General features: G+C 43.4%; 3 protein-coding genes across 7 annotated transcripts; all 3 read left to right on the top strand.

Annotated features, from left to right (window-relative positions):
- The first annotated feature begins 148,849 nt into the window (after nt 1–148,849).
- LOC122925315 (neuromedin-U-like) lies at nt 148,850–188,171 on the top strand. The gene is made up of 3 exons (XM_044276720.1): nt 148,850–149,081; nt 184,076–184,134; nt 188,085–188,171. The coding sequence occupies exons 1-3, from the start codon at nt 148,925–148,927 to the stop codon at nt 188,169–188,171; spliced, it is 303 nt and encodes a 100-aa protein (XP_044132655.1). The 5' UTR covers nt 148,850–148,924.
- LOC122941834 (neuromedin-U-like) lies at nt 188,161–212,425 on the top strand. 5 transcript variants are annotated; one of them, XM_044299305.1, is made up of 7 exons: nt 188,162–188,277; nt 189,326–189,355; nt 189,452–189,502; nt 199,074–199,148; nt 201,016–201,069; nt 208,309–208,347; nt 211,952–212,425. In XM_044299305.1, the coding sequence occupies exons 1-6, from the start codon at nt 188,209–188,211 to the stop codon at nt 208,342–208,344; spliced, it is 315 nt and encodes a 104-aa protein (XP_044155240.1). In that variant the 5' UTR covers nt 188,162–188,208; the 3' UTR covers nt 208,345–208,347; nt 211,952–212,425. The 5 variants fall into 5 exon arrangements, with proteins under 5 accessions (XP_044155263.1, XP_044155240.1, XP_044155247.1 ...); XM_044299298.1 differs by having other exon boundaries at nt 188,188–188,277; nt 189,428–189,502; XM_044299328.1 differs by lacking the exon at nt 199,074–199,148 and having other exon boundaries at nt 188,161–188,277.
- A 3,469-nt stretch (nt 212,426–215,894) lies between these two features.
- PDCL2 (phosducin like 2) lies at nt 215,895–253,889 on the top strand. The gene is made up of 6 exons (XM_044276719.1): nt 215,895–215,987; nt 232,628–232,748; nt 242,273–242,363; nt 245,775–245,918; nt 249,781–249,989; nt 253,732–253,889. Exons 2-6 carry the CDS (start codon nt 232,730–232,732, stop codon nt 253,887–253,889), a joined length of 621 nt encoding a protein of 206 aa, XP_044132654.1. The 5' UTR covers nt 215,895–215,987; nt 232,628–232,729.
- Nucleotides 253,890–255,417: the final 1,528 nt, after the last annotated feature.

The following is a 255,417-nucleotide window of genomic DNA, read 5'->3' as shown; positions in this document are numbered from 1 at the left end:
ATCGGGCAATTCTGATTCTTAAGCATGCTAGAAAAAAATCAGTCCTTGTTGGCGGCAGATGGTGCTGTCTAATAGCGATTTGCCACCGGAAAACCACTAGACAGTATGGGGATGAGCAATGGCACAGCGATCGCTCCGTCCAATGCTGGAGGACATCGGTGCATGTAACAGCAGCAGTCTCCTCCGCTAGCTAGCAAGCGATTGCTGGGAGGGAACACTTCCATCCAGACAATTGCTTGCGCAGTCAGCCTGTGTAATACAAGCTTTAGACTATTCTAACAGGCAGGGGCGGATTGGCCATAGACCTTACAGGGAAATTTATCGGTGGGCCGATGCCCAGGGGGCCACCCAAGTCCTCCTCTCTGCCGCTGGCCGGGTACATAAACGCTGTGAGAATCAGGTACTCATGTACCCGGCCAGTGACTGCACATGTCCTCTTGACTTAAACCATGGCCCGCATCTCACCTCCTGCTCCATATCTTAATCTGAGACAACTGGAGGAGGACAGAAAATGGCAGCTATTAATAGCCAATACAGAGAGAAAGCCTTTGGGGCAATATACTGGGCTGCACTGTGGTATATGGTATTTTGCGCTATGGTATTGCCGACTCCTTTGTTGCCCTGCCTCCTGTCAATATAGAAAATCCTACAACACTGGGCTACTTTTATTTTATTTTTTTCCAGGGCCACTTTAAGTTCCCAATCTGCCCCTGCTAACAGGATATTTAAAAATGGGTTTCTAAACCGGACAATCCCTTTCAGATATCTCGAGAGGTTTTCCTGCATCTAGGAGAAGAGAATATTTTGGGAGGTGATAAACTGTGTTAAACTCTGTGCACTGATAAACTTAACTCCACTACATTTCTTTATACAGCTCAGAAAAAAAAGCCCATGCTTACTTTTCAAGTCGTAGCCTGGTATTTGTGTCATGTCATATGTTCTTTACCTTTTATGACTTGTTGAATGTTTCTATGTCCTTTTGAAATCCAGCCTACAGAAAAATCGTGTCTGTAGTCCAACTTTACTCATACTGAAATATCAGGCTTATTGTTGTGATTCACCTGCATGCCAGATCTTGACCTTATATCCCCTTTTACAAATGCTCTGTGCTTTTCTATACAGTTTCTATATATTGCACTGATGAGGACTGACAAACCTGAAACAAGTGTATGAAAATGGATCTGCATTGAAGTGATTGTAAAAACAAAACTACTCTCTCATCCTACTGTAAAATGAATGTCCCAGTTGGCACCAGCCACATACCCCTATACAGTGTGCCAGCTTTCTGATACACAGTGCAAATCTTCTCTGTTTTTCAATGGGACTCTTTACCAGCAAACCAGCAAAAAGGGGAGGCTTGAGGCAGAGAGGATGGGAGTGGTGGTTGTGGTGAGGATGATGGTAGTAGTACTCAGAGTGGCAATCCTTCACTAGCTTGTGGTACAGTGAAGGGAGGGGTGCACCTTTCTTCCCCTCGGGGCACACGGTGGTGAGGGGTGCCCTTGTTGTTGAAGAGATGTGGGGTACAAGGCAGGGATCCCTTAAAGCAATGCTATATTGGTAGTACTATTCCAATGAAAAGGTCAGTTTTGGTATAACAAACAAACAGTTATCTACTGAAAATGGTGGCAAAAGGCAAATGCACATAGTCACAGCAGTAGGCACAATTCTTATTATGCACATCCTTGCAGAAATAGGTATGAAATTTAAAAGGAATCTGTCACCTACTTTTACCATTTGTAACGCATGCCAATGCAAGCTAGTGTCCTCAAACATCATTCAAACCATATTTTTGTTATGTTTATCTATGTTTCTTACCCCCAGAAAATGAGCTTTTACCTGTATGCAAATGAGGCTTAAAGTGCCCAGCAGGAAGTCATCAATTTCTCAAAGAGTCCAAGCTCCCCTCCTCCAAGAGCCCAAGCCTGCCCCTCCCAAGAGTCCCAGACCGCCTCCTCACTTTGTGCCAGTACCTCCCCTTGCGATTATAACTCCATCCCCTCTACTGCAATGTCAGAACATCCACTCCCCTCTGCCCGCTACATCAGCTTCTCTGCACATGAAATATTGCCACATGTTCAGGTGTCTTTATTCAGTTTTGGAAGCCAAAACCAGGAATAAAAAAAAAAAGTGAACTGTCTGTCTTTTATACTTTCTTTTTATGTTCCTCTCTTTATTTTGGCTTACAAAACTGGGACAGAAAACCTGAAAGTGTGGTCATAGCCTAATTGATATGCCTTTAAAATATGCTACAAGTGTGGGACGTTGCTTCAACAGTATAGTGTTCCTCCCAATCCTCAAGGGGATATGGTGTGTTACCCCATTATTTCACATTATTAATGTTTGATTTCCCCTGATGAGCATTCTTTATTGCGAAATATGCAAGTAGGAGACTCAGAATAGGGCAATCTAGTGCTTTCTAGTGAAGGGACATGTTCTTGATGGGGTCGTCCGTATCAGGGAGGGTGCTCCATATTTAGGCCAATTTAGGGCCAGCATAGCACCCCCTGTGTAGAGCATTATAGGGTCAGGATAGTTTCCCTAATCTGCCCACCATCATTGACACCTGTTCTGGATGTCCCTTCATCATTTTGGAGAGGGATCAGATTAACCAATGGACTATCAATCCTAAACGACCTGGAAGTGGTAGGACAAGCAGGTTAAATTTACTTGGTCTCTATTTAGGTGTCGCTGAGTGTGGCGAAACCAACCTCGCCACAGTGTTTTGGAGGGGGCTGTTTACCAGCCTCCTGCCCTGGGATTATGGTCCCTTAAGTTATTGGGTCTTAAGAAACTTGGGACGGAGCCCTCTGTCCCTGGATTGCATCATTTGCCTTACTTGCTTGGATGAAGCACATGGTGAGAACAATAGATAGCGGCCATTTTAGCTCACAGACACTGTTCTGACTTTTCAACACAGTGCTATCTTGCCTGTATTTGGTGCACAGAGACATCATTCAGTAGTTTGAAACTACCAAACAGGGGACACATTTATTAGTGACTATTTTCGGTATAACTTGTATATTTTTAGTGTAACTGTATCTTCCAAACTACTGAACGGATGCGGGTGAATTTTGGCACATGTGGTTCACCCAGATCCCCCGGTTCCGAGGATATATTGGTTATGGGGTTATTGCATGTTTTGGGGTTCCTGTGATATGTTTTATAAAACTGTATTTCTCTGCCTTTGATAATTATATTCGCCCTTGTGTTCAATGGTCATCATTGGCAGAGGGGAGGATTTTGTGTGGGTGTGTTTCTATTGTCCTATTGTGTGTTTAAAGGGATTCTGTCACCTCCCCTAACCCAAAATCCGATTTTAAAGCAGCCATGCAGCACAGCTTACCTTGATTAGGCTGTGTTCTTTTATCTTGTAATCCGTCCAGTAGTTTCTGTAAAAAACGACTTTTATGGATATGCAAATGAGCCCTGAAGGTGCCCAGAGGGGCGTTTTGTTCCTCTTAGAGAGCCCAGTACCGCCCCTCTTACAGTGCCCAGCCCGGCTTCCTTGCACTGTCTAACCGCCCCCAGCCTGCCACAGCCTCTCCTCCCTCTCCTCCCCCTCCCTCACGTCGAACGAACTCTCGCACAGGCGCAGTACCCACTGAGGGCTGCGCCTGTGCGATCAGCAGGAGACTGAGGGCAGGAGCTTCATCCTCGTCACTGGGCATGCGCCGAGCCCAGTGACGTCCGTTTCTCGCTCTTCCCTCAGTCAGCCTGGTAGGAAGCGCAGAGGATAGCCGATCGCTGCTGCACCCTGCGCTTTCTCCAGCCTGCCTGCCTGCCTGCCACAGTGAAGCCAGCCAGCGATTTTCTTTCCCCACAGTCTCCTGCTGATCGCACAGGCGCAGCCCTCAGTGGGTACTGCGCCTGTGCGAGAGTTCGTTCGGCCGTGGGGGAGGAGAGGGAGGAGAGGCTGTGGAAGGCTGGGGGCGGTTAGACAGTGCAAGGAAGGCGGGCTGGGCACTGTAAGAGGGGCGGTACTGGGCTCTCTAAGAGGAACAAAACGCCCCTCTGGGCACCTTCAGGGCTCATTTGCATATCCATAAAAGTCGTTTTTTACAGAAACTACTGGACGGATTACAAGATAAAAGAGCACAGCCTAATCAAGGTAAGCTGTGCTGCATGGCTGCTTTAACATCGGATTTTGGGTTAGGGGAGGTGACAGAATCCCTTTAAATGGTGATGTCTGTCCTGTTGTCTCCACGTGTGTATTGGCGATCTCCCCTTTGTCCTGAGAGATAATTGGATTGTCTTCGGTCGTCTCCGGGACAGAGGGGAGGAAACCATGATGCATTGTGGGGATGTGTTGTATCTGTTCTGTATTTGCAAAACTGTAATAAAAACCAGACTGGGTGTGCCAGCACATCAGACCACTGTTTGACCCTCAAGACGGAGCCTTGTCTCGTTATTGGGGGGATTCCCTGTATGCTGTTAGAGACTGATTGCCAGGAGTGTAAGCGGATTGGATGCTTTTCCTGTTCGTCTGCTGACAGCTATTTGCGAGGTTCCAGTTTGGAGTGCTATTTTGTATCCAGTTCGGGAGGTTGGTGTTCTGCAGTAGCTGTGCCTGTCTCTCGGAAAGGGGCATATCGCCTAAACGGATTTTAACCCCTTGTCTGCTGAAACGGTCCGTTAAACTGAGCACCATTGTATTGTTATGCATATTATCATTGTTATCGCAAACGAGAGTCTCTATTTTTGTTTGTTGCTATATCTCTTTATTTTAGATATTTACATTAAACGTTATGTTTTAATTGATCCACTATACAGATTGGCTGTTACCTTTTGAGAATTTTGCTCGAGATTTAGACTTTTGTTTCTATCTTATCCCAGAGGATAGTAAGATTATTTTAACATTATTCATATAATTAACATTGCCCCAGAGGAACAGGTTTGCAGGTATAGGGAAAACATATCAGCTTATTTTCCTACCAATTTCTCAGATTAATATGGTTCCAGGAAAGTTCTGAGGATCACGTCAATGGGAAATGCAAGAGACGTAAAACACTTTATAAATGACAATGCTAATGTCCATGTCAGCAGTATTATTAATGAACTGAAATAAATCCCTTTACATAATTAATGTGACCGAGATTTTGTTACTGTCACAAAAGTTGATGTCACAGAAGAAATAAACTGAGCAGAAAATGTGCTTGATTTTTGTGACACACAAATGATTCTAACTAGAAAACTAACCTTTTCATTTAAAGGCCAGGACTACAACATAAACAAAATTAACCTTCTTATGAACATGTCATGTTCTCCAACTGAACAAAGATCTGTGGAATAGAACCTGCTACATAATAAGGTGCAGAGCTAAGGCCACAAATGTATTGTGTACAGACTGAATTTCCCCCAGTTTTATAGTATACATGGCTCAGTGATGGTGGCTATCAAATGCAAAGCACTTGAATACCAGGGTGGACATGGAATGCATACCTCACCTCTGGCAGCTCCATGTGGTTATCAGAGTTATATCTCATGGTGTCCATCTATTACAGAAATGGAACCACACAAATAACATGTCCAATCTTAATTTATCATAGACCAGCGTTTTACTCCGGTCTATAATATCCCTGTGTACTGTCTAAGGCTGTGCCTAATTTATGACGTGGCTCACACCTTGGCATGGCTCTGGCAGTTAGTGCACCTAAACTGAAATCAGTCTTCTATTATGCTAAAAAAGTAGCATAACTCCACCTCACCCCCAACATGCCCCCTTTTTGGGAAAGTGGCAAGGGCAACAGAGAAACTCCACTTGCGCAAATATTTTTGCACAAGTGGTGTTAAAAAAGTTGCGAACAGAGTGTTTGTGGCTTTTTTACGCCACTAAACTAGCTTGGGGGGAAAGATAACTTCCCCCAGAAGTTTCTCTATATAATTGCTTTTTAGACTATGGATCAATGTGCTTAATGTATGAGGAAGTCTGCCCAATACAAGCAGTAAAGATAATCTTTAGTGATAATCTATTACTTATAATGATCAGTTAATTGCTCAAGATATTTGTTAATGCTATGAATGCATTTTCTTAACAAAAAATTTCCTATATGGGATGACCACGGGAATATTGTTACTGTTGCTAGTATTATAGTAAAACAGCTGTCCATGGATATCTGTTCAGAAAGAGTGTTTGATAAGCACCAAGTTTTTATGTTACAGGTATTTTTCGAAGATTTTTTGTGTGATAATTATATCAATATACAGCACTATATTAAAGACGGATACAGAAAACTTTCAGTTTTCACACTGGCCACTGAGCCTCATAGTAGGCTGACACTTCTTCGCACTAGAGATCACTTCTCAGCAGTTGTCTGTCACGATCAGTGTGGGGGACGACGACTCCACACTGAACACAGGAGGGAAGGGGAACAGTAACTGGGCCTGGAAACTAGGGAAGAAACAGGTCACCTGCTAGACAACCCTAATCCGGGCCCTGACTACCTATCAATATGAATAGACCTTGAAGGTAGGAATATTCATAAGCAGGATACCTAGGCCCTGATTTCACTAATATGCCCTGGAATAAGTATAGGACCAGAGACAACCGATTCCTCCCCAGATGGACGAATGGAAGTCTCTGTCTGATACATTAACAGGGAATATAACAAATACAAACAAACACGACACTAAATGTCTGTAAAGATGGAAGAACAGGAACACCAGAGAGGATCTCACACCAGCTCAGCCAAACCCAAATGAAGCTATCAACTGCATAGTCAGAAGGGTGGGGTGAGACTATAAACGGTAGAAGTAATGACCACTGAGCAGCAGCTGAGAAAAGGGAAGTGGTCATTACCCTATTACCTAACACCAAATCAAGAGAAATCAAGGAGGCTGTTAGAGTCCTCCACGCTCAGCCAAACTCCTTGATTTCCTGACATCAGTCACCTGAGGGACCGTGACATTTTCTTTTTACAGGCAGGATTACAATGAAGGATAACACCTATATAATTAACACAGGATCACAACATTGACAGACAAGAGGTGATGTCACAGTGATGACACATGATGACCTCTGTACATGTCACAGAGTATGTCTAGAACACTCTACCATAGAAGTCAGTGAGTCATCTCCAGACTACAGGTTCCTATGATCCACGCAGCTGCTGTAAAGCATATCTGTGAATGCTGTGAACAGTATATTCGGCAAGATGGCCACTCTGATAATTATCATATACAGAAAATAGAATAAAAAATCTACAGTCTGAAAATAAAAACTGTTTAGAGAAAAAACATGTCAGTATCTCATTTCAATAAGTAAAAAAAATATAGAATTATAAGCAATACATTCCATTTAAATGATTATTTCCCATTTTCAATCTTTTTTTTTTTTTTTTTTTTACATTTGGACTGTTGGATGACTACTGCTATAATATTTATGCTAATTTTCACTAAGCCCCCAGTTGTTAGTGTACAATCCTCTTCAGAACCATCTAACCATCTTAAGTCCCTTTGTAATTTCTGAATATTGCTACCTGAAGTACCGTATATACTCGACTATAAGCCGACCTGAATATAAGCAGAGGCCCCTAATTTTACCCCCAAAAAACGGGAAAAATTTAAGACTAGGGTAGGAAATGCAGCAGCTACTGGTAAATTTCAAAAATAAAAATAGATACCGTACCAATAAAATTACATTAATTGAGGCATCAGTAGGTTAAAGGTTTTTGAATATTTATTTTAAAGAAAAACAATATGGTATCACTTTAAATTAACAGTACAAAAACCAACTAAAGCGAATATTCGATTTTTGGGAAAATACCAGTTCATGCAAATTTTTATGCGAAAATTAGAATGCGATTTTTTTGCGAATTTTCACAATCAAGACCTAGACTCGAGTATAAGACGAGGGGGCTTTTTGAGCACAAAAATATGTGCCAAAAAACTCGTCTTATACTCGAGTATATACGGTATACATAAATTAGGATTTTATTTTTATATACTGGTGTTCAGCAGCCACAAGACCAGATTACATTGTGTTTAGAGTATCATTGGGTTAAATAAAAGAAACTACCGTAGCTTTTTTATGATTGCATAGTTTTAACTGTGTAGCATCGTTTCACTGTACAGATTATTTTATTCACCCATATGTAACTTTTCAGTCTTACTCATCTTTTTGCACAGTTTTGACCTGATCTTGTGCAGTCTTGTAAACCTCTATCACAAATTAACACAGGACAAAATTATGAAAAATACCAAATCAGATAAAACGTCTCACATATCATGGCAGACAGAAGGGCACACCAACGTTAACTAGACGTCCAGGTAAATTACTTGTATTGTATTTGTAAGCTATGGTTCACAAAGGAATAAGGTGCATGAATAAAGTTCAGATGCTGGACAAGGAAACATAAATTGCACAAGTACATAAGCAATAAAAGAAAATAATGAACAGAGCACAGACAAGTGCAGATAAATTAGTATACAGATCAAGACCTAACACCATGGTATACAATATAGATGAACTGGTATATTTACAGAATTCTCTGCCGGGTGACATATTTTTTCCTATTAATACAACCCCCAACAAAAATAAATAATGTAAAATCAACGCAGAACGGCTAATAGGACATACGTATCTTTCCTATTAATACACACTGTAAATGGCTGTATTGCAAAGAACTTGCACCCCAATCACTAGCAAGGTTTGCTGGAATTAGTGATGTATCATATAGTGCAAACCTAAAAGCAGCAGTATAACTGCAATTTGGATCCCCAATTAGTGCAGCAAGGTGTAATACAATCACTCCTATTACCCAGGCTGAACACTCTCCTATTGGACCCTATTCTCCTTTTATGGTGTAGATGATGCCTCCCTTTTCTTTTTCCTACAAATTGACTAATCTTTCCCTGAACTTGTAAATTGTTTTTTCAGCACAATGAAGTATTTTCTACCACTGTCCCTAGCGCCTGCTGACGTCTCTCCCTGCACTAAGCACACTGGAAAATGGCAGAATCCAAGATGGCTGGGGGTATTTAAAGGGCTGTGAAATCACAGGGCTGGCTGCTGATTGGCTGCATGCATGGCATTGTGGGTGATCCCTCGTTCCCAGAGTTCCTTGCTCCATGTCCTAACACATGCAGAAGCCATTTTAGGAAAAAAATGCGATGTGTTACCACGAAGCGTATGGAAATTCGGATTCGGTGCAAATTGAATTTTTCCTGAAATTCGGATCGAATTCCACTTCGTCAGCTTCGATTCACTCATCTCTATAAACAATGATAAAAAAAAAAAAATATTAAGTTGAACTACGTGAGAGGAACAATTTGGAAAGTCTTTCAATAATTATAAGGATTACATGGGCTCTTGTGTTTAGCGTCTGAGTGTTACAGACTGACAGATTAATAAACTGTATATATTAAAATCCCACATATTCATTAATTAAGGAAAATGAGAAGTGAATAATTACTTTAAGTCTGAAATTTGAGTTATTACTAAAAATGATTTCTTGCATTTTAATCATATTCCCTCTAGAAATAATAGATGTGGGAGTAACATTCATTCTACATTATAAAGGAAATAAAGAAATATATAACTTATATATACAGTGGGCGGGTTTCAGTTGGCCCCAATGCTATGCTGGGTCCCCCGGACATTGCTGAGATGTCACCACATCGTTGCTCTTTTAAGGGAATGGTAAGGCATGGTGCACCCTAAAGGTAAATAAGTCCAGAGAGACAGGGTTTGCAGTAAACCAGCGTGCTTCTTTACTGGAGGAACTCAAGTGCAAAACAATACAGGCAAAGCACTTGGCTGGCTTCTCCAGTCGTGTCCCTGGCAGAAGAATGTTTCATGCTAAGAAAAAGCCTGAGCTAGCTGTCCTTCTCTCTCAGAAGGGTGATACCCTGGCCAAAGGAGTGGTGGCCTAGAGTCTGCGGGTATATCCAACGTCTTCTTCTGGTCATTTGTGCAGTCTGACAGAGTCTCTCCTACTAAACACTGGTCCCTATCTGCAGACAACCAGGGGCTCTGACTGTTTATATAGTTTCCAGAACCTTTTAGTGGCAGGGTTGAAGCTGGAGAAGCACAGCCTAAGAGAAACAATGTTGCAGTTCAGGGCTGCCATATACTTGTATTGTGCCTCAATACAAGTTACAAGTCAATGGAAATGACTATTATTATTTATTGTTAAAGCACTACTCATTCTATGGCCATGTACATATGAAAAAAGGTGTACATACATAACACAAAACAAGTACAAAAAGCATGAACAAGACAAGTTACAAACTGGTACAGAAGAGAGGACCCTGCCCACGAGGGCTTACAATTTACAAGGGATGGGAGAAGGATAAAGTAGATGAGGGTAAAGCCGGTCACAGAGCTAAATCAGATGGTCAATAGTTTACTGAGTTTGTTCTTTGTCCTCTAAAATTTAGCTTTGCATAATCCATGGTAACTGTAGAAAATCAATAGCTTTTCGGTGCACAGGGTGAAAGTCTCAACGTCTCTTAGTATTAGCTGGCTGTGCATTAACTCTTTCCATAATGCAGTGAAGATATAATACTGTCATGCCTTCAGCAGTTTGTTATTGTTAATTTATGCACAGTTAGTATGCTTTATAATGTATAATTCTCTGTTCATTGTGTAACTGCACCATCTAGTGGCCGTTTACATACACTGCAGCTCTTCACACTAGAAGTTTGACCCTCTTCAGCTTACCTGTAGCCTATGAACTCTAGTGACATCATCAGCCCTGCACATAGCAGTCATTCACAGCCACCATTACAGAGGTATCCACACAGTCTGGTAGTGTCCTGATCCATCCTCTACGTCTAAGCTTACGTTAGCATCGCTGGTATGTTTCACATGGTTTGCATCTGTATGCATGTTGTATTATATGTATTGTCATATGTCAGACTGCATTAGTAAGTGCATTATTTTTCTGTTCCTCAGTTTTACCTGATATATATCCTTGCAATAAAGACGAAGTTGGACGTTGCTCCATTGTCAATTCATTGCTGGGAAAGGTTTAGCTGTCTGTCAAGCTATATACCTTCACACATAAGGAGGACAGAACAGTAAAACAGCGACTTCTTAAAAGCTGGATACAAGGATCTGCGATTCCTTAAATCCTGGCCGCAGTAAAACAGCGGCTCTTACAAGCTGGATATGAGAAATTGCGATTCCTTAAATCCTGGCCGCAGTAAAACAACGGCTTCTTACAAGCTGGATACGAGAAACTGTGATTCCTCAAATCCTGGCCGCAGTGAGTCAGCAACCTCTAACAGGCTGGACCGCATGATACTAAACCCTGCAAGGTGCTATGGTGTAGCATCGTCACCCATGACAGTTGCAAGTATGCAAACCTGTCCACAAGAGAATCCAAATTGTTAGAGACAAGGTCTCGCATCTCAGCTGGCCCCAGAAGCTCAAAGAGATCAGTGAGCAGCTCCACGGTCGCCATTGCCCGCGCAAAAGCTGAAGCCGCCAAAATCTGCGTGACATTTGCCGAACAAGAAAGACAATTCATAATAGAGAAAGTTTGTATGGAAATGGAGAAAGCTTGTATGGAAATGGAGAAAACTCGTATGGAAGCAGCAAGGCAACACTGGAAAAGCTAACTGTTGAAAAGGAAGCTGCAGCTGCTGTAGCAGAGGCAAAGGCTTTAGAAGAAGCAGCAAACTCCACAAGTGATAGACTCAGCAACATACGGTAATTGAGCCTGAACCTGATAATCACAGTAACTCACAACGCACTTCAGATTTCGTCATGCAGCATGCTGAGTCGGATGAGGACCTAAATTCGGGTCCAAGAGCAGTGTCAACCCTTGCTAAAGAGCCCCCAGCAGACTCCTGTCACACAATAAGCGACCTTAGCTAACCAGAAACCCTGCATTGAACGAGACAGCAGTATCATAGAATATCAGCCCTCAATGCAACCTGCATTCAAACCTACAAATGATCGCAGTATATTCAAATCCTTTAAGAAAGAACAAGTAGATGGCGGCTATAACAACAACAATCCATCAAACAGAGATCCAGGTATGTCAGATTTTCGACAATTCTTTGCCCGACGTGATTTATTAACCAAGGGGCTCTCCAAGTTTGATGACAGACCTGAAAGCTATTGGTCATGGCGATCGTCATTCAGAAATACAATCAGAGACCTAGTCTTGTCTACATGTGAAGAAGAGGGTCTTCTTGTCAAATGGCTAGGAAATGAGTCAGCAGAGCATGCAAAGCGGATTAGAGCTATTAATATTAACTGCCCAAACACAGGGTTAAACATGATATGGGAGAGACTTGAGTAATGTTACGGCTCACCAGAAGTGATAGAGAACGCACTCTTCAAAAGAATTGAAGATTTCCCCAAGATCCAAAACAATGGTTTCCAGAAGATGAGAGAACTGAGTGATCTGCTGACAGAGCTCCAAGTTGCCAAAGCTGAAGGAGACTTACAAGGTCTGGCATTCTTAGATACTGCGCGTGGTGTAAACCCCATAGTACAAAAACTACCTTACAACCTGCAAGAGAAATGAATTGCTCAAGGATCCAGGTACAAGCAACAGCACAATGTCCCATTTCATTCATACTCATTCTTTGTGGACTTTGTGCACCAGCAAGCAAAGAATAGGAATGATCCCAGCTTTGACTTCTCAATATTTGACACCACTTACCCCAAGTCAGGTAAACCTGTCTCACTTCGTAATATGAAAGGTACACCTGTTGCAGTACACAAGACCAGTGTATCTTTTAAAGACTCCTCAAACAAGACCTACAGTACTGCAAAGACTGAGAAGATCACAACAAAGGACCCATGCAGAGAATGTCCTCTACATAATAAACCACACTCATTGCTGAAATGCAGAGGATTTAGAGAAAACCTTCTCAGGGACCGCAAAACCTTCCTCATGGAAAACCACATTTGCTACAGGTGTTATGCATCAACCTCTCATCTTGCAAAAGACTATACGGCAAACAGAAAAAGGCTCGGAATGTAACAGTGAAGACCACCATACAGCTTTTCACCCCGGGCCAGCTCCATGGACGCTCACACCCTCAGACCAAGCTGTAGAACACAGCGGGGAGGAGAGAGACACCCTACCTCCTGAAGTGACACCCCAGTGCACTCAAGTCTGTGCAGAAGGTCTTAGTAACAAATCCTGCTCCAAGATTTGTCTTGTTACAGTTTATCCCATTGGTCATAAAGAGAAAGAGGTAAGGTTGTATGCCATCCTTGATAGATCTCTTGCTAACTCAGCTTCCTTTGATATCTTCAATATTAAAGGACACTGCTCTTCGTATTCACTTAAAACTTGCGCAGGTGTGAGTGAAGAAAAAGGCAGAAAAGTTACTGGATTCCAAATCGAATCCATAAATGGTGAAGCATCCCTGCCTCTACCTACCTTGATTGAATGCAATCGGATTCCAAACAACAGAGAAGAAATTCCTACACCTGATGCAGCATTACATTATGGACATCTGAAATCTATAGTGCATCTCATACTTGCACTCAACCCAGAGGCCCAAATAGTACTTCTACTCAAAAGAGATATTATAAGAGTCCACAAGGTGAGAAAATAAATAAATGGTCCTCACAGTTCTTCATATGCTCAGAAGCTTGACCTGGGGTTGGTCATTATAGATGTCTGTCTAGGAAATGTTCACAAGCCAACCACGGTGAATTCTCTTTACACGAATACCTTAGAGAATAGACGTCCATCCCTCTTTTAGTCTTGTCCTAACAGATTCCTTGCAAGAAAGAAACCGGCAAGTGTGCTATATCCTGACTTTACAGAAATCGAGAATCATTCTTGTGGTGGAGACCAAGACCACTTGGGGTGCACGGTGTTCCAAAGGACAAAGAAACACCACAAGATAGCTCCCTCTATTGAAGATAAAGCCTTCTTAAACATAATGGAGCAAGGATTCCTCAAGGATAAAACGAACAGCTGGGTGGCACCATTGCCTTTCAAAACACAGAGATGCCATCTTCCCAACAACAGGGGTCAGGCCTTTAAACACTTCTGTTCACTCAAACACAACTTTCAGAAAAGACCAGAGTTGATGGAACATTCTTTCTTATTCATTAACAAGATATTGGAGAACAGTCATGCAGAAGTAGCTCCACCCCTAAAGGAAAAGGAAGAATGCTGGTACCTACTGTACCAATATTTTGTGTTTACCACCCTAAGAAGCCAGGACAAATCCGAGTAGTATTTGACTCCAGTTCACAATATGAGTGAGTCTCTCTCAATGATGTTCTTTTGACAGGACAAGACCTCAACAACACACTTCTCGGTGCCCTTATCAGATTCCTTAGAGAATCCATTGCTGTAGTTGCCGACATACAACAAATGTTCTATTGTTTCCGAGTTAAAGAAGAGCACAGGAACTTCTTAAGATTTTTTGGTTCAAGGACAATGACCCTACTCAAGACATCATAGAATATTGCATGAAGGTGCATGTTTTTGGCAACAGCCCATCTCCTGCAGTCGCTATTTATGGACTTAGACTTTCCACCCAAGAAGGTGAAAAAGACTATGGGGAGGACGTTAAGAAGTTTGTTGAAAGAGACTTCTATGTAGGTGATGGCTTAAAGTCGCTTCCCTCACCAGAGGCTGCAATCAGTCTACTCAAAAGGACTCAAAGTATGCTTTCCTGTTCAAACCTCAGGCTGCATAAGATAGCTTCAAACAGCAAAGTTGTTATGGAAGCCTTTCCTACTCAAGATCATGCCAGTGATTTAAAAGATCTAGACTTGGCGACAGACCCGATACCCATGCAGCGCAGCCTAGGGCTTAGCTGGGACCTCAAGTCTGACACCTTTACCTTTCAGGTCGACCAAGAATAAAAACCCTTCACACGACATGAAGTCTTATCCACCATTAACAGTCTGTATGATCCACTTGGATTTGCAGCACCCGTGACCATCCAAGGTAAGACCCTGCTCAGAGAGTTAACCACGATTCATGTGATTGGGATTTGCCACTTCTCTCAGAGAAAGAGGCACTATGGATAACATGGAGAGACTCTCTAACCGCATTATCTAACTTATGTATATATAGGCCATATGCCCACTTCTCTCCTGCAGAGGTTCAGTCCAGACAGCTATGCATATTTTGTGATGCTTCAGTAAAAGCAACCGCTGCAGTCGCTTGCCTTAAAACTATTGACATTAAAGGTCAAGTCCAAATTGGCTTTGCAAAGGGGAAGGCAAAGCTGGCACCAAGTCCTAAGCTTACCATACCAAGACTGGAACTTTGTGCTTCTGTTCTGGCAGTAGTGTTAGAAATAGATATAAAACGTGATAGTACATTATTTCATAGAGACAGCAAAGTAGTGTTGGCCTATATTTACAATGAGACTTGGAGATTTTATGTCTATGTTCATAACAGAGTTCAAAGAATCAGGAGGTCGACACGGCCTACCCAGTGGCACTATGTACCAACTGACCTCAACCCTGCAGACCATACTACAAGAACTGTTCCTGCAGCCCACCCTAAAGATACCACGTAGCTCACAGAACCACCATTCCTCTACAAACCTGTACTGGACACTCTTGAGAAAGACACATTTGAGCTGCTAGAACCAAATGTTGATGCAGAGATTCGTCCTCACGTTTCTGTACTTACCACAAGAGTTTCTAACTGAGAGCTTGGGTCCAAACGATTCAACAAGTTTTCTACATGGAAATCACTGAACAAAGTTATAGCTGGCTTGATCCACATAACCAGATCCTTTAGAGCTATACCTACAGGGTCAGAACACTGCAAAGGTTGGCATTACTGTCATAAGGCCCATACAGTGCAAGAGCTCACACAGGCCAGAGACGTTATCATCCGTTGTATCCAACAAGAGGTTTATGCTCAAGAATTTGAACTCCTCCGAAATTAAGAGTGTTACTAAAGACAGTTCCCTCAAGAGACTTGACCCATTTATAGATGCTTATGGACTGTTGAGAGATGCATTTCGAATGCGAAACTTGAGAGTAATGAATGTAATCCCATAATACTTCCAAACAATCATATTGCATCTCTACTTGTGCAACACTACCATGAGAAGACTAAACACCAGGACATTTGTTCACTGAAGGAGCTTTACGTACAGCTGGATTCTGGATAATGGGAGAAAAAAGGTTTGTGAGTTGTCTTATTTTCAAATGTGTCACTTGCCAAAAACTACGTGGTATGTTTCAGTCACAGAAGATGGCTAACCTCCCTGCTGACAGACTCAGTACAGAACCCCCCTTTACTAATGTTGGTCATTACGTGTTTGGCCCCTGGTCTGTCACCACACGACACACTAGAGGAGGCCATGCAAACAATAAATGCTGGGCAGTCATATTTACGTGCATGAGTATCAGGGCTGTGCATATAGAAGTTATCGAGTCTTTAGATACATCCAGCTTTATAAATGCTCTCAGACGTTTCATTTCCATTAGAGGCCCAGTTAAACTTATCCACTCTGATAGGGGTACCAACTTCGTTGGAGCCTGCAAAGAACTCCATATTCCCTCAAACATTGACAGTGACCATGTAGGGAGATATCTTGCTGACCAAGGCTGTAAATGGACATTCAATCCCCCACATTTCTCTCACATGGGAGGCTCTTGGGAACGTATGATTGGCATAGCCCGCCAGATCCTTGATTCTGTCTTTCTACAGCTGGGAACTTCAAGGTTCACCCATGAGACCCTCTCAACTTTCATAGCTGAAGTAGTGGTGATCATAAACTCCAGACCTTTGACTTCAATATGCAACAATCCAGAGGATCCTTTCTTGCTTACCCCTTCCGCTCTTCTCACCCAAAAGGTTGGTACAGCATCAGCTCCTCCTAATGAATTTAGTACTAAAGACTTGTACAAGTGTCAGTGGAGATGAGTGCAGACCTTAGCAGATGCCTTCTGGAATGAATGGAGGAAACAATACATCTCTACACATGTCCGGAATAAATGGCAAACCAGCAAACCCAAAATGGGGGTTAGTAATGTCCTTGTCAAAGACTCTCAGTCAAGAAGAAATGACTGGCCTTTGGGACTGATAACTAAGGTGTTCCCAAGTGAAGATGGGAATGTCAGAAAGGTGGAAGTTTAAAGTCTGCAGGCAACATGAGCCTATACTCTTCCTCAGACCTGTTACTGATCTGATTTTGTTGCTTTCTCCAGAGGTGACTTAATGTGGTAGCCTTTAGATACCAGGCGGGGAGTGTCATGCCTTCAGCAGTTTGTTATTGTTAATTTATGCACAGTTAGTATGCTTTATAATGTATAATTCTCTGTTCATTGTGCAACTGCACCATCTAGTGGCCGTTTACATACACTGCAGCTCTTCACACTAGAAGTTTGACCCACTTCAGCTTCCGTTACTTGTAGCCTATAGTTTAGTGCTCTCATTAAGAGAAACAAAATAAGAGTATTGCAGGTTTGATACCTTTTAATGGCTAACAAAAATAGAAGTAATGATGTTACATAGCGAGCTTTCGAGACATCACCAGTCTCTTCATCAGGCGTACTACAAGAATATATGAAGAAACAGCAATATATATACAATAAGAACAGAGGCATGGGGGGAATGAATGGACATTTGAAAAAAAAACAAAAAAAAAAACAGAGCAACATATTAAAGATCTTGAGAATGAGTCCTTAATCATCTTACAGATAAGTGGTGTGAAAGTTTTATGGTCTCTAAATTGATGTTATCTCAGAGACCTGGTGCCCCGACTATGTCTTCAGATCTTGTAGTGTGTCATAAATTCAGTCCAGTATTCAAAGTGTCAAGCAGTGTTATAAATTTGTATTCCCAAATTCTTCTAGCTTTTTGGGATTTGAAGTTACCTTTTAATATGAGAACTTTCATGTGTTCTACATTGTGTCCTGGGCTACAGAAATGCTTAGCCACAGGAAAGTGTAGCTTCTTCTCTTTAATTGTGTGGCGGTGGGACCTCATCCTTGCATTGAGTCTCTGTCCTGTTTCTCCAACGTAGAGGCCTCTAACAGGACATTTAGTGCAGAGAATCAGATAAACAACATTAGATGTAGAACATGTGAATGTCCCAGGGATCCTATATTCCTGCTGTGTGTTGGGGATCCGGATCTTATCTGTTGTCATTATATGGGAACAGGTTTTGCATCTGCTTATATTACAGGGATGGGTTCCTTTTTCTGTGGTACCTGGCCTTGAACTTGATCTGATCAAAATGTTCCTTAGATTTGGAGGTTGTCGGTAAGCTAGTAAGGGGGGGTCTGGGAAGATTGTTTTTAGTCGTTCATCCTTACGTAGGACATGATGTAATTTTTGGGCAGTTTTCCTCAGTACCTCTAGTTGTGGGTTGTAGGTCACAACCAGAGGTATGCGCTGGTTCTGTTACTTTTCATTGTATTGGAGTTGACTTCTAGGGATCTTGGTGGCTCTTGTGATCTGATCTTCAATTAAAGCAGGATGGTAGCCCTGGTGCCTATGAACTCTAGTGACATCATCAGCCCTGCACATAGCAGTCATTCACAGCCACCATTACAGAGGTATCCACAGTCTGGTAGTGTCCTGATCCATCCTCTACATCTAAGCTTACGTTAGCATCGCTGGTATGTTTCACATGGTTTGCATCTGTATGCATGTTGTATTATAAGTATTGTCATATGTCAGACTGCATTAGTAAGTGCATTATTTTTCTGTTCCTCAGTTTTACCTGATATATATCCTTGCAATAAAGACGAAGTTGGACGTTACTCCATTGTCAATTCATTGCTAGGAAAGGTTTAGCTGTCTGTCAAGTTATGTACCTTCACACATAAGGAGGACAGAACAAATACAATAACAGTGCAAATGAACAGGACATATTAAAATAAACATATAAAATGCAGTGCAACAATATAAAATAGTATAACGTGTAAACAATGGAATAAATCATATTGAAAATTAACACTTTAAAGTGCAATGAAGTAGGGAAATGATTGCTTTGCATATCAGCAGTAGGGCCAAATGTTAACAAATATCCATACTAGAAAAGTGCTCCAGTGCACTACATATACAGTAAAATTACAAAAAAGTTCTGTACTATATACATGGTACAATATGCGGTTGTTTCACCATACAGAGGACCTGATACCTCTGAGATTTCAAACAAACTGTATTCATGACATTATGTAATCATATTTTCGAAACATAAACTTCAAGATTTAAATCTATTACAGTGGCTCACGCTGTGTGGTAGATTTGGCAAACTTGCATAAAGTTAGGTACTTTTGTGTTACTTATACCAACTTATGGTCGGCTTACTTTAGACCATTATTCTGCGGCAAACAACTGGTGACCACCAGTAATAAATGTGGCGCATTTTACAACTTGACTAACAAGGTGCAACCATCTGTCCTTTTGGTGCAAATGAATAATACGCTTATGTAAATTGATTTACACTTAAAACGAAGTACAACTTAGGGAGCATCAGAGTCCTGTTATAAGAACAGAAAATTTGCCCTATCATTTTTGTAATTTTAGAAGATACGTAATTCAAATTAAACACAGGGGGAGGAGAAGGGGAGCTGGTTGGTGTAATATGTATATCTCTGCCTAACAACTCATAGTCATATGTCATTTGTTGAGTGTAGACATTTAAGTGAAAAACCCTCTGGGTACTATAATGGATGGCATTAGTGGCGGTGATATTTTGAAACTCATTGGATAAATGCACGCACTCATTGGAGTAGATGATACAAGAGAATTGATATTTGTGTAAGTGGGGTTGTGTGTGCCATCACCAGACCAGTCAATCACACAGTACAAAGTCAGAAGGATTAAGGAGAATCAAATCTAGGAAATGTGGCCCAACATGAATAAGTCGGGAAGCAAAGCAAAACCATACTACATGCATGTAGAGTGAGCAACAGTATTAGTGTTTAGTGAATTGAGCTTCGGATCCTAGATCCGAAGTTGATTCCCTCAAAACTTCTTTTAATGCTGTACAGAGACCCATCTCTGTACAGCATTAAAATGTATGGGCTCCGGCGAGGAGAAGTGAGTTATCACCAAAGTCTCGAGACTTCGGTGAATAGCTTCGGCCATCGATTTTCAAACTTTAAAACCATCTTAAAACATGGATCTGAAGTTGGCTTCGGTAGCAGCTGGTACTTCTGTACCGAAGCCGACTTCGGATCCATGTTTTAAAATGGTTTTAAAGTTGAAAAATCTAATCCCAAATTTATTCACCAAAGTCCTGTGAGACTTCGGGGATAACGCACTTTGCCTCTCTGGAACCCATACATTTTAATGCTGTACGGAGACGAATCTTACTTACTAACTACAGCCCAAGGAATATCCAACTGAAACTGTGTCTTGCTAGCATGTAAAGTACCACACAACATATACAGAACATTCAACAGAGATAATTGATAGAAGCTGGATGAACGTTTATCTGCTGCAGCCAGGTTCACTTTTTATATATACTGCTACCAGACATCAATTACTGAATCTGCTCTGCTTACTGCCTCCTGTTAGATTTCATAGCACAATTCTGCTGTTGTTCCAACCTGAAATATAGTGGGTCCCATGAGTATTGGAGGATGTTCTCATTAACCAGGATTCCACAGCTATGTATCATCCAGAGCCACACAACACTGAGCAGTCACTGTCTCAAGATCCCAATTACATCCCCAAAAGGTGCACTGCAGACAGTCAGACTGCCAGATTTTGTAATCTCATTAGCAATGATACTACTGTGTATTGTGTATCATGTAGTAGTCACTGAATTACTGTTTATGCAGATGCTTCACCCATCAGACAGTAAACTCTTCAGTTTTCTGATTTCTAATTTGTAAGTAGTAATTTGATTTCTTTTTAGCCGTAAAAGAGGTACTCCAGCCAGTGGTGTACATAGAGAAGTAAGGGCCCCATAGCAAGGATCAAACCAGGCCCCCCCCCCCCCCCCCCGTTCCTTCACAGAGGACAGAAGGGTTTCCGCCTAAACCCCTTTTAATGACCTTTGGGCCATTTTTCCACTGCCTCATTTGCTAAAAGTTGTTCCTTTAGAGGGTAGAGTCCTGACCAAGTTTTCAGCCCCAGTAGAAGAGGAGATAATCCCAACTAAGACTGGGTCCCCTCTTGCCCTGGGCCCCACAGCAGTCGCATGGTCTGCCGCTATGGTAGTTACGCCCCTGACTCCAGCTTTAGACAACTTTTTACTTTTGGCCAGCACTGCGCTGTACCTAAGAAAATAAATCCACTTTCCTGTTCCCCGCTGCTTCGTTTCAGCACAGAGGCTTCTTTTAATGATACTTGTGTTCCTGCGCTTATGCACATTAGGACAGGGTCACTTGTGCCGCAGTGGAAAATGACTGACCTCAGCAGCGATGTGTCCTCAAGCAGCATGTTACTTACTGTTGGGCCATGTACTGCTTGGGATACACGTATACATGCATGAGATGAGAGGCACCTCTGAAAGTATCCTTTGCATTGGTACCAAGCAGTGGGGAGCAGGTGAGTGGATTTTTGTTAAACAAGACCAAAAAAAATTGACCTTGACATATGTAAAGGCGCTTAATTTCATATGTACATATAGTCCTCAGACTATTATTGCCTTATCTTGACATATGTCTTATAACCCCATAAAACTTTACTTTTATTACAGCTGTAACAACTTTTTCTTCTTTTAAATATTCTCTCCTCTTTTACCTTGTTGATTCTCTTTATGTATTTAAAAGTTTCTATCATATCCCCTCTGTCTCGTCTTTCTTCCAAGCTATACATGTTAAGGTCCTTTAATCTTTCCTGGTAAGTTTTATCCTGCAATCCATGTACTAGTTTAGGCTACTTTCACACTAGCGTTCAGAGCGGATCCGTTCTGAACGGATCCGCTCATATAATGCAGACGGTGGCTCCGTTCAGAACGGATCCGTCTGCATTATATTGTATAAAATGTTCTAAGTGCGAAAGTAGCCTGAGCGGATCCGTCCAGACTTTTACATTGAAAGTCAATGGTGGACGGATCCGTTTGAAGATTGAGCCATAGTGTGTCATCTTCAAACGGATCCGTCCCCATTGACTTACATTGTAAGTCTGGACGGATCCGCACGCCTCCGCACGGCCAGGCGGACACTCGAACGCTGCAAGCAGCGTTCAGGTGTCCGCCTGCTGAGCGGAGCGGAGGCTGAACGCCGCCAGACTGATGCATTCTGAGCGGATCCGAGTCCACTCAGAATGCATTAGGGCTGGACGGAAACATTCGGGTCCGCTTGTGAACCCCTTCAAACGGAGCTCACAAGCGGACAGCCGAATGCTAGTGTGAAAGTAGCCTTAGTAGCTCTTCTCTGAACTCTCTCCAAAGTATCAATATCCTTCTGGAGATATGGTCTCCAGTACTGCGCACAATACTCCAAATGAGGTCTCACTAGTGCTCTGTAGAGCGGCATGAGCACCTCCCTCTTTCTCCTGGTAATTCCTCTCCCTATACACCCAAGCATTCTGCTAGCATTTCCTGCTGCTCTATGACATTGTCTGCCTACCTTTAAGTCTTCTGAAATAATGACCCCTAAATCCCTTTCCTCAGATACTGAGGTTAGGACTGTATCACTGATATTATATTATGCTCTTGGGTTTTTACGCCTCAGGTGCATTATCTTGCACTTATCAACATTAAATTTTAGTTGCCAGATTTTTGACCATTCCTCTAGTTTTCCTAAATTCTTTTCCATTTGGTGTATCCCTCCAGGAACATCAACGCTGTTACAAATCTTTGTGTCATCAGAAAAAAGACACACCTTACCATCGAGGCCTTCTGCAATTTCGCTGATAAAGATATTAAACAATATGGGTCCCAGAACAGATCCCTGAGGTACCCCACTGGTAACAAGACCATGGTCTGAATATACTCCATTGACTACAACCCTCTGTTGTCTGTCCTTCAGCCACTGCCTAATCCATTCAACAATATGGGAGTCGAAGCCCAAAGACTGCAATTTATTGATAAGCCTTCTATGTGGGATGGTATCAAAAGCCTTACTAAAGTCTAGATAAGTGCCATCTATTATTTTAGTCACCCAATCAAAAAAAATAATGATTAGTTTGACATGATCTCCCTGAAGTAAACCCATGCTGATTTTCATCTTTCAATCCATGGGATTTGGATGTTCCACAATCCTCTCCTTAAGAGATTAATGGTTTCCATTAATTTCCCCACTATTGATGTCAGGCTTACTGGCCTATAGTTGCTCGATTCCTCCCTACTAACTTTCTTGTGGATGGGCACAACATTTGCTAATTTCCAATCGTCTAGGATGACTCCTGTTACCAGTGATTGGTTAAATAAATCTGTTAATGGTTTTGCTAGTTCACCACTAAGCTCTTTTAATAGCTTTGGATGTATCCCATCAGGCCCCTGTGACTTATTTGTAATAATTTTAGACAGCTGACTTAGAACCTCTTTGTCACGGATGGTGTAACAGAAAATAAAAAGTTACAAATAAGGATCCGACTGGCTTGATCCGAAACTAAGGTACAAAAGGGTGACCCCTATTTAAGCCCTGAAACTCTCCCTGTCTTCTCAGCCCATGCAAAGATCTCTATGAAAATTGCATGCCCTCATGCCTCGACTGTATGACACCTGAACACCCTATAATAGTGAGGGGACACGACCACCGGCTCCCTACACTTAATACGGAGGGAGTCAGGGTCACCTAGGATCAAGCAAACAGGAAAACACAAATCAATGCAATCAGTCCAACTACATGACAGCTGAGAGAGGCTAACGAGATGACAAAACGAAAGCAAAACAAAAGAACCTCAAGCAGGAGGTTCTGAAGAACGTCTGCAGGGCTTCTACGAGTGGACTCCGGACACTCAGAGCCCACCTTCTCAGGATGGGACCTATGGAAAGCCCTGATGAGACGAGTGGCCTTAATGTCCGTCACTGGGAACCACATCCTCTCCTCAGGACCATAACTCTCCCAATGAACGAGATACTGGAGAGACCCGCTGACAACACGAGAATCCACAATCCTAGAGACCTGAAATTCAAGATTACCATCAACCACAATCGTAGGAGGAGGCAAAGACGAGGGTACAATGGGTTGGACATAAGGTTTTAATAAGGACTTATGAAAAACATTATGGATCTTCCAAGTCTGAGGAAGATCAAGATGGTAGGCAACAGGATTGATGACGGACAAGATATTGTAATAAACTTAGGACCCAACTTCCAGGAGGGAACCTTCAATTTGATATTCTTAATAGACAACCACACCAGATCACCAACATTCAGGTCCGGACCAGGCACACGTCTATTATCCGCCACACGCTTATATCTCTCACTCATGCTCTTTAGATGATCCTGAATCTTTTGCCAAATAGATGACAAAGACGAGGAGAATCTGTCCTCATCAGGTAAACAAGAAGACCCCCCTCCAGAGAATGTCCCAAACTGCGGATTAAACCCATATGCACCAAAAAATTGTGACTTATCAGAGGACTCCTCCATAAAACAGCGCAGATATGTCTCCAGATTCTGATTGACATGTTCTGTCTGGCCATTCGACTGCGGGTGGAAAGCAGAAGAGAATGACAACCGAACCCCCAAGCGAGAACAGAAAGCCTTCCAGATTCTGGAAACAAACTGTGTGCCTCTATCAGAGACTATGTCTGAAGGAATACCATGCAATTTGACAATGTGATCAATAAATACCTGCGCCAGCGTCTTAGCATTGGGCAAGCCAGGAAAAGGAATGAAATGCACCATTTTGCTAAAACGGTCTACCACCACCAGAATCACAGTCTTCCCTGAGGAATGAGGCAGGTCCGTAATGAAGTCCATGGACAGATGTGTCCAAGGATGGGAAGGAATGGGTAACGGAAGGAGAGGACCCGATGGCCGTGAATGAGGGACTTTGGCACGAGCGCAGGTCTCGCAGGCTGCCACAAAACCCTCAACCGACTTATGAAGCACCAGCCACCAGAATCTCCGAGCGATGAGATCCACTGTGGCTCTACCCCCCGGGTGCCCAGCAAGGACAGTATCGTGGTGCTCCTTAAAAACCTTGTGTCTTAAAGCGAGAGGCACAAACAACCTCCCAGGAGGACAAAGATCAGGAGCCTCTGCCTGGGCTGCCTCAACCTCTGCCTCCAATTCAGGATAAAGAGCAGAGACCACCACACCTTCAGCCAAAATGGGACCCGGGTCTTCAAAATTCCCACCTCCCGGAAAACAACGTGACAGGGCATCCGCCTTCACATTCCTTAATCCCAGGGCGGAACGTGACAACAAAATTAAACCTTGAAAAGAACAAAGACCATCTGGCCTGTCTCGGGTTCAGACGCTTGGCTGACTCCAAGTAGGCCAGATTCTTATGGTCGGTAAACACGGTAATAGGGTGTCTGGCTCTCTCTAGCCAATGGCGCCATTCCTCAAAAGCTAACTTGATGGCCAACAACTCCCTATCTCCCACATCGTGATTTCACATCGTGATTTCTCTCTGCGGAGGAGAGTTTCTTCGAGAAAAAGGCACACGGTCGCTATTTGGCAGGAGAGGGACCCTGAGACAAGACCGCACCCACACCCACCTCAGAAGCGTCCACCTCAACTATGAAGGGCCTCCTGCTGCACTGGTATCAGGTTGAACCACTCACTGATATCACCTGCTCAGAGGGGATTGAGAGAGACTGAGACCCCTGCGCACTGAAGGAGACCGCCGCACTTTCCTTGGACTGAGTATGACAGTAAGGAGTGATCTCTCCTCTCTCTCTAAGACACCTGTCAATACGAACGGCCCGAGACATGGCAGTGTCCAAGGAGGTAGGTCTCTCATGAAAGGCAAATGCATCTTTCAATCCCTCTGAAAGACCATGGCAAAATTGACTTCGGAGTGCAGCATCATTCCAACCAGTATCAGCTGCCCATCTCCGAAATTCTGAACAGTATATCTCTGCGGACTGTTTACCCTGGCAAAAAAGACGTAGTCTAGACTCAGCCAGAGCAATATGATCCGGATCATCATATATCTGACCCAGGGCTAAAAAAATATAATCCACTGAACGGAGGGGCCGTGCCCCCACCGGCAGCGGAAAGGCCCAAGACTGAGCGTTATCCCTGAGCAGCGAGATGATGATCCCCACTCTCTGCTCCTCATCACCAGAGCAATGGGGAAGTAGGCGAAAATGGAGTTTGCAAGTCTCTCTAAAACTAACAAAATTCTCACTACCCCCGGAGAACGTATCCGGGAGCCCAGAACAAACTCCATGAACGCAAGCTGAAACGGTCAACTGAAACTGAGATACAGTTTTACGGAGATCTGCTACCTCCAATGAAAGACCCTGCATGTGTTCAGTCAAAAGTGAAACCGGATCCATGCTTGAGACGTTTTTGGCGGTTTATAATGTCACGGATGGTGTAACAAAAAATAAGAAGTTACAAATAAGGATCCGACTGGCTTGATCCGAAACTAAGGAACAAAAGGGTGACCCCTATTTAAGCCCTGAAACTCTCCCTGTCTTCTCAGCCCATGCAAAGATCTCTATGATAGAAAATTGCATGCCCTCATGCCTCGACTGTATGACACCTGAACACCCTATAATAGTGAGGGGACACGACCACCGGCTCCCTACACTTAATACGGAGGGAGTCAGGGTCACCTAGGATCAAGCAAACAGGAAAACACAAATCAATGAACAGACTTATCTGTAGAAGGATCAGTTGTAGCATCCAGCATGTACACACTCCAGGAAGTTGTATAAACCGCAAAGTGATTCAGTATGGGAAGGGATTTAAAGGGATGCAATCAGTCCAACTACATGACAGCTGAGAGAGGCTAACGAGATGATAAAACGAAAGCAAAACAAAAGAATCTCAAGCAGGAGGTTCTGAAGAACGTCTGTCAGAGCTTCTCAGATGTCTGGCGGTGACACTCTTCCTCTGTAAAGACACATGCATCAACAGATTCATTAGTCTTCCTTCCTAACTGAGGTCCTTTTCCTTTATTTTCCTTTGTAAAAACTGAATCGAAGTATTCATTGAGGCAGTCAGCTAGTTCTTTATCTTCTTCCATATACCTTCCTTATTTTGTTTTTAATTTGTTAATTCCTTGTTTTAGTTTCCTTTCTTCATTTATGTATCTGAAGAATGTCTTATCGCCATTTTTTTACTGATTGAGCTAAATCTGCAGTACTATACAATAAGAAGGCATGAAGATAATAAACAAATAATACTATTAATGATTATTACCATCATTTTGACAGCAAATAATTTTCTGCTTGGGAATTTAATCTTCACAATTCTTGTACTGATTAATGACCTATACCATAATAATACTAAATGGGGCCTGTTCCAGGTTTATATAGGCCCTTGGCCCTTATGCCTCAATGTTTTTCATCCACCCACTACACCAATCAAAAGCTTGCTGCTTTTCCAAGACTGCTTTACCAAGAGCTGATCTACAAGAGCATTGGAGATATTCAGGAGATACTCAGGAGGTAATCTGGAGGTGGATACAATCTAAACAAGTAAGATTTGTTTATTTAAAATCTTTCCCCTCTTTACAATGGCAGACCTGGTTCTGTGCAGGAATTGTTATGCTTTTATTTCAGGTTCCACTCTTCAGAGGTTCGGATACTGTCTGATCTGTAGACAGCTCCCCATAATGCAGCAGGAAATTACCTTTTTGAAATATGAGATTTTTAAATTAACCAGTAAACAAACTCAGGCTGAGAACATTGCAATGCCACTGCCACAGAGGCCCCCTAGAAATGGAAGATGGGTTACTGTAGGTTCTGGTAGACTGAGAGTTGTGGATAGAAGGCATGTCCCACAGTCTGTGGCTCTCCATAATTCATTTGCAGCACTTTCAGAGTGCAAGAGCAACATGGAGGATGGCTCAAGCACAGTGGGTGAGAAACAATCATCTCCCATGCCTAAAGTATGTAAGACTGCAGCCAAAGACAAAAAGGAGAAGGTGAGGATTGATAGTAAGCAGCTGTTGGTGGGCGATTCCATCATAAGAGGTGTGAAGTTTGAGGAGAATGGTGTTGTGAGATGCCTCCCTGGTGCTACCGCTAGCAGGCATAGACGACGAATCCTTAATATTGTTAGGCAAGCAAAGCAGGAAAGGGAAGTGGATGTTATTCTCCATCTTGGGACAAACGATTTGGCTTGCAATGAGGTTTCAAAGGTGAAAGAAGCTTTTCACACACTTGGAAAGGATATACGGGAGGTTGCATGTTTCATTCTCTGCAGTTTTGCCTGTGCATAACCTTCAGCATGACAGGAAGATGCGCATTAAGGAATTCAATGTATGGCTTGGTGAATGGTGTCTGAACCAAGGGTTTGGCTTTGTGTCTCATGTTAGCTCTTGTTGGAATGGAAAAGAACTGTACAAGAAAGATGGTTTGCAGCTTTCTCTCAAGAAAAAGAAAGTCCTCGGTGAACAGTTCCAAGTATTTGCTAAGAAGCATTTAAACCAAGAAAGGGGGACAAAGGAGTGATAATCCAGCAGTCCAACTGCCCCCCGGAACAATGCCAGAAGAGGCCAGTAGCACAAAGGTTAAGAAATGACAAGCTCAGAATCTTGTCCACAAATGCTCGCAGTCTAGGGAATAAGATTAATGAACTTGAGGCTATAATGGCATCTGAGAATATAGATGTAGTGGCTGTTACTGAGACGTGGTTCAAGGGGAGTAATGACTGGGATATATCAATACCAGGGTTTTCTCTATACAGGAAAGACAGAGAAGGCAAGGGGGGGGGGGTGGCAGCCTTGTATGTGAAAAATAGCATAAAATCTAATTTGATACAAGTTAGCGAGAACAATTTAAAGTCAGTTTGGGTTACCTTGCAGCTTGATAATCATAAGGTAACTCGTGTAGGTGTGATATATAGACCACCTAGCCAAGTCAAAGAATTAGATGATCTACTAGTTGAGGAAATAGCTAAAATGACATTGAAGGGGGAAGTTATCATTATGGGAGACTTCAATCTTCCAGATGTAAACTGGAAAACCAAAATAGCTAGTTCTGCCAGGAGTAAAGATATTCTAAATTCCCTACTAGGATAATCTCTACAGCAAGTAGTGGAGGAGCCAACCTGGAAGGAGGCCATTTTAGATTTAGTATTCACAAATGGGAATTTGGTATCTGATATTACTGTAGGGGAAAGCTTGGGATCTAGTGATCACCAGTCAGTGTGGTTTACTATAAGTACAGTGACTGAGTCACACCACACAAAAACAAAAGTTTTAGACTTTAGAAAAACTGACTTTTCTAAAATTAGATTAGTGGTATACAAGTCCCTATCAGACTGGAACCGTTTCATTGGAGTCCAAGAGAAATGGGACTACCTAAAAGTGGCACTATTGAAGGCAACAGAAAATTGCATTAGGCTTGTCAGTAAAAGCAAAAAAGGAAGAGACCACTGTGGTACTCAGCAGAAGTGGCCAAAATCATTAAAAACAAAAAAAGAAAGCATTTAGGAATTATAAAAAAAAAATAAAAAATGAGGATGACAGGCAAATTTATAAGATTAGGCCAAACAAGTTATAAGAGCTTCTAAAGCACAGGCAGAAGAGAAATTAGCTCAGTCAGGGAAAAAAGGCGATAAGGCATTCTTCAGATACATAAATGAACAAAGGAAATTAAACAAGGAATTACCAAATTAAAAACAAAAGAAGGAAGGTATATGGAAGAAGATAAAGAACTAGCTGACTGCCTCAATGAATACTTCTGTTCAGTTTTTACAAAGGAAAATGAAGGAGAAGGACCTCATGTTAGGAAAGAAGACTAATGAATCTTTTTATGCATGTGTCTTTACAGAGGAAGAGGTTCAGTCAACTGTCTAAAATTAATACAAATAAGTCACATGGGCCTGATGGGATACACCCAAAGCTATTAAAAGAGCTCAGCGGTGAACTAGCAAAACCATTAACAGATTTATTTAACCAATCACTGGCAACAGGAGTCATCCCAGAAGATTGGAAATTAGCAAATGTTGTGCCCATTCACAAGAAAGGTAGTAGGGAGGAATCGGGCAACTATAGGCCAGTAAGCCTGACATCAATAGTGGGGAAATTAATTGAAACCGTATTTAAGGAGAGGATTGTGGAAAATCTAAAATCCCATGGATTGAAAGATGAAAAACAGCATGGGTTTACTTCAGGGAGATCATGTCAAACTAATCTTATTGATTTTTTTGATTGGGTGACTAAAATAATAGATGGAGGAGGTGCAGTAGACATCGCTTATCTAGACTTTAGTAAGGCTTTTGATACTGTCCCACATAGAAGGCTTATCAATAAAGTGCAGTCTTTGGGCTTGGACTCCCATATTGTTGAATGGATTAGGCAGTGGCTGAGGGACAGGCAACAGAGGGTTGTAGTCAATGTCTTTTTGCTGATGACGCAAAGATTTGTAACAGGGTTGATGTTCCTGGAGGGATACACCAAATGGAAAAGGACTTAGGAAAACTAGAGGAATGGTCAAAAATCTGGCAACTAAAATTTAATGTTGATAAGTGCAAGATAATGCACCTGGGACGTAAAAACCCAAGAGCAGAATATAAAATCAGTGATACAGTCCTAACCGCAGTATGAGAGGAAAGGGATTTAGGGGTCATTATTTCAGAAGACTTAAAGGTAGGCAGACAATGTCATAGAGCAGCAGGAAATGCTAGCAGAATGCTTGGGTTTATAGGGAGAGGAATTACCAGTAGAAAGAGGGAGGTGCTCATGCTGCTCTACAGAGCACTAGTGAGACCTCATTTGGAGTATTTTGCTCAGTACTGGAGACCATATCTCCAGAAGGATATTGATACTTTGGAGAGAGTTCAGAGAAGCGCTACTAAACTGGTACATGGATTGCAGGATAAAACTTACCAGGAAAGATTAAGGGACCTTAACATGTATAGCTTGGAAGAAAGACGAGACAGAGGGGATATGATAGAAACTTTTAAATACATAAAGGGAATCAACAAGGTAAAAGAGGAGAGAATATTTAAAAGAAGAAAAACTGCTACAAGTGGACATAGTTTTAAATTAGAGGGGCAAAGGTTTAAAAGTAATATCAGGAAGTATTACTTTACTGAGAGAGTAGTGGATGCATGGAATAGCCTTCCTGCAGAAGTGGTAGCTGCAAATACAGTGGAGGAGTTTAAGCATGCATGGGATAGGCATAAGGCCATCCTTCATATAAGATAGGGCCAGGGGCTATCCATGGTATTTAGTATATTGGGCAGACTAGATGGGCCAAATGGTTCTTATCTGCCAACACATTCTATGTTTCTATGTTTCTATGGTATCAGTGACTTTTTGCTGTGCCTTTTTTGTTGTTGTTGTAAAAATTACAAATTTTCTGATTATTTGTACCAACCCTTCACTACTTGTGAACATAACATAAGAAGGAAAGGCACCTCAATGTTTGAAATGTAACCTGTCTGGTGAAAGAAATGTTTGTGCTGTTCTTGTTCAAATAGCCAGAAACGTTTTTGTTTTGTTTTTACATTCCCACATTCATAGCTATAAATGACTAAGAATATAGACTTAGAGACATCCCCTGAGCACATAGTGCCAGGAGGGCCCTTCAAGAATCTACACAGGACAGGACAAAGGAACTACGCAGTACCCTGTGCACTATCCAATGAAACTACACAGGATATAAGTGCAGGTCAGAGAGCAGCAGTGGCCCTCCATCCTCCAGTGAGACTCAGGATTTGTCAGACCTTGCTGTAGCTATGAAAACATAATGTGACATCCTCTGTAATGTTATCAACTTTTAGTATTATCATAAGATTTAATAATAAAAAGGTGAAATTGAAGTAAATCAAACTTATGCAATACAAGATTTGCAATCTTGATAAAATATTAAAACTATTGATACATTTTTCCTAAAGACAGAAGTTTACCAAGAAGTAAATTGTTACAGCAGTGTGTGTGGAACCACTGTGTCAGCCAACAGATATGACTTTGGGCTAATCCTAAGGACTTTATCCTGGCAGTCCCTTTAACCCTTATACTTGGATCTGGCTTCGCTACAGGGGAACCACCATGCCTTTAACTTCTGGAGTAGTAGATTGACAGCTGACCCACAGGGGTCATATATTTTGATGCAGAGAATTGAAGGGTAAGGCAAAATCTTAGAGACAGGCCGAGGTAAATGGTCTGAGGTCAGGGAAGGCAGCAAAGGATCAGTATGGAAGTCAGGCACAGGTCCGGTCTGACAGCAGGGGGTCAGAATCCAGTAAATGGGCAGAAAGTTGATACATGGGTAAACAAAAGAACAGGCATCTTTGCAGGAAGATGCCTTAAGTAGCCTAAGGTAGCCAACTATAGGCTGGAGCAGATTGGAATGCACATGCGCTGGCCCTTTGAGAGCCTATGGGCACAGAAAGAGAGGACAAGCCAGCAAGTAAGCCACGGCCTCTGAGGAGGGGCAGAGAGAGCCCAGCGCCTGGACCCACCAGAAAGTGGAGAGCATGAGGTGGGTCCATACTGCCAGGAAGCTAAATCCCGGACCAGTAAGTGACACAGTGGTGGCTATAGGCCGTCACTGTCACATATATATAGTGTGACTACTATAGGTTTCCTAAAATCAAATTGTATATTCACACAGTAATATGTGCCCTGAAGAAAACCGATAAGCTCTTTTTTTAGTCCTGCAATGTATCCTCATTCACATTTGTATATTAATTGCAACTTAACCTCTTCAGGACACATGACGTACCGGTACGTCATGTGTTGCTCTGATCACTGCCGCCCGGCCGGCGGTGATCGGAACAAGGTGCCTGCTCAAATCATTGAGCAGGCACCTCGGCTAAATGCGCGGGGGGGTCCCCCCCATGTCGGCGATCGCAACAAACCGCAGGTCAATTCAGACCTGCGGTTTGATGCGCTTTCTGCAGTTTCTGATCCCCGCGGTCCCTGATATGCCTAAAATATATATGATTCACCCCCCCCCCCTGCACCCCTGAGTGATTTTATGTCGGCGGGGTGCAGGGGGGGGCGGGTTGCAGGCGGTGCGGGCGTTGCAGAAGGCGGCGGTGCGGCAGGCGGGATCGCTATCCCCCGCCCGCCTCCCCTTGAATTATCGTTGGTGGCCAGTGGGTATACCAGGGTGTCAGCACATTGCCGACACCCTGGTATAAACGGCTGACATCTGTGATGCGATGTCAGCCGTTTAACCCTTTCCAATCTGCAGTCTGTACGGACCGCGGTATGGAAGAGAACAGGTTAACAGTCGGGAGCTCCCTCCCTCTCCCATCGGGGGGGCTGCTGTGCCTTTGCAGCCCCCAGACAGGATGGGGTGACAGAGGGAGGGAGCCCCCCCCTCCTTACCCTTCCCCGTCTGCGCAGTTGTGGCCAAAACTGAGCAGACGGGGAAGGTTCCCATGGCAACAGCACGCCTTCTCAGGCATCCTGCTGTCCATGGTGCTGAACAGATCTGTGCTAAAGGCATAGATATGTTCAGACAAAGTGTAAGCAAAATACAGTACAAAACACTATATAGAGTACTGTACTGTATTATACAGACATCAGACCCACTGGATCTTCAAGAACAAGTGGGTCTGGGTCATAAAAAAAGTAAAAAATAATGTAAAAATCAAAAAAACACATTTATCACTGATTAAAAATGAAAAAAATAAAATTCCCTACACATGTTTGGTATCACCGCGTCCGTAACGACCTGATCTATAAAATGGTTATGTTACTTTACCCGAATGGTGAACGCCATCAAAATAAAAAACTATGATGAAATTTAAATTTTGCCCACCTTACTTCCCAAAAAAGGTAATAAAAGTGATCAAAAAAGTCGCATGTACACCAAAATTGTAACAATAAAACCGTCATCTCATCCCACAAAAATCAAACCCTACCCAAGATAATCGCCCAAAAACTGAAAAAACTATGGCTCTTAGACTATGGAAACACTAAAACATGATTTTTTTTGTTTCAAAAATGAAATCATTGTGTAAAACTTACATAAATAAAAAAAAAGTATACATATTAGGTATCGCCACATCCGTATCGACCAGCTCTTTAAAAATATCACATGACCTAACCCCTCAGGTGACCACCGTAAAAAATAAAAATAAAAACGGTGTAAAAAAAGCAATTTTTTGTCATCTTACGTCACAAAAAGTGTAATAGCAAGCGATCAAAAAGTCATATGCACCACAATATAGTGCCAATCAAACCGTCATCTCATCCCGCAAAAAATGAGACCCTACTTAAGATAATCGCCCAAAAATTTAAAAAACTATGGCACTTAGACTATGGAGACACTAAAACATTTTTTTTGTTTTAAAAATGAAATCATTGAGTAAAACTTACATAAATAAAAAAATGGTATACATATTAGGTATCGCCGCGTCCGTGACAACCTGCTCTATAAAATTACCTCATGATCTAACCTGTCAGATGAATGTTGTAAATAAAAAAAATAAAAAAACGGTGCCAAAAAAGCTATTTCTTGTTACCTTGCCGCACAAAAAGTGTAATATAGAGCAACCAAAAATCATATGTACCCTAAACTAGTACCAACATAACTGCCACCCTATCCCATAGTTTCTAAAATGGGGTCACTTTTTGGGAGTTTCTACTCTAGGGGTGCATCAGGGGGGCTTCAAATGGGACATGGTGTAAATAAACCAATCCAGCAAAATATGCCTTCCAAAAACCAAACGGCGCACCTTTCACTCTACGCCCCGCTGTGTGGCCGTACAGTAGTTTACGGCCACATATGGGGTGTTTCTGTAAATGGCAGAGTCAGGGCAATAAAGATACAATCTTGTTTGGCTGTTAACCCTTGCTTTGTTAGTGCAATAAATGGGTTAAAATGGAAAATTAGGCCAAAAAATTAAATTCTCAAATTTCATCCCCATTTGCCAATAACTCTTGTGCAACACCTAAAGGGTTAACTAAGTGTCACGACCCTTGGTCGTGACTTCTTGTGGCCGCATGCAGTTGCCTGCGGTCTAGTTGTGGTTGCCGCTGGCAACATTGGATATGTGGCAGCAGTGCTGCCTGAGTGGTGTTAGGCAGCTTGCTGCGGTAGGCATGCGGTTGCACCTGGCAACCTCTCCTTTAGGTGTGCCTTTTATTGGTAGGCACAGTGTGTTTGTTGTGTGTGGACACTGTTCCTTTAAGTTGCTGTCTTCCCTTCCCTTCTGTGGTGTTGGAAGGGTTAATTCCCTTCCCAGTGTGTCTGTGAGTCACTGGGTGTGTCTGACCGTGGGGTGTGGCCACTTGGCCTATAAAGCCTCAGTCCCTGGCTGGGTTCAGTAGGTTGCTCTCAGCCATGCTGGCTGGAGCAGCCCCCTGTCTCCTCCATCTGCCTGGTGGGGACCATCCTTCTGGTCAAAAACCTCTGTTGGGAATTTCTATGTTTCACGGTGTTATTTAGGTGTGTGTGGGGTTATATGTTAGTGCAGCTTGTGGTCCTGGGTTCCTGTGGGATGTCTGGTGTGTGCTGTGTTCGTTGGTGTCTGAACTGCAGCACCGGCACATGGGATCCAGGGTTTGTTGTCTGTGGCAGGTGAGTGATGTGTTGGTCCCATTTGCCTGTCACTGCCATAAGTCTGTTATTGTATTCCCCTGTGTTGCTTGGCCGTTGAGACTCCTGCTCCCCCGTGCCTAGGAGGAGCAGGTCGTCTCACTCTGTCCCCTAGTACAGGGCCGACTTGAGGGCTCGTAGGGACTTTAAGGTTCCGGCGTATGAGTCCTCCTACCACCAAGGTCGGCTCATACAGATAGGAGACAGGGTCAGCGTTAGGGACGCAATAGGAGGTGACCTGCTCCCTAACTCTGTGGTCCCGGCCAAGGGGTAACCCTACCATCTCCTGGCACCGCACGGCTGGGGGTTTCCCCCACCGCCAGCCGTGACACTAAGTTTGTAAAATCAGCTTTGAATACCTTGAGGGGTGTAGTGTATAGAATGGGGTCATTTCTGGGTGGTTTCTATTATTTAAGCCTCGCAAAGTGACTTTAGACCTGTAGTGGTCCCTAAAAATTGGGTTTTTGTAAATTTCTGACAAATTTCAAGATTTGCTTTTAAACTTCAAAGCCTTGTAACATCCCCAAAAAATAAAATATCATTCCCAAAATAATTCAAACATGAAGTAGACGTATGGGGAATGTAAAGTTATCACAATTTTTGGGGGTATTACTATGTATTACAGAAGTAGAGAAACTGAAACTTTGAAATTTGCTAATTTTTCCAACCTTTGGTAATTTAGGTATTTTTTTATGCAAAAAAATAATATTTTTGACTTCATTTTACCAGTGTCATGAAAAAACTATCTCAGAATGGCCTGGATAAGTCAAAGCGTTTTAAAGTTATCAGCACTTAAAGTGACACTGGTCAGATTTGCAAAAAAATGGCCTGGTCCTTAACCACTTCAGCCCCGCTAGCTGAAACCCCCTTCATGACCAGAGCACTTTTTACACTTCGGCACTACACTCCTTTCACCGTTTATCGCTCGGTCATGCAACTTACCACCCAAATGAATTTTACCTCCTTTTCTTCTCACTAATGGAGCTTTCATTTGGTGGTATTTTATTGCTGCTGACATTTTTACTTTTTTTGTTATTAATCGAAATGTAACGATTTTTTTGCAAAAAAAAAGACATTTTTCACTTTCAGCTGTAAAATTTTGCAAAAAAAACGACATCCATATATAAATTTTTCACTAAATTTATAGTTCTACATGTCTTTGATAAAAAAAAAATGGTTTGGGTAAAAGTTATAGCGTTTACAAACTATGGTACAAAAATGTGAATTTCTGCTTTTTGAAGCAGCTCTGACTTTCTGAGCACCTGTCATGATTCTGTCATGTAGGTTCTACAATGCCCAGACAGTAGAAAAAACCCACAAATGACCCCATTTCGGAAAGTAGACACCCTAAGGTATTCGCTGATGGGCATAGTGAGTTCATAGAACATTTTATTTTTTGTCACAAGTTAGCGGAAAATGATGATGATTTTTTATTTTTATTTTTTTCTTACAAAGTCTCATATTCCACTAACTTGCGACAAAAAATAAAACATTCTAGGAACTCGCCATGCCCCTCACGGAATACCTTGGGGTGTCTTCTTTCCAAAATGGGGTCACTTGTGGCGTAGTTATACTGCCCTGGCAATTTAGGGGCCCAAATGTGTGAGAAGTACCTTGCAATCGAAATGTGTAAAAAATGACCGGTGAAATCCGAAAGGTGCACTTTGGAATGTGTGCCCCTTTGCCCACCTTGGCTGCAAAAAAGTGTCACACATCTGGTATTGCCGTACTCAGGAGAAGTTGGGGAATGTATTTTGGCGTGCCATTTTACATATACCCATGCTGGGTGAGAGAAATATCTTGGCAAAAGACAACTTTTCCTATTTTTTTATACATAGTTGGCATTTGACCAAGATATTTTTCTCACCCAGCATGGGTATATGTAAAATGACACCCCAAAACACATTCCCCAACTTCTCCTGAGTACGGCGATACCAGATGTGTGACACTTTTTTGCAGCCTAGATGCGCAAAGGGGCCCAAATTCCTTTTAGGAGGGCATTTTTAGACATTTGGATCCCAGACTTCTTCTCACACTTTCGGGCCCCTAAAAAGCCAGGGCAGTATAAATACCCCACATGTGACCCCACTTTGGAAAGAAGACACCCTAAGGTATTCAATGAAGGGCCTGGTGAGTTCCTAGAAATTTTTTATTTTTTGCATAAGTTAGCGGAAATTTATTTTTTTTGTTTTTTTCTCACAAAGTCTCACTTTCCGCTAACTTAGGACAAAAATTTCAATCTTTCATGGACTCAATATGCCCCTCAGCGAATACCTTGGGGTGTCTTCTTTCCGAAATGGGGTCACATGTGGGGTATTTATACTGCCCTGGCTTTTTAGGGGCCCTAAAGCGTGAGAAGAAGTCTGGAATATAAATGTCTAAAAATGTTTACGCATTTGGATTCCGTGAGGGGTATGGCGAGTTCATGTGAGATTTTATTTTTTGACACAAGCTAACTTGTGCCCAAAAAAATGTCTGAATGGAGCCTTACCAGGGGGGGGTGATCAATGACAGGGGGGTGATCAATGACAGGGGGTGATCACCCATATAGACTCCCTGATCACCACCCTGTCATTGATCACCCCCCTGGTAAGGCTCCATTCAGACGTCCGTATAATTTTTACGGATCCATGGATCGGATCCGCAAAACGCATGCGGACGTCTGAATGGAGCCTTACAGGGGGGTTATCAATGACAGGGGGTGATCAGGGTGATCACCCCCCTGTCACTGATCACCCCCCCTGTAAGGCTCCATTCAGACATCCGCATGATTTTTTACGGATCCATGGATACATGGATCGGATCCACAAAACACATGCGGACGTCTGAATGGAGCCTTACAGGGGGGTTATCAATGACAGGGGGTGATCAGGGTGATCACCCCCCTGTCACTGATCACCCCCCCTGTAAGGCTCCATTCAAACATCCGCATGATTTTTACGGATCCATGGATACATGGATCGGATCCACAAAACACATGCGGACGTCTGAATGGAGCCTTACAGGGGGGTGAGCAATGACAGGGGGGTGATCAGGGAGTGTATATGGGTGATCACCCGCCTGTCATTGATCACCCCCTGTAAGGCTCCATTCAGACGTCCGCATGTGTTTTGCGGATCCGATCCATGTATCCATGGATCCGTAAAAATCATGCGGACGTCTGAATGGAGCCTTACAGGGGGGTGATCAGTGACAGGGGGGTGATCAATGACAGGGGGTGATCAGGGAGTGTATATGGGTGATCACCCGCCTGTCATTGATCACCCCCTGTAAGGCTCCATTTAGACGTCCGTATGCGTTTTGCGGATCCGATCCATGTATCCGTGGATCCGTAAAAATCATACGGACGTCTGAACGGAGCCTGACAGGGGGGGTGATCAATGACAGGGCGGTGATCAATGACAGGGGGGTGATCAGGGAGTTTATATGGGGTGATCATGGGTGATCTGGGGTTTATAAGGGGTTAATAAGTGACGGGGGGGGGTGTAGTGTGGTGTTTGGTGCGACTGTACTGACCTACCTGAGTCCTCTGGTGGTCGATCCTAACAAAAGGGACCACCAGAGGACCAGGTAGGAGGTATATTAGACGCTGTTATGAAAACAGCGTCTAATATACCTGTTAGGGGTTAAAAAATTCGGATCTCCAGCCTGCCAGCGAGCGATCGCCGCTGGCAGGCTGGAGATCCACTCGCTTACCTTCCGTTCCTGTGAGCGCGCGCGCCTTCACAGGAAATCTCGGCTCTCGCGGGAGGACGCGTATATGCGTCCACCCAGAAGAGCAGGGCCGCCGGCAGGACGCAATCCTGCGTACAGCGGTCCTGTAGTGGTTAAGGTGAAATAAGGGTAGTGGTCATCAGAAAATGACCTATTGTTTAAATCAAGTTTTTGTGTCAAACATTTTTTTTAGAATTGTTCGTGATTTTTGTTCTACTTTTCCATGTCATTATCATGTCAATTGTGCCATTTTCGCACTGGCCATTATGCCTTATAATATATTGAGACTACTTGTTCTGTACGGCTAACTTCTCAGTAGATATCACAGCTTATTTACTCCCCCCTGACCTCTGCACAGATCACAGAGCATGCCTAGAAAAATCTCCCATAGTGGTCAATCAGTCCCTCCTGTCCATTGTGTCTATGACCCACATGGCTGCTTTCAAACACAAGTGTCTTGACACATCTTAAGCCTAGTGGTTAGTATGGAAACTGCATGATTTTAGAATTATTTTTAAAATATAGATAGGGACATGGAAAAGTAAAGAAGCACCAAAAATTCAAAAAATATATATTTAACATAAAAATTTCATTTAAACAATGTGTTGTTTTCTGATGATACATTCCCTTTATAGTATCAGATTCAGAGGTGTAACTTTAAACTGATGCAAAACTAGATGCAAAAGCAAGATCTTTAACACTGCCCCCAACTAATTATGATCCAGGTTTCTTCTTATGTGGCAGAGGGACCTTTACACACCACAGGCATCAGAGCCCTTTGCATCTGCTATCTCTTTGGACAAAAAATACTTCTAATAATTACCTCATTTGACACAGTTGACTAGTAAAATTTCAGAATTTAAGATTTTTTTATAGTAAAGGAATCATACATGCATATTGAAATCATAAGGATCATTTTGGGAACTTGAATTGGTCTGTAATTATTTTGACTTTAATTTTGTTATAAATCCATAAAACTTTCTTTGAGCCAATTTTCTTTGCAAATCCTCCCATGAACTCTACTGTTTATAATTATTATATTTGTTCTGCAAAGGTTGGCTGGAAAGACTTACACTGTAGAAATAAATCCTGATTGTTTATACTCTTAAGATGACACCTATATGGAAATTACATATTGTATATTGTGTTACCACGTCTCAGTTTGTATAAGTGAGCATAAGAAAAAAGTTGTTAAGAAAATTTTTTATTAAAGGGGTTCTGCAGTTTGTTTAAACTGATGATCTATCCTCTGGATAGATCATCAGCATCTGACCAGCGGGGGTCCGACACCCGGGACCCCCGCCGATCAGCTGTTTGAGAAGGCAGCGGAGCTCCAGCAGCGCCGCGGCCTTCTGACTGTTTACCGCTGGCCCATTGACGTCACGACTAGTATCAACTTCAAGTGAACAGAGCTTAGCCCCGCCCACGCTAGTTGATACTAGTCGTGACGTCACTGGGCCAGCGGTAAACAGTGAGAAGGCCTTCTCAAACAGCTGATGGGCGGGGGTCCCGGGTGTCGGACTCCACCAATCAGAAGCTGATGATCTATCCAAAGGATAGATCATCAGTTAAAACAAAGTGCAGAACCCATTTAAGTATGAGCTTACTCCAAGTATATAAAGGGTGGCACACGAAAAAGTAGCCCACCTCCAGACATAGTATTACAATATGAATGAGCAAGTAGATTTTTTCTTTTATTGCCGACAAGTCATAAAAGATGCTGAAAGTGGTCCTCGTTCATATCTATGCATCTTTGGGCACCTCGGATTCTGTTGGCTGATGCTGCTTGCAGCTTTTCACCGGTGATGTTGCAGAAGAAAAAATGTCCTGTTTTTTTCAACAAGATGGGGCAACATGCCACACCTCACGGGAGTCACTGACATGGGTTCATGAACTGGTTACAGACGAGCGAACTGTGAGCAAGGGGTTATGGCCACCACGTTCCCCAGACTTGTCCACATGCGATTTTTATCTGTGGGGAAATCTAAACCAGAAAGTGTCTGCTAACAATCCATATCCCTCTAGGAAAACATCACAAACACTATCTGCTGTATCACAAACAGTATTTGCCAACATAATTCGACGTGCCCAAAGATGCATAGATGTGACCTGGACCACGTTCAGCATCATTTGTGACTTGTGAGTGATTTGAAAAAAACAATCCACTAGCTCGTTCAGCTTGTCAAACTATCGCTGGAGGCCGGCTACTTTTTCGTGGTTCACCCTGTATATGCAGATCTTTCTGTCTCAATGGTAGAAAAGCTATTCGGGACCTGGGCCAGCCTTAGCCATTCTTCTTGCCTACTGAAGGGGCTGCTAGAGCACCTGCAGCTCTGCACATAGCCAGCTTTTCATTGCAGTTTTATGATCATCTTCTGGCCGTGGCTCAGTACGGCTCCCTATCTGCAGGGTCAGGGAGTCTCAGAGAGTAATGGAGAAATAGCCCATTAATATTGCCATTTCATTTCCATACTTACAAACAAGTATTTAAAACCCTCTAGGGTGACGCTAGCTCCTTCGGTTGTTGAAGGAGCTGGGTGTCTCTTTCCCTCTTCCCTACACCTGAGGGTTTGGTTCAGTGTGTTATAGTCTTAGGTACATGGGTATGTGCATATCTACTATCGAGATATGTACATGGTCATAGCAGCTTAGGGAAAGTGTTTTAGGGATTGCTAGGAGGTGACCCCTTTGTTCCTTATCATTTGGGGCCTAATCAGTTGTTTTGTTTGCTTTGCCATGTTCTGTTTCCTTCCCTTATCTTACCTACCGTAACAAAAACAGGATCTCCAACAAAGTCCTCTCACCCAACTAAGCTGGGTGTCAATTCTCTGCACTGATGAGGGGCAATGATCCTGAAACAACTGTCTGTAGATGATGTACTGGCTTGACCATAATCCTAAATTATGTCTCAAGGATTGTTTAACACTTTCAACCCCATGGCGATTTTTTTTACTCCCTGCCTTCCCGGTGACATAAATTTTTTATATTTTTACCATTTACATAGCCTTATGAGGGCTTGTTTTTTTGCAGGACAGGTTGTATTTTCTAATGCCACCATTTAATATTCCAATTGGGGTGGAATTGGAAAAAATGCAAATCTGCCGTAGTGTTATGGGTTTCTTTTTTACCTATATAGTCTTTCTTGTGTTTTAAGACTGAAAAAAACTGTAACTTTTAAATAAAAGAGATAAAAAAAAAATGTTTCTTTGCAGTGTCATATTCTGACTCCCATAACCTTTTTATATTTCTATGTTATGAGACATGGCGATGTAAATGATCTATATTTTTTAAATTGTTTATTTTATTTATAGTATGAGAAAAGAGGGGTCATTTGAAATATATATATACACCGGTATATATATATACAGTACAGACCAAAAGTTTGGACACACCTTCTCATTCAAAGAGTTTTCTTTATTTTCATGACTATGAAAATTGTAGATTCACACTGAAGGCATCAAAACTATGAATTAACACATGTGGAATTATATACATAACAATAAAGTTTGAAACAACTGAAAATATGTCATATTCTAGATTCTTCAAAGTAGCCACCTTTTTCTTTGATTACTGCTTTGCACACTCTTGGCATTCTCTTGATGAGCTTCAAGAGGTAGTCACCTGAAATGGTCTTCCAACAGTCTTTAAGGAGTTCCCAGAGATGCTTAGCACTTGTTGGCCCTTTTGCCTTCACTCTGCGGTCCAGCTCACCCCAAACCATCTAGATTGGGTTCAGCTCCGGTGACTGTGGAGGCCAGGTCATCTGGCGCAGCACCCCATCACTCTCCTTCATGGTCAAATAGCCCTTACACAGCCTGGAGGTGTGTTTAGGGTCATTGTCCTGTTGAAAAATAATTGATGGTCCAACTAAACGCAAACCGGATGGAATAGCATGCCGCTGCAAGATGCTGTGGTAGCCATGCTGGTTCAGTATGCCTTCAATTTTGAATAAATCCCCAACAGTGTCACCAGCAAAGCACTCCCAACCATCACACCTCCTCCTCCATGCTTCATGGTGGGAACCAGGCATGTAGAGTCCATCCGTTCACCTTTTTTGTGTCGCACAAAGACATGGTGGTTGGAACCAAAGATCTCAAATTTGGACTCATCAGACCAAAGCACAGATTTACACTGGTCTAATGTCCATTCCTTGTGTTCTTTAGCCCAAACAAGTCTCTTCTGCTTGTTGCCTGTCCTTAGCAGTGGTTTCCTAGCAGATATTCTACCATGAAGGCCTAATTCACACAGTCTCCTCTTAACAGTTGTTCTAGAGATGTGTCTGCTGCTAGAACTCTGTGTGGCATTGACCTGGTCTCTAATCTGAGCTGCTGTTAACCTGCGATTTCTGAGGCCGGTGACTCAGATAAACTTATCCTCCACAGCAGAGGTGACTCTTGGTCTTCCTTTCCTGGGGCGGTCCGCATGTGAGCCAGTTTCTTTGTAGCGCTTGATGGTTTTTGTGACTGCACTTGGGGACACTTTCAAAGTTTTCCCAATTTTTCGGACTGACTGACCTTCATTTCTTAAAGTAATGATGGCCACTCGTTTTTCTTTACTTAGCTGCTTTTTTATTGCCATAATACAAATTCTAACAGTCTTTTCAGTAGGACTATCAGTTGTGTATCCACCTGACTTCTCCACAACGCAACTGATGGTCCCAACCCTATTTATAAGGAAAGAAATCCCACTTATTAAACCTGACAGGGCACACCTATGAAGTGAAAACCATTTCAGCTGACTACCTCTTGAAGCTCATCAAGAGAATGCCAAGAGTGTGCAAAGCAGTAATCAAAGCAAAAGGTGGCTACTTTGAAGAACCTAGAATATGACATATTTTCAGTTGTTTCACACTTTTTTGTTATGTATATAATTCCACATGTGTTAATTCATAGTTTTGATGCCTTCAGTGTGAATCTACAATTTTCATAGTCATGAAAATAAAGAAAACTCTTTGAATGAGAAGGTGTGTCCAAACTTTTGGTCTGTACTGTAAATATATATATTTAATTTTATATTTGTATAAAACTCTTTTTTACACATATATTAAAGGGGTTGTCCAAGATTGAGGACTTTGTTCCATTAGTACAAGTTAGACATGCATATAACATCAATCCATGTCCTACCTTTTCCACATGTCTCTGAAGCTCAGTTTTTATTTTTTTTGTAAACTCTTCGCCGGAAGTGAAGTTTTCTTAGACTCTGTGACGTACCGGGTCTCTTGCAGGAGCGCTGAAGCCTCTTCTTCCGGCTGCTCAGGGAGCCTGGTGACGTCACCGGCACTGATGGGCGGGCTTTAGCGCTGCTCTAGCCAGTAAAATGGCTAGGGCAGCGCTAAAGCCCGCCCATCAGAGCCGCTGACATCACCAAACACACTGCCGGGCGGAAGCTTCCACCCGGCAGTGTGTTATTGTAAACAAAAGAGCCTTTGCCCTGCTCGATTTAGCGCAGGGTAAAGGAGCTGCTCCGATGCTCAAGTCAGGGGGGCTGCCTGGGTGAAAATAGAGGTTTGTCCAGGTTCAGCTCTGATCCCGGACAACCCCTTTAAGGGTACTTTAATAAGCAATTTTTAGATTGCTTGTCCCTCAGACTGCGGTGAATAAGTATTGCAGCCTATGAGAGCTGTGCTATGTTTCTATGGAGCTACCTGCCCCTCACAGGTGAAGAACTCTGGATAATGAAACAAATGGATTAGTTCAAATTGATTTGCGCATCCCTAATCCATTTGTAACTTGGAACTCATGTAGTGTTGATGAGGTTAGGTATTTATAATTAAAACTTTAAATGAGCTGTCCAGTTTAGAAAAAGCAATTTTCATACACCTTCGCAGAGGGGGCTGGTTTTCTGTTTAGGATTCTCATCTCTTGGCCAGAGACTGGTTACAAACAGCATCTCTCACTGGGGAGGACATTTTCTGTCCTGCATTTCGTGGACAATCCATGGATTTCAATATGCACTACATAATTCTTAATTTCCCTTGTGATGGCACTGAAGGAAAATTGATTTCTTACTGCCCGGTTTCCCCACAGATAACAGCTTGTTGGGAGGCCCAGCAGATTGAATACTTTGTGATGTGCTTTTTGTTAAGGAACCCATCTAACATTAAGAGCTAATTCAAAGCAGACAGCCCCTAAAGGGGTGAATAACCACAATAAGTGCCAACCAGGGTGGCTGGAATCACAGAAACATTTGAGCACCCTGAACGCCAATTAACTCCTACAGCAGTGAATGCGAACTACACAAACAGTGAAACACAGCAAACTATGTTGTTTGCATAACGTGGGAGTTGCTGAGCTATTCTGTTTGCTTAACTTACATTCAGTGTTATGGATGTTACAGAAACAACAGAGGAGTGTCAGCTTCTCTGCCATTTCCATAACTCTGCCACCCATGGCCAAAGCTTACTGTGGTTATTTTTGAAAGGTCTCTTTAATGGTGTGTCGCAGGTCCGTTGCAGGTCCGTACTTGTGGTGTGACACATCACAGGCATCAGCAGTTACAAAGTCCAAATCATATTTTCTCAGAAATAAATCAAAATAATGGCATTTAAGTTGTATATTCAGGGAAAAGGACACATACACATAAAGAAAATACCTTGCCCGTCTGGACTCTAACTAAACATAGGTTTCCTCACCTAAAACACTCAGCAATCTGCAACACATGGAAGATCAGGCTTTATGTAGTCAACAGGTCATGCATCTTTCAGGCGTCTGACCCTGAATGAGCATCTGAGCCCAGTATTTATCCCCACAGTAATGAGCCCATCAGCTACACCTGGGTTTGCCTCAGTTTAGGTCAGAATGTTGTACTGGAGTGGGGAGGGAATGGCATGTCCCACTACCAACACCTACATTCCATTCCATAAAAATCTGTTTGTTTAAACCATCCAGCTTTCCTGGATTTTTTTACCTTACCCATCTGAGCATTCTGGGTGAGATATATACCTCCTCCAGTACTTTACCAGCCACTATGTTACAGGTGTTACTAGTCAGACCTAAAAAAAATTACGCTATAAGACGCACCGGCCCATAAGACGCAAGTAGGTTTTAGAGGAGGACAATAAGAAAAAAATATTTTTCATTAGACCTCAGGTCAGTCTCCCAATGTTATTAAGACCTCAGCTGACAGCCCCAATCAGACCCCCAATGTTAATAAGACCCCAATAAGACTTCAGATCAGATCCTAATTTAGACCTCAGCTCAGACCCCTATGTAAATGAACCTCAATCAGATCTTCAATAAGAGCCCCAAAATAAATAGGACCCCTCCATTCAGACCTCAGATTAGCCCCCATAACTCTTATCATCAACCCCCATGCCTCTTATTATCAGCCCCATGCCTCTTATTATCAGCCCCTATGCCTCTTATCATCAGCCCTCATGCCTCTTATTAACAACCCCCATGCCTCTTATTATTAACCCCCATGCCTCATATCACATAAAAAAAAATACCACTTACCTCTCCTGCTCCGGACGCAGATGCTCTTCACGGCCAGTGTGCTCTCTCTTCTTCCTGCCGCAGCTGTGCTGTGACCTGATAGCCACAGCACAGCTGAAAGCAGTGGGCCGGGAAGCGATGAGTACAGAGCCTTCACCTCTTCCTGTTCCTCCAGTACTAATGAGCACTTCCATAATGGATACGCTCATTAGTATTAACCCCATAAGAGGCAGGGATGTTTTTACCCCACTTGGGGGAAAAAAATGCGACTTATGGGGCGAAAAACACAGTACATATCAGAGACCTGGCAAGAGAAGTGGATGTCAGCAAATCTGACAATGGGGGGAAATTAAAAGACTTGCAAAGATCAAAAGAATTCCAAACTTGCTTCACAACATTTTGCTCTATACTGTAGGTAAACATTGAGGTCATGGTGACAATTTCACCGCCACCATAATGAGCCAAAGTCACTCTGTACCCTCTCATCCGCATTCATAACTTGTGTGATGCAGCTCCTCATTTTTGCATACCATAACAGATTTTTTTCCTGTGCTGCGCTTTATAGCTTCCTAATTACTGAAGAAGAGTGCAGTGTTTTAAAGCCCATTATAACCAAGCTAAGTAAATGTTTTCTAATTGTACTACTCAAATCCTACCTTGACACTACTTCACATAAGTTTTCATGCAGCTGCTCATCAGTAAAGTGTCCCTGGAAATTACTTTAAAATGGATTTACCGTTGCCTGATAATGTTAATATTCGGTTTCGCCTGAAGACTTTAATCTTCAATTCCATCATCTAATTGTTCTTTTGGGAAATACTAGTAAAAAGTGAATACAGTGAATATGCGAAGTATAAATCGTATGGAAGTAACTCTTGTAAGACAATTTCTTTTCATGGGATAAGTGAGGTGCACGACAGAATATAACATTTTTATAAAATGGACATAAATGTACAAAAAAGTAGACTGGATGAGTTATAGCCAGAGTATAGTCAGAGTACACCCTAGCAGAATTTGTACAGCAGGACCTCTGCTCTTCAGTTGATAGTAATGATGTGCTCCTGCTTCCCGTTTCTGTCAGGCTGCTCAGCCATGACAGAGGTTTACATCATTACTAATCCATCGTAAAGCAGAATTCCTTTTCTACAATAGGTAAGGATAGTTTCACACTAGTGTTTAAATCTTCCGGAATGCTGTTGAGACAGAGGAACAGCCTTCCAGAATTCATCATACCCACCAAGTCCCATTACAGTAAAGGGGCTTCAGTGGGGAAAGGCAGTATCCAGCTATATCGAATACGATGGACTCTAGCAGGCTGTTTCTCTGCCCGAACAGCCTGCCAGAAGATTTTAAAACTAGTTTTAAACTTGGCTAAGTCTAGGTAGGTCTTGAGCAATTGTACATAAGATATGCTAGCAGACTGAGCAACCTGACAGCACATCTCAGCAGTGTGAAGTGACTGCAGTACAGGAGTGCACTGTAGTGAGGGCCCACCACCCTCTCTTTCTAAGCACTTGTAGAAATGAAGGCAACCCATCATAGTCTCATTGCCTGAAGCCAATTTGATCCATTCCTAGTGAACCTCTTTAAAAAGCAGATACCCGTCTCCCATATAGTGCTGCCCTCATTGTCAATAGCAGACTTTGTTTCTAGCACTTGTCAAAATGGCTACAAAACTTTTGTTGGGATATCTCAAGTTTCCATTACCTAATAAAACAATGTTTAAGATAAAAAAAAAAAATTTCAGTGTGACAAATATACAATCATAGGGCATATCTAGAATTTCTAACTGTGTCATTTGGTGACACAGGTAGATCATGGGTATATCTGCTGCCACTAGGAGGCGAACACTAACTATTAAAGGGGTTGTCTGCCTATATTGATTACCTATCCTCAGGATAAAAATGTAACATACGGTCAATTGACCAAAAATTCCTTTTAGGGGTCCTATTGTTTATAATAAAACTACAAACTTTATTATTAAATAATTAAAATACTACTCGGAGAAAACAATACTATTGAGTGATTTAAAACTATCAGGAGACAGTAGGGAGCTTGGATATGTTCACTATCTATCTGAAGTAGTCTCTGTCACTAGGCTATATACTCTGTTTGAAGGGTATTAACAGGTGGCAGATTCTGTGTATCAACTAGAAAGATAATGGCACTACTCCTCAAATAGGTTGGGTGATAGCGCCGCAATGCTATTACCCCAACTACCCTGAGGAAGCCACATCGCGGCAAAACATGTCGGGTGGGGTAGTGATAGTTATTGTGTTTTAGGCAGGATACAGCAATAGGGCCACAAATTATACCTTCTAGGGTCGCAAACACTGTTCAGCTATCTAGATAGTGTGTCTAGTGCAGTGATAGGCAAACTGCGGCTCTCCAGCAGTTGCAAAACAACAACTCCTACCATGCCCTGCTGTAGGCTGAAAGCTGTAGGCAGTCTTTGCATGCTGGGAGTTGTAGTTCTGTAACAGCTGTGGAACCGCAGTTTGCCTATCACTGGCCTAGTGGAATACCAGTGATATGGTTCTGGATCTGACTCCAATATAGTCAGTGAAGAGTTGATGTATTGCTCCGAATGGTATAAAATGATTGGCATACGTACGCCTTGAAAGAGATCACACACAGACTGTCACAGAGAAGTCAGTCAATGCAAGATGCTGCGTTTATTCAGATTACATGATTTTTTATAGCAAAAAAGAGGAACTTTATGACTCGGCTAATTTGATGATCTAATTGTCACATTACTAAGTCCCATGACAAGGTATCACATTATCACTCCATACTTTAGCAATGTCAGCACTATGTCAGCAATTTCAATATCATAAAGTGTTTAGTAAGGGATTATTAAGGGAGCTGGCTGCTACTTCAGGGGCCATCTTGTTTGTTAAGCAAACTGTTAGATATAATACAAGCAAGTATACATTTGATACTAGATATATGATTCCACAACAGTCCCCCCTTGTAGACTTGATTGTAGACTTGATTGTAGACTTTCCCTAAACCTAGCGAATCCCCTGGCATACCATTCGTATCCTCTTCACCCACAGTGGCGACAACTTATCCCTTGTGAATAAGTTCCCGATTGAGCGGACTTCTGGTAATACCCTGGGATTCATTTGTCCCTAATTCTCATCATCTCTTGGATCTTCAGGCCTGGGTGGAGGAGCTTCATCAGCGGGAGTTGGAGAAGGCGGGGGTGTCGGGAATGTAGGGGGTGTCGGAAATGCAGGGACCACATCCACATCTATTGCGGTGCTAGCCATTTGTTCATAGAGAAGTAGTATGGCTTCCTCAGCAGGCTTCTTTCTGTTGGTGATGCGGTTAATGCAGGAAACAACAATTTTGATAAATATGTAGATTACCATCAATATTAGGGCTATCTGTAATATTCCCTGAATTATTCCCATCGTCCATCCACTAATTCCCTTGAACCAGTTACTGGGATTAAGGAATGAGAAAGTGTCAGACCACCATGTTGACTTATCTGCACTGTGAGCCTCTAGCCATTCATCACGTATCTCACTCATCTTTTCCAAACCAGCTTTTACTTGTAGATTACCTTGTGGATCGATATAATGGCAGCATGCAGTACCTACTACCTGACACATACCTCCATCTTTTGCAGTCAAGTAGTCTAATACTAAAGTGTGTTGATTAGTGACTATGATGAGCTGATTCTGGACAACATTAGATGTATTCATCAGTTTCATAATTTCCCAAATCTGATCATCCAAGTAGTCGGTAGCCATTACTAGCTTGTCATATGTTTGTGTAAGCATAGGATAGATTAATAGAGTACTAAAGAACTTGTTGGCACCACTCATTTCTACAAGATGGGGTTTTCCATTTGGTCTAGGAATGTTATCTGCGGCTCTTTTATATAAGGTGTGTTTGGGGATGGCATTGACATTTAATTTTCCATGAGGCAGTGTAAAAGTGGCTGGTGTGAGCCTAGCAATTGTACATAAACCTTTGAAATCCGAAGGGAGCCATTTATATGCCCTGTGTCCACATACTAGGTATATATTTTTTGGGACCGAAACCACTGTACTATTGAACAAACGAGTGATTAAGTGGGCTAATTTGATACCTTCTGCTAGTTTTTGCCCCTTTTCTTGACCCTCTGTGGTTTTACTAGTTATCCCTATTGTCAAGTCCCTTACACTGCGCCGGGCGCAGGCCAGATCACCACTTGCTTTAGCATATATACCAATGCACTGTACTGGACTGTCTGGGTTGGAATCATTGCAGCCTGATCTGTTATGGGAACTGAAAACCATACCATGGGTTTGTACCTGTAGGCAGTAACAGTGGGTCCAATTTGGGAAGCAGGATACATTGCTCCACATATAGTCATTCCAGGGCATATTGCTATTCTGAGCTGAGGGTCCTGTTCTGTTTATCATTAGCCATGGGGACCCATCCCATGCTACTACTATTAGGGAAGCTTTTATACAACACTTGATGATGTTTGACAAACTTATTGTCCCACCCGTCATCATCCATTTCTGCCGGGGGAGGAATGTATGCACTGGTGAGTGTCATCAGTGCTAGCAGATAAAAGAAAATCATTTTGTTATTTCTGAATCTGGCGGGTTCTTTATCCTTTTGCAGTGAGAGGCGTGGATCCAGGTGGATCTCCCTTCGAGCTTTACAGAAGTTGGAGTGGTCAGTAGTACTTGGTAAGGCCCCTCGAAGCGTGGTTCTAGGGTACTTCTGACGTGTTTCTTGACCACTACCCACTCTCCTGGTTTCAGAGTGTGGCTGCCTTCTAGGGAGTCAGGATCTGGAATGGAAGAAAAGACTTGCACATGGATGTTAGACAACTGTTTGCTCAAAGCTATCACATACTTTGCAACAGATTCATAATGCATTTGCAACTGTTGAGGGAAGTACAGCCCCATCCGGGGTCCCGACCCAAACAATATCTCATGTGGAGTCAGCTTATGGGGAGGTTTGGGAGTGTGTCTGACTGCAAAGAGTGCTATTGGTAAACACTGAACCCAATTGAGCCCTGTCTCCCTAGTCATTTTCAGCATTTTTGACTTTAATACCCCATTCAGTCTCTCGACTTTGCCGCTACTTTGGGGTCTGTAAGGGGTGTGGAATGCCAGGTGTGACCCTACCATCTTCCAGACCTCTTGGGTTAGGTTAGCAGTGAATGCTGGGCCCTGATCACTCTCAATGACCTCAGGTACCCCGTACCTACAGACAGTTTCCTGTATCAATTTTTTAGCAGTAGTTGTTGCTGTCTGATTCCTGACGGGGTAGGCTTCTGGCCACCCAGAGAACATGTCTACCACTACTAACACGTATTGAAACCCTTGGCACATTGGCATCTGGATATGATCAATCTGGATCCTCTGGAAGGGGTATAAGGCTTTTGGGAGACATTTTTTTTGGGCGTGGGCTCAGTCCTACCTGGATTGCATTGGGCACAGATTAAACATGACTGGACATATTTCACTAGTACAGGAGTGATTCCTGGGGCTACCCATATTTTATTGATGAGTTCTTTCATTATTGTCTTAGATTGATGAGTGGGCCCATGGGCCACAGAGGCTATTACAGGATAGAGTGCTCTAGGCAAGCACACTTTCTTCCCTTGTGTCCAAAGTCCGGATTCTTCTTCCAGGGCTGACTCCTTTAGCCAGGTTTCCTTTTCTGAGCGGGTGGCTTGCTTCTGCATCTGTTTCAGTAGATCCCATGATATTTCTTGTTGCTTGGCATCCGGTTGTGCTAACATGATTTTATCTGGCTGTGCTCTTTCCTCTTCCATTGCTGCCTGTTTGGCTGCTTGGTCAGCCAATGCATTTCCTTTGGCTTCTGGTGTGTCAGCACGGGTATGTGCCTTTACTTTGATTACTGCTACTTTGGTGGGCAGGAGTACTGCAGTCATCAAAGCCTCCACTGCTAAAGCATGTTTAATTGGGGTTCCTGCTGCTGTAATGTAATCTCTGGCCTTCCATATTATTCCGAAATCATGAACTACTCCAAAAGCATATCTGGAGTCTGTGTAGATGTTAGCAGTGGAGTCTTTTGCTAGGTGGCAGGCCTCAGTAAGGGCTATGAGTTCAGCCTCTTGTGCTGACTGGTCTGGGCGCAATTGCCTTGCACACAGTACTTCATACTCACTAGTAACTGCCATGCCTGTATGGAATCTCCATCTGCAGTACACTCCCCCCTTCGGAGAGGAAGGAGAGCAGCAGGATTGAGGATGTGGCATCTCTGGATGGTGACATTATCTGGCAGAAGCAGACTACACTGGAGCCTGAGGTGGCGTTGTGCAGTGAAGTGTTTAGGTTGTGTTTGTTGCAGGATAGCTGAGATGTCATGGGGAGCAATGATGGTGAGTGGGTGTCCCAGGACGATGTCAGCGGTAGCGTTCAGGAGAGAACTAGCAGCATGAACGGCCCTGACACAGGAAGGGGTGGCTCTGGCTACAGGGTCTAGACGTTTTGAGAAGTAGCCTAGAGGTCTACTACGACCTCCATGGCTCTGGGTGAGAACTCCAGTGGCATGACCCTGACGTTCCATGACATAAAGGCGAAAGGGAAGCTGATAGTTAGGGATGCCAAGAGCTGGGGCAGTGACAATGATTTGTTTGAGGGATTGGAATGCTTTTATGGCTTCTGCAGTCATTTGGAAAGGGACAGTAGCAATACGGGGTATGCAATCAAATAGTGGCTGCATCAGAACGGATGCATCAGGGATCCATGGTCTACAGTATGAAATGAGTCCCAGAAAGGTTTGCAGTTGGTGAGGGGTATCTGGCAGTGGGATGTCTGAGACTGCTTTCTTTCTGGCATCCGTAAGATGCTTACTGCCTTGTGAGATGCAGTGACCTAGGAAAACGACTTTTGGAAGACACAACTGTAATTTAGAACGTGAGACTCTGCACCCAGCATCCGCCAGGTAGGCAAGAAGTGAGGCAGATGAGTTCAGGCAGACGGGGTGTGAGTCAGCACAGAGGAGTAAATCATCCACATATTGTAAGAGTTCCACCTCTGGGTGATCTGCTTGCCATGGTTGTAAGATGGATGCCATTGCTTTGCTAAAGCAGGAAGGACTATTATGAGCTCCTTGAGGCAACACCGTCCAGGTGTATTGTTTTCCATCATGTGTAAAAGCAAAGAGAAATTGGGAGTCTTCATGTAATGGGACAGAGAAAAAGGCATTTGCTAGATCAATGACAGTAAAGATAGCAGCCACAGGAGGAATGCTAGCAAGCAAAGTGTGGGGATTTGGTACAATGGGGGTTTCAAAGACCGTAGCCTCATTAACTGCTCTGAGGTCTTGTACCATGCGATATACAGGAGGCTGTCCCTTCACACTCTTCTTTTTAATTGGGTATAAGGGAGTGTTACATGGTGAGGTGGTAATTTTAATAGCTCCATTTGCAAGAAGAGCCTGTATCTGGAGGGTGATAGCATCTCTCTGGGAAATGGAGAGAGGGTATTGTGCTTTATATGGCAGTAAGTTAGGATTCTTCAAGGTTACAGTGACTGGCGGGACTTTGAGACGCCCAATGTCTTGGGGACCTTTGGTCCAAAGGGTATCAGGGATGAGGTGCAAAATGCTTTGCAGCGAATCCCCTTGTTCATGTGATTCAAGTGACTGGGATTTTAATGCCATTAGGAGGCAGGTTTCTTCAGGACTCAATGCCGTACCTAAAACAACTGTACCATTTTCCTTGAACTGGATGTTGGCACGTATTTTCTGAAGAAAATCTGAGCCTAATAGGTTATAAGGACATGTCTGGCTTACAACAAATTGTGACATTACTCCAGTGGGCAGATGTAACTGTGGAGATTGGCTTTGGGATTTAGTGGAGGGAGTAATCAAGAGAGGCTTAGTAAGAGGGTTGTGCTGGGTGACCCCTTCTAAACCAGAGCAGGGTAAATGCATATCTGTGAGCCAGGAAGGGAGTATGGCGTTCTCACATAACACACTGCGGGCTGCACCAGTGTCTACAAGGAATGAGAGTTCCTTCCCTGCCACATCGAGGGTGATTCGAGGGGCGGGGCCTGCAGGAGGGGCAGAGACTGCCATACACGGGGTGTCCCCTCCCAGCAACACTGGTTTGCCAACGTCCTAGTGGGATGGAGCTGGCCACGGAGGAGGAGTTCCTCTTTGGCTCTGATCTGCTGGCCACAGATGTTTGGAGCGACAGTTTCTCTTAATGTGCCCTGGTTTGCCGCACCCATAACAGACACGGGGCGGGGGTCTTTCCTCTCTTTCTTCTCCCGTCATGACTGCCATGACTGATATGCGGGATTTCTTTGTACTACTCTCCAGCCCTTTTGCAACTTGTTCTAAAATTTCCAATGTTAATGATTTCCATTCTGGGCGACAGGTTACAAGAGCTTTGTTCAGATCTGGCCTAAGGCCATCTACAAATGACCGTGCTAGGAGTCTTAAGTGCACAGGTTCATTTGGACTGAATCCCATATCTTTATAGTTTTGTTTAACTCTTTGTACAAACTTTTCTACTGACTCTGCTTTATCCTGCACCATGTCTTGCAGGGTCGTGGACTGCTCTGCTAGTCTGTCTTTCGCCCACTTATATAATTGCTGAATGAAATCACGGCCAGATTCTGAATCACGAGTGTCATAATTTGCTCCAGGGAGTTCTGGTTGGCGTATGTGATCCATTATAAGTGAAGAAAATTCACCAGTTTTATTTTGTACAATACTTTGCAAGTCTGACCAAGTACACCCGTAGGTTTGATAAACTTGTGCCAATTTTCTATAAAAGGGCATAGGGTGTGTATCTGGGTCAGGCATGAGGTTCACTATGGTGAACAACTGCTGGGGGGTAAAGGACACATACTTAGGTGGCCCGACTGGGCGAGTGCTCAAGTATATTTCCCTTAAGGCTTCAAGATTTCCTTGTCCTATGTTATGGATCTCTCTTTGCAGCTCTGTAATTTGGTTTTGAAAAGACTCATTCATTGCTCTTGCTGCACCCTGCTGGCTACTTAGGGTAATATCAGAAAATTGTCCAAGGTGCGGTGGGCTGCGATATCCTGGGGTTTGTGCTGCAGCACCAGGTGCATAGTCCACTGTCTGCTGTGAGTCTTCCCCTGCATCTTCCTTTTGTTTCTCCCCATCCTCATCTTCCTGATCTACAGCACCACTACCTCCTACCATTATATGAGCTGGAGCTATGGGCTGACTGGGTAGCATGTAGGTGCCGTCAGGATTTACAAGTGGGTATATAGTAGTGACTTGTGGCATGACAGAAAGAGCAGGGTTTGGGGAGATTACAAGTCCAGCCTTGGGCGTTGGCGGAGGACAAGATGGCGTCATTGCTGGGACTGGTGAGACGTGCTGGGGGGCTAAAAGAGCATGATTATGTGGGCGTGGAGCACCACAGGCTAAGCACGTATCACGGGGGGCAGGGTTCTGCTGACCACAATGTGTACAAGTCCAACTTCCCCTTTTTCTTTCAGCTGCGCCATTGTTATAAGGCGGTGGCTGTTCCTGTACTAAGACTGGGCCAGGCCGATAATAATGGAGTCCTGATTTTTCATCAAACATTGCTTCTCCTTTTGTCTGTTCAAATTCTTTGCTACAGTCCAGCCATACCCTGACTGTATCTATCAACTTATCATCATTCAATTTGCCTCTTTTCTCAGTCAACAATGTCTGCCACATAGCAGAACACAATACACCTCCTTTTGCAATACCATAATTCTTTTCTAACTTGCTTAATCCTTTGACATAACCTTTTCCTCTCCGGTCCGCCACGTACTGTTCAGGTGAACAATAGCCCTTCGGGACACTATTTCGGTTACCCATTTTTTTCAAAACAACACGTTCTGGAGCCTTCAACACGTTCTGGAGCCTTCACTTACTGTCTGTCTCTGATAGTTGGATTAGCACAGACACTGACAAACAAACACCTTGAGCTTGAGATTAACACACCACTGGGTTATCAGCAAGCTGTCTCCTTCCCTTCTACTATTTCTTGGGGTTACACACCAGGGTTACCCCTCAATGTAGGCACTTTAGGAGACTTCTATTGTTCTGTCAGTCTATGCCTCTCCTTTCTCCCAGAGACCAGAGAAACCAACCATACACAAAAAAATAATAAAACACAATACATCAAGCTTATCAATACAATGGGGTTCTTACTTTCATGCCCCTGAGGATGCCTCACTGTCGGTGCACCCCTCCCTAGAACAAATATGGATAGACTAAGCCAAGGGACACAGAATAGGTAAGATGAATATATTTTCTCACCTCTTATTACGGGCCGCGGTCCCGGTGTCCGTTGGCTTGTCTCTCTGGGTCCAGTCTCTGGGGGTACGCCAGCAGGAGGTCCAATCCTCGAGCCCCACGTTGGGCGCCAACTGATATGGTTCTGGATCTGACTCCAATATAGTCAGTGAAGAGTTGATGTATTGCTCCGAATGGTATAAAATGATTGGCATACGTACGCCTTGAAAGAGATCACACACAGACTGTCACAGAGAAGTCAGTCAATGCAAGATGCTGCGTTTATTCAGATTACATGATTTTTTATAGCAAAAAAGAGGAACTTTATGACTCGGCTAATTTGATGATCTAATTGTCACATTACTAAGTCCCATGACAAGGTATCACATTATCACTCCATACTTTAGCAATGTCAGCACTATGTCAGCAATTTCAATATCATAAAGTGTTTAGTAAGGGATTATTAAGGGAGCTGGCTGCTACTTCAGGGGCCATCTTGTTTGTTAAGCAAACTGTTAGATATAATACAAGCAAGTATACATTTGATACTAGATATATGATTCCACAACACCAGTACTGCTACATCTGTGTGTTAGACGGTGTGAATGAATGATGGATGCTTGAAATATAGGGAATTAGGAGCATATCCAACCCATCAATAATAGGAATTTTCTATTTATAAGTGTCCAGCAGGACATCACTGATTCACCATCAGGGAACATACCATAGAGTCTGACACATAGTAAGCTGCGGCCCTATCACACAACCTATTTGAGGAGTAGTGCCATTATCTTTCTAGTTGATCTTTTGGGAGGTTTGGCTTACCAACATTTTGGATCTCTGGGCACGAGAGCAAATTTTGTATTGGAACAAAATAGCGTTCCCCTCTGTTTCCGCTTCTCAGTTTTCCAAGACACCCATCCCAGTCTCCCCAGCCAAGGCTTCACCATTATTTCAAGCCATCCATGTTCTCCTCACCCTATCAAAAAAGATTTTACGTTTTTTATTCCAACATGTTTATAGTGCCCAAGAAGGAGAGGGTTATTAAGCTGGTTCTAGACCTCAAGATCCACAATAATTGTGTCCAGGCCAAACACTTTCACATGGAGTCAATGAAATCAGTGCTCTCCTCCAAGGATGTGGGAGAATTTCTTTTCTGGCGGTGACAAATAGTCAAAGGGGTTGTCTCACTTCAGCAAATGGTATTTATCATGGAGAGAAAGTTTACACAAGGCACGTATTAACATATTGTGATTATCCATATTGCCTCCTTTGCTGGCTTGATTCATTTTTCCATCACAGTATACACTGCTCGTATTCCAGCAGTGGTGCCCATGCTTGCACACTATAGGAGAAAGGACTGGCCTATGCGCACTTCTGCGGTTCCGGCCACCAGAGAGGCCGCCGCCCTTACCTAAAGTGTATAAGTGCCGCCACTGCTGCTGGAGTGCAGGGTGATTGTAACAGCTGGGTAGTGAAGTGCCTTTTGATCATCCTCTCTTCCTCTACGGGGAGATCTTCTGTCCCAAGGTCCTTTACATCACTTGAATTTACCCCCGCTGTGTTTAATGACATGACTGCTGAAGCCGCCAATCTCGGGGCCAGGGGGTTCTCAGAATTTTACATCTAGACCATGGTCAAGCCAAGGAAACTGGCCTCCTCCCACATCTACCATAGGACTTGGACGGTCTTCTTCTGGTGGTGCAAACAGTTGCAGCTTGCTTCCATGCACTTTTCCCTTCTGTCCATTTTCTCCAAACTACAGGCAGGATTTATCTGGGCATAGGCCTCAGTTCTTACAAAGGCTAAGTTTCTGCACTGTCTATCCTATTTCAGCACCCTCTAGCTTCTAGTTTTGTTATTCACACTTTTCTTCAGGAAGTGGCCTATGTGATACCCACTTACCACTGTCTGCTGCCACCCTGGGACCTCACCCTCTTTCTGGGCATACTGAAGAGTTACAGGATATTTTTCTGTGATTTATTTTCTTTCAAGGGAACCTGTCACCGCTATTTTGTGTATAGAGCTGAGGAAATGGGTTTCTAATGGCCACTAGCACATCCACAATATCCAGTCCCCATAGCTCTGTGTGCTTTTATTGTGTAAAAAAAAAACGATTTGATACATATGCAAATTAACCTGATATGAGTCCTGTCCCTGAGATGAGTCCAGTGTGAAGGAGCCCAGCACCGCCCCGCATCCTCAAAATCTCCTCCTTGCATCGCCAGATTACGGCGCTCTAGCTTTCTCACGTCAGGGAGCAAGGAGGAGATTCTGAGGATGCAGGGCGGTGCTGGGCTCCTTCACGCTGGACTCATCTCAGGGACAGAACTCATCCCAGGTTAATTTGCATATGTATTAAATCAGGTTTTTTTACACAATAAAAGCACACAGAGCTATGGGGACTGGTATTGCGGATGTGCTAGCGGCCATCTAGCAACCCATGTCCTCAGCTCTATACACAAAATCCCAGTGACAGGTTACCTTTAAGGTAGCCTTCATGGTCACTATCACTTCTATCCGCAGAATATCAGAACTGGCAGATTTTTCATGTAAATCCCCCTTCGTAGTTCTTCACTAGGACAAGGCTGTCCACTGACTAGTGCCCTCCTTCTTGAATCTTGAAGGTTGAATCGGCCTTGTTTCTTAATGAGAACATTATCTTGTCTTCATTTTGCTTTGCTCAGGCTAAGAAACAGGCCCTCCATACTCTGGACGTAGTGTGGGCCATAGGCACATATCTCTCCTCCACACACTCTTTTTGGAGGTTGGACAGTCTTTTCATTATCCCTGATGGTTCTAGGAAGCATCTGGCAGCTTCCAAATCCACTATTTCCCGGTGGATCCGTCTGGCCATTTCTGGCGGCCTATCACTCCCTTTTGGGTAATCGTTTATTCCACGCATTTGGTAGGAACCTATTGGGTGTTACATCACCATGCATTTGCACTTCAGGTGTGTAATGCCGCTACTTGGTCATCTCTACACACTTTTACTAAGTTCAGGTGCACACCTTTGCATCCAGTGATGCAGCGGTGAGATGCAGGATTCTGGAGGGGGTGGCCCGCTGACTGCACATGGATATTCAGAGTACTTTTACTCCCACCATGGGGACTGCTTAGATACATCTCCTGGTCTACCTGTGTCCCACAATGACATGATGAGAAAAATTGATTTTTGTTACTGTAAAATCCTTTTCTCTTCCCGTTATTGGGAGACACAGTTCCTTCCCTTTTGATCTTTTTTGGGTGATTTGAGATTTTTTTTGGGTGCTTTTGGGTGCTGTTTACTCTGTTCTGGGTTCCTACATTGTGTTGGCTACTCTTTCCTGTTTTCCCCCTACTTCTCTAGGACACACTGATTTAGCCTAGTCCCTGTAGGAAGGGTATGTTGGTGGGAGAAGTGAACACTTTAAATGCTTAGTGTTCATGTCCTGGTGGCAGCAGCTATACTCATGGTCTACCTGTCCCCCAATGAATGGAACCTAAAAAAGAAATAAATGGAAGAGAAAAGGATTTTATGGTAACAACATTAAAAACTTTATTCTCCCTCTGCATGCTGGACAGGTTTGTTTTAGAATGTTCCTACAGACATTACTAACGTAGTGTCAGTATGAAAAATAAGCAAGATGAAGGGGAAAAGGTGCAGGAACAATTTTGAAGGGAAGTGAATTTTCCCTGCTAAAAAACTGACGCAGAATGCTGGTACATGTGTACTGGGAGCAGGCTTCAGGAGAGATGCTGTGTGGAAAATAGGCTTTAGGTTTCAAGTTCATGCTCTACTAATCCAGGAAGTTAAAGAAACAAGCCACAGGGGAACCAGAGAACTATTGACTACCATAATTTTCAAAATAACTTTAGTTAAATTATCGAGTACATTATTAGTCTGTGTATACTTTCAAAGGCTCTGTACAAGTGCAGTAATGCTAGGTGCAAGAACACATCTTCATCAAGCACTATACTTAAAGAGAACCTGTCCCCTCTTCTGACACGTTTGTTTTAGTAACTACTTCCATTCCCCATGTAATAAAAATTCTGGAGCATCTGTTCTTATGACTATTTTGTGCCATTCTTGTATTATTCCTGCCAGCAGTCTGCAGTAAAGGTACTGCAGGGTGTTACCAGTAGTGGGTAGATCTGACTCTGTCCAATCAGTGGTGCTGTGTAGGGACACACTCCCAACTGGCAACGCCCATCTGTAACATAATATTATAGTTTATAAGACTGAAAAAAGACATCAGTCCATCCAGTTCAGCCTCCTATCCTGCAAGTTGATCCAGAGGAAGGCAAAAAAAAACTGTGAGGGGGGAAGCCAATTTTTCTCACTTTAGGGGAAAAAAATTCTTCCCGACTCCAATCAGGCAATCAGAATAACTCCCTGGATCAACAAACCCATCTCTAGCAACTATAACCTGTAATATTATTACACTCCAGAAAAACATCCAGGCCCCTCTTGAATTCTTTTATTGTACTCACCATCACCACCTCCTCAGGCAGAGAGTTCCATAGTCTCACTGCTCTTACCATAAAGAATCCTCTTCTATGTTTGTGTAGAAACCTTCTTTCCTCCAGAAACAGAGGATGTCCCCTCGTCACAGTTCTGGGAATAAATAGAGGATGGGATAGATCTCTGTACTGATCCCTAATATATTTATACATAGTTATACACACATTGTCATGGAACCATGAACCAGACGTACAACAAGAGATAAGTGGAAAATAAGAAGGTTTTATTGAAGAGCAAGCCGTAAGCAAAGTCCGAACGGATGGCTAAACCGAAGCAGGGTCTTGCGGAGACAGAGGTCAGGAACCAGAAGGGTAGTCAGACGAAGCCAGGAACAGGAACCAACGGGGTAGTCAGACGAAGCCGGAATCAGGAACCAACGGGGTAGTCAGACGAAGCCGGAATCAGGAACCAACGGGGTAGTCAGACGAGGCCAGGATCAGGAACCAGAAGCAGCAGCAGTCTTGGAAGCATGTGAACACAGGAGGACCAAGCAAGGAACTGAAGCCACAGACCTCCTATATATATGAGCTGGGCATCCAGCTCCTCCCAGTGGGAAGGAGGAGCCGCAGGGTGGGAGGCTACAAGAAAACCCAGAAACCAAGATGGCCGCCAGCACATGTCAAACGAAGGGAACAGCAAGGAGGTAAGACCATGACAGTACCTCCCCCTCAAGGGCCCCTCCTCCGCGGAGTAAGGAACGGTTTCTGAGGGAAGCGTGCGTGGAAGGCTCGGAGCAAGACAGGAGCATGGACATCTGCGGAGGGAACCCAGGAACGCTCCTCTGGACCATAACCACGCCAATGGACCAAAAACTGCACCCGGCCGCGGACCAGGCGTGAGTCCAGGATATTGCTCACCTCATACTCCTCACGATTGCCCACTTGGACCGGACGAGGCCGAGGAATCGAGGAAGTGAAACGATTACACACCAGTGGCTTCAACAGGGAGACATGAAACACGTTGGAGATCCGCATGCCAGGAGGAAGCGCAAGGGCATAGGCTACCGGGTTTACCCTGCGAAGCACTCGGAAGGGACCAACAAAGCGAGGCGCCAGCTTGGGAGTGGGCACTCGAAGGTTGAGGTTGCGGGTGGACAACCATACGCGGTCTCCGACCTGGTAGGAAGGAGCGGGCGCTCGTCTGCGATCAGCCTGGAGTTTCTGGCGCTGCGCAGAGACCTCAAGGGACCTCTGGATCTGTACCCAAGAAGCACGTAGGACGGAAAGGTGATCCTCCACAGCCGGAATATCCTGGGGAGAGAATACCTCCGGTAACACGGCAGGTTGGAACCCATAATTGGCCATGAAGGGAGACGTCCCAGAGGAAGAGTTCACCGCCGTGTTCCTGGCAAACTCAGCCCAAGGCAGGAGGTCAACCCAATTGTCTTGGTGATCGGAAACATAGCAACGAAGGAATTGCTCCAAGGCCTGATTGGATCGTTCTGCGGCCCCATTGGACTGAGGGTGGTAGGCCGAGGAGAAAGAGAGATGAATCCCCAACTGGGAGCAAAAGGCGCGCCAGAACCTGGACACAAACTGACTCCCCCGATCCGACACAATCTCCTTGGGCAAACCGTGCAACCGGAAGACCTCCCTGGCAAAAATCGAGGCCAACTCTTGTGCAGAGGGTAACTTCTTGAGAGGAACACAGTGGCACATTTTGGAAAACCGATCCACAATCATGAGAATGACCGTATGGCCTCGGGATGCAGGGAGGTCCACAATGAAATCCATCCCCAGGTGTGACCATGGACGCTCCCCGGTGGCTATGGGTTGCAAAAGGCCCAACGGAAGGTGCCGAGGGGACTTACTCTGGGCACAAACGGAGCATGCCGCTACATATGCGGCGATGTCGGAACGTAGAGAAGGCCACCAGAACAGACGTGAAACCGCCCAGGACAGCTGATTCTTTCCAGGGTGCCCCGCGGCCTTGGAGTTATGGTAGGTTCGCAACAACCGAGTGCGCAACTCCTCAGGCACAAAACATCTGCCGTTGGGTCTCCCAGAGGGAGCACCAGATTGAGCCGCCAAAATCTGCTCACCCAGAGGAGAAGTCAGGCTGGTGCGAATAGCGGCCAGGATCTGATTCGGGGGTATGACCGTAGTCGGAATCGACTCCTCCCCGGACAGCTCGGAGTACTGCCGTGATAAGGCATCCGCTCTGATGTTCTTGGAGCCGGGTAGGTAGGAGACCACGTAATTAAAACGTGACAAGAACAGAGCCCATCTGGCCTGACGTGGTGTCAATCTCTTGGCCTCAGAGAGGTAGGTCAGATTCTTGTGGTCCGTCAGGATGAGAACCGGAACCACCGAGCCCTCGAGCAAGTGCCTCCATTCTTTAAGGGCCTGCACGATGGCCAATAACTCCCTGTCACCAATCTGATAGTTGCACTCCGCGGAAGACAGTTTCCGGGAGTAAAACCCACAAGGAAGCAGAGGACCCTCTGGTGTTCTACGCTGAGACAGGAGGGCGCCTACTCCCGTCTCAGACGCGTCCACCTCGAGGACAAAAGGCAACCCAGGGTTGGGATGCGACAGAATCGGAGCCGACACAACGGCGGACTTTAGAGCCTCAAAAGCTCGGATGGCCTCGAGCGGCCAGACCTGAGGATTACTGCCCTTCCTGGTCAGATCCGTGAGAGGCTTGGCTAGCATGGAAAAGTCCCTGATGAACTTCCGATAATAATTGGCGAAGCCCAAAAAGCGCTGCAGGGCACGAAGCCCACTGGGCTGGGGCCACTGTAAGACAGCCGAAACCTTCTCAGGATCCATGGAGAACCCCTCAGCGGAAATGATGTAACCTAAGAAGGTTACCTGGGATCGGTGAAATTCGCATTTCTCAAGCTTACCGAACAGCTTGTTCTCTCGTAAGCGTTGCAACACTCGTCTGACATCCAGAATGTGGGCCTCCATGGATGCAGAATATACCAAGATGTCATCCAAATAGACCACCACACACTGCTGCAACAGGTCACGGAAAACATCGTTGATGAATTCCTGGAAGACTGCGGGCGCATTGCACAACCCAAAGGGCATAACCAAGGATTCATAATGACCGGTCCTGGTGTTAAACGCGGTCTTCCACTCATCGCCCGCCTTGATCCTTACCAGGTTATATGCCGCCCTCAGGTCGAGTTTGGTAAAGACCGTGGCCCCTTTGAGGCGATCGAACAGCTCGGAAATCAAGGGTATCGGGTAAGCGTTCTTGATCGTGATGCGATTGAGACCCCTGTAATCGATGCAAGGCCTCAACTCGCCGCCCTTCTTTTTCACAAAGAAAAATCCAGCCCCTGCCGGGGACGAGGATTTGCGAATGTGTCCGCGTGAAAGCGCCTCCCTCACGTACTCCTCCATGGCCTCATTCTCCGCTACCGACAGTGGATAGACTTTGCCACGAGGAGGAACGGCACCGGATTGTAACTCTATGGCACAATCGTATGGGCGGTGCGGAGGTAGGGCAACCGCGCGCACCTTATCGAATACATCCCGGTACTCTTCGTATTCAGGAGGCAACAGAGAGTCCGAGGAAGTACACAGCAACTTGACAGGCCCATGGATGCAACTAGCCCCACACTGCGGTGACCACGAGAGGATCTCGACCGATCTCCAATCGAAAGTCGGATTATGCTTCTGGAGCCAGGGGTACCCCAAGACCACCGAGTAGTGTGGAGACGAAATAACCTGGAGACAGACCGACTCTCTGTGAACGGCACCAATGGCTATCCCCACTGGAAGGGTCTCATGAGTCACGTGTGGCGGCCGAAGGGGTCTGCCGTCTATCGCCTCAAGAGCCAGTGGGGAACCTCGAGGCTGCAGAGGAATGGAATTGGCGGCAACGAACACTCTATCAATGAACAAACCACCAGCACCAGAGTCCACCAACGCCTGGGTCGTCACCGAGCCCCCGACCCAGGAGAGGACAACCGTGATCAGTGGTTTGTCAACACGGGAAACTGGGGACGAGGAGACTCCACCCAAGATCTGCCCCCGACAGGACCTCAGGTGCGAGCGTTCTCCCGGACGGTTCGGACATGCCAACCGAAAATGCCCACCGAGACCACAGTACATGCATCGGCCCTCGCGTCTCCGGAGTACCCTCTCCCCCTCAGACAGGCGAGCAAACCCCCGCTGCATGGGTTCACCCCCAGACAAGTCATCCCCAGGAGGCGTGGGAGGAGAGGGAGGCACGGGTGGGACAGCAAACGTAGGCGCCAATCTGTTAGGAGACCTCCGCAGGCTCTCCTTAAAGGAAGGTCTCTCCCTGAGTCTGGTGTCAATCAAAATCAGGAAAGAAATAAGAGACTCGAGCTCCACTGGTAGGTCCTTAGCTGCAACCTCATCCTTCAAGGCATCCGAGAGACCATGAGAGAAAGCAGCGACCAGAGCCTCATTATTCCAGCCCACCTCTGCTGCCAGGGTACGAAACTCAATGGCGTATTCAGCTACGGATCGTGAACCCTGTCTGATGGACATAAGGAGCTTCGCAGCAGAGGCAGCACGAGCCGGCACATCGAATACCTTCCGAAGAGAAGCAACAAAACCGGAAAACTCGGCAACCACCGGATTGTTGTTCTCCCATAAAGGGCTGGCCCAGGCCAAGGCCTTGTCCGAGAGCAGCGAGATCAAGAAGCCCACCCTTGATCTCTCAGTAGGAAAGGCATGTGGCAGCAACTCGAAGTAAATGCCCACCTGGTTAAGGAAACCTCGGCACTGAGTTGGCTCTCCCCCAAAGCGCTGTGGAAGGGGGGCAGAACCGGTCATACCCTGAAACACCACAGGCGCAGCAACAGGTGTCAGGGTAGACTCTGGCGCAACAACCGGAGCGGCAGTAGGAGCGGGCCCAGGAGCGACAACCGACCCATCGGCAACGGAAGCGAAATGAGCCGTGCGTTCAAGCAGGGTTTGTAACGCCACAGCGAACCGACCCAACAGGTGATCCTGCTGATCAAGTCTGGCAACCAGCGTAGGTAGCGAGGATGGCCCTGTACCGTCAGAATTCATGGCTTGGTCCTAATGTCATGGAACCATGAACCAGACGTACAACAAGAGATAAGTGGAAAATAAGAAGGTTTTATTGAAGAGCAAGCCGTAAGCAAAGTCCGAACGGATGGCTAAACCGAAGCAGGGTCTTGCGGAGACAGAGGTCAGGAACCAGAAGGGTAGTCAGACGAAGCCAGGAACAGGAACCAACGGGGTAGTCAGACGAAGCCGGAATCAGGAACCAACGGGGTAGTCAGACGAAGCCGGAATCAGGAACCAACGGGGTAGTCAGACGAGGCCAGGATCAGGAACCAGAAGCAGCAGCAGTCTTGGAAGCATGTGAACACAGGAGGACCAAGCAAGGAACTGAAGCCACAGACCTCCTATATATATGAGCTGGGCATCCAGCTCCTCCCAGTGGGAAGGAGGAGCCGCAGGGTGGGAGGCTACAAGAAAACCCAGAAACCAAGATGGCCGCCAGCACATGTCAAACGAAGGGAACAGCAAGGAGGTAAGACCATGACACACATACAGTACAGACCAAAAGTTTGGACACACCTTCTCATTCAAAGAGTTTTCTTTATTTTCATGACTATGAAAATTGTAGATTCACACTGAAGGCATCAAAACTATGAATTAACACATGTGGAATTATATACATAACAAAAAAGTGTGAAACAACTAAAAATATGTCATATTCTAGGTTCTTCAAAGTAGCCACCTTTTGCTTTGATTACTGCTTTGCACACTCTTGGCATTCTCTTGATGAGTTCCAAGAGGTAGTCACCTGAAATGGTCTTCCAACAGTCTTGAAGGAGTTCCCAGAGATGCTTAGCACTTGTTGGCCCTTTTGCCTTCACTCTGCGCTCCAGCTCACCCCAAACCATCTCGATTGGGTTCAGCTCCGGTGACTGTGGAGGCCAGGTCATCTGGCGCAGCACCCCATCACTCTCCTTCATGGTCAAATAGCCCTTACACAGCCTGGAGGTGTGTTTGGGGACATTGTCCTGTTGAAAAATAAATGATGGTCCAACTAAACGCAAACCGGATGGAATAGCATGCCGCTGCAAGATGCTGTGGTAGCCATGCTGGTTCAGTATGCCTTCAATTTTGAATAAATCCCCAACAGTGTCACCAGCAAAGCACCCCCACACCCCCACACCTCCTCCTCCATGCTTCACGGTGGGAACCAGGCATGTAGAGTCCATCCGTTCACCTTTTCTGCGTCGCACAAAGACACGGTGGTTGGAACCAAAGATCTCAAATTTGGACTCATCAGACCAAAGCACAGATTTCCACTGGTCTAATGTCCATTCCTTGTGTTCTTTAGCCCAAACAAGTCTCTTCTGCTTGTTGCCTGTCCTTAGCAGTGGTTTCCTAGCAGATATTCTACCATGAAGGCCTGATTCACACAGTCTCCAACAGTTGTTCTAGAGATGTGTCTGCTGCTAGAATTCTGTGTGGCATTGACCTGGTCTCTAATCTGAGCTGCTGTTAACCTGCGATTTCTGAGGCTGGTGACTCGGATGAACTTATCCTCCACAGCAGAGGTGACTCTTGGTCTTCCTTTCCTGGGGCGGTCCGCATGTGAGCCAGTTTCTTTGTAGCGCTTGATGGTTTTTGTGACTGCACTTGGGGACACTTTCAAAGTTTTCCCATTTTTTCGGACTGACTGGCCTTCATTTCTTAAAAGTAATGATGGCCACTCGTTTTTCTTTACTTAGCTGCTTTTTCTTGCCATAATACAAATTCTAACAGTCTATTCTGTAGGACTATCAGCTGTGTATCCACCTGACTTCTCCACAACACAACTGATGGTCCCAACCCCATTTATAAGGCAAGAAATCCCACTTATTAAACCTGACAGGGCACACCTATGAAGTGAAAACCATTTCAGGTGACTACCTCTTGAAGCTCATCAAGAGAATGCCAAGAGTGTGCAAAGCAGTAATCAAAGCAAAAGGTGGCTACTTTGAAGAACCTAGAATATGACATATTTTCAGTTGTTTCACACTTTTTTGTTATGTATATAATGCCACATGTGTTAATTCATAGTTTTGATGCCTTCAGTGTGAATCTACAATTTCCATAGTCATGAAAATAAAGAAAACTTTTTGAATGAGAAGGTGTGTCCAAACTGTTGGTCTGTACTGTATGTATATATACACTCACCTAAAGAATTATTAGAAACACCTGTTCTATTTCTCATTAATGTGATTATCTAGTCAACCAATCACATGGTAGTTGCTTCAATGCATGTAGGGTTGTGGTCCTGGTCAAGACAATCTCCTGAACTCCAAACTGAATGTCAGAATAGGAAAGAAAGGTGGGCTACAACAGCAGAAGTACCCACTGGGTACTACTCATCTCCACTACAAATGGGAAAAAGAGGCTACAATTTGCACAAGCTCACCAAAATTGGACTTTGAAGACTGGAAAAATGTTTCCTGGTCTGATGAGTCTCGATTTCTGTTGAGACATTCAAATGATAGAATCTGAATTTGGCGTAAACAGAATGAGAACATGTATCCATCATGCCTTGTTACCACTGTGCAGGCTGCTGGTGGTGGTGTAATGGTGTGGGGGATGTTTTCTGGGCACACTTTAGGCCCCTTAGTGCCAATTGGCCATCATTTAAATGCCACGGGCTACCTGAGCATTGTTTCTGACCATGCCCATCCCTTCATGACCACCATGTACCCATTCTCTGATGGCTACTTCCAGCAGGATAATGCACCATGTCACAAAGCTCGAATCATTTCAAATTGGTTTCTTGAACATGACAATGAGTTCACTGTACTAAAATGGCCCCCACAGTCACCAGATCTCAACCCAATAGAGCATCTTTGGGATGTGGTGGAACGGGAGCTTCGTGCCCTGGATTTGCATCCCTCAAATCTCCATCAACTGCAAGATGCTATCCTATCAATATGGGCCAACATTTCTAAAGAATGCTATCAGCACCTTGCTGAATCAATGCCACGTAGAATTAAGACAGTTCTGAAGGCAAAAGGGGGTCCAACACCGTATAAGTATGGTGTTCCTAATAATTATTTAGGTGAGTGTATATATATATATATAGTTATACAAGCAGACTAATCAAAAATCACTGAAAAAGATACAAAACATCCTGCACGATATGATAAAAGAATATGCAGATGTGCATGACTATATTTATAAAAGAAGGAGTAGCACACTATATAGCAGGGTCTGCTCTCCTGAACATAGATGTCCAATGGCATAGATAGGTTTACAGTAGGACCTGCTTGACTGAGACCACCTTGGCGCTGGTAGGCAGGCACAGATGTGTTTTGATCAAAATATATTGTCTGAGAGTCTCGGATTTTATCATATCAGAATGAGGGCTTAGTCCATATATTATGTTTGCATCTATTGTATTAGTGCATTATTTTCCAGGATTTTTCCACAGAAGCAGACCATGTGACTGCTATGGGCTTGGAAGTGGAGGGAGCCTTGTGCTGTAACTTCCTATGCACTATGTTCCCCCTAGTGGTGGCTGTAGGCAGCCACTTTTATAATATGCTGCGTAAAAGGATGTATGTATTTATGCCCGTTGTCTGATCTAAATACATTGAGAAACATGGTGTTCAGAATGAGTGCATATTTATGAAGCACTTATTCCAATGTTTTTTAATTCAAATATTTTCCATTTCATTATTTCTCTGTTGGATTCTCATATAAACTGCTCAGTAGTGCTGTATAATGTCTGCCTTAGGGTTTGCTACAGAGCATTAGAGTAATAGAATCTCCTGTTTTCTCACTGTGTAATCTATAGGAGACATGATAGCAGCTAGTCTACATCTACTGTTATCAGTAGATGAGCATTAGAGATGAAGCCCGAGAGTGGAAAAGTAAAAAAGTAATATAATGGCCATATATAGTGTTATTCCTCATGCTCAGACATATGATAGATAAAATTTAACCTGTACTTAATATAGAATTAAAAACAGGAATAATGTGTCCAATACATCCAAACCTTATCTGATTGTGTCACCACAAATAATTCATTCATGAGTCTACAAATATACAGGTAAGTGCCCCGGTTTCTATTCAGCCTCCAGTACACACAAGTGTTGTTGTTTTTCTTTATTCAAATAGTAACTTGTAGATATCATACTGTGTATTAATAATTGTTACTAAAAAACCTGCACTTCTCCAGCACATTATCCCCTTCCAATGAATGTGGGCTATAACACAACACATCTGAAATAAAACTGATTTGAGTTCCTCTCACAGCAGGCTTTTCCAAAATGATTCATGTTAATTTAACTCCCAGCTTGGTGCCAATGAATGATATATTGTGGTGCTCATTTTCAAATAAAATTAGTAATATATTCTCAGAAATAATTCCAAGTGGTTATTTTTTCTCAAGTATTTCTGATTGTGATACTGTTATGTATGGTACCTTAAGAATTGGCATGTCTAGATTATTCTACCAATTAATTTTTATTAAACATAGATAAGAAAATTAAAATGAGTCCGTCACCAGCAAATTCAGACACATTGCCTTGTAGGGCTATCTCATATTAATGAGCGATACCTTTCATGTAGTGATCCGTTGCTTTCTTTAGGGGAAAAAAACATACTTTTAATCAATACGTAAAATTAGCAATTTAGTGCATCAAGGGTGGATCCAAGCCATTGTGTGCACCCTTGATCCTTCTGCTTCCTCTGCCTTAACCTTCCTTGATTAATAGAGCCAGAGGAGATATCTATGCAGGAACTTGGACCTGTCAATCAAGAAGAGGAGGGATGGTCTGGCAGAGGAGAAAGGGTGCACAGAGAGGCTTGGGCCTGCCTGTTGTAGACCTAAAGGGATTTTCAGAGACTTTACAACTGGTGACCTATCCTCTGGATAGTATCTAATCAGTGGGGTCTGACACTTGGGACCCCCGCCATTATTGAGAAGGCAGTAGAACTCACAGTAGAGCTGCGGCCTTCTCTTAGATTTTCTTAGGCCCAGTGACGACATGTTCATCGGTCACGTGGCCTAGGTGTAGCTCACCTATGTGATACCAAGCACAGCCACTATACAATGTATGGCATTGTACTTGGTAAGCTGCCAGAAGGCCGTTGCCTTATCAAACAGCTGATCGTTGGGGTCCTGGGGGTCGAACCCACACCAATCAGATGCTGAAGAACTATCCTGAGGATAGGTCATCAGCTGTAAAGACTTGGAAAATCCTTTTAACTGCTCATTTGCAAATGGATTAAAAGTACTTTTTCTCCCGAATGAGGAAACGGATCATTTATTATTACATTCACCTGAGCTAGTCTTACAAGACACTGTGCGATGGTTATGTCTGGTACCATTCTCTTTATTAAAGTGTTGTGTACCTACACACTCTGACACTGTACAATCATTGCTGACAGTGACAGACTATCTAGGGACACAACCTATTGACAAAGGGAATGGTCACACTCAGTTGTCAATTAGTGTAGGACTACTCAAGAGACTTTTTAAAGCACTGCGGATTGATTTAAACAATTGAGTAACTATTGCAGTCCACATAATTGTATACAATTCAATGTCTTAGTCCCCACTTAAAATCAGTTAGTTGAACTACAAGATAAATCTCTACGTAGGGCAGACCTTATTTATACACTTCTAAGATAAGATGCTCCAGAATTTCCATCTCATGTAGAGTACAAGTTTTTACTAAAAGACGCCAGAGAAGTGATCAATCCTGATTAAAACTCAGTGACTCACAAGTGACGTCTCCTCTAAATGGGGAAATTCTATTTCCTTTTCTTTTTCCATCCAACCTAGGCCGCTATGATGACTTCTGATCACTGCAGAGTTTGCTGCCCACACATCTTGAGCACTTTCTGCTGTTTCTGCCACCATCCTCTATAGTAACACAAAAAAATTCAGATCTTAGACCAAAGCCAAAAATTGAAGCAACGGGAGCAGATCACCGCTGTGGTCTTTGGCTGCACTGGTCACGTGTCCCCTTGTCGATGGATGTTGATATCGGCACAAAGGGGTGCAGAATTGCCAGTCCGGGAGCCAGACAGAGTCCATTGGCGGGGACCAGGCAAGTACTATCACCACCGTGGGTTGGCCATATCTACAGGTCTGATTTAGTCTCAGATAACCCATTTAAATAAATTCAGACCACACTGCTAGATTAATCCAGACCCCTAAATAAATTCAGACTCTCAACAAGATTCCTAAATAAATTCAGACCCCAGACCTGAACAAAAATGAATCCAGACCACAACCAGACCCATACATTGATTCAGACACTCATGCGAAATTGGAGACATAAATAGGTACCACGGGACTCATATTAAATTGGCGGCATACAGAGGCATAGTAGGGTCTGATAGACTTAAATCCAGAGCTTGCCCAAGGCAGCAAGTCCTTATCACCGCCAAGAAATTACCCTGTTTGTATGTGGCTGATCCATACCTAGAAAACATCTCTCGCTAATCACTTGTAACTGTAGAGAAGAATAATTCCAATCCAATTCTGAAAGTTAAATAATGAAAGGCAAGCATAAACCACTTTACTGTTAAACAGTATACTGTATAGTTATAGTTACAGAAGCATTTTTAAGGATCTTCATTTCCATTACCATGTTGCCAGATTATGTTATCACTATAGAAATATACATTACAGAAAGGCAATTATATCTGAAATTCTCTCTAAATAGCATGCTAAGAGAACATATGAAGGAAGCCTCTACCTCTCGTCCACTGTATCCGGTATGGTTTCAGTGACATTTTTGTCTGGTAATTAATCACATGAGACTCTAATTATCCAAAGTTTTCATGAGCACAGTGAAAAGCTAATGAGGGGAAAATATGAGGTGTTTACAACCTAAACCCGAAATATTTCCATTTTGCGCTCAACTTTTCTATCCCGAAGGTGTAGCCAAGTATATGGAGATGAAAAGTGGTGCACATCAGACTATATACCGGCCTCAGCTTATTAGGGCCACCGTTTCCTTGGTGAACCCATTATACTTTACAGGGCTTGCATTATATCTATTTATTTCTAGGAGCACACATAGAGTATATTTTTCACATGCTATAGAAAGATACTTTAAGGGGCTAGTCTCTCTTGTTTTTGACAGGTCAGTTCTCCATTCACCTTCTCTTTAGGAATGTTTCGGAATGGACATACCATATGTTAATTGGAGAAATACCCAATGTTGACTTTAGTAAAGGCAGATCTGGGCAATCTATTCTTCCTATGGCTAGAAGGATGCAACATAACTAAGCCAAAATAAGAGATCTGGTGAATAATGTAAATTTTATCCACAGAGTATAGATCATATAAAAGAAATCCATTCCGATTTATTTTCCGATTGCATCATCTTTCTAGGCAATGCTATTGCATGAAAATTGATTTGTGTCAGATGATCACAATTTGGCATTTTGGTTACTCACCTAAAGTACTTACAGGGGAATTTTCATCTTCATCTTTGGTGGTTACATCTTCAGTCCAGTGGTTTCGAGTTATTGTAGATCTCAGTTCTAGCGGATCGTGCAGATGAGTTTTGGTTTTTGCTAGGGAGCCTGTGACGTCAGTAACAATGTCACAGAAACTCCCTGTGCAGTGGTGGCATGCAGAGAATCTATGATCTGCATCTTCTTTGCATGTCTGTTTATACAGATCACTGGTAACAAGCTGTAAGGCCGGATGCACATATGCGTTTTGAACTCCGGCAGTCTGTATAGGTGGAGGAAGAGCCTGAATTCACTGTATCCAGTGTACATTTCGGTCTTTGGCCAGACAAAAAATATTACACACAGCATTTTTTGTAGAGCCAAAAGCTGCCATGTATGCCAGAAATTGCCGGGTCCTATTACAGTGAATGGGGATCCGGCGGTGCACAGCGGTATCAGGCTATGCCAGATACTTTGAACTCCGGCAGTCTGTTCCTCCGCTGGAACAGACTGTCAGAGTTCAAAGCACATATGTGAACCCGACCTAACTGGTAATGGGCCGTTACCATTACAGTAGATCACTGCTATTAGTGCTCTGAATATAGGGACTGCAGGGAACACAAAGATGATGTGTGATAACTTGTGCCTCCATAGTAAAAAAAAACAAAAAAAACCACTAATATTATTTATTACAAATAAATAATTTATTTTTCAGTTTAAGACCGTCTGATTTTTAGACAGTAGTAGTAAAAATGGGTCATTGTATCAATCGGAAAGTCTCAAGTCTCCAAGTGCATGGGAGATCTCCAATTGAGGCGAATGAAATAAAGGGGTTCTCCCATTAAAACCACCTATTAGGACATATGAACATCACTGACAGGAGTTTGGGAGAGACCTCTATGAACCAGAAGAGTGCTGCTCTGAGTGAGTGGCTTCTGCATTTGTGGGATCAAGCTGTTCTCGTATTACAAAGACAGTCATCTGAACGGCTGCCATATAATTCACGGCAGTCACTGCAGGGAAATGCCTGGCTGGCTGTAGTGTAACTCTAGGAAATCAGCTGTTTGTTGGTAAAGGAGTAAGCGGGACCCATTACCTGGTCATCTGCATTTTGGAAGGGGTTGTCTTTAAAGATGTGATTGAATAACTTCTGAAGGGTAAAAACGCTGGGCAATACTACGGACATCATTCAAGGCTTCTTTACGTAAGTGTGTATATTTTATGCTGAAAAGCTTATTTTTGCAATAGGTTTTATAAAAAAATAATAATGTTGTAACGGATCACCTGGCACCCCGACTGAGTACCTCCGTTGATGGATGCTCCTAGCGTTTCCTGAGGTTTCCAAGCACTCTGGCAGACACAACCATCACCGAACCGAAGAAGCATATAAATCCTCTCAAGCATATGAATGCTGTAGACAGTGGGATAGGAAACCATACGAATAGGTTTACGCTCCTAGCAGTCAAACTGGAACAGCATACCATAAATCCTCCCCCAAGAATGAGACGACACTTCACTTCGAGGGTTAAAACAGGAACTGACTTTATTTAGACATAGCACACCTACTTTAACCCCCCCCCCCCCCAGCAGCCTCATTTACATACAATAGGGCACATGGAGGACTATGGTACAAGGAAGGGTGGGGCCCGACAATAGCAAGGACTGATGGGAGATTTGAGGAGGGACAGAGCAGCTGGTTTAAACTGGTCTCCCAGTGTCCCTGAGACAACACCTTGCTGGGGAAACAATGGGACAGGAAAAAGGGGGAGGAGAAGAGGCATAGAACAGCAATCCCTTTAACATAGTAAACATTACAGTAAGAGCAAGATATATACAGTTTACAATACATCGCAATACAATTTAACCGAACCCATAATAACATACATAATATTTAAGACAGCCTGAATGCAATCTGCTACACAGTCTTAAAGGGCATTGTTCCTAAAAGTCTTAATATGTCCACGGATGGTCCTTAAACGGCCAGTAGCAGCAATATAAAATACCACATGCCCAAATTGCATTCAAACGTACAAATTTACCAGGGGCCATAGTCAGCAGGTAGGAGGAGGGAAGCCAGGCCTCTCCAATGCCCAATGGCGAGGCGGGTTCCGCCACATTTCTACCCTTTCCCATTGAGACTATCCAGACTCCAGACCTCCAGTCGGTCTGGGGCTCTGATAGTCAGCCGGCTTTTCTCAAAAGGTGTAGTTGTCCCTATGGCCCCCTGCCGCTTGTGCCCAGTTGTAGATCCATGGCTTGGGGGGAAGGTAACCAAGGTGCCCTCTCCCCTGGTGGAACAAAGCTGTTGCTGGGGGGAAGGGGTAACAGGCTCCTCTCTCTGCGACACCCTCCCTTGTTGTAGGGGAAAACAGACTGCCTCTCCTTCCATTCCATTGTCCTGTTGTTGTGGACCAGGACAGACTGTCCATATCTCCAGTGGTGCAGGTACAGAGACTATGGTCCCATCTGCAATGTTGTGGGGCTTACTGTCTCCCCTTGGTGTGCTAGGCTGCCGCTGGGGAGAGGGGGTACCAAACTCCTCTCCCTTACACACTTTCAGCCGCTGGGGAGAGGGGGCAACAGGCTCCTCTCCCTGAACCGTAGACTGCCAGTGGGGAGAGGAGGTAACAGGCTCCTCTCCCTGTGACACCCTCTCTTGTTGTAGGGGAAAAGCGACTGTCTCCCCTTCCAATACTTTGTCTTGCTGTTGGGGACCAGGACAGACTGTCCCTATCCCCAGTGGTGTAGGTGCAGAGACTACGGTCCCATCTGCGTCATTGGAGTTAGGGGTGCTGTCCCCCTGTGTTTGGGGAGAGAGACCGGTTGTCTCCTCTCCCTTCAAAGTACACTGCCACTGGGGAGAGAGACCGGCTGTCTCTTCTCCTATTAACACCCTCTGCCGCTGGGAAGGGAGGACGACACCCTTCTCTCCCTGTATTACCCCCATCTGGAGTTGGAGATCTGGGCCGGCTGCCCAGCATCCCTGTAGGGCCGGTAGAGAGATCTCGGTCCCATCTCCACCTGCCATCTGTGGGTCTTCCCAGGACCAGTCTGTGAGGTCTCTCAACATTTGCGAGTAAGGACCTCCTGCGTCCACACCTGGCAACTCCGGCTGCTGCTGAGGGTCTGGGCCAGCTGCCCAGCATCCCGGTGGAGAGACCTCGGTCCCGTCTCCACCTGCCTGTTGTGGTTCCTCACAGGGCCAGTCTATGAGGACCCCTACTTCGGGTTCCTCTGGCCGCCTCAGGGGGAGACTGCTAACCTCCTCGGATGCAGCCTCTGCTCGGCTGCTGTAACACTCCTTCCGCTGGGCAATTTCTCTCTCTTTCGCCAGTCGGAATTCTCGTTCCATCCTTGCGTGTCGCTTGGCTGCGACCTGGTTCCAGATGGCCTGGCATATATCCATGGACACATTATCTCCATACTGGGCCACTTGCTGCCTCACCTCAGCCAGCCAGTCATCTTCAGAGCCTTCCATACTTGTCTGCTCCAAGTCGCTGGATACCTCTGCTCCCAGGGGCGCTGCACGAGTGCTAGCGCTGCCCTCAATTTGTAACTCCACACGTTACCGGTGTCTCTGAGCTGCTTCTCCTCTCACTAGGACACCATCCCACCAATGTAACGGAAAGCCTAGCACCCCGACCGGGTACCTCCGTCGATAGATGCTCCTAGTGCTTTCCGAGGACTCTAAGCACTCTACTTGACACCGTCAGCACTGCAGACCCCACGAACCGCCGAAGCTTGGTTGGGGTCTCACCGTCCTCCACCCACCCTGGACCTACGACAAGGCTCCAGTGGGTGAATCTCTCCTAAATGCAGAGACAGGAACCAGGAACAAGCTCTTACAAGAGCTTCTACTCAGGGGAGTATTGTGATATAGCAATCCCCAAGAGTGTAGTTATCGCATTCCCCAAAGATGAGCCAAGACTTCATGAAGGTATAAAAACAGCATCTCTTTATTGAGGGCTACCCGCCCGTGTTTATGCAGGTCCCCATCTGGTGGACACGCCCCCAGGGGACCAGAAGGGAGACTGCGACACACAGACACAACACATCCCCACAATGCATCATGGCCTCCTCCCCTCTGCCCCGGAGACACCCGAGGAGCAATTCAATTATCTCTCAGGACAAAGGGAAATCGCCAATACACATGTGGAGACAACAGGACAAAAATGACCATTTAAACACACAATGGCACAATGGGACAATGGGACAATAGAAACACACCCAGCATATTCCTCCCCTCTGTCTAGGAGACAATTGAGTCAATCTCTGTATCTACCCAACTATCTCCTAAGCTGAAAAGTTACACCTCTCATAAATTGCCACAACTTTGTGAGCCTACATTGTACATACACATAACCCACATCAACCCAACCAGTATAACTTGGGGACAAACCCATCCAAAATTCACTCGAATTGGTTCAGGGGTTTAAAAGCTAGCAAAAGTATCTCAAAGGGCCGTAATCCTGGGGCAGGAGGCTGGCAAACAGCCCTCTCCAAAACACGGTGGCGAGGTTGGTTTCGTCACAAATGTTTTGCACCATTTGGCTTCTGGTGCTTCAATGTACAAAAGCTGCAGAATATGTTCATAAAGAAATCAGTCTATAATAATACACAGTTTTCACATTAGCCACAGTAGGCTGACAATTCCTGTTTTCTGCAGCTTTGCTGTGTAGGCTAGGAAATGGTCAGCAGAGGGTGGGGTATATCACGACAGCTTGGGGAGCTCCTAAAAATTAGTTAAATGATTATAGCTGGCAGTAGTGGTCTTCTCCACCTTTGAAGGTTTAGCATTAGATCAAGGTAACTCAGAATATTACAACTGAAGGCTTACCCTATTTTTTGTTTTATGATAGGGGGACATGCTCTTTTAATCCAAGCCTATTTAATTTTTCTTTGTTCATTCTGGATCTAAAATATCAATGATTTTTAAATGAAACACCATTAATATAAAAAAAAGGCAAAGTAATCAATAAAAGTCAATTTAGCCTCATAGTAAAACTCATCTGTTTTCTAGAAAAAAATTAAAATAGTAAACACAGACGAACAACCACTAGGAGATCACTTTATATCTGTCTGCAATTACACCAAAGTAAACCTAAACCATATAAATCATCAGTGCAACTATTACAACTAATCACATGTAACCCAAGGTAAATTATCACAATTTTACAGGTTTACGTTCAGCTCAGGGCACTATAGTCATTTCCGCTGTCCTTAACCCCTTAAGGACACATGACGTATCGGTACGGCATGTTTCCCGAGTCCTTAAGGACACATGACGTACCGGTACGTCATGTGTTGTTCCGATCACTGCCGTGCGGCCGGCTGTGATCGGAACAAGGTGCCTGCTCAAATCATTGAGCAGGCACCTCGGCTAAATGCGCGGGGGGGTCCCGTGACCCCCCCATGTCCGCGATCGCAACAAACCGCAGGTCAATTCAGACCTGCGGTTTGTTGCGCTTTCTGCAGTTTCTGATCGCTGCGGTCCCTGACCGCGGCGATCAGAAACTTTAGTGTGGCGAAAATATATATTTATCACCCCCCCTGCACCTCTGAATGATTTTAGCCCGGTGGGAGGTGCAGGGGGGGTGTTGCGGGCGGTGGGGGCGGTGCGGGAGGCGGGCGGTGCGGCAGGCGGGATCGCGATCCCCCGCCCGCCTCCTATTGCGTAATCGTTGGTGTACAGTGGGTATACCAGGGTGCCAGCACATTGCTGGCACCCTGGTATAAACGGCTGACATCTGTGATGCGATGTCAGCCGTTTAACCCTTTCCATACAGCGGTCCGTACGGACCGCTGTATAGAAAAAGTTAACAGTAAGAGGGAGCTCCCTCCCTCTCCGATCGGGGGGCTGCTGTGCCTTTGCAGCCCCCCGATGGAGAGGGAGAGAGCCCCCAGACAGCCCCCCCAGAGCCCCGTCCTTACCCTTCCCCGTCTGCGCAGTTCTGACCATAACTGAGCAGACGGGGAAGGTTCCCATGGCAACAGGACGCCTCTCAGGCGTCCTGCTGTCCATGGTGCTGAACAGATCTGTGCTGAAAGCATAGATCTGTTCAGTGTAAGTAAAATATAGTACAGTGCAATATATATTGTACTGTACTGTATTATGCAGACATCAGACCCACTGGATCTTCAAGAACCAAGTGGGTCTGGGTCAAAAAAAAAGTGAAAAAAAGGTAAAAATCAAAAAACACATTTATCACTGATTAAAAATTAAAAAAATAAAATTCCCTACACATGTTTGGTATCGCCGCGTCCGTAACGACCTGATCTATAAAACGGTCATGTTACTTTACCCGAACGGTGAACGCCATAAAAATAAAAAATAAAAAACGATGATGAAATTGAAATTTTGTCCACCTTACTTCCCAAAAAAAGGTAATAAAAGTGATCAAAAAAGTCGCATGTACGCCAAAATTGTAACAATCAAACCGTCATCTCATCCCGCAAAAAATGAGACCCTACTTAAGATAATCGCCCAAAAACTGAAAAAACTATGGCTCTTAGACTATGGAAACACTAAAACATCATTTTTTTGGTTTCAAAAATGAAATCATTGTGTAAAACTTACATAAATAAAAAAAAAGTATACATATTAGGTATCGCCACGTCCGTATCGACCGGCTCTATAAAAATATCACATGACCTAACCCCTCAGGTGACCACCGTAAAAAAATAAAAATAAAAACGGTGTAAAAAAAGCCATTTTTTGTCATCTTACGTCACAAAAAGTGTAACAGCAAGCGATCAAAAAGTCATATGCACCCCAAAATAGTGCCAATCAAACCGTCATCTCATCCCGCAAAAAATGAGACCCTACTTAAGATAATCGCCCATAAACTGAAAAAACTATGGCTCTTAGACTATGGAGACACTAAAACATTTTTTTTGTTTTAAAAATGAAATCATTGTGTAAAACGTACATAAATAAAAAAAATTGTATACATATTAGGTATCGCCGCGTCCGTGACAACCTGCTCTATAAAATTACCACATGATCTAACCTGTCAGATGAATGTTGTAAATAAAAAAATAAAAAACGCTGCCAAAAAAGCTATTTCTTGTTACCTTGCCGCACAAAAAGTGTAATATAGAGCAACCAAAAATCATATGTACCCTAAACTAGTACCAACAAAACTGCCACCCTATCCCGTAGTTTCTAAAATGGGGTCACTTTTTTGGAGTTTCTACTCTAGGGGTGCATCAGGGGGGCTTCAAATGGGACATGGTGTAAAAAAAAAACAGTCCAGCAAAACCTGCCTTCCAAAAACCGTATGGCATTCCTTTCCTTCTGCGCCCTGCCGTGTGCCCGTACAGCGGTTTACGACCACATATGGGGTGTTTCTGTAAACTACAGAATCAGGGCCATAAATAATGAGTTTTGTTTGGCTGTTAACCCTTGCTTTGTAACTGGAAAAAAAAAATTAAAATGGAAAATCTGCCAAAAAAGTGAAATTTTGAAATTGTATCTCTATTTTCCATTAAATCTTGTGCAACACCTAAAGGGTTAACAAAGTTTGTAAAATCCGTTTTGAATACCTTGATGGGTGTAGTTTCTTAGATGGGGTCACTTTTATGGAGTTTATAATCTGGGGGTGCATCAGGGGGGCTTCAAATGGGACTTGGTGTCAAAAAACCGGTCCATAAAAATCAGCCCTCCAAAAAACAAACGGCGCACCTTTCCCTCTACGCCCCGCTGTGTGGCCGTACAGTAGTTTACGGCCACATATGGGGTGTTTCTGTAAACAGCAGAGTCAGGGCAATAAAGATACAGTCTTGTTTGGCTGTTAACCCTTGCTTTGTTAGTGGAAAAAATGGGTTAAAATGGAAAATTAGGCAAAAAAATGAAATTCTCAAATTTCATCGCCATTTGCCAATAACTCTTGTGCAACACCTAAAGGGTTAACGACGTATGTAAAATCAGTTTTGAATACCTTGAGGGGTGTAGTTTCTTAGATGGGGTCACTTTTAGGGAGTTTCTCCTCTAGGGGTGCATCAGGGGGCTTCAAATGGGACATGGTGTAAATAAACCAGTCCATAAAAATCAGCCTTCCAAAAACCAAACGGCGCACCTTTCACTCTACGCCCCGCTGTGTGGCCGTACAGTAGTTTACGGCCACATATTGGGTGTTTCTGTAAACGGCAGAGTCAGGGCAATAAAGATACCGTCTTGTTTGGCTGTTAACCCTTGCTTTGTTAGTGGAAAAAATGGGTTAAAATGAAAAATTAGACAAAAAAATAAAATTCTCAAATTTCCTCCCCATTTGCCAATAACTCTTGTGCAACACCTAAAGGGTTAACAACGTATTCAAAATCAGTTTTGAATACCTTGAGGGGTGTAGTTTCTTAGATGGGGTCATTTTTGGGTGGTTTCTATTATGTAAGCCTCGCAAAGTGACTTGAGACCTGAACTGGTCCCTAAAAATTGAGTTTTTGTAAATTTCTGAAAAATTTCAAGATTTGCTTCTAAACTTCTAAGCCTTATAACATCCCCAAAAAATAAAATATCATTCCCAAAATAATTCAAACATGAAGTAGACATATGGGGAATGTAAAGTCATCCAAATTTTTGGGGGTATTACTATGTATTACAGAAGTAGAGAAACTGGAACTTTGAAATTTGCTAATTTTTCCAAATTTTTGTTAAATTTGGTATTTTTTGGTGCAAAAAAAATAATTTTTTTGACTTCATTTTACCAGTGTCATGAAGTACAATATGTGACGAAAAAACAATCTCAGAATGGCCTGGATAAGTCAAAGCGTTTTAAAGTTATCAGCACTTAAAGTGACTCTGGTCCGATTTGCAAAAAATGGCCTGGTCCTTAAGGTGAAATAGGGCTGTGTCCTTAAGGGTATATTATATAATAAGAATATAAAATCTAATAACTTCTCCAATCCTACGTAACATCTAGCAAATGCCTTCCATCTGTGAGCTCCTTGTTGCTTTGTAAAAACTGTCTCTCCTTAAGGCCTATTCCAGACTTCAGTGATTTCCATCAGTGATTTTTAAACCAAAACCAGGAATGGAGCCACCGTTGATGAGGTAGAATGGAAAGATCTGCACTTGTTCTATTTTAGACCCACATCTTGTTTCGGCTGAAAATTACTGACCAAACACTGAAGTGTGAACTAGGCCTAATGCAAACACCAAAAGAGAACAAGCCAACTACCCTTAGGTCCGTTTTACACAAAAGTGTGTTATCTGTAGGGCTGCAGCTAACGATTATTTGAATAATCGATTAGTTGCCGATTAATTTCTACGATTAATCGATTAATCGGCAAAAACGACAAAATTACAAAACAGAGAGGTTTATATGATCTTACTTGAAAAAATATGTTCAAAGGCCATATTAAAACAAATTGTGGACGACACTATTATGGGGGATCTGTGGACGACACTTATGGGGGATCTTTGGACGACACTTATGGGGGATCTGTGGACGACACTATTATGGGGGATCTGTGGACGACACTTATGGGGGATCTGTGGACGACACTTATGGGGGATCTGTGGACGACACTATTATGGGGGATCTGTGGACGGCGCAGTTATGGAGAGGGGGATCTGTGGATGGCGTAGTTATGGAGAGGGGGATCTGTGGGTGGCGTAGTTATGGAGAGGGGGATCTGTGGGTGGCAAAGTTATGGAGAGGGGGATCTGTGGATGGCGTAGTTATGGAGAGGGGGATCTGTGGACGGCGTAGTTATGGAGAGGGGGATCTGTGGGTGGCGCAGTTATGGAGAGGGGGATCTGTGGGTGGCGTAGTTATGGAGAGGGGGATATGTGGGCGGCGCAGTTATGGAGAGGGGGATCTGTGGGCGGCACAGTTATGGAGAGGGGGATCTGTGGGAGGCGTAGTTATGGAGAGGGGGATCTGTGGGTGGCGCAGTTATGGAGAGGGGGATCTGTGGGCGGCGCAGTTATGGAGAGGGGGATCTGTGGGCGGCACAGTTATGGAGAGGGGGATCTGTGGGTGGCGCAGTTATGGAGAGGGGGATCTGTGGGCGGCGCAGTTATGGAGAGGGGGATCTGTGGGCGGCGCAGTTATGGAGAGGGGGATCTGTGGGCGGCACAGTTATGGAGAGGGGGATCTGTGGGCGGCACAGTTATGGAGAGGGGGATCTGTGGGCGGCGCAGTTATGGAGAGGGGGATCTGTGGGCGGCGCAGTTATGGAGAGGGGGATCTGTGGGTGGCGCAGTTATGGAGAGGGGGATCTGTGGGTGGCGCAGTTATTGAGAGGGGGGATCTGTGGGCGGCGCAGTTATGGAGAGGGGGATCTGTGGGCGGCGCAGTTATGGAGAGGGGGATCTGTGGGTGGCGCAGTTATGGAGAGGGGGATCTGTGGGTGGCGCAGTTATGGAGAGGGGGATCTGTGGGTGGCGCTGTTATGGAGAGGGGGATATGTGCACTGTTATGGGCATAACAGTGCACAGATCCCTTTCCTCATAACAGTGCAAAGATCCCCCTTCCCATAGCAGTGCCATACACAGACCCCCCCTCCTCCCCATAGCAGTGCTATACACAGACCCCCTCCCCATAGCAGTGCCATAGACAGATCCTCCCCCCTCCCCATAGCAGTGCTATGAAGGAGGCGGAGCAGGCGTGTCACGTGAGTGAGTGACGTTACGCCGCCGTCCGCTCTGCCTGGCTGTTACAGGAGCGTCATTGTAAAAAGGTAAAATAAAGATGCAGCGACCGCCCGCCCGCCCGCATAGCAACGAATCGGCGATTATTCGATAACTGGATTCGTCGACAACTAATCCAGTTATCGAATATAATCGATTACATCGATTAATCGTTGCAGCCCTAGTTATCTGCATTTTCCATGGACAGCACACGTACCCATTGATTTATGATTAATGTGCCTGTTCACACATCAGTGGTTTTCCACTGACCGTGAGTCAGTGCAAAAATTACGGAGACTTGCACTGATAATTATGTAAATTCGTCATACAAGTTGCAATTATTTAAAGGGGTTATCCAAAGTTTAAAACGTGCCCCTCAATGCCAGGGCCACTCATATAGATTATACTTACCATGCTCCCCGGCACCCGCATCGCACCTGCATCATAGGTGACCCTAGGGAGTCTTGTCCCCATCACAGCCTGCTATTGGCTGCTCCCCATCGCCAGAATGTTTTGATTTGCGCGATGGGGAGATGCAGCAGCAGCCGTGCAGAGATCAGGACCAACACATGTGCCGGGGAGCAGGGTAAGTATAATCTATATGAGGGGCCTGGGCTTTGGGGGGCATGTTTTACACTTTGGATAACCCCTTTAAGTAAGGGCATAGCTAGGCAGGTGCTGGTGAGACATATGCCTAAGATGCCAGGGAGGTGCCAAAAATTCACTCTCTCTTTATCAGGGTATTTCACAGCAGGCAAGGACTGAAAACTGACTCTTTGCTGTGGCTAAAGGAAAACCTAATAGTGTTCTCATCATGTATTTGGTGAAGGAATAATGATGTCTCACGTGTGTAATGTTTTACATTGAGATAATTCTCATCATTTATATCAGATGTGAGACAGTGACAGGTCTCACGCAGGTTGGAGGTAAGGAAGGGGTGGATAGTGTGGTCCACACCCCTGTTCCACCTCAGGTGAGAGAAGCTGGAGGTAATCAGCCTGGCATAAGGCACCTCCCAGAGTGTCAGAAAGGGGGGAGTGTGTTGCCTGTGGACAGAGGCCTGGAGGCTCTGTGTGGTCCAAGCCAGGAGGGCTGACAGACCACGATTCCCCAAGAGACACTGGACTGGAGGCAGTGGGCGTACTGCACTCTGTACAGCCAGGAGGCTGTGGGACATTGGCTCAGAAAGCCGCACGTGTTCACAGGGTGTGAGTCAGGGATCCATTTGTTTAGTTAGAGCCTGGACGGGCGAGTGTTTATTATTTTGTTGTTGCTGGTGTTGCACAATAAATGCACTGTTTGGACATTATATCCGTGTCTGGTGAAGTAACCTGTGAGAATGACCCCCTAAGAAGAGCTAATCCTCCACAAATGGTGGAGGATGCGGGCAAGCGTCCCTGCTGAAAGGAGATAACTGGTTGCTAGGGGCAACGGCAAGAGCAGGTGCTGCTGAATTCTGCTATATTGCAAAGGAAATTGCTGTGTGGATTTAAAGGGCCAGCAGCCCTGGGAAAGAAACTTTAATGTCTGCAATGCAAAAGAGACTGAATGCTGAAATTGTCTCTTGAGAGTGAGACACCTGGAGGCCGGCTCTCTGTTAGTGGACTTGTTGCTGAAAATTTTTCTGGTGCCTGGGCTGTCTGTTGCTATGGGGTGGATGGAGGATCTCACCGAGCAGCTGAGGCAGGCCAATCTGGAGGCTACCCAAAGGCACTTGAAGTGGCAGCAGGAGCATGAAAAACTCATGGAGGATTATGAAAGGCAAAGAGAACTCCTAACCCGAAGCGTTTCCCAGGGTAACAGCTGCGCTGATGCTTTGAGGACGCCATTGCAGTGGGCCCTGGAGAAAAAACCTGAAAAGCTGAGTGAACAATTTGTAAAAGTCCAAAGTGTCGGTGATGCGGCTGAAAAAGCAGTCAAAAAGGTGATGTGTGCCGTTGCCAAGGGCAACCGTCGGGAAGAAAAGGATGTCCGGAGGAGTCGTGATGCGGGTGCTAGGTGCAACCAACCACGACGGCAGGCAGCTGTCCTGCAACAAAGAGAGCGCTGCTGGAGATGCCGTCAAGTCACAAAGTGTGAACCTGATTGTCCTATGGTCAGAAGTCAGGTAACCAGGAATCAAAGGCGGGAGGTTCTTAATGTCCAGGAGAAGGACGGTGACCTCGGGGAAGATGTTCCTGGCTCTCCCTCATCGCCTAAGGCTGCCGAACCAGTGACGTCTGTGGGTAAGACTGTTCCGTGTTTTTCTGGTGTAAAGGACAAAGTGACAGTGAGCACGGTTCTGGAGACTGAGCCGCAAATGATAGATGTGCGGGACAGTCATGCGGATAATAAGGACTATCCGGTGGTTCTCACTCAGTGTGAGACTCCAGTGAGAACTGGGTATTGTGGACCTGATGTTATAAATATGTTCATATATGATGTGATGTTGGGCTGGGATATTGTGTCGTTGTTGTGGGGTAAGGTAGACACTTCTGCAGATAGTGAGGAAACTCCTGCAGAACCTGTACTTGTCCCTTTAAGTAAAGGTCTAAGGGAGCTGCACTTTGACCTGCATGGGGAAAGAATATTGACCATTGAAAACAATGGTGCTGGTAAAGTGCAAAGTGATGGTGACAAGAGTGTGGAAATGCATAAGGAAAATGTGATGTCATATGAAATATGTGACGACAGTGATGCACCTTTTCCGTTGCAGGTTGTGGTCAGGGGAGAAGCGCCCCCTGGTGGTAAAAATGTAAATGATAATGAAACTTTATTTTCTGCATCTGCTATGTTTCATGAAGTGCTATATGACTTGATCAAAAGGTTTGAAGACATGCATATAAGTAGTGTGGAGCAAAGCCCAGCTCCAGCTCAGTGTTTGAAGGTGCAGGAAAATAGGATGGGGTTAGAGGGTGTACCGCACGGACCAGAGGTGGAAATGCAGTCTCCACAATGTTGGTTGGTTACGAAGGAAGTGTCCCAGGTGGGGAATAGCTCAGCAGTGCCCCTAGAGGTCAGAATTAATAATGACACGAGCGGTATAGGTGACGTATGTGCTGTGACTGATAGCAACCCAGAGAGTGAAACAAAGGTGGTTACTAGTAGCAACCAGACAGTTATATCTGACGAGATGGGGAAAAAGTCGGGTGACATCAGCCTAGTGTCTGAGGCCCATGTCCAGGCAGTTATAGATGACCTGACCCGACAGTACAGCTGCAAACAGGAGAAGTGTGACTGGCTCCTAGCTGAAGAGAAATACATTTCGGCTCGATATGGTGAAAAACGTGACCAAACAGAGACTGATGCTTGGGAAAAGGAGACCAAGGCCCTCTCCTTGGCTAGAGCCCTGGAAGAAGCGCTTGAGGAGCATGCTGAATTTGAGAGGCTGAACAAGCAACTCCGAGCAGAGACTGAAAATCTCATGAGCTTAAAAGATGAGTTTGAGAAATCTAAGGGTACTCTCGAGCAGCAGGGAGAAGGTGAGAAACCTGAAGAGGAGAGTTCTCTGCAAGACGTCATGAAGCCAGAGCCTGTTAAAAATGGTACTGGAGATGGTGGCGCTGTGGTGCTGGCTGTGGCAGAGAAGATGGAAGATGCTTCTGCTGAACCAGTTGATGGGGCTGATGTGGATGCCGAAGACCACAGACCCGTGGGAGCGTGTAGCCCAGGCCTGGAAGATGTCCCCTCTGCATACAAGGCCTTCCAAATAGCCAGCAGCATGCTGGGGAAGAAATACGAGGAGGTGAATGATCAGTTTTTGGATCCGGGCTATTACGATGGGCTGTATGTCCTGACTCCTCCCCAAAAGGAGAACAGTGTCCTGGGTGAGCCTCTGGAGAAAATGACAGAAGACGAGGAGTCTGCTGAAGACCCTGGTGCCTCCTGCCTTGGTGAGAAAGAGGGGCAGGAGTTAACAGGGCAAGTGTATGGTGCCATGTCTGAGAAGGCGGTCAAAGAGACTGGAGACTTCGAGAAGACAAAGGCTGAAAAAGTTAAGGCCGATGTGTTGGTTGACATGAAGTCCCCAGGTGCTGCAGAGACCAAAGTTAAGCCAAAGGGAGCTGCGGCCAAAGTGGAAAAAGCCTCTAGAGAAGCAGAGGTCTCTGAAACTGCCATCGTAGCTGGGGTAACTACTGCTGGAAAGAAGGAAGAAGTGACCCAGATGCACGTAAAAGAAGCAAAGGAGAAAGTGTCGGGACATGACCATGACTGGGAACGGTTCAGGCAAGAACTGCAGCAGTCCAAGAAAGGACATGAGGCCTTTAGGCAGATTAGATTGGGCAAGAGGATGGTTTGGGTGATAAACCAAGCGCTGTTGTCCTGGGTCTGGCAGAACAAAGGGAAGGTACGTGTCACCGAGGTTCCTGGCCTCGGTGAAATAAGAACCGGTAAATGTATATGTCAGCGGCAGCTAGTGCTCGCTGACACTGGGTTACTTAGTGTGGCTGTAAAGCCAAGCTGGGCCGGTTCTTATTGGGAGCAGCCAAAGAGCAGGGTGGGTGGCTGTTCCCCACGTCCAGGCCTGGATGCCCTCTCGCCAGCCTCCCGTGGTTATGCAGGTGTTCACACTCACGGGCTTGAACAAAGGGGGGGGATATGTGAGACAGTGACAGGTCTCACGCAGGTTGGAGGTAAGGAAGGGGTGGATAGTGTGGTCCACACCCCTGTTCCACCTCAGGTGAGAGAAGCTGGAGGTAATCAGCCTGGCATAAGGCACCTCCCAGAGTGTCAGAAAGGGGGGAGTGTGTTGCCTGTGGACAGAGGCCTGGAGGCTCTGTGTGGTCCAAGCCAGGAGGGCTGACAGACCACGATTCCCCAAGAGACACTGGACTGGAGGCAGTGGGCGTACTGCGCTCTGTACAGCCAGGAGGCTGTGGGACATTGGCTCAGAAAGCCGCACGTGTTCACAGGGTGTGAGTCAGGGATCCATTTGTTTAGTTAGAGCCTGGACGGGCGAGTGTTTATTATTTTGTTGTTGCTGGTGTTGCACAATAAATGCACTGTTTGGACATTATATCCGTGTCTGGTGAAGTAACCTGTGAGAATGACCCCCTAAGAAGAGCTAATCCTCCACACAGATTACAGCTGATCTCCAGGGGTCAACATGGCAATATACCCTGTGATCTGTTTATCCTCCTACCATAAAGCAGTAGTCTTCTGATTCATATCCAGAGGGCAGTGCGTTAGGTGCCAAGTTACTCAATCAGGTCACATCTGACAGCAGAGTACGGATAAACAGTTGTCTGTTTCTAATGGCAATCAGCAGAATTTTAAATATATGTACATAAAGTAAAAAAAATCAGCAAAAAAATAGTAATGAAAGCATGTGCATGATAATTCAACTTCATGTAGACCTATCATTCAGTAAAGAGGGAGTTTGTCATTGTTTTCTGAACACAGATTATTCTGAAGGACTGAAGGTTTAACATTCCTAATAATCAGCATGAGTAATTATATCAATTTTATAAAACATTTAATTAAACAAGTGACAGGTTTCAGAAAATAAGCAAGGAACCACCTCTGCATTCTAAGATCCTGAACCTCATTAGTGCCTGTGAAATGACACATATAGCCAGTATTTTTTACGCAGCTGCATCTCAATTTGGTCATCTTTCCTCATCTAGAAAGGTCATGGCATTTTTGTCTTATGGGACTCAAAATAGTTATGTAGCTTAACATAATGGGATGCAAGTGATCTGCCAGCAGAAATATCCAGTCTAACAGGAGGAGTAGAAAAAGCACAGCCGCTTCTTCTAGCTGTCGATTTTTATTTTGTGCTACTGATGACATATTTTTATTTTTTATATTTGACGTCTTGGAACAATCATGACATCTAGGAGGGAGCGAATCGAGCTTCGGATCATAGATCCGAAGTCGATTTGTTCAAACACTTCGTTTTAATGCTGTCTGGAGAGCTGTCTCTGTAAAGAATTAAAATGTATTGAGCCCGTGGAGGCAAAATAAATTTTAGCCCAAATTGCGCAAGACTTCAGTGAATGAATTACCGTAGGTATTCATTTCTTCATCTTTCAAAACATTAAAATGAACAATCTGAAGTCTGTTTGGTACTGGCTGGTACCTTGGTACCAAACCCAACTTCAGATTGCTATTTTAAAATGTTTTTAAAGTGATTACCAAATTAATTCGCCAAAGTCTTGCGCAACTTTGGCTGAAACAAATTTTGCCACAGATGCTATACATTTTAATGCTGTGTGGACACACAAAGTGTAAAAAAATAAAAAAATTAAATACAGACAACATAAAAAAAATGAAATAAAAAAATAAAAACTGCCACCACGTGTCATCTTCTAGCCCTACCCCTAGCAACCATAACATCTCATATATCAAAATGACCATTATGGAAAATGGAGATAAAAAACTAATAATTTTTGTTGCACATTGTGCTATTAACAAAAGAATAAAAAATTGAGAAAAACAGACTATCCCCCTTTTTTTAAAAAAAAAATACAAAAATATAGTCCTGTGTATCAGCATAAAAAGGCGCAAAAATTATTTACATAGCTGAATGGAAAAAATGTTATGACTTTCAAAAAAGCATGTAAATTCAAAAAGCAGAAAATGAGTATACACACACAAACACTCAAATATTGAAAACTATCAGATTATAGTACCTTATCTCCTAGAGAAGTTCTAGGAGCAGATTGAATTGTTTGTATTTGGTAGGAACTTTTCTTCTGGTTATGTCATCTTATGGTGCATCTTCTAGGATACACCAGTCCTATTGCATTATTAGGAATTAAACAATTTACCATTCATGAACAATCTAGAAAGTCAGAAGTAGAAGAATAATATTAATGAGTTCCGGACATAATAGATCACATGCCCTGCTTGACAGATGAGTCTCCTTTGTGTGTCTGGCTACTTAGTTCAGCTTCCTGACATTGGATCTGTATTGTGCTAAATGATGTAATATCAATCAACTAAACAAGTTACTGCAGTCCTGGTGCCAATGGGAATCCATCCAATGGAGAAATATTAAAATGTAACTCTTTCAGGGCAGTCTGTACCAAGGGGCAAAAGGGGCAGCTGCCCCGGGCCCAGTTGCTCCTGGGGGGCCCAAGGCAGCTGCCTCTTGAGCCCTGCCAGCCACTGCCCCGGGTGTCAGGCTGTCAGCTACACCGGGGGTGCTGCCATACCATGCCTGCTGGCACTAAGTCCAGGCATCGTACTGTTAGAGCTGTGATCTAGGACCTTAGATGGCATCATCACCATGTGACCAGTAACCTAGCAATATTACTGGTCACATGGCTATGAGGTAATCACAGGTCCTAGCAGGAGTGTTGCTGGAGAAGTTTGCCTTAACTGTGGATCTTTTTTTGTGACGATTACATCAGAAAAAGGTGACAGGGGCTGTTATGCTAATATACTGTAAACTACTGTATAGTGGGGTGCTGTATACTGTGTGGGGGCCTGTATACTGTGGGGGGCTGTATACTGTGGGGGGCATGTATAATGTGGGGGTGCCTGTATACTGTGGGGGGCCTGTATACTATGGGGGGCCTGTATACTGTGGGGGGCTGTATACTGTGGGGGGTCTGTATACTGTGGGGGGCCTGTATACTGTGGGGGGCTGTATACTGTGGGGGCCTGTATACTATGGGGGGCTGTATATTGTGGGGGGCCTGTATACTGTGGGGGGCTGTATACTGTGGGGGGGGCCTGTATACTGTGTGGGGGCCTGTATAGTATGGGGGGCTGTATACTGTGTGGGGGCCTGTATAGTGTGGGGGGGGGGCCTGTATAGTGTGTGGGGGCCTGTATACTGTGGGAGGCTGTATCGTGTATAGTTTGGGGTGCTGTATACGGTGAGGTGCTATACTGCTCTACTGTATACTGTGAGGTGTTGTATACTGTGGGCTGCTATACTGCTCTACTATATACTGTGGGGTACTGTATAGTGTGGGGTGCTATACTGCATACTGTGTAGTGCTGTATACCATAGGGTGCTATACTGCATACTGTGGGGTGCTGGGGTGCACTGTAACACTAGGGCAAGCCGAGCCCTGGTCTCCTTCCTGCAGAGCGGTGCCCATTTCCAGCCTGAGCCCAGATCCTGAGCCGCTGGAGTCTTCAGAACTGGAAGTATTTATAGTCATTCACTGTACTCTACCAGATATGTGGATTTTTTGTGTGTGTTTTGTGGTGGAGGGTGTGATTGTCTGCTAAGGTGTGGGAAGGCGGGATCTAGGCGGCCCAAAATTTTTTTTGCCCAGGGTCTAATCAATATTAAAGACGGCCCTGAACTCTTTACAGTAAGGTTAATTACTCTGAACAAAAATATAATCGCAACACTTTCGGTTTTGCTCCCATTTTGCATGAGCTGAACTCAAAGATCTGAAACATTTTCTACATACACAAAAGACCCATTACTCTAAAATATTGTTCACAAATCTGTCTAAATCTGTGTTAGTGAGCAGTTCTCTTTTGCTGAGATAATCCATCCCACCTCACAGGTGTGGCATCTCAAGGTGCTGATTAGACAGCTTGAATATTGCACAGGTGTGCCTTAGACTGCCCACAATAAAAGTCCACTCTGAAATGTGTAGTTTAATCACACAGCACAATGCCACAGATGTCGCAACGTTTGAGGGAGCGTGCAATTGGCATGCTGACTGCAGGAATGTCTACCAGAGCTGTTGTCCGTACAATGAATGTTCATTTCTCTACCATAAGGTGTTTCAGAGAATTTGGTAGTACATGCAACCGGCCTCACAACCGCAGACCACATGTAACTACACCAGCCCAGGACCTCCACATCCAGCATGTTCACCTCCATGATCGTCTGAGACCAGCCACCCGGACAGCTGCAGCAACAATCGGTTTGCATAACCAAAGAATTTCTGCACAAACTGTCAGAAACTGTCTCAGGGAAGCTCATCTGCATGCTCGTCATCCTTATCGGGGTCTGGACCTGACTGCAGTTCGTCGTGTGGGTGAGATGTTTGCTGATGTCAATGTTGTGGATCGAGTGGCGGTGGGGTTATGATATGGGCAGGCGTATGTTATGACAACGAACACAGGTGCATTTAATTGATGTCATTTTGAATGCACAGAGATACCGTGATGAGATCCTGAGGCCCATTGTTGTGTCATTCATCCACAACCGTCACCTCATGTTGCAGCATGATAATGCACGGCCCCATATTGCAAGGATCTGTACACAATTCCTGGAAGCTGAAAACATCCCAGTTCTTGCATGGCCAGCATCCTCACCGGACATGTCACCCATTGAGCATGTTTGGGATGCTCTGGATCGGCGTATACGACAGCGTGTTCCAGTTCCTGCCAATATTCTGCAACTTCGCACAGCTATTGAAGAGGAGTGGACCAACATTCCACAGGCCACAATCAACGACCTGATCAACTCTATGGGACGGAGATGTGTTGCACTGCGTGAGGCAAATGGTGGCCACACCAGATACTGACAGTTTTTTTTACCCCACCCCCAAAAGGCAAAACTATGCACATTTCAGAATGGCATTTTATTGTGGGCAGTCTAAGGCACAACTGTGCAATATTCATGCTGTCTAATCAGCACCTTGATATGCCACACCTGTGAGGTAGGATGGATTATCTCGGCAAAGGAGAAGTGCTCACTAACACAGATTTAGACAGATTTGTGAACAATATGTGAGAGTAATGGGTCTTTTGTGTATGTAGAAAATGTTTCAGATCTTTGAGTTCAGCTCATACAAAATGGGAGCAAAACCGAAAGTGTTGCGTTTATATTTTTGTTTAGTGTAGGTTGCTGACTATATACTTTAGCCATACAATAAGGGTACAGCCACACAGTTAGGTTCTTGAAATGCAATTTTGGAAGCCACAAAAAGGAGCAGATCATAAAGGAGAGAAAGTATAACAGACAGATATGACTTCTCCTCTTTGAATTCACTCCTGGTTTTGACTTACAAAACGACATCAAGAAACCTGACAGTGTGGCCGAACACTTAGGAATTCTGGACGAACAATAAACATCCTAATTATTGTTCTTTCACCATATTATTGTTCATGGTGATGCTCCGACCACAGGATTCATTGTCACAGTTGTAAAATGCACACTATTATAAATTAGCTCCATGAACAGTTCATTGAATTGGCTGCAAGAATCTGCTTCACAGATCAGCAAACAGCAATAATCAGACCAATCTAGAATTCTCATTAGTGCTAACTTTTAGTTTCTAACCAATGAGTCCATGCAGCACAGAGGGAGGACAACAGAGGCGAATGACTTGGGCTAGGTTGACATTCTACCTATGTTCACTCACTAAAGTTTATTCTCTCTCTCTGTATATCCAGAAAGTTCTGTCCATTATGTAATCCAACATGTACCGTCCGGATAATTATGTAAACTATATTACACCTTTGCAAGCATAAACTTTTCTCAGCTTGACAAAAGTCAACGGCCAGGTTCCGTTCCTTTTTTGAGGCTGTCTAGTACATTTATCTACACACATGAGTGAGACAGAAGGTGGATTTTAGACGCCCATGAAGCAATGTACCACACTAGCCCCTTTGGCTTCTACTAGCCACACATAGCGCATGGCTAAAAGGTGTAATGAGCATACTATATATCATATTTAGATGTCATAGTGGTGTAGTGTGGGTTGCCAGCACCCGGGGCAAGCCAAGAATTATGTCCCTTTTTACAGATAATGTAGTAGATCACTAGCAGTCCTATGTAACACCACAGATAACATAGTGATAACTCTCTGAGTATAGATAGTGTAGTAGATGGGTGTGAGACACTAGAATTCAGAACATGCACAGTGTGAACTCAAGTCTGAAGTGGGGCTGCAATAGTGTGGGCCAAATTCTAAATCCACCTCCCCCCAACCCTACCATGAAACAGATATTGCATACTTCAATATGAAATATAAAGGAAAATACAGCACCATGTACCTCTTACATCCAGTGACGTCTCCTCTGATGTAGTGTAGACTCCTTCCTCAATGTCTCCATTCAGAGATAAGACCGCCATGACACCTTCTTTCAGCCATGTGTCATCTCTTCAGAGTTTATAACATAAACATTTTAGATTCCCCTCCTGGTGCCTCAACACTGTCATCCTGCTGCTACCACCAATACTGTGCTGGTGCCATATAGATAGTCCCTCATCATAATATGCTCCCAAGCTGTCCTCAATGCTAGTAGAGTTCACTGCAGTACCGCAAATACCAACCTCATTAGAAATAATGCCCCCAAAACACCCCCAACATTAATAATCCCCCCTTAGGGCTCCTAGTAGAAATAAGGCCTCCTATAGTTCCCCCCAGCAGAAACAAGGCCCCTCTATAAGTTACCCCATATAAGAGACTGCAGTAGTAATAAAGTCCCCTATAGTATTTATAAAGACCTGCAGCAGTGTTCCTTGTAGTTATAATGACTCTCTCTAGTGTACGGCTACTTTCACACAGGCGTTTTGGTTTCCGTTTGTGAGATCCGTTCAGGGCTCTCACAAGTGGTCCAAAACGGATCAGTTTTGCCCTAATGCATTCTGAATGGAAAAGGATCCGCTCAGAATGCATCAGTTTGCCTCCGTTTGGCTCCGTTCCTCCTCCATTCCGTTTTGGTTTCCGTCTGATGAAATTGAGCCAATTTGTCCTGGCACACAATGTAAGTCAATGGGGACGGATCCGTTTTCACTGACACAATCTGGCACTATAGAAAACGGATCCGTCCCCCATTGACTGTAAATGGTGTTCAAGACGGATCTGTCTTGGCAATGTTAAATATAATACTAACGGATCCGTTCTGAACGGATGCAGACGTTTGTATTATCATAACGGATCTGTCTGTGCAGATCCATGATGGATCTGCACCAAACAGGAGTGTAAAAGTAGCCTACCCTGTATTATGTCCCCTGTAGTGCCACTAGATAAAATACCCCCCCATAGTGCCCATATGTATAATGCCCTCTGTATGCTTGGTATATATAATGCCCCCTTTGTATTATTAGGCTATATGATGGCCACCTCTGTATTATTAGTTGATATAATGGCCACCTCTGTATTATTAGTATATTTAATAGCCCCCTGTGTATTACATAGTAACATAGTATATAAGGCATTTGTCCATCCAGTTCGGCCTGTCATCCTGTAAGTTGATCCAGAAGAAGGCAAAAAAAAAAAACTGTGAGGTAGAAGCCAACTTTCCCCACTTAAGGGGAAATAAATTCCTTCCCGACTCCAATCAGGCAATCAGAATAACTCCCTGGATCAACAACCCCTCTCTAGTAGCTATAGCCTGTAATATTATTACGCTCCAGAAATACATCCAGGCCCCTCTTGAACTCTTTTAGTGAACTCACCATCACCACCTCCTCAGGCAGAGAGTTCCATAGTCTCACTGTTCTTAGACCTCTTTCACACTTGCGTTGTCCGGATCCGTTGTGTACTCCATTTGCCGGAATTACACGCCGGACCTGGAAAAAACGCAAGTGAACTGAAAGCATTTGAAGACGGATCCGTCTTCAAAATGCGTTCAGTGTTACTATGGCAGCCAGGACGCTATTAAAGTCCTGGTTGCCATAGTAGTGGTGGGGAGCGGGGGAGCAGTACACTTACCGCCCGTGCGCTCCGGGGGCGCTCCAGAATGACGTCAGAGCGCCCCATGCGCATGGATGACGTGTCCATGCGATCACGTCATCAATGCGCGTGGGGCGCCCTGACGTCACTCTGGAGCTCCCCGGGAGCCGCACAGATGCACAAACGGTAAGTATACTGCTCCCCCGCTCCCCACTACACTTTACCATGGCTGCCAGGACTTTAGCGTCCTCGCAGCCATGGTAACCATTCAGAAAAAGCTAAACGTCGGTTCCGGCAATGCGCCGAAACGACGTTTAGCTTAAGGCCGGATCCGGATTAATGCCTTTCAATGGGCATTAATTCCGGATCCGGCCTTGCGGCAAGTCTCCAAGATTTTTGGCCAGAGCAAAAAGCGCAGCATGCTGCGGTATTTTCTTCGGCCAAAAAACGTTCCGGTCCTGAACTGAAGACATCCTGATGCATCCTGAACTGATTTATCTCCATTCAGAATGCATTAGGATAATCCTGATCAGGATTCTTCCGGCATAGAGCCCCGACGTCAGAACTCTATGCCGGAACAAAGGTCAGTCGTTTTTTTTCTAAAGTGAATAACCCTAATGTTGATAATCTATCAGGGTCCTGTAGTTGCCCCATTCCAGTTATTACTTTAGTTGCCCTCCTCTGAACCATCTCCAGCTCTGCTATGTCTGCCTTGCTCACAGCAGCCCAGAACTGTACACAGTACTCCATGTGTGGTCTGACTACCGATTTGTAAAGTGGCAGGCCTATGTTCTCATCACAAGCATCTATGCCCCTTCTGATGCAATCCATTATCTTATTGGCCTTGGCAGCAGCTACCTGACACTGGTTTTTACATCTTAGTTTGCTGTTCACAAAAATTCCTAGGTCCTTTTCCATCTCAGTGTTACCCAGTGTTTTGCCATTTAGTATGTACGGGTGACTTGCATAACTTTACATTTATCAGTGTTAAACCTCATCTGCCACGTCTCTCCCCAAGCCTCCAATCTATCCAGATCCCTCTGTAGCAGTATACTGTCCTCTTCAGTGTTAATTACTTTACACAGTTTAGTGTCATCTGCAAAAATTGATATTTTACTATGCAAGCCTTCTACAAGATCATTAATAAATATATTGAAGAGAATAGGCCCAATACTGACCCCTGAGGTACCCCACTAGTGACAGTGACCCAATCTGAGTGTGTACCACTAATAACCACCCTCTGTTTTCTATCATTGAGCCAGGTACTTACCCACATACAGACGTTTTCTCCCAGTCCGAGCATTCTCATTTTATATACTAACCCTTTATGTGGTACAGTGTCAAATGCTTTGGAGAAGTCCAGATACACGACATCCATTGATTCGCCGCTGTCAAGTCTAGAACTTACCTCCTCATAGAAACTGATTAAATTAGTTTGACATGACCGATCCCTCATGAAGCCATGCTGATATGGCGTTATTTGCTTATTTTCATTGAGGGACTCCAAGATAGCATCTCTTAGAAAACTTTCAAACAGTTTACCCACAACAGATGTTAAACTTACCGGCCTATAGTTTCTGGGCCTATAATATATACTGCCTCCTCTGTATTATAAGTTTATATAATGGCCCCCTCAGTATTATTAGTATATAAAAAGGCCCTCTCTGTATTATTATAATATATAATTGCCCTTTCTGTATTAGTGTATATAATAGCCCCCTGTGTATTATTACTTTATATAATGGCCCCCTCTGTATTATCAGTATGTATATATATATATATATATATATATATATATATATATATAATGGCCCCCTCTGTATTATTAGTATGTATATATATATAAAGGCCCCCTCTCTCCTACTCTCTCTCTCTATATATAATGTGTATTTCAATTCTATATATAATGGTCCCCTTTGTACCAGTGTATGTATTTCAACTCTGTAGTATTTATAATGCTCCCCCACCTCCATAGTGCCACCAGTACTGCCTGCATTAGGGTACATACAAATACTCATCTATGTTCCTCTCTACATCGCTGTTTATGGCCTCAGTTCGGGCATCCCAGCGCAGATGGTCACAAACACATTACTCTGCCCTCCTGAGCCACATTACCACCTCATCCCACCTCATCTCGCAAGGCCTGGCACAGGAGGTCACGGTGATACCATTGCGATCTCCTGCGCCGTTCTACTGCCTCAGGCCTGGCGGCACAATGGAGGGGGCAGGTGCCATAGGCTCTCGTGGCCTGCATTGAACTGCATGCTGCCTGGCACCCGGGGAAACCGCACCCCCGGCCCCCCACGCTACATCACTGGTCATAGTCATCATCTGCCATCAATCACTAATTTAAAAGGGACCTGTCACCTTTCCTGGCATGTCTGATTTAGTAAATAACTGTTTGTATATATAGCTTAAAGTTCCCTATACAAAAATTCCGTTTGCCATTTTATTTTCCATTAAAAACATATATATTTTTATTTGGGGGGGGGGGGAGTGATGTTTGCAAACTGTGTGTTTGCTTATTAGCATTTTCCTCATGGTGTTTTCCCCCTCTAAAGAAGGAGATGTGAAAATATCTGAAAATAAACATTAAGGCCCCTTTCACATGGGCGAGTTTTCCACACGGGTGCAATGTGTGAGGTGAACGCATTGCACCCGCACTAAATCCGGACCCATTCAATTCTATGGGGCTGTGCACATGAGCTGTGGATTTTACACATCACTTGTGCGTTGCGTGAAAATCACAGCATGCTCTATATTGTGCGTTTTTCACGCAACGCAGGCCCCATAGAAGTGAATGGGGCTGTGTGAACATCGCAAGCAAGTGCGGATGTGGTGCGATTTTTTACGCATGGTTGCTAGGAGATGATCGGGATGGGGACCTCATCTTTATTATTTTCCCTTATAACATGGGAAAATAATAGCAATCTTAATACAGAATGCTAAGTAAATTAGGGATGGAGGGGTTAAAAAATAATAAACAAATTTAACTCACCCCATCCACTTGGTCACATAGCGAATCTCCTCTTCTTTCTTCAGGACCTGGGTAAAGAACCTTTGATGACGTTACTACGCTCATAACATGGTCCATCACATGTGATGAGCGCAGTGACGTCATTAAAGGTCCTTTACCCAGGTCCTGAAGAAAGAAGCCCCTCCATCCCTAATTTACTAAGCATTCTGTATTAGGAATGCTATTATTTTCCCATGTTATAAGGGAAAATAATAAAATCTACAGAATACCTAACCCAAACCCGAACTTCTGTGAAGACGTCCGGGTTCGGGTCTGGGTACCAAACATGACAATTTTCTCACTGGCGTGCAAAACGCATTAAAACGCTTTGCATTTGCGCAGAAAAATCGTGCATTTTCCCAACGCACCCACATCCTATCCGGCCCTCACATGAGACGCCCATGTGAAAGAAGACTAAGGGCTGTTTCAGACGAGCGAGTCCATTGCGGGAATCACGCTCCGTGTGTGAGTGTGATCTTCCGCTCTAGACTTGCAGGCGCGCACGGCATTATCATGATTTATAATGCTATGTGCCTCTGCATGGCCTTTTTTCCACAGAATCATAGTGACATAAAGCTGTCAGTATGATTCTGTACAAATAAGGTCAAGCAGAGACACATAGCATTATAAATCATGATAATGCCGCGCGCAAGTCTGCAAGTCCAGAGCGGAGGATCACACTCACACACGGAGCGTGATTCCCGCAATGGACTCGCTCGTGCTAAGAGTTCTAGCAGGCTGCTTTTTTAAAAAGAAAGAAAAAGAAACTGCCAAGAGCAAACTCTTGTGTATCCCATAGACTTCCAGCTGATGTGTAGCTGGCATTTTTATCAAAAATAAAAACACACCATAAACACAGCTGCAAAATATGCCACTAAAAACACAATGTTCTTCATGGTATTGCTTGAAAACATTATTATTTGTATGGTTATTATTTTATCTTTCCCATTGTTAGTATTTTTTTGGCTCTTAAAGTGTAACTGCTTATTTAAAAAAGAAAAAAAATTTGCGTAGAGTAATTGATTCTGATTACTTTTGCAATATACTTTATTTGTTGATTTTGCACTTTCATGAAAAACTTGCCCTTTAAGTTGCCTTTAGGTAGTCAGTTGTCATGGAAAACCAGTCTTCACTGTTCAGGGTGAGCACTGACAGTGTACCTGTAATCTTTATGCTCAATGTGCTGACTGACTAACTAGCCGCCAGGAGATGCAGTAGATCACTTTCCTTGCCCTGCATCTCCCTGTGGTTTGTTAGTTATTCAGAGTGCCAGGGACAGATGGCATGTACACTGTCAGTGCTGTGAAATTTCAGATTGCAAAAATAATCAGAATCACTTGCGGTACACATTTAACAAAAAAATTAAATTAAACGGCCGCTACACTTATACCTTAGCATAAGATATCCACTACTCACAAAAAGTTTGAGATGTTTGGCTTGTGGGGGAAGTTTCAGGATGAACCTAAAATGCACTCTAACCTTTAAAGGTGAACTTAAAGAGGACCTTTCACTACAATAAAAAATCTAAACTAAGCATACAGACATGGAGAGAAGCGCCCAGGGATCTCCCTTCACTTACTATTATCCCTAAGCGCCGCTCCGTTTTCCCGGTATAGGCTCCGGTATCTTCATATGTTCGACTCAACTGGGTGGAGCCTGCCGGCGTCTCCTTCTCCCAGGCTGTAGCGCTGGCCAATCGCAGCGCTCAGCTCATAGCCTGGGTGGGAGATCGGAGCGGCACCCAGGGATAATAGTAAGTGAAGGGAGATCCCTGGGCGCCGCTCTCCATGTCCGCATACTTAGTTTACATTTTTTATTGTAGTGAAAGGTCCTCTTTAATGTGACCTTCTCTAAACTTTGGAATGCACATGTCCAACTGTTCATTGTTTCAGTACTTTTTGCACAACTTGCAGCTCTCTAACAAGGAGCTTAACGGCAAAATTCACAACAGGTGTTTGATCCATGAATCAGAATTGGTAGTAAAAAGTCCTCCTCATCATGCTGTTCACATTTTGACATCATGAGACCAAGACGATACCTAACAATTGATCCACCATACCTCGCCATTGCGAGGCTTCAAGCAGGATGTTCTCAGATGGAAGTGGCCACTGAGCTGAGAGTGTTACAGAGTGTCATCAGGAGAGATACATAGAGACTGGAAGAGTCACAGAAAGGCATAGAAGTGGACATTTTTTGGCCACATCCCACACTGATGACCGCTTTATTGTAAACATTGCCCTGCTGAACCGGATGATGTATGCCACACAACTCCAGACACATTTAAAGGATGTGAGAGGCGCCCAAGTGTCAAGTCAGACCATTCGAAACTGTTTACATCAGCGTGGTTTGCATGCTAGATGACCTGCAAGGGTAACTGACCACATGCGTCATCGTCTTGCATGGGCCAGGGAGCATCTACGCTGGACGAGGGACCAGTGGGCCTCACTGCTGTTCACTGATGAAAGTCTATTTATGCTTAGCAGGAATGATTGCTGCCAATGATGTTGAAGACGTCAAAGAGAGCGCTATGCATCAGCCATATTTGTCACAGTGATGGTGGTGGTGTTACAGTGTGGGCAGGTGTGTCGAGTTAATACAGAACTGCCCTACACTTTGTGAATGGTACAGTGACAAGCCCATACTACTTGAATAACATCATTAATCCAGTCATTGTGCCTCTGCATGAACAACACAGGTCTAATTTCATCTTCATGGACAACAATGCGCCAACTCATTAAAGTCGCATCATTAGGGAACGGCTGCTGGAGACAGGACCGGCCTGCACTCTTTCCCAGACCTGAATCCCATTGAAAACGTATGGGATCAGCTGAGCTGCCATGAAGAGGCTTGTAACTCTATACGCCAGAACCTCAATGAATTGAGGTCCGCCCTTCAAGAAGAGTGGGATGCCATACCTCAGCAGACAATAAGTTGACTTGTGAACAGCATGAGATGTCGTTGTCAAGCTGTAATTGGTGCTGAATGCCACATGACTGGTTTTTGAGACATTGACATTTTTGTGGGGGTATACCCACCACTGTAGTTGGCTTTTGTTTTAATAAATTCGCAAAAACACAAAATACAATCGCACACTGCAACCAGCACTCTGCCCTGCCTTTATGCTGGGTGTTGAATAAGGCATTGGTGTACATTTTGGCCCAAGCGTAATAAGCCACTCACCACGTCAAGGTCGCCTCCATGAGTAGTCCCTAACACTAGTTCCTACCTGTTATGGGCCATGACAGCCACACAAAGTCCAGGGAGCGCAGGTACAGCATGCACGCCAGGCACACTCTGCTTTTAACCCCGTCCGGTGCCATTACAGCTTTCATCGGATCCAGGGATGCAAGTACCAACAAGCATGCTGAGCCCACTATATACTTCTCCTGGAGCCAAATGGCTACTGGTAGGCGCTATATGAGCAGACTCAGTTTTATACTGACTTTAAAACCAGCCTCCAGGGCATACTAACTGGTCGGGTGTGCATGACTGCTTGGAGATCGCCACACCTCCAATATATACTACAAAGAAAAAGATAAAGCTCCCTGGACTTTGTGTGGCTGTCATGGCCCATAAAAGGTAGGAACTAGTGTTAGGGACCACTCATTAAGGCGACCTTGACGTGGTGAGTGGCTTATTACGCTTTGGCCAAAATGTACACCAATGCCTCATTCAACATCCAGCATAAAGGCAGGGCAGAGTGCTGGTTGCAGAGTGCGATTGCATTTTGTGTTTTTGCGTTTGTATCTGTATTTCGCCATAGCAATCTGCACCTGCTAGGGGTTGTGCGGGCTGAATCCCCCATGTTTTAATAAATTGTTTGAGATGAGGAAATCACTATTGCATGCTTCTACTTAAATACCCTACTTTCATGATATAATATAACTGTAGCATGAACTTTTTACGTTTCCATAAGTTTCACCCGAAAGCCAAATATCCCTAACTTTGGAGAGTTGTAGAAGCATTTTCTATGCTACTATTAGACAACACAGTTGTAAAAGCTATAAATTAGATTATGCAGCACGCCAGACCTGCAGGGTATTAGCGACAGTGAGGTCACGGTATGGGCAATCGAGGGTTACTCACTTTTCTGAGGAGAACCCTGGGCAGGCATGCAACAGTGAAGGAGAGGCAGACACTAGTTCCTCTGGGGCACACTCTGTAGATAGGGACCAGGCCTGATGGTATGTGAGGTGCCCTGGATGTTGTAGGTGTTTTGAGTGCCTTAGGTAAGGTCCCTTTAAGGATCGTGACGCCAGTGCCTGTAACCAGGGGCGTAACTAGAAGTGACTGGGCCCCACAGCAAATATTTGTAAGGGCCCCCCTCAGCGCGCTTCGCACCTCCCTCCTCCTGTGTAAACCCCACCCCTTTGGCACAGTGTAGCGGTATACTGTATATTGTGTGGCACAGTATAGAGGTATACTGTATATTGTGTGGCACAGTGTAGCGGTATACTGTATATTGTGTGGCACAGTGTAGAGGTATACTGTATATTGTGGGGCACAGTGTAGCGGTATACTGTATATTGTGTGGCACAGTATAGAGGTATACTGTATATTGTGTGGCACAGTGTAGCGGTATACTGTATATTGTGTGGCACAGTGTAGAGGTATATTGTGAGGCACAGTGTAGCGGTATACTGTATATTGTGTGGCACAGTGTTGAGGTATATTGTGAGGCACAGTGTAGCGGTATACTGTATATTGTGTGGCACAGTGTAGCGGTATATTGTGAGGCACAGTGTAGAGGTATACTGTATATTGTGTGGCACAGTGTAGCGGTATACTGTATATTGTGTGGCACAGTGTAGAGGTATACTGTATATTGTGGGGCACAGTGTAGCGGTATACTGTATATTGTGTGGCACAGTATAGAGGTATACTGTATATTGTGTGGCACAGTGTAGCGGTATACTGTATATTGTGTGGCACAGTGTAGAGGTATATTGTGAGGCACAGTGTAGCGGTATACTGTATATTGTGTGGCACAGTGTTGAGGTATATTGTGAGGCACAGTGTAGCGGTATACTGTATATTGTGTGGCATAGTGTAGCGGTATATTGTGAGGCACAGTGTAGAGGTATACTGTATATTGTGTGGCACAGTGTAGCGGTATACTGTATATTGTGTGGCACAGTGTAGAGGTATACTGTATATTGTGTGGCACAGTAGCAGTATACTGTATATTGTGAGGCACAGTGTAGAGGTATACTGTATATTGTGGGGCACAGTATAGAGGTATACTGTACATTGTGGGGCACAGTGTAGCGGTATACTGTATATTGTGGGGCACAGTGTAGCAGTATACTGTACATTGTGGGGCACAGTATAGAGGTATACTGTACATTGTGGGGCACAGTATAGAGGTATACTGTACATTGTGGGGCACAGTGTAGCGGTATACTGTATATTGTGGGGCACAGTGTAGGCTATATGTGCATAACATAAACATACTCCACATGAACACTTACAGTTACTTGGCTCGGCCCTTGGGGATCTCGGACGCCACTTCCACACTTTGGCCGGGGGCTCGGCGGAGCTGATGTTGTGTTTTATCCTAATGAGAAAGATTTTATAATAAGGATTTGGAGAAGGGGCAGTGGGATAGCAAAGCAGGGAGAGGCCGGTGCTGCTACTAGGGGGTCATACCATGGGGCAGTAATAAAACCCACCATAATGCCCCCCCCCCCAGTAGTAATAATTCTCCTTATAATGTGACAGTGCAAAAAATACACCCTTGTAATGCCCCCAGTTGAGCTAATGTCCCCATAGTGCCCCCATAATGTGCCAGTATAAAATACCCCTATATAGTGCCCCCAGTAAATTCCCCCATAGTGCTCCTCTCCCCCCTTCCTGCTAGTGCCCCCCAAAATGTACCAGTATAAAATGCCCCATATATAGTGCCCCAGTAGATGCCCCTCAGTGTCCGGCCTCTGATAGGCTGCCAGCCTAGTGTCCCCCATAATGCCCCCCAATAATGTGCCAGTATCAAGTGCCTCTCCCCCCCCACATGTCCCAGTATCATAGTGCCATCTCCCCCCATGTGCCAGTATCAAGTGCCTCTCTCCTTCCCACCCCCCATGTGCCAGTATCAAGTGCCTCTCTCTTCCCCCCATGTGCCAGTATCATAGTGCCATCTCCCCCGCAAAAAAGTGCCAGTATTAAGTGCCTCTCCCCCCATGTGCCAGTATCATAGTGCCAACCCCCCCCCCCCCCACATGCCAGTATCAAGTGCCTCTCTCCTCCCCCCCATGTCCCAGTATCATAGTGCCATCTCCCCCCCCCCCACTAAAAAGTGCCAATATCAAGTGCCTCTCTCCCTCCCCCCTCCCCATGTGCCAGTATCAGGTGCCAACCCCCCCTCTCCCCTCCAGGTGCCAGTATCAGGTGCCTCCCCCCCCATGTCCCAGTATCATAGTGCCATCTCCCCCCCCCACCACCACCACCACAAAAAAAGTGCCAGTATCAAGTGCCTCTCTCCCCCCCCATGCCAGTATCAGGTGCCTCTCTCCCCCCCCCCCATGCTAGTATCAGGTGCCAACCCCACTCCCCAACATGTGCCAGTATCAGGTGCCTTCCGCTCCCCCCATGGCAGTAACAGTCGGGTATTAAAAAAATAATAATAAACACTTCTACTTACCTCCATGTCAGCGATGCGATGCAGCCTCTTCCTGTGTCCCGCCTTGTATTGTGTCCCGCCCTGTATGTCCTTATATGGACTCAGTGCTTGTATTTCAGAAAAGAGTCTGCTGGGATTCGAACCCACGACCTTCTGCTTCAGAGGCAGAACAGCTAACCACTAGACCATAGGAGCTGCCTTGATGCTGACTGAAAAAATATGAGACTTCTACTGTTATAGCTGGCTAAGTGTACATCTATACACATGGCAGCTGCTCATATATAGAGATGTAGCAGAGCTGAATGTGCTGAGACAGCTGTCATATACAGATATAGCAGTATCTCAGATATATCTCTATATGACAGCTGTTCCAGCACACTCAGCTCTGCTATATCTCTATATATGATAGCTGTCATGTGTATAGATGTAGCAGAGCTGGGTGTGTTTAGGCATCTGTCATGTGTATAGATGTAGTAGAGCTGGGTTTGCTGGGGCAACTGTCATATATAGAGATATAGCAGAGCTGAGCGTGCTGGGACAGCTGTCATATAGATATATAGCAGTGCTGGTGTGTTGGGGGCAGCTGTCATGTGTATAGATGTAGCAGAGCTGGCTGTGTTTCGGCAGCTGTCATGTGTATAGATGTAGTAGTGCTGGGTGTGTTTGGGCATCTGTCATGTATAGATGTAGTAGAGCTGGGTTTGCTGGGGCAGCTGTCATATATAGATATATAGCAGAGCTGAGTGTGCTGGTGCAGCTGTCATGTGTATAGATGTAGCAGAGCTGGGTGTGTTTAGGCATCTGTCATGTGTATAGATGTAGTAGAGCTGGGTTTGCTGGGGCAGCTGTCATATATAGAGATATAGCAGAGCTGAGTGTGCTGGTGCAGCTGTCATGTGTATAGATGTAGCAGAGCTGGCTGTGTTTCGGCAGCTGTCATGTGTATAGATGTAGTAGAGCTGGGTTTGCTGGGGCAGCTGTCATATATAGAGATATAGCAGAGCTGAGTGTGCTGGGACAGCTGTGATATAGAGATATAGCAGTGCCTGGTATGTTGGGGGCAGCTGTCATGTGTATAGATGTAGCAGAGCTGGCTGTGTTTTGGCAGCTGTCATGTGTATAGATGTAGTAGAGCTGGGTTTGCTGGGGCAGCTGTCATATATAGAGATATAGCAGAGCTGAGTGTGCAGGGACAGCTGTCATATACAGATATAGCAGTGCTAGGTGTGTTTTGGCAGCTGTCATGTGTATAGATGTATTTTTTTTTTTTTACAGTCAGTTGTAATGCAGCCTTTATGGCTGTGAGGGTAAATGCTTTGCCACTGATTCACTAATAGATTGGAGGTTGTGGGTTCGAATCCCAGACCAGGAGACTTTAGCAGACAGTAAAATTAGATCACACTAGCGGCTGCTGTGAAGGGGCCCTGAACACTATATTTAACTAACATGAAAATGAACATGATATTTAAGCCGGGGCGCCGGGCCCCGAAGCAGCTGCTTCCCCGGTAGTTACGCCACTGCCTGTAACGGTGGCACACCGGTTTGCAGGAGGATTAAATGAGTACACAGTTGGTGAACCAAACGTTGCTTTACTTGATGAAACAGTCCAACTTTGTACATGTAGTTACAGTAGATGATAATGCAGTCCTTTACAGTACAAAATGCACAGCAGGTTTATGTCACAGCAGGTTTCATTCTTGCAAGATACTTGGAGGGTATATAGTTAATGCTTTGCAGTGCAATGCTGCTCTATCCCCACAGCTATTCTAGCTGGCTGGATCCCAAGGCCCGGATGCCTAATTGCTGGCTTAAATCTTTGGTGTATAAAATTCCTTCCTCCAGTATTGGCACTTGACTAGGTTACAATACCTTCTTTTCCTAGCTGTCTTGTCTGCTGGATTGGAAAGGTGGCTGCAGGTTTCTCCCAGGAGGTGCTCTCCTACTACTGGGGTATCTCAACTGAGCTATCCTTAGCCTCAGGAGCTTCAGGCTGACTAGGTGACTCCTCTGGTCCCCTGGAATACACTCGGTCTCCAAGCAGGCTGTACTCCTTCTAGCCTCTTGGTGCAGCTAGGAACCAGGACTATCTAGCTGCATGTCAGGCGGAGGCCCTCAGCATATCCTGGGCTGGTGCCTTCTCACTTCTGTTTCCACAGACTCCTGACTATGACCTAACCCCTCCCTGTCTGGGCCTGGACATTTATACTAGGGACTCCCTATCTCCCTCTAGTGTCTGGGATGTCTAACTACACCCAACTAGGCCTGATAAGCATATAACAGGGAAACCATACATGTAAAAACACATTGAAAAATACATTAAGTGCATAGATTAATATAATATCACTGTCCCTTGTGAGCAGAAGTAACACGTTACCCAATTGACCCTTGTGTAGTGCCCACTCCTACCTAGTGGGATACTAGAATTATGACGTAGTGATCCATATTCAGCAGTACATAACGAGTTATATGGCAGTTAACCCTGTGGTGCTGCCAGTTAAGAATGTAATGATGTAATGAATTCTGTACCCAAATAGTCAGTTCCTACAACAATGGTCAAAAAGACCTAGAATCCCTTTGGGGGTCGCTAACTAATGTTAAAATTAATATTTTTATTGGTATATATTAAAAGAAGGTTTACACCTCACACAAAATAGAAGAAAGAATGTGTAAAAATATCAGTGTTATGGTGACAAGTGAGCTGGTTCCTTTTGTGGTGACTACCACAGTCACTATATTTATTTATCGGTGACCACGGACAGCATAGGGGTAGGTGTGTCAGTAGGAGTCGTGTTGATGTATCACATACATTTCACATGGGTCCGAGTGAACAGTACGGATCTCATCCACCCGTCTGTCACAACCATTCAAAGGAGATCCCGATAGGTAGAACGGGTCTGATCCACCCGTCTGTCCTGAGGGAGGCACACAGGCACTCAGTTAATATTTTGTGGTGGTCTCTCAACGGAGTCACGCCACCTGCTACATGCGTGCACAACTATCGGGGCCTCCAGTCTCTATTCCCTGCCAGGGATAAACATACTGCAACTGTGTTGCCGCGTCTTACTACTCGCTACAATTTGGTATGGCCCTCAGCTGCACTTTCGCTATAGTCCTGTCTCTATTACTGTTGATAGAGGTTGTGCAGTAGCCTAACCCCTCAGTCTCCAAACGCTCCTGACACACTTGCTGTCCCTCGTCCTAACTATAATCTGGTCCTCACTTCCACTCCACTGTCTAAAACTTAATCACGCTATACCACCCCTCCCGACATGTTTCGCCACGTCCAGTGGCTTCGTCAGGGGATGTGGGGTATATGTGTGCGCGCGTCCCAAATTACCCTCCTATATACCTTTTAGGGTCCCGCCCACCTGTCAGTCGCGGCCACACACAGTTCAATGCCGCCAATCAGGAGTCCCAGGGTGATAGGAAATGTTTGTAGACACGTATCCTGTGCGCACCCCTGCTCCCACGTCACTAGCATACGCCAGTAAACAAGCGACGATTCTTCACTCTATTGGTCAGTACGATCTGTCTGCAGACATGCCGTCATAGTAAGTGAACGCCCCTCTACCTCCGAGATATCCTGGCCTATAATGCTGTTCATTAACCCATTCCTGGACATCGGTGAAAGATATCTCACCAAAATGTAACCAGTATGTGGAGTGTAGAATTAACCATAGTAAATAGATAACCGCAAATCTCTATCCCTTTAATTACTGGTATGTCAATGTCAACCGATCGTTAACCCATTTGTAACTTATATACAATGTGGCCAGACAGGGATAGAAGAAGTATTATTTTCTACACTCCATCATCTGGGCCCAACCACTTTTTGAAGAGATCAGGCCAGGTGCATGATGTTTCTCAGACTACGGTAGATCATTCTGTAGAGTTAAAAGCTGCAAGTTAACGCCATATTTGACAGTTTGTTAAAAGGCTGTTACTTAAATTAGCCTATACGTGAGCTATTGGCTAATTGGCCATCTTGTATATTGAAGGTTGTGTTATTTTTTTGGGGGGTATAATGGGGTCTTATTGGACTACTCCTCCTTACTTGGTGTGAGGTTTTAATTCTATAGAAATTTAATTATTGAGCTTTCTATTCTCACTCTATATTCAGTTTAGATAAAAGCGGCATATGAGAAGCCTTCATTTAGGCCTCCTGGACTAAGAGTCTGAAGTTGGTGTATCAATTTGGCCTCCTCCTGTAGAAGTTTAACATCTAAATTGCCTCTTCTGGGTCCCAGAGTTATTTTCTTCAGTCCCCAAAATTTTAGGACCTCCACGTTCCCCCCATGGGCATATGAGATGTGCCTGTAGAGCGATGTGTCCTTACCTGTATTTATGGCACTGATATGGCCAGATATTCTTCGTCTCAGCTCCTGTGTGGTTTTACCCACATACAGCTTCGGACAATTACAGGAAGCGATATAAACAATGCCACTACTACGGCAGTTAAGAAACTCTCTTATTGTGTACTCTCGTCCATCCATGGGGTTATTGAATTTTTTAACTCTGGGAAGGTACTTACAAAAGATGCAGTTTCCACATGGAAAGGAGCCAATGATAGTAGATTTTAACCAATTTGTATTTTTCAGGAAGGAAACTGTGGACAAGCTTATCCCTTAAGTTTGGTCCCCTCCTATATGTAACGCTGGGATATGACGGTAGTACAGTCCTCAATTCGTCATCACTGGTAAGTACCCTCCAATGTTTTTTGAGAATGTTCATGACTTGTTGATTACCACAATCATAGGTCCCAATGCATCTAATCCTTTGTTCCTGTTTTTTCTGATTCTTCCTATGGTCCTGCGAAATTAAATCCTCCCTATTTGTACTCTTGGCACGATTAAAAGCCCTTTTCAGACACTTTCTGGGGTAACCTCTGCTTCTAAAGCGATTATAAAGCTCACCAGCCTCTTTTAGAAATGTCTCTTCTGTAGTACAATTCCTCCTTGCTCTCAAATACTGCCCAACTGGTATACCTGTTCTCAATGCCACTGGGTGCCAACTCGTCCAGTGCAGAAGGCTGTTTGTCGAGGTAGGTTTTCTGTAAATTTCCGTGAGGATCTGCCCATCATCATCCTTCTGGATCAGAAGATCCAAAAAGCATATTTGTTTGGAATGAATTTCAAAGGTAAAATGCATACCTATTTCATTGTGGTTCAACTTGTCGACGAAGCTGACAAATTCCCGTTCCCCCCCCCTCCCAAAATAACAGAACATCGTCAATAAATCTACCCCAAAATAAAACGTGACTGGTGAATTGTACCATAGTGTCAATAAAAACTATAGTGTCTTCCCACCACCCCAAAAATAAATTTGCAAAAGTCGGTGCACAAGGAGTCCCCATCGCGGTACCCTTCATCTGTTGATAAAAGGTGCCGTTACAGAGAAAATAATTGTGAGTTAAAATAAATCTTAATAGATTCAAAATAAACCCATTGTGCTCGTGAAAATTAGTGCTTTTCGTGTCCAGGAAGTACTTTGTTGCCTTGATGCCCAGTTCATAATCAATATTGCTATAAAGGGCTTCAACGTCCAAACTGGCCAGGAATGTGGATGGAGACAGTGATATTCCCCTAATTTTTGTTAACACATCCGTCGTATCTTTTATATACGAGGGGAGGGATGACACAAATGGTCTCAATATTTCATCCACATATTCGCTGGCAGGTTGGCTTAGAGAGTCATTTCCCGAAACTATAGGACGCCCAGGTATTGGGGTCTTCCTCTTGTGCACCTTCGGCAGTGCATAGAAGGTCGGGATCGTCGGGCTTTTGTTAAGTAGAAAATCAAACTCATCCTTTGATATGAGGTTGTTCTCTCTGGCTGATCTCAAAACACCTTTGAGATCCTCCAGGTATCTCTTGGTTGGATTTTCCTGTAAAATCTGATAGACTTCATTGTCACATAGTAACCTATTCACCATCCCTTCATAATCCTCCCTATCCAAAATAACTATATTTCCCCCTTTGTCACTTGGTTTCACAACTATATCCTTATTAGTTCTTAATTCATCTAATGAACCAAGTTCAATCTCATGTTAACAGGAGCCAAATCCTTATTTATTCTTACTTTGTTGATATCCTGTGAAACCAACTGTACAAAGGTGTCAATCTTCTTAAATTGTGAGAAGGGAGGGGTCCATTTGGACCTAGGTTTGAGGTCTGTCAATGGAGGTGTAATATCCACACTTAAGCCTTCACTCTCCAACTGTAAACTCTCCAAGATTCCAAGTGCTTCTTGTTCTTTCTGGATAAGTTTTCCAGTTTCTGTATTGGTACTGGAAAATTGTTTGTGCAGTGCTAGTTTGCGTGCAAAAAGATTTATATCTTTTATCCAGTTGAATTTATTAAAATTCGGTACTGGTGTGAATGTCAGTCCTTTTTGCAATAAAGTGACTTGTGCATATGTAAGGGGCTGTGCTGAAAGATTTATAATTTGGGTTGAGTCATGATTACTGATCTGTGCTACTTCGTGTTGTACCCCCATTTGTCCCTGTCCCTCGGCTGGACACTGCTCTGTCCTAAAAAAAGGGGGGCTATGGGGGTGTAGCAAAAACATTTGTTTGCCCTGGCAAGCCTAGGCCCTGATTTTGCAGTACTGTAGTACTCGTGCCACTGGCACTTGCATATGCAGGTACTGTTTCCAAGGGGGGCGGTATAATGGAGGGTATTTTGGATCTCACTGACGCCACCTGATCCGTCTTGTTCTGACCTCCCCTGTTTCCATTGGAAAATACAAAACCACCCAAGAAAGAAGAAGAGGCTCCACTTAATTGGGGCTGGATACATTCTGATGTATTATTCTCTGGATTGTTAGTTTTTTTCTGATTCCTGAATCTGCTATATCGCACCTTTCTTTTTGTTCCCCCCTTATTCCTGGGGTTTTGGTTGTTTATACTCTCGGTGCCAGATGTATCAGATTCAGAATAATCTGTGTATTGCGTATTTCTTGTCGGGTAATTTTGCCTATTTTTCCAATTGTAAATACGATTGGTATCAAAGTCCTGTCTATCGCGGATATATTTACGATGTTTCCTTTCTTTTATTTCCTCTTTTAGGATTTCCAGATTTTTTTGCAGTTTTGATTCCTGATTCTTGAATTCCGGAAGTTGAGCAAAGGTGAGTATCTCTTTTACTTCCTGATTCAATTGTTCTATTGTGCGCTCAAAGCACTGTTTTTCATACTCCACCATATATTTCATAAGTTTCAATGCACTCTCTGTTTGAATATTATCCCAACCCTTTATATATTCCGGATCTTCAATATGAATGTTGGGTCTCAGGGTGCTTCTTAAGCCTCTATATACAATTTTTTGATTTAGATACGTCTCCAGGCTGGCTATTTCCCACCAGGACCGATAATATTGTTTGTAGGTCTTACTAAGATTTTTGAAGCCAGTGATTATATCCGTACTATTCAAAGGGATTGCCTGCTGAGAAAAAACCTGTGTTGCTTCTAGACTGAATATATCTTTGCTGATCCCCTCAGCCAGGAAACCAGCCATAGCATAGGTAATGCACGGAAATGATTTTTCCTTTTATTAGGGCACAATTAGTGGGAGGTAACCCCTATTGTCACAATATAATATGCAAAGTCCCTTTTAGAGACCCTTGGGATATTAATATAAATTCCTACTACAATGGTCAAAAAGACCTAGAATCCCTTTGGGGGTCGCTAACTAATGTTAAAATTAATATTTTTATTGGTATATATTAAAAGAAGGTTTACACCTCACACAAAATAGAAGAAAGAATGTGTAAAAATATCAGTGTTATGGTGACAAGTGAGCTGGTTCCTCTTGTGGTGACTACCACAGTCACTATATTTATTTATCGGTGACCACGGACAGCATAGGGGTAGGTGTGTCAGTAGGAGTCGTGTTGATGTATCACATACATTTCACATGGGTCCGAGTGAACAGTACAGATCTCATCCACCCGTCTGTCACAACCATTCAAAGGAGATCCCGATAGGCAGAACGGGTCTGACCCACCCGTCTGTCCTGAGGGAGGCACACAGGCACTCAGTTAATATTTTGTGGCGGTCTCTCAACGGAGTCATGCCACCTACTACATGCGTGCACAACTATCGGGGCCTCCAGTCTCTATTCCCTGCCAGGGATAAACATACTGCAACTGTGTTGCCGCGTCTTACTACTCGCTACAATTTGGTATGGCCTTCAGCTGCACTTTTGCTATAGTCCTGTCTCTATTACTGTTGATAGAGGTTGTGCAGTAGCCTAATCCCTCAGTCTCCAAACGCTCCTGACACACTTGCTGTCCCTCGTCCTAACTATAATCTGGTCCTCACTTCCACTCCACTGTCTAAAACTTAATCACGCTATACCACCCCTCCCGACATGTTTCGCCACGTCCAGTGGCTTTGTCAGGGGATGTGGGGTATATGTGTGCGCGCGTCCCAAATGACCCGCGTCCCAAATTTTGGGGACTGAAGAAAATAACTCTGGGACCCAGAAGAGGCAATTTAGATGTTAAACTTCTACAGGAGGAGGCCAAATGGATACACCAACTTCAGACTCTTAGTCCAGGAGGCCTAAATGAAGGCTTCTCATATGCCGCTTTTATCTAAACTGAATATAGAGTGAGAATAGAAAGTTCAATAATTACATTTCTATAGAATTAAAACCTCACACCAAGTAAGGAGGAGTAGTCCAATAAGACCCCATTATACCCCCCAAAAAAATAACACAACCTTCAATATACAAGATGGCCAATTAGCCAATAGCTCACGTATAGGCAAATTTAAGTAACAGCCTTTTAACAAACTGTCAAATATGGCGTTAACTTGCGGCTTTTAACTCTACAGAATGATCTAGTCTGAGAAACATCATGCACTCATAGAATATTGGCATCTTGGCCACCTGGCCTGATCTCTTCAAAAAGTGGTTGGGCCCAGATGATGGAGTGTAGAAAATAATACTTCTTCTATCCCTGTCTGGCCACATTGTATATAAGTTACAAATGGGTTAACGATCGGTTGACATTGACATACCAGTAATTAAAGGGATAGAGATTTGCGGTTATCTATTTACTATGGTTAATTATACACTCCACATACTGGTTACATTTTGGTGAGATATCTTTCATCGATGTCCAGGAATGGGTTAATGAACAGCATTATAGGCCGGGATATCTCGGAGGTAGAGGGGCGTTCACTTACTATGACGGCATGTCTGCAGACAGATCGTACTGACCAATAGAGTGAAGAATCGTCGCTTGTTTACTGGCGTATGCTAGTGACGTGGGAGCAGGGGTGCGCACAGGATACGCGTCTACAGACATTTCCGGTCACCCTGGGACTCCTGATTGGCGGCATTGAACTGTGTGTGGCCGCGACTGACAGGTGGGCGGGACCCTAAAAGGTATATAGGAGGGTCATTTGGGACGCGCGCACACATATACCCCACATCCCCTGACGAAGCCACTGGACGTGGCGAAACATGTCGGGAGGGGTGGTATAGCGTGATTAAGTTTTAGACAGTGGAGTGGAAGTGAGGACCAGATTATAGTTAGGACGAGGGACAGCAAGTGTGTCAGGAGCGTTTGGAGACTGAGGGATTAGGCTACTGCACAACCTCTATCAACAGTAATAGAGACAGGACTATAGCAAAAGTGCAGCTGAAGGCCATACCAAATTGTAGCGAGTAGTAAGACGCGGCAACACAGTTGCAGTATGTTTATCCCTGGCAGGGAATAGAGACTGGAGGCCCCGATAGTTGTGCACGCATGTAGCAGGTGGTGTGACTCCGTTGAGAGACCGCCACAAAATATTAACTGAGTGCCTGTGTGCCTCCCTCAGGACAGACGGGTGGATCAGACCCGTTCTGCCTATCGGGATCTCCTTTGAATGGTTGTGACAGACGGGTGGATGAGATCCGTACTGTTCACTCGGACCCATGTGAAATGTATGTGATACATCAACACGACTCCTACTGACACACCTACCCCTATGCTGTCCGTGGTCACCGATAAATAAATATAGTGACTGTGGTAGTCACCACAAAAGGAACCAGCTCACTTGTCACCATAACACTGATATTTTTACACATTCTTTCTTCTATTTTGTGTGAGGTGTAAACCTTCTTTTAATATATACCAATAAAAATATTAATTTTAACATTAGTTAGCGACCCCCAAAGGGATTCTAGGTCTTTTTGACCATTGTAGTAGGAATTTATATTAATATCCCGAGGGTCTCTAAAAGGGACTTTGCATATCAAATAGTCAGTTATACCATCAATATGCAGTACACAGCCCTGCAGGGTGAGCGATGGTGAGGTCACAGGGGTAGTTACTAACCGAGGGTGTTTTTGGTACTCACAGTTTTTATATACCCTGGGCAGGCGTACAGCAGTGATGGAGAGGCTGGCACATGGATCCTCTGGGGCACTCTCTGTGTATAGGGACCAGGCCGGGTGGTAGGTGAGGTGCCCTGGGTGTTGCAGGTTTAATGTGCCGGTGGCAAAATCCCTTTAAGTTCGTGACGCCAGTGCCGGTAACGGTGGCACACCGATTGATTGTAGGAATAATTGAGGAACACAAGTTGTAGTGAACCATAACTTCATTTTACTGAAACAGTTCAACTATTTACAGTCTTTAGTTAGTTCCACGTGTAAAAGATTGTCACAGGCAGGTTTTACATAAAACGGCAGGCACAGTCCTTGTAAGATACTCAGAGGGAATAACACTTATAGATCAGGCTGCACTTCTCCTCAGTTCCTGTCTGGCTTTCTCCAAGGCCCGTATGCCCTATTGCTGGCTTTTATCCTTGGGTAGGGAAACCTTCCTGTAGTATATGTCTCCTTGCTGTAGAATATCCTTCTGCCTTTCAGCTCTCTGTTTGGCTGGAAATAAACTTGGCTCTGCACTGTACTTTTAAAGGAACTTGGTTTCTCAGGAGGCAAACTCTTCTCCTGGTGGCAAGCTAGGAGCCTGGGCTGTCTAGCTGCATGTCAGAAGCTGCTCCTCAGCTCTCCTCTGGCTTTAGTCCACACTGACTTCTGACTACCCACCTCCCTGAACAGGACCTGACTATATATACTAAGGGGTTCCCTAGCTCCCTCTACTGTCTAGGAGGAGGAACTACCCCTAATAGGCCTGATACAGGAGAAAACTGTAAAAATACACATAAAAACATTATATGATATACAATGACCCTGTTCCACAAAAGGTGGGGAACAACGTGGCCCAATTGACCCTTGTGTAGTGCCCACATTTACCTAGTGGGACACTACAAATATATTCTTTTACTAATTAAACAATCAGTCTTTTGTGTTTTTTATTAAAAGAGAAACTTCTCAGGAAACAATGGCATTAACTTTATTGGAACAGGATATATGGAGATAATTTCCTACGGCTATTTTCTACTTTTCGGGCCAAGCCACATTTGGAGAAATGTTACATCTTGAATAAGAATTGCTTTAAAATCAGTGGTAAATCCTTGTTAATTGCTTTGGCTCACTGAGTTTCTGATGACAGGCCCCCTGCAATAAAGCATGAGTGGGTGATTATTCAATTTCCCCTTACCTAATAATACATTTTGTTGAAATAAAATTATTCAGTGCCTCGAATATGCAATAATAATGTACTTCTGGTAGGGGAGTGAATACTTTTTGGTCAGCAGATGATAACTGATAGAAATGTACATAATGTCAGCAGTGCAAGATCTCATTAAAGGGAATGTGTCATCAGAAAATGACCTATTGTTTAAATCATGATTTTATATTAAACATATTTTTAATTAATTTTGGGTGGTTATTTTTAATTTTCCATGTCAATATCTATTTTTAAAAAAAATCTTGCAGATTTTGAACTGGACACTAGACCTAATATTAGACGTCACTTATTGGTCTATACAGATCACTTTGAGCAGTCATCTCCTTATCATTACTGGAAGGATTAGAATGACAGATATCATCTATATATTTATATCTTTATAAGACATGATCAATCATTCATAGTAGGTGATGGTCACAGCTTATCTATTGCCTCCTGACCTCTGCATAGGTCACAGAGCATGCCTAGAAAACTCAACCCACAGAAGTCATTGAGTCTCCTCCTGTCCATTGTGTCTATGGGTCTAATGGTGTTAACAACAGCTGAAGCAAGATGGTGGCCTCATAATCATATTAAGGAAATAGAATAAAAAAATCTACAATCAGAAAATAAAGAAGACAAAATAGAAAAAGGATATACAGGTCCTTCTAAAAAAATTAGCATATTGTGATAAAGTTCATTATTTTCTGTAATGTACTGATAAACATTAGACTTTCATATATTTTAGATTCATTACACACCAACTGAAGTAGTTCAAGCCTTTTATTGTTTTAATTTTGATGATTTTGGCATACAGCTCATGAAAACCCCAAATTCCTATCTAAAAAAATTAGCATATCATGAAAAGGCTTTTAAAAACTCCCAGCCTGGTTCATTACTCAAAACCGCAATCATGGGTAAGACTGCCGACCTGACTGCTGTCCAGAAGGCCATCATTGACACCCTCAAGCAAGAGGGTAAGACACAGAAAGAAATTTCTGAACGAATAGGCTGTTCCCAGAGTGCTGTATCAAGGCACCTCAGTGGGAAGTCTGTGGGAAGGAAAAAGTGTGGCATAAAACGCTGCACAACGAGAAGAGGTGACCGGACCCTGAGGAAGATTGTGGAGAAGGACCGATTCCAGACCTTGGGGGACCTGCGGAAGCAGTGGACTGAGTCTGGAGTAGAAACATCCAGAGCCACCGTGTACAGGCGTGTGCAGGAAATGGGCTACAGGTGCCGCATTCCCCAGGTCAAACCACTTTTGAACCAGAAACAGCAGCAGAAGCGCCTGACCTGGGCTACAGAGAAGCAGCACTGGACTGTTGCTCAGTGGTCCAAAGTACTTTTTTCGGATGAAAGCAAATTTGGAGTCTGGAGGAAGACTGGGGAGAGGGAAATGCCAAAATGCCTGAAGTCCAGTGTCAAGTACCCACAGTCAGTGATGGTCTGGGGTGCCATGTCAGCTGCTGGTGTTGGTCCACTGTGTTTTATCAAGGGCAGGGTCAATGCAGCTAGCTATCAGGAGATTTTGGAGCACTTCATGCTTCCATCTGCTGAAAAGCTTTATGGAGATGAAGATTTCATTTTTCAGCACGACCTGGCACCTGCTCACAGTGCCAAAACCACTGGTAAATGGTTTACTGACCATGGTATTACTGTGCTCAAGTGGCCTGCTAACTCTTCTGACCGGAACCCCATAGAGAATCTGTGGGATATTGGGAAGAGAAAGTTGAGAGACGCAAGACCCAACACTCTGGATGAGCTTAAGGCCGCTATCGAAGCATCCTGGGCCTCCATAACACCTCAGCAGTGCCACAGGCTGATTGCCTCCATGCCACGCTGCATTGAAGCAGTCATTTCTGCAAAAGGATTCCCGACCAAGTATTGAGTGCATAACTGAACATAATTATTTGAAGGTTGACTTTTTTTGTATTAAAAACACTTTTCTTTTATTGGTTGGATGAAATATGCTAATTTTTTTAGATAGGAATTTGGGGTTTTCATGAGCTGTATGCCAAAATCATCAATATTAAAACAATAAAAGGCTTGAACTACTTCAGTTGTGTGTAATGAATCTAAAATATATGAAAGTCTAATGTTTATCAGTACATTACAGAAAATAATGAACTTTATCACAATATGCTAATTTTCTGAGAAGGACCTGTATGTCACTATCTGGTTTTCTCTGGCAGAAACATTTTTTTGTGACACATTGCCTTAATATTACTCATTGCTTCTGGAAAGTATTCTGCCCTATGGAGAACAGTAACAAACGTACCTGTCCGGGCTCCAGTGGCGCGATCCTCAGCCTTGGCACAGCCATGTTGGGAAAGACACACTGCTGAGCCACTCCTCCTGGTGAGGTGACCACATCTTTAGTAACAGGATGCAATGCTCTGTTTTTCCCAGGAGAGGGCATGTGCTTGGAGAGATTAGCAGTGGGCTGATTTCTCAGCTGCTCAATTCCTATGTGCTAGTGTTTCTGACTCATAGAGCTCCGAGTCATGGACCTATCAGGTTCTGATCCAGGGACTTGGCACTCTATTTAAACCCCTTTCTGGCCATACACCAGTGCCATTGATAGTCTTTGACTCACTAGCTGTTTTCTTGGCTCTTGCTCCTGTGCTTATTTGGATTGTTTGTGCTTCTGACTCCGGCTTGTCTTCTGGACACTCTCTGTCTCTCGTTTGGTACGGCGTAGTCTGTTTAGTTCTAATCCCGGCTTGTCTTCTAACCACTCATTTACATAGTACCCATTTTCATAGTACTCTGTATTGTGTTTGTCTGTCTTTGTTTGTAGTCCATTTCTGCACTTATATAGCATAGAGACCGTTGACCAGTTGCAGTCTAGCTATCTAGAGCTTGTACTGCAAGTAGGTTGGGAAATCAATGTGGGTACTTGTCTCAAGGCTCACTGTCCTTGTCTGTCCTTACCTACATTTGTTACACCATATAATGAAGACAACTTAGCAACTACTGTCTTCATCTTTACAAAGATATGGTGGAAGATGCCCTCTCGTTGAGAGCTCCACCCGGATCTATTGTTTAACAAAGTAAACGTTCGCCATGATTTCATAATATATTTTAACAGGGGTTAGCTGATTTACTCAAAAGTCACATGATAAAAATCTGGCTGCATGCAGCAACCAATAGGGATAGCTAGCTGTGTATGGACTAATACAGCTAATAGTCACACTTATGGATGATGCTCTGAGGGTGATGCTCCAATGAGTGGTGCCTCCCTTCTTTGTTTTGACCTGTGGTGGTTCAGGGAGCAGACCCCCACAGGTTATACATATATTGGCCTACTCTATGGATAGGATATCATTTGAGGATCTCTGTAAACTTCTATAAAGAGAACCTGTTACCTCTCATGACATGTATGTTTTAGTAACTACTTGCATTCCATGTATAATAATTCTGTATCTATTCTTATTACTCTATGTAGTGCCATTTCTCTCTTTTTCCTGTAGAAATTTGTGAATGAATTACCAGGAGTCTGCAAAAAATGTCCAACTAGGTGTTACCAGTTGGGATGGGGGTGTCCCTGCGAAGACTGACACTGCAGCACTGATTGGATTATGTCAGACTGTGCAGGGACACATCCCCAGTTGGTATGAGCCATTGGGATCATTATTGCAGACTGCTAGTAATTAATTCATAACTTCTAGAAGAGAACAGAGGAATTGCACAACATAGAGTCATAAGAATAAATGCTCCAGAATTGTCATTACCATAAAAGTACCTGGTGAAGGCTGATGGATTGGGTGTATATTGTTTATTCTGGGTAGTTCTGCAAGATATAAAATAATAGTTAGCAAACAACTAGAAAACACTGGACATATATACAATAGAATTTACCAATGACATAATCAAATATAGAGAGAATTGGTGCCCAAGCCCTCCCAGGAGAGCTCCTCTATGCTCTTGTACAGAATACAGTAGATTTATACCAGCCAGCATTTTGTATGAGTAACAGAATTACGAAGGCGCATCAGCATTCACATTCCCACGTATATATGAATCATGATATGGAAAAACCTTAAGACAGACACTGCCATCAGTGACACATGGATTAACATATTAGTACATGACAGAGAGAGGACTTACAGGAAAAAGAGGCTAAATATTAGCAAACTGGTCAAAACACAACACCCATAATTAAACATTAAGTGGCTGTTCTTTTCTTTGTAATGATTTGATGAAATTAATTTTTACGTAGTTTGCAGGAATACTGCACATCCTTATTACTATTCTATTTCCAGTTAAAGTGGTTTTAGTATCTTCAGACCCTTTCACTTTGCTCACATTTTTTATGTTGCACATTGTGCTAAAATAAAAAAAACATTCACATTTTTCCTCATCATTTTACATAGTAACATAGTACATAAGGCCGAAAAAAGACATCTGTCCATCCAGTTCGGCCTGTCATCCTGCAAGTTGATCCAGAGGAAGGCAAAAAAAAAAACCCTGTGAGGTAGAAGCAAATTTTCCCCACTTTAGGGGAATAAAAAATTCCTTTCCGATTCCAATCAGGCAATCAGAATAACTCCCTGGATCAACGATCTCTCTCTAGTAGCTATAGCCTGAAATATTATTACACTCCAGAAATACTTCCAGGCCCCTCTTGAATTCCTTTATTGTACTCACCATCACCACCTCCTCAGGCAGAGAGCTCCATAGTCTCACTGCTCTTACCGTAAAGAATCCTCTTCTATATTTGTGTACAAACCTTCTTTCCTCCAGACGCAGAGGATGTCCCCTCGTCAGAGTCACAGTCCTGGGGATAAATAGATGATGGGAGAGATCTCTGTACTAACCACTGATATATTTATACAAAGTAATTAGATCTCCCCTCAGTTGTCTTTTTTCTAAAGTGAATAACCTTAATTTTGATAATCTTTCAGGGTACTGTAGTTGCCCCCATTCCAGTTATTACTTTAGTTGCCCTCCTCTGGACCCTCTCTAGCTCTGCTATATCTGCCTTGTTCACAGGAGCCCAGAACTGTTCACAGTACTCCATGTGTGGTCTGACTAGCGATTTGTAAAGTGGTGGGACTATGTTCTTATCACGGGCATCTATGCCTCTTTTGATGCAACCCATTATCTTATTGGCCTTGGGAGCAGCTGCCTGACACTGGTTTTTGTAGCTTAGTTTGCTGTTTATTAAAATTCCTAGATCCTTGTCCATGTCAGTGTTACCAAGTGTTTTACCATTTAGTATGTACGGGTGACTTGCATTATTCCTTCCCATGTGCATAACTTTACATTTGTCAGTGTTAAACCTCATCTGCCACTTATCTGCCCAAGCCTCCAATCTATCCAGATCGCTCTGTAGCAGTATACTGTCCTCTTGAGTGTTAATTACTTTACACAGTTTAGTGTCATCTGCGAAAATTGATATTTTACTATGCAAGCCTTCTACAAGATCATTAATAAATTTATTGAAGAGAATAGGGCCCAATCATGACCCCTGAGGTACTCCACTAGTGACAGTGACCCAATTTGAGTGTGTACCGTTAATAACCACCCACATACAGATGTTTTCTCCCAGTCCGAGCATTCTCATTTTATATACTAACCTTTTATGTGGTACAGTGTCAAATGCTTTGGAGAAGTCCAAATACTGCACTCAGTACCATATAATGAGAAATTGAAAACAGAATGTTCAGAATCTTAGCTATTTTATTCAAAGGGAAAAACTTAAATCTTGCATTGACATAAGTATTCAAAACTTAGTTGAAGCACCTTTAACAGGGATTACAACCTCCAGTGTCCTTGATTATGATGCCACAACTTTTGAACACCTTGATTTGGGGATTTTCAGCCATTCTTTCCTCGAGATCATCTCAACCTCTGTCAGGTTGGATTGGGACTGTTGGTGGACAGCCATTTTTAGGTGTCTCTAGAGATATTCCATTGGGTTCACAAGTCAGGACTCTGGCTGTGCCACACAAGGACATTGTGTTGTCTTAGCTCTATGCTTAGGGTCATTGTCTTTTTGGACCATAAACCTTCAGCCCACTATGAGGTCCAGGGCACATTAAATCCGGTTTTCATTAGGAAAATCTCTGTACGCTGCTTTATTCAGCTGCCCTTAACTCTGACCAGCCTCCCTGTCCCATAAGCTGCCACCACCATGCTTCACTGTAGGGATGGTATTGGGCAGTACCTGGTTTCCTTCAAACATGGACAATTAGAATTGAGGCCAAAAAGTTGGTTTTAGCAGATCTGAGAAATTTGTTTCTCACACACCTTGCAGTGATGTATTTTACTGAGGAGAGGCTTCTTTCTGGCCACTGCCATAAAGCTCAGATTAGATTGGTGGGTTGCTGCAATGAAGGTTCACCTTCTAAAAGGTTCTTTCATCTGCACACAGGATGTTTGGAAATCAGCCAAAATGACGATTGGGTTCTTGGTCACCTCTCTTACTAAAGTGTTTTCCCCCAGATTACTTAGTTTGGAAGGGTGGCCAGCTGTAGGATGAGCCCTGGGTGTTCCAAACTTCTTCCATTTAAGAATTATGTAGGCCACTGTGCTCTTGCCAACTTTGAGTGCAGCAGAGATTTTTCTGTACTGTTCTCCACATGTGTGCCTCCACAAGATCATGTCTCTGGGCTCTACAGGCAGTTCTTTCCTCTCATGGCTTTGTTTTTGCTCTCATATGTATTGTCAGCTTTTAGACCTTATGTTGATGTAGTCAGGGCCGGTTCCAGGTCCATGTGGGCCCTTGGGCAATAAATATCAGTGGGCCCCCTTGTGGCATTAGTCAAATGTCACCACGGCATCTGAGAGTGTTAAAAAATGGAAGCGCAGGTTTCCTGCTCAGACGCACCCTCCCCCAGGGGAGATCGGGGAAAGCATCCTGTTCTAAAAATGAGCCGCAGCCTGTACTAGGCTTCCAGGCTCATTATTAGTATATCTCAGTTCAGGCCACTAGGAGGCAGCACCGAACTGAGATATAGTGATTTCTATGCACAATAATTTCCATTATTCTGTATAAGGCTCATATAGGGGCTCAATAGCGGAAAAAAACGCTTCAGTTTTTTCCCCATTCATTGTCAATAGTGACAAAACTGAAGTGAACAGAACGGTTCCATTTAGTTGCGTTTCCATAACGGAGAGCAAACCGCAACATGTTGTAGTTTGGTTTCTGTCCTGGGAGGCGGAGCCAGACGGATCAGTTTTCTCTAACCCAATCTGAATACAATAGAAAACTGATTCGTCCTCCATTGACTTTCAATGGACTTCATGAAGGATCCGTCTTGGCAATGTTAAAGATAATACAAGCGGATCCTTTAATACAGGGCTGGCCAACCTGTGGCTCTCCAGCTGTTGTAAAACTACAACTCCCACCAAGCTTTGCTGTAGGCTGATACCTGTAGGCAGTCTGGGCATGCTGGGAGTTGTAGTTTTGCAACAGCTGGAGAGCCTCAGGTTGGCCATCCCTGCTTTAATAACAGATGCAGATGGTTGTATTATCAGTAACGGAAGCGTTTTTGCTGAACCCTGCCGGAACCAGTATAAACGCTAGTGTGAAAGTAGCCTTAGTTGCAATCTGATGAAAAGTAATTTTAAAAAAGTAAAAGAAAAAGTTTTGAAAATATAAAAAAAAACTTAAATAGTAAAATCACCCACTTTCCCTAAAATAAAAATAAACAAAAAAAGAATAACATTATGGGCATTGTTGCATGTGAAAACACCCATACTATTATAAATATATTACAAATATAAAAAAAGGTTAGCCCATATGGTGAAGGATGTAATTTAAAAAAGGCGGAGGCATAGGTGAAAATTCAGATGCCCATGACTGTTCCATCTAAGGGGTTTAGAGAGGGAGGAGGCTCCCTCTCTAAATCCATTGGCTGCCAGTGATGAGATCACAGGGTGCCGATGGCTGCTAAAGCAGCCGTAGGTCTTGCAAAAGCTATGGAGGCCTAGGAGACCCAGCCACTCAAAAGTTCCCTAGTGGGACAATTTTTTTTTTTAAAGTGTTTTAAAAAAAAATGAAAAAGAAAAAAAAAGCTACCTTTTCCCAATTGAAATAATATGAAAAAACAATACAAAATAGACATGCTGCATCCATAATTACCTACTCTATACAGATACAGTCAGGTCCATAAATATTGGGACATCGACACAATTCTAACATTTTTGGCTCTATACACTACCACAATGGATTTGAAATGAAACGAACAAGATGTGCTTTAACTGCAGACTGTCAGCTTTAGGCCTCATGCACACGACCGTTGTTGTGTTCCGTGTCCGTTGTTCCGTTTTCCGTGATTTTCTGCGGACCTATTGACTTTCAATGGGTCCGTTTAAAAACTCGGATAATGCACCGTTTGTCATCCGCGTCTGTGATCTGTGTTTTCAGTCCGTCAAAAAAATATGACCTGTCCTATTTTTTTCACGGACAAAGGTTCGCGGACCCATTCAAGTCAATGGGTCCGTGAAAAAACACGGAGGCACACAAGATTGTCATCCGCGTCCGTGATCCGTGTCCGTTTTTTTCCTATCATTTGCGAGGCAAACTTGACTTAGATTTTTTTTCAATTTCCTTCATGTCTGGTGATCCTCCGAAAATCAAGGAAGACACACGGAAACAAAAACGGAAACAGATCACGGAACAACAGAACCCCATTTTGCGGACAGTGAAAAAATACTGTCGTGTGCATGAGGCTTTAATTTGAGGGTACTTACATCCAAATCAGGTGAACGGTGTAGGAATTACAACAGTTTGCATATGTGCCTCCAACTTGTTAAGGGACCAAAAGTAATGGGACATAATAATAATCATAAATCAAACTTTGACTTTTTAATACTTGGTTGCAAATCCTTTGCAGTCAATTACAGGCTGAAGTCTGGAACGCATAGACATTACCAGATGCTGGGTTTCATCCCTGGTGATACTCTGCCAGGCCTCTACTGCAACTGTTTTCAGTTCCTGCTTGTTCTTGAGGCATTTTCCCTTCAGTATTGTCTTCAGCAAGGGAAATGCATGCTCAATCAGATTCAGGTCAGGTGATTGACTTGGCTATTGCATAACATTCCACTTCTTTCCCTTAAAAAACTCTTTGGTTGCTTTTGCAGTATACTTTGGGTCATTGTCCATCTGCACTGTGAAGCGCCGAGTTCTGAAGGATTTGGCTGAATATGAGCAGATAATTATATTGCCCGAAACACTTCAGAATTCATCCTGCTGCTTTTGTCAACAGTCACATCATGAATAAATACAAGAGAACCAGTTCCATTGGCAGCCATACATGCCCACGCCATGACACTACCACCACCATGCACCTGTCACGGATGGTATTGCAGAAAGCTGGAACTTATAAATAAACATCCGACTAGCTTGACCCAAACTAAGGAGTATATGGGTGAGCCCTATAAAACTCCTAGAGCTCTCCCTGACTGCTATGCCCATGCAAAGGTCTTTATGGTAGACGATTGCATGTCCACGTACCTCATACTATGTGACACCTGAAAACCCTATAATAGTGAGGGGACACGACCACTGGCTCCCTGCACTTAATACGGACGGAGTCAGGGTCACCTAGAATCAAGCCAGCAAGGAAACACAAATAAAGGAAATAGACTTATCTGAGGAAGCAGCCTCCAGCAGTGAACACAATCCAGGAAGAAGTATAAACCGCAAAGTGAGGCAGTATGGGAGGGAATATAAAGGGAGAAAATTAGTGTAAATAGGTGACAGCTGGGAGAAGGAAAGGAGATGACAAAGTGAAACCAAAACAACCTACCTTCATGCAGGTAGCGAAGAACATCTAACAGAGCTTCTCACAGAAGTGGCGGTGACAGTACCCCTCCCTCTACGGGTGGACTCCGGACACTCAGAGCCCACCTTCTCAGGATGAGACCTATGGAAAGCCCTGATAAGACGAGTGGCCTTAATGTCCGCCACTGGGACCCACATCCTCTCCTCAGGACCATAACCCTCCCAATGAACGAGGTACTGGAGATAACCGCGGATAATGCGAGAATCCACAATCCTAGAGACCTGGAATTCAAGATTACCATCAACAACAATCGGAGGAGGAGGCAAAGAGGAGGGTACAGTGGGTTGGACATAAGATTTTAATAGGGACCTGTGAAAAACATTATGGATCTTCCAAATCTGAGGAAGATCAAAACGGAAGGCAACGGGATTGATGACGGACAAGATCTTGTAAGGCCCAATAAACTTAGGACCCAACTTCCAGGAGGGAACCTTCAGTTTGACATTCTTTGTAGACAACCACACCAGATCACCCACATTCAGGTCCGGACCAGGCACACGTCTCTTATCCGCCACACGCTTATATCTCTCACTCATCCTCTTCAGATTACCCTAAATGTTTTGCCAAATAAATGACAAAGACGAGGAAAATCTCTCCTCATCAGGTAAACCAAAAGACCCCTCTCCAGAGAATGTCTCAAACTGCGGATGAAACCCATATGCACCAAAAAATGGTGACTTATCAGAGGACTCCTGGCAACGGTTATTTAAAGCAAACTCAGCAAGGGACAAAAAAGAACACCAATCCTCCTGATTCTCTGCCACAAAACAGCGCAGATATGTCTCCAGATTCGACTGCGGGTGAAAAGCAGAAGAGAACGACAACCGGACCCCCAAGCGAGAACAGAAGGCCTTCCAGAATCTGGAAACAAATTGCGTGCCCCTATCAGAGACGATGTCTGAATGAATGCCATGCAATTTAACTATGTGATCAACAAACGCTGGCGCCAGTGTCTTAGCATTGGGTAACCCAGAAAAGGGAATGAAATGCGCCATTTTGCTTAAACGGTCCACTACTACCAGAATCACAGTCTTCCCCGAGGAACGAGGCAAGTCCGTAATGAAGTCCATGGACAGATGCGTCCAAGGACGGGAAGGAATGGGTAACGGGAGGAGAGAACCCGATGGCCGTGAATGAGGGACCTTGGCACGAGCGCAGGTCTCGCAGGCTGCCACAAAACCCTCAACCGTCTTAAGAAGAGCCAGCCACCAGAATCTCCGAGCAATAAGATCCACTGTGGCTCTGCTCCCCGGGTGCCCAGCAAGGACAGTATCGTGGTGCTCCTTAAAAACCTTGTGTCGTAAAGCGAAAGGCACAAACAACCTCCCAGGGGGACAAAGATCAGGAGCCTCTGCCTGGGCTGCCTGAACCTCTGCCTCCAAATCAGGATAAAGAGCAGAGACGACCACCCCTTCAGCCAAAATGGGACCCGGGTCTTCAAAGTTCCCCCCTCCTGGAAAACAACGTGACAGGGCATCCGCCTTCACATTTTTAACGCCAGGGCGGAACGTAACAACAAAATTAAACCTAGAAAAGAACAAAGACCATCTGGCCTGTCTCGGGTTCAGACGCTTGGCCGATTCCAAGAAGGCCAGATTCTTATGGTCTGTAAACACGGTAATAGGGTGTCTGGCTCCCTCTAACCAATGGCGCCATTCCTCAAAAGCTAATTTGATGGCCAACAACTCCCTATCTCCCGACTCGTAATTTCTCTCTGCAGAGGAGAGTTTCCTTGAGAAAAAGGCACACGGTGGCCATTTGGCAGGAGAGGGACCCTGAGATAAGACCGCACCCGAACCCACCTCAGAAGCGTCCACCTCAACAATAAAAGGTAGAGAGACATCAGGTTGTGCTAAAATGGGAGCGGAAGCAAAACTCTCTTTGATACTAGAAATGCCTTTAAGCACATCTACCGACCACGAAGAAAAATCTACCCCCTTTTTAGTCATATCAGTGAGTGGCTTAACAACAGAGGAATAATTCAAAATTAACTTTCTGTAATAATTTGCAAAACCCAAAAACCGCATCAGCGCCTTCTGATTCTCAGGAAGCTCCCAATCAAGCATAGCGCAGACCTTCTCAGGGTCCATGCGAAAACCAGAAGCGGAGAGAAAGAAACTAAGAAATTGAATCTCCGGAACCGCAAACACACATTTTCCCAGTTTAGCGTACAATTTATTCTCCCGCAGAATCAGCAAGACCTGACGTAGGTGGTCTCGATGAGTCTTGAAATCAGGAGAAAAAATCAAAATGTCATCCAGATACACCAGTACAAATTTCCCCATTAAATTATGAAAAATGCTGTTCACAAAATGTTGGAAGACGGCATTCATCAAACCAAAAGGCATAACCAAATTCTCGAAATGACCCTCAGGGGTATTGAAGGCCGTCTTCCATTCGTCCCCTTCCCTGACCCTGACCAGGTTGTATGCCCCTCTTAAATCCAACTGAGAAAAAACCTTAGCCCCAACAATCTGGTTAAAGAGAGCCGGGATCAGAGGAAGCGTATCACGAATCGTGATATGGTTCAGCTCCCTGAAATCCAGACAAGGTCTTAAACAACCATCTTTTTTCTTAACAAAAAAGAAAACAGCGGCAACAGGTGACTTCGAGGGTCGGATGTGTACCTTTCTTATGCTCTCAGAGATATAAGTACGCATAGCGACTCTTTCAGGTTGGGAGAGATTGTATAAACATGATTTTGGCAGTTTGGCATCTGGGATGAGATTAATAGGGCAGTCGTACTCCCAGTGCGGGGGCAACTCCTGGACACCACTCTCGGAAAACACATCCGAAAATTCTGAGAGAAAAGATGGCACACTCTTGGTAGAAACCTCTGAAAGAGACTCCGTGAGGCAATTCTCTCTGCAAAACTCACTCCAACCATTTATTGGCCTTGCTTGCCAATCAATGGTGGGGTTATGTTTAGTGAGCCAGGGTAGCCCCAACACTAGAGGAGTAGGTAATCCACTTAAGACGAAATATGACATATCCTCAACATGAGCGTCATGCACAGTCAAACAGATATTGTGAACTATGCCCTTTAACGATCTTTGAGAAAGTGGAGCGGAATCGATAGCAAAAACAGGTATATCCTTGTAAATTTAGATTTTATAAAAAAATTTCCAAAGTGTATACCTGGAAACTTTTGTTTTGCTTTCATTTTCTCATCTCGTTAGCCTCTCTCAGCTGTCATGTAGTTGCACTGATTGCATCCCTTTAAATCCCTTCCCAGACTGCTTCACTTTGCGGTTTATATTCCTTCCTGGAGTGTGTGCATGCTGATCCTACTTCTGAGTCTTCTACAGATAAGTTTTGTTCATTCATTTGTGTTTTTCTGTTTGCTGGATCCCAGGTGACCCTGACTCCCTCCGTATCAAGTGTAGGGAGCAGGTGGCCGTGTCCCCTCACTATTATAGGGTGTTCAGGTGTTATACAGTCGAGGTTCGAGGATATGCGATCATCTACCATTGGGATTTTCGCATAGGCTGAGCAGTCAGGGAGAGAGCCAGGTCTGATGCAGGGCTCTCCCTTTTGTTCCTTAGTTTTGGATCCAGTGAGTCGGATGTTCATTTTGAGTCTTCTAGTTTCCTGTACACCTTCCGTGACACCTGCATGTAGTCAATTAAGGCTGAAAGCAGATCCATGCTTAAGACGGTTATGGCGGTTTATAATGTCACGGATGGTGTTGCAGAAAGCTGGAACTTATAAATAAACATCCGACTGGCTTGATCCCAAACTAAGGAGCATATGGGTGAGCCCTATAAAACCCCTAGAGCTCTCCCTGTCTACTATGCCCATGCAAAGGTCTTTATGGTAGATGATTGCATGTCCACGTACCTCATACTATGTGACACCTGAAAACCCTATAATAGTGAGGGGACATGACCACCGACTCCCTGAACTTAATACGGACGGAGTCAGGGTCACCTAGAATCAAGCCAGCAAGGAAACACAAATAAAGGAAACAGACTTATCTGAGGAAGCAGCCTCCAGCATTGAACACAATCCAGGAAGAAGTATAAACCGCAAAGTGAGGCAGTATGGGAGGGAATATAAAGGGAGACAATTAGTGTAAATAGGTGACAGCTGGGAGAAGGAAAGGAGATGACAAAGTGAAACCAAAACAAAGAACTTCATGCAGGTAGAGAAGAACATCTAACAGACCTTCTCACAGAAGTGGCAGTGACAGCACCATGATAATGCAAACGGATCAGTTTTGACTTACATTTAAAGTCAATGGGAGGCGGATCCGTTTTCAATTGCACCATATTGTGTCAGTGAAAATGGATCCGTCCCCATTGACCTACATTGTAAGTCAGGACGGATCCGTTTGGCACTGCATCATCAGGCGGACAGCAAAACGCAAGCAGCCTTTTGGTGTCCGCCTCCAGAGCGGAATGGAGGCTGAACGGAGCCAAACTGATGCATTCTGAACGGATCCTTATTCATTCAGAATGCATTGGGGCTAAACTGATCCGTTTTGGTCCGCTTGTGAGAGCCCTGAAACGGATCTCACAGGCGGGCCCAGAAACGCCAGTGTGAAAGTAGCCTAATCGAGATCACATCATTAGGGAATGGCTGCTGGAGACTGGGGGACCGCAAATGGAGTGGCCTGCACTTTCTCCAGACTTGAATCCTATTGAAAACCTATATAAATCAGCTGAGTCGTCTTGTAGAGGGTGGTAACTCTGTACCCCAGAACCTCAATGACCTAAGGGCCAACCTTCAAGAAGAATGGGATGCCATGCCTCAACAGAAAATAAGTCGACTTGTGAACAGCATGAGACGTCGTTGTCAAGCTGTAATTGATGCTGAAGGCCACATGACAAGTTATTGAGACATTGACATTTTTCTGGGGGTATACCCACCACTGGTGTTGGCTTTTGTTTTGTAGTTGTTTTGTAGCTGTTTGATATGTGGAAATCACCATTGCATGCTTCTACTTAAATGCCTTACTTTCATGATATAGCGTAAACGTTATAGGTTTTCCATAAATTTCACCCGAAAGCCAGATATCCTTAACTTTTTGTGAGTAATGTATACTGTAAAAGTGGTACCTGATAGAAACCTTAGCTGTATACAATCATACTAACAACCCACCACTATCCTCCTGAATGGTCGGTGTATGAATGGCTGTTCACTATGGCTAATTGCACTAGTAGAAGCCTAACTTTGCCATGTATAAAGAAGTAGAATTTACTCCCTAAATGCTGGGTTTAGTACCTGTCATTACATGATGGGAAGTGAACAGGACTACATATTTAAAGGTGTTGCTGGGGTCAAAGCTGAACCTGGATATATTCCCATCTTTACCCCTCCAGACCCCCTAATATGAGCATCGGAACATTTATAGCGCAGGGCAAGGGCTTTTTTGTCCGTGTTGCTGGTGACATCACTGGCTCTGATGGGCGGGCTTTAGCGCTGCTCTAGCCTTTTTATAGGCTAGGGCAGCTCCAAAGCCTGCTCGTTAGTGCCGGTGACATCATCGGGCTCACTGCTGGGCGTAAGTCTCAGCCTAGCAGCCCCTATGGAGATCCCGGTACATCATGAATCTCTTAAAAATGGTTAGAAGACAGGCACATGTACAGTCTCTCTAGGAGGGTACAGGCTTAGTCACAGGCAATTGATTTGTTACATGAACAGTGTCTGTAAGTGGCAACAGGTTTATTCTTTCTCTGTTCAGGTGTTGCACTTAATCTGGGTGTTGCAGTACCTCAATGGTCATTCACACTTTACTGGACATGGCAATTCACCTCATGGTGTGCTCAGCAAAATCTGCACAGACATCTATAAAATTGTGGTATCCCTCTCTTCACAATGCAGTAATGCTCACTCAGTTCTCTTCAGCTCATGAGATCTCTCTTGAGTTACACTTTAATTCCCCTGGCTGGTCTGTACTCCTGGCCTGGATACTCTGACACTCAAGGGTGCAGGTACTAGGAAGTGCTAGTCAGCTACCAATGTTTTAAGCTGCCCTGCCGCTGGTGTTGCTACATGGTGTTGTGCCAATTGACAAGCAACACTCACCTCCACTTGCTAGCTAACAACCACATTTCGTTAAGCTGAGTTTTGTTCTCCCCAGCTCAGTGTCTTCCAGCTTTCACTTTCTCTCTCTGCTGCATGCTACTGGACACAAGGTCTGCAGGGCACTGCCATTTATCATTACAAAGACAGATGCTCTCCAACATTAGGGTACTCCAGAAATGTCCCCTCTACTGACCTTTGACTCAGCCCAGCGTTATGACGTGCCTGGCCATTACAGACTTTCCTTCCAAGAACATATCCATTAACAGTGCAGTTTCTACAATATTCACAGTGCATTATACATAAAAAACAGAGCCGTTTACAACTTAGAGCAGGGGTGGCCAACCTGTGGCTCTTGAGCCACATGCGGCTCTTTGCTTTTTCAAGTGAGGCTCTAGCTGTGAAGCCAGGAAGCACTCTTCACCCCATGCTCATATCTCTTTTCCTGATCGGGCACTGTTACTACTTTGCAGCTCCAGCTCACTCTCCACTATGTCCTGATGCACACAGTGTGAGAATGTAGTACGTGGAGACATGCACTATGACCTGACATTGTGCTCATCAGGTCACAGTGGAGATCATGTCAGACCTGCAGAGTAGCAGGTGCCTGACCGAGCAGGAGCCCAGTGCCTGATCAAGAGAGGGAAGAGATTTTTTTTAATTATAAAACTGAGAATGTGGGTCTGATCTGAGCATTGTGGGGGTGTCCTGATCTGGGCAATAGGGGGTCTGATCTAAGCATGGGGGGTCCAGATCTGAGCAATGGGGGTCTTAATCTGAGCATGAGGGTTCAGATTTGAGCATGGGGCAGATCTGAGCATGGGGGTCTTGTTTGAGCATGGGTTGGTCAGGTCTGAGCATGGGGGGGGCAGATCTGAGAAGGGGGAGATCTGAGCATGGGGGGATCTGAGCATGTGGGGCAGATCTGAGCACTGAGGTCTGACACAGGGAGTCTGATTTGTGTTGTCTGATCTAAGCATTGGGGGTCTGATTTTGGGGGTTTGATTTGGAAGTCTGATGAGGTTTGGGGATCTTATTGTAGGTCAGATAAGGATTGGGGATCTGATTTAGGAGTCTGATCTGAGGTCTGATGAAAAATATATTTTTTATTTTTTTCTCTGCTAATGAACAATAAGAAAAAAGATTTTTAGCAGACCTCAGATCAGATGAAAAATATATTTTTTTAATCTTATTTTCCTTTGTTAAAACCTAGGTGCATCTTGTAGGGCAAAAAATACAGTAACTGTGTGTAAATGTGTAGTCTGTGGCTCCTGGTAGTCATACTTTTTTTTTAGGCTCTTTGTGTATGTAAGGTTGGCCACCCCTGACTTAGAGCATCACAGTGTCTATGAAAATCCTACATGAGGGGATATGACTTTCCTTTGTGCTCAGGCCACTAAACCCATTAAAACCACAATAAAGCAATCACATCCCTTGCTAGCGTCTCACAACTCTCTGTTCTGTACAGACAACACATACGTAAACGTACCACAGTCGCTGGAACCAATGGACAATATGAGATATTTGTAAGTACTTGTAGGGCCAGATTTGCAAGAAAATAGACTTTAGCTGAATAACAGGAACTTTGGCAAGCAATACTGGGATAGTTAGCTCTAAACTGTGCATGTACAGAAATAAATATGTCTTGGTTTGCATTTACCACACAGTTTGAGTTCTTATTACCAGCCATATGGCCCTATGTAAGGTTATTATGAGCTATGGAGCTCTCCCTTTCCACAAAGCATTCACAAATAAGAAAGGAGGAAACGAGCCATGACTGTTATGCCATCTTTTCATTTAAAAGGTCATGGTGGTTAAACAAGTGCTGGGCTCTTTTTAACTGAGGCATGGTTATGGTATGAACCAGCACACGAATAGGTGCTAATTTGATTTTTGAGATGAGGACCCCTGACCTCCACTAACCCAGAGCTTCATCTAAAATAGCATCGTAACTCTGTAGATAACAAGCACAAAAGAGATGTGCATGGCCTAACGACAGAACTTCATGCCTTAAGAGTCCTATTACGTGGGCAGATTAGCTGCCAGTAATGAACGTTGATCGTTATGTTGATCGGCAGTCATCTACTTTCATTTTCATGTTAAAATTTAAATTTAAATATGGATGTCCACATAAAAGATGCATCATTCAATGACGGGGCAAAGAATGGGAATGAAACGATCATTTGACTTATCATCACCACATGCAAATGGCCCTTTCAGCAAATTTTGAACCACCAATACCTTGTTACAAATGTAGCAATTATCATCTTGATTCTTAAAGGGGTTGGTCAGTTTATATGACTAGCTGCACATATGCTAACAGCGCATGAATGCGGCTAGTGTTAAGCATTCTTAAACTACGGATGGAGTAGAGTTAACACTCCTGTTTTCTGAGATTTCACATGTCGTTGTTTAGCCCTAGCCTGAAGCTGACGTACAGCTGTGAAATAAAAAGGCTGGGTTGTTATGGAAACCTGGAGTAAAACTGTGTATATGTGGAGACCAAGAGCCTGCGAGCTTCTATTGGCTGATAAGGGACATGTGACTGTGTGTATGGCAGTTGGGACATGAAGAGAAAGACTTGCAGGCTTGTATTGGCTAATGCAGGTAATTTTGGGGGAATATCTCAGGAACGGTACATCCTAGAATGCTGAGACTCGGTCTTAAACCTTCCTGGAGATCTGATGTACCTGTGTTCCAAATTTGGTGAAGATCGGTCCAGTCGTTTGGTCGCGCATTAAGAACAGACAGACAGACATTGGGACAGACAGAAACTCATTGTGTACCAGCATGTTACCTCCACAGTATTCTTTTCCAGATTGTAAGTGATATGTGTACCAAGTTTATTAGAAATTGATTGATGAGTTTTTGAGTTACAGAGCATTGTGTGGAGCAAAAACAGTTGGAGCATACAAACTCCATGCAGCTGCTGTGTAAGGGCATATGACCCCCACAAGATTTATTTCCAGGTAGCAAGGGATGTGTCTACCAAGTTTCGTTGAAATCGGTGGTTGCATTTTTGAGTGATCATGGAACATACATACATACACATATATAGTGGATATAAAAAGTCTACACACCCCTGTTAAAATGTCAGGTTTCTGTGATGTAAAAAAAAAAAGAGACAAATATAAATCTTTTCAGAATTTTTCCCACCTTTAATGTGACCTATAAACTGTACAACATCTTTTAGGTAGAGGGAAGAAAAAAATATAAAAATAAAATAATATGGTTGCATAAGTGTGCACACCCTTAACCCCTTAAGGACACAGCCCTATTTCACCTTAAGGACCAGGCCATTTTTTGCAAATCTGACCAGAGTCACTTTAAGTGCTGATAACTTTAAAACGCTTTGACTTATCCAGGCCATTCTGAGATTGTTTTTTCGTCACATATTGTACTTCATGACACTGGTAAAATAAAGTCAAAAAAATTATTTTTTTTGCACCAAAAAATACCAAATTTAACAAAAATTTGGAAAAATTTGCAAATTTCAAAGTTCCAGTTTCTCTACTTCTGTAATACATAGTAATACCCCCAAAAATTTGGATGACTTTACATTCCCCATATGTCTACTTCATGTTTGAATTATTTTGGGAATGATATTTTATTTTTTGGGGATGTTATAAGGCTTAGAAGTTTAGAAGCAAATCTTGAAATTTTTCAGAAATTTACAAAAACTCAATTTTTAGGGACCAGTTCAGGTCTCAAGTCACTTTGCGAGGCTTACATAATAGAAACCACCCAAAAATGACCCCATCTAAGAAACTACACCCCTCAAGGTATTCAAAACTGATTTTGAATACGTTGTTAACCCTTTAGGTGTTGCACAAGAGTTATTGGCAAATGGGGAGGAAATTTGAGAATTTAATTTTTTTGTCTAATTTTTCATTTTAACCCATTTTTTCCACTAACAAAGCAAGGGTTAACAGCCAAACAAGACGGTATCTTTATTGCCCTGACTCTGCCGTTTACAGAAACACCCAATATGTGGCCGTAAACTACTGTACGGCCACACAGCGGGGCGTAGAGTGAAAGGTGCGCCGTTTGGTTTTTGGAAGGCTGATTTTTATGGACTGGTTTATTTACACCATGTCCCATTTGAAGCCCCCTGATGCACCCCTAGAGGAGAAACTCCCTAAAAGTGACCCCATCTAAGAAACTACACCCCTCAAGGTATTCAAAACTGATTTTACATACGTCGTTAACCCTTTAGGTGTTGCACAAGAGTTATTGGCAAATGGCGATGAAATTTGAGAATTTCATTTTTTTGCCTAATTTTCCATTTTAACCCATTTTTTCCACTAACAAAGCAAGGGTTAACAGCCAAACAAGACTGTATCTTTATTGCCCTGACTCTGCTGTTTACAGAAACACCCCATATGTGGCCGTAAACTACTGTACGGCCACACAGCGGGGCGTAGAGGGAAAGGTGCGCCGTTTGTTTTTTGGAGGGCTGATTTTTATGGACCGGTTTTTTGACACCAAGTCCCATTTGAAGCCCTCCTGATGCACCCCCAGATTATAAACTCCATAAAAGTGACCCCATCTAAGAAACTACACCCCTCAAGGTATTCAAAACGGATTTTACAAACTTTGTTAACCCTTTAGGTGTTGCACAAGATTTAATGGAAAATAGAGATACAATTTCAAAATTTCACTTTTTTGGCAGATTTTCCATTTTAAATTTTTTTTTCCAGTTACAAAGCAAGGGTTAACAGCAAAACAAAACTCATTATTTATGGCCCTGATTCTGTAGTTTACAGAAACACCCCATATGTGGTCGTAAACCGCTGTACGGGCACACGGCAGGGCGCAGAAGGAAAGGAATGCCATACGGTTTTTGGAAGGCAGGTTTTGCTGGACTGTTTTTTTTTACACCATGTCCCATTTGAAGCCCCCCTGATGCACCCCTAGAGTAGAAACTCCAAAAAAGTGACCCCATTTTAGAAACTACGGGATAGGGTGGCAGTTTTGTTGGTACTAGTTTAGGGTACATATGATTTTTGGTTGCTCTATATTACACTTTTTGTGCGGCAAGGTAACAAGAAATAGCTTTTTTGGCAGCGTTTTTTATTTTTTTATTTACAACATTCATCTGACAGGTTAGATCATGTGGTAATTTTATAGAGCAGGTTGTCACGGACGCGGCGATACCTAATATGTATACAATTTTTTTTATTTATGTACGTTTTACACAATGATTTCATTTTTAAAACAAAAAAAATGTTTTAGTGTCTCCATAGTCTAAGAGCCATTGTTTTTTCAGTTTTTGGGTGATTATCTTAAGTAGGGTCTCATTTTTTGCGGGATGAGATGACGGTTTGATTGGCACTATTTTGGGGTGCATATGACTTTTTGATCGCTTGCTATTACACTTTTTGTGACGTAAGATGACAAAAAATGGCTTTTTTTACACCGTTTTTATTTTTATTTTTTTACGGTGGTCACCTGAGGGGTTAGGTCATGTGATATTTTTATAGAGCCGGTCGATACGGACGCGGCGATACCTAATATGTATACATTTTTTTATTTATGTAAGTTTTACACAATGATTTCATTTTTGAAACAAAAAAAATGATGTTTTAGTGTTTCCATAGTCTAAGAGCCATAGTTTTTTCAGTTTTTGGGCGATTATCTTAAGTAGGGTCTCATTTTTTGCGGGATGAGATGACGGTTTGATTGTTACAATTTTGGCGTACATGCGACTTTTTTGATCACTTTTATTACCTTTTTTTGGGAAGTAAGGTGGACAAAATTTCAATTTCATCATAGTTTTTTATTTTTTATTTTTATGGCGTTCACCGTTCGGGTAAAGTAACATGACCGTTTTATAGATCAGGTCGTTACGGACGCGGCGATACCAAACATGTGTAGGGAATTTTATTTTTTTAATTTTTAATCAGTGATAAATGTGTTTTTTGATTTTTACCTTTTGTTCACTTTTTTTTTTACCCAGACCCACTTGGTTCTTGAAGATCCAGTGGGTCTGATGTCTGTATAATACAGTACAGTACAATATATATTGCACTGTACTATATTTTACTTACACTGAACAGATCTATGCTTTCAGCACAGATCTGTTCAGCACCATGGACAGCAGGACGCCTGAGAGGCGTCCTGTTGCCATGGGAACCTTCCCCGTCTGCTCAGTTATGGTCAGAACTGCGCAGACGGGGAAGGGTAAGGACGGGGCTCTGGGAGGGCTGTCTGGGGGCTCTCTCCCTCTCCATCGGGGGGCTGCAAAGGCACTGCAGCCCCCCGATCGGAGAGGGAGGGAGCTCCCTCTTACTGTTAACTTTTTCCATACAGCGGTCCGTACGGACCGCTGTATGGAAAGGGTTAAACGGCTGACATCGCATCACCGATGTCAGCCGTTTATACCAGGGTGCCAGCAATGTGCTGGCACCCTGGTATACCCACTGTACACCAACGATTACGCAATAGGAGGCGGGCGGGGGATCGCGATCCCGCCTGCCGCACCGCCCGCCTCCCGCACCGCCCCCACCGCCCGCAACACCCCCCCTGCACCTCCCACCGGGCTAAAATCATTCAGAGGTGCAGGGGGGGGTGATAAATATATATTTTCGCCACACTAAAGTTTCTGATCGCCGCGGTCAGGGACCGCAGCGATCAGAAACTGCAGAAAGCGCAACAAACCGCAGGTCTGAATTGACCTGCGGTTTGTTGCGATCGCGGACATGGGGGGGTCACGGGACCCCCCCGCGCATTTAGCCGAGGTGCCTGCTCAATGATTTGAGCAGGCACCTTGTTCCGATCACAGCCGGCCGCACGGCAGTGATCGGAACAACACATGATGTACCGGTACGTCATGTGTCCTTAAGGACTCGGGAAACATGCCGTACCGATACGTCATGTGTCCTTAAGGGGTTAAACTAATATTTTGTTGAAGCACCTTTTGATTTTATCACAGCACTCAGTCTTTTTGGGTATGAGTCTATCAGCAATGCACATTTTGACTTGGCAAGATTTGCCCACTCTTCTTTGCAAAAACACTCCAAATCTGTCAGATTGCGAGGGCATCTCCTGTGCACAGCCCTCTTCAGATCCCCCCCACAGATTTTCTATCGGATTCAGGTCTGGGCTCTGGCTGGGCCATTCCAAAACTTTAATCTTCTTCTGGTGAAGCCATTCCTTTGTTGATTTGGATGTATGCTTTGGGTCGTTGTCATGCTGGAAGATGCAGTCCTTCTTCATGTTCAGCTTTCTAGCAGAAGCCTGAAGGTTTTGTGCCAATATTGTGTCACGGCAGACAGTATATCAGATACACAGAAAAAGTAAACAAACAAGTTTCTAGGCGAGAAGCTGAGGATAACGGTCACCTCCTGGCAAATCCCTACCAGCTCTCCCTTTACTGCTATGGCCACGTTCAGACCCTTAAGGTGGGAATAACGTGTCCTCTTGCCTAGGCTGAAAATACCCTAAAATCCCTAAGATGGTGAAAGGGGAATAGAGGCAGCCTGCTCCCTCAGAACCAGGAGGGGACAGGCGTCTCTCTAACAGCCTAGACAGCAAACCACCAGATAACAAAAAAACAACTTATCTTTTCTGAGCAGGAACAGCCAATCCTTCCTTCCTTGGTTTCACAGAGACAGACAGAAGCTGTAACCCGCACGGAACACTGGGAGTGGGTGTAATTTAAACCAATGACCCCACCCAGTGCGCCTGAAGGGAGGCGGATCTAGCTCGACTACAAAACAAAACAAAAGACTAGACACGTGCTGCTAATCTGGCAGACCCCCGCATGTAGCCCGAGCAGGGCATGACATATTGACTGGTATGTGGAACTGTTCAATTGGCCAGTGTTGTAACATTCAATCTTGGGATGGACAATAGATGAACTATTTCTGATTACTTTAAATAAGAGTGCCGTGGTCTTTACCCATATCTTTTTGCAAAATGTAGCCTGGCTTGGATGTTTTTCTTCGTAAGAAAAGGCTTTCGTCTTGCCACTCTAACCCATAGCCCAGACATATGAAGAATACGGAAGATTGTTGTCACATGTACCACACAGCCAGTACTTGCCAGCTATTGCTCTCCTTTAATGTTGCCGTAGGCCTCTTGGTAGCCTCCCAGACCAGTTTTCTTCTCGTCTTTTCATCAATTTTGGAGGGACGTCCAGTTCTTGGTAATGTCACTGTTGTGCCATATTTTCTCCACTTGATTCTGACTGTCCTCACTGTGTTCCAGGGTATATCTAATGCCTTTTGTACCTGACTGATACCTCTTAACAATGAGATCCCTCTGATGCTGTGGGATGCGACTAAGAAAATTTCAGGAAAGACCAACTAGAGCAGCTGAACTTTTTGGGGGGTTAATCAGAGGCACTTTAAATGATGGCAGGTGTATGCTAATTCCTATTTAACATAATTTCAAATGTGCTTGCTTAATTCTGAACACAGCTACATCCCCAGTTACAAGAGGGTGTGCACACTTATGCAACCATATTATTTTAGTTTTTTTTTTGTTTTCTTCCCTAGACCTAAAAGATTTAGTTTATAGGTAACATTAAAGGTGGAAAAAGGTGGCAGTGCGTTTTATTTTAAACAAAAGAGCCCGTGCCCTGCACAGGGCAAGGGACCGCATCTGGGCATGAAAAGCTCCGATGCTAACATCAGGGGTGCTGCCTGTGTGAAAATATGGGTATGTCCAGGTTCAACTCTTAACCTGGACATCCCCGTTAATATGCATAATTCATGTCTGAACATAGGTCCTCGGCCCTGACCTTATCCTCCGTCAGCGCTGCACCTGTACTCAAGTCAGAGGACGAGCAAGAACCACACAGAACTTGATCTTCTCTTCCCGGTATGAAAACTCAGCAGTTTCATCCACCCATCACTATGCAAAGAGATTATTACAGCTGTCATGGTAGTTGTAATAATTCCTATTCACTGAGCTCCCCCTAGTGGTGGCTGCTGACAGTCAGCTAGCTTTGTGATAGAAGAGAAGCAGATTTATCAGTGTATTTTGCCAGTTTTCTGGTATAAATGCTTTGAGAAATGTGGTGTTCAAAATGAGCGCGATATATTTGAAGCACTAGTTTCACTTTTTCTGACATAAAAGTCAAATAAAGTGGGTGAGGCCAAAGACAACTTTTTTTTTATTACAGTTTGTATTTAATAAAAATTTCTTCCACTGAAAATGTAAATGCATCAGAAATCTAGAGCATTGTGCATGTTCTACATTGCCTGGTAGTGATTGACACACGTACACTGGGAAACTAGCTGCATGTGCCCATTTGCTATGGGGTCCTAGGAGATCCATGAATGTCCCTGGTTGCACCCTTTAAATGCCACCTGCCCTATCTACTGTTACAAGCTGGGACAGTTACAAGGAGACATATGCAGCAGAGAGGTCACCCCAACCCAACCCCCCTGAAAAAATACCCGTCCCCTGAGCTTCCAACCTGAAGAAAATCTAGCAGAGCAATTGGATCAATGAATCGGGAGATCTCAGTTTCTCTTTTGTGACGTGATAATGTGTCATGACGTGATATCACACTCAAGCTTAGAACTGCTCCATCGGTATGTACATTGCAGCCTGGCTAAAAATAAACAACTGCAATTCCCAATGTAATTGTTTAATCCTACTTTTCCACTAAATGTGGCTGGTGACATCACAGAATCTGTATGGTCTTGTGGAGGGTGATAGTCAAGGGACGGAAAAGAGTTTATAGAGTGTATGCATTATGTTTTCAAAATATTTAGTCAAGAGAATACAAAAAGAAATGAAAAAATAAAAGGGTATTTCCCTTTTCAAAGTGTTACAGTAACATTTATGAGATAATAGCAACTTTGGGGCACATTTATTAAGACCTGCGTTTTAGGCCTCTTTCACACTTGCGTTGTCCGGATCCGGCGTGCACTCCACTTGCCGGAATTACACGCCGGATCCGGAAAAATGCAAGTGTAAGAAAATGCGTTCAGTGTTACTATGGCAGCCAGGATGCTATTAAAGTCCTGGTTGCCATAGTAGGAGCGGGGGGCGGGGGAGCGGTATACTTACAGTGCCATGCGATCACATCATCCATGCGCGTGGGGCGCCCTGATGTCACTCTGGAGCGCCCCAGGAGCCGCACGGACGGTAAGTATGCTGCTCCCCCGCTCCCCGCTACACTTTACCATGGCTGCCAGGACTTTAGCGTCTTGGCAGCCATGGTAACCATTCAGAAAAAGCTAAACGTCGGATCCGGCAATGCGCCGAAACGACGTTTAGCTTAAGGCCGGATCCGGATCAATGCCTTTCAATGGGCATTAATTCCTGATCCGGCCTTGCGGCAAGTCTTCAGGATTTTTGGCCGGAGCAAAAAGCGCAGCATGCTGCGGTATTTTCTCCAGCCAAAAAACGTTCCGGTCCGGAACTGAAGACATCCTGATGCATCCTGAACGGATTTCTCTCCATTCAGAATGCATTAGGATAAAACTGATCAGGATTCTTCCGGCAAAGAGCCCCGACAACGGAACTCTATGCCGGAAGAAAAGAACGCAGGTGTGAAAGAGCCCTTAGACGCTGGTCTTAATAAATCCCTAAACTGAAGGTGGATCCGCCGAACTTATGAAGGGGCGCAGGCCTCTCTATAACATGAGCGCATCCAGCACTAGTTCTAAATGTAAGACAGCTTCTGAGCGATCTTACATTTAGACCTTTTTCTATCCTAAAACAGGCGTAGAAAATGATGAATGAGATGGGCTGCCTGCCCATCCCCACCCCCATCCCCACCTACGCCACGCCACCAATTTTAGACTTTGGCGTGAGCGGGACAAAGTCGCAGATAACGGCACACTAACCATTGCACCGCTATCTGTGCCTGAAATACTCCTAATTTAGGCATATTTTAGCATAGTAAATGACCCCCTTTGTTTCTTTGCATGATATTTTCTTCATCATATCGGGATGTTTTCAATTACAACTTAACTGCTTTCAGATCTGTTTGTACCATAGAAACTCATAGTATAAGTAATCACCCGTATCAGCCCCACTTCACAGGGGCCACACAGATACTTGCAAATCTGCTAGTCATCATTCCCGCACTACCGCATGTAAAAACAGGATTCTTTAATAAGCTGCGAGATACAAGCAGGTAAAGAACGGTGACGCATTTCAGGCTGCACTAGTGATTGATAAAAGGCTACTGTAGCCTGAAACGCGTCAATGTTTTTTAACTGCTTGTATCTCGCAACTAAACAAAGAATCTGTTTTTTAAATGGAGCAGTGCTCAAATGTTTTTCCTGTAACATAGAAAAACAGAAGAGTAAGAAATTAAAAGATAATAGGCCAATAGGTATAATCTACTACTTATCAAGACAGTGGCCCATATTTACTAAGGTAAGCATGCCACTTTCTTGCCATTGTTTGTGCCAGAATAGGGCGCTCCTCACCCTAGACACATTTATCACCCAGATGTGCCAAAAAGAGACTTTTTCCAACATAATGATATTTCCTGTTATAAACTAGAATTTGCATGAGTCCAGCTTCTATCCACCTTCCAGTGGTTCAGATTGCACCAATTTAGAGGATTATCTAATATATAAAGCTGTTAAGGGGGATGGGGATGGGGGGGGGGGGTTTGTTGTGGAAATCACTGTTAAGGAGATGGGGTACTGTGGAGGTCACTGTTAAAGGGGCGGCCGCTGTGGAGGTCACTGTTAAAGGGGTGGGGTCGATGTGGAGGTCACTCTTAAGGGTACAGGATGCTGTGGAGGTCACTGTTAAAGGGGCGGGCGCTGTGGAGGTCTCTGCTAAGGGGGCAGGGAACGGTGAAGGTCACAGTTAAGGGGATGATCCCCTATGGAGGTCAGTGTTAAGGGGCGGGGTGCTGTAGAGGTCACTGTTAAGGGGGCTGGGTATTGTGGAGGTCACATTTTAAGGAAACAGAGCTCTGTGGAGGTCACTGTTAAGGGGGCGAGTTATTGTGGAAATCACTGTTAATGAGATGGGGTACTGTGGAGGTCACTGTTAAAGGGGAGGGCGCTGTGGAGGTCACTGTTAAAGGGGAGGGCGCTGTGGCTGTTAAGGGGGCGGGCACTGTGGAGGTCACAGTTAAGGGAGGAGAGGTTGTGGAGGCTACTATTAAAGGGGCAGCGGGGTACTGTGCGGTCACTCAAAAGATGGACTTAAAAACCCCAGCCCCCATTTCCCACTAAGCCACGCCCTGACTCAGTTAGGCCACGCCCCTCGCTCCTCAGCTGACCGGGATTGAAAAAGTGAAGGTAAAAATCAACTTCTATCAGCCGCAGGGGTGGGAGAGAGGGTGACTTTCTCCCCGCAGCTAACGCTTAGACAGCACCGTGCTGCTGTCTGAGAGTGAGCTGTTCAAAAGGACATCCCTGCGCGAGATATTCCCAAAAAATGCATTAGCCAATAGAAGCCTGGTTACATGACCCTTATCAGCCAATAGAAGCTCGCAGGCCCTTACAACAGGTTTCCATAACAACCCAGCCATTTTCTTCACTGCTGTAAGTCAGCTTTAAAGGGGATGGCACTGTGGATGACACTGTTAAGGGAGCGGAGTGCTGTGGAGGTCACCGTTCTAAAGGCAGGTAGGGTGGCCATTTAGGCCACCCTCAAAATACTGACTTAAAAACCCTGCCCCCAGGTCACCCCAAAAAGCCAGGCCCCCGACTCGGTTAGGTCACTCCCCCTCCCATGCCGACGGAGACTGAAAAAATGAAGGTAAAAATCTACTTCTGTCGGCTGCAGAGGTGGGAGGGAGGGTGACTTTCTTCCTGCAGCTCACGCTCAGACAGCACAGTGCGCTGTTTAAATGGACATCTCTGTATCCATCCAGGCCCTGCGCTGGACGGAGGACAGGGAGTCTGAAAGCCGGACTGTCCTGCCTAAAACCGGACCTCTGGCCACCCTAGGGGCAGGCTGTTGTGGAGGTCACAATTAAGGGGACGGTCCGCTATGGAGGTCAGTGTTAGGGGGCAGATTTTTGTTGAGAAGCCACTGTTAAGGTGGTGGGTGTTATGGAAATCACTGATAAGGAGACGGGGTACTGTGGAGGTCACTAATAAAGGGGCAGCCGCTGTGGAGGTCACTGTTAAAGGGGAGGATCACTGTAGAGGTCACTGTTAAGGGAACGGATGCTGTGGAGGTTAAGGGGCGGGCGATTAACCCCCAAACAAGGGCACGCCGAAACGCGCGTCGGTGTAGTGCCATCCTGGTTGGTATTGCACACTACCAATTTTAGGTGAGTCTCCTCTTTCTAGCTCTGCTGGTACCGGGCTAATGCTATTTTTATACCTGGTGATCACTCTGTACTTACCCCAGCTTAGGCATTCCTTTGTGGTAGGATTTTTTACACTCAGGCAATACGGTCAGTGTTACTGAGACTTATCTCTTATATGAATAACTTACTCAATATTATTCAAATATGTTGTAATTACATTGTATTGAGATATGTCTATTACTTCTTTCATGTGTGTGCAGCGCCAGGATGGCGTCTTTTCTGTCACTCTCCTTCACTTTTTAATGGCTTCTTATATATTTTTTTTTATCATGTTACAATTAAATTTACATATTTTTATAATGGTACTGTGGAGCTCCGTTTTCAGTTTTTTTTTTTTTGCTGGATCTTCTTGTATATAGTGATATGGTCTATGCTGGTATAACCTAGGTATCTCCTGTATATAAATATATATGTACAGCTGCTATAAGTTATACATCTTCTTGTATATAGTGATATGGACCATGCTGGTATAACCTGGGCATCTCCTGTATATAATAATATATGTACAGCTGCTATAAGTTATACATCTTCTTGTATATAATTACATATATAATTATATACAGAAGATGCCCAGATAAACCATCATGGTCCATATCACTATATACAAGAAGATATATAACTTATACCAGCTGTACATATATAATTATATACAGGAGATACCCAGGAGATACCCAGGTTATACCAGCATATAGCATAATAGTATCTGTATATGTATTCTGTATAATGTAGTATCATGCCTGCTGTAGTATTGAACTATCGTGTGCCACTGTCACCGGTACGATGTCCTCCTTTTGGGGGGGTGATGTCCTCCTTTTTGGGGTTCTTCAAGTGGGCATCCTAGGCTGAGGAGTAGGGGAGGTGATGGGCTCTTTAGGAGCAGAAGATACATTATTGTTTCCCATCTCAGCAAGCCAGCGCTGTGGGGGTAATGAGTAGTGTTGAGCGAATGGAGCTTTGGATCCTAGATCCGAAATTGAGGTGTTCAAAACTTTCGGTAGCAAAGCCGACTTCTAAAATGGTTTTAAAGTTTAAAAATCGATGGCTGAAGTCGTGAGACTTCGGTGATAACTCTGTTCACCTCGCCGGTGTACAGAGTCCCGTCTCTGTACAGCATTAAAAAGAAGTTTGGATCCGAAGCTCTATTCGCTCAACACTAGTAATGAGCAGGGTGCAGGAGCTGCAGCACCAAGGGGCACCGCGCACGTGGCAGGAGCTGCAGCACCAAGGGACACCGCACACGTGGCAGCGGTGGGCAGAGGCACAGAATGAGGAGACGCAGGGGGCAAGAAGGGATCCTGCACCCTGTCCAACAGGTGGGACAGAAACCTCATGCCCTCAGACTGCACATGAGAACTGAGGACAGCCAACAGCTCCTCATCAGCCATACCTGCAGGATAAGGCTCCTGACTGCTGCCCCCCAGGTTGGCTCTGCTTTTAAACCTGCACAGGTGGGGAGGAGAACAGGGAAGGAGAGGAGGGATAAACTACCCTTTTCCAGCCTATACTCATTCCCTTCTTTTGTCACCCAACCCCTCCCTGCTTGATGATCTCTTCTGAAAACATTGCGGGGAGGACTGCTTTTCTATTAACCCCTTCATCTCCACCCTAATAAGTCTCTTGCAGTCTAAGACCTCCTCCTTGTACAGTCCTGTGTCTGTCACACTATAAAATGCCAGCATCCTGCGCAGCGCTGGAGTTCACAGATCAAGAAGCCAGGTACTATCAGCAGACTGAGTGGAGAAAGTGCCATGCTGAGCCCCAGCTCCTGTAAGAGGCAGCTGGCTATGGAGAAGGTCCATGAAGACACAGCCCAGGACAGGTGCCACCAGCACAGCATCAGGGGGCATTCTACTTGTGGGCTGCTCCTTCTCATCATCTTAGTATCCTGGACCAGCATCTGTGAAGGTAAGGATCAGAACTAATAACACATCTTCAGTTAATTTTTGCAATACTGTTCATAGTCCACATGTTTTGTGGAACTACAAATCTCAGTCTGTCCTTATATATTCTTCTGCACTATGAAACCTGTGGCTTATTAGGATAGTCTGGAGCTTGCTGGGACTGGTAGTCACATAAGAGCTGGAGAGACACATGGGTGCAATGTGATAAGAGGTAGACAGGACTGTGCAAAGTGGCTGACTGCAGGTTGGACCTTGCTGGGACTAGAAATTGAGGGACACGAAATCAGATCTGTAGATCTCCTTGGAACTACAAATCTCAGCATGCCCTGATAGACTGCATGTGTAATCACTGTACTATAAAACTATGCAGCATGTGCAATGTGGCATTGGGAGACTCAGTCAAAGATGTCTGAGAGTGTAATAAAGTGTTCTATAATCAGATTGTGCACTTCTCAAGTGGAACTACATGTCTCAGCATGCTCATCTTGCTCTCAAGTTAGTTCTGTAGTGCAACCCTATACAACCTGTGGATATTATTAGAGTTAGGCCTCTTGCACACGAACGTGTGCCCCCCGTGGCCGTATTGCAGCCCGCATACGGCGGGTCCGCAATACGCGGGGCACTTGCCGTGTGCATTTCGCATTACGGATGCGGACCCATTCTTGAATGGGTCCGCAAATCCGGAGATGTGGAACGGAAGCATGGAACTGAACTCTACGGAAGCACTACAGAGTGCTATCGTGGGGTTCCGTTCCGCAAAAAGATAGAACTTGTCCTATCTTTTTGCGGGACTGACGAATCACGGACCCCATTCAAGTGAATGGGGTCACGATCCGCATGCGGCATCCCCACGGTCGGTGCTCTTTATACATACTGTTTCATATTAAGTCTACTTCTTGACAGTTTTCTAACACCCCCAAAAATGTACTGATGTAAATGCCAGCCTGTTGTGCCTGACTTGTCTGGTGGCGTCCACACGCCATCAGTCAGATGCCCCGCATGTTTGCTGCTGGGTTTCCTGACTGCACAACCTACTGACCTCTCAATAGATACACGGAGAACTCCTCTTTCCTGTCTGCTCTCATAATTTGGTTTTCTCCAAATACTGCTCATTAAAATGCTATGCATCAGAGACAGCAGCAGCTGACAGCTGGCCAAAATGAGATTATTAGAGGCCAGCACTGTGCGGACTGGAGCAGGGAGATTTGGTTAAGATCGAAAAATATATATTGAGAATATATATATATATATATATATATATACACACATATATATATATATATATATATATAGGATCATTGGAACTGAGTGGAAATAATGCACGTCTTGTGTCATAAGAAGATGTATGTTTTACTATATGTAAAATTATATTTATACAAACTTCAAGTTATGTATAGTCTATCTAATCTCATATCTATCTCTATCTATTTATTTATCATCTATCTAACCTCCTATCTATCTACAGGTGAAAGTCGAAAAATTAGAATATCGTGCAAAGTTCATTTATTTCAGTAATGCAACTTAAAAGGTGAAACTAACATATGAGAGAGACTCATTACATGCAAAGCGAGATATTTCTAGCCTTTATTTGGTATAATTTGGATGATTATGGCTTACAGCTTATGAAACCCCAAAGTCACAATTTTAAGGTCCCCTTTGCTCAGGGGGTATGGATTCATTAGCTGACTAGAGTGTAACACTTTGAGCCTAGAATATTGAACCTTTTCACAAAATTCTAATTTTAAGCTGCATTACTGATATTAATGGACTTTTGCCCGATATTCTAATTTTTCGAGTTTCACCTCTATCTATCTATCTTCATATCTATCGATCTATCTTCATATCTATCATATATCTAATCTCATATATATCATTTATCTGTCTAATGTCATATGTAAATATCATATATTTATCAAATCTCATATCTATCATCTATTTAACATTATGTCTATCATCTATCTATCTATCTATCTATCTATCTATCTATCTATCTATCGTTCGTCTATCTAATCTCATATTAGATAGATATGAGGTTTGATAGATATCATATCTATCACCTATTTATCTAATCCTCTCTATCTATATCTACCTAATCCTATCTATCTCTAATATCTATCTCTCTATCATATCTATCTATCTATCTATTTATCGATCTATAACTTTACACAAATATGAAGAGCACAGTGATATATATATATATGTATACATATATATATATATATATAGTTGGCAGTCGCATGACTTTATTTCTACAATAAGATGAACTGTAAATTAGAATATCAGGTTTGCCACTTACCTCTTTGGAGCTGCATTTCTTTGGCCATGTTAAGTATTTTACAATATATGCCAAATAACAGACTCCACTCTGCTACATTAGTTCAGTCCTCCTGGATCTTAGGATATTGGAATAATTGGTTAATGTTAAAATTCATAATGTGATGAATGGACTGAGCTTTTCACCCAGGTCATGTCAAAGCACTCAATAGTTCTCTGTAATTTCCCCAATTGAGTTACACCGGACTGAATTAAGTTGAAGGAAATGCCTTTAATATGAATGACTGCAGTGCATTCAGCACAAGTAAATAATTGGTAGACAGAGAGGACAGTATTAAATTAGTGGTGAAATTTAAACAATTAAAAGTTCATGGTAACAAGATGAAACATAGCAAATAAAAGAAGAAAAACTATATTGCATTTATTCCTGGTTTAAGAGGACAAGTCAGCAAGTATACTGCTGTGTATACTGTGCAATATGCATACTATGTGGTTTCTGTAGATAACCGTTCAGTATCTATTGTGTGTATTGGAACCTCACAGACATCCCAGGAAATAGCTGCCCAGGATAGCATAACTAATAGCTTTTTGGACTTTCTGGTCCTGGTAAGACAATTTATAGTTGAACCATTTTAGGTTACATTAAACCATGCAGCTCCTTTTATTAAAAAGTCCTTTATTGGAAGAAGGGGGTCCCCTGACCTGTACCACTCTCTGTTGAGCTCTATGGAAGTCAAGCAATCTTATAGAAGTTAGGGAAAGAGTCAAGCAAGTAAATGGATGTGGTTGAGTAAAGGGGCAGACTGGGAACTGAGAGTGGTCCTGGCAAAAAGTTGCCCCATGTAGTAGATGAGTCCAAAAATTGACAGTTGGGGCAACACAAGTAGGCAGGGCCAGTAATACTGTAGTGTATAACTAACTACCACTGTGCAGCACAAAATACTCCTGTCCACGCCACAGTATGAAACTGTATCATGGTCCTGAGGATAGCAATATAGTAGAATTCAGGAGGGCACCTGTGGCCGTTCACCAGGTCCATAAGTGCCTAATGCTGAGAGCATGAGAGCTTTATGTACCTGCATGGTGGCCAAGAGGAGGGCTTGGGCAGCCCTCTTGTCATCAGCCCACCAGGAAATTTCCCTGTAGCGTCTATAGCCAGTCCGCTCATGGTTGAGTGCCACCACCTCATCTGGCGGATCCTGTTATAGGATATGCCATAAACATCAGAGATGAGAAAAACCCTGTAATATCCTTACTGCTGTTTGCCCGGAAGACAGTACTGAATGTGTAATATATAACTCTGAATGTGGGACAACTGGCAATAGATCTGGCTGCATAGAAGATGTCTTAGTCAAGTTCTGTATATTATAAAGTGATAAATCAAATTGCATTGGATGAGAGCTGTGGCTGATTCCAACAGCATTTGTAATGGATCAAGATATTAAAGCCATCCTCTGGTTCAAGAAAAAAAGAAAAAAACATAAATAATCATCAGCAGATGATGATTGGCAGATCCGCCAATTCCCAGGCTCTTCTTCAGTCATCCAATTTGGCTACACTGCGTTTTAGTCTACCTGGTGCATACTGCTCATTTGGCATTCCAAGACATTTCCTACGGCTCTCAGATTGGCCGGCACTGCTCACGTGAACAGTGCCGGTCAATCCAAAGGTTGGACAAGCAGGATGTCTTGGACTACCAATGCACCCTCTGGAAGTACAGGGGATATCAAGACTGGCGCAAAAAGCATAATGTTTTTTAAACTAGATGTCGCTTTAAAGAAAAAATAAAGAACAAGTAACAGAAATACAGAAATGTTACCATATAGTCACAAAATATATGAAAGATGGGTTATAATTTGTAGGGGAATGAGGCTCCTTCCTATTTTTGCCATAGTAATCCTGAACTAGTTGAGGTATGGTACCCGCATGCAGTGTCAGTGCAGAGGCTTTAAGTAGCTGGTGGTTATCGCCTTTGAATATTTAAAGGGGTTGTCCAGCCAGAAATATTGAGTACCTATTGTCAGGATAGGTCATCAATATCTGATCGGTGGAGGTCCAACATCCGGCACTCCCACTGATCAGCTGTTTGAATAGGAGGTGGCGCTCCATGCGAGCGCAGATTCCTGTTCATTACGCTGCACTTCGTCTCGGAAGTGCAGTGTAATACAAGTGCTTACTCCATTCAAGTGAACAGAGCGAGTGCATGTAATTACACTACACCACCGCTCCACAGGAGACGACGCGTAGTGTAATGACGAGAAAGTGACACTCGTATGGAGCACCACCTCCTCATTAAACAGCTGATTGTCAGGGGTTGTGGAGGTCCACTCTATGATAATAAATGCCAGTAATAGATCTCATTCTGAAGAAAGGCTTGAGTTTGAGTTACTTGCATTGATTTGTATGGGCACTATGCAGTGCTCCTCTGCAGGAGAAATGATCAGCCTTCAATGGGCTCATTGTGGGGGTCCTTTTGATGGTGTTAAGCCTCCAAAGGACAATCATTTAATGGGGTTGTCTCATCAAAGATAACTCTTTTGATATTGGTGCCTATTTTACCATAAATAGCTTGATTCCCGCCACAGTGTAGTTCGCTCAACACTAGTCCTAAGCATACAACCATATGCACTAATACTAAATATGGAAAGCGGTTATTGTGGTAAGACCCATTGAACATTCTGACAGTGTCCCTTATGGCCTAACTTCTTGTGTCACCCTGTACTGTGTATCAAAAGAGAACGCTTTTCCGACTATGTACTACCATCAGGGGCAGACTGGGAACTTAAAATGGCCCTGGAGAAAAACTTAAAGTGGCCCCACCGCAATTCATTAATTCATAACTTCTAGAAGAAATAATAAAGGAATGGTACAACATAGAGACATAAGAATAGATGCTCTAGAATTGTTATTACACAGGAAATGCATGAAGCTATTAAAACAGGCATGTCTGCTGCGGTGACAGGTCCTCTTTAGGTCACTACATGTAAATGTTTTTACCGCCACAGGCTGCATCTGAGTGGTGTAGTCGCTCATATGGTCTACAGCATGATGATGGGTGGTAGCATTCTCTTTTGTGAAACAACTCTATGTATACCTTTCTGCCTGTATAAGACATATTGGGAGCTGTAGTTTTTACACTGTACTGTGCTAGGTTCTGGTGCTGTATTTGTGCAATGTGTTTGATTCTGGACAGTGATGGTCAGTTTGCAGTGTTCGCCAGCGAACACATACGGGCTGCCATTTTTAGTAAGGTAGACTCACCCGTCCGGCGATGCACAGGTAAGCCCTTTATTTGTGCCGCGAGCCGGTCTGAAATAAAATGCGGTCGCCGGGAGCAGGCAGATCAGAGAACAACCGCCGGGGACCTTCATCAGGCTGTTCTCGGAACTGCCTGCTCCCGGTGACTGCAATTGATTTCAGACCGGCTCGCGGCACAGGCACAGGTAAGGGCTTACCTGTGCATCGCCAGACGGGTGAGTCTACCTTACTAAAGATGGAAGCCTGCATGTGTTCACTGGCGAGCACTGCGAACTGACCATCACTGTTCTAGGATAGTATTTATATAATGAGCTTGGTTCTGTTACTTGGTTCTTCCACAAATGTCCTGGCCAGAGATCTTGATGGCTAAGGCTACTTTCACACTAGCGTTCGTCGGTCCGCTCGTGAGCTCCGTTTGAAGGGGCTCACGAGCGGACCCGAACGCAGCCGTCCAGCCCTGATGCAGTCTGAATGGAGCGGATCCGCTCAGACTGCATCAGTCTGGCGGCGTTCAGCCTCCGCTCCGCTCGCCTCCGCACGGACAGGCGGACAGCTGAACGCTGCTTGCAGCGTTCGGGTGTCCGCCTGGCCGTGCGGAGGCGTGCGGATCCGTCCAGACTTACAATGTAAGTCAATGGGGACGGATCCGTTTGAAGATGCCACAATATGGCTCAATCTTCAGGCGGATCCGTCCCCCATTGACTTTACATTGAAAGTCTGGACGGATCCGTACGAGGCTATTTTCACACTTAGCTGTTATATGCTAAAATAATGCAGACGGATCCGTTCTGAACGGAGCCTCCGTCTGCATTATTATGATCGGATCCGTTCAGAACGGATCCGATCGAACGCTAGTGTGAAAGTAGCCTAATATGCAAATGTCCCTCTTTTTAGGCTAAAAATGATCCTCTGTCTGACAGATGTCATATACATAGACAGGTAGACATAACAATGTTCAGTGGCAAGACTATAGAGGGTGTAATATTTGTAACTAGGTATAACTCCTGGTTGGGCCTTAAATCCCAGCAGCTATGAAGAAAATTGGGTTTATGTGGGTTTTGTGGATGCACAATGACATACAACTATAACATTAAGGGTACTTCCAGAAATGCATGAAATTACAGTGGAAAAGTCAACTATGTTCTTCTCCATGGTTCCACAGCAAAAAACATAATGGTAACCCTATATGTTATATGCTGTTTTTGCTGTGGAAATGGTTGTTGACTTCACCCTTTCCATTGCAAAAAAAATATTTAAAAAATCTGTAAGGGAGATCCACAGCATAAATTCACAGCTTGCTGCAGATCTCAAATACACACCATTGGTCAATTTAAACTGTGTTTTGCACACAGTGTGTGACTGAGATTTCTTATCTCATCCGCTTTGCTGGCAGTGTACAACGCTGTGGCTTTGCCACACAAAAATCCACCATGGTAAATCTGTAGCATTTCAGTCATGTGTGGACCACTGACAGGTAAATATCTTTGTCACTGCATGACACTGATATGTCAAGTGGTGGGATATATTAGCTAGCAAGTGAATAGTCAGTTCTTGAAGTTGGTGGGCAAATATAAGGATCTATACGACTTTGACAAGGGCCAGATTGTGATAGTTAAATGACTGGATTGCAGTGTTTCCAAAAGGGTAGGTTTTGTGGGGTTTTCTTGGTAGTCAGTGGATAGTATCTACCAAAAGTTGTCCAAGGAAGGACAACAAGTAAACCAGCAACAGGGTTATAGACATCTAAGACTCATTGATACAATCAAGGAGTGAAGGCAAGCCTAAGTGATCTGATCCCACAGAAAGTCTACTGTAGCAAAAATTCCTGAAAAAAGTTCTGCCGGCTATAATAGAAAAGTGTCAGAGGACACAGGGCTTCGCAGAAGACTAGTCAAAGTGCCCATTCTGACTAATGTCCATGGCTACTAAAAGCACCTACAATTAGCTTGTGAGCTTCGGAATTCGACTATGGAGCAATGGAAGAAGGTGGCCTGGTTTGATAAATCACATTTTCTTTTAGATCATGTGAATGGTCAGGTGTGTGCATTGCTCACCTAGGAAAGAGATGGCATCAGGATGCATTAAGGAACAAAGGCAAGCCAGCGGAGGCAATGTAACACTCTGGGCAATGTATACCTACCAAGGCAACATTATTCCCCAATGGCAGTGGGTGGCTTTCAGCGGATAAAGTGCTCTGCCACACTGCAAAAATGGTTCAAGAAAGGTTTAAGGAACATGACAAAGAGCTCAATATATTGAGTTGGCCTCAAATTACCCAGATCGCAATGAGATTTAGGCTACTTTCACATCTGGCCGGTTTTGAGATTCGGCACAGGATCTCAAAACCGCAACACAAAGCTTCAGTTTTGTCCCAATTCATTGTCAATGGGGACAAACCTGAAGAAACAGGAATGGAGTGCACCAGAATGCATTCCATTCCAGTTTGTTGTGTTCCCATAGGCGTGCGCAGCCTATTGCATTAGGGTGTGCACCCTAAAGCACAAAAACACACGCCCCGCGCACGTGTGTATTTGTGTATTTATGTATGTATGTATATATGTGTGTGTGTGTGTGTGTATATATATATATATATATATATATATATATACACACACACTGTATATATATAATTATATACACACACACATATACACACAGGCTGGGCCTCACCCTAGCATTGCCGTGACTCCGCCTCTGCGCCAAGGAACAATATATAGGGGGGGGGGGGGGAGGGCACATAATATACCACAGTCAAAAATGGGGGCGGGGGGCACTAATAATTTCCACCATATAATCATACTACTGAAAAAAACTAAATAAGTATATATAAATAAGATTACAAAATAGGAGAGTATTGCGGTATGCAGGGGTACCTTTTTATTGTACTATCCTAATACTTAAAAGACAAGCTTTCAAGAGTTTTCCTTTCTTCCTCGGTATTGCTTCATACCTGAGAAAGAGAGAAACACTCTCCAAAACTTTTCTTTAGAGTTTAAAGCAGTTTCAGCACTATAATAAAATAATTTACTTACAAAAGAAGCCATTCAGTCGTCTGCTGTACCGTCCTCTGCTTGCTTCCGCGGATCTTCCCCTCCTTTCAGTCTCTCCATAGTGCGCAGGTGCCCTGTTATGGGGGATATGTGGATGACACAGTGTTATGGGGGATCTGTGTATGACACACTTATGGGGGATCTGTGGATGACACATTGTTTTGGGGGATCTGTGGATGACACTTTTAGGGGGGATCTGTGAATGACACATTTTTATGGGAGATCTGTGAATGACACATTTTTATGGGGGATCTGTGAATGACACACTGTTATGGGGGACCTGTGGATGACACACTGTTATGGGGGACCTGTGGATGACACACTGTTATGGGGGACCTGTGGATGACACACTGTTATGGGGGACCTGTGGATGACACACTGTTATGGGGGACCTGTGGATGACACACTGTTATGGGGGATCTGTGGATGACATATGACTGAGGAGGGCTATCAGGGGACTTTATACAGGGGTAATATAACTGAGGGGTATCAGGGTAAATTATACAGGGGGTAATATAACTAAGGGGTATCAGGGTACACTATACAGGGGTAATATAACTGAGGAGGGCTATCAAGGACATTATACAGGGGTAATATAAGTTATATTTCCTCTGTATAATGTCCCCTGATAGCCCTCCTAAGTTATATTACCCCTGTATAATAATGTCCCCTGATACCCCTTAGTTATATTACCCCCTGTATAATAATGTACACTGATACCCCTTAGTTATATTACCCCGCCCTGTATAATTTAACCTGATACCCCTCAGTTATATTATATAACTGAGGGGTATCAGGGTACATTATACAGGGGGTAATATAACTAAGGGGTATCTATCAGGGTACATTATACAGGGGTAATACAAGTGAGCAGGGCTATCAGGGACATAATACAGGGGTGAGGGGTAAGATAAGTTATATTACCCCTGTATAATGTCTGATAGTAGCCTAGCCCTCCTCGGTTATATTTCCCCTCATGTACCCTGATACCCCTAGTTATATTATCCCCTGTATGATTTACCCTGATACCCCTCAGATATATTATATAACTGAGGGGTATCAGGATAATACAGGCGACAACAGAGGATTCGTAGCACTGTGGGACGGGGGGTACATACTACTTTTTTTATATGCCCAGCCCTCACCTCACCAGCTAGCAGACGGCCAGGCGCGCAGGCAGGGTAATACTATTCAGATGCAGCGTGACGTGACGTCAACTCAGCCTGCGCCGCACAGCACGCACTCCCTCTCTGCCTCTGCCGGGTCCGGGACTCCGCCCCCTATTTGAATACTAGCCACCGCCCGCCGGCAGCCCACAGCCAGATATTGTAAATGAATTGACAGCGCGGCGGGCGGCGGCAGCCAGCAAAACAGACAGGGAAATAGGCTGGGGGGCAGTGCGCATGGAGGTGACGAACCTATTAGAGTGTGCCCAGGCACACCCGGCACACCCCGTGCGCACGCCTATGTGTGTTCCCATGCTGGATACAAAATTGCCGCAAGCAGTGTTTTGTGTGCTGCATGGGAAACTGATGCAGCCAGATCCGGCACCAAAAACCATGTAAGTCAGTGGTGCCAGATGTCCGAAAGAAACGGATCCGGCCCCTTTTGATTTACAATGGTTTTTAATATAATAAAACCGTCCTGAACGGATGCAACCAGTTGTATTATTCAAACGAATGCGTTTTGCTGTGGATTTGAGATCCCTTGCCGGATCTCAAAACCGGTCAGCAAAAACGCTGATGTGAAAGTAGCCTAAACTTATGTAGGATTACTTGAAAAACAAGTCCAATCCATGGATGTTCCACCTTGTATCTTACAAGACTTCGAGTATCTGCTGCTAATAACCTGGTGCCTGATACCACCGGCCACCTTTAGATATCTTGACAAGTCAGAGCTATTTTGTAGGCATGAGGGGAGCCTTCACAAAATGTAACCAGTGGTTTTACTGTTCTGGCTCAGCAATTTACAAAAACTAATAGCATAGTATGACATACCATACAATGTAATAATCGGCCCAGATAAGCTTCATCACCGGGGCATAAGAACTCTGTCACAGAGATGAGACCTTATCCATTCTTAAAATCACTCCTGGAATCCTTGAGACTGTCATTGCCTTTATAAATAAGCAATAGACCTTATTTTCCTCATCTTCATTTTTGCCCATTAATTTTCATGTAACACCTTAGTTTATATGTACATATTCAGCCTCTATGTAAATATATTATTAAGTTATAATGCAACATTATGCAAATGTAATTGATTGGACTGATATTTTGTATTTACTGTCAGATCTATGTATTAATAGAAAAAAGATGTGAATGCATCATCATGTTAATGATTTACTGTATACTTGTACTGTCAGGCCGTGTACACTGTCAGCTGTTCTAGCTTTGAGTAGCATTAATGTGAATTACGAAGGATAAAATTACCTGCATAACTAAGATTATTTCCAGGTTCAATGTAAAGCCATCATTTCCCTTTTTTCATCAGATTCATCATGTCGGTCAGATATGTTAAAAATAGTTCTTCCCAGGAGCAGTATACAGGTATATACAGATTAGAAAAAAAGAAATGTGTCATTATATGGTTTTAATTAGCAGAAAGATAAAATGCACCGCTCCTGGTTCCCACACCGCCGCCTCTGCTGCTTCTCCCTGTGTGCGGCCAATTGCAGGTGGTGACGGGAACAAGCCTCCCTAGCGTCACCTGCTTTGCTAGGAAAAAAAAACACACCACAAATCCATTGTTTCATTCTGGAGAAAAAGTGCTTTCAATACATATGTAGAGCAGCAGTTAATTGAACTGAAGAGCGGCCCCAGGCTACCCTGTGCACCCTTAGGGCCGCTTCACACGAGCGGATGCCGTGCGTGGCATCCGCTCCGTGAAAGAGTGCCAAGACCCGCTGCAGACTGCAGAGGCACGGAGCGGTAACATGACTGTTAATGCTCCGTGCCTCTCTGTGATCTCTTTACTACGAAATCACAGTTGTCACTGTGATTTCGTAGTAAAGAGATCACAGAGAGGCACGGAGCATTAACAGTCATGTTACCGCTCCGTGCCTCTGCAGTCTGCAGCGGGTCTTGGCACTCTTTCACGGAGCGGATGCCACGCACGGCATCCGCTCGTGTGAAGCGGCCCTTACTCCTCCTGCTTCTTCTGCCATCACCTTCTCCTTCTTGATTGACAGGTCCAGGGAGGGACTGTCAGAGAAAGCAAGGTGTGTGTGTGTGTGGGGGGGGGGGGGGGGAATGGAATGCAGATCTCATATGGCCCCATTGCAAAACTTAGTATGGGAGCCCCTGCCCCACTCAGTTTCCCAGTATGTGCGACTCTATCACACATAACGTAAAGGGCAATTCCCTAGATTCCTGACAAATTTAGATTTTTTGATAAGAGGAAGACATTTTTATTATAAAAAATTGTAATGAAGAAAAAAATCACCCCTGCCTCACCCACTTTATCTGGAAAGAGTAGAACAGGTGCTTCATTAATATGAATATGGTGCTCATTGTGAAAACCACTTCTCAATCTATTTACACTAGACAACTGGTATATTACATAGATACATTTCCTGCTTCCCTCCACACTGTGTATTATGAAACTGGCTGCCTGCAGCCACCACTAGAAGGAGCTCAGTGCATAAGAGTTTATACAGTTACCATCTATATCACAGTGGCTCAGTGGTTAGCACTTGCACCTTGCAACGCTGGGTTTCCGAGCTTCAAATCCGACCAAGAACAACATCTGCATGGAGTTTGTATGTCCTCCCCTTGTTTGAGTGGGTTTCCTCCCCCACTACAAAGACATCCTAATACGGAATTTAGATTGTGAGCTCTACCAAGGAGAGTGAGTGATGATAATGTCTGTAAAGCGCTGCGGAATATGTCACCGCTATATAAGTAAGCAAAATAAAGAAAACCTCAAAGCTGCAAATAATTTCTTTGTACTGAGCTCTCCCTAGTGGTGGCTGATGTTGAATGCAGTGAATCTATGTTGGGATCAAGAGCAGTAGTCTGCACCCCCCCCCCCCCCCCCCGACACCATAGCAATCACGTGGTCTGCTTCCAGGGTAGGTACGCCACTGAACAAGGGTGCACAGAGTGGCTTGGACCCACCCTTAGTGCACTTAACTGCTCATATGGATTAAAAGGACTTTTTCTCAAGAACAAAACAATGGATCACTAAGAGAAAAAATTACATCCAGCTGATCTAGCCTCACAAAGCATTGTGCCTGGTTCACCGGTGAATTTCTTGGTGTCAGACTCCCTTTAAGAACTCAAAATCCTAACATATTAAAAATTGACGGTGAAATGCTATGACAAAGTGGACACAACTTTTTTTCTTTGCTTTATAACTTTCTCACAGAGCAGTCTTAACTTTTCAAACCAATGTATGCCAAAAGCTGTGCTACCCCCATACACTTTCAAAGTCAGGCTACCATTCTAGCGCACTTATTTGGAAGCCACATTCAATTCCGTTCCCTAGCCCTGTATCGAAATAGTATGGACAAGGCACATGGACCCCTGACAGCAGATAGGGGTTATATAAAATTCTATGTATAAAGTGGCATCGTCTTCTGTGGTAATGCACACTGTGGTACAACACTAAAAAGTACGAATATCATGGCTACAATCTATACAATAAAATACTGACAGCCATAATCTGGATTTACAACAGGCAGCGATATGTATGTAGCCAGTTGTAAGAAATATAATGTGCTTTTATAACTTTATAACTATAACATATGAATCACCAGTGCTCAAATGTTAATTTCTGCTTTTGGCTTGTAGAACCTGGAAATGGTGTAAGACGTTGCTTCCAGGAACAGAGCTAATCACGGCCGAAATAAAATCAGCATGCGCTTATGTAATTATGTTTAAAATAATCTCGGCAATAAGCTGTAACCAAATCAAATAATTAATTAAGGGCATCAGCGCAGGATTTATACCTCCGCTTTACTTTACATAATTATCCTCTTAAGTTTGGCAGTGTGTAGCACATCAGCGTGTTGAAGGTTCCCCCAGGTACGCCCCCAGGGGAATTAGTTATAGTCATAATATAAATTGGGATCTGGCCAGTGCGGTTTGTCCAGGCAGTGGTGAGGGTAGCGATATATAGTTCTTCTCTAGTCACATTGGTAACTCAAAGTGTCAGCTTTCATTTGTTATCATCAGGTTCATCTATACATCCAGCATATGAATATTATGTACTTATAAAAGATACAAAAATAATCAAGTAAACAGTATACCAAAATAAAATGATCCCAGATAATTGGTAAAATAAGCCTCATGTACAATAGATGTTCAGCTACTAGACCAGAGAATGTTTTGAATGCAGAAATGAACGAAGGGGGAAGAAGGGGGGGTTACTGCAAAATGCACAAGAATTATTCTTCAAAAAGTGAAGTATACAGTATATGCTCCACACACTACTACTTGGAGAAGTCACACAATGCACCAAGGGTTAGACATGCAACATTATGTGGCTCAAAATATTTTTTAGCAGGAGAAGAGGAAGACACAAAAAGTAAACTCCTGTTTTTCTGTCTTAAAGGGCATCTGTCAGTAGATTTTGTACCTGGCAGACCTAACATGTGTGCTTGGCAGCTGAAGGCATCTGTGTTGTTCCCATGTTCATATGTGCCCGTATTGCTGAGAAAAATTATGTTTTAATATATGCAAATTGGTTTCTAGGAGCAATGGGGGCGTTGCCATTACACCTAGAGGCTCTGCTTTCTCTGCAACTGCTACGCCCTCTGCACTTTGATTGACAGGGCCAGGTAGTGTAAGGCCCCTTTCACACAAGCTAATTCCACGCATTGGACAGTTCTGGAATGTATTGTATAACACTGACATTGTTATGTACAAAAAACAAGATGGCTGCACACCATTATATATACAAACAAAAGAGCTAAGAAGTGGGGGTCATTCTAGATAAAAGTGGTACAATACCGACTATAAATGAATAATGGAAGCTCTTAGCACACATTCGTGTCGGGCCCATCTACCAGGCATCAAGGTGGCTTCCGCAGATGGGTCCCTATGACTAAATATACTGCCTCACTTTGGACTTACTTAAGCCTACATATTCAGGGCAGTGTAGGAACCAGCTACAAAAGTACTCTGCTCAGAAGTCCCGGGTAGATGGGCGTGTCCAGTCTAAAAGAGGTGCTACCCTCAATATATACTACAAGAGAATTTAGACTAGAACCTTCAGAATCCCAGGTGCATATCCATGAAGCAAACATAATTACAAAAAAACAAGATAGCTGCACACCATTATATATACAAACAATAGAGCTAAGAAGTGGGGGTCATTCTAAATAAAAGTGGTACAATACCGACCATAAATGATTCAATGGAAGCTCTTAGTGCACATATTTGCTCAAACATGTGTCGGGCCCATCTACCAGGCGTCAAGGTGGCTTCCGCAGATGGGTCCCTAACACTAAATATACTGCCTCACTTTGGACTTACTTAAGCCTACAATATTCAGGGCAGTGTAGGAACCAGCTACAAAAGTACTCTGCTCAGAAGTCCCGGGTAGATGGGCGTGTCCAGTCTAAAAGAGGTGCTACCCTCAATATATACTACAAGAGAATTTAGACTAGAACCTTCAGACTCACAGGTGCATATCCATGAAGCGAACATAATTACAAAAAACAAGATGTCTGCACACCGTTATATATACAAACAATAGAGCTAAGAAATGGGGATCATTCTAAATAAAAGTAAAAATACATTTCTAACCTCTAAGGGTTGCATAGCATCATAAATCAATATAATGCTATGCGACCCCGTCAGTACTGGGAGGTCAAAACAGGTTCTCTCGCTGACACATGCTGCGAGTCCAATGCGTGGAACTCGCAGAGAAAACAGAGCCTTTAGGTGGAACGGCAACGCCCTCGTTGCTCCTACAGACTATTTTGCATATATTTAAACATAAGTTTTATCAGCAGTGCGGGCACATATGAACATGGGACCAACACAGATGCCTTCAGCTGCCAAGCGCACATGTAACAGGTCAGCCAGATTCACAGGCGCACATGTAACAGGTCAGCCGGTGTCATAGGTACAAATCTGCTGACAGGTGCCCTTTAACACATAGGTTAGTGCAATAGACGTCATTTTTAATCATTCAAAAATCCATTCACCCCCACACTGCTTATAAATATTCCCCATCTAAGAAAAGCTTAGAATAACAACCAATATAGTAAATATTTTGGGTGTCCCTGACCTGTTGGCTTTTTCGGTCCTCATGCTGCACTATAAAATGGGTGACTCTGCCATCCAATCCATTAATTTCTGTGCTTTAGGTTCTGCTAATGTCTGGCATTAGTTGTCAGAAAAGTCTAGGTGGAAGTTTCAGGAATACAACCTACTCCTATGTGCAGTGAAGGTGTAGAGAGTGGATAGGAGATGACCTGGACAAGGGCAACTACACAGAGTCTTTTGATTATGACTCAATCTACTGTTTTGTCCTTAGCACCGATGTCTGCTACAAGCACCCGCTGATCTGATACTGGTGACCTGTCTGGAGAGTACATAATCACGGGTGGGCAATCTATTTAAAGGTGTTATCTGGGAAATAATAACAATGAGCTATCATCAGGATAGGTCATCATTATCACATCAGGGGGTTTCAGGGAGCTGCTGCTCTCACCGGAGCTCTGGTGAGCGATGCAAGCTCCCGGCAGCTTTCCAAGGACTGTGCAGTACATCGTATAGTGGCAGTGCTTGGTATTGCAGCTCAGACCCATTGATTTGAATGGGGCTCAGCTGCAACTAGGTCACATGACCAATATCACTGGCCTAGGAAGAGCTCAAGGCCTCTGCGGTGCTCAGGGGTCCCGGGTTTTGGATCCCTGAAGATCTGATACTGTTCTGATATCCTGAGGATAAGTCATAAATATCTTTACCTGGACAACAGCTTTAAGGCTTCCCCTTTCTTCACAGTACATAGGGGTAGGTTGTATTCTTGAACATGTAGAATTTGCTGACATCACATAGTCATAAGAATAGGTTATCATCAATATCTAAAAGGTGGAGAACTCCATTAAAGGAGTTGTCTGGTCAAGTAAAAAGATAGAGAAATGTTGTGTCCGTATCATAAAAAACTCACACCTATCAGACTATATTTCCAGTTATCCCCAATGGTCATGCGACCAGTAGTGTTGTCTATATTGATGCTACAAGACTACCCATCTGTTGATCATGTGTCCTCACCACAGGATTGCCCCATGCCCTAGATATGTGCAGATCCCAACTCTTATCTTCAGAAGATGGCCCCCGAAGAGAAGGTGTATTCACTGCTATGAGATTCCAAAAAATAACTGTGCAGGTGCTCTCAGCTATTTTCGGAACTCATATAGCAATGAACAGAGGGCGGACATGCATGCGTGGCTGCTCTCCCTTCATTTCTTTTTTTTTTTTTACTAATCTGTTTATATTTTCTGATTGCAGATTTTTCTATTCCACTTCTTTTTTTTTATTATTATTTTTATTGTACAATACTATGAACAATTCGCAATGACATATATGCCGCTACATTTTAGATAGTCAAAACATTACACTTTTACAGAATAAAGTTACAATGCCGTGTCAAAAATCTGTTTCTCAGATTTGTGAAATACCAAGGAGCAAGGCATAGCTGCATAACAGTAGATTAGGAACCTTCGTAACCGGGGAAAGGGAGGGAGAAGGAATGTGGAGGGGGGGGGGAGGGGGGGAGAAGGGGATAAGGAAAGGGAGTGGGTTATAAAATTATTGGAACCCCTCAGGTATCATGAATTATCTTGCTGAAATGTGAAGATATAGCATAAATGTAGCCTCTCCCTTCATTTCTATGTCCCCATTGTGGAGATAGGAACAGGTCCCCAAGGTCATGCCTGCATCTATCTGATGTTGATGGCATATCCTAACTACATGACATCAAGTTGGTAATACCCCTTTATACCAAATATTGGTTCACTTAGTTTGAGACAGAATTGAGGCACAATTCTGGTGCACAATGTTGCATATTAGACTACATCCCCTTTCAGTTGAAGTCACCAATTTGTGCCACACTTTGATGCACTTTATGGCACAGTCTAGGTGCACTGACGTTAGTAAATGGTCCAATATGCCTACATAACTGGTGTGGAAATTTTTAGAAAAAAGATACACAATGATGCAACATACTGCAGGGCATTATCCCAATAAAAACACAAAGATGGGTGTGCGATATATAATGCTGACCTTGGGGAGTTGTGGTAGGAACACAACATCCTTGTAGCCATATAGATAGCTGGGGCTGCAGACCAACATCTCAACCGGGAACACAGATGGAGCTGGTGAAAAGTGACTGCCAAAGATATAGCGTCTTTACTGCCTGAGGAAGTGACAAGTCCAGTCCCGAAACGTGTTACTTTTTACACTACTAATAAAAAAACAGTGCCTGCCTGGCAATGTCCTTTTTTTCTCCGGCACCTAAAGTTACATGACTGGCATTGCATTCATAAATCAGAAGGCTACATCACTGATCGTGTTTTGTCTATGAGGACAGGGCAAACAGGAGGTGTGATCACATAAATGCCAGATGGTCCATCTTGCTGCAACACTAAGCACTACACTTACACAACCATCTGAGAGAACAGGAGCCAACGCCAAAACTGATAATATAGTCTAATGGTTGAGAGTATCATTTGAAGCTTACACAACATTACTCTTTTTCAGTTGACTGGAAAACCCCTTTTAGTCAGGAATACTTACCAACATTTTAATCCAAAATTCTAATCCTCGTTAGTTTTCATCTCGAATACCTAAAAAATACAGGAAACACCGTATTTCCATAGAAATTTTCGTAAACACAGTCCCTTTTGTGCTTCAGTTGCAGGACTGTTGACAAATATGGGCATGCCATCACCTGTTGCTGTGGTAGAAGATGTAATCACATTAAAAGGCTCACAATGTAAATGTAACAAAAAAAAAAAAATCATATCTCATCTATCCTCCACCATTCCGGTACACCAACCAACAGGAAATGAATGCTCATCCAATCACTGGCTGAGGCAGATCATTGTTGTGACCAGGGATTGGCTGAGCAGTCATTTCCTGCATGTCGAGAGGGACCAGGAAAATATATGGATTTAGAACTGGAGTGGCTCTGGAATGGTCAGGTGAGTATGACTTATTTAATATTTTTTTTACAGCATTCTTAATCTGTGTAACAATAAATAAATAAATAAATAGATACGGTACATAACAATATGCATGCAAGGGTCAGTTCACAGAACTGGCATTGATTTTCATTGTTCTACTTAGGGTTGTTGCAATACCAAAATTGATTTGATTTTGATACCATAAACAAGTATTGCGATACTCGATACCATTTGATACCACGCGGAAAAAAATAAAACACCAAAAAGCAGCGTGCATGCCGCATTTTATGGAAAGTCCAGCCCATAATTGAACAGTCCCATCCTATTTTTTTGGGGGGACAAGGTGACTAAAAAGTGGTGAATCGCGCAGTTGTTATTAATTTTTTTCTGTTACGGCGTTCACCGCATAGGAGATATTTTTTTGTATTTTAATAGTTTGCACTTTTTTGGGCGTGGCAATATGTTATATGTTCATTTTTTGTTTATATATTTTGTATGTAAAATTGGGAAAAGGGGTGATTTAAACTTAATATAATATATATATATTTTTTACTTTTATTTAATAACTATTAGCCCCCGTATGGGATAGAACCTGGGATCTTTTCATCCCTTGTCCTTTTCACCCTAATAGAGCTCTATTAGGGTGAATAGGACTTCACACTCTCCCTGCTGCCCTGTGCATAGTACACACAGCAGCAGGGAGATTACCATGGCAGCCAGGGCTTTAATAGCGTCCTGGCTGCCATGGTAACAGATCGGAGCCCCAGGATTACACTGTTGGGGCTCTGATCACAACTGCTACTGCCACTAATGAGGAGGAGACCCTGTGGCCACTGCCACCAATGACTTTAATACTGGGGAGGTTGGGGGGGCGCACTGCGCCACCAATGTTTTTAGTACTTGGGGAAGAGGGGGGGTCGCACTGTGCCACCAATAAAGATAACTTAACCATTAATACAAATATAGGCGGTGGGTGCCAGCGGCAGAATCACATAGCCAGCACCCAACCTCTATGACAAGGGGCTGCGATCTGCCGCAGATTGCAGCGCCCTGTCATAGAGGTCGGGTGCCGGCTATGTGATTCTGCCGCCGCACCCGCCGCCTATATTTGTATTAATGGGTGAGTTATCTTCCTTTGTGGCGCAGTGGCCACAGCCCCTCCCCTCCTCCGCCCCTCTCTCTTATTGGAGGCAGCAGCGGCATAGGGGAAAGGGAGGTAAAGAGTCCTTCTCCCCTGTGCTGCTGAGGGAACATGGCACACTCTGAGAGTATCGCTGAGTAAATGTAAAATCCTGTTATCGAATCGATACCGGTACAAAAGTATTGATTATCAATAATTCCATACACGCTACAACCCTAGTTCTACTCCATTAGTTGAGCAGAACAACGAACTGATCCCAGTGTCCTTAATGGCATCTATTCAGTTTCTATTTGGGAGTCTACTTAATTTTCATGCAGGACTTTTATCCTCTGTTTTTGATGGAATCTGCAATGGAAGCCCTGAAAGAAGCCTCCAAAGCAACTATGATGAAGCCCTAATTTTGATTTTCCCCAACTTCAGTGCTCTGATAATGTTGGGAATTGCACACCCACAATCTCCCCCACTTATTATACTTATAAAAAGTGCAATACAGATAGTCCCCCTGAATATACTAGTAACATACAAAAATAATTGTGCCAAGCGAACTGTCCTCAACAGTTATAGTGCTCCCTTATAGTGCCCCCAGTAATAATAACGCCACCTACAGTGAACCTAGTAGTAATAAAGCCTCCTATAGTACCCCCAGTAATAATAGTGCCCAAGGAATATTAATGCCCCTATAGTTCCCTCAGCAATAATAATATTCCCCCTGAGGATTTCGATACAATTGAATTCAGGAGCCAATTTAAGACATTTCCGGTTGCCAGTCTTGTACATAAGAGATTATTGGGAGTATCAGGTCATTAAATAACCAGCCAGTGCCTGTGGAGGGAGTGCCGGCAGCACCGGCCTACCAAGTACTTTCCTGGAAGGGTCTATGATCAATCTGCCTTTGTATGAATGGAAACATGGATTCTCATTGAGAACATTGGGATGCAGACAGATTTCATACTGCCATGTGAACATATCCTAACACACAAACCAACTATTTCCGCCCAATAATATCTCAGAGACATGGGGCATATAACTAGTTGTACGCTACAAAATTAGTATAAAAAATTATGCTGCATGACATATTTGAAACTTTGTACGCTTTCTATCAGTTTTTAAAAATAATGAGCAAAAGTAGGTGGAGCTTAGAGGTGTGTGCGTGGCCTTAGTAAATCTGCCCTGCCCTTACCATGACACTTTTTCCCCTATTACTTAGTTTAGTGGGATGGCTATCTCTGGGAAGAGTCCTGGTTGTTCCAGACATATTCCATTTAAGACATATGGAGGTCACTGTGCTCTTAGGAACATTCAGTGGAGCAGAAATGTTGTGTACCCTTCTCCAGATCTGTGCCTTCACACAATCCTGTCTCTGAGCTCTAGAGGCAGTTAGTTCCTCCCCATGCCTTGTTTCTTGCTCTGATATGTAAGGTCAGCTGTGACTTTATATAGACAGGGGTGTGTCTTTCCAAATCATGTCCAATCAACTGAATTTGCCACACGTGGAGTCCAATCAAGGTGTAGAAACATCTCAGTGATAATCAAGAGAAATGGGAATACGTATGTCCAGGAGAAATTTTTGTTTTTCCTTTTTTAATACATTTGCCAACACTTCTAAAATGTTGTTTTCACTTTGTCATTATGGGGTATTGAGTGCAGTTTAATGGAGGAAAACATGTTTTTTTATTTTAGCATAAGGCTGCAAGATAAAATGTGAAAAATGTGAAAAAAGAGAAAAGGTTCTAAAAACTTTAGGATTTTATTCGGTCTTAAATGCACATAGGTAAGAAATATTGACCCAAATTTACCACTAACGCGAAGTATAACGTGAAGTCCCACTAACATAAACTACAAAGATCTCAGAATCACTTGGATAAGTAAAATCCATTTTAGATGGGGAATATAGTATTAGTCCATATTTTCTATGTTTGCAGAGTGTTTGCTTGCTGTGCTTGCACACTATAGGAAAAAGCAGTAGCCTATGTGCACTCCCACGTTCCCAGCCAACAGAGAGGGTGATTCTTTTTCCTATAGTGTGCAATCATGACCACCACTGCTGGAATGCAGGGTGGTTGTAACCATGGAAACGAGCAGTGTATAATGTGATGGGAAATGAATAAAGCCAGCCAAGGAAGCAATATGGACAATCACAATTACATTAGTAAGTGGCTTGTATTAACTTTCTCCACTTGATAAATGCTATTTGCTGAATTAAAACAATCCCTTTAATTTACGATTCAAGGCTTGCCTTTCAAGAGTATATTCTGTATGAGGTGTATCATTTCTAACATCCCATATCATGGTTATTGTACAGTATAGCTTAGGAAGAAGTAAGAAACTGATATATTACTTTCCTTTCTTTTTTTAAGAGACTCTTTAGTAAAGTATAACTGCTATTTGTTAAATTATCCTACGTGTTCTGCATATTTGCATTTTTTCCAATATACTTGGAATTGTTTAATTGTTATTACTGCTGTGCTTCATTACGTAACAATGGACAAGAAAAAACTTTAAAAAAATACAGCGGTCCCTCAAGTTACAATATTAATTGGTTCCAGGATGACCATTGTATGTTGAAACCATTGTAAGTTGAGTAATTATTTCCAAAGCCCCAAAATGTCATCCAAGATAAGAGAAAATGAAGATTTAAGAAAAATAAGCAGATAACTAAGACAGGTAAAGCAGGTCCTTACATATAACAGTCAGGAGTAGCTGCTAAGTAGCAACTAATACAACTATTTTACCAGAGAAGTGACCTTGATTGGTTGGATCTGAGTCTGAGACATTGTATGTTGAGTCTGGTTTCAACTTACGATGGGTCAGAAAAGACCATTGTATGTTAAAAATATTGTATCCTGACGCCACTGTATCTGGAGGGATCACTGTATAGAAATTCAGACCTTTGGAATATGACCTAAATTCAAAGTCTCTGTCTTTGGTTCAGCACAGGAGTTCAGAGACAGGATTTCGGTGTGGCATGCCATTTCAAGTTTCTTTATGCTTTTTATTTGATTTGTTTTCTTATCTAAATGTTTCTAAATGGATGCAAAATTCTGTAATAATTTAGTTCACAGAAGTTGTTGCTTTTTATTCAATTTTTGTCTGGTATAAAAAAGTAGCAAACCTTTTGTAAATCTATGTGCAAGTGGTGTTTGTACACTGCCCTTGACACTTTCCCAAAATGGGAATGTGGGAAAGCTGGGGGGAAAGGGAGGCATTCAGTCCTCCAGCAGAGTAGGGGATATCATAAATTGTGGTCTAAATTCCCCCCAGATTTCAAATGTTCTGCTTATCTTCACAAAGCCACTATACTACCTACATCATCCACTAGAGGGAGCTCTCTTTAAACTTAATAATAAAGTAAAAATAACATTTCTTGGGTAAGCTATAAGTGGTTTCAGGTCCACAGTATTTCATCATGAATCTCTTACATGCAAGCATGTTATCATCACTGTGTTCCAAAAGTTAGGACTTTTTTATTTTCCCCTCAACATATCAAGGCTTATTTTCTCTGGGCAGAGTTGTATTTAAATGTTTAAATACATTTTTGGTGAGAGGGAATTAAAAAAAACTGTTATTCCTCTATTATGGAGATGTACAGTTGCAAGAAAAAGTATGTGAACCCTTTGGAATGATATGGATTTCTGCACAAATTGGTCATAAAATGTGATCTGATCTTCATCTAAGTCACAACAATAGACAATCACAGTCTGCTTAAACTAATAACACACAAAGAATTAAATGTTACCATGTTTTTATTGAACACACCATGTAAACATTCACAGTGCAGGTGGAAAAAGTATGTCAACCCCTAGACTGAAATACGTCTAAATTAGGCGTATTTCACATGCAGATTGCGACTTCTCCCCGCTTACGCTAGGTCTAAAAAAGTGGGCATGGCGCAGGCGGGGACGGGCCATTTACCATTTTCTATGCCTGCTTCAGGAAGCTGTCTTACATTTTCTATGCCTGCTCGGAAGCTATCTTACATTTAGGCTAGGTTTACACAACAACATTTGTTGCGCAACAATCTTTATCATGATAGTCTATAGTGTCACACTGCGACATGTGACATGCTGTGACTGCGATGTGACAGTCGCAAAAAATCCATTCAAAATGGATTTTTCTGCGACTGACGCATCGCAGTCGCAGCATGTTGCATGACGCATTGCGACACCAATAGACTATCATTATAAAGATTGTCGCGCGACATTGGTGCAACAAAATGTTGCAATGTAGTTGTGCTCTGTCGCGGAGCTTATTTTCGCGCGACACATGTTGTCGTATAAACCTAGCCTTAGAAGTGGCACTGGATACGCCAAAGCTATGAAGAGGCGCCATCCTCATCATAACTTTGGCGGATCCACCGCCAACAATGAGGCTTTATTAAGACCAGTGTCTAAAACGCCGGTCTTAATAAATGTGCCCCTAAATACGTCTATTTTATGTTGGAATAATTTTGTAAATGCAATTTTATTTTTATAGGACATTACAAAGCTTCATTTTTGAAGCAATCTTCAAGAAAATTTCCAAAAGCTTGTTTTCGAAACAATTTCCATAGAAATTTTATAAAAATAGAAGTGAAATTTAACTTTTTAATTTTTTGCAGCTTTTCTATTTTAATCCATTTGTCTGTAACACAGCAAAGGTTAACAGCAAAACAAATCTCAATATTTATTACCCTGATTTTGCAGTTACAGAAACACCCCATATGTGGTGATAAACTACTGTACTGTATGGGCACACAGCAGGGTACAGAAGGGAAGGAGCACCATATCGTTTTTGGATTTTTGCATTTTTTTGGGGGGGTTATGTCGCATTTGAAGAGACCCTAAGGTAGCCCCTCTAGAGGGAAACTGCACAAAAGTTACCCAATTTTGGAAACTAAATAATTTATTTACCAAGGGGTTTAGTGAGCATTTTCATCCCACAGCCCTCTTCTAATACTGTGCTCTCTGGTTGTAAAAAACACCCTACATGTGGCCATAACTTTTTGACTAGAAATACGCCAGGGCTCAGGAGCAAAAGAGCACCATGCATATTTCAGGTCTACTGTCATGATTTATACATCTTGTGCTGACAACTGTAGAGACTGAAATAATTGAATCTTAGAGAAGTGACCCCCATATCGGAAACTACACCCCTCAAGGTATTAAGGGGTGGAGTGATCATTTTGACCCCACAGGTGTGTAATGCACAGTAGATGGTGCAAAGTGAAAATCCACAATTATGGCATTTCAGATCCCAATAATTTGTGCCAGTGTTAAGACTAGGACCTCGTATTAGTGTTTCCTGGTTTTAGAAACATCTTACATGTGACCTTATTCTTTTGTCTGAATGTATGAGAGTTTTCAGGAGTAAAATACCACCAAGTGCATTTGAGGCACAATGTGGTGATTTACACTGCTTGTGCTGACAATTATAGAGGATCTTGAGTGAAATACTAAATGGAACTCCCGAGAAGTGAACCCATTTTGGAAACACTGCCTATCAAAGTATTAAAGGATAAAGTGAGCATTTTATCTGGTATTTTGTAGAAATTAAATGTGCAGTACACCACGCAAAGTGAAAAATGTACGTTTTCAACAGATATAGCATTTCAATGCACAATATGTTGTGCCCAGCTGGTGCCATCTGAGACTTAGGCCCCCTGCACACGAACGTGTGCACCCCGTGGTTGTGATGCAGCCCGCAAAGTGCAGACCGCAATGCACAAACGCAGTCTGTGGGGCTGCCACAGCGGATCGCGGACACATTCACTTTAATGGGTCCACGATCCGGCCGTTCTGTAGAAAGATAGGACATGTTCTATCTTTTTGCGGAACGGAAGTACGTGACAAAACCCCACGGAAGCACTCCGTAGTGCTTCCGTAGGGTTCCGTTCCATGCTTCCATTCCGCATCTCCGGATTTGCGGACCCATTCAAGTGAATGGGTCCGCATCCGTGATGTAGAATGCCCACGGAACGGCACACATGTATTGCGGATCCGCAAATGCTGGCCGCAATACAGCAACGGGAAGCACACGTTCGTGTGCAGGGGGCCTTACACTACTTGAATGGATAGGTGGGTTCTACTGGGTACCGAAATGCATAAATGTGGACATAAATTGCTGTTTGGGTATGCTGCAGGATTCAGAAGAGAAACACCACTTTTTTGGCTTTTGCAGTGCAGATTTTGATGGATTGGTTTATGTGCGCCATGTTGCTGTCAAACAGCCTCTGTGGGAGCAGTAGAGCCATTTTCTGTATTTTATTTTTCTCTCGACAGAGGGCTTAATTTTTGCAGGATGAGTTGCCATCATCATTTGCCATCAATACCAATTTATATATTTTTTGTTTTACCACTTTTACACAAAGCATTTTTTTGTATGACCATTTTCCGAGAGCCACATATATATATATATATATATATATATATGTATATATTTATTTATTTTTGTGGGGGGAGCGATGATCTTGTGTGAGGGCTCATTTTCATTAGTACTATTTTGGGGTACATACAACTTTTTCATTGCTTGATTTTATGTTTTTTTATGCCGCTAGTTGGAAACTCACATTAAGGGGTTAAAGGAGAATGATCAAAGTAAACAGGAGGTTATCTTTCTCCCACTGTTTTTCAATCTGCAGAATTTTCAGCATGTTCTTAAAAACACCAGCCCAGATTTACTAATCCTAAAGATGACGGAAGCTTAGACCTGCACCAGATTTATCACGGTGGCTCAGGCAGGATGATACATGTGGTGCAGGGATACACACTTTTCTCTGACTCTACAGGGAGTGCAGAATTATTAGGCAAATGAGTATTTTGACCACATCATCCTCTTTATGCATGTTGTCTTACTCCAAGCTGTATATGCTCGAAAGCCTACTACCAAGCATATTAGGTGATGTGCATCTCTGTAATGAGAAGGGGTGTGGTCTAATGACATCAAGACCCTATATCAGGTGTGCATAATTATTAGGCAACTTCCTTTCCTTTGGCAAAATGGGTCAAAAGAAGGTATTGACAGGCTCAGAAAAGTCAAAAATAGTGAGATATCTTGCAGAGGGATGCAGCACTCTTAAAATTGCAAAGCTTCTGAAGCGTGATCATCGAACAATCAAGCGTTTCATTCAAAATAGTCAACAGGGTCGCAAGAAGCGTGTGGAAAAACCAAGGCGCAAAATAACTGCCCATGAACTGAGAAAAGTCAAGCGTGCAGCTTCCAAGATGCCACTTGCCACCAGTTTGGCCATATTTCAGAGCTGCAACATCACTGGAGTGCCCAAAAGCACAACTTGTGCAATACTCAGAGACATGGCCAAGGTAAGAAAGGCTGACAGACGACCACCACTGAACAAGACACAGAAGCTGAAACGTCAAGACTGGGCCAAGAAATATCTCAAGACTGATTTTTCTAAGGTTTTATGGACTGATGAAATGAGAGTGAGTCTTGATGGGCCAGATGGATGGGCCGGTGGCTGGATTGGTAAAGGGCAGAGAGCTCCAGTCCGACTCAGACGCCAGCAAGGTGAAGGTGGAGTACTGGTTTGGGCTGGTATCATCAAAGATAAGCTTGTGGGGCCTTTTCGGGTTGAGGATGGAGTCAAGCTCAACTCCCAGTCCTACTGCCAGTTTCTGGAAGACACCTTCTTCAAGCAGTGGTAGAGGAAGAAGTCTGCATCCTTCAAGAAAAACATGATTTTCATGCAGGACAATGCTCCATCACACGCGTCCAAGTACTCCACAGCGTGGCTGGCAAGAAAGGGTATAAAAGAAGAAAAACTAATGACATGGCCTCCTTGTTCACCTGATCTGAACCCCATTGAGAACCTGTGGTCCATCATCAAATGTGAGATTTACAAGGAGGGAAAACAGTACACCTCTCTGAACAGTGTCTGGGAGGCTGTGGTTGCTGCTGCACGCAATGTTGATGGTGAACAGATCAAAACACTGACAGAATCCATGGATGACAGGCTTTTGAGTGTCCTTGCAAAGAAAGGTGGCTATATTGGTCACTGATTTGTTTTTGTTTTGTTTTTAAATGTCAGAAATGTATATTTGTGAATGTTGAGATGTTATATTGGTTTCACTGGTAAAAATAAATAATTGAAATGGGTATATATTTGTTTTTTGTTAAGTTGCCTAATAATTATGCACAGTAATAGTCACCTGCACACACAAATATCCCCCTAAAATAGCTAAAACTAAAAACAAACTAAAAACTACTTCCAAAAATATTCAGCTTTGATATTAATGAGTTTTTTGGGTTCATTGAGAACATGGTTGTTGTTCAATAATAAAATTAATCCTCAAAAATACAACTTGCCTAATAATTCTGCACTCCCTGTATACCAACTGTTCATTGGCTTTCTTTGAGACAAAATTGTATGCTAGAATTGTGGGCCAATTTTGGCACAAAAGGCGTACCTTAGACCATGCCCCTTTCAGATAAGCCTTGTCCCCTTTTACCAAGTCAGAAAAAGTGTAGAAATCCTAGTTGCACCAAATTCCTTCACCGTAGCGCCAATTTGTTCTATTTTTTTGGGGTGCGGACACACAAACAATAAAGCCTCATTCACACGGCAGTGTTTTGGCCAGTGATTTCCATTAACCCTTCCTACCCCAGGCCAGTTTTCACCTTCCTACCCAGGCCATTTTTTTGCAAATCTGACATGTGTCACTTTTATGTGGTAATAACTTTTGAACACTTTTACTTATCCAGGCAATTCTGAGATTGTTTTCTCGTGACACATTGTACTTCATGACAGTGGTAAATTTGAGTCAATATATTTTTCCTTTATTCACAAAAAATTCCCCAAAATTTTTAAAAATTCACAATTCAAATTTGAATTTCTCTACTTTTAAGACAAATAGTAATGCCTCATAATATAATTATCTGTCATAATTCCCCATAGGTCTACTTTATGTTGGCATCATTTTGTAAATGTCATTTAATTTTTTTAGAACGTTAGAAGGCTTAGAAGTTTAGAAGCCATTTTTAAAATTTTAAAAAAAAGTTCAAAAACCTTTTTTTAAGCACCAATTCAGATATAAAGGGATTTTGAGGGGCTTACATAATGGAAACCACCTATAAATGACCCCATTTTAAAAACTACACCCTCAAATTAATCAAAACTGATGTTACAAACTTTGTTAACCCTTTAGGTGTTCCACAAGAATTAATGGAAATGGAGGCAAAATTTCTTTTTTTAAGCATATTTTTTATGTTAATCAATTTTTTATTGCAACACAGAAAGGGTTAAAAGCAAAATAAACCTCAATATATATCACTCTGATTCTGCAACTTACAGAAATACCCCATATGTGGTGGTAAACTGCTCTATGGGCACGTGGCTGTGGTCAAAAGGAAATAATTGCCATATGGATTTTGGAGGCAGATTTTGCTAGAATGGTTTTTAGGCACCATTTTGTATTTGAAGAAACCCTGACATAACCCTACAGTGGAAACCCTCAAAAAATGACCCCATTTTGGAAACTACACCCTTCAAAGAATATATTAAGGGGGTACTGAGCACTTTGACCCCCTAGGCGTTTTACAGAATTTGGAAACACTTGGCTGTGAAAATGAAAAGTTTCATTTCTTCCAATAAAATTTTGCTTTAGCCCTAAATTTTTCATTTTCACAAGGGGTAACAGGAGAAAAAGCACCCCATAATTTGTTACCCATTTTCTCCTGAATATGGCAACACTCCATATGTAGTGGTAAACTGCTGTGGGGGCACATGGCAGGACTCAGAAAGGAAGGAGTGCCACATGGCTTTTGCAGCACAGATTTTGATGGATTGGTTTGCGGGTGCCAATGTTTTTTTATTTTTTTAGTGATTGTCTTATGTAGGGGCTCATTTTTTGCGGGATGAGGTGACGCTTTCATTGGTTCCATTTTAGGGTACATAAGACTTTTTGATTGCTTGGTATTACACTTGGGGTGAGTAATCATGAAAGCAAGTAAAAGACATATCTTTAGGTATATCCGGATTATATTGAGCCGAAGGGTAAGTAGATGTGATATGTCATGTACGCCAGTCCAATTGGGTATTGAGCGGTCAGTTCGGAGAGTGTTATTTAAAACCTTGGAACTAAAAGTGGGCTATACGACTGAAGTAATGAGCAAACTATCTGTGGGTTGGCTCTTTTCTGCCGCCAGACTGATTCCTATTTGGCCAAGGTGCCAAAATTATGGCATATTTCTGATGACTCCTGAGTTCCCAATGGGATAGTTTTTCAAGCCTTGGTAAATCATTAACTTTGATCAACCATTGCTCATACGTGGGTGTCGCTTCTGACTTCAGATTATTTGCTATAATCAGTATCGCTGCGACAAACAGGATTCTTATCAGAGTTTTGATATTTGTTGAAAACTCTTCTGGTAATATGGATAGCATAGCTACCTTTGGTTTTTGTTGGAGTTGCATATCAGTTAGCTTGAATCATGTGATATTTTTTATTTTTGTTAAGTTTTACACAGTAAATGCATTTTTAAACCAAATACATTTTTTTAACAGCATTCAACCGAGGGGGCATCTCATGTAATATTTTTATAGAGCAGGTTGTTACGGACGTGGCGATACCCAATGTGTCTATTATTTTTATTTTTGTAAACAGAATAAAATCTTGTTTTTGTGTTGCCATTTTCTGAGAGACATATTTATTTTTTATTTTTTGGGCAATTGTCTTAGGTAGGTAAAATTTTTTGCGGGATGAGATGAAAGTTTGAGTGGTACCATTTTGGGGTACATAAGACTTTTTGATCGCTTGGTGTTACACCTAGGCAAGGTGACAAAAAATGGCTGTTTTGGCATAGTTTTACATTTTTTACAGCATTCATCTGACGGGGTGGACCATATGATATTTTTTATAGAGCCAGTCGATATTGATGCGGTGATACCTAATATGTCTATTTTTCTATTTTTTACTAGTTTTTACATTTTTATTACTTAAATATGGTAAAAGAAAGGTTTTTTTTACTTGATTAATACATCTGTATTGTAATGCATTGACTAAGTGTATTACTCACTGTAATACACTTATAGCCTTCCTGCCTGTGAGAACCAGGGGGCTGAATCTCATAGGCTAACAGGGAATGCAGCCACGATGCCTAAGAAGGCATTGGGCTGCCTTCCCAGCCATCAGGTCACCGCAGCACGGGGACCCGATCGGGGACGGGGAGGGAGCTCCCTCCCTCCACTCACCCGACACATGCCGCTGTGAGCGCTTACCCCGGCATAGTTAGGGTTAATGCGCTGGAATCAGTGTTTTCACTGATGCCAGATCATACAGAAGGGGTCCAACTAACAGGACCAGTCGGTCCCCTGTAGCTCCTGCACCCGCCCGATCAGCGCATCGTAGGCAAGTCACTTCTTGCAGCACCGTACTATTACAGCGCTGGTCGGGAAGGGGTTAATGATTGTGTGAATGAGGCATAGATCTGGGCCAAAGCAAAGAACACAGTGGTTAATCTCCTGCTGATCAGATTCATCACCATTCTTTAAGGAGCATCTTCAGGGAGGCTCCTGCTCCATATAGTTGTCTTACAGCTAGACACAGAATTGTTTGGAGGAGAATGGGGCATGGCTGATCTCCTGGGGCACATACCAAAGATTTCTTCACTTCTCAGTTGTCATTGTAATATGAATATATACTGGAACACCTTCCCAATTAAAATATACCTTTTAATGATATTCTATTAAAATCTGGCCTACAGCCGGACTACACATACAAGAAGAGTCGACAAACAATGTCCTATAATGGCAAAAAGGAATGGGTACAGTTACACCTATATCAAGGTAAAGATACACGACTGGTGAGCAATCCTGGGGATTTTGATTACCCCTGCACAAGGTACTCTGGGTGTAAAGCACAGTTGAGGACCAGAAAAAATCGTTAAGGAAACCAATATATTGTAGTTCACTATTAATCCTATTGCATAAGTTCACATGGTACACATTCCGTGATTGTTCACGGTTAGCTGAAATAAAATATACATTCCGTGATTGTTCACGGTTAGCTGAAATAAAATATACATTCCGTGATTGTTCACGGTTAGCTGAAATATGATACAAATTCAATAATTATTCACGGTTAGCTGAAAATACTGAGTCTGTATATCGTGAATATTCACATATTGTTGAACCACAGCCAAGATTACTTGGTAACTTACGATTTGCTGAAATACCGGAACAGATGGAATCAAATGGTTACTCACGATTGCTGAAATACCAGGGCAGATGGAATAGGATGGGTAGCTCAGTCGTCAAGGGGTGTAGTGCTCCATAACTAGACGGAGATCTGGTGCTGGTAAAGGAAGCGTTACGATGATTATTTCGCACTAATGATGATTGAGGTGGTCTGTAGGTCGTGATGGCAATAATGCAGCTCACAAATGTGATATCCAATAGTAGAAACAATATTCCTATCCTATAAATGTCCCTTCATGACCCTACATAGACTCAGCCCAGGGACACCCCTTAATAGTAGAGGCTCCCTGTCCTCGTGCCTATACTGGCTCTCCCTTTATCACCCTATCCTAATTGCCAAAATGCTAGGCATATAAGACACACTAGAAAAACATGATACAAACATACAAATCCCAACGCTACGTTTCCCCAGTCCAAATATTTTCCGACTGGTTCGTCAGGGGGAGTGGAGACCAATCCTCCATCAGCAATATCTCATGATAGAGATTTTCAGATTCGGCGTCCCTCAATCAAGACCCTCCAGGAATGGAAGCCCAGATGTAGGCAAAAAATGACCGGTGGACAGCACCAGATCCTTTACCAGCACCAGATCTCCGTCTAGTTATGGAGCACTACACCCCTTGACGACTGAGCTACCCATCCTATTCCATCTGCCCTGGTATTTCAGCAATCGTGAGTAACCATTTGATTCCATCTGTTCCGGTATTTCAGCAAATCGTAAGTTACCAAGTAATCTTGGCTGTGGTTCAACAATATGTGAATATTCACGATATACAGACTCAGTATTTTCAGCTAACCGTGAATAATTATTGAATTTGTATCATATTTCAGCTAACCGTGAACAATCACGGAATGTATATTTTATTTCAGCTAACCGTGAACAATCACGGAATGTGTACCATGTGAACTTATGCAATAGGATTAATAGTGAACTACAATATATTGGTTTCCTTAACGATTTTTTCTGGTCCTCAACTGTGCTTTACACCCAGAGTACCTTGTGCAGGGGTAATCAAAATCCCCAGGATTGCTCACCAGTCGTGTATCTTTACCTTGATATAGGTGTAACTGTACCCATTCCTTTTTGCCATTATAGGACATTGTTTGTCGACTCTTCTTGTATGTGTAGTCCGGCTGTAGGCCAGATTTTAATAGAATATCATTAAAAGGTATATTTTAATTGGGAAGGTGTTCCAGTATATATTCAATTATTCTTCCCTTAGATTTATTTACTGCCAAGCAGGTTTGTGATGTGGTAGAATTCATTGTAATATGAGACAAAATAGGAATAAAGAAAAATATGAGATTAAGGAAGGATAAACTGAGATTTTTTATTCTTTTTTGCTTATTTTCTATGTTTAGCATTTTATTCTTCTAAATACTGAATCCTATTGCATTTTAAATGTGTTAAAAAAAAATGTTGAATTTGTGCCATCATTTTGCCCATCTGTTAACATCTTGTGTTGTTGTCCTGTTTACAATAATCTTATTAATTTAGATCAAAGAGGAGGGCACTCAGTTATCTAGGGTTGGATGTTTGTAAGTCAGTGTAAATAGTATAAAAGATAGGATGAAATAAACTCAACTGTAACGGCAGTATTCTTAAAAATGTATATTTATTGTTGTCCTAAAATAATATATAAAAAAAAATATATAAAAAAAATAAATATATATGTAGAATTGGATATTGCGCTACGGAATACCCCGCTCCCAGCAACATTCTAACAAGACGGGTAAGGCTACATTATACTTTTTCATACATTTACACTTTACCAAACTGAGCATTACTTAAGATCGCTACTGCTCAAAGGAGAATCCGCATTGTGGCATAGCTATTCTCTACGCTGTGCAACATATACGACACCTGCAAATACACTGCAGCTATACACTGTGCATGGTATACCTCTCTGTAGTACTTGTCCTCAAGCAGGAGGATTCCCTATAAAATACTAAATACTGCCATTAAGCAGACGAACGCGAAGAAACAAAAGCGTCATTACAGGCAATACCACAAATCCCAGCAATCGCATGAACAGACTTTATTCCATACAAGACTTTCCATAGGTGTTCGGAACACCCCCCTCTGGAGCCGATACCTGATCCATCCTTGGACATTGAACTTATCCTTCTCTGGGACATATTTTTATATATATTTTTTTTATATATTTTATTATATTTTTTAATATTTTTTTATCCTTCATATACACCTTTTTTGTACAAGCTTTCATCACCTCCATTCCTATTATATCCCTCTCCCTCCCCCCCCCCCCCATTTTTTACATCCACTAATTAAATATACAATTCTACATATTATTTTTTATTTTTTTATACATTATTCTAGGACAACAATAAATATCAATTTTTAAGAATACTGCCGTTGCATTTGACTTTATTTCCTCCTATCTTTTATACTATTTACACTGACTTACAAACATCCAACCCTAGTGCCCTCCTCTTTGATCTAACTTCACAATACATTTCCATTTGAGGCATTGGGGCGAGTCGCATGGAGTGAGCACCACACCATTGTTTTCCAGGCAGGTGTAGCCACTTTTATCCTACACATAATCTTATTAATGCCACTTTATTTAAAAACTAAAAACATAAAGGCATCATATAGAAAAACAGCACTATCTCACATGTTGCCTAAACTTGTGGTAAACCAGGAGAAGCAGATCTAGAAGGTCATAACATATATGATACAAATATTGGAGTTCATGTTGATAGCTATGGCACATATTGTCTGGTGTAATTGTGACATTTTTTGTCATAGACAGATAAATGGGCTCTGGTGGGAACACATTTTATCATGAAAAATTGTATCAGAATGCATCCTATTACTCAGTCCATACCAGCTCATGCATAATTATACTGTACAAGTTAAATAAAACATATATTAAATTATACAATTTCAAATATTTTGTTATTTACTAACTTTGTCTTATAGGTGCACCATTTTCATCCTCTGTGCTTAGAGTAGAAGAAGAGCTGCAATTGAGGAATGGGGTAAGTTCTTATCTAGAGTTATTCGTATGCGCCTCTAGCACCATTAGATGGCTCTTGTGCCCCGCTGCACTATTCAACAGTATCACTATTCTGAAGATGGCGATACTGTTTGTCTGTGACAGACAAGAAATAGTGCTCTGTGCTGCTGAAAGTAGGATAGAGCACTGGAACAGGATTCAGCCAGCAACCGGTTCTATGCTCCAGTGGTAATTTTAACAGCTGGATCGGGAGAACCGGCCCAGATCCCATCCCTGGATAGAGGGGAATGGCAGTGAATTGTTGTTGATAGGCGTCCAGCACCTGAAGAAGTATGCATTACAAGTACAAGAAAAAAAACATGTGAAGCACGCAACTATTGTGGCTATGCTACAAAGAAAAGGTTGTGTAAAAATTGTGCACACCTACAGATTCGCAAAGTACCATGGGGAAAGATTTATCATCTCCCTTGTGCCCAAAAAGTGGCTTTAAAAAGTTACAAGCTGTACGTTTGCAACTTTTTAAATTCAACTTTTTGGGGGAAAAAAAGTCACAAATGCCTCTTTTTTACACCGCTGCACTTTTTCAAAAGGGGATGTGGCAAGGGCGGGAAAGGGGTGCTTACAACAACTGCAACAAATGTATCTTCATTTACACCAGCTTTCTGGTGTAAAGGAATCCAGAAATTTATGGCAGCTCTGAGCTGTCGTAGATTTTTTGTTTAGGTGCATGGACTGCCGGAGGATACACCTTAATTATGACAAGGTCTCATCATAAATTGGATGCATCTTCTGGCAACGGAAGGAATATCAAGACCAGCGCAGAAATCTCCCCACATATATTTTATTATATAATGATAAGATCAACTAAAAAACACCAAACGGGGAATCATTCTAGCAGGGTGGTCACCCGATGCTATGATCCCATGATTAGGTATATATGGACCAGTTTACAAACAGTACAAATAAGACGGTCACTGCTAAATAAATATTACTAGTATCAAATGTTATGTGCATTCATGCAAACCTAAAAATACATGTATTAAGCCCATCAAATATAGAAAGGTCCATGTGTAATTATATATCATTTGTGACAAAAATTGAAGCGATCATCCTGATCATAAAATGGAAAAAAGTCCAGAACTAAAACAGCAAATGCTTCAGAGTTGTTATGGGCAATGGGTGTGGACCCACTGTGCCAACCAGGGGTCGAGTGGAGGGGGAACGCATGGGAACGGCGTTCCTGCACTTTTTTCATGGCAGGAACGCCGTTCCCTTTCAGCCTCAAGCCAGGAGAACACGGCTGAATCAGATTCACAGGGGGAGACGGAGCGCACTGTGCAGGGCAGGTTAAGGGAGGAGGGGCGGCTTCAGTTGAGAGGAAGCTGTCTGTGCGGTGCCGCTGCCTGCGACTCCTCTCATGGCGCCCTGCCCCCTAATGACATCATCTCCTTCACTACGAGATCATTTAGAATGTCTTTTAGAAAAGTTTGTCCTGGGATTCGAACTCACGACCTCTACACATCAGAGGAAGGCATTTACCCTCACAGCCATGAAAGCCGTCTAGGTAAATACTTAAAAAAAAAAAATATAAGACTTCTAATTATACCTAGTGTACTGATATCTAGTGTACAACCATACACATGACAGCTGCCCACTGTGTATGGATGTAGCAGAGCTGGGTGTGTTGGGGCAGCTGTCATGTGTATGGTTGTACACTAGGTATCAGTACACTAGGTATAAGTAGAAGTCTTAGTTTTTTTTTTTTAAACAGCTACCTTGACAGCTTTTATGGCTGTGAGGGTAAATGCCTTGCCTGTAATGTGTAGAGGTCATGAGTTCGAATCCCAGGACAAACTTTTCTAAAAGTGTTTTTTTTTTTTTTTATAAGACTTCTACTGATACCTAGTTTACTGATACCAAGTGTACAACCATACACATGACAGCTGCCCACTGTGTATGGATGTAGCAGAGCTGGGTGTGTTGGGGCAGCTGTCATGTGTATGGTTGTACACTAGGTATCAGTACACTAGGTATAAGTAGAAGTCTTAGTTTTTTTTTTTAAGCAACTACCTCAACAGCTTTTATGGCTGTGAGGGTAAATGCCTTGCCTGTAATGTGTAGAGGTCATGAGTTCGAATCCCAGGACAAACTAAAAGTGTTTTTTTTTCTTTTTCTGATACTTCTACTGATACCTTGTGTACTGATACCTAGTGTACAACCATACACATGACAGCTGCCCCAACACACCCAGCTCTGCTACATCCATACACAGTGGGCAAAGTTACCTACAGTAGAAGTCTTATATATATCTTTTTTTTAAGTAGCAAGCTAGACAGCTTTCATAGCTGTGAGGGCATATGCCTTGCTTCTGCTGTGTAGAGGTCATGAGATCAAATCCCAGGACAAACTTTTCTAAAAGTGCTATTTTTTTAATTTATTTTTTAGTCCGCAGCGACACAAATTACAGCATGCTAGATTTTCTGTGCTTTTTTATTTTTTGGAGGGGGGGGGGGGGGGGGTTGCAGTGGATCTTGGGTGAGTTCCCACACTTTTTTTCCCAGGACTTGACCCCTGGTGCCAACTAACCAATTTGACTTTGGGCTATTCCTGAGGGCATTGTCTTGTTGTTCCTCTGGTTTTCACCCTTTAACCCCTATATAGGGATTTGGTCTTCACTGCAGGGGAGACAACAGGCCGTTACCTCTTGGAATAGTCCAGATATAATTGGCAGCTGACTGACAGGAGTCAGAGACACTGGTGCAGAACATCAGGCTATACTCATAGTCATGAAAAAGTTCAGGGCAGGCAGACTACATGCAAATCCAGATACAGTCCAGAGATCAAGGCATGGTGAATGGGCAGGGGTCAGGTCAGACAGCAGACAAACAGAGTTCGGGAGACAGACAGAGATCAGTATACAGGAACACAAACAAACAGATACTGTAGCTCTTTTCCTAGGTCAAGCAGACCAGAAGACATGGCAGTAGAAACCTATTGCTCAGGCAACCACTGAAGGAAACTGATAGGTATTTATAGGAGCAGCTGATTAGTAATTGGACACAGCAATGCAGCAGATCAGGAGAACATCAACTCTTGCAGTGTTGCAGACTGAGGTTCATAGAATATAAGTCCTAATGCACACAGGACACTGATGCCAGTGTGCTGGAACTACCACAGACACAGGATAAGTAAAGCAGCACCCATGTCTACCCAGGAGAGCGAGACAGTAGCAGACATGGGCCACCAATGTAACAATAGTGCTACCCCATGTGCTGTATATCACTGCTGACAAAAGCAACTTTCTTAGCGGTACTGTAAATTACTGGTAATCTTTTCACTACGGTTGATAAAGAAGTTTTGGTTCTGGAGAATAAATTTACTTTTTACATTTTAGCAGACCTGAAATATGCCGTGTAGCAAATGCACTTTAGGCTTATTTTGGTATACATTGGCCCAGATTTACTAAAATCTTTGTAAAAAGTGGCACAGATTGGCACAGGGGTTCCTACACTTTTTTCCGACATGCTGGACAAGGGGGCAGGGTTTGGTGGAAAAAGGGCATGGCCTAATATGCGCCATTTTTCACTAAAAGTGTGCCACAATTTTGTTGTAAAATCTGTTTGAAAGTAAGCCAACCAATAGTTGGTATAGAATCAAAGAAAAGTGCGCCACATTTATCATCAAGCCTGGATGATCATTTATCATACGTCATGAGCTACTGTAATAAATCTGGTGCAAGTCTAGACAGCCGGTCTAAGCTTACGCCATGTTTAGGAGAAGTAAATTTGGGCCAGTATCTTTATTTTGGAAGCACCGCTTCATCTGATCCATAGGTCTGTTTTACTGTACAGAGTTAATGTGTTCAGCAGTGAAATAATGTGTGTATTTTCCTTGGATCGCTGTGAACAGAACTGCTGACAGTCAGCAGGTTACATGTTTTATTCTTATTTTGTGATTTCCCTATGCCTACAGATCAATGATGCATGTTCTGCTGTGCTGTCAGATTCCCAGCCTGCGGTAAGTACTTATGAATTTTTTCCCCCATTTACTATGGTATAAAAATAGATCTGTAAGTTGATGAGGCTTCCTGTCTTGTATGGTGCAGGTACCAAGTGCTCTAGAAGAACTGTGCTTCATGGTAATGGGAATGCTTCAGACATCCCAGGTAAGTAACCTTTGTAAAAATCTTCATTATTACTACGAGCTAGTCAAAACTATGTATAAAACAGATAGTAATATTTAGTATGATGTGTAAGGTGCAAGATTCCTCAAATGAGTTATCCTAGATAGAAAAGTCAAAAGGTTCCAGTATGTGGACCTGCTTGATCCTTAAAAAAGGAGGATGCTGGAGCCATCTATTAATGAAGAGAGGCTTTACATGTGTGGTCATTCTCCACTGTAATGATGAGGATTGCTACATCTGTATAAGTTCCTCCTCAATCCATACCACTTAGGTGCTAAGTGTCCAGTCTCACAGTGATCCACACCACAGTGAGGAGCCAGGGACAATCCAAGGAGGCTGATATTTTGTGGAGTAGCTAAGTCTAGCAGAAGACATACCAAGGACTGTCTAAAGCAGAAGATATACATGAGGGCTGGATACACTTTTAGTGGACAATACATGTTAGGTTTTGAGATTCAGTCGATTTCCCTATTACAGCACAACAAGTATGGATGTTCTAGATGGGTATCCTCAGCTCTGGACCACCTCTGTTAGGCAGAGGGGAGAGTCACTGCAAAGATTGGCACAGTTTGAGGGGACTCATTTAAAGACCACCATGCAACAGTACAAGCATTGGGCACAGGGACTTGGGACAGGTACTGCCACCAATCACATCAGTACCCATCCAAAGTCCCTGTGCCTAATGGGACTGTATGAGAACTTGGGTCTGTGGCCATCTGTAGCATCTCCTAAAAAAGAGCTAAAAGCTAGGGGTTGCAGCAATCAGACCTTTGGCAATCATCTGTTGTCAGATTATTTGGAACAACCCCTTTAAGGCTGAGTGGATACTGAGCTGTGGGCATAGAAGTACTCTGTACTTTTCTATAACTCTTACTGCAGCATTAATAACAATTTGGTAAGAATACATTTAGGTGGAGGTTTCCTACCCTGTTGGTATATGCAGGTTGATTAAGTCTACTGTATATAGTAAATACGATTTATAAAAAATTAGCCTTTAGATTGAACTATATTGGTTATTTCTCTTTTGCAGGGTTTAGAGGAAAAAGATGACTCAAAAAGGGTGAGTTTTGTTATACTGCACTAAAATTATGAAGATGTCGTTTCCTGATGAACTTTTTGTGAAGTAAAATAGCATTTTAATTTCTTTTCTGCGCAGTTCTTATTTCATTATTCTAAGAGTCATGACTCAGGAAACTCAGACATCACGGTAAGTTGCAGTCTTGGGGAGAAAAAAACTCGACACTATAGCTCACAGCAGCGTCACATCCTATGCCGTGTTAGATAATAGAAGTTCTACGGTGTCGTGTAGACATCTGGCAACATGTGCAATGCAGAAGCATAGTAGCAATATTACCAATATGGAGGATCATTGGTAGGACTAGGAAGGAAATGTCTCTGACTTGGGGCTACAAAACATGAGATAAGAAACACAATGATCAATAACACTCTGAAAGAAAAATGTTTAAAGGGAACAAGAGACTGTAAATCGGAAAATGTATTTTAAAATTTCCATAGTGAAAGATAATAAGAAAGGCTTCAAATGCAATGTTTCAAATGGTGCTTTGGTTGTCGAAACACCTTAAAGGCTATGTACACCTTTGGGGTCATTTTTTTTATTTTTGCATTGTACTTATTGTGAGCTACAAATCAGTTTTTCAACTGGTCTTTATTAAAAATATGGAATCCTTTTTTGTGTACATAGCTGACATGCTGTACTAGCAGCCTGTGGATTTTTTGTCTTTTCTGTCATCTGGGGAGCAGACGAGCTCCTTATAAGGTTTATTACACTGAACAAAAATATAAATGCAACATTTTTTGGTTTTGCTCCCATTTTGCATGAGCCGAACTTAAAGATCTGAAACATTTTCCACATACACAAAAGACCCATTACTTTCAAATATTGTTCACAAGTCTGTCTAATCTGTGTTAGTGAGCAGTTCTCCTTTGCCGAGATAATCCATCCAACCTCACAGGTGTGGTATATCAAGGTGCTGATTAGACAGCATGAATATTGCACAGGTGTGCCTTAGACTGCCCACAATAAAAGGTCACTCTGAAATGTGCACAGTTTTGCCTTACTTGGGGGGGGGGGCAGTCTAAGGCACACCTGTGCAATATTCATGTTTTCTAATCAGCACCTTGATATGCCACAGCTGTGAGGTGGGATGGATTATCTCGGCAAATGAGAAGTGCTCAGTAACACAGATTTAGACAGATTTTTGAACAATATTTGAGAGTAATGGGTCTTTTGTGTATGTAGAAAATGTTTCAGATCTTTGAGTTCAGCTCATGCAAAATGGGAGCAAAACCGAAAGTGTTGCTTTAATATTTTTGTTCAGTGTAGATGACCAGCACAAGTGAATGTACCAGTCACGCAGTTAGAACAGTTAACCCTTTGTGACAGAATGGCTTAATATTTTTTAATAAAGGCCAATTGAAAATATGATTTTTAGCCAAAAATTAGTAAAATGCAATCATAAACATAGCCTTTTATAATGCAAAAATGCCTAATAGCTTAATAACAGATATATCTCAACTGATTATCAGTAAAGAACTTGTTAACTTTGGGCACTGTTAACTTAGGATATGTTCACATCTCCGTTTGACTGATCTGGCAGAGAGCAGCCTGCCGGAGTTTACCGGATCTGGCCTAGCAAGATACTGCCATTCACCGCCAGACCCTGTGGACTATAATGGGATCTGGTCAGTTTCCTACATGATTGCCAGGTTTTGGCCAGATCCGTATAATACTCAATAGGGTCCGTGGTGAACGGCAGTATGCTGCTAGGCTGGATCTGGTTAACTCCGTCAGACTCTTTTAAACTGGAGTAAAGGGAGGTGTGAATTTATCCTTATTTTATTTTTTTTTTACATGGGACGATTTCAGCATGGAATGAGCGCCGCTTGACAATATAACAAGGCAATCAGTGCACATTTAGGCTTATTTCATACAAGATATACAGAATAAGTCATGCTCTGTACAGGGAAAAACTGATGGTTTTGCACATAAGTTTAATCAGTTTTGTCTGGGACTGCATTCAGTGATTCAATTTTTCCCATGCGGATGCAATCAGTTTTAATGCATTCTTGAGGAAAAACTCAAGAATAACACTCAACATCTCCTAGCAAACATCAGTGAAAAACGCATTGCATCCAGATACCTTCTTTTTTCATGCAAGCCCCATTAATTTCTTTGGGGCCAGGGCTTCGTCAAAAAATGCACAATATAGAAGATGCTGCAATTTTTCCTGAATGCAGAGCTGATCAGTGATAAACGACGCTAATGTACACAGACTACTGAAATGAATGGAAACAAATGTGCAGGAACAGCACACAACGGTCCGTATTTCTTATAGAAAGATGCAACAGCCCCACACCAGCCGTGGATCCAGTTAGCCAGGAAATATGTAGAAATCAAACAGCGGTGGCAGCATCTCCCATCACTTCATCTTTATTGAGGACTTCACAGCATACAAAAACTAAGCAATGTTTAGGCTGTGCAACATGCTTGACAAAGGCTGTTGCACAGCTGAAACGTTGCTTAGTTTTTGTATGCTGTGAAGTCCTCAATAAAGATGAAGTGATGGGAGATGCTGCCACCGCTGTTTGATTTCTACTGAAATGAATGGGTCAGTATTCAGTCTAGATGCTATCCATTCTCAATACGCATGGCATCCGGATGTAAAACTTAGGCTCGATTTAGATGTCCGTAGAATGTGTCCACACCCGTTCCGCAATTATCCAGAACGGGTGCAGACCCATTCATTCTCTATGGGGCAGGAATGGATGCATCTGCATTTCCGGAGCGCGGCCCCGAACTTCTAGTCCGCGGCTCCGGAAAAATATAGAACATGTCCTATTCTTGTCTGCAATAGCGGACAAGAATAGGCAGTTCTATGGGGGTGCCGGCTGGGTGCCTTCAAGGTCCTTTTACAAGTACTGATGCAAACTGTATTGGCAATGAACGATCATTGGTACGATTGGTTCCTCCATGCAAGTTGCACATTAGAAATCGTTACCCACTTCTCACAGGAGATTGTTCTTCCCACTTACTCCTTGCAACATACCAAATATATTTCACTCTTGGTATACAGAAAGGATAACTAAAAATCCCCTCAAGAGTGTAAAAATAAGGTTCCAAGACACCCAGTACCTCTCACCTTTCATTTTGTCTTTTCGACTAAGTAGAAAATATTCAAAATGTAGAGGCAGCACTTGTCAACATTTGCTAGCACTGAAAATGTATTGTCATCCACCACATACACATTCATTAACAAAATAATAAAAAATAAGATAATGCATCCAGATAGAAATGTTGGATTCCTGGCATGCAGTTATGCCATAAGCAGATATCAAAACACTCAAGAAAGATGGTAGGCAAAAAATTGTGTGCACACCAACAGTATACAATAATCAGCTTTATTAAAATATCCAAAAAAGTCATACCCTGCATTACAAAGACCCATAAAAAACAATTAAAGAACCCAACTGGGAGTTGTACAATACAAAACTTATCTCTAACCATTCCCCAAAGTAGACAAGAAGGAACACAATAATAATACAATACCAAATAATTACCATCAACACATGAGATATATGATGCAAATAGCCAAAAGGTAGAAAGTATGCCCCATTGTGCACCTGAGAGGGAGAAAACACCCATATGTAGATATATAAATGATTACGGGTGTGGTCTGATTAGACGCTGGGTCTTGCCACAATAAAAGGCTCTCAGAAGCTACTTTTGGGTAGGGTACCTCTTGGTAAAAGATCGTTGCCTTCTAGACATGCCTCTATGTTGTACTCAAAGACATTTTTAACAGTTAAATTTTGAGAGGGGGCACATTATTATAATGAGAGAAGAAGGATGGTCGTTTCAATGAATAACCCGCCATCAAGACCATTCTGACCTAGCTGTCAGAGATGTTGGGAGCAGTAGTTACGTGAGGGCACACACATGGACAACTGGATGGCCCAGACAGGCCACTAGTATTTTGGGGGCCCACCGTACAGATACATTCAAATATAATAAATAAGCTAACAAGTTTTTTTATATAAACATAGGCTGGTTGAGGTGCTGTACAATGAATATATGTATGTAGTGCAGTAAATCTAATGTGTTACGTGCCACGGGTGCAGGGAGTGGGGGACTAGGGGCCCACATTGCTCAGAGGCACATCGGGGGATTCCCCTGTACCCTTGTGGGCCAGTCCGAGCCTGCACAAGAGGCACCTTAATTACACACTAGAGCCTCCTTACAGTTTTCCCCAATAAACGTATCCTTTCAGTGTATCACTGTAATCACTTACATATATGACATTCACAGAACAAAGGTTTTATTTGATTCCAACAACTCCTTCTTTGTGTATTATTTTTTGTCAATGAGTGTTTATGGCTCAACATTTTTGGGCAACTAAGCACCCCTTTAGGATTAGGTGGTCACATATAATATGGATGACCCAGATAGGTAACATATACTAATTGCCTGTAGTGGAAGATAGCATGGTGGTGGCAAGCTTGGGTGCCATTAACCGCTTACTCTAAATTCTCTTTTCATGGTTTTATTATGTGGATGGAACACACACTGATCTAATCTAGTTTACAGCTGGGGATGATAGATAGACAGTGCAAATGTCTAGCAACCATGCTAGAATTCAACACCAAACAAACCAGACATGGAACACTGAACCAGACATAAACACACACCCAAAACACCAACCAATACATCAAGTGAGGATGGGAAAAGGACAGAGGGAACAAAGGGGAGACATCATGGTGACATCGATGTGTAGCTAGGAGGCCCTCCCACTGGACAGATGGTATATCCAGGAAAGGAGCAACACTTCAGCTAACACAAAGGCTGGAAGGCAACTGACCTCAGACTCACAACACCAGGATATAAAGAGCCAAGAGGCCACACCAAGGACACACCTAGATCCCCACCAGTCAGATAATTAACCCCTCCAGCACCAAACAGGGAAGGTAAGCAAGGAAGCACCTACATGCTGCAACGAACAGTATGCATGGCAACCGTGTCACGGCGAACACAACAGAGGCCGTGACAATTGTTTTGCTTATTACACAATTTTTTTTTTCTGTCGCTTTAAAATTTGTATAACAGGATGCAAGTGTTTTCTGTCTGTATAATACTCTGCAGATATCTGAAGGCAACCTTGTTTGTATTTGTTGATATGGGAACCTGCTCGGTGCACATAATGCTAAATATTAATACTGCCGAGAGCAGGGAGGATTGGAATTCTTAGCACTGAAACCCTTACAATGTGACAGAGCATAGTGGGAAAAATAAATACATACAGAATAATTCAATTATATTCTGTCTACACATGAATATCTGATACTGAACTAACTGTTTAAAATTACTAAGGCTGTGCCTTATTATTGTAAATGATTTTATCACAATATCCAGATGAATATTATTTATGACCTTCATTTTGAAATATTTTTTGCTGTGCTTTGAGCATTGTCTAACGAGATGTTATAAATTATGAACTTTGGGCTTTGGAATATTTCGGATTCAAAGTTAGGTACTCATTATTAGAAATTCATTGTTATGCATTTGTACTATTTTGATATCTGCCCACAGAATTTCTTTACTTAACAGCAGCTAAAATGTAAAGTTGTCTAACGCTATAATAAAATAACATAATTATTATATATTTATTAATCTATATATTTAGTGGCCTATTATGAGCACATATTTAAAACATTGCTAGGTCACCGTTTTCTCACTCCTATAACTTGTAGGTATATCAGGTATTGTACTGAACATTTCGAGGATGAGATATGACTTGGAATGTTCTGCAGGAAGAATTTGGCACGGATTCTTTGCCAAAAGAGGTGGGGTGGCCACGTGGAATCTGCTTCCCATACTTTTCAGTAGGATGCTGCGTTTTTTGAGTGCAAAACAACAAATTTCTCCTGCAGTGGCTGCTGGAGGAGAAACATGCGGTCACCAGCAGCTGATTGCTGGGGGTTTCACCAGCAGGGATCAGCTAAGTGTACGACCACACCGCGCAGTCGTGTCACAGTTGGTTGTGACTTAGCCGTGCTGCGTTTGAGTACTGCGCGACAAAATGCAGACTGTTCAGAGGGTTTGTATTGTTAGTGGCCGCTGTGGCACCTTCAATATCACGTGACAGAATACCACGTATGGTACTCGAATACAGTGCAGCCGCGTCACAACCGCGTGGTCGTACCCTACGACAATCCTTTAAACATCTGTTGCTCTGAACAATTAACAGGTGCAGTCAGTTTTCATATGCATCCTCTGGAGCCCATGTTCACGTTTAAATATTTTCATAGAACCTTCTTATACCTCCCAATTTGTGGAATATAAACGTTGCATAAAATCATAATAAACTAGCCACTATGTATTTTGTGACTAGGATATTTTTGCCAGGTTTGAGGCATGGGTTATCACAGTTTTCTGCATTTTTCTGTTTTATATCCCATCACATTATCAGCAGAATTCTTGTTATTGCTTCTCATATCTTCTCAGAAGCCTGTATTCAAATAAATACTATTGGAATCCTATGCAAAATTTGTAACAGGAACTCCAGCTACCATATGACAGTTATAATACTGTGTATTCTTATGTGTCCCTACAAGCACCAGGGTTTGGGTGGGACTGGTATCCGCTATAGCTATGCCCCTGCTTACAGAGTACCCCCAGCTTCGGTGAACTCACAACAGTGTATATTACATTAGGGTTCCCTAATATATACTTACTATTGGAGATGCTCAGTTTTCAAGCAAAAGTCCCAGTTACCTAAGGGTTGCAAGGACTTTTAACTTCCTCACCATTGCTCTGAAAATCCATAAACAAGCCACAACCAAAACTTAGCAATGCTTGCTGTTTGAAATTGCGCACAGACTACATACAGCCTGTAGTCTAACACTAGCACTAGCATAAAGCCTCATTCACACGTCAGTGTTCCACGGATGTGGGCTGTACATGTCCTCTACAGAAAACACACATCCCCATTCATTTTAATGTGTGTATTCACACATCAGAGTTTTAGCACGGTCCGTGTTTTTAGCGCGGGTGCATGCTCTATTTTTGTCCGTGTTCAGCACGGATGCCATCTGTGTTTCATGGATCATTAGGAAGAGATACTTTAAAAATTATTTTTCAGCTGTTCAGTGTCAGTGAAACACGGATGGCACACGGACAACAAAAACGGACTCACGGATCCATCACTGACCACCTTTTTAGGGGTTTAAGCACGGACACGTGAATGAGGCTTAATGCTCCTGTTCCTTAAAGAGAACCTGTCACCATGAAATGCAGTGTAGACCGCAGACATACATTTACATAGAGCAGTCAGAACGGGGTATTTTGATATATACAGTTGCAAGAAAAAGTATGTGAACCCTTTGGAATGATATGGATTTCTGCACAAATTGGTCAAAAAAATGTGATCTGATCTTCATCTAAGTCACAACAATAGACAATCACAGTCTGCTTAAACTAATAACACACAAAGAATTAAATGTTACCATGTTTTTATTGAAAAAGTATGTGAACCCTTGGATTTATTAACTGTTTGAACCTCCTTTGGCAGCAATAACTTCAACCAAACGTTGCAGATCAGACGTGCACAACGGTCAGGAGTAATTCTTGACCATTCCTCTTTACAGAACTGTTTCAGTTCAGCAATATTCTTGGGATGTCTGGTGTGAATCGCTTTCTTGAGGTCATGCCACAGCATCTCAATCGGGTTGAGGTCAGGACTCTGACCTCAACCCTGGTAACATTTAATTCTTTGTGTGTTATTAGTTTAAGCAGACTGTGATTGTCTATTGCTTGTGACTTAGATGAAGATCAGATTGCATTTTATGACCAATTTGTGCAGAAATCCATATCATTCCAAAGGGTTCACATACTTTTTCTTGCAACTGTAGGTTGTGGGGGGAAAAATAAATTTAAAGTGTTACATTTTTATAAAATATTTATTAGTGAAAGATGTTTCTTTTTACTAGAAATCAGGGTGTAAAGAGTCTTCTTAGCAACACTGTAACTGAGCATTGCTAAGGAGAGTCTGTCTTCAGCATCTTCTGAGCACTGAAGATGACTATGTGGAGAAACATACAGAGACAGGTTTCTCAGCCTGCCTCTTATCTCACCACCGCAGCCCATGGTTCCCCATATAGGCCCTCCGTGTCCCTGCCTATGTGACTTGCTACCAGCGCTGACTGCAAGCAGTTCTGTGCAGTTTTATCTTACCTATGTGTTTCTGTTACTGAGCTCAGGGAAGAGAGAAGAACAGAACGGCCAGCACTTAGCCTAGACAGTAAGTGTACTATGTATACCTACTCTGTCAGCGCAAAGTGCTGCCAGTCCCATTTTCCTTTATCTTCCCTGTTTACAGCTCTGAGTGCCCGTAGATTTCATCTGGCACACAGACAATGCACCTAATAATAAATTAGTCACAGTCTGGCAGGGCAGGTATCAAAGAGCAGCGTAAATGAGGCAGTTTTGGAAGCCAAAATCAGGAGTGAATCATAAATAGTGATGAGCGACAGGGGCTATATTCAAATTCACAATATTTCACGAATATTTGGGTAAATATTCGTCATATAATCGTGAATTCCAGATTATCACGAAAAATCAGAAATGTAATATTTACGTAATGCGCGCAAAATACAGGCGTGGGTCACTTTTGCTACATTTTCCAAGCTGCTAGAATTATGGTTAAATGAAAGAGTCTTTTTTTTAATAGTTTTTGAATCCACTCGACTTTAGCTTCAAAGACTGCACTAACAAACCTGAAAGTCGAAAACTAGTCTTAATTGTTTATAACTGCGCACACACACAGTACATATCATCAAGTAAGGTCGCGTAGGTGATAAATTCAAAATAATTGGCCCTTTGTGCCAAGCGATTGGCTTTGAAGTCAGCACAAAATGCTGCTGGACTTTTTCACCCCATTATTATGGCAGAGCTCTGGTCCACCAGAGGATCCTTAGGTACGTAAAGTCATCTGAGAATTTTCTAATTTAAGTAGCTGCAGGAAACAATATAAAATAGAAAACAAACATAACCTTCTATTAAATCCCCTGCCTCTCAAGTGTCGATGCGTCAGTGGTCCCCACTGGTCTTTGTTTATTTCCAGTACATCCATGTGACTGCAGCAGCCCATAATGACTGGCCTCAGTGGTCACATGTAAGTGATAACATCACGGTTAATAAAGTATTCTAAAGGAAATGTGAATTAAATAATCTTCTAAATGTCCTAAATTAAAAACCAAGAAGAATCAATGGAGCTCAACGAGGCAGTGCTGCAGATCCTTCATGGTTGGTTATGTCCCTGGAGGTTGGCTTGTGATTGAGTCCAGAGTGATAACCTTTTCCCTATGTTTGAAATATCCATCCTGGGTGAAATGTCAGCCTAATATATGTGGCTTAACATATTTTAAAAGTTTCATCAAAGTCAAAAAACACTTAAAGCACTTGAGGCTGGGAGTTTTGGGTTTGGTTTCTGCAGTAACTTTTGTAGTTGAGGGCATAGCTATATGGGGTGCAGAGGTGGTAGTCACACATAAGAAGCTACCAGAATTGTAGATTGGAGACCTTACCTAAGGGTAGAGCCATGCGTGGTGTAAAAGCTCTGGATTTGTGTGGTCTCTGGTTTCTGGTGTAAGGAACATATTCAGTCTTTTTGTTCAGCATGGTCTGTCCATGTAATGGTGATGAAGACATCCTGTGCATCCAGGAGTCCATTGTTGCTCATTTGTCTGTCTTCATGTCCTCTCAGTCGTCTGTCCTGCATCCTTTGCTGCAACTCGTTCCTCAGCTTCATGACAGGAGGATGAAGAGATTCAAATCTGAAGTATGTAACGTTATTTTACTTTTTTTTTTTTAACATTGTTTGTCATAAGTTATTGTTTTGTTTCATGTTTACAGCTTGAACGTATTGCATTTTAATATCTGGTTATTCTCACACTATAACAAAACATTCAGTGCCAGATTAGGAAGCCATTGGTTACGTCATTATGCAGAGATTTAAGAATGGAAAATGTCCATTTCCAGTTTATACTGTAAATATACACTCCATATCTAATGGGAGTCATGGAAACAATTGGGTGTCCTAAATAGATCTCATATGTATTTATTCCTATTAACTTACAGGTAACATCTAGACTGGAAGTGCATTGTCCCAAAGCACAAACAGACTTCTTGCTGTAATGTGTGGACTTAGGGCTCATGCACACAACTGTGTTTTATTTGGTCCGCAAATTGTGGCTCCGCATAACATGGATACCGGCCGTGTTCATTCCGCACTTTGGGTCGAAAAGGGATAGTAAATATTTAAGAAAGTTTTACATCTCTTTCCCCTGTTAAATGTTACACTATTATGAACGAGTGTCAAGGAGGCTGCACTGTAATGTATCTATAAAAATGGCATATTGACGACAGTGATGTGTATTTCCATATATAATCAACCGTTTACTTCACAAAAAGTTCTTTAATGATTGTATTTGCACTAACATTGACTAAAAGCAGCAGTCTTAAAGGGGTTGTCTCACTTCAGTAAGTGGCATTTATCATGTAGAGAAAGTGAATACAAGGCACTCACTAATGTATTGTTATTATCCATATTGCTTCCTTGGCTGGCTGGATTAATTTTTCTGCCACAATATACACTGCTTGTTTCAGTGGTTACGACCACCCTGCAATCCATCAGCGGTGGCTGTACTGGCACACAATTAGGAAAAAACACTAGCCTATGTGTGCTCCCATGGTCCCGGCCCCCATAGAGGCTGGTGCTTTTTCCTATAGCGTGCAAGCACGGCCACCACTGATGGATTGCAGGATGGTCATAACCATGGAACGAGCAGTGTACAACGTGATGGAAAAATTAATCCAGCCAGCATCGGAGGAAATATGGACAATCCCAATACATTAGTAAATGCCTTGTATTAACTTTCTCTACATGATAAATGCAAGTTACTGAAGTGAGACAACCCCTTTAAAGGTCACCATACACATTAGGTAAAAATAGTTGAACAACCATTGAATGACTGATTGTCTGGCAAACAAAACGTGGCCGCCTTCTTTCCAGACAATGATGGTATGTCATTGGTATGCTAAAACGATCGATCAATGTCAATTTCATCCAAAGGGCAATTGTACATTTCGATCAACTTTAGACAAGTGTGTATGTCCACCTTAAAGACAAGATTCTGGCGGAATTGTTTTTTTTCTCTTGCTAGATCCCCATACCATTGAGATACCATGAACTTTGGTTGAGCCAGGACTAGAGTCAGCCCAGTGATCACTGAGCTGACGGTCATCATATGTTGATGGCCACCTTACATATTCAGTTGAACTTCATCTTGTAACTAAAGATAAAAATTCTCATCTGAATGTTGTATGTTATGTACATTATAGTTGATTTTCTCGTTGACATATTCATTTGTGTTGCATCTCCATGATTCTACAGTACATGACCTTCCTGTGCATTGTCTGATAACTCTTGCTGCTATACATTTGAGGAGGTGAAGATATGAGATATCTTCCCAGGTGGTATAGAATTGGCAATACAAATAACAGGTGGCTCTCAGTTTTTTCCTGCCTATTTAGTTTGCGAATTACACAGCTCTATGATGGTACATCAACCACTCTACTCTACTGTGAACCTGATGCTTTAAAAGCGAACCCAAATAAGCTATTGTGATTTTTCTTCTTGATTCTAGGAGGAGGTCCAGGGACCAGGAGGAGTTTTAAGCAGGGGGTACTTCTTGTTCAGGGTATGTTATTCACTAAATTATTTTTAATGCAAATAAAATAGAAAAATGTTTGTGGTCTATGATATCAAAACAGTTTCCCGAAGAACTCCGATTTACTGGAATTTTTAATAGCCATTATCTGTAATTTACAGACTTCAAAGAGAATTCTCACTGTGAAGACATTTCTTTTTGATCAGTGGGATGGTCCTACTGCCTGGGACAATATGAATTATCAGCTCATTCAGACGGCCGTATTTCTGGGTCTGCATAACTGTGGAATGGGTGTGGGCCCATTCATTTCAATGGGGACGCAAAAGATGCTGACAGCAGGCAGTGTGCTGTCTCCATCCATAGTTCCGTGGCCCCGCAAAAAATATAGAGCATGTCCTATACTTTTCCGCAATCGCGGACAAGAAGAGGCATTTCTATATAGGGCTGGCCGTGTGCGTAACGCAAAATGCGGAACTTACGCGGCCGGTCTCCGTGTTTTGTGGATCCGCAATTTGCGGACTGCAAAACATGGTCATTTAAATGTAGCCTAGGGGAATGCTAAGTTGAAGTGTTTCCTCTACACGGGTGCTCCTGTCCATCCACTGTGCAGGGAATTGCAATACAGCCACAAGCACTTGAATATAGCAGTGTAGCAAATCCCTGCACAGTGGGTGGACAGGAGAGCCCATGGGTCAAAAGCCCAATCATAAGCAATATGCCATAACATTACAGGATGAAAATGTAATAATATGAAGGTATATCTGAAACTACAACTCCCAGAATCCTCCTTTCACTTCTGTGAGACTAAGGCTACTTTCACACTCGCGTTTGGTGCGGATTCATCTGGTATCTGCACAGACGGATCCGCACCAATAATGCAAACGCTTGTATCCTTTCATAACGGATCCGTTTGCATTATTCATTCAAAAAAAAGTCTAAGTCAAAACGGATCGGTCTTGACTTACATTGAAAGTCAATGGGGGACGTATCTGTTTTCAATTGCACCATATTGTGTCAGTGAAATACGGATCCGTCCCCATTGACTTACATTGTAAGTCAAGACGGATCTGTTTGGCTCCGCATAGTCAGACGGTCACCAAAGCGCTGCAAGCTGAGTTTTAGTGACCATCTAAAAAACGCAACGGAGACCAAACGCAGCCAAATTGATGCATTCTGAACGGATCCTTATCTATTCAGAATGCATTGGGGCTGAACTGATCCGTTTTGGGCCACTTGTAAGAGCCTTGAAACGGATATCACAAGGGGACCCAGAAACGCCAATGTGAAAGTAGCCTTACAAGAACGGCGTGCATACTGGGACTTGTAGTTTCACAGCAGCTGGAGTGCAGAATGTTGCTGATCCCTGGTATAGCAGAATGTTTGCTTCTCGGGGGATATGGCAAACAGACCTAGTTCTAAATTAGTACATATTACTATAGGGGGGTCAGATGGTAATTATCTTCTGACATCCCAATTAAAACTGATTAGGAGTGCATTAAATAAGAACGCAATGGTTAGTTATCTAATCTATCTGTAACTTTGCCCCGCTTACTCCAGGTTTAAAATTGTGGCCGTGGGCAGGGAAATGTCTAAATTTAAAGGGAACCTGTCACCGGGATTTGGGGTATAGAGCTGAGGACATGGGCTGCTAGATGGTCGCTTGCACATCCGCAATACCCAGTCCCCATAGCTCTGTGTGCTTTTATTGTGTATAAAAACCGACTTGATACATAAGCAAATTATCCTGAGATGAGTCAGAGCTTGAAAATATGACTCTTCTCTGGTCACACAAGTAAGATATGACTCTTATGTTAATTTGCATATGTATCAAATCTTTTTTTACACAATAAAAGCTCACAGAGAACTATGGGGACTGGGTATTGCGGATGTGCTAGCGGCCATCTAGCTACCCATGTCCTCAGCTCTATACACAAAATCCAGATGACAGGTTCCCTTTAAGACAGCAAGGAAGCTGTCTTACATTTAGAACTGAATATGACGAAGTTATTGAGAGACTTCCTCATAACTTTGGCAGATCCTCATCCAGCTATGAGGCTTTATTAAGACAGGTATCTAAAACAGTCATATTCTGCTTCTATACAGTACAAAAAGCAAATAAAAAGTGAGAAACTCTGTCTGGTTCTGTTTCTGTAATAAGCTCACCTGTCCGGGCTCCAGCATACTCAGCCTCTGCAAGGCCGCGCCAGGAGATGTGCACTGCTGAGCCATGCCCCCTGTTGATGTGATTGAATCCTTACCAACAGGATGCCATGCTCTGTTTCACCCCCCAGAGGGTGTGTGTCGGGGGAGATTAGCAGTGGGCTTAGCTCAGCTGCTCTATCAGGCCCCTTTCACATGAGCAAGGTTTCTGCGCAGGTGCAATGCGTGACGTGAACGCATAGCACTCGCACTGAATCCTGACCCATTAATTTCAATAGGTCTGTGTACATGAGCGTTTTTTTTTAACGCATTAGTTATCCGTTGCGTGAAAAACGCAGCATGTTCTATATTCTGTGTTTTTCACACAGCCCTAACCCCATAGAAGTGAACGGGGCTTCAGTAAAAAAAGCATTGCATCCGGAAGCAAGTGCGGATACAACGCGTTTTCCACTGATGGTTGCTAGGGGATGTTGTTTGTAAACCTTCAGTTTTTTATCACACGCGTGAAAAACACATCAAAGCGCATTGCACTCGCATGGAAAAAAACTGAACAACTGAATGCAATTGTAGACAAAACTGACTGAACTTGCTTGCAAAATGGTGCGAGTTTCTCTGAACACACCCTGAACACATCCGGACCTAATCCGTGACGCTTGTGTAAAAGGGGCCTTACTGTGTACTAGTGTTTCTGACTAATGGAGCGCCGACTCAATGGACCTATCATGTTCTGATCCAGGGACTCAGGCTCTATTTAAATCCCTTCCTGGCCATACACCATTGCCAGTGATAGTCTTGTTTGGCTCACTAGCTAGGTTCCTTGTTTCGTGTTCCTGCTTTTGTGTACTGATTCCTATGTGATTCTGAGCTCAGCTTGTCTTCTAACCCCCCTCTGTCTCTTGTTTAGTACTGCGTAGCTTATCTGGCTCTGACCCATTTCCGTATGACTCTGCTTTGGTGTTTGTCTGTTGGTGTTTGTCCATCTCTGCACTGGTTTAGAGTAGGGACCGTCATCCAGTTGCGGTTCTGCCAAGTAGGGTGTCACGTGCCAGAGGCCCAAGGCAGACTTCCGGGATGTCATGCAAACAGGACGTGACAAAAAAGACCAAGGACCCACAGAGAACTTTATTACAAGTGTAATAAAAGCACAGGACAGTAAGCAGGTAGGCAATAGTGGTAGCACTACCACAGAACCAAGTGCACTGGCAGACCAGAGGCAAAACCCAGAGAATGGAGAGCCCGGTTCTTCACAGAGCCCCTGGTGGTGGGGATGAACTGGGCCGAGGGTCCACTGGTCGCACCTCCAGAAAGGTCCCGGTACACTTGGTCCCTACCTGCACACAACCATGCAGGTGCAAACACCAGCGGAACAGACAACAACAGAACTAGAACCCATACAAACACAGCACATGGAATAGACAACAAGACGAACGGGAACCAGCACAGAAGCAGATGCCTGGACCCCAAGCAGAATGGAAGCATGGCAGTCTCAGGCAGAGCTGCACACAGACTACAGATTCACACAGACTAGAGCTCCCCCTCCGGGGAAGCCAGGGACCCTCTCACGAAGGCAGGACAAACACGGGATAGGAACAGAAGTAGAAAGGATCTACAGGCAGACAAGGATCAGGAGAAGTAGGCACCTCCAGGCCGGACATGGGACAGAATACATCAGAAGCAGTTTAGCACTGCCAGGCTATCAGATGCAGTAGGGCACTGCTAGGCTACACGTCATACAAGACAGGCACAAAACATCATAGAGCAGGTAACCACAACATCAGACAAAGCAGCAAAAATGCATTAGTGACACCACAAACAAGGGCAGATAGGAAAAAAAACCTGGGTCAGCAGCAAGTGGATACACCCAGTAAGCCACAGGACAGAAGATAGACTGACCTCCTGGCTGAGCAGCGAGGTGCTACACCCAGCAAGACACAAGAAAGACTGACCACAAGCCCCACAGCTCACAGGTAGCAATAGCTGCTTAATGAGGGCACCTGGTAAGTCACACCCAGGCACAGATCAGGGGAAGTTAACCCCACCAGAACAGAAGTGCCAGAACCACAAAACACACGCTGCAGTACAGGACATTGCCCCTGGCAACCAGTATACACAGAGTCCACCGCTGCCAGTACGCCAGAGCACAAACAGCCCGTGTCACAGTGACAAAGAGAGAAGCATACACTGGGAGAGCAAACATTCACAGGCAGCAGTTCACAGAAGACACCGCAGCCAGCAAGCAGCCCCAAGCAACCAGCCTGCACAGGAGGCAGCCTGCAGCCAGTACACAAGAGGGCATGCAGCCAGCCTATATGGACACAAATGTCACAGTGAACCGCACTGTGACATAGGGTTTATACAGCAAGTAGGTAGGGAAAGCGGAAGGGATTCTAGGTATGGGCTCACTGTCCTTGTCTGTCTCTACCTACAGGCCTTGCAGTTTCCTTGTACCTTAAATCACAGATCATCCCAAACAAGGTTCGCACAAGCAGAAAAGGACAATACTATTTTGAATGAACCCTGCTTGAGCATTTCTTGGGCTAGAAATAAGGTAGAGCCTGTAGAAATCAGGTCGGGGATTACATCTGCAGAGCTCATTCCTGACCTGGGTTTTAAAGATGCTGCATTTGGCTGCATTGCACTAGCACCACAATCATGGTCTTGTTTTAAAGTTTTAGATTCAACAAGACATGTTCATATCTGGGTCAGCTTCTCAGCCTGAGATATACCTGGTTGAGGCAGTCCTCCTCCTTCAGCCGGCTGTGATCTCAGACAGTGTGAAGGAAGAGAGGGGGCCAGTGAGTGACATGCTGACCGGTTGCAGGGCAAAGAGGTGAGGGACAGATCCCCTCTCCTGGTTGAACTGTAGATGACCACAGGGGGACAGGTAACATGGACCCAGTTGTTTTCCCAGAAAAAGAGTGAGAAGATGGATGCTTGCTTATTGAATAAGTCCTTTGTGTCTGATTATGCAATTTATTGACGCCATGGCCCAGACATTTATTAGCATCCAGATCATGTGCCAAAAATAAGTCACACACTCTCACCCCACAAACGCAAACATCAATTATTCTCAATTAACATCAATTATTCTGTTTTACACTGTCTATATCTGAGCTTGAGCATAAAATATGCAGACTGCTTTTCTAGAGATACCGGTTACAAACGGCGGTAATAGTGATAACAATTGTGGCTAGAGAGGAATATATATTTCTTTCTTTTAATATATCTATAGAAAAGCTTTCTGACAGTCAGAAAATACATTTTCGGTCAATGACTGTCGCTAATAAGCAATACAAATTTCTTACTTTTACTAAACAATCTAGTATGGCAAATACTCTCCATATGAGCTCACTGAATAACTCCAGTTCACAAAAATAAACAACCTATTAGTGTCAAATAACACCCTGTGTACCCATGTAAGGCTACTGTCACATTAGCGTTTTCAATTCTGCTATTGAGATCCGTCATAGGATCTCAATAGCGGAAGAAAACGCTTCAGTTTTGTCCTTATTCATTGTCAATGGGGACAAAACTGAACTGAACGAAATGGAATGCACCAGAATGCATTCCGTTCGGTTGCGTCCCCATCCGCGATATGGTGCGGAGCAAGACGGATCCATCCTGACACACAATGTAGGTCAATGGGGACGGATCTGTTTTCTCTGACACAATCTGACACAATAGAAAACAGATCCGTCCCCCATTTACTTTCAGCGGATCCGTCATGGCTATAGAAGACATATTACAACCGGATCCGTTCATGACAGATGCATGCGGTTGTATTATGTTAACGGAAGCGTTTTTGCAGATCCATAACGGATCCACAAAAAACACTAGTGTGAAAGTAGCCTAAACTTTTTGGGGCAGGTATTTTTTGTTGGGGATACACTGTATCCATAATGATGTATACCATAAACTTATTATTTATGGGTCACAGAAAACACAGTAAAAAAAGCAACACCAGAATTTCCATTCATCTAACCTACCAAAAACAGAATAAAAAGCAATCAGAAATAGTACCAATGAAAACTACTAATTATTCCACAAAAAACAAGTTCCCACACAGTTACAGTCAGATAAATAAAAATATAGGTCTTGAAATACAACAAAAACAAATAATTTTGTAAAAAAAAGTGTTTTTATTGTGCAAATAGAACATCATAAAAACTATATACCATGTGTTTGCATCTTTCTAATTATACTGATCCTCAGAATAGTCATCACATTATTTATACCACACAGTGAATGCTGTACAAATAAATCCCCCAAAAATGTTAAAATTGCAATTTTTTATCCCCCACCACCCTGCAAAATTTACAGAAGTTACTTATTACACTATACATACTCTAAAATAGTTCCTATAAAAACTACAACCTGCCCTGCAAAATGCAAGGTCTTATACCATATGTTGAGGAAAAAAGTTATGACCGCAGGTCAAAATGTTACTGGTCGATAAAGACAATTTATTTTAATGATTGAATATTGCTTGCTCTTTATTAAAAACTGGCAACAGTTTTTGTTCTAAAGGGTTGTTTTAGTCAGAGTATCTTGCTTTCATTTTCACACTGAACCTGTCAGGTTGCTGCTCTGATGGCTCAATGTATAACCCTTATCTATGAATTCCTGACAGCTCATAAACTCTCATTATAGGTTGTAAAAATGAAATTGCTCTTTAAAATGGTTGTACCATCTCAAACATAAGATATGCCACCAATGTCAGATAGGTGTGGGTCCCACCTCTGGGACCCATATCTTTCTTCAGATTGGGCTCCTGAAATGTATGGGAAATAACCAAAAATAACCAAGTGAGCACTCTTGGAATTCCCATACACTGATTGAAATATATTTTCAGAACTCCCAGAGAAGTAAATGGAGGGTGGCTGGGTTTGCGTGGAGCGCTCTCCTTCACTTTCAGGGACCGTTCTGGATATAGGAGCGGTTCTGCAGGTGGACCTGCACCTATCTGAAATTCCTAACGATATGCATTAAAGGTCTGAAACGAGACAACTCCTTCAAGAAAATATATATCATGTGTATGTTACCTGGTTAATTATCAAGCTTGTTATGTAACCCATTCCACTTATGATCCAATTTGCTTTTCTTTTCCAGCCACGTAACGGAAGGAGATCAGCAGGTTTCCGCTAAGAGGTATTTAGACTCTATATGAATGATATAGCATGATGAACTTTGTATAAGGGTTTTTACTGTGCAAAATCATCAGCTTCAAGAAAATAAAGTGCACATGCCTACACACATAATTATAGTATATAAATGATATTAGAGAATTGATCACATAGCAATATTCTAATATAGTCTTAATGAGGACCTGTCCCCTCTCCTGGCATGCCTGTTGTAGTAACTACTTGCTTTCCCCATATGATAACAATTCTGGAGAATCTATTCTTATGTCTGTATGTTGTACCATTCCTCTATTATTTCTACTAGAAGTTATGAATGAATTGCCAGCAGCTTGCAGTAAAGGTACAGATGGGTGTTATAAGTTAGGGGTGTGTCCCTACACAGCAGCACTGATTGGACAGAGTCAGACACAGCCCCTATTGGTAACACCCAGCAGTACCTTTACTGCAGACTGCTGGCAATTCATTCATAACTTCTAGCAGAAATAATAAAGCAATGGCACAACACAGAGTCATAAGAATGGATGCTCCAGAATTATTATTACATGGGAAATGCAAGTATTTACTAAAACTGACGTATCAGGACAGGGGACAGGTCTTCTTTAATATCAGTCTAGGTTCCAATTGTAAAAGGAGAAATCCCCAAATAAGGCAAGGCTGCCACACTTGCCTTGAGAACCTGCAAATTTATTTTACAGCAAACTGTGTTTCATTTGTAGATTGCAGACGGCTGTGAATTGATGGTCTATCCTTAGGATAGAGCAGGAGTCGGCAACCTTTGGCCCTCCAGCTGTTCTGAAACTACAACTCCCTGCATGCACACTTCCTTGGCGGTGTGATGATGTTTTTCACTGCCTGGGCATGTCAATCAAAGTGTAGAGTGTGTGGCAGTTGCGCAGAGGGCCAAACCTTCATATCTGCTGACAGATGCCCTTTAATGTACAGTAAATTCCTACAAATAGATGCAAAACTGGACGCATTTCAGCCTATTCTGAGCCATAGAGAACCCCACCACCATTTGTCTAATGCCCATTCACTTCTATGTGAGTTACAGAAACGGCCTAGCACAATGAGCTCCGCTGTTTCTGTAATCCGGACCATTTCTCTATCATTACAGGAAAAGGTGTTGGGACCCCCATTTTTGAGATTGGTGTGGGTCCCAAAGGTGAAAGCCACATCAATCAGACATTTATGGCATGTCCTGCATATAAGCCATTCTATAATTACAATACCCCTTTAAGGGAGAATTTTCAGCAGATCTACATTACATTCTCTTAAAGGGTTTCTACCACTTAGGTGTCACATATTTAGCTGTCAGACACTAGCGATCCGCTAGTGTCTGCTCTGGCCAACCATCCTAATATAATTGCTTTTGGGGCGGTGGTTTGGCTAAAAAAACTACTTTTATTAATATGCTAATGAGCCTCTAGGTGCTATGGGGGCGTCATTAGCACCTAGAGGCTCCGTCTACCTTCAGAAACTGCCGCCGCCGAGCGCGTCCCTCCAGCCCGCCCATCTCTTCCTGAATGCGATCCTCCTTGTGAGCGCCTGTATTCTGCGCATGCGCAGTGAATGTCTGACAGCTTCCCTGCTCAGACATCTCCACTGCGCCTGTTCCTCGGAGCACTATGGCGTCATCGCGCAGGCGCAGTGGAGATGTCTGAGCAAGGAAGCGGTCAGACATTCACTGCGCATGCGCAGAATACATACGATCGCATTCAGGAGAAGATGGGCGGGCTGGAGGGACGCGCTCGGCGGCGGCAGTTTCTGAAGGTAGACGGAGCCTCTAGGTGCTAATGACGCCCCCATAGCACCTAGAGGCTCATTAGCATATTAATAAAAGTAGTTTTTTTAGCCAAACCACCGCCCCAAAAACAATTATATTAGGATGGTTGACCAGAGCAGACACTAGCGGATCGCTAGTGTCTGACAGCTAAATATGTGACACCTAAGTGGTAGAAACCCTTTAAGTGACAAGAAGGATAGGAAGATGTGTCATAGGGACACAAGCAGAGGCCTATATTGATGTGTAATGTGTATACTTCTCTTTTAAATATAAATTGATAAAAAATGGCCAAATCAGTGGGTCTTGACTTTGCAGCCTGTCTTCATGTACAGGATGTTGGGTATCATTAAACTTAATACATTGGGCCATTTAAGCTTCTTATTCAGATTAGTGTACAGCAGGGCAGGAATCCAGACTCTCTGTCTATACCGTGCCAGCGGTCTTCTGTTTGACTACTTATTGAGAGCAGGCTCCCTTCATCTGCAACCCTAAAATTATCTTTCAACTGTATTATCTCCATTTAATGAAGCAGCCAGTACTCCCTTCCTATTTACCAAGAATAAGAAGCCTAATTTCCCTTTATTACTATTCAAGATATAGTATCATCACTTCCTATGGCATATATATATATATATATACCGTGTATTTATATATATTGGTAATATATATTTAATAAACATATAATTTGATGTATCATGAAGTATAAAAGCAATGCAAGACCGGATTTCTTAGGAAAGACAGTGATGTCCATACAAGATACAATACAGAGGGTTTTCTGAGATTCTCCTATTGATGACCTATCCTCAGGAATAATTCATCAATATCAGATTGGTGGGGGTATGACACCTGGCACCCCACTCATCAGCTGTTTGTAAAGGCTGTGGCACTCCAGTGAGCGCCATGGTCTCTTCATAGGCCACTGATGTCACGTTCATTCGTCATGTGGCCTAGGTAGAGCTCAGTCCCATTCAAGTGAATATGGCATAGCTTCATTACCAAGCACAGGCACTATACAATGGACATCTGCTTGGCAAGCTTAGGAGGCTGTGGCACTTTTCTAAATGTTGATCGTCACTGGTTTCGGGCGTTGGACCTCCACCTATATGATATTGATGACCTATCCAAAGGATAGGCAATCAATATACAACCCTTAGTGGTACTGCCTGTGCCCACTCCATTCAAACAGGGGACTTTGGGGCCCCCATTCTCGTGATTGCTGAGGGTGTCTATGGCTAGGCACCCAGCCATCATACATTTATCACCTATGCTTTGAAAAAGTGCTAAATGTTCTTTATGGGAAAATTTAAGCTTTGTTAACATAAAACTGTAAATCACCTTTAAGGCAGGTCTGAAGATAGAGTTTCATTGAAACTACCAATAGTATTACTAATAATGGACTTGACTGTTGTATTTTTTTGGGAAATAAAATTGAATAAATATAGGCATGTACGGTATACACCCCAGGCAAATCCATACCATGTCTCTTTCCACGAATTTTTTTGTCAGAAGGTTCCTACAAAAAAAAGCTGATGACAGGGTCACGGCTTAGACTTGCGGTCTAAATGGCAGAAGAAATTAGGCATTACACAGTTGTCATTGTACTGTATAATGCTTAGACCTGCTGTGACCTCCTGAGCATGGAGGACCTCTTCACTATGAAAGTGAAACCCCCACACACACTATTGAAATGGATTTTAAAAACACCCCACCCCAAGTTCAATTAAAAGGACTCTTTGATGTACAACTGTTTGTACAACTTACAGTATTTTATTATCATTTCTTTATTATTGAGAAACCTATCTCTAACCTCATCGATATTCTCTTACAGATTGCTGATGAAGGTCTGCCTACAAAGACTCGGACACCCGTATTGTAAACAGCTGTAATAATCTTTCACAATAGAATGTAAAGGATATTATCAGAAATTATTTTTGGCTAGTATGGCCAAATTCTCCTTAATTTCTTAATTATATTAAACGCATATTAAAACATTGTTTTTCAGTGTTCTACGGTGTATTATTATGGTGTATAATGAGAAAGACTAATGACGGTTGCAGAAGTCTGCACGCAGAATACTGCCGCTGCGAAAGTATCGCTAGATGCATCTATTATGTCTTGTACATAAATGCACTTCTGCTGTTTTTAAAACACACCATTTCTATCTGTTGGACTGGTTTATTCATTTGTTTCATTTGCTGTTAGATTCCATGTAGTCAACCAAACGAATGCAGCTCATGTAATTTATATTTGTCTGATTGTAGTGAAAAATTAAGCTAAATAAAGTGACATTTTGTTCTAAAGAGTCAGAAGAAGTTGTTCTCTAACAAGTTAACCTGATCCAGTAGCCCTCCCTCCATGATTGTATAACCATTTGGATCTATTCACACTGCATTTCCGGTGTACGATAGAGGTATAACATATGTAGTGAGGGTTTCCTTGAGTATACCTAAAAAAAAAAAAATGCCTCCAACAATATAGCGGTTGTAGTGAATGATTTTAAGGGAGCTCCAGTTATTTTGCCTACTTGGCAACCTGTGGGGGGGAAGATGTTTTGCTTAATACTTATCCGCTCCCGCTGTCGCAGCTGCACTCGCGTACACTACGGGAGAATGTGGCAGCTTCTTTTCTTGTTCAGCTGCACAGTAGCGAATTCAGCTGAACATGAAAAGAAGTGGTCACATCCGGTCAGGAACCAGGCGGGAGTGCGGCAGAGACAGCAGAGCAAGAGAGGGTAAGTACTATGTAAAACATCTTCCCTCCACTGGTTATTACAGAATACAGAGTAGGTACAATGACCAGGGAACCCTTTTGAGCATTTTCAATCAATCCAGAGTTTTATTTATTGCATACAATTGCATACTTCACCCGTAGGCTTCAATGATAAAAAAAAAACAAATACCACGTGGTATACTTCTTCACTGTATGCCTCTGTATGGAATAGCTCAGCTCTGCCTTTTGAACTAGCTGCAGCACTCTAGCGACTGCTGTGGCCTCTTCTTAGACCATTGATGTCATAGGTCTCATGGTCTATATGCAGTTCAATCACATTTAATAGGTAAAGTAAGGTCTATACGCTTGGAAAGTATAGTTTGTAATTGGATTGAAAACTGGTTGAAGGAGCGTGTCCAGAGAGTTGTGGCCTATGATTCCTATTCAGAATGGTCCTGGGTTATAAGAGGTGTACCCCAAGGTTCAGTGCTGGGCCCTTTATTATTTAATTTATTTATTAATGATGGGATTGGGATTAACACCACCATTTCTATTTTTGCAGATGACATTAAGCTATATAGTACTGTACAGTCTATGGAAGATGTCCATAAACTACAATCTGACTTGAACACTCTGAGTGATTGGGCATCAACTTGGCAAATGAGGTTCAATGTGGACAAATGTAAAGTTATGCATCTTGGTAGTAATAATCTCTGTGCTTCATATGTCCTAGGGGATGTAGCACTGGGAGAGTCACTTATAGAGAAGTATTTGGGTGTCCTTGTGGATGGTAGATTAAATAACAGCATACAATGTCAATCAGCTGCTTCTAAGGCCACCAAGATTTTGTCATGCATTAAACGAGGCATGGACTCGCGGGGCAGTGATGTAATACTACCAGTTTACAAAGCGTTTGTGCGGCCTCAGCTGGAATATGCAGTCCAGTTCTGGGCACCAGTACATAGAAAGGACGCACTGCAGCTGGAAAAAGTACAGAGGAGAGCGACTAAACTGATAAGGGGCATGGAGGGTCTTAGTTATGAAGAAAGATTAAAATAATTACATTTATTTAGTCTTGAGAAGAGACATCTAAGGTGGGACATGATTAATCTATACAAATATAAAAATGGGCCATACAAAAAATATGGTGAAAAACTTTTTTATATAAAATGCCCTCAAAAGACAAGGGGGCACTGCCTCTGACTGGAGAAGAAAAAGTTCAGTCTCCAGAAGCGTCAAAACTTCTTTACTGTAAGAACTGTGAAGCTATAGAATAGACTTCCTCAGGACGTGGTCACAGCAGGAACAATGGACAGTTTTAAAAAGGGTTTAGACGTCCCCATCCATTCCTTGGTTGAACTTGATGGACTTATGTGATTTTTCAACCATATTAACTATGTAACATTTAAGTGAATAGGTTTGGACTGGAATACTAAACACATGCTCTATACAATGTATGGCTCTGTGCTTGGTATCCTGTGAGAAGGCCTCTTCAAACAGCTGCTGGAAGTCATTGATGACCTATCTTGAGGATATTCTACTACCAGAAAAAATGTTTAAATAAGGCCTCCTGCACACGACCGTAGGTGTCCCGTTGCCATATTGCAGACCGCATCACGGATGCGGACCCATTCGCTTCAATGGGTCCGCAAATCCAGAGATGCGGAATGGTGCGGAACGGAACCCTATGGAAGCCCTACAGAGTGCTTCCGTGGGGTTTCGTCCCGTACTTCCGTTCCGCAAAAAGATAGAACATGTCCTATCTTTTTGTGAAACGGGCGGATCTCGGTCCCATGAAAGTGAATGGGCCCACAATCTGCTGCGGCTGCCCTATGGTTGGTGTTTGTGCATTGCGGGCCGCAGGATGGCCATGGGGCGCACACGTTTGTGTGCAGGAGGCCTAAGACTGAGTATGATGGATGGGTGTCTCTTTCCTCTCTATGGTACTGGTGGCTCTTCTTTCATTGGAAGTAACTCTATACTATATACATGTTGGAGATTGGACTGTATACTCATTAAAACACATTAAGAACTCCTTAAAATACATTAGGAACTCAGTTCAGTTTGTGACCACCCTTTGCCTTCAAAACAGCATCAATTCTTCTAGATATACTTGCACACAGTTCCAAACATCTTGGAGAACTAGCCACCTCTGGATGTAGGCTTGCTCAAAACCTTCTGTCTCTTCTGGATAGGGAGATATAATAGCATGCATAGCATAAGATAATTGCACTTAGTACAGTATACAGCTGTAGTCAGTCTGCTCTCATTGAATTCATTTGAGGCCTGCTGACACAAAGAGAGGTAACATATGGAGCATATTCAGGGGATGGGCATAAGTATGCAGTGAATATAACATTAGTTCATATATTCTAGGTTTGCAGAGTGTTGTTGCATTGTGTAGCTTTTAAAGTGATGATGGGATAATGGGATGTTCTAGCAACAGTCACATATAAAGTTTATCTAGGTGGTATTGATATTGCATCAGGGTAAAACGGTAACCCATGGATGTGGACCCACTGTGTCAACTAAAAAGTTTGGCTTTGGGCTATCCCTAAGAGTGTTGTCCTGATGGTCCCCTGGTTTTCACCCTTTAACCCCTACACAAGAATCTGTTATTCGCTGCAGGGGAGCCACCAGGCCGCTACCTCTTGGAATAGTACCAGTGTAGTTGGTGGCTGACCTAAAGGTGTCAGAGGCACTTGTCTGAAGCACCAAGGGATCAGGCAATCCTCATTGTCAGAAACAGGATAAAGTCAGAGCAGGCAGAGTTTGTGCATATCTATAAACCAATATGAGGTTGGGCAGGATAGGCAGCAGAGAGTTAATACAACAACCAGGCAGAAGTCAAGGCAGGCAGTGTTGAGTCAGAGTCGATAAACAGGCAGAGTTCGGTACACAGGCAGACTAACAGAAAAACACACCTTCACTGAATGCTAGAAATCTAGTGGAAGGTGCCTTAAATGCCCAAACGTCACCAACCATTGGCTGGCAGAGATTTGCACTAATTGAACACCAGCCCTTTGAGAGCTGGGAGTCACCCTAAGGGAAGCCTGGCACTGGTTGCAGCCTCCGGAATGAGACACTGAGCTACTGCGGCCGTTCCCACTACCTGAAGGCAGAGGAGAGCTAGCAGGGATCAGCTGCCGAGATACGTGAGTGATTTGGCGCCTGTTACCACCTCGGATAGTGAGACTGAAGCAGGCATGGAGCACTGCCTTGTCAAAAAGTTACTGTAAAGGGTACAGGGTTTTTTTTGTAAGAGGGGCAAGGCTGACTTCCAACCCTCTTGCATTCTGTTCTATGCTAGCATTTCCTATAAAGCAATATATAACGGATGGTGTTCATTATTACATCCATGGTAAAATCTATGATTCATCTACCCTTTTATGACCAGTCATGGTCTGAATTTTATTACCTGTTTTATGTAAAATATCCAACCTAACATGTGCAGGGTGGCTGCTAGTAAAGGGAATCTATCACCAGTTTTATTCTGCTGGGTTCTAGCAGCTCCAGCACATGCCAGTGAGTTCAGATATTCATGAGCTTCTGGATTTCTCCTCCCGCCTGAAAAAAATCAGGAGCTCATGAATATTCAGGACTTATCATTATGTACTAGAGCTGTTCTATACAAGAATCTAGCAAAATGGTCGGGTTAATTAAAGGAATTGACCCAGCATTTTGCTAAGGGGATCTGTTACTAGTTTATGTTGCTCTTAGGACACCATAAAAATTATGACAGGTTCCCTTTAATCATAACTGAACTGTGATGTCATTAACCTTTAGCTTAGAACCATAGATTGTTCTATAGGACTATGTAAACCATTCTAGATCTTACATTGTTACATCATAATACTAGTGTTAGAATCCAACATTTGGAATTAATCTAAAACATTTAATGTACATAACATCCAGTCCCTGACACACTGCTACAGAATCATGCAGGTAAATCATAACCCTAATATAACCGTATTTACTAAATTACTGTATACTTCAGGATGTGGAAAACAGTAGATATCTTCAGACCTCACTTCTAATACCCCAAAACATGGAGGTTAATCCCTATTTTTTTTTTCATGAAGACAACACCTGCCTATGTGGCTTCATTTAGGTTTGCGTCACCAAAATTTGTCCAGCCATGAAATAGGAAACTTCCACCAATACTGTCTGGCTCGGTCACATCTTTTGCTTCTATTCAGCCTGCATTAAACTCCAGTTTCTCAGCTGGACCATATTGGGGGTCTGACACCCAGAACAGCAACTGATCAGCTGCTGAAGAACACTGCAGCACCTAACAGCTTACCAGGGTATAGGAGACAAGGAGGGGAGCCTGTGGGTGCAATGAGGTGCACCTAGGGCAGTGATGGTGAACCTTTTAAAGACAGAGTGCCCAAAACTGCAACCAAATAACCCACTTATTTATCGCAAAGTGCCGACACGGCAATTTAACCTAAATACCAATATAACATCTTTTATGTCCTTTATCATTTATCTATAATACAATAATAGCCTACATTTAATGCGCTGCCTGTGCCGTTTATAGTGTGTCCTGGGGATGATGAATGGCAGGAAAAGTCTAAAGCATATTGCTATGCCATAGACTTTTTCCAGGGCGTGGGTGCCCACATAGAGGGCTCTGAGTGCCGCCTCTGGCACCCGTGCCATAGGTTCGCCATCACTGACCTAGGGGGTAATTTGAATATTATAAAAAGTATTTTTTTAGGGAACTGACAGAACATATGGACATACCAGAGATATCATGGGACTCTGCTTACAAGTGTGGATGGACAGCTGCCTACTGTTTGACATAGTGGCATGTGGTAACAGCTGTCCTTTAATGTATATGGCCAGCTTTGCAGGGGTTTTAGAGCCATAGTCCTTCTGTAAGCAAGCCCTCACCTTCAAATCTGACTGTTTTGCTCCTGAAAACTTGAAATTCATCTACATGCCACTTCCTTGTATAGCTCCTAGATAGGACACACCCAGACACTCACCATATACAAAAATATAATACAAAAATAATATCCAACAATATATCTTTATCGAAATCTATAATGAATAGATGCATAAAGACAAACACAAAGACAAACACAACCACATGGAGAGTGTACAAAACACGTCGGGACATCAAGTTATTGCATTACAAGTAGTGGAAAAGGTGGGATGGAAAAACAAGTATAAATAAATAAATACAAAATCAAACCATGTGGCTCCCCCACCTAGATAAAAGACCACGATTCACAACATATACACAATACAGACCTGGCTAGTGGCACCTCCAAGAGTGTGTCCCATCTAGGAGCTATTCATTTTTGACACTTGTGTTTTATTTGTGTTGTACAACCGTATTCAGGTTTTGTGTTTTATTGCTCATTGGTATACCATGCCACTTCCTTGGTAAACAAGTGGCACCATACTTAGCTCTGACATTATCAATGACTTGATAGGTCCCTTCAGACTTGTGTCTATCCAGCTTTCAGCAAGTAGGAGGCTAATCTGGGGACCTGAACTTGGACATCTGACTGTAAAATGTTCATGCCACCATGCAGTCATACGGTCTAAAATATTCTTGCATTATCCATAAAATAAGAATTCCGAAACAAGTTTTCTTAGAACCCTGTGGTGCACCGTTCCTCCAAGAGATATACAGTCAGGTCCATAAATATTGGGACATCGACACAATTCTAACATTTTTGGCTCTATACTCCACCACAATGGATTTGAAATGAAACAAACAAGATGTGCTTTAACTGCAGACTGTCAGCTTTAATTTGAGGGTATTTACATCCAAATCAGGTGAACGGTGTAGGAATAACAACAGTTTGCATATGTGCCTCCCACTTGTTAAGGGACCAAAAGTAATGGGACAACTGGCTTCTCAGCTGTTCTATGGCCAGGTGTGCGTTATTCCCTCATTATCCCAATTACAATGAGCAGATGAAAGGTCCAGAGTTCATTTCAAGTGTGCTATTTGCATTTGGAATCTGTTACTGTCAACTCCCAAGATGAGATCCAAAGAGCTGTCACTATCAGTGAAGCAAGCCATCATTAGGCTGAAAAAACTAAACAAACCCATCAGAGAGATAGCAAAAACATTAGGCGTGGCCAAAACACCTGTTTGGAACATTCTTAAAAAGAAGGAATGCACCGGTGAGCTTAGCAACACCAAAAGACTCGGAAGACCACGGAAAACAACTGTGGTGGATGACCGAATAATTATTTCCCTGGTGAAGAAAACACCCTTTACAACAGTTGACCAGATCAAGAACACTCTCCAGGAGGTAGGTGTATGTGTGTCAAAGTCAACAATCAAGAGAAGACTTCACCAGAGTGAATACAGAGGGTTCACCACAAGGTGTAAACCATTGGTGAGCCTCAAAAACAGGAAGGCCAGATTAGAGTTTGCCAAACGACATCTAAAAAAGCCTTCATAGTTCTGGAACAACATCCTATGGACAGATGAGACCAAGATCAACTTGTACCATATGTACCAACTTGTAATATCTGCAAATGCTTCAGAACTCATTGGACGGCACTTCACAGTGCAGATGGACAATGACCCAAAGCATACTGCAAAAGCAACCAAAGAGTTTTTTAAGGGAAAGAAGTGGAATGTTATGCAATGGCCAAGTCAATCACCCTGACCTGAATCCGATTGAGCATGCATTTCACTTGCTGAAGAGAAAATGCCCCAAGAACAAGCAGGAACTAAGAGTTGCAGTAGAGGCCTCGCAGAGCATCACCAGGGATGAAACCCAGCGTCTGGTGATGTCTATGCATTTTAGACTTCAGGCTGTAACTGACTGCAAAGGATTTGCAACCAAGTATTAAAAAGTAAAAGTTTGATTTATGATTATGTCCCATTACTTTCGGTCCCTTAACAAGCGTCTAACAAATGCTTTCAGTCACATCCAGATCGGCGGATCCCTTTAATTAGACCAAATTAGCAAAATATGTGCAAAAAAAAAATCAATGCAAAGGTACCCATAGCATTTCATGTTAAATAATAGTGATTTTTTTTTCTAAAAAGGTATGGAATTTATCAGAGATTTCAAAAAGTTGATCAGTATATATATGGAATTGTTGCTTACACAGTCCCCAAAGATATAGGTGCTGACACACTAACAGTTAATTGATACTTATTGTCTATATGTGTCAGCGCTTGTATGTTTTTACAGTCGGTATACTCTACTTTATTAATAGCATTGTGTAGCAGTATAAAATATTAATATACCGCCACTACCAGAACACTTCCTGTCACCAGAACGTCTATCGACATATTTGATACATTATTCACTAAATTTGTCAGTACTTTTGTAAATTTTCAAAGGCAGGCTAAAAAAATTAGAGTCATATTCAAATTTTTGTAAACAGCAATGTAAATGATCATCGATCAGGTAACATTTTATTCATTAATGAAACAGAATTTAACGTAGAAATAAAAAGTCGCATGCAGACACCATCCCTTGTGAATGTATGAGCATGAAAGTAACACTGGATAATTCAGAGCCTGGAGACATGGGCTGAGCACTGTGACAAACAATCTGTGTCTATGGCTGACGTGTTCTGCATCTATTTTATTACCGCTGTCTTGCTGTCTCGATCATACCAGCAGTTGTCATAGTACAAAGGCTTTAGATTTCTAGAACACATTTGCCCCAAGCTGTAGATTGCCTTTAGGATAGATAGAGGCAAAACATATCTTCTTCACAGCCCAGCTTTTTAACCACATGCACCATCTCCATAGTCTTTACTACTGTCAGCCTCCAAGTGAAAGATGTCATAAGTGTACAATATGAGGGAAATTCTTATAACTAGTGTTTCATATAGCAGTCTTAAAGGTCTTCAGCAAACTTTTCTTCTCTCACAGAGACATATCAAAAGTTTTAATCAGTGGGGGTCTGGGTGCTGAGACCCCCGCTGATCGCCAGAATGACGAGAAAGATGTATTTGCATATTGTGCGCTCTCCTTGCTGCAGGAGAGGGAATCAAGACGGGCCCACAGACTTCTATTAAGGAGAGAGACTAAGATAAGCAAGCTCTTCCCTCTCATCGTTGTAGCAATCAGTGGGGGTTTCAGTGCTCAGGCTACCACCGATGAAAACTTTCCATAGATCTCTATTAGAGATGAGTGAACCTTTTGAGATTCGTTTTGGATCTGATTCAACTAATTTAAAAAAAAGTTCAGTTCAGACCCGAATTGATTTGGGCCAAATGAAAGTGGCTCCAATTGCCCTTGAAATTGGTATATAACACCCTCTCAAAAAAACATGCTATCTCTTTTCATTAATTTTTTTAATGAATTTTTGATTTTCCTCTTCCACCTCACTAAGCTCTTAAATGCAATGACAGCGATAGCAAATGATGTCTGTGTGACACTACAAAAAACAAAATGGCTGCACACCATTATATATGCAAACAATAGAGCTAAGAAATGGGGGTTATTCTAGATAAAAGTGGTACAATACCGACTATAAATGAGTATGAAAGAGTAATGGAAGCTCTTTGCGCACATACGTGTCGGGCCCACCTACCAGGCGTCAAGGAGGCTTCCGCAGATGGGTCCCTATCACTAAAGATACTGCCTCACTTTGGACTTACTAAAGCCTCCAATATTAAGGGCAGTGTAGGAAGCAGCTACAAAAGTACTCTGCTCAGAAGTCCCAGGTAGATGGTCGTGTCCAGTCTAAAAGGAGTGCCTCCCCCAATATATTGCAAGAAAATTTAGACTAAAACCTTCAGAATCACAGGTGCATATCCATGAAGCAAACATAATTACAAAAAACAAAATGGCTGCACACCATTATATATGCAAACAATAGAGCTAAGAAATGGGGGTCATTCTAGATAAAAGTGGTACAATACCAACTATAAATGAGTATGAATGAGTAATGGAAGCTCTTAGCGCACATACGTGTCGGGCCCACCTACCAGGCGTCAAGGTGGCTTCTGCAGATGGAGTGAGTCTGTGTAACACTGACATACATAGCGACGGGTAAACGCATGTTTAACTGTATTATAATACTGCGTGTTTAAAAACACACTGCACCGTGGCATGTCATGCTTTTTCATATTCCAAAGCTTTCAAAAATTGTCCCTTCTCGGGGGCAGATGGTGTATAAACACACATGGTGTTATGGGGAAAAAACTGGATTGTTGGGGGACCAAGCATCCATAAGTTATGCATCGATAGGGTCAGAATGCCTGCCCATATGACACGCACAAGTGTTAATTGTCAGAAGAAAAAGTGGTTCATTCTGAACAAGCCTAGAAAAATTCTCCCTTTTAATTGGGAGCAGTAGAAGTGCAGTGTAGATGTGGAAAGGGTAGTGTATTAGAGGCAGGTGGCCACAATAGTAGCAGCAGCAAAAGCAGAATAGCAAGGAAGATACAAAGCAGTAGATTGGCTGTCTTTAGGTGGTAGCAGTAGTAACTGCGGATATGTAGCGTTAATAGTGGTGGCAGTAGGGGATTAGCAGTGAGGAGTTTCAGCTATGGCTGTGGCGACAGCATCAGCCATACAGTCTATGTTGGCAGGCAGGCAGACTGCAGCAGTGGCATGATGGCATCAATGGTATGATGGCGGCAGCAGCAGCCATATGGAACATGATGGTAGTCTGGAAGACAGACAGAAACAGTGGCAAGATGGGGCACCATTAGCAGCGCCAGATCTCTTCATCACCACCTTTACATATCTCTCCCTAACACGTGTTAGGACTATACAATTATTTATTTACAATTGGTCACTAGGACCATAGATGTCCTTGATTGACACGTGTTACTAAGTCTAAAATGTAACATTTATTACTTGTCCTTAAAATGTTTCGAACACTACAATTAAAATAATCAGCTATGCTTGCTACATACATTCATCATAGTGCCGGTGACTCTGTTTACTGGGTGATCCCACTAGAGGGCGCTTGTAACTATTAGCTGTTTGAGGCTCTCCTGCCTATTATTACGGTGCCCCAGTGCTATGTTACTGCGCTCTGTTATTGGCACAGTGCGCTATTTCATACAGCAGTCGCCCTCATGAGGTACACTTTCTCTTTTTATATTAACAACAGGTCATATCCTAGCCGTGCATACACTGGCTAAAACACGCTATCTGCCCCCCGACATGTTTCGCCAAACACTTGGCGTCTTCAGGGGTTTGGGCAGTGAAACAAACCCCTGAAGACGCCAAGTGTTTGGCGAAACATGTCGGGGGGCAGATAGCGTGTTTTAGCCAGTGTATGCACGGCTAGGATATGACCTGTTGTTAATATAAAAAGAGAAAGTGTACCTCATGAGGGCGACTGCTGTATGAAATAGCGCACTGTGCCAATAACAGAGCGCAGTAACATAGCGCTGGGGCACCGTAATAATAGGCAGGAGAGCCTCAAACAGCTAATAGTTACAAGCGCCCTCTAGTGGGATCACCCAGTAAACAGAGTCACCGGCACTATGATGAATGTATGTAGCAAGCATAGCTGATTATTTTAATTGTAGTGTTCGAAACATTTTAAGGACAAGTAATAAATGTTACATTTTAGACTTAGTAACACGTGTCAATCAAGGACATCTATGGTCCTAGTGACCAATTGTAAATAAATAGATCTCTTCATCAGACTCAGCCGTAGGAGGGTGAAAATCCTCCCGAATCCAGGTTTGGTTCATTTTGACAAAAATTATGTTTTGAACACTAGTAGAGGACAACTTGGTCCGTTTGACTGTCACCACACTGAAAACCCTCTACGAGATGACACTGAAAGCTGGGCAAGAAAGAAAACAGAGCATACTGAGCCAGTTCTGACCACTGTTCTAGTCTGCCTGCCCAGAAGTCCATGGCTCAGGGAACAGGTTATGTGCCGGAGACAGGCCAGAGTGTAGGCAGGCCTGAACCTGGGTGTTGAGACAGGAGGTCTCCACATGCTGATTTGTCTCAGACTCGGACAGCACAGGAAAAATCTGCTCCATCATGTTGGAAAGACTGAACTGGCTGCTGCTGCAGTTTATGCTGCTTGTGGTGGCGGGAGGTGGGTGACTGTATGGGGGGTGGAGAGCAGCCTCCCTTTCAGACATGCTAGTGGCAGGCAAAAGATGCGGCAAGCTGCGTACACAGTGTTTCCTGTTAGAGGGAGGAGTACATTGCACCGTTTGGCTTTGATAGTAAGGGGGGGGGGGATGACATCGTTCATGCTGCAGTTGTCCCTGCTGTCAAATTTTGTGGCCTCTTCGAAGGGCTTCAGCACCTGAGAGGCATCTCAGATGAGCTGCCACTGCCTGACTTGGAAATAAACCATTCTCCCTGCTGAGGCGGTCTGGTACATGACAAATTGTTCACGACTTTCCACGCTGCTCGTACAGATGCTCTAGCTGAATTGGAATGTCACAGATTAAGTGATTAACAGTAGACCGTTCTGTTGCTGCAAGTCCAGGACAGCGTTTCTTCGAGACATAAGAATGGCTAAAATGTGAGGACAGTCTCCTGGACATTGCTAGCACCTTGCGCAAGCTAGTGTCCTTTTTTTTAAAACCGTTGCACCTCTAGGTTAATCAAGTGCACCATGCAGGGAGCATGTGTTATTTCCCCCCAGGTTCAGCACATCCACTATTTTGCAGTCATTGTTGCTGACCACCTTACCCACTTGGAAGATTCAGAAAAAAAGCTTTCTCTAGTGTAAAACCCAAGTTGTCAACCTACTATTAGATTATCCTCCATGTTAAATAGTTTGGCCTACTATTTACAGAGTTAAAATGCTACCCTCTGGATTGTAAGGCTACTTTCACATCAACATTTTTCCTTTCCAGCATTGAGATGTTTCAGTTTTGTCCCCATTCATTGTGGGGACAAAACTGAACTGAATGGAACAGAGTGCACCAGAATGCATTCTGTTTCATTGCGTTCCCATGCCGGACAGAAAAACGCTGCAGGTAGCATTTTTGTGTGCGTCAAAATGCTACCTTCTTTATTTTAAAACACGTATAGCACACTTGTATTACAATTTTTAGCAAAATAAAAAAAAAAACTTGAACTGCCTGGAGATGCCCTTACACAGTTTTCAGACTGGTATTTCAGATTTAACCCCTTCCCAACATGTGCCGTACATTTGTACGGCGCATGTCGGGTCTTTAACCACCTCCGGACCGCCTAACGCACATGTGCGTTCCGGAGGTGGCAGGGCTGCGCACAGTCACGCATATACGCGTCATCTCGCGAGACGCGAGATGACGCGAGTATGCGCCCGCGCGTGCGCAGTTCGCGTCGGCATTTCTTTCAAGACCATTTCGTCAGCAACCTGCCAGCCAATGATCGTGGCTGGCAGGTTGCTGATTTTTACAAAAATCCAATCAAAGTGCCAGATAGCAGATCATATTTGTAAATATGATCTGTTATATGGCTGCCTGCTCCTCTGCTGGTTCTTTTCGTCGGTTGGATCCAGCAGAGGAGCAGGCTTCACAGTGAGTACACCAACACTACACTATAGCCCCTGATCACCCCCCTGAACCCCAATTAACCCTTTGATCACCTCTTTGATCACCCCCTGTCAATCACAAGTGAAAAGAAAAAAGTGATCAGTGCAAACTGTCACTTTTTTTTTTCACTGTTATTGACCGTTAGGTTTTAGGTATAGTTTAGGTCCCTTGGTTAGGTAGTTAGCGATCAGTTAGCGCCCAGCCCACCGCACCGCAGTCCGTTATTCGCTGATTAGCGTATCGCTAATCAGCATTTGTACTTTTATAGTATCTGAAAGTGATCAAAACTGATCACGGTCAGATCTATAATAGTACTAGTGTCACTTTAGTTCGCCCTCCACCCAAAACGCAGTGTTTGCCCGATCAGGCCTGATCGGTCGCCCACACGTGCGTTCGCCCACACCCGCCCCACCGCAGTGACAAAAAAAAAATTTTTTTTTGATCACTGCACATTCACTTTACACGCACTGCGGCGATAAAAAAATCAGTTTTGATATTTTTTATCAACCGCAGCGGCCTCCGGTACTTCGCTAGCCTCCCCTTTGTAAGACAGGCTTGCTTTTTTTTTCTTGGGTAGTCTCAGGGAATACCCCTAAATTTAGTTGCCCACATGTCAAACAGGGGGTATTCTTCTGAAGAGGCCTACAGGCTTCTGACCCAGTCGGATGAGGAGTGGGAACCCTCATCTGATGAATCCAGCGGGTCAGAATACGAACCTGTAGAAAGCAGTGGCTCTCTGACCCAAAGTTCGGACGAGGAGGCTGAGGTCCCTGATAGCACCAGGCGTACCCGGCCCCGTGTCGCTAGACCGCAGGTTGCGCAGGATGCGCTTCAAGAGCAGCAGAGTGGGGCTGGTGCTGTCGGATTACGTGGTGAGGCATACACCAGCATGGACCTAGTACCAGCACTGCCGTACAACCTGGTGAAGTAGCGAGCACCAGAAGGGCAGTTGAAGCTGGTACGGTGGCACGTGCAGTAGTGACCCCGTCGCAGCCACCGCAAAGACGTGCCCGTAGAGCCCCTAGAATCCCAGAGGTGCTGGCAAACCCTGATTGGCAGTCCCCAACTTCAGCCGCACCTGTAGTTTTCCCTTTCACTGCCCAGTCTGGAGTTCGGGTTGAGACGGCTCAGATCGGTTCGGCCCTGGGATTTTTTGAGCTGTTCTTGACTGCGGAGCTTTTAGACATAGTTGTGGCCGAAACAAACAGGTATGCCACACAATTTATCACCGCTAACCCGGGAAGCTTTTATGCCCAGCCTTTCCGGTGGAAACCAGTCCAAGTTTCCGAACTTAAAACTTTTCTGGGCCTCCTCCTCAACATGGGCCTGACAAAAAAACATGAATTGCGGTCATATTGGTCCACGAACCCGATTCATCACATGCCCATGTTCTCTGCTGCCATGTCCAGGGCACGTTTTGAGGCCATCCTGCGGTTCCTGCACTTTAGTGACAACACCGCCTCCCGTCCCAGGGGCCACCCTGCTTTTGACCGGCTCCACAAAATTCGGCCCCTCATAGACCATTTCAACCAGAAATTTGCAGATATTTATACCCCAGAGCAAAACATCTGCATAGACGAGTCCCTGATACATTTTACCGGGCGCCTTGGCTTCAAGCAATACATCCCAAGCAAGCGCGCCCGGTATGGGGTCAAATTGTATAAGCTCTGTGAAAGGGCCACAGGCTATACCCACAAATTTCGGGTCTATGAGGGAAAAGATCAGACCCTGGAGCCGGTCGGTTGCCCTGACTACCTGGGGAGCAGTGGGAAGACAGTTTGGGACTTGGTGTCACCCTTATTCGGCAAGGGGTACCATCTTTATGTGGACAATTTTTACACAAGTGTGGCCCTCTTTAGGCATTTGTTTCTAGAACGGATTGGCGCCTGTGGTACCGCGCGAACTAGTCGCGCGGGCTTCCCCCAACGGCTCGTTACCACCCGTCTTGCAAGGGGGCAGAGGGCCGCACTGTGTAACGAAGAACTGCTCGCGGTGAAATGGAGAGACAAGCGTGACGTTTACATGCTCTCCTCCATTCACGCAGACACGACAATACAAATTGAGCGAGCAACCCGTGTCATTGAAAAGCCCCTCTCAGTCCACGACTATAACCTCCACATGGGAGGGGTCGACTTCAATGACCAGATGTTGTCTCCGTATTTAGTTTCCCGACGCACCAGACGCTGGTATAAGAAGGTGTCTGTATATTTAATTCAATTGGCTCTGTACAATAGTTTTGTTCTCTACAGTAAGGCTGGGAGAACTGGATCCTTCCTCAAATTTCAGGAAGAGATCATTGAGAACCTCCTGTATCCAGGAGGTTCCGTGGCCTCAACCACCAGTGTAGTTAGCCGTCTACACGAGCGACATTTCCCCAATGTCGTTCCTGGTACCTCAACCCAACCGTCACCCCGAAAAAGATGTCGTGTCTGTAGCAGGAGTGGAATAAGGCGTGACACCCGCTATTTCTGTCCTGACTGTCCGGACCACCCTGCCCTATGCTTTGGAGAGTGTTTCCGGAAGTACCACTCACAGGTACACTATTAGCATAGGGATCATCTCACCAGGACAGGCACACAGGGCTATTAGGGCCCATTCACTCACTGCTGCTGCAAACGTCTCCTTTCACATGGGACAAAGTGCATAACGCACTTCGCCACATCTTTGGGCGATTTGCGCTTTGCACATTGACCCATGGGGAAGGAGAGGTTTGTTCTATAAAGGTAAAAAAACAAAAAAAAAAACAAAAAAAAAAACAGGTAAGCAAACAGGTTAATGTTTAGTTCCAAAAGTTAAAGTTACATGTTCTGTTCCAAAGTTAATAAAATTATTGCGTTGTGGCCTGTTTTTTTCTTTTTTTTTTTTTTTGTCTTTTTACCTTCCAGGTGGACCAACCGATCTACTAGCTGCAGCACCGATGTGCATTCTGACAGAAGCATTGCGCTGCTGTCAGATTACACGCAAGTCGGTGTATGCGGCGCTGCAAGACGGGATTTTCTCCTCTGCAGTGACAGATACGTTTGCCGAGGCATACGAGCTGAGGAGGAGGCGGCGTTCCTATGCTTTGGCAAGCACTTTGTATGTATATATATATATAAAAAAAAAATCCCGGCAATGATTTATTCATCCACATCGATTGATGCGAATGGAGAAATCTGGTTTGCCAGGGCATACGAGCTAAGTGGGTATGGATGTAGGGCGGAGCTCCTATGTCCTGGCAGACACCTTTCCCCTCCATTTTTTTTTTTGGGCAGAGATTTTTTCATCCACATTGATCGATGCGAATGAAGAAATCTGTGCCGTTCATTTTTTTCTTTCAGCCCAGAGGCTGAACGGAAAAAAAAATCTCATTACCTGTATGCTCAATATAAGGAGAATAGCAGAAACTCCTAATGCTGGCCATACATGTAATGATTGCGGAGACCCTCAAATGCCAGGGCAGTACAAACACCCCACAACTGACCCCATTTTGGAAAGAAGACACCCCAAGGTATTTGCTGAGGGGCATATTGAGTCCATGAAAGATTGAAATTTTTGTCCTAAGTTAGCGGAAAGTGAGACTTTGTGAGAAAAAAAAAAAAATAAAAATTTTCCGCTAACTTATGCGAAAAAAAAAAAAATTCTTTGAACTTGCCAGGCCCCTCATTGGATACCTTGGGGTGTCTTCTTTCCAAAGTGGGGTCACATGTGGGGTATTTATACTGCCCTGGCTTTTTAGGGGCCCTAAAGCGTGAGAAGAAGTCTGGGATCCAAATGTCTAAAAATGCCCTCCTAAAAGGAATTTGGGCCCCTTTGCGCATCTAGGCTGCAAAAAAGTGTGACACATCTGGTATCGCCGTACTCAGAAGAAGTTGGGGAATGTGTTTTGGGGTGTCATTTTACATATACCCATGCTGGGTGAGATAAATATCTTGGTCAAATGCCAACTTTGTATAAAAAAATGGGAAAAGTTGTCTTTTGCCAACATATTTCTCTCACCCAGCATGGGTATATGTAAAATGACACCCCAAAACACATTCCCCAACTTCTCCTGAGTACGGCGATACCAGATGTGTCACACTTTTTTGATGCCAAGGTGGGCAAAGGGGCGCATATTCCAAAGTGCACCTTTCGGATTTCACCGGTCATTTTTTACAGATTTTGATTGCAAAGTACTTCTCACACATATGGGCCCCTAAATTGCCAGGGCAGTATAACTACGCCACAAGTGACCCCATTTTGGAAAGAAGACACCCCAAGGTATTCCGTGAGGGGCATGGCGAGTTCCTAGAATTTTTTATTTTTTGTCGCAAGTTAGTGGAATATGAGACTTTGTAAGGAAAAAAGAGAAAAAAAAAAAAAATCATCATTTTCTGCTAACTTGTGACAAAAAATAAAAAATTCTAGGAACTCGCAGTGCCCCTCACGGAATACCTTAGGGTGTCTTCTTTCCAAAATGGGGTCACTTGTGGCGTAGTTATACTGCCCTGGCAATTTAGGGGCCCAAATGTGTGAGAAGTACCTTGCAATCAAAATGTGTAAAAAATGCCCTGCAAAATCCGAAAGGTGCACTTTGGAATATGTGCCCCTTTGCCCACCTTGGCAGCAAAAAAGTGTGACACATCTGGTATCGCCGTACTCAGGAGAAGTTGGGGAATGTGTTTTGGGGTGTCATTTTACATATACCCATGCTGGGTGAGAGAAATATCTTGGCAAACGACAACTTTTCCCATTTTTTTATACAAAGTTGGCATTTGACCAAGATATTTTTCTCACCCAGCATGGGTATATGTAAAATGACACCCCAAAACACATTCCCCAACTTCTCCTGAGTACGGCGATACCAGATGTGTGACACTTTTTTGATGCCAAGGTGGGCAAAGGGGCACATATGCCAAAGTGCACCTTTCGGATTTCACCGGTCATTTTTTACAGATTTTGATTGCAAAGTACTTCTCACACATATGGGCCCCTAAATTGCCAGGGCAGTATAACTACGCCACAAGTGACCCCATTTTGGAAAGAAGACACCCCAAGGTATTCCGTGAGGGGCATGGCGAGTTCCTAGAATTTTTTATTTTTTGTCGCAAGTTAGTGGAATATGAGACTTTGTAAGGAAAAAAGAGAAAAAAAAAAAAATCATCATTTTCTGCTAACTTGTGACAAAAAATAAAAAATTCTAGGAACTCGCAGTGCCCCTCACGGAATACCTTAGGGTGTCTTCTTTCCAAAATGGGGTCACTTGTGGCGTAGTTATACTGCCCTGGCAATTTAGGGGCCCAAATGTGTGAGAAGTACCTTGCAATCAAAATGTGTAAAAAATGCCCTGCAAAATCCGAAAGGTGCACTTTGGAATATGTGCCCCTTTGCCCACCTTGGCAGCAAAAAAGTGTCACACATCTGGTATTGTCGTACTCAGGAGAAGTTGGGGAATGTGTTTTGGGGTGTCATTTTACATATACCCATGCTGGGTGAGAAAAATATCTTGGTCAAATGCCAACTTTGTATAAAAAAATGGGAAAAGTTGTCGTTTGCCAAGATATTTCTCTCACCCAGCATGGGTATATGTAAAATGACACCCCAAAACACATTCCCCAACTTCTCCTGAGTACGGCGATACCACATGTGTGACACTTTTTTGCTGCCAAGGTGGGCAAAGGGGCGCATATTCCAAAGTGCACCTTTCGGATTTCACCGGTCATTTCTTACACATTTTGATTGCAAAGTTCTTCTCACACATTTGGGCCCCTAAATTGCCAGGGCAGTATAACTACGCCACAAGTGACCCCATTTTGGAAAGAAGACACCCCAAGGTATTCTGTGAGGGGCATGGTGAGTTCCTAGAATTTTTTATTTTTTGTCGCAAGTTAGTGGAATATGAGACTTTGTAAGAAAAAAAAATAAAATAAAAATCATCATAATTTTCCGCTAACTTGTGACAAAAAATAAAAAGTTCTATGAACTCACTATGCCCATCAGTGAATACCTTAGGGTGTCTACTTTCCGAAATGGGGTCATTTGTGGGGTAGTTATACTGTTTGGGCATTGTAGAACCTCAGGAAACATGACAGGTGCTCAGAAAATCAGAGCCGTTTCAAAAAGCGGAAATTCACATTTTTGTACCATAGTTTGTAAATGCTATAACTTTTACCCAAACCATTTTTTTTTGCCCAAACATTTTTTTTTTATCAAAGACATGTAGAACTATAAATTTAGCGAAAAATTTATATATGGATGTCGTTTTTTTTTGCAAAATTTCACAGCTGAAAGTGAAAAATGTCATTTTTTTGCAAAAAAATCGTTACATTTTGATTAATAACAAAAAAAGTAAAAATGTCAGCAGCAATAAAATACCACCAAATGAAAGCTCCATTAGTGAGAAGAAAAGGAGGTAAAATTCATTTGGGTGGTAAGTTGCATGACCGAGCGATAAACGGTGAAAGGAGTGTAGTGCCGAAGTGTAAAAAGTGGCCTGGTCATGAAGGGGGTTTCACCTAGCGGGGCTGAAGTGGTTAAAGAAGGGGTCCAGTCAGAGATTTGCATCGCCATATTCTGACCCCTCTAACTTTTTAGTAAATATGACTTTTTGATCAATTCTTCTTTCATTTTTTTAAATATATTTTTAAAAACATTTTATTTATTTATTTTTACACTTTTTAATAGTTCCCCTAGGGAACTTGAATAAGCAATAATTATATTGTTTCTCTCATAGACTCCAATGCATTAGCATTGGATTATATGAGCATTTCACCACATTTCGTAACAGGCAGAGTCTCCATAGGAATCTTTCTGCAGCAGCCTCAGTTTAAAACAGCGGCCACCCCGTGGCTATGATGCCCGCTGCACTCATAAGCGGGCGTCATAATTAAATACTTGACTCCGGATGTAAATGTATTGAGGTCAGTCAGTAAGGGGTTAAAAAGCTTTAAAAAAAACTGTGCAGTGTGTTTTTAAACAGGCTGTCTGCTACCACCGGCTACCATTCTTTTATCTATAGACATATATATTGCTGTCAGAGTTTGAAAGAGGTTGGATACAGTGACAGTCCTAAGAGACCACAGGGTGTAATACACAACTTATCAGGGCAATTGGGGAAGTCTCGATTCAGGTTGAATTTATTCAGACCAAATCTAATCTGACAGCTGAATTGATAGAATCAGCGCTGAAAATCTCTAATGACAAATATGTTTCTTAACTTAAAAGTATGTGACAGTGAACAGAAATTTCAGATGGATCCAACATGCTCAGTACCTTATTTTTTACTGAACAGCTACAATATATTTCGTATATTAATACTGAATGATATAAGTAAAAGAACAAGCAAACACATGTAAATATTTCATACTGACTGAAACAGGATCCAAATGAAGACACAGAATGGAATGATGTCCTAAGAGATTTTGGGATTATTCCTCCCAAGATAGAAGAGAAAGATGAAATTGAAGATTTGGTTTTAAAGATGCAAAAGGAAGCAGCAGGTGGGTACCCAGCACTCTTGTGTTGTAAGATAACATGTCCGACACATGCTCAGAAGTAACACTAAGGACGTGCAGAATAAAATCATGGCTGTCCATTGCATCTATAAAATAGATAAATAAAACATAGGAATAGCTAGACAGGGGTGTAGCTATAGGGGGTGCAGAGGTAGCAGTCACTACCAGATCCAGGAGCCTTAGGGGGCCTAAAGATCCTTGTGCCGCATATTTTATCATGTCTGAGTAGATATTACTGATTGGTGCACTAAGTATTGTTGTGACATCACAGCACTATGTCTGTAGCATGTATGTATGGACAGCAGAGAAACAATAACTCCTATCACACTAACTAACACCCTGCACTGGAACCAGCTACACTATATCACTATCTAACCTACACTGACTATGTCCCACTAACTGTCTGTATTATATACACTGAACAAAAATATAAACGCAACACTTTCGGTTTTGCTCCCTTTTTGCATGAGCTGAACTCAAAGATCTGGAATATTTTCTACATACACAAAAGACCCATTAATCTCACATATTGTTCACAAATCTGCCTAAATCTGTGTTAGTGAGCACTTATCCTTTGCCGAGATAATCCATCCCACCTCACAGGCAGGGGCGTACATAGAAGTCATTGGGCCCCATAGCAAGAATCTGAATTGGGCCCCTAACTCCGCCCACTACCCATCCCAGGCCCATCCCACCACCTGTCATGGCTCCTCCCATGCCCCCTCCCTATTATTTCTCCCAAAATGCCCAGGCACCGCATACTTACTCCGCTGCCCGACACCCGCGTCGTTCCTGATGCCCCCACGTCGTTCCTGATGCCCCCACGGGGGGGGGGGGGGGGGCGGTTGGTAATTTCCCTCACATAGCAATTGTAGCTCCTTGCCCTAGCGATTAGCACCTGCCCATTCTTTGACCTAGTAGTAGGCACCTGCCATATTAGTCCGTCCCCTTGCAGTGGGCACCTGCCCAGTGGCTCCTTGCCTTAGAGGTGGGCACCTGCCCCATCCTTGCCCTTGCAGTGGGCACCTGCCCCATCCTTGCTCTTGCTGTGGGTACCTGCCCCATCCTTGCAGTGGGCACCTGCCCCATCCTTGCCCTTGCAGTGGGCACCTGCCCCATCCTTGCCCTTGCTGTGGGTACCTGCCCCATCCTTGCCCTTGCTGTGGGCACCTGCCCCATCCTTGCCCTTGCAGTGGGCACCTGCCCCATCCTTGCTCTTGCTGTGGGTACCTGCCCCATCCTTGCCCTTGCAGTGGGCACCTGCCCCATCCTTGCTCTTGCTGTGGGTACCTGCCCCATCCTTGCCCTTGCTGTGGGCACTTTCTATATGAATACTTGCTCTTGCAGTGGGCACCTGCCCCCACAGAGTCCTTGTGCCAGTGGTGGGCCCCAGCCCGATGTGTCCAGGGGGCTGCATGAGCACTTGAGCAGGAGACCAGCCCTGCTGGGAGGAGGAGACGTAGCCTGAAGGAACCCGCACTGAAACAGGGACAAGTAAGAAAGTGCAGGTAGCCATCCCGGCTGAAGTCTGCGTGGCTGCACACAGAAAAGGATTTTGCGGATCCGCGGACTGCAAAAAACGGCAAAACCGCATCTAAATCCACCCCAAAATCTGCTGTTAGATATTGCAGATTTTTGTGTGGATATGCTGCAGAAACTCATAAATCCACATGGAGATTTGTGCGGATCTTATGCGCGTTCACCTTATAATACTGATGCATTTTGCTTCCCTAGGGCCTGATTACAACTGCTTCCTCTGCATCCCTTAAAGAGGAACTAAACTATCTTTCTTTAAAACTATTCTAAATGCCCTATTATATTTTTTGTATTATAGTTTTTTTAAAGTTTTTTTTACTGCTTTAGGGATCAAATAGGCACCTGAAGTCTTGCGTGCCAATAGCGTTTTAGAATCCATACACTTGTACACTGCTGACATGTCAGCGTGGCTGCACACAGAAAAGTTCCACAGCGGGAGGAGCAGAGAGCGGATTCTGCAGCAGAGGGGCGGGAGACAGCTCCGTCCACATACCTGGCACACTTACCTGCCTGCTCACGTCTCCCCAGGGCCACTTCCTCCCTCTGGCTCAGTCTGTCAGCTCGTCTCTCCTCAGGGCAGGGCAGGCACTGACTCTGGTGGGGTGACGGCCGACGGCGAAGTTCGAGCCGATTCTCCCGCCCGTCATGAGTGGGCGGGGCCAAACCGAGTGGGCGGGGCCAAACCGTGTGGGCGGGGCCTTCTCTGCGCTACGGGCCCCCCAGTGCCGCGGGCCCCATAGCAGTGGCGTGGTCTGCCTCTATGGGCAGTACGCCACTGCTCACAGGTGTGGCATATCAAGGTGCTGATTAGACAGCATGAATATTGCACAGGTGTGCCTTAGACTGCCCACAATAAAGGCCACTCTGAAATGTGCATAGTTTTGCTTTGGGGTTTGGGGGGCAGGAAACCAGTCAGTATCTGGTGTGGCCACCATTTGCCTCACGCACTGCACATCTCCGTTGCATAGAGTTGATCAGGTTGTTGATTGTGGCCTGTGGAATGTTGGTCCACTCCTCTTTAATAGCTGTGCGAAGTTGCAGAATATTGACAGGAACTGGAACACGCTGTCGTATACGCCGATCCAGAGCATCCCAAACATGCTCAATGGGTGACACATCCTGTGAGTATGCTGGCCATGCAAGAACTGGGATGTTTTCAGCTTCCAGGAATTGTGTACAGATCCTTGCAATATGGGGCCGTGCATTATCATGTTGCAACATGAGGTGATGGTCGTGGATGAATGGCACAACAATGGGGATCAGGACCTCGTCACGGTATCTCTGTGCATTCACAAACCGCTCACCCACACAATGCCACACACACTGTCTGCCATCTGCCCTGAACAGTGAAAACCGGAACTCATCCGTGAACAGAACGCCTCTACAACATGCCAGATGCCATCGAATGTGAGAATTTGCCCACTCAAGTCCGTTACGACGACGAACTGCAGTCAGGTCCAGACCCCGATGAGGATGACGAGCATGCAGATGAGCTTCCTTGAGACGTTTTCTGACAGTTTGTGCAGAAATTCTTTGGTTATGCAAACCGATTGTTGCTGCAGCTGTCCGGGTGGCTGGTCTCAGACGATCATGGAGGTGAACATGCTGGATGTGGAGGTCCTGGGCTGGTGTGGTTACACGTGGTCTGCGGTTGTGAGGCCGGTTGGATGAACTGCCAAATTCTCTGAAACGCCTTTGGAGACGCCTTATGGTAGAGAAATTAACATTCATTGCACGGGCAACAGGTCTGGTAGACATTCTTGCAGTCAGCATGCCCATTGCACGCTCCCTCAAACGTTGCGACATCTGTGGCATTGTGATGTGTGATCAAACTGCACATTTTAGAGAGGCTTTTATTGTGGGCAGTCTAAGGCACACCTGTGCAATAGTCATGCTGTCTAATCAGCACCTTTATATGCCACACCTGTGAGGCGGGATGGATTATCTGGGCAAAGGAGAAGTGCTCACTAACACAGATTTATGAACAATATTTGAGAGTAATGGGTCTTGTGTATGTAGAAAATGTTTCAGATCTTTGAGTTCAGCTCATGCAAAATGGGAGCAAAACCGAAAGTGTTGCGTTTATATTTTTGTTAAGTGTATATGAGCTAACTATCTAATGTAATTGGATAAGGAATAGGGTCCAGATGAAAGCACAGAGCACAGCAATGACTTTTCTCTCTCTCTCAGAACTGCAAAAAAACATCAGAAAATGGCTGCTGGGGAGATTCTTATATAGTAATGGGTAGGCAGCTTTCCTATTGGTTGCAGGGGATGTTGCTAAGCTCTGACAAAGATATTGCAGGCTTCTCATTGGCCCACAAGCAAGAAGGGAGGTTACTGATGAAAAACATCTAGAATATTCTACATCTTCGCAAATTCTTGAAGTGCCGATATTCGCGATAAAAATTCAAGATCAGAATATTTGCGATAAAAATTTGAGATTAGAATATTTGCGATCAACAGTACTGGTCAAATTACACCTCTGGCTAGAGGGAAGGGGTTAGGTCAAGAATTTGGCATGGGGGGGGTGCCGTTTCAATTTTTGTTTCAGGCAGCATGAAGTCTATGTGCCTCCCAGTCCTTGGCCACAAAACATTAAGAGAAGGGGGGCCCAAGCTGAACTCTCGCACCAGGGCCCATGACCCTTTAGCAACATCCCTGCTTAAAAATGTGATATTAATTATTAGCACAAAGATACAATATGTTCTAGTCTTTAAGAATACTAAAGAGGACCTTTCTGCTCTCCTGAATGGATACTTGTATTCCCCATGAAATTTTTTCAGCATATCTTGCATTGTACCTGTACCATTCCTCTGTTAGTCTTCCTGGAAAAGAATGGTTTCACAACTAGGAGTTACCAAGCCTCTTGTTAAAGGGGCAGCTGCTGATGGTATCAGACTGGGTAAAAATGAATAATATTGACAAGGGGAATGGTATCACTTAGATTTTCATTTATGCATACATTTCCAGCAGGAATAATAGAGGATTGGAACAATGCAGTGTTACCTTATCATTAGGATGTGTCCCTACACACGGATACTGTCAGTACTAAGTGGACTGTGTGTGTAGGGACTAGGCACTTTGAAAAAAGGCGATTCGTAATACCCAGTTGTCACATAACTCTTGCATTTTTTTTAACATTGCATTTTACACATTTGGGCTCAATTATTCAGTTGGTCTTTATTAAACACTTTCAACAGTTTATGTTCTATAACCTTCCGTTTCAGGGAATCTACAGCCTATCTTGCTTTCTGTTTTGCAGAGATCCTGTCAGGCAGCAGCTCTGAGGGCTGTATGTGTAGCCCTTATCTCTAAACTCCTCACAGCTCCTAAATATTAATTGAAGCCATATTCTTATCAGTTTGTTAAGAATTTATCTATAATGAGTGTTGAAGAAGTGTCAGGAGTTCAGAGATAAGGGCTACACATAGCGCCGTCGGAGCAGTTGCCCGATGGCGTCTCTGCAAAACAGAATGCACCATAGTCTGCAGATACACTGAAAGTGAAGAAAATGCGTAATAAAGACCAATGAGAAAATGCAATGATAAAAAAGGTGGTCATAGCCTTTAAACGATTCATATATGTTATGCAAGCAGCTAAAATCACTTTAGGTCGTTCCTAGAAAAAGCAATCAGTTCCATTCCAGGAAGTGAAAATATGAATGGCTAATATATTTATCAATGAAAAAGTCACATGCATACTGCCCCAGAAAACTGCAAAGTCTGAGAAGATATGGAACCTGGGGGTCTGTTATGTATATGATCACCTCCAAATTTCACAAATCAGTGCAGTACACAGGCGCATCTAAATAAATCTGAATATCATTGAAAAGTTAATTTATTTCAGTAATTCAATTCAAAAAGTGAAACTCATAAATTATATAGATTCATTACATACAGTGATCTATTTTCATTTTCTAAGCGTTTATTTCTCTTAATGTTGATGATTATGGCTAATGAAAAGCCAAAAGTTAGTATCTCAGAAAATTAGAGTATTGTGAAAAAGTTCGTTTTAGACTCATGGTATCACACTCAAATCAGCTAACCAACAGCTACCAAGGTTTCCTAAGCCTTTAAATGGTCTCTCAGTCTGGTTCAGTAGTTTACGGACTGGGAACCTAAAGTGGCCCTGAAAAAAACTAAAACTAAAAGTGGCCCTATTTTGTAGGCAGGTGCAAATTAACAGAAGGCGGGGCAACACAAGTAGGTGGGGTCAACAATACCATAGTGCAAAATACCATCCCAGCAGAACCAAATAACACAGTGCAGCACAATATACTGCCCCAAAAGCTGGCCAGCTGTGGTGACCATCAATAGCTACCATCTTCTGTCCTCCTCCTCCAGTTGTCTATCGAGCCGGGGGCTTAGGAGGTGAGGTGTGGGCCACAGCAGTTGAATTCAGGACATCATGTGGGCTCACTGGCCAGGTACATGAGCACCTAATTCTCTGTTGAGAGCCCATTATGTACCTAGTCAGCAGCAGAGAGGAGGACTTGGGTGGCCTCCTGAGGCATTGGCCCACCAAGAGATTTCCCTGTAGGAATCCGCCCCTGTACACTATGATGGAGAACACTGCTGACTTGACAATTGTTCTGAAGTCATTGACACCCTCCACAAGGAGGCTAAACCACAAAAGTTCATTGCTGTTATCAGAGTGCTGTGTATCCAAGCATATTAATGGTGAATTGAGTGGAAGGAAAAAGTGTGGTAGAAAAAGTTGCACAAGCAACAGGGAAAACGCAGCCTTGAAAGGGTTGTCAAGAAAATAGCATTCAAGAATTTGGGGATATTCACAAGGAATTGACTGCAGCTGGAGTCAGTGCTTCAAAAGCCACCACACACAGACATATCCAGGACATGGGCTACAAATGTCCCCTTCGTTCAAGCTAATCATAACCCAGAGACAAGGTCAGAAGCGTTTTACCTGGGATAAGGTGAAAAAGGACTGGACTGTTGCTCAGTGGTTCAAAGTCCTGCTTTAAGATGGAAGTAAATTTTGCATTTAATTTTGAAATCAGAGTCTGGAAGAAGAGTGGAGGGGCACACAATCCAAGTTGCTTGAGGTCCAATGTGAAGTTTCCACAATCAGTGATGGTTTGGGGAGCTATGTCATCAGCTGGTGTTGGTCCACTGTGTTATATTAAGTCCAAAGTCAGCGCAGCCGTCAACTAGGAAATTGTAGAGCACACTGCCAAAAGTACCAATACCAGGTTTAATAACCACAGTATCACTGTGCTTGATTGGCCAGCAAACTCTCCTGATATAAACCCCGTAGAGAATCTATGGCGTATTGCCAAGAGGAAGATGAGACACCAACAATGCAGACGAGCTGAAGGCCACTATCAAAGTATCTGGGCTTCCATAACACCTCAGCAGTGCCACAGGCTGATCACCTCCATGCCATTGATGCAGATATTCATGCAAAAGGATCCTGGGCCAAGTATTGAGTGCATATACCGTCGATACTTTTCAGTAGGACAATATTTCTGTATTAAAAATCATTTTTAGTTGGTCTTATATAATTTTCTAAAGTACTGAATTTTGGGTTTTCATTAGCTGTAAGCCATAATCATCAACATTAAAAGAAATAAACTCTTGACATAGATCACTCTGAGTGTAATGAATCTATAAATATATGAGCTTCATTTTTTTTTTTTGTGAATTACTCTAAAAAAACTAACAGGGTTATTAAACCACTATAATGACCCCTCTAATGTCCGGGCCCATCGGATAGGTTATACTTACCCCGCTCCCCGACACCCGCGTTGCTTTTGATGCCTGCACGGCCGCCGCTGCATGTCCCCATCGTGTGTGGCGGGAGGTGTTGGGGTCAGCCAATAGCAGGCTGCTTTGGGGACAAGCCTCCCTAGCATCGCAGATGATGCTAGGAAGGCTCGTCCTCGTTGTGGCCTGCTTTTGGCTGCCACAACCCCCCTCCCCCATTCGCCAGATGTTTTGATCCATGCAACGGGGAGATGCAGCTGCAGCCGTGCAGGCATCAAAAGCAACACGGGTTCCAGGCTAAGTATAACCTATCTGAGTGGCCCGGGCAATGGGAGGGGGTCATTATGGAGGTTTGATATCCCCTTTAACTTTTCGATGATATTCTAATTTATTGAGATGCACCTGTATAACTACTTGCAGACACTGTCTATACATCCTATTTCTCATCCTAATACTTTCCTCCTTCTCCATACCTCCTCCCCTATTTTAAAGGGATTCTGTCACCTGGATTTTAGCTACAGAGATTTTCACATCATTACATCAGTCTCCACGATTTAGTTTAAAATATACTAGTCTTACCCCCATCTGTCTTGTCATTTAGGGTAAAAAAAAAATTGCTTTTATTAATATGCAAATTACCTCTATAAGGAGCCCAAGGGGCTGTCCCTCTGTCCGTTGGAGCGCGCCCAGTATCTCGGAGCCCAGCACCGCCCCTCTGTTAATTATTCACTCCTCTCCTTGCTTATTTTATTTTTCTAGTGCGCTGTAATCTCGCGCAATCTCGTGCCTTGGTTACACTGGTCCGGGCCAGTAATGTGTCCTTGCAGCAGCCTCACGGAAGCAAGCGCGAATGCGCCAGCTGTCTGCGCACTTCGCTCTTTCCGACAGACAGCTGGCGCATTCGCGCTTGGTTCCGTGAGGGCCTGGACACTGGAGATGTACCTTAATTAATAAACCATCCAAAATGTAGGGAATCCACAGGGAACCACAGGTCCATCCATCCACAGAGAATACAATTATTTAGTAAAACTGACATGTTAGGAGTGGTGCCAAGCTCATTATTTGTGCTACTTGTCAGATTTGTTCTGTTTGTAGACTATTGCTGTTATATATTGAAGCTTTTTTGACACTTACAGAGCTGCTTCTTAATATGATTACTGGAATGTGTTGCATTTCTTTCAATCAACTTCTTAAAATAGAAAACTGCTGTAGATGAACTCTTCTTGGACAGTCATCTGCAATCATTGCAATTGTCATGATCGTGACATGTAACTCACACCAACACATTCTTACTGATTACAATTACAACGTCTAATAGATTTTAAGGGATTGTTTCCTTTGGAACTAGGATATGCCATCAAAGTCAGATAGGTGCGGGTCCCACCTCTGAGACGTGAAATTATCTCTAAAATAGGCCCCCAAAAGCGAATGAGAGCACAGAGCACATGTGCGGCATGCACTCCGTTCAATTTTATGGGAGTTCCGAAAATAGATGAGCGCACTTGGATATTTTCAGTAGTCCCATAGAAATGAATGTAGTGCACACCACGCAAGTGCAGCCAATGCTCCATTTACTTCCATAGAAATGCTGGAGATAGCCTAGCCAGCTCTCGGCTAGTTTTGGCAGTCCAATAGAAATGAAGGAAGGGTGGCTGAGCATGCGCAGCTGCACTCCGCTGACTTTGGGGGTCCCATACTGGATATGCCACCAATTTCTCAAATGCGACAAACCCTTTGATTCCTAAATATCAGGACACCAAAGTTTGTGGGAACCAAAAGTAGTAAAATACAAGTTTTAAAAGGGAACCTGTCACATTGAACATGGTGTCTGAGCTGCGGGCACCATGTTATAGGATAGGAGGACCTGAGCAGATTGATATATAGTTTTATGAGAAAAGATATGTTTAAATTCCTGCTCATTCGGGGCTTTAAAGTCCAGGAGGCGGTCCTATCAGTGATTGAAAACCTTCCCTCTAGGACTGTGTATACAGACATAGCTGTCAATCACTGATAGCACCGCCTCCAGGACTTCAAAGCCCAGAATGGGCAGGAATATAAATGAATGAAATACAAGTTATACTGAATCTTTTCCTATAAAACTATATCAATCTGCCCAGCTCCTCCTGCTCTATAACATGCTGTCTGCAGATTATTTCACATTATCATGGTGACAGGTTCCCTTTAAGGCAGCCTTGATTCATTGAAAATAACCTCATCATTCTGTATGTATTTAAATTGTTATTTCAGTGAAACCCTCTGAAACAATGTCCCTAGCTGGATTAAAGGAAGTTGAGGACGCATTCCAGGAAGAAAATGAGAAAGCAATAGAGTTGTACAGGTACGTCATATCTCTGTGTTCTAATGGTTTATTTAATAAAACATCAAATGAAGGTTTAATATTTGTCTCCTCGTTGCACTCAAGTTATCAGGCAATTGTGGGCTACTTCAATTATCATAGATACCCCACAAAAATATTCTAATTAATGTTAAAGAACAGGTAAAATTAAGTACATTTGCAATATAAATGGCATTAATAATATTAAGGCAAAATTTCTATTGAAAATGCACCAGAGCTCTTGCTCAATTTGTGGCAAAAAACAGGTGTACATGCCTTGCACTGCCTTTATTAATCGTTTTATACTGTACACTTTTATTCTGTGTGGCCTTGTGGGAGAGGTGTGGTTTTCACTGAAGGGGCATGATTTTAATGTGACATTGTGTGCCAAAAACACAGCAAAAAATGAGTAATTAGTAACCTAAGTCAACAAGTAGGTGTCGTAAAGTTATGACTACACAGTCTATAGGCACACCAGATTTATCATTCAGAATCAGCCACTGTGACAAATCTGGCGCAGTTTAAGCCAATGTTATACAATTGGACAGTGTTAGTCAATCTGCCCCATTGTCTATTGGGTAATTAACCTAAATTTGAGTCAGTTGAATCGCACCCCAGTGTTTCTAATGCATTATGAACCCCTAGGCCACCCTCACCAGCAGGCAGAGGAGAACACGCATGCACCATGCATCATCATTTCCCTGCTCTGCATCAGTGCTGCTCACAAATATAATATTATGATGCACTCAATTGAGGAAACGCATAGGTTTCTTCATAGGAGGTATTTATGCGCACCACTGATGCACAGCAGGGAAATAGAGAAGAACAGTGCATGTTCTCCTTCGCCTGCTAATGTTATATATATGTTTTATATTGGCAAACTTTATTTTTAATACATTTACAGTATTTTTTGGACTATAAGACACACCTAGGATTTGGAGGAGAAAAATAAGAGAAAAAATATTTTCCATCCAACCTCAGATCAGACCCCAAACTCCATCAGCTTCCCATCAGAACCCAAGCCTTAATAAGACTCAGAGCATATCCCCAGTCAGCCTCAGATGAAACCCAATCAGCCAGCCTCAGATTGGACCCCCCAACCCCCATCAGCCTCAGATCCCACCCCTCAGATCACTCAAATCAGCCCCATCAGACTCATATCGCACCCCTAGCCTCAGATCAGACCCCCCAGCCCCATCAACCCCAGATTGCACACCCCAGGCCACATCAGACCTCAAATCAGACATTACAAACAACTTTTAAAAAATCTTTCCTCGCTTGCGCCAGACGACGACGCAGATCCAGGACACACTGCCCCATTGCTTCTTCCGGGCCCTGCTGTGTACTGTGACCTGATGGCACACAGCATCAGGTCATAGTGTACGACTACGTGCACTACGTCCTGCACTGTGCGTGAGCAGGATACCACAGAGGGACCCAGGAAAATACTAGGGAAGGTGAGTATAGCCAGCACAGAGGTGCCCTCACTTCCCCGTACCTCCCGAATGCTAATGACTGCTTCCAAAATGAAAGCGGTCAGTAGAATTCAGACTATAAGACGCACTGCCACTTTCCCCATTTTTTTGGGGGGGGGGGGGGGGGGGAGAAAGTGCATCTTACAATCCGAAAAATACAGTATATATTTCAAATGTGCTTAAAAAGAGATGAAAGAGATCAAAACTTATCCTGTATCCATTGATTACAAGAACATGGGGCCAGATTCGCCTGAATGAATAGAGCAGGGCTAATCTATCTCTGGCAGCCCCATAGAGAATGAATGGAGCAGGGCCGCTATGCCGATCACCATCCCATTCATTCATTCATTCATTCATTCAGAGAACCCTCTGTTCTCAGAGGTCAGACCCCCACCAATCAGATGCTTATCCCCTATCCTGTGGATAGGTTATGTTTTCATCTTAGCACGAGCCATTTAATTTCACATGTTCATTAACTTTAAATATAATATTTTTAATGGGTTAGTCCCTTTAAAAGACGTTTTAGAAATTAGTGAATCGACTGGTCTCATCAGCAGGGTTTGTTCACCTGTGGGGAACTATGGCGAAGCTGAAGCAGAACCTCTGCCCTTTCTCCGCTATCCGGAGCAGTGGTGCAGGCTGGAAATTGTCAAAACTGGGCTAAATGTCCCACCCCTGTCAATCTTGCGGCAGGTAGGTGTTTTTTCACCTGTGGGGACAGCCCCTCACAGGTAAAGATGTCCTGCTGATGACACAAATCGATTAGTTAGAGTCAATTCGCTTATCTCTAAGCAGTATGATAAAATACCTTTTTAAATTAGTATGATGGGTTGCTGTCACTGTTCAGCTTATGCTGTACTGCCACCTAGTGCTAAAAAAAATGTACTGCGCATTTACCTCGAGTTTCAACAGCATGAATGTGAAAATCTTAAAGGGGCTATCCTGGAAAAGACAGTTATAACTTAACCTCAGGATAGGCTATCATATCACATCAGTGGGGGTCCAAGTCCCGGCACCCTTGCGGATCAGTTTCAGGGAGCCGCTGAGCTCACCGCAGCTATGGTGGGCAATGCAGTCTCCCGGCAGTTTTCCAAGGACGGTGCCCCTGCATATCTGATACTGAAGAGCTATCCTGAGGATAAGGCCTCATGCACACGACCGTTGTTGTGTTCCGTTCCGCAAAATAGGGTTCCGTTGTTCCGCGATCCGTTTTTGTTTCCGTGTGTCTTTTTGGAGGATCACCAGACATGAAGGAAAGTAAAAAAAAGTCTAAGTCAAGTTTGCCATGCAAATGATAGGAATGGGTCCGCGACTTGAATGGTTCCGCGAACCGTTTTCCATGAAAAAAATAGGACAGGATATATTTTTTTGACGGACTGGAACCACGGATGACAAACGGTGCATTAGCCGAGTTTTCAACGGACCAATTGAAAGTCAATGGGTCCGCAGAAAATCCCGAAAAATGGAACAACGGACACGGAATGAAACAACGGTCGTGTACATGAGGCCTAAGTCATAAATATATTTTCCTGGATAATCCATTTAACTTTTTAATAAAAGTATTTTAGTTGGATTTATACTATCACTACCCGGTTAGTTCTCTATACAAACAGGGAACAGATAAGTCTGCAAAGCAGCAATGTTAAGGTCCTTTTACATGGACCAATAAATCAGACCAATTATTAGGGATAAGCATTTGTATAAATGCCCGTTTCCCATAATTGGCCTGTGTGAAAGGTGTCGGCGATCACCTGATGAACAAGCAAACGCTCCTCCGCCAGGTGGTGGTGTCGTTCAGCTCAAAAAGCCAGTGTTTTTGCAGAGCAGATCATGCTGTCTAAACGGCAATCTGCTGCCCGGGAATAATGAATTTCTATGGGAACAAGCGAACAATTGCCTCTTTTAATAATAAATAAAGATATTTGACTTATATTTTTAGGAAAAAGCGCATAAAAGAACTGCAAACTCTACAGAAAACACAAAAATATGGAGAGCTCAATGACATTTCTGGAAACCTGTATGTAAAGGAAGTCACAAATGCCAAAGATGGTGTCTGGGTGGTGCTTCATCTCTATAGATCATGGTACTGTTACATAATATTTATTTAAATTGGAATTATATGCTCTCATTTAATGTTTTTCAGGGTGTGGGCACATGGCGCTGCCCAGCCACAAAGTCCACATGTGGATTACTGCTAATTGCTGGGCTCCACCTGTATGAGGCCTGGGTCTTCACTATTTACCAGGCTGCACCGTGTATGGGCACCCTCTTTCATATGGTACTTGGTGAAATCAAGAGCAGTCAAATTGTGTATCACTGATTAGTTATTGCACAAAAAGTAATTCCATAACATATACCTATTAGATAAGCTCCACTGATATAACAGAAAGATGTGACTGTAGACATGTCAGCGGAACCAGTGTTCAGAATCTGCTTTTTGGTCCACATCTGCTTTTTTTTTTTTGCCAATTGCATGCAGGCCAATTTATTTCTACGGGCCCACAAACAAAAAAGGAATGAACACTGTGTGCTGTCCGCATCCATATGTCCATCCCACAGTTCAGCGAAAGACATAGACCATGTCCTATTTTTGTCCGTTTTGTGGACCAGAATAGGGATTGTTATAATGGATCTACAAAAAAACGAATGCGGACGTCACACGGATTTCATCCATACTTTTTGCGGATCCGCAAAATACATGCAGTCGTATGAATGCACCCTTAGACTGAGATGCTTTTGTCTCTTGTGGATTTACGTTGTGTTTTCTGTCAGTTTGAAGAGAATGTAGAAGAGCAACTGGAGAAATGAATGGGAGTAGCTCTGGATCCATGTAAAGTACCGACTAGTTCTATCTTTGTTAGAAAGATACTGTCATGTACTATATGATATCTGCTTTTAAAGGGAATCTATGCCTATGAAACTGGCTGACCTGTTACATGTGCGCTTGGCAGCTGAAGGCATCTGTGTTGGTCATGTCTTCATATTGTGCCCGCACTGCTGAGAAAAATTATGTTTTAATATATGCAAATGAGCCTCCAGGAGCAACGGGGGCGTTGCCCTTACTCCTAGAGGCTCAGCTCTCTACAACTTCTGTGTACTGTGCACTTTGATTGACAGGACAAGGCAGTGTAAATGTCATCACATCTGGCCCTGTCAACCAAAGAGAGTAGAGCCTCTAGGTGTAATGACAATGTCCCCGTTGCTTCCAGAGGCTCATAATAAAACTTCATTTTTCTCAGCAATGCGGGCACATATGAACATGGGACCAACATGGATAACTCCAGCTGCCAAGTGCACATGTATTAGGTCAGCTAGTTTCATAGGTGCAAATCTGCGACAGATGCCCTTTAAATTTTTCATCAATTAAAGGAATATACCTTTAACCCCTTGGTGACCACCCATACATGTTTTTACTGCTGTCACTAAGAAGCCTTAGGCTGGGCCGCCGATTTTTTCACATGAGGGCTGCAGCCCTGCAGTAGTGCCGATCCGGGCTGTTCAACACTTTACATGCTCGGTGCAATGGCGCCCGACACATGTAAAGTGCTGACAGAGGGAGCAGACTCTGTCTCCCATCGGCACCCCGCCAATGCGATCGCGGGGTGCCGATGTATGTGAAGGCTGCCTGGGGTCTGATGTAGGCCCCAGACCAGCCTTCAGTAATTTCCAGCAGGAAATTGGTCAATGTTAGAATAGAATTGCCATTAAAATGCAATGCACTATAGGGATAGTGCATTGCATTTTAAAAGCAATCAAAAAGCTGTCTGTTATAGTCCCCTTGTGGGACTATTAAGTGGTAAAAAAAAAGTAAAAAAAGAAATTCATTTATTTAAAAAAATCCGATTAAAAAAATTACGCTTTTTTTCCATTGAAAATACGCTTTTCAATGAAAAAAATTGCAAAAAAAAAAATCTTCCCCATATGTTTGGTATTGCCGCGTCTGTAACGTCCCCCAAGTCGTCCCCCAAAAATCGAACCCCTCACACAACTCCATAGAAATAAAAATAAAAAAGTAATGGGTCTTGGGAAGCGGCAATGCAAAAACATTTTTTTCTTTATAAAAAAAAGGGGGTTTTATTGCAAAAAAGTTGTAAAACTAAAAAAAAAAATATGTATTTGGCATCACTGTAATCGTACTGACCAAGAAAATAAAGATATTATGTTATTTAAACAGAAAAATAAACGCCATACAATTTATAACGTAAAAACGCAGTGGCAGTATTGCTGTTTTTCCCATCTCCCTCATGGAAAGAGTTAATAAAAGTTCATCAGAAAGTTATGTATACCCCAAAATGGAGTCATTAAAAACTGCAACTTGTCCCGCAAAAAAAAAGCCCTCATTAAGCTATATAGACGGAAAAATAAAAAAGTTATAGCTCTTGGAACGTGACGATGAAAAATTTAAGAAAATGCTTGGTCAGTAAGGCTCAAAACAGGCTAGTCACTAAAGGGTTAAGCTTCCTTTAGTGGTGTCTGTAAGCAGACAGAATTTTATCATTTGACTTTATGTCTACGCAACAGATGTGGATGAAAACACAGAGCACTGCCATAAAGATATAGTAAGAAATTACTCAGCACAGAATTTTGGACCTATAATGCTGGCAAAATGTAAATACTCATTTTAATGGGTATTTTTCATGTATTTTTTATGTAGTTGACATTATCTACTTCACTTTGGATTGTGTTTGTATTAGCATTTATACCACTAACTTACATAAGTATATAGTTGCTAAGGTTGGAAAAAGACAAAAGTCCCTCAAGTCCAACCTGTAATCCTGCTATATCAATCCACGGAACAAACCCGTGGATCAATGTTCACCTTCCTTTTAAAAAGGGGTTGAGCCAAAGGGAAAGGTGTGTAGAACAAGATTTCTATACATTGTCATAAGCTTCAATGTTATTTTGAATTAAACAGTCATATAAACCTTTTTTGAAGCCATCTCCTGTATTTGCTGTGACCAGCTCCTGTGGCCGGCTATTCCAGAGGTTCACAGCCCTTACTGTAAAGAATGCTTGTCACCTTGTATGACTGAATCTTTTCTCCAGGCGTAGGTAGTGGCCCCATGTTTTTTGAGGGGGCTTAACACAGAATAGACCCCCGTGATATTTTTGGGATGGTCCATTTATATATTTGTACAGGTTAATCATGTCACCCCTTAGACGTCTTTTTTCAAGGCTAAACAAATTCAGTTCATTTCATCTTTGCTCATAACTAAGATCTTCCAGGCCCTTTATACGTTTAGTTGCTCTCCTCTGTACTTTTCTATCTCCAGGGCATCCTTTTTATGGACTGATGCCCAGAACTGAACTGCGTGTTCCAGTTGAGGCAGCACTAATGCTTTGTATAGCAGCAATACACCCAGGTCCTTCTCAACAAGTGACTCTCCCAGTTTTACTCCCCTAGAACATATGCTGCATGCAGATTATTAGCCCCCAAGTGCATAACTTTACATTTATCTATATTGAACCTCATTTGCCAAGTCAGCTTGTAACTTATTAACATCTTTCATAGACTGGACTGTATTACAAACTTTGGTATCACCTGCAAAAATAGAAACAGCACTATTAAAGGATGGGATTATGTCATTAATGAATAAGTTAAATAATAGCGGACCCAGCACAGAACCTCGGTACACCACTTATAACTGGGGACCATTCAGAGTAGGAATCATTGACTCTTTGGATACGATTATGAAGCCAATTTTCAATCCAATGAGACAGTAATATGGACAGTCTTCCCTCTGTCCAGGCTTCTACTCACCTCCTCATAAAAACAAATCAGGTTAGTTTGACAGCTTCTGTTCTTAGTAAAACCATGTTGGCTATCACTTATCATATTATTAACTTAAGGATAAAATACTAACAAATTAACTAAAGCTGGCCTCCGTACAAAAGCTATTTCCATTCTGTATTTGCTCTGTACTGAGAACTCTCTTGTTTTCCAGTATACCAATGTGTGATCTGCTGAACAATCATCTCAGAATACTGGCCAAAAAGTTTCCAGAAACCAAATTCTTAAAATCCACGGCTGATAACTGCATTCCCAATTACCTGGACGCTTGTCTACCCACCTTGCTTCTCTACAGGAACGGGCAAATTAAAGGCAGATTTATAGGAACGGACCAATGTGGAGGAACCTCAGTGACCCCAGAAGGTAGAACTGTCATACAGAGTTTAGGCCTCTTTAGAAAACACCTAACCTACAGATGTAGCCACCGTTATGTTGAGTGGCTTAGTGCATTAATGAAGCAAACATATTACAGTAATACAACACATCGCATTACAGTGACCATCCTGGTGCAGCTGGTGTCAAAATAACGCTGGCTACATCTGTACAACAGTTGGGCATATATACATCAATCTGCTTTTGCTATGAACTCGTATCAATTACAAAATACAACTGCTCAAAAAGTAAATGGAACACTTAAACAACACAATGTAACTCCAAGTCAATCAGACTTCTGTGAAATCAACCTGTCCAGTTATGAAGCAACACTGCGAATCAATTTCTCCTGCTGTTGTGCAAATTGAACAGACGACAGGTAGAAATGATTAGCAAGACAACCCCTATAAAGGAGTGGTTCTGCAGGTGTTGACCACAGACCATTTCTCTGTTCTCATCCTTTTTGGCCTTTGTTTTGTTCACTTTTGCATTATGTTATTTCTCTCACCCCTAGAGGTAGCATGAGGCAGTATCTACAACCCACAGAAGTTGCCCAGGTAGTGCAGCTCATCCAGGCAGGGCCGGTGCAAGGATTTTTGTCAACACAAGCAGTGTAAGTTAGCAAGTTAATTGTTTTCTGTGCCCTCAAGCAGCCGCTTGGGCTGCCTTATGATAGAGCCGGCCCTGCATCCAGGATGGCACATCAATGCGATCTGTGGTAAGAAGGCTAGCTGTGTCTGTCAGCACAGAGTCCAGAGCATGGAGCAGATACCAAGAGACAGGCCAGTACGCCAGAATATGTGGCTGAGGCCGTAGGAGGGCAACAACCCAGCAGCAAGAACGCTACCTCCTCCTTTGTGCAAGGAGGAACAGGATAAGCAAGTGCCAGAGCCCTGCAAAATGACCTCCAGCAGGCCACTAATATCCATGTGTCTGCTCAAACTGTCAGAAACAGACTCCATGAGGGCGATATGAGGGCCCGACATCCACAAGTTGCCAGAGAACACCAAGATGTGTTCGACATTGGGCCCCTGTGCTCCTCACGGATGAGAGCAGGTTCGCACTGAGCACATGTGACAGACGTGACAAGTCCGGAGACGCTGCGAAAAATGTTCTGCTGCCTGCAACATCCTCCAGCAGGACCGGTTTGGCAGTGGGTCAGCAATGGTGGGGGGAGGCATTTCTTTGGAGGGCTGCACAGCCCTCTATGTACGAGCACATCTGGGACATCATGTCTCGTTGCACCACAGACTGTCCAGGAGTTGACTGATGCTTTAATCCAGGTCTGGGAGGAGATCCCTCAGGAGAACATCCGTCGCCTCATCAGGAGCATGCCCAGGCATTGTAGAGAGGCACGTGGAGGACACACACACATTACTGAGTCTCATTTCCTTGTCTTGAGGCATTTCCGCTGAAGTTGGATCAGCCTGAAATTAGATTTTCCACGTTAATTTTGAGTATGATTCCAAATCCAGACCTCCATGGGATATTAATTTTGATTAAAATTGATCATTTTTATGTTTTATTGTTTTCAACACATTCTACTATGTGATGAAATGGATAAAGATTTGCAACTGGAATATTTCATTCATTGAGATCTAGGATGTGGTATTTGAGTGTTCCTTTATTTTTTTGAGCAGTGTACATACAAATCCACAGCATACCTAATCTATAAGAAACATATAATCTTTATTAAGCATGTAAAAGCACTTACTGACTAAAAAATACACATAAAAGCAGGTGTAATAGGGTTGAAGAGTCCAAAAACTTTTGATACGTTATAGTGACTTACTAAAGTTTTGGATCAGTGGGCATCTGAGTGGAGACTCTCACTGACTGCTAGAACAAGGAGAGAGAAGCATACTCTCTAACCTCGCTGTAGGAGACGGAACAGAGACGGTTTCATGCAGCAAGGAAAGTGCATTATGCAAGTGCTTCTCTCTCCTCTTTGTAGCAATCAGCGGGGGGCTCAGCACTCAGACCCCCATGATCAAAACCTTTGATATGTTGATATAACATGTCAAAAGCTCAGTGACCCTTTAATGCATTATGTTACATTTTAAAGGCAAACTCACATACTGTCAGGCTGCCCATACACGATGCAGTCCAGCAGCATGATCTGCATGTGGGTAACCGCTAATTGCAGGGCAACACCTGTACATGCTATTTGTTTCAAACAGCATGTACAGGTGCGGGACTGCAAGTACAGGTGTGGCCCGGCAATTAGCGGTTATCCGCATGCATATCTTGTTGCCGGGCTGAATAGTGTATGGGCAGCCTTAGGCAGTTTAGCACATATCAAACAGAAATAACGACACATAAGATCAGGACAATCCTACTATTAAAATATGTAGATACCAGTATACACCAACTGTATTAATGATCACATAAAGTAAGACAAGGGTACAGACCAACTATAATGATCAGCGGGTGTGAACTAGGGTGGCCAGACGTCCGGTTGTCTGGCTCCCTGTCCTCTGTCCGGCGCAGGGCCTGGACGGACACAGGGATGTCCACGCTCAGATAGCAGCAGTGCGCTGTCTGAGTGCGAGCTGCAGCAACTGACTGAGGCTTCTTTCACCCCCAGTCAGTCACTAGAGCCACAGACATGGCTCCCTGTGGCTGACTGAGGGGGAGAGAAGCACCCCGGCTGCCCCCAGTTCACCTTCCATTCAGAAACTTCTTCTCTCTCCTCCCCCCGTTTTTTCCCCGGCTGGCGATGGGGGCGTGGCTTCACGGAGGCAGGGGCGTGGATTCACAGAAGGCAGGCGTGGTTTATCAGTTTGGGGGCGTGGCCGGTGAGGTCCGGATTTCTGAGGTGAAGCCAGTGGCCACCCTAGTGTGAACCCGCTGTCTCACAAGACCAAACTCCTCAGGGGGCAATGTCTAAGTGCACCCTTCATTCTTCACAATACCTCTGATGGTGAGGATAGACTTTCCCGAGGGGTACACCAGGTGCTACCTCTGAGGAGAGTTGGAACACGAGGGAACAGGAACCTGGGTGTGGACCCACTGGACTTACCTGCAGATGGTACGGTACATCCAGAAGGGGCTAGGTGGCCAGAAGCTGATCAGACAGAGGCAAGGCAAGGACTGGGTACAGAGTTTGAGGTCAGGGTAGGTGGCAATATGGCGAAGTCTGTAAACGAGGTCCGAGGTCAGGGCAGGTGGCAAGATATCAAAATCCATAAGACAGGATACAAAGTCAGGAGCAGGCCACAGTAACGCAAGGTCCGTTAAAGAAGATGCAGGGTCCAGTACACAGTAATGGCAAAAATCACAGAAACACCTTCGCTCACAGGAACTAGACTAGGCTAAGAACCAAAGTTGCTCAAGCGCCATCCTGTAAAAGGGGGTGCCTTTAAATACATCCTGCAGACCAGCCATAGGCTGGGGAAGATAGGGGGCATGCGCGTGCTGCCTCACATAAGGAGGAGAGACATGTCCGCACACACCCTACATGCACACAAGGAACTCAGAGCACAAGTTCTGCTCAGAGCCAGGAGGGAAATGCTGGTGGCAGCAGTGCAGACCACAACTAAGAACCCCGCTGCCCGCAGCTGTCAGCACGGCATGCAGCAGTGGGGATGAGTGAGGAAGCCCGTACCTGCGTGTGGACAGAATCGCAGGCACGGGGAGCCGGGTTAACACCAACACAGCTCCAGTACCCTAACATAGGGTTTGCTTAGGATTTTTATATTGTTAAACTACTTTGTTTCTCCCTATGTCATAGAACTTGAGTGGAAATTGGCAGATGTAGGCGCTATCATATCTGACCTGGAAGAAGATCCTAGAAAAACCTTTATCGATTTGATGATGTCTTCAGCGAGGCGCAGTTCTATTCACTGGAAAGATGATCCTGACGACTATAATAAAGCAGAAATAAAATGAGTTTCAGAGCCTTATAATTCTCAAAAAAAGTGAAAATCAATCATAATTCCTCATGGTAAATGTTTGCCAAAGTTTAAGGAAATTATAACCGCACACCTCCTGCCTCCCTCTCCTTCTCTTATTGCCGTCACTAAGCTCTTTCTAATGGTGTGTGCCAAGCAATATAAAGGGACAGGGACATGCCCGCTGTTGGTGCACAGTCTATGGCTGAGAACCTCAGATTATTTAATCCTGCTCATTACTGGCACCTCTTGCCTGAGAAACAAGTTTGTTTAGTTCCTGTTGATATCTGTAGGTGTTTATTGCTTGTTTTTTAGGATTTGGTAATGACGGTTTCCTGACTCTGACTTTTGACAGCTGCCTGTCCTAACCTATATCTGTCCATAGTGTTGCGTAAAATGTGACACCATAGTCTATAGGGCAGGTATGGCCAACCTGCGGCTCTCCAGCTGTTGCAAAACTACAACTCCCAGCATGCCCCGTCTGCCTACAGCTATCAGCCTACAGCAGGGCAAGGTGGGAGTTGTAGTTTTACAACAGCTGGAGAGCCGCAGGTTGGCCAGCCCTGCTATAGGGGATGCCAGGCTTTCTCCCAGTGGCTTGGGCAAACAGTTTGGATATTTGTGTGAAACTGAATGTGTACACCTTTGGAAACACCAGGGACATGACTGCTGGTAGAACAGTTTGATTGACACTCATACAGTCTCTATGGCCACAATTCCTCTGAGTACCAATAGCCTGATCATTTCTAAACTTCTATACGCTGTCATTTTTATCTGTCCTTACTCCAATACAGTGTACAATAAAATGTTATGTCTCCAGGGTCGGACTGGGAACTTAAAGTAGCCCTGGAAAAAGTACTAAAAGTGGCACCGTTTTGTATTTGGGTCCAAACTGATGAAAGGCAGGGCCAGAAATACCAATATATATACCAATACCAGAGCCAAATACCACAGTCCATCACAAAATACTGCCGCCAGCAGTACTGACACTGGCCGGCCATGAGGAGAGCCCAGGTGGCCCCTTGGGCATCGTGCCCAGGAAACTTCCCTGTAAGGTCCATGACTAATCCGCCCCTGTATGTCTCCTACATAATGTGGAAGATTTAGGCCCCTTGCAGACGAGCGTGAGCGGAATAGGTCCGGATGAGTTCCAAATGCGTTCAGGGAAAAATGCACAGTTTCGCAAGCAAATTCATTCAGTTTTGCCTGTGATTGCGTTCAGTTGTTTCAGCGCGGGTGAACTGCGATTTAATGCGTTTTTCACGCGCGTAATAAAGAACTGAAGGTATACAAACAACATCTCTTAGCAACCATCCGTGAAAAATGCATCACATCCGCACTTGCTTGCGGATGCTCCATTCACCTCTATGGGGCCAACGTGAAAAACACAGAATATAGAACATGCTGCGATTTTCACGCAATGCGCAAGTGATGCGTGAAAACCAACGCTCATGTACACAGATCCATTGAAATGAATTGGTCCGGATTCAGTGCAGGCACAATGCGTTCATGTCACACATCGCACC

The sequence above is a fragment of the Bufo gargarizans genome, chromosome 1 (genome assembly GCF_014858855.1).
Source record: "Bufo gargarizans isolate SCDJY-AF-19 chromosome 1, ASM1485885v1, whole genome shotgun sequence".
NCBI lineage: Eukaryota > Metazoa > Chordata > Amphibia > Anura > Bufonidae > Bufo > Bufo gargarizans.
Note: the sequence above shows the minus strand (reverse complement) of the source record. Positions and strands in the feature narration are given on the sequence as shown.

Excerpts from the sequence above, each read along its gene's own strand:
- LOC122925315 (XM_044276720.1), top strand. The coding sequence starts at position 148,925 with ATGCTGAGCCCCAGCTCCTGTAAGAGGCAGCTGGCTATGGAGAAGGTC. Across the intron at positions 149,082-184,075 it reads CTGGACCAGCATCTGTGAAG|GTGCACCATTTTCATCCTCT; the intron begins GTAAGGATCAGA and ends TTTGTCTTATAG. Across the intron at positions 184,135-188,084 it reads AGCTGCAATTGAGGAATGGG|ATCAATGATGCATGTTCTGC; the intron begins GTAAGTTCTTAT and ends CTATGCCTACAG.
- LOC122941834 (XM_044299298.1), top strand. The coding sequence starts at position 188,209 with ATGGTGCAGGTACCAAGTGCTCTAGAAGAACTGTGCTTCATGGTAATG. Across the intron at positions 189,356-189,427 it reads AAAAAGATGACTCAAAAAGG|CATTTTAATTTCTTTTCTGC; the intron begins GTGAGTTTTGTT and ends GAAGTAAAATAG. Across the intron at positions 199,149-201,015 it reads TGAAGAGATTCAAATCTGAA|GAGGAGGTCCAGGGACCAGG; the intron begins GTATGTAACGTT and ends TCTTGATTCTAG.
- PDCL2 (XM_044276719.1), top strand. Across the intron at positions 245,919-249,780 it reads CTTCATCTCTATAGATCATG|TATACCAATGTGTGATCTGC; the intron begins GTACTGTTACAT and ends CTTGTTTTCCAG. Across the intron at positions 249,990-253,731 it reads AACCTCAGTGACCCCAGAAG|AACTTGAGTGGAAATTGGCA; the intron begins GTAGAACTGTCA and ends CCTATGTCATAG.